This window comes from Manis javanica, chromosome 10 (genome assembly GCF_040802235.1).
Source record: "Manis javanica isolate MJ-LG chromosome 10, MJ_LKY, whole genome shotgun sequence".
In the NCBI taxonomy this organism is placed as follows: Eukaryota; Metazoa; Chordata; class Mammalia; order Pholidota; family Manidae; genus Manis; species Manis javanica.
Genome location: NC_133165.1, coordinates 90,706,817 through 90,995,174, shown reverse-complemented (window position 1 = coordinate 90,995,174; position 288,358 = coordinate 90,706,817). Strand labels below are relative to the sequence as shown.

General features: G+C 37.2%; 1 protein-coding gene across 17 annotated transcripts; it reads left to right on the top strand.

Moving 5' to 3' along the window:
* The first annotated feature begins 169,048 nt into the window (after positions 1-169,048).
* ATP2B1 (ATPase plasma membrane Ca2+ transporting 1) lies at positions 169,049-288,018 on the top strand. 17 transcript variants are annotated; one of them, XM_073213608.1, is made up of 25 exons: positions 169,049-169,184; positions 190,714-190,791; positions 191,205-191,398; positions 208,772-216,725; positions 229,157-229,583; positions 242,126-242,323; positions 245,476-245,730; positions 245,821-245,946; positions 249,278-249,418; positions 251,381-251,419; positions 252,131-252,292; positions 253,779-253,993; positions 256,473-256,715; positions 258,000-258,241; positions 260,404-260,641; positions 263,192-263,371; positions 264,034-264,121; positions 264,405-264,511; positions 270,302-270,493; positions 270,693-270,906; positions 271,349-271,560; positions 274,927-275,034; positions 276,970-277,152; positions 277,543-277,629; positions 284,758-288,018. In XM_073213608.1, the coding sequence occupies exons 5-25, from the start codon at positions 229,376-229,378 to the stop codon at positions 285,067-285,069; spliced, it is 3,750 nt and encodes a 1,249-aa protein (XP_073069709.1). In that variant the 5' UTR covers positions 169,049-169,184; positions 190,714-190,791; positions 191,205-191,398; positions 208,772-216,725; positions 229,157-229,375; the 3' UTR covers positions 285,070-288,018. The 17 variants fall into 17 exon arrangements, with proteins under 17 accessions (XP_073069709.1, XP_073069708.1, XP_017517912.3 ...); XM_017662426.3 differs by lacking the exons at positions 169,049-169,184; positions 190,714-190,791 and adding exons at positions 169,571-169,802; positions 228,294-228,416 and having other exon boundaries at positions 216,589-216,725; XM_073213602.1 differs by lacking the exons at positions 169,049-169,184; positions 190,714-190,791 and adding an exon at positions 169,571-169,802 and having other exon boundaries at positions 208,772-208,854; positions 214,993-216,725.
* Positions 288,019-288,358: the final 340 nt, after the last annotated feature.

The following is a 288,358-nucleotide window of genomic DNA, read 5'->3' as shown; positions in this document are numbered from 1 at the left end:
ACTAGAATAATCCAGGTAAAAGACAATGAAGGGGATTAATAATGGTAAAGAAGCAAGCATTTATCCTGTCTTTCCTATATGAACTGTACTACTAGTAACCAAATAGTAAATGCGGACAAAAATCGTTTTCAAAATTAGAAGACATAAAGAAATGACTGTGGAGATAAAAATTAGCAGAAACTACTTAGATAGAAGGGCTGAAGGAGGAGCATGGTCAAAGATGACTGAAAGATAGTGACTTTTTAGCATGACAGTGTTGAATTTGTAAAGAAATACTGAATTTTAAACACAGGTGGACATAGACAAAAAGATATTCAGCAGGCAGTGGGAATTGTCAGTGGATAAGCCCACCATGAAATCTTCCCTGGGTGGTCTGAAGATTGCAGAATTAAAAATTTTATTGCTGAAGATAAAGGCTTCATTTGAATAAATATGGAATAAGGACAGTTATATTCTCTGGAGGAAATTTAACCAGATAAAACGCAATTTTTCTTGGGTTATTTTAATTCTTGATCATGTAGAGAGAAAAAAAAACTTTTGATTTCTTCTAGGACACTGATTCTTTTCATTTTAATTAGCAAATTCTCCCTACAATCTAAGATAAATCTACCAAATAAAGCAAGCAATCATGACTTGAGTGAGGTAGCCAAGCTGCTGTTGTCAACACAACTGGGGTAAAGAAATACAAGCAGTTAGGTGAAGATCCAGGAGGTATGGAGAAGTTAACAAGCCGTGGTTAGGTCCAGGAGGGAGCACAGCTTTCAGAGAAGAAAGTGAGAGCACACAGCACACATGCTGAGCCCAGCACCTAAGTGACATTCCCAGCCTGGGACCACGGCACCCTGGTGCTCTCTCATGACGTGGTCTTAGCCTAAGGGCTTACTTACTTCCCTACAAAGTCTTGCCCTGAACTATGCTAAATCTTTAGCTCCTACAGCTTCCAGGGGCCTTTAAATTTAAGTATTCCATTTGTGAATTATCCTCAGATTACTAGTATTTGTTCTTATTTCACGCTTTTTCAGAGCAGCTCATTTCCCAATCCAAAATTCATACACACACACACACACACACACACACACACATATTTTGGCACTTTAAAGATTGTGTTATTAACTATTCTCAGAAATCCAATTAAACCTTAGACCCTATACATAAAGTTTAATTTTTTTACTGTCACCATTAAATTGTTCCTTGATACTAAAATGACCCAGATTTTCAACATGTAATGTATTTGTTATCCTGGCTATTTGCAGTTTGAGAAACCATTTTCACTGCTCAGTGACTTATATCATATAGGTGGCATTTGTCTTATTTTCAGCAAGTATACACATCCCTGTTATGATTACAGTGATTAAAATAAACACACTTTCTAAATGTTTGAAGGAACTTAATAATTCTGTTCCAGAAACATGTGTCTAAGCCACTAGACTCCATGTTTATGCCACATGCAGTGGGCTACACTAGACTTGAGAGTTGAATCATACCGCCCACTTGGCTGAGCTTTTGTACGCATGGACTAGTCATTGCAGATGATGTCACTTCAGTCTAGTCACCTCCCTAGAGCAACTGCATTCTCATTATCATTCAGTATTTTCAAGGATGCAGCACCAGTAGCTTTGCACAATTTGACCCCTCATTTTAAAAAATAAAATGGGGAGAAAATAGGATTTTCCCATGGTATTTCCTAAAATAAATAAAAAATTAATTATGTGTAGATATGAGAATCTGTATCAGGATAATAACCCTAAAATTACTCAAACTATTGACTTTTTTGGTGAGGACCATCTGTTAATTGCTTTACTGGACATACTGATAAAATATTGACTTATGTATGTGTCCAACCTTTGTAATTTAGGGCCATTGGAAAGGTTCTTGGTGGGAGATAATGTTAGAATGTACTACAGTATCAAATGGTGCTCAATAAGTTTAAACTTCAGTTGATCAATTTCCAGTAGTAGAGTTGATTCAGAGCAAATCACAAATCTCTCCTAGTTTTCTTTCTTTGCTCATCAAAAACCTCACACCTTCATCAGCACATGCTCCATCTTTGCATATGTGACAAGTGCAGGACAGGTCAATCTAATTCTGCAAACATGGATTGAGCTCATTCTGTTCATTGTGATATGCACTATGGGAAAGCACAGACAATTAGTACAACCTCTGCCCTCAAGTAGCTTATAGTCTTAGGAAAGCAGATGGATAGCCACTGTAATATCAGGCAGAATAGAATAAATCTTAACACCAATGTAGAAACAATATGCTGTCAAAAAAAAACAGAAATGGAAACTTACATTTTAATGAAAGAAAGGAATCAAAGAAGGCTGTTCACCCTTTGAAGATTATTTGATTTCCTAATAAGAATCATCACTATGATTTTTTGGTTAAGTCCAGACTTCTCAGATGACCAGAACAACTGAGCTAATTTTATGTATTTCATCTGACATGTCCTTGATCTCTGTTCATTCATTCAACAAATAAATAGTGAACATCTAGTATATGCCAGCCATGTCACTGGGAATACAAGGATGAATATTATTCAGTCCTGCCCTCAAGGAAATTATACTTCGGTGGACAGAGAACAGACACAGAAACTAATAAACCTGATAAGTAAGAGAAGTTTTGAAACAACATATGAGGGCAGAAAGGGAGCAAAAAATATAGCAATTATTTTTCCTAGAAATGGTAGATTAAGTTACAGCCAAAAAGCTAAAGGATAATGGAGACTGTTGAAAGTTTTTTTCCCTTTGGTTGGCTACCAAAACTTCAAACTAGCAGGGCAATAATACACACAAAATCAAGAGTACAGATGAGTGGGAGCTGCTTCCAATTTATGCTTGTTTCCACAAAAGTTTAGTCCTTGCTGAGAAGAAAGTGCAGGTTCAGAGGAGCCAGAACCTTGAGTTCTCAGATGCTCAGACCTTCAGCCTGCAAAAGGGACAGTGTCATCATTCATCAGTCCACCCATTTATCACATAAGAAATTCTTTCTGGACCACGATTACATGCCTCCTAACTGTATGGGACTTGGCTGTGGCCTCAATCAGAGCTCCAAAAAGGGTTTATGGAACATTGCCAATAATATGTATACTTATCACCATCCCCACCCAACTCCATCTAGAATGACAGAAAATAATTTTTTTAAGTAAAAAATTAAAAACAAACAAAACATACAAGGACAAAGAGAAAGGGAATGGAGACAATAGTTATTAAGGCTTATTAGTAAAATTTTGGAAAATGGAGGGTAGATACAAGTCAGCTGATAATTCAGAGCAAAGAAAAGTAGAAATACAAGTACATTTGGAGAAGAATAGCAATGAATAGGCCAAACCCCAAAAAAGGAGTTACCAGTCACCACTCAGAAATCAGCAAGCTTAGAGAGGCTGAGACATCACACTGAATCCAGGGGAATTCCAAACTGGGAATGATGAAATTCCCCCATCTCCTTCCTTTGACCACCTTCTAGTTTGCTGACAGCCAGGATTGCACTACCAGGATATCTCCCTATATCTCCAGAATATAAAATGGAGTATTCCTCTCCAGAAAATTAACTGGCCTAAGAGAAAAAGACCCAAGGACACCGATATTGGACAAGTCCAATCACCCTGTAGCAGAGCCCCCCATTCAACAAGTGCAGACCTTCTCCCCAAACACACACACCCACAAACACACAATCACATATCATCTAATCAGCTTTTTATAGTCCCTCACTATAAGGAATATACATTCAAGGTGCAATAGCAATTCCTTGAAAATCTCTAACATGGAACAGAGTAACCAAAACAGACAAGCAGAAAAAAAAAAAAGGATCTAGAGGAAACAGAAAATGCAGGGAACAGAGGTAAAGCTAAAATAAACAGATGTGAATTGCCCTTAATGTTCTCAGAGAGATATGCTATCCACAAATTAAGAACAGATGGATTTTTTTTAATGAAGTATTGGAAGAATTATAAACAATTATTGGAAATTAAAAATATAATTTTAAAAAGTGTTTTGAAGTAAAAAAAATGTTTAGATGCTACATTGAGGAAATCTAGAAAATAAATACCAAAGGTCAGGGAAAAGGGAAAATAAAGGAAAAATAGGAAAATAAAGACAAGATTAGGGTAGCAATCCCAAGGGGTCTGACATCCCAAAGGTAGGAGTTTAAGAAAGAATGACTAGAGAAAATTTAGGAGAATAAATTATCAAAGAAATCATAAAAGAAAATCCCTCACATCTAAAGGAAATGAGTTTCTTGATTGACAGAACCCACCAAGTCTCCAGCAAAATAAATGGGAAAAAAAAAATAGCACCAGGATTTATCACTGTGCAATTTTGGATCACAAGGGATAAAGACCTTAAAAACTTCCAGAGAGGAAAACAAACAAACAAAAAATCAGGTCAGATATAGAATCAGAAATCAAAATGGCATCAAATGTCTCAACTGTATCTCCGAAAGGGAGAACTTGAAGCAACACTGTCAAAGTTTTGAGGGTAAAAATGTCCCAACTGGAATCCTATAGTCACACAAACTATCAATCGAGTATAAGGGGTGGATAAAGACATGAAGACCACATTTCAGGCGAAGAGAGAGGTGAGAACCCAGCCCTGATGCATGACTCAGCATCGGGGCTTGTTGCAGACTGAACACCTGGAGGGGGAGGCGGAGTCTTATCAGGAGAGGCCATTGGCCATGCCCAAGAGTCGTTCATTTTCCTACCTAGCACCGGGGAGTCGCTGAGGACTTCCAGAAGGAAAAAGACATCATCTGACTTCTGTTTGGAAAGTCCAGTCTGCTAACATGGGGAGAATGGGTTAAGAGTTGAGGAGTGTTGGCGGCAGGAAAAAGTACAGGTGAACAAGAGCTGATGTAAGCCTAAGGCCACAGCAGTGGGGAGACAAACGGGCTGCCTTCCAGGCGGTTACAGAGTTGGAATCACCATTAGGGGTCTGCTTGCATGCAGATGTTCAGAGGAAGTATCTGGGATGATTCCTAGGTTCCTTAGGTGACTAGGTGAATAATAATGTCTTTCCCTGGTAAGAGGGAAGGATCTGAGGGAAAACAGATCTATTTGGGATGTGCTGAATTTGCATTATCCTACACACAATTTTCCCTTTCACCCCTGGGCTTCTACATTTGTTCTGTGTTCTACTGGAATTAACCCTTCACTGAATTATACAAATAAAAAAGAAAATCATTCACAACTTCAACCAATTCACATTTTACATATTTTTGTGTTCCTTTCCAAACCCCTGTTCTACCTACATAATTTTACACAGTTACAGTCATAATAGAGATGCAATTTTATACTCTGCTTCTTTCACTTAAAATATTTTTAAGTATGCTTCTCTGCTATCCATAGCCTTTATAATTATCACTTTTATGGCTGCATAATATTAAATCAAATGTTACTTTCTTATTCTACTTATCATTTCCACTATTGTTAAACATTTAGGCAGTTTCTAATTCTTTCACTGTGTTGCTGAATAATGCTACAGTGAGAATCTTTGTGCATGTATCTTTTTTTCCATTTTTCCTGAATTTTGTCTTTGTGGCTGTTAGGAAACTGATTTTCTTTAGTCTCAATGTAGTAACACGACTCAAACATATAAGAAAGTTTTATGGTTGCATTTTGTTTTGCGCAGACTCGGGGACATTTTTTCATGCCAAATCAATATCCCTCCTGGGTCTCTCTGCTCCCTGCCGATGCTACCACAAAGTAAGTGATGACCCAGAGCCAGACTCCAGCCTCTGCTCTCCAACTCGGCTGCTGCGCCCTGCTGTGGACCCACATCCCTCTACCCCTCAGCCCTTCAAACCGATGACACAGCTGAGCTGTCAGCCTCGGTTTGGTTCTGGTGATTCCCTTTGGAGTGGGAGATGCCCTCTGGCTTACAGATTACCTGACTCTCAATTGTATGCAGTTTGTCAGTAATCCTAACTTGTGCCCATGGCCAAGACATCCTACCCAGCTCAAGCCCAGCTAACCAGAACTCAGTATGTTTAAGAGACAGAATCCGACATAATGAGAACAGTGAGACCTGTTCAAAATTTTAATACATCTTATTTAAAACTGCCCCTCCTGCATTTCCCTTACTGTAGTTCAGATCATGGACTCTGCAGTCAGGTTTGAAGCTGTGTGCCCTTGACAATTTACTTAGACCCTGTGTGCCTCAGTTACAGTATATGTGTAAGTGTTAGAACAGTGCCTGGCACATGGAAAGTCTTCACAAGGATTGTTACTGTTACCAGTCCCCTAGCATCCATAGGGAAATTAATTGACAAGGCCCTCTAGAAAGGTATAACTCTCATTAGAAAATCATAATAACCAAACATGTAGAGCTTTTATATCAGAGGCATCATTCTAAGGACTTTATCCACAATGCCTATTAAAACTTTTCAACACCACCTGAGGTAAGTGCTATGACCCCCATTCAAAGATGAGTAAAGTGAGACACAAGAGTGTTAAGTAACTTCCTGAAATCTCACAGTTCAAGATACAGAGATTCAACCTAGGAAGGTGGTTCTAAGGATACACCCCTAACCACTAGACATACAGCCGCTCTGAATAAAGCAGCAGAAATTTAGTGCTTCTAGAAGGAGAGAGTTGCTAACAAGTTACCCAATCTTTTGCAAAGTGATTCCTCTGTTGCTGCTCCAAGGGGAAAAGTTGAGTTCCAGAGCACTAAAAACTATTTACAGCCTCTACCTCCCACTTTACTTGGTGCTTTGAACCTGCATCCAAATTGAATTCAACACTTATGGTTTACTAATGTCATTGTGAGTTAATGGTTCTTTTAATCTACATCTTATCTCCCAGCCTAGTCTCTGTGGCTGTTCCTAGCTCTAAAATGTCAGATCAAGGAATCTGAGACTTCAGAAAATCCTTCTGAGTTTAATATTCATGAGGAAGAAAAAAAATACCTCATGTCAGTTAAATGATAATGTTCTGTAGTTCTGTTTTAAATTTCAGGATGTAGAAATTTGTTTCAAAATAAAGAAGAGAAAAAAAATGTTTGCCCTATGCTCATTATGCAGATCAGAAATGGTAAGGAAACATCTGTATAGTTAGAAGACAAGTGCCCAAGGAGGACCTCTTTGAATAAAGAAATTGATAATGATATTCTCTGTGTAAGTGTACTGTTGCTAGATCATGCTGGCAAGGCCTCTGTTCTGAGAATGTTTAACTTCTCAAACTGATAAGGTGAAAAAGCAGGAAATGGTGACCTGGGTGGAGGACAAGATGACCGAGATAAGGTTTGGAGGCCAAAAGCTCTGCCTTTGAAGAGCATCTCAGAAGTTCAGGAGTGTATGTTAATGGGAGGAAAAGAGGGGAGAGGATGAAGCGGGTAAGGTAAGGAGAGACCACAGTATAACAGGTTTGTAAAGCAATCCCATGTGCTAAAGAATGTGAATACTTTCCTGTAAAAAATGGGAAACTACTAAATAATTTATGATGGAGTGACCAGCAGAAAAAAATTAGATTTCTGGTTTCCTCTATAGGGTGGAGAGAGGGGAAGAGGAGTGAAAATGGATGCCAGAAGAGGACAGGGTGTAATCTGCAAATAGTACCATAGACCAGGGACGTAATGCCCCAAAGGGACTCAGGACTCAAGCAGCAGCAATGGAAATGGAGGTAAAAGATGAACCTGAGAATTATCTGGAAGGTAGGAAGGACAGGTGTTGGTAGCAGATTACATGTACTCCTTAGGGGGCTGGCGGATATTCCAGGAGAGCATTTCCTCTGTTGTAAACCCACGATCCCTTTTTAATAAATATGAAAACCTCACATTTACAACCCCCCCAACAAAATTCTTATGGTCCCCTGCTGGTGCAGCATGACCACCAGCCCACTTAAAACTTGCTTTTCTTTAGTTTATGCCTACTGACCAGGAAATATTTTGTCAGCTTTTGTTTGTATAGTTTGTATTATAAAATAGGACTTTCTTTTCAAATGTAAAATTACATTGTATTGTACAATGGAAATATTCAACCTACAGAATAATCTGAAGGAAATAATCTCCCCCTGTGCCAGCCAGCTTTGGCAGAAAGGTCAGCTGAGGTCTTTAAATGAAATAATGAATACAAGAAAAGATGTTTAGGGAGATACATAATGAGATTAAAGTGAATCAGTGATTTGCTAAACTAAAAATTGCTGGAGGGTAAGGACCATTTCTTAGTCCTGAATAACCTAAAACAGTGAATAACTGGCCCAAACTAAAAAATATTTTTAACAAAAATTGTGTGTTAATTGAACTAAGGTTCCTACTAGACATCAAAAAACAAAAAAATGAGTAAGAAAGGCAGAGCTGTGGAGAGAGGTCTGCAAGGAGACAGTATTTGGGGATGATAACAGCAAAAATAAAAGTGGTTTTTAAACATTTGCTCATGAACCACTTTGAAAAGCTAATGAAGCTATCAAATTTCCCCTGTATACATAAATACACAATATTTGCATACAGTTTCTGGGAGGTTCATTAACCACCTGAAGTCTTAGTTGAATCTTTTAAGTTTGTAGGACCCAGATCAAGAATTGTTACACTAGTGACACTGGGTCTTGGGTTAGGTCTATCCACTTGGGGACAGGGTAGGAAGACAAGACCAGAAGCAGAGTCAGGGAGAATGCCAGCACTGAAGAGGCAGCAGAGACGATCCCTTGAAGAAGAATGAGCACAACAGTCACAGAGGGAGCAAGGGACGGTGCAGGAGGTGTTATTAGATCAAGGAAAGAGATTCCCTCAATGAAGAGGAGGCGGTGTCTCATATACAGAAACAAAGTGGATGACAATTAAAAGGCATCATTTGGATTAGTGGACACTTGCTGTTACTGGCGCAGTTTTTATTCTTCTGGGAAAAGAATTCAAAATTTCCTTTGAGAAATCATCCCATTTTACCCATTCTCAGCCATATAAATTGTGTGGGATTTACCCCAGCCCTAGTCCCAAAGGACCACATTGTCCTGCCACTGTAATAGGTTCAGAGATTGTCACATAAAGATGGTCTATGCAGGCCTTAGGATTTTATTGGAAAGTCTGAGACATGGAGGCTTCAGATGTAAATGAGAAAGCAAATGGCCTCAGGAGTTGCTTGTGGCTATTTTAAGAAAGAAAGCCAAAAGGAAGCCAGGCCATTGGTCACCTTGATAGGCCGCTGGATCAAGCCTTTCCTAAAGCTAGGATACGTCTGAACATTTTAATTTCATGAGCCCATTTAAAACAGATCTGCTAATTCTTCCAATAAGAAGCATCCAAACTGTTACTTCTCTTTATAGTAATTGTCACAGTACAATGATGGTGACAGAAATAAGACTGCTGTAAGCTAACCAGTGACTGGGAGATGTGATGCTTCAGCAACCGAAACTGCAACTTTATTTCTGCAACAGACTTATTGTGGGCATTTAAAATGCAATATAAGTATGTTTGTTTTTGTTTTGTTTTAAATTCTTTTCCTCATATAGTCTTTAGGGAACATCAAAAACAGTGCATTTTCTTGACTCCTTTTCTAGGACACAGGTGATAGCTCAAAATCTTAGAAGAATCGTCTAAGTGATTCTTCCCCTAATTTACTAACATACCTTGGTTAGACAACACTGAATTTTATCCACCAATTTTCCTTCCCTCTTATCTTAAGCTATGTACTGTAGCTCTGTTGACTTCAGATTTTCCTGCCCCAAAAAGCAAATGAAGATACCTTTCTGGATGCTCCCCATCCAAATCTCATCATCTTTTACCCGGACCATTGGAACTGCACACTCACCTGCCTCTTTGTTTTTCTTCTTGCTTCACTTTCAGTCTAGTCTCTTTCAATCTTCAAAGCGAACCTTTTATAAGAAGGTTAAGGAGATCATATTCAGAATTGTCCAGCTTGCTTTCCACTGCACTTAGAATTAAATATTTACTACGGTTGCTTTGAGAATAAAATTGGATTACATTCGTTAAGAGCCTAAAACTGCCTGGACCATGTAAGCACTAGTGTTAGTCTCATCATTACTTGCTGTTTGCTGCCTGGAACAACCTTCTTCATCCAGCCCCTTTCATAAAATGTATCTTCTTTAAGATTCAATTCAAGTATCTCCTCTCTTTTTCTAAGCAAAAGTAAGGACTTTTCCTCTGTGTTCCCATAGGATCTAATTCATACCTTTGTAATGAAATTTATTGAATTTATGTACAATTAGTTATTTACTCTCTAGTAGTGCACTGATCAGTATCAAGTAAACTGGATAATTTGTATATCCAACACTATATCTGTCATTGTGTGGCTGACATGTTTTACGAATGAGTGAAAGTATATTCATTGTTATTTCTTTGTCCCAAACACTAGCCAATTATGTCTTCCTCTTATAGAGCCCATATTTCATCTTTCCTAACTGGGACTGTTATAATGGATACCGACCATTACATCTACCCTTTGTTATAGTTCTCAACAAGTGGCCAAATGTAAGGGGGATCTTTACTGTCAGTAGTACCAGTGTCATTATCCTCTAGACCCCAAGAACCTATACTGAGCCAAAGAGGCCCTAAGGTGATGTTGTCATTCTCTTGGATGTGGGTAACTGGAAGGCAGTATGACTTCTTCCTTCTTGTGAACAATGTGTTCAACAATAGGATATAGTCCTGGGATGATGTCTTCACCAATATTTGGGTGACTTGCTTAACTATCTCTGAACTTGGTTTCTTTACCTACAAAGCCACTTTCAGAGTTGCTGTGTAATTCAAGTGAAATAACAGAGATAAGAACTCCATACGAATGTCAAAGAACTCTGTGTGTTACATCAGCCATACTGAACCTAGACTCTTTGAGTGCACTGTCGAATATGGTCTCCACATACACCATGTGCTATTGAGCACTTGAAACGTGGCTTGCACAAAATGAGATGCACAAAATGCTCACCAGATTTCAAGGATTTACTATGAAAAGAGAAGTGCAAAATCTCACTAATAATTTTTTACATTGAGAATGCATTGAAAGGATAACATTTGGGATGCCATGGATTAAATAAAATATATTACCAAATTATTTTACCTATTTCTTCTTACATTTTTAATGTGGCTATTAGAAAATTTTAGATTATGTATTTGACTCACTTCTATTTCTATTTCTACTGATCTAGTAAAGAACTCCCAGAAACATGTTGCCATGTGCTTTAGTACCAAGAATACCTTGCAAAAGGGCACTTCAGATGGTTTTTGCAACTCTTCTACAAAAAAGGGTGGAGGATTTGTGCTATTATATTCTTGTGGGTACCAATGTTACTTTTTGAAGAAGGTTGGTAAAAAATAGAAGCTGAGGGGACACCGTTAAAGTCATCCCAGGACTAAACCCTATTGTTGAACTCATTGTTCACTCATCAGATGTCTCTACTCCCTTTCTTGTGTTCTAGCAGTTCCTACAATGTGTACATCCTTGTAGGTTTCAAATTATTTCTAACCTACATTAGAAAAGCATCTTTGTATTGCTCTAATGATGCACAATTAATATCTAAAATGCTGATAACTACAAAAAGAAAAACTTTCTTACTTTACTATTACTTTGTTAAATGTCAACTGAAGCGAACGTGTCTTCTGGTGGGACTTCTGAAAGTGCCCAGGGAGCTCTCTGCCCTTCACAAGCATAGCATACCTTCCCAAAGCATTAACTAATTTCTTAACCAAATCTGAAATAGAGATCTAGTCACATCTCCATGTTCCTGTTGTACAGAGAAATGAAAAAGAGCTTCCTACCAAAGTAATGGAACAATGATGAAAAGGGAAGAAAATCAGTGACTTAGCGGTTTGAGCAGTAGAGGGCAAAGTGTAAGACCATACTGATGGCAGGTGGAGCCATGAGCTGTCACTGCAGTTCCACTGTAAAGGAATTCAAATTTTTATTAAAATGTAAGCAGATAAGTATGAGTACAGAGGAAATGAAGGCATCTCAATGACCAAAGAATGAATGCTCTTAGTCATCACTGTCATCATATCATATTATGACCTGAGTAAGTGAGGGAAAACAGGGTAAGAGCAGTGGGAGAAGAGTGTGTATTCTGGGTGAATTTTTGGTTTGTTTAGGCATGTATATATGAGTATCCTTACCCCTGGGCCATTTCTTTCACTCAGCAAATACTTATTAACATCCACTACATATCAGGGCAGTGTTCTAAGCCCAGGGATAGAGCAGTGAACAAAAAAGGTCTCTTCTCCCAAGGACCTTCAATCCTAATAAAAATTACCTGGAGAAAACTATGCACTCTATGTGTATGATCTCAACCACTCTTACTGTCACAGCTCCAGTGGCCTGCGTCTCACCCCTTTCTATCAGCTGCACACCCCCAATGGAGCCGTGTGAATTAGAGTGATCATACACATAGAATTGTTTTTAGAATTTGGGAGAGGGGGATGCAGGAGACTCAATTCTGGAATCCCTTCCTAACAGGCAAACCTTCAGAGTTCCGTAAGTAAATCCTGCTGAAAGAAACCCTTGTTTTTTCTTTAAGGCTGATAAGAAAAGGTAGCCTTTGTCCCACTCGGGTGCACAGCAGCTGCCTTGTTCCTTATCCTCCTCCTTTCTTTTGAATTCACTCTGCATGCTCTCTCAGATGTCGGCTCAGTAGCGTGCAAGGCGAGTGAGCACAGCGCTAGAGGGAGAATGCAGATTTGGGATGTGGCCCTGCATCTCAGGGCGGAGAAGGCTTTTCTATGTGAGATGAAGGTTCATTTCAGGGATCAAGTCCTGATCCTTCCACAAACTTGACTGTGTGATGCTGGCCAAGGCCCTGAACATCCTTGGACTTGGTTTTCTCTTCCATAAAGTACAGGTATTAGAATAGGGAATCTCTAAGATTCCTCTCAGTCTCGAGGTGTTATGCCTTTAAATAATTTATGTGGCACAAGAATAAGTAAAGACAGAGAAGTTTGAAACTACAGTAAAAGGCCAAGCAGGAATCTGTGGGCCATATTTGGTACTTATCAATAACAACGGAATATCAATAACAAGAAAGAAAACGAGTGTGTCCTCTAAAAAGTGACTTGAATAAGGCCACCCAGTGAACAGAGGGGCAGGGAATATTTCCCAGGGTGTCTTGTTGCCTTATTTTTCAACAAGGCTTAAGCTATTACACTTGGCAGTTTCTCAACTGGGCTTCCTATCGCCATAGAAATTAGTCCGCAGCTGCAGCCAGCTGTTTTGTCAGGAGTAACAGAATCTCTAAGCATATTTCCTATCAACAAATATAAAAGCTGAATCTGGTATTTTCTAAAAACAGCTTTTTGCCTTGAAAGACCTAAGCTTTCATTTGCCATTCTAAAACATGAAAGACGCACTGAGGACATTTACCCTGGCGTTGCTGCTGTATGAAGCACGTTATGACTAGTGACCCAAAGACTGGGTAAAAATATGACAGGAACATTTTTTTTCCACGTTTTTTCCTTTTCTTCCACCCCAAAAATGGAAAATATTCACAACTGGAATCCCTAAAACCCAAAAAACAGTTTTTTTAAAAAAAGCCCAATTTTTTTAGTCCTTCACATTTCTAATAATGGTGGACCTGGCAGGTCCCACTAACGTTTTCCAAACACTACACAGACCACATAACCGATATAAATAGAACTCGGTCTAAATAACTTATGGAAATAGCACTCGGGGCTCCTGCAGAGGCCATCTGTGAGAAGATCATTTCCTGATGAGCCTGTGACTTCAGGGAGTCACAGATTCACCCATTTTGATCCAAATCCTTTTGGAGAGCTTGTATAACACTCTTTTTTCTGGGGGAGGGGAGCCAGCAGAATTGGAAGTGGGGAAAGGGATGAAAACTAGAGAGAGGCCAAGAGGAAGCACGCGTCTGAGTTCCAGAGACTAAAGCATGGGCAGGGACAAGGGTGGGTTTGTGGTCCCTCTACCACTGAGGCATTCAGTTCAGAGGTCCCTTCTCCCTGGATTCTCAGTAAATACTTGACATTAAACATGGAGCATTTATTAAAACATCCTGTATTTACTTAACCATCAGCTCTGTTTATTAGGTACATTCCTGATGGAATTTGCATAGCATCTTGCTTGCCACGGCTGTTTATCATTTCTAGCCACCAGCTACTAGCTGATCAGAGAAGAAACCTAAGAGCTATAGAAAGATGAGGGAAAATCAGGGGGTGGGTAGTTGGCAGTTTGGGGTGCTGATTAGGGAAAGGAGAAGCCAAAGTAGGGCTGCTGAAATTGGAGGTGCTCTCTTATAGTAAATTCAAATGGACAAATCAATGGAGTCCTTCAAGGCTAAAAGAGAACATTTGAAGTATTAATATTTTTTCAACCATTTTACTTTGCAAACTGAGAATTCATCATAAACAGCCCCATATCACATAAATATAATTTTATTAATTCTTCTAAGAATGTTCAGTACTTAAAGTATTCTTAAACAAATGTGTTTAGTAACAATCTTGTTCAATGTTACTAGACATTTGACTCTAAATATACTAAGATGGAGAATGTCTGTGGGCATTTCCGTAAGGCTTTAGAACTACACCCACAGGATTGCACTTTGATTATTCGACCTAATATGTGGGAACACAGTTTTAAAAAAACTAAAAATTCTGAAACCCTAATAAAACTCAGCAAATGGATAAAGAATCAATGAGATGTGCACATAAACACAAATAAAATTTAATTCTTACTACCTGGAAAGGTAATAAAGAGAGTCACAGAATTCTATATTAAACCAACATCCATAAATGTTAACCATTTTTAAACCTGAAGAACGGAGGATATGAACAGGCAGTTCTCCAAAGAAGAAATTCAGATGGCCAACAGGCACATGGAAAGATGCTCCACATCGCTAATCATCAGGGAAATGCAAATTAAAACCACAATGAGATATCACCTCACACCAGTTAGAATGGCCAGCATAGAAAAGACTAAGAACAACAAATGCTAGCAAAGATGCAGAGAAGGGGGAACCCTCCTACACTGCTGGTGAGAATGTAAGCTAGTTCAATCATTGTGGAAAGCAATATGGAGGTTCCTCAAAAAACTAAAAATAGAAATACCATTTGACCCAGGAATTCCACTCCTAGGAATTTACCCAAAGAAAACAACTTCTCAGATTCAAAAAGACATATGCACCCCTATGTTTATTGCAGCAGTATTTACAATAGTCAAGATATGGAAGCAACCTAAGTATCCATCAGTAGATGAATGGATAAAGAAGAGGTGGTACATATACACAATGGAATATTATTCAGCCATGAGAAGAAAACAAATACTACCATTTGCAACAGCATGGATAGAGCTAGAGGGTATTATGCTCAGTGAAATAAGCCAGGCGGCGAAAGACAAGTACCAAAGATTTCTCTCATCTGTGGAGCATAAAAACAAAGCAAAACTGAAGGAACAAAACAGCAGCAGAGTCACAGAACCCAAGAATTGACTAACAGTTACCAAAGGGAGAAGGACTGGGGGTAGGGGTGAGTGGGAAGGGAGGGAGAAGGGGAATAATGGGCATTATGATTGGTACACATAGTGTGGGGACATGGTCACGGGGAAGACAGTGTAAGCACAGAGAAGCCACGTAGTGACTGTGGCATCTTACTACGCTGATGGACAGTGGCTTCAGTGGGGTATGGGGAGACTTGATGATATGGGTGAATGTAGTATCCACATTGTTTTTCATGTGAAACCTTCGTAAGAGTATATATCAATGATACCTTAATAAATAAATAAAACTGGAAGAAAACTAAGGGTTCGGAGGAAAAGGGCACTACACACAGCACTTCAATATTTTTAAATGTTTTCATTTTAAATATTTAATTTTTTCAAAATTTAGAAATTATATACTTTTGAAACTGTTTGGTTATATCACAAACTAAACATTACTCCAGCAGTATTCACAGCTCTTTCCATTAGAATTATCGAGGTTCCAGAGCTGTGTAAAATGTCAAAATAAAAAAAATCTGTCTAGGGCTTTCTCCTACTTCTTGTTTTGTCTCCCATTCATGGCTTCCCACACCTTCCACCCACTGAAGCACTCTCTGCATCGCCAGTGCTTTCACACTTGCCTCCCCTGTGGGCAGTCTGGTCTTGACTCCTTTCGCATCAAATCTTCCTTAACCCAGATCTCACTGCCCAGAAGACCTCTGCTCAGCTTTATATTATCATAGCGAGTCATCTGATAAACTTATCCATGATATATAATATCTTTTATCCCAAACATACTAATGCTGAGAACCAGCTCACTGGCTTATTAAAAACATGGGTTTCCAGGCCTCAGCTGTGACCCTCTGAGTCAGACTCTCTAGAAGCCAGACCTATCAATCTGCAGCTTAATCAAGCATGTCCACGTGAACCTTACCATCCCGCAGGTTTGGAACCCCTTACTCAGCTCTGACTAAATGGTACATTTACCTGGTCATGCTCAGGTATGACTCTGGGCCAGGGACATCAGAACCTCTGTGGGTGATGCCTGAGTATCAGTAGATTGTAAAAGCTCCCTGGATGAATCTACTGTGCAACCAGAGATGAGAACTGCAGCCCCATGTTTCTCAATATTCAATCCACAAACTTCTGCGTCAGAATCACTTGGAGTGCTCTATAAAAATGCCAGTTCCTAGACCCCCATTTCAGGTCTACTTAATAGAATCTTGGAGGATGGAATGTGGGCATCTGAGTATCCAACTAGCTCCCTAGGTAATACTTTCTTACACAACGTTCTGAAAATCCTCTGCTTGGAGCAAATGTTCATAATTAGGGCACATATCAGAAACAAAGACCGGAGACTTGCCTGCCCTGACCTCTGCGCGCCTTCTTGCACTAGGGGATACAGACAGGGTCCAGGCAAACCCTGCCATGCTCTCTCAAGTGATTTTGGTATGGAGTCTTGGTTGAATACAATTACACTGAATTTTAATAGATGAAAAATTTCCCAGGGCAAATGAGTTTGGGAAATGCTCAATCCTTTGCTCTCTCTGGTTTTTGTAATTCACATTAGCAGTGTGGGATACCTTCTAGAGAATCCTGCTTCAATAAAATTATTTAACATGGTTTTGTACATTGTAAAGTTCATATACATTTTCCCAGTGAACCCTCAAAGCACAGTTAAGAACACTGAGATAGAGAAATTAAGTCATTTTTTAAGATCTCTGGTTGTAAATGGCAAAGTGATCTGAGATAGAATTCTTCTGACCATCCCTTATCCAGGAGGCCCTATTGGTCCCACAGCTGTGGTTTATGTAGTACAAGAAGAACCACATAACAATACAATGAATTCCATTGTTCCTGAATTTCTTTTGTAGTTGTTATTTTTTTCTTTTGAAATATTTCCTTTTGAACTGATTTCTCTACTACTGTGAAGAGAAATGGGGAGGATGACACTCCAGAGCAGGTGTTTGTTTTAATGGCAGCCTCCTACCACCAGCTGACCCATATTATCGCCCATCTGTCACAAGCCTAATTCATAGAGAATGAGAAATAACACATGTAAAAAAAATTCTTTGTATGTGATATTATGTTCTGTTGTGTTATTTCATTGATATCATAATCTGTATTTGTACTATCATCATTATCTTCATTGATATCATAATCTGTATTTGTGCTGTTAACATAATTTAATGTACTATCATTAAATGATATTAATTTCAAAACAGTTTTAATTGGTGCCAAGTAGACAAGTATACACCTGTACATGCAGTACTCCAAGTAAATAATAAAGCCCAGTGAAATGGGCACATAACACACTTCACCTTCTGGCCACCTCTGTGACAGTCATTCAGTCTGGGTATAATTATTAAATCCTTTTGATGATGGTAGGAAAGTAATTCAAATGGTTCCTTTTAAAGGAACCGGTTAGTAGCAGATCTGGTTACCAACAAACAAGGGACCTCAACCAGTTGTTTTCAAAACATGTATAATGAATATGGTCTTTCCTTGTCCAAAAAAAACCCTACACACACACATATAGAAATAAGTAACACACCAATATTTAATCCAAGTCCATTGAATTTCTGTCTCTATATTCTTTTATCTTTAAAGAAACACAAGATACCTGATTATTTCAATGTGGATTATTTTAACAATTTAGTAGAGGAGAAAACATTTTTCACTTAAAAACCTTTTTTTAATTATTTCTCTCCAACATGTTGTTTCCTGGCAAAATATGCTTGAGATGCATCTTAATATTAATTCATTTAAAAGACATTAAGCCTATTTTGTTTTATCAATTACTTTAGAGTTTAAATGACTTGGTGTCAAAGTAATCTCCTGTGTTACTACATTCTGTTGATAAGATATTCTAAGCCTGTTCATTCAGAAGTGTGCTCCTAAAAATTTCTGGAAAATTTTGGAAAGTTGGATCATATTAAAAAATACTCTAGAAATATCTGGTATGAAAAAGAGACTGGAGATGACTCATTTTATGAAGCAATGTGTCTCTTTTTTATTAGGGATTCTGTAGGACTGGCCCAGAAAGACTAACAGCAATGTGGGGATTACCAAGGGTGCTATCAGAAACAAAGGAAATACAGGGCATAGCATTAAGTTAGCAGGGAAAAAAAAGAAGTCAGATAAGCCAATACTCATTCAGTGTGAAGCCCAGAGCATGACACTCATACAGAAGAACAAATTAGGAAAAGAAAAGAGTCCATCAGTAAGATGAAAGACTTAGTGTCCCATTTATTCACCAAATATTTATTGAGAACATAATATATGCTGGACAGTGAGCAGACATGGGGATATAGATGTGAATAAGAGAAACACAAGTCCTGCCTTCACGGAAATGACTATCTCCTTCCATTCCTCATACTAGAGGAACATGAAGGTCTCTGTTTATGGGTAAAAGCCAAATTCTCCTAGATCTCTACTGTTGACTTAAATTAGTTGTATTACAATGTTACATCAAAATATATAAACATAAACTAGATATGAAACCTTTATGTATCTAGCTCCTACAGTTCTAAAAACATAACAAAATTTTAAAATAAATGCAAGCAGAACTTCAACACCAGTAAAAACCAAATTAGTAATATTAGTTGAATATCTTGAGAGATGTTCTGCTGAAACCAACAGTGACTCACACGTGCTCCAGGTCCATAACAAAGTGTGTCATTCTCCATGTGTTCTCTCTATGCACGCCTGTAAGTCTTTGTTTATGTGGCACACTGTGACACTATTTGGTCTTCACTTGGGACAAATACACAGCTTACATGTTGGGTTCGCCTCTATTCTACTCTCATTTACCCATGACAATCAAAGCGCCATTACTTGGTAGCAAAACATATATACATATAGCCATAAAGAAAATACAAAATTTAATCATGATGGTAACTGGTAGATCCCACACCTACAAGAATACATCTTTTGTATTCTTGCTGGGAGAATCAGGATAAGGAACTTGATGAGAAGAACAGTCCTCTAATGAGGATTGCAAGACTCTAAGTAAGCTATTATAGGTGTGATGAACTTTACTCAAAGGGACAGAGTTATGAGAGCAGAGGGAGCACTAACCCAGCCTTTAGGGGGCATGTCTCCGTGAAGTAATATTTAAACTGAAACTTGAAGAATTGATTTTAACCAGGCGAAGAGTAGAGGACCTAAGATGAAACTAATTTCCAATCTGTTAGCACTAGGATATCTGTACATCACTTCAGATCCATTACTGACCTAATGGGACTGGTTGTTAAATATTTTGCATTTACTCACCAGCCTAAGGAGTCCTCTTATGTGAAGCAGGGACTATAATCCCAACCTCACAGCATCCTTGGGTACATTCGAGGAATTACAGTGTGTTAGAACTTGTCACAGTGCCTGGTATGAAGTAGGCACCCTTGACTGGAGTTACAATAATGGTGGCAATCATTAGGGTGATTCTTAGTGATTTAGTCAGAAGTATATATTGATAAAACTAATGGTATATTTGTTAACTATAAAAGCAAAATTTTATTTGTGTCCAGGGCCTGTTTTTCTTTCCTTTCCATGGATGAGAAGAGGATGCTGGGACTCTACTATTTCATTATGATATGCATCCCAGAACACTCTTATGCAGCATTTGAGAAAGAAAAGCAAATACTTTTGGCCTCCCTGAGGACAAATATCTGTAGACTTATGCTATGAGTAATGTAGGGCAATGTATTTCTTAGTCTATATAAAACAATTGCCTTCTAGTATTTCCCGTCTGTCTCAGGGAACTACTAAAGAACTCTGACATAACAGGGCCTCTTTCCTGCAGACCTGTGTGCTTTTAGCAAAAGGTTAACAGACGGTCACCCTCAAACAGGCGCCCTCACTCTGAGTGTCCCAAGACAGAGGGGAGGTTCCCACACTCTGATCTCCCAGTTTCAGTAGGACCTTCACCTCTGGCCCACACTCATGGCAGCCCTCTCTCATTTCGGTTTGTGAAGGATGGTTCAAGGAACCTACACCCAAATTCTTCCCCATACTTAATAATCTGGTCCAAAGTGAGAATGAAAGTTGCTCCCACATTTCTAATGTGAAAAACCACCGAGAGCTGGTTTTCTAATAGTTTCTTACAGACTAAAATGTTAACAGCCAGTCCAACCATGAAAATAAACTGATTCATAAGTTCAAAACTGAAGTAGAAGTACATAGAGTCACACTGCTAACTGGAGTCTTAGATATAGGAAAATTCCTATGATGACAAAAGATGGGACTCTGTTTTGAATCTGAATACGTAATCTAATCCATAGTCGTCTCAGAAGCTCATCCCTGTGGAACACAGCCCACATCCTAGTGGTAAGTGGACACTCAGACTCAATCAGTGGTACAATACAACCCCCTGGATTGTACCAGTCTGTCATTTTGGCATTTACTTCTTGATATGAAATGACTTCCTAAAGGTCATTCAGTTAGACGGCTTCTCAACTAGGTCTGCATTGTAGGCCTCTTGATTCAAAATCCAATGATCTTCCTGGTGACTATTATTCCTCACTCCTTTCCCACATGTTTGACTGCAGGCAATGTTTTAAAATCCCCCACCACGTGTACCAGTTTGCATCCAGGAATCTTTCCAGGCTCTGCTTCCCAAGCCTGAACCCTCTGTCTGCTGCGTCCCGGTGTGAGCGGGCACATTTTTGCTCTCTGCTGGCTTCCTTGGCCACGTCACCCCATCCTTCAGTGCCTGCCTTTTATCCACCTAGCACTTCAGCACCAGTAAGCTTGGCTCAGTGCCCTGAACCAAAGGCCAGCACCCTTAATTGAGATTTGGCCTTTCACTCTTGCTTCAAAGTGGGCAGAGATAATAATAACAACTTTACCTGCATTCTAGCCAGTTCCTTCTCTCCTAATTTAACTGCTTTGTCATAGGAAAAATAGAGAACTGAGAGACCTAAAATCCAACACCAGCCTGACTGGTTCTGGACAAATTCTTGGCCTCGTACCTAATGCATTGCCTCCCACAGTGAACTCAGCTAATTTCCACTAGGGTTGATGCCATGTCTATTGTCTCCTGACCTTGACTCAGTTCTGACTCCTGCTACTTCCTTGGCATCCTGTCCTCTCCAGAAGGGACATGGCAATCAAAGGAGCCCAAAAGCAGCTGGCACCTGACCCAGGCTATTGGCAAATACATTTTCTACTGGCCCATCCAACTGGTGAGCCACAGAATCATCTTCGGAGGAGAGTGAGGCAGCATTCACAAATGCGAATGTGAGTAATGTGAGCTTGTCAAGCCTTATGCTTCTAAAAACCAGATTTTTGTGACAGAATCAGATAAAGTTTTTTTTCAAACTTGCATAACTCAGCATAATGCTATGCAAGCCTTCATGCTTTTAATTTCCTGCTAAATTTTATGGTCCAAAAAATCAACAGATGCTAAAGAAAATTATATTTATGTAAAAGAGCTTCTAATTCAATATGAAAATAAGAAGAAGAAGGAAGGCTTACTCATGTGACTCAAAAAATCTGGGCAGAATTTTGAAGTCCACAAGCTTCCCCTAGGAGGTACTGGCATGTTACAGTGACCAGGTGATCCTGAGGCGGCCCTCTCCCAGCATGGACACCTCTTCTCTAGCACAAGTCATTGTCTGCACATTTGGCTTCACCCACTTTCCAGTGATTTAATGGTTTTTAATGGATTTCGTGGAAATTACCATTTCCAGTGATTTAATGATTTTGCTAGCATGACCCCAACTTTGATTTTTATTTGCTCAAAACAATTACACTTAAGAAAAAAATATTTCAGAAACATAGATATCCCCCAGCTACACATCTTACAAGTAAGTGCCACTGGACTCAAACTTGGAGAGAGTATTAATGTTGGTATGGATTTTGGTACATTACAAGCCATCCCAAAACTTAGTGATGTAGAATAACCACAATCATGATTTTGTCCCCAACAATACTGTGAGTTAACTAGGCTCAGCCAATGAGCTCTCCTGCTCCAAACACTGTCAGCGGGGACTGCGCTCCTCCAGGGGCCAAACTGGGCTAGAGCCCCCAAAGGCTCCCTCATGTGGCCCGGATGCTCCGCCAGGGCCGTTGGCTGGCACACCTGGGCTCTTCTCCACAGCCTCTCCATGTTTCTTTGACTCCTCACCTGGCTCCAAAAGGTATTGTTACACAGCATCGTTTCTACTCCTTTCTGTTACCAAAACATGTCAAGATCAAGTCAGCTCAAGGGGAAGGGAAAAAGACTCTTTTTCTTCCTGATCCATCACATTATTCAAATCTATCATATCTATAGAGAAAAAAAACCAGAGGTTTTATTTTGAGGGCACTAATCCTATCATTATTTATAAAGAAACTTCCCTCAGTAGACTCAGTCCCAACATGTCCAGAGAAATTGATTCACTGCATTTGGATCTTCTTCTGGGCAGGAACAGAATGAGAATTTCTCAAATTAGACTCTGACTTCAAGGAGGCCTAGAGCCCATTGGGGTTATACAGGCTGGAAAATTCCTATGGTTTATAACCCTGCTGGAATTTACCTTGAATTAAATAAATGTAAAAACAACCCAAGTAATTTTCAAACAGATTCTACCAAATGAAAATATAGTGGGCCATTTAGGTATAATTGTTAAGAGAGAGAGAACTACATTGATTTGTCTGTCAAAGTGTTAAATCTCAATATGATTTCTAAAATCACCACTCATTTGTATTGTTCTTCAGCTCTAAAGACTAGAAAGGAGAAGATTGTAGATTTAGTTGACATGAAAGAAGTCAGGCTTTGCTTTCACCATACCTGTAACTTGAACTGGCCATACTGTAAATCTGCATCTTTATTCACCAATAGACCTAAAAAAGAGGGGGTGCAAATCAATGGTATCCCATCCCTGAAACAGAGAAACACTTCAGACTACAGGGCCTTCTATTAAATGCCACTTAACTTATTTCTACTTCTTTTTATCCCAAAACCTACCCACCTCCCCATAAAAGTAAGGGAAACAGTTAATTGTTATTGAGCTTTTTATGTGTGCCACTCGCTACACTGGGATTTTTTTCTTTTCTATTTTTAAACCAATATTGTGTTATTTAATCATTATCATACAGGGTCTTGTACACTATGGGTATTTAATAAATAGTTCTTAATTGACTTGAGATAAATTATTGAGGCTAGTGATCAACCATGGCATGAGCCATGTTTCACTGGGTGAAAAATCTCGAATATTTTTAGGACAGCCTCCCTTAGTTCTCAAGTACAGAAACTGGATATTCTTGCCAGACATAGAAATATGTTATTTCTGGGCTCATAGCAGCTCAGTATATGATATTAAATTTGCCAAACATGGTAATACAACCCTAAAGAAATAGATGACATTTTCATAATTGTACTTTAACCTACATAAGATATTTTTTCCCTGAATATCTGTACAAAATGCCATTTGACCATGATTTGGAGATGTTGCTTATTGAGAGCATTTTACAAGCTAATTTTGGATGAATCTACTACTTTAGCAAATTTACAGTCCTCAAAAATAGGAATTCCATCCAGAATGAAGTGGCAATTTTCCCTCAGGGCATGAATGATCATTCTCATTTCATTGAAATATTTCAACATATTAAATTTAATCAGAGTGGTTTTAATTATCCCTTTCCTGTGACCCCCATTTCCAGTTCTGCCTTCACCCCTAACTTCCAAATTGTCTCTAGTAGAAGTTTAATATCTACATACATTCCTTTGTACATTTATTGCTAATTTAGTCTACCCTTGAGTTTCTGAGAAACTGAGAAAGATTTTCAAATTAGAATAATTATCTCTAGAAATCAAAAGGCATTTTAATGGCAGGGCAACCGACCTGAACTTTGGAAATGAGATTATTTCAATGAAATCTACAGATAAGGAAAACAGAATAAAAAGTATTCAGAGTATTTATCACCAACATCAAGGATATAAATCAAGATAGCATGTGAAATGATAAAGCAAGTATCAAACTATAGAAAGTCTTGTTAGACATTACACAAAAACAAAGTTGAATATAATTTTATCTTTATAAAATATCGATATTATTTACTTCTTTAAGTCAAATCAAGACACTTCAAAAAGGGCTTTGTTGTCTGATTTATGTTCAATAGTCTCCTGTCTTCTGAATTAAACCATACATTTCTTATTAATATAGAATTTATTTAGTTGATTTATTATGTGCTATTCCTAGACAGTTGCCATGTGCATGGAGATATTTAATATATTTCAAGTATATAGATATTTTCTAAACAAAAACACTATACATTTTGTGTGTATCCTGTTGAAGAGTTTGTCCTCTTTAAGGGACTATCTGCTTTATTTTACTTTTTTATTTTTTTATTTTGTTATCATTAATATAAAATCACATGAGCAACACTGTGGTTACTAGATTCCCCCCATTATCAAGTCCCCACCATATGCCCCATTACAGTCACTGTCCATCAGTGTAGTAAAATGCTATAGAGTCACTACTTGTCTTCTCTGTTATACTGCCATCCCCATGCCCCACCCCCTACATTATGTGTGCTAATCATAATGCCCATTATTCCCCTTCTCCCTCCCTTCCCACCCACCCCTACCCCCAGACCTTCTCCCTTTGGTAACTGTTAGTCAATTCTTGGGTTCTGTGAGTCTGCTGCTGTCTTGTTCCTTCAGTTTTTGCTTTGTTTTTATGCTCCACAGATGAGAGAAATCTTTGGTACTTGTCTTTCTCCACCTGGCTTATTTCACTAAGCATAATACCCTTTAGCTCCATCCATGTTGTTGCAAATGGTAGTATTTGTTTTTTTCTTATGGCTGAATAATATTCCATTGTGTATATGTACCACATCTTCCTTATCCATTCATCTACTGATGGACACTTAAGTTGCTTCCATTTCTTGGCTATTGTAAATAGTGCTGTGATAAACATAGGGGTGCATATGTCTTTTTGAATCTGAGAAGTTGTTTTCTTTGGGTAAATTCCTAGGAGTGGAATTCCTGGGTCAAATGGTACTTTGGAGCTTTTTAAGGAACCTCCATACTGCTTTCCACAGTGGTTGAACTAGTTTGCATTCCCACCAGCAGTGTAGGAGGGTTCCCCCTTTCTCCACATCCTCACCAGCATTTGTTGTTCCTAGTCTTTTCTGTGTTGACTATCCTAACTGGTGTGAGGTGATATGTCATTGTGGTTTTAATTTGCATTTCCCCAATAATTAGTGTTGTGGAGAATATTTTCATGTGCCTGTTGGCTATCTAAATTTCTTCTTTCGAGAAGTGTCTGTTCATATCCTACACCCATTTTTTAATTGGGTTATTTGCTTTTTTGGTGTTGAGGCATGTGAGTTCTTCATATATTTTGGATGTTAACCCCTTGTCAGATATGTCATTTACAAATATATTCTCCCATACTGTAGGATGTCTTTTTGTTTGGCTGATGGTGTCCTTTGCTGCACAGAAGGTTTTTAGCATAATGTAGTCCCATTTGTTTATTTTTGCTTTTGTTTCTCTTGCCCAAGGAGATGTGTTCAGAATAAGTTGCTCATGTTTATATTCAAGAGCTTTTTGCCTTTTTTCTTCTAAGAGTCTTATGGTTTCATGACTTACATTCAGGTCTTTGATCCATTTTGAGTTTACTTTTGTGTGTGGGATTAGACAATAATCCAGTTTCATTCTCTTGCATGTAGCTGTTCAGTTTTGACAATACGAGTTGTTGAAAAGGCTGTAATTTTCCCATTGTATATCCATGGCTCCTTTTTCATATATTAATTGACCATATATGCTTGGGTTTATATCTGGACTCTCTGTTCTGTTGCATTGGTCTTTGGGTCTGTTCTTGTGCCAGTACCAAATGGTCTTGATTACTGTGGCTTTGTAGTAGAGCTTGAAGTTGGGGAGGGTAATCCCCCCTGCTTTGTTCTTCTTACTTAGGATCGCTTTGGCTATTCAGGGTATTTTGTGGTTCCATATGAATTTTAGAACTATTTGCTGTAGTTTGTTAAAGAATGCTGTTGGCATTTTGATAGGGATTGCATTGAATTTGTAGATTGCTTTAGGCAGGATGGCCATTTTGACAACATTAATTCTTCCTATCTATGAGCACAGGATGTGTTTCCACTTACTGGTATTTCTTTAATTTCTCTCACAAGTGTCTTGTGGTTTTCATAGTATAGGTCTTTCACTTTCTTGGTTAGGTTTATTCTTAGGTATTTAATTCTTTTTGATTCAATTGTGAATGGAATTGTTTTCCTCATTTCTCTTTCTACTATTTTATCATTAGTGTATAGGAATGCAACAGATTTCTGTGTGTTAATTTTGTATCCTGCAACTTTGCTGAATTCAGATATTACTTCTAGTAGTTTTGGAGTGGATTCTTTATGGTTTTTATGTACAATATCATGTCATCTGCAAACAGCAACAGTTTAACTTCTTCCTTGCCAATCTGGATGCCTTTTATTTCTTGGTGTTGTCTGATTGCCATAGGTAGGACCTCCAGAACTATGTTGAATTAAAATGGAGAGAGTGGGCATCCTTGTCTTGTTCTCAATATTAAAGGAAAAGCTTTCAGCTTCTTACTGTTAAGTATAATATTGACTGTGGGTTTGTCATATATGGCCTTTATTATTTTGAGGTACTTACCCTCTATGCCCATTTTGTTGAGAGTTGAATGGATGCTGAATTTTGTCAAATGTGTTTTCAGCATCTCTGGAGATGATCATGTGGTTTTTGTCCTATTTTTTGATGATGTGGTGGATGATGTTGATAGGTTTTCAAATGTTGTAACATCCTTGCATTCCTGGAATAAATCCTACTTGACCACAATGGATGATTTTTTTTATGTATTTTTGAATTTGGCTTGCTAATATTTTGTTGAGTATTTTTGCATCTACGTTCATCAGGGATATTGGTCTGTAATTTTCTTTTTTTTGTGGTCTCTTTTCCTGTTTTTGGTATTAAAGTGATGCTAGCCTCATAGAATGAGTTTGGGAGTATTCCCTCTTCTACTTTTTGAAAAACTTTAAGGAGGATGGGTATTAAGTCTTCACTAAATGTTTGATAAAATTCAGTGGTGAAACTATCTGGTCCAAGAATTTTGTTCTTATGTAGTTTTTTGATTACCAGTTCAATTTCCTTGCTGGTAATTGATCTATTCAGATTTTGTGTTTCTTCTTGGGTCCATCGTGAAAGGTTGTATTTTTCTAGAAAGTTGTTCACTTCCTCTAGATCATCCAGTTAGCATGTAATTTTTCATAGTATTCTCTGATAATTCTTTGTGTTTCTGTGGTATTGGTAGTGATTATTCCTTTTTCATTCCTGATTCTGTTTATGTTTATAGACTTTTTTTCTTGGTAAGTCTGGCAAGGGGTTTATATATTTTCTTTATTTTCTCAACAAACCAGCTCCTGCTTTCATTGATTCTCTCTACTGTTTTATTTTTCTGGATTTTATTTATTTCTGCTCTAATGTTTATTATGTCCTTCCTTCTACTGACTTTGGGCCACATTTGTTCTTCTTTTTCTAGTTTCATTAATTGTGATATTAGACTGTTCATATGGGATTGTTCTTCTTTCCTGAGGTAGGCCTGTATTGTAATATACTATGCTCTTAGCATGGCATTTGCTGTGTCCCACAGATTTTATGTTGTTGAATTATTGTTGTCATTTGTCTCCATATATTGCTTGATCTCTTTTTTAATTTGGTCATTGATCCTTTGGTTACTTAGGAGCATGTTGTGAAGCCTCCATGTGTTTGTGGGATTTTTCATTTTCTTTGTGTAATATATTTCTAGTTTCATACCTTTGTGGTCTGAGAGACTGGTTGGTACAATTTCAATCTCTTTGAATTTACTGAGGTTCTTTTTTGTGGCCTAGTATATGATCTATTCTTGAAAATGTTCCATGTGCACTTGAGAAGAATGTGTATTTTGCTGCTTTTGGGTGTAGAGTTCTGTAGATGTCTGTTAGGTCCATCTGTTCTAATGTGTTGTTCAGTGCCTTTGTCTCCTTACTTATTTCCTGTCTGGTTGATCTGTCTTTTGGAGTGAGTGAAGTGTTGAAGTCTCCTAGAATGAATGCATTGCATTCTATTTCCCCTTTTAATTGTGTTAGTATTTGTTTCACATATGTAGGTGCTCCTATTTTGGGTGCATAAGTGTTTATAATAGTTACATCTTCTTGTTGGATTGACCCTTTATCATTATGTAATGTCCTTCTTTGTCTCTTGTGACTTTCTTTGTTTTCAAGTCTATTTTGTCTAATACAAGTACTGCAACTCCTGCTTTTTTCTCCCTATTAGTTGCATGAAATATCTTTTTCCATCCCTTCACTTTTAGTGTGTGTATGTCTTTTGGTTTAAAGTGAGTCTCTTGTAGGCACCATATAGTTGGGTATTGTTTTTTATCCATTCAGTGATTCTATGTCTTTTGATTGGTGCATTCAAACTATTTACATTTAGAGTGATTATCAATAAATATGTACTTATTGCCATTGCAGGCTTTAGATTCGTGGCTACCAAGGGTCAAGTATAATTCCCCTACTATATAACAGTCTAATATAACTCACTTAATATGCTATTATAAACACAATCTAAAAGTTCTTTTATTTTCCTTCTTTTACTTCCTGCTCCATTCTTTATATATTAGGTATCATATTCTGTACTCTTTGTCTATCCCTGATTGACTTTGGGGGTGGTTGATTTGATTTTGCCTCTGCTTAGAATTCATTGTTCTACTTTCTTTGCTGTGGTTTTATTTCCCCTGGTGACAGCTATTTAGCCTTAGGAATACTTCCATCTATAACAGTCCCTCTTAAATGCCCTTTAGAGACAGTTTGTGGGAGGTAAATTCTCTCAGCTTTTGCTTATCTTGAAATTGTTTAATCCCTCCTTCACATTTAAATGATAATCTTTCCAGACAAAGTATTCTTGGTTTGAGGCCCTTCTGCTTCATTGCATTAAATACATCATGCTACTCCCTTCTGGTCTGTAAGGTTTCTGCTGAGAAGTCTTGATAGCCTGATGGGCTTTCCTTTGTATATGATCTTTTTTCTCTCTCTAGCTGCTTTTAATAGTCTGTCCTTATCCTTGATTTTTGCCATTTTAATTATTGTATGTCTTTGTGTTGTCTTCCTTGTATTGAGAGATCTGTGCATCTCCATGGCTTGAGAGACTATCTCCTTCCCCAGACTGGGGAGGTTTTCAGCAGTTACCTCCTCAAAGACACTTTCTATCCCTTTTCCTCTCTTGTCTTCTTCTGGTACCTCTATAATGTGAATATCGTTCTGTTTGGATTGGTCACACAGTTCTCTCAATATTCTTTCATTCTTAGAGATCCTTTTTTCTATCTGTGCCTCAGCTTCTTTGTATTCCTCTTCTCTAATTTCTATTCCATTTACTGTCTCTTCTACTACATCTAATCTGCTTTTAAATCCCTCCATTGTATGTTTCATTTCAGATATGGAATTTCTTTTTTTTTTTAATTTTAATCCTGCTTGTTTATTAGCCAAAGATTATTTCCATACAATTGTAATCATAGCTCATGCTGTATAACAATTGCTTTAAAAAATGACATTGATTAATATTGCTTAAAAATGTTTTCCTTTTCACTGTGTTGATTAGAATTTTTAAGATAAAACAGCATTTGGCTGTTATTTTTTCATAAATAAGTTACTTTGAAGAGCTGAACTTCATATTTTGATATGGTATTTCTTAATGATTTACTCTCCATCCTAAATTCATCCCTGAGTTCTTGAATATTTTTCAATAACTCCATGAGCATGTTTATGATTTTTATTTTGAACTCTCTTTCAGGAAGATTGGTGACTTCAGTTTCATTTGGCCCTTTTTCCGGTGTTTCTGAAATTTTTGTTTGAACCAGATTCCTTTGATGTTTCATATTTGTATGTGACGCCCTCTAGTGCCCAGAAACTCTAGTCTCTGGAGCTGCTCAGCCCCTGGAGTGATGTCGGGGGGTTCAGCGGAGCAGCATTGGTGCCTGGGAGGAAGAAAGAGCTGTTTCCTGCTTCCCTGCTGCAGTGCCTATCTCCACTGTCAGAACCAGTGGGCTGAGCACACAGTTGTAAGCCTCTGTGCTTTGCATCTGTAGCTGCTGTAGGTGGGGCCTCCCTCTGGCTGGTCTGATGCCAGGGCAAGGACACCCAGCTTGTTAGCCAGTGCCAGCAGGCCAGGAGGAAGGTGCAGCAGCCTGCATATCACAGTGTGGGGCCTGGGAGCTGAGTAGCCAGCCAGGGGGATGGAGTGCCTGGAGCTCCTGAAAGTTTGCAACCTGCTGGGAAGAGGCCACCCAGACAACCTTGTCCACCCATCCCTTCTCCCATGCAGCAAGCTCCATGCAAGCCCTGCCCCTTCAGCAGCCCACTTGCTGCTAGGAAACCTCTCAAACCGCCTGCCTTTCCTTTGTCCCAGAGCAGCTGGATGTGGATCCCCATTCTCCACAAATGGCTGGAGTCTCAGTCTCTCCATGTATTCTGCCTGTCTTAGCTTTCCAACCCCACTAATTTCCAGAGCACCATGCAATGTAGGTGTGTATTTCCAAAGCAGATCACCAGGGCTGGGTGTTCAGCAGTCCTAGGCTTCCAACTCCTCCCTGCTCCATTTCTCTTTCTCCTGCCAGTGAGCTGGGATCGGAGAAGAGCTTGGGTCCCACCAGATCAAGACTTTGGTACATTACCTGATTTTGTCAGGTCTGCTCTCTTCTCCAAGTTTATGCAGTCTGGTGCAGCCTTCTTTCCTGTTGCTCTCTTAGGATTAGTTGCATTAACTATATTTTCTTATTATATGTGGTTTTGGGTGGAGTTCTCTGTCTCACCTCTCATGCTGCCATCTTAAATCCTCAGGGCTATCTGCTTTTAATTCAGTGTTTTAACCATCCAAGAGAAAGCTATCCAGCTATCCACTATTTCTGTCCTGTGTCTGCATAAGAAACTAAATGTCAAACCCTGTAACAAGTTGGGAGTCATCAAATACTGTGACTAAATCCCTGTTCCAAGTTGTTTTGCCTCCCAGAATCTGACCTCTCCTATCATATTTTGATACTGATACCTGACTGCACAGCCATGACTCTAGTGTTCAGAGCTGGTAAAGGGAAATTCTCCTCGTCCCTTTTAAGAATGGTGCATTTTGAACCCAGCCTGGGAAAACCATCTGAGTGTAGTGTAGTCAATTTGAGTGAGCATAGTAAGTTTGTGATGGTGTGTTATATAATAAATACAGTGTCTTGGAATGGTAAAACAAAATTCAGGGTAGTGCTTTCAGAGTAAATGTTTTCAGTTCTTTAAATCTTTTTTCTGAGAGCTCACATTCATAATGGAAATCCATTATCTAAGAATTAAAAGGAACATCATAGATGTCTCCAGAATAACTACAACTCACTCCTTGGGGTCTCCTAAAAAACAGGCATTCAGGTGCCAGGAGCTGATCATGCAGTCACTCTGTGATGATTCTAACCATGCCTAAGAATGTCTATATTTGTCCTAAATCTATTTTTAGAAACTAAGTGTCAAAACAACCCACAATGTGTAGATCTGAACTCATAAACAGATACCACTTCATTTTCTATCTTGAAGAATACATCAAATGCCATTTGCTGGCTGCCAAAGAGAAGATTCCATAGACATAATAAGTAATAGGGTGGCTCACCCTCAGCTTGTGCATTTAAAATGAATCAGCTCTTCACAGTGCCCATTTCCAGTGTTCATACCAAAATGCCTATACTTCTTTGTGGAAAACTTCTTGTCAAGATTTAAAAGTGTCCCTTTAGAAGGGATCTATCTATGAAATATCCAGTCTATGAAAATGAGTCCATTACCATGTTTATTATCAGTTTCTCCCATCTCTAACATACAATGGAGCCTGGCAGACAGATTCTTCTACCCTCTTACCTTCTGCCTTTGCAAATTTGCTGTGAGAACAATGTTTCCTTTGTATAACAGACTGCTTAGAAAAGGTTGTGTAGTGTCATGAGTGGCTACCATATTTCATCTCAGTTGAGTTCCATCTAGTCTATGCTGGCAGGTGGAGCAGTCCTCTTTTATTGATAGAATCAAAATAGGTACATCATCAAAGAATTGAAATATCTGTGGTACCTGCTGTTCCAGTTAACCTCATTTCCTGCCAGCTGCTCTATGCCAAGGGGAAGATGCTCCATGAAGTGGGCTCACAGCTCCAGTGGGGTATTCATCTGAGATGAGTATCTGAAGAGGTTTTATAAACAGATTCCCAGGTCCCTAGGAAAACCATGTGAGGTCATCTATACAAAGTACTGGGTTATGACAATAAAACAGAAGATGATACCCAAAAAGTATATTTCTCCTGATGTTTTTTAGAGTCTAATTAGAAATTATAAGTAGAGGAAATATTTAAATGGCCCCTACTGTGTAAGTAAATAGACTTAGATTTCCATGTCCTAGAAGAAACAAGTTTCTTAGTTATGTTTGTGCACTGGAAGAATTAATCCAAAAGATAATGTTTTCTTGAAATCTTATATATCACTAGGGCTCAGATCAGTAAGGCTAAGATCAAATATCTGCTCAATCCTTCTCTTCAGCTGTATTCAGGATTAAAAAAGTTTAAGCTCCAGATGAAAGGGAATAGATAAGTTTTTTGTGGCATAAAATAAACGGTCTGTTAAGTGTGATCTCTTAAGCAGTATAAAATTTCTATAAACGGGAATATGTGTTACGTGTGGCTCAAATTCTATCCTTCATTTTCCACCAGTCTGGTTTTTGACCTGCTGTTCTGAGGCCATAAACTCTCAGAGGGAGGTCCTCTGTAATTTTATATGGAATTTGATGACTTAGAGGCCCATGGCAGGAATTATGGAGAGGGAGTTTTCTCAATTCCACAGCTCCTATAGAAACTAAAGCTCATTATCTGAATGTTAGACTAGTTCCTTTTACAAGGCCACAAAATAGCATAGGCTTTGTTAACTCCTTCCATTTCATTCTTTGGGTAAAGTATTCTGTGCACCTTTTAGAAATGTATATTAGATGTCCCTGATGGAGGGAAAGGAAGGCTAAGTAGGCCCAGATCATTGCAGAACATATAATGGGAAATCAGAAGTCAGATGATCAGCCTAGTTTTTCATGGAGACAATCCTTCAAGCTTTCCCAGGAAATAAAAGGCTTCTAGCAGGGGAAACAATAGACCTGAACAGCAGGAGTGTTTGGGACGGGAGCCAGAGAGCAAGAGTCACTAACAGAGAGTGGTAATTTGGAATGAATTGCTGTTTGCGTTGTGAAGCACCAGGACACAGCTGGTGCACTGGCTAACCTGAGGATTTGTAGCGACTGCATTGAAATGGTAATGAAGTTTTTATTTTATGATTGCAGATGTTTGTGGATTATTGTTATTAAGCTTATTAGTGTAACAGTACAAATATGAGATTTTTATTTACTTGGTCTCTTATTTATGGGAGCTTTGTTAAAGTCTCTTTAACCCAAGTCAAGAAAACAAAAGCCATGCAGTACTCAAACTGTGCTGAACCACCAGGCCGTCCTTATCACCTGTGTGCATGCTTTTAACGTAGGGCTCTCCTGCCACTGATGTCAGTTTGGATGTTCCCATTGTGCCTTAGGTGCTGCTGTCAAGTAACTTGGTCACAGGTAAACTGATCAATCTTATACTTCCACTGGTTACTCTCCCTGGTTCTGGAGTTGCATTGCCTAGCCAATTCTGCCATCTATAAGCTTCATTATAATAGATACTTCGCCTCCCCCTGCCTCCGTTTACAGCTCTATAAAACTGGGGTTAAAACAAAATGCTAGCTCTTTTACTAAAGTCATTGTGAGGGTTAAATGAGATCATCTGAAGAGAGCACTTGTCAATTAATGTTAGCTGTTTTCTAAAAGGATCTTTTGATGTGGAACAACACTTAAGCATTTAATTGTCTCAAAGGTTTGAGACAAAGAATTCTGTTGGAAACTATGATTATCTTGCAGAGTGATTTGTTTGATCAAATAATTCAAAGGTACATCTATGTGTACTATGCGGGTGTAACTAGTTTTCAAGCAATAAAACAAACAGTTTTCAGTTGTCATTTTATTGTTAGGCATAGTATGACCTCTTTTGACAATTCAGAAACTGCTGAGGAATCTTGAAATCTCTCAAGATGTTGTCATTGTTGAACATCAAGAATCCTCATAGGATAGACTGACAACAGTGTTTGAAATTCCAGTTACAAAAATTCCAAATGATTTTGCTTTTGTTATAGTTCTCTTCCTAGCTGGCCATAAGGATACAGTAAATATATAGGAAGAGAAATCAGCATCTCCAGAGAATTCAATTTCTAACTTGCTAGAATAATTTATTTAGGTTAGAAAAATCAGAATCCCCTGAAATATCTCATAAGTAAAAAAAAAGTCATTACCACTATGCATTTCAAGATGAAAATGATTACTAATTGACCAATTAAAGAGACCACTTCTTTCATATTGACTATTCAGCAGTTCCCACCAGTGTCATGATGTGATGTTGGTGATTCAGGACCAATTTGGGGCACTAATGAGAATCCTGTGATTCACAGTCAAATATATCTGGAGTCTAGTCATAAATTTACAATAAACTTGACATCTAATGAAAGTTTTCAAGTAGGCATAATTTATGTAGTTTTCTAATACAGTTCAATTAAGACAAGTTCATGGTCAGATATTACAGAAAGTAATAGGTAAATACTATAATATGTAATTAATAAAATCATATGTTCACCTTAATGTGTTGGTAACCTATTTCCTTAACCCAAGGTGGACCTAACGACTTTGGAAGGTATAAGAGAACCCTGTGTTAATTAAAGAACATTAGTTGGTTGGGGGTTGGGAGGTGGGTGTTAGGGAACTGGGAAGCAAACCAAGTTCTTAAACGCATTCATACTTCTGGGAGACAGCTTCCCCTAGGCAGTTCCATGATATCTTTAACCAGCATGCACAAATACCATGGCTTACCATCAAGAAATCTTTTCTATAAAAACAAGGTCTTCAGAAATTACATTTTATATCTCATTATTGTAACTTAATTGCTTATGATTTAAATACTTCTAAATTCAAAAACAATCCACTTAAAACAAGTTCTGTTCACTAGGAGATTTTTCCAAAATGGAATTTGTGACTATAATGTAAGCATGGAGCTGCCAGGGACCACTGCATAGAGAAAGGCTGCCTGAGAACAAAGCCAACCCAGAGGAAAGCTGAGCCAAGAGATGGAGAGAGACAGACACTGGTGACATCATTTGAGGCCTCCAGATTCAATCATGCCTGGGCGTCTTGGTTCCATGAGCCAGTCAGTTCCCTTTGTGGCTTACAGATCCAGCCTGTTGAAACTGAGTTTCTGTTACCTAAAAACCAAGAGAATCCATGCTACAGCAGTGACTGTGGTGAAAAGTTTTTGGGAAATGCTTCAAACTATATCCTTCGCTTGCAGATTCACAATATTCACTAAACGTACTGAAAGATCGAGAAAACCTGTTGTAAAACCTTGTCTATCTTTGTTAACCCACTGTTTCCCAAACTTGGTCGATGGTAGAACGTTTTTTTATGAAACACTGATGAACATCTATTCCACTGAGTACATTCTGGCATGTGATGCTCTTCTAGGTCATGGAGGAAAGAGTTGTCAAAAAACGTATGGAGATGGCTGCATTTGACCTGAGTAGTACTCCAGAGACTCACCGAACAAGAAACCATTAAGAGAAGAAAGCTCTTAATGAGTGGATGGGGAGCTGAAGCAGGGGTTTCCTGTGCTCCCCACCCTTCACTTCCCTATACTTCCAGGGCAGAAATAGCAGAGATCTCCAGCATCTCTTCAAATGGCAAATTCAGGTGCTCCTTGTATGAGGTGCTGCTGGTCCTTCCTTGGCAGTGCTCCAGTATCTCAGTGATTTTTCCTGACATTCCTCTCCACAGGCTCTCCGCCACCTGTCAGATGAAGACATGCCAGGCCATTTGGAGCTGCTTTATGTAAGGTGGCAGGGAAACAGATCTTCCAGGTCCCTTTTATATTTCCCCATCCTGCATTTGCAAGTTTCACCTCCTGAGTTGAGTCTCAGCACTCAAATTCTGCCAGGTAATGGCCATCTTTCCCACAACCATTCAACCCTGAAAGTTTGAGGCAAAAGAGAGCTAATGATGGTGAACTGGACTCTAGTCTGAGTGCTGAAGATCAGTGTCTCAGCTTGAACTACAGAGTAAATTCTCCTTTACTACCTCTTGTTCTATTCAGGGCCCCAAGAGATTGGATGATGCGCACCCACCATGCAAAGAGCAATCAGCGTTACTCAGTCTACTGATTCCAATGTTAATCTCATCCAGAACCACCTTCACAGACACATGTGAAGACAATTTCAATATCTGGGCACCCCAGTGTCCCAGCCAAGTTGGCACATAAAATCAACTATCACAGTAACAAAATCCTATATGCTTCTATTTCACTGAGTCCTGAGGATTAACCCCAGAAGCATGAACTCTGTGGGAGGTGGGCAATCCCCCTTTTCTCATCACGGCCTTAGACCTCACCTTAGTTCACCAGTTCTCAGCCTTGCGTGACATCAAAATCCAGAGTATTCTGAAAACATGGACTCTAGGGCCTCCATTACAGTCTTCTGAATCAAAATCTGAGTTTGAAGCCCATCTGATATCACAATATGAAAGCACTGGAGGTTCATTCCCATTTCCAAGGGATTTTAATAATCAACCTTGCTAGGGAATAACTGGCTTGAAGTGCAGAGCCACTGGATGCAGTAACCCCAAGAGCCAGAGCAGGGATGTTAGCACTTTCCGATGATTTCAGTTCCTCCCTCTCACTCCTGAATTTCAGTCTTCTCCTGGCCCTTTCCTTCTCTAAGTGGGAAGCCAGGAGGATAGAGCCCTATGCTGATTTACTGGTACATGGCAGGAATTGGTCTATTTCATTTTAATCCTCTAGTCAATCCTGTGAAGAAAAAAGTGAGGTGGGGGGATTTCTGTTTAACAGATGAGAAAACCAAAGCTTAGAGTTAAGTAATTTTCCCAAGAAATTAATTAGTTAAAGAGCTGGAATTTAAACTTCAATCCATTTGATTCCAGAAGCCATGTTTTCTCACATCACAGTCCATGTTTAGTTTAGGAATAGCAGATGACCCCTGTTTGAAATAGATTACAGATTCAGAAAAATTAATGCTTGAAGCATCTTGCCCTTGGTAAGCAATCAATAATAGATGCAACTAGTTGACTATATATGGAGAGAAGCAGGAGATACAGCACTTTTCCACTCTACTAAGAAAATTTATAGAATCCTCTGGACAGAAATGTTCAAAAAGATGATCATACAATGGCTCAGACACTTTTATGAAATTGACAGTGTCAATGCCCAACATAACTCAACAAATAAATCAAATAAACAAATTATATATAATTTACGTAGTATTTGGGTTTTTTCAGATAGAGATTTTTCAATAATTTCTTATTGTTTGTTTTTACCATGAGAATAAGGTTAATAATACTAGACATTTGTACATCTAAATTTAATAAGAACTCTTCAGTAATTCACCATCCCATTTATCTTTAGATAAAAGGTGAATTATTGTTAAATATCTTATTCAGATGTTTGGGAAGGCATCATATATTTCCCTTTCTGAGTGACATGGAAAATAAATAATTGGCTGTCACACTGCAGTCCTGAAGACTATTCTTTTTTAAGACCCTCATCCTTTGGGTGTTCAATTAACACTTGTTGCCTCATTGAGGAGTAGATAGATGCTCTGACTAGTGGAAAACATTAGAACTGGTTGTCAAAGCCCTGTGTTCTCCTTTTCATTGCCTTTCTTTTTTCCTGAAAAAATTCCTTATATCTGCTAGTATCAGCAGTATAAGAAACACAGTTCAGTTTTGGTAAGATAGGAGTATGTAAGACTCACATGAACAAAGTATCGACAAATTGATGTAGTTTGAGTTTATGATACTGAGTCAAAATTAGTGTAACACAACTGGTCAAAATTTAACTTATCCCCTGGAACCTGGAGAATCTGAAAGATACTGCTATCCAATTAACTAATTCTTATGGCAACAGTCATCTGAATCATTTGGCAAATCCTGCAATGTATGGGTTGTAGTGAAATGTCAGGCAATGGTTGGCACTTCCCTAGCCTCAGTAAATCCTATGTGAAGTATCTGTAAGGACACAGATCTTAGTCAAACCTGACAATTATTAATGGACTATCCTTGTTGGACTTTGGGCAGTTATGTAACATGTAAACATCTTGGTAGATGTTACGGTAGATCTCTATTTCTAAGCAAAGATGCAGCCTTATTCATCCTTTACTTTATCTCTTCTAATCCAAGAACTAATTTACTTTCTGCCTTCTCCCTCTCCCTCTGCCCACTCCTTTTCTTCCCTCCCTCCCTCCTCTTCCTCACCCCTCCCCCTTTGCTTCATGCTCCCCCTTCCATCTCTTACTCCCCATCCTTCTTTTCTCTCCACAAGAATTTCTTGAGTCTCTACAATAGGCCAGATCCCATATTAAATCCTAAAGATACAATAATGAACACTATAGTGTCCCTGAATTTTAAATGTTTACCAAAAAAATGAAGGTGGTGCATCATAAAAAGAGATGGAATTCAGAATATGTCACTGGTTACCTTGGGAGGTTAAAATAGTTAATAAAATATTATCAGAGTAAGAAAAAAAGACATCAAGTTTCAATGGTAGCAAAGAGTAAAGAATTTATTCTGAATTTGAAGTTATATGTGTTCAAATAAATTGACACTGATGAAAACTTATAGAAACTGCTCAATTTTTAAGGCTTAACTATTTTATAATAGGAGAAACTCATAAAACAGGTATTCATGATATTTAAACTCCTGAATATATTTGGTCATCAGAAATACTTTGTTTAGTTAGAATATAGCAAAACATTTTACTAATACTTTGAATGTGTCACCATATGTAATATTCATTGTATTAAAAACTTCTCGACTCATGAAGCTTAAATGCACACTAAATTTTTTTCTGAATTCTTAACTATGCTTTTATTATAGCTACAAGAAAATTTTTTGCCACAGTTAGTTAATTTAATAAATAATTATTGAATAACTCCTATCTGCCAGGTATGTGTATTTATGATAAAAAAAAATAGACATGGCCCCAGCCCTCATAAAACTGACAATTGTTTATAGTCTCAAATCGTGTCATATAAATCATTAGCACAGTAGAGTTGCCCTCAGAAAAATGCACTCTATAACGAACTTGGCTAAAACACTAATATAAACACGGTATAACTGTCTCTGCTGTTAGAGCCACAGTTCTGAAGCCACAAAGCACAGGCTGAAAGTGTCATGGAACTCAGTTCAAATTCAGCTCTTCTCCTTCTTGGATTTGGATTCTGTCTGGAGAATCAGATTGATAACACCAACTTCATAGGCATATGGTGAAAATTATATGGTATGTGTGCAAAGAGTAAGCAGGTACACAGTCCGTGTGCAAGTAGTAAACACCCCTAAAATGGTAGCTCTTCGTACTGCCACTACTTGCAAAATGGTATGTCCTGGTACAGTTGTCTCTTTATGATTGAGGGATAGCTGGAACATTTTTATTTAAATACCCGTGTTGGTAATGTCTTTCTAAATTACAAGAACCACCATTCCTTGCTTTAATACACATAGTATAGTCTGAGAATAACACAGTATTTTTCAAACATGAAAAATTCAGATCCTAAATTGAAGGGTGCTGGATTTGTACATATTAGAACCTATGATTTTGGGGGCAGGTGCTAGGGGTGTATAAGTGTGTGTTTTTGAGAACATTTTGATGCCTCTTTGCCAGGGTTTTTAACATGAATTGACAAATCGGTAACAGATGTTGATGTAGCAAGTGGGAGTCAAGTTGGAAATGGATTTGACTCTCGGGGTCATATTCTGATATCAGGAATTGATTTTAGAACTCATAGGAAGTGTTCTATGTGTCTACTGATGATGGTAAAATCCCTAATTTGACTGTTTCCCATTCATTACAAAGAATCATAATCAATTACAAATTATGGGTTACTGTATTCTAGTTGAGATTTTTGTACTATTGCTAAATGACATGTGAACAACTTGCTTCTCCACTTCCCAAATCATTTGACTGACCTCACCAAATGTTTCGCAGTGATAGAAGGGTGGCTTCGAATTACAGTTGCAAAGTGTCTCACTTACTTGAAAGTAGCTATAGACTTAAAGCATTTGAAATGAAAATTAAAGCAATTAAAATATGTTCACATATTCCTTTCTTGCTATTCTAATAAAATGTATGTTAAACATAACAAAATTTAACCAATTATGAAATTGGTAAAAAGAAAGTTCTAAAGTGGACCCTAACGTTTTTTCCTATGAATAAGTACTTACCAACAAATCTTTCAAATCACATATTAGAACCTGCTTCTAGACAATAGGATTTCTTTTTTCCCTAACATACGATGCACGCTAGCCAGAGCAGCCCAGTATCGTTGTTGATTCAGTCAACAAGATTCATAGATGACCCTGGATCTTTTGTTCCTAAATAAATATCTTTATTAAAAGATGTATTACTTATAAGTCTGTATTTATAAAAGAAACCTTTTCCTTTTTTGACCTGACCTTCTCCCACATTCGCTTCCTTCATATAGAATATTTTAAGGAAAAAGGCACAGGAGACAGAAGGGAAGGAAGGACACAGGGGAATCTTAAATGAATTAAAAAGCTGTTCATCTGGCAGCTGACAGTTGCTTACTTGACATTTCAGTGACCAGACTCCATTCTCAGTCTTGTCCTTTCGTACAACTACCTAACACTAAAAATAGTTATAAGCAAGCACATTATATATGAAAGACATGATCACTGTTTATTAGGAGCTGATAGTGTTTGGCAGGGTCTTTATTTCTTAAATAAATAATTTTAAAAATATTCCTACAAAGAAAATGTAAGTGAAATATCTGTTTTTTGAAAGGCTAGGAGGGAAAAGCAAGAGGAGGCATGTCCAAGAGCACGCTCACGAGCTCAGCCCCGGGCCTGGAATGCGGCCGCGTGTGTACTGGCAGGCCTCTCCACTGGGGCCTATATCTCTCCCTCTTAGGGTTTCCCGGTGTCTGTGCTGCTCTAACTGGTTCCCCACTCTCAATCACTTTGCTAGCCAATCCTTGGCAAAGCTTATTTTTCCTTCTTTTGCCTTGTAGTTCTGAATTATTCTTTGCCCGTTTATCTTATGCGAGTCATCAGTTTTACCCCTTGCTCTGAATCTTGAAGTCCACTAAAGTGTGCTACTTGGAGTGCTACTAAAACATGGCAAATTTGGGTGAATACATTTGCCTGAAGGTTCAAAATGCCCTAATGTGCGTGATAGCTTAACAGGAACTTCAAAGAAGACAGTGGAGGGAGAGACATCTGATGAAGAAAGAGAGGTTATAGATATGTGGTAGTGTATTTTATTTAGAAACTCTGATAAGAAACGTCTGACTTCCACCATGACAAGGCAAAGGGCAAAGGGATGGCACTGCCCCCGAAATTTCAACAAACCCTTCCTGAGTCCCACTAAGGCTCCAGATACTGTGCCAAACCACATACGGGTTGCAAACACAAATGAGGCCAATGACCTACCCTCGTGAATTTTGACATGCTGTCCAACAGAAAAGATAAGCATAGAAACATGCCTGATTATAAAGTGAAATGAATTATAGTAAACTAAAAGTTTTTTTTAAAGCTGTGGGAGTATAAAGAATAATGTAATTCTATCCATTCATGTATGTGATGGATTCTCCCTTAACCCCCCTCATTATGCCTTAAGGTTTATACTAATCTGATGTCGTCTGTGTAAAATTTCATACAATGGAGAGCAACAAGGAAAGTCATAAAATATTATTTGCTCTGGATCATTCTTACACCCTCAAAACTGCCCTCCTGTTTGAAGGGTGCCTTGGCCCATTGCCTGCCATCTCATCTTTCTCAAACCTGGAGGCTCTCACCAGTACTTGTGAGCAGACTGAGCCAACAGTGTCTAGGAACATCCCTCTCAACAAACACCCTAATAAGCTATTTTTTTTTTTTTTGCCTCAGAATAACAGAGAAAGAGGTAAAGCACTAGCTCCATATTTCCATAGGTTGGTAGTTCCTATCTTCAAGTAGTCATTTAATTGAAAAGGTACTTTTTACTTATTAAAGAAAAAAGTGACTGGCAAAGTTTATCAGAAGTGTATTAGCGCAAAATATCAATTTCAATTTGTAAGTGATACTGTGAAAAGCGACAGGTGATTAATTCCTAACTTAGTCACTAATGTTCAAGTAATTGAAAGTTGGGTGACATTCTGAAATAACCACTGGCAGATGTTAGTTTAAACATCTCCAATGATCTTGGAATATTTTCACTCAGACTTGTGCATGTGTCAGACTGGTTGAGAACATGACAAAGAGTGGATTTATACTAATAAAGTGCTAGGAACAGAGGCAGGGTTTCTTAGAGAGCAAAGAGATCAGTCTGATATTGTACAATTAGTAGATGAAGTATAGCCAAAGGAAAGAGAATTTTATCAACTTTTGCAAATTGTGGTCATGGTTGATGCTGAACAACTTTTATTACTCCTATTCTAAAGAAGCTGCCCCTGCAGATCCAAGTATGAAGCTTTTTGGTGTAGTTTCTAATTATGAATGTTCACGAAGTGTTCAAAAATGTAAATTACCTAAAGAAGAACCAAAAACGACTAGGAGAATTTTTTTTAGTAAAAATGTATAATAAGTGGTCAGTTTGCTATGATAAAATGCCATAAATCACCATGGCCTTAAGTTTTCAAACACTAGGTAATTTTCCTTTAATCAGAATAGAAAGTAATTATTATTCCGTAAATTCCTCTTGAATTCCAGTGGTGTTCATTAGGGTGATAGTGAGAAGGTACTCCTGTAACTGACGTTAAAATCATCATAAAAACTGCAATCACGTGATATCCTTACTCTATTCTATCCATGGCTGAGAACCACATACTTACATGCAGCATATCTCTTCTTTAGAGATTCATTAGTCCAAATCATATGCAAGAAAAAAATCACAATATGAATAAAACAAAATACACACACACACACACACACACACACAAACACCTAGTTTGTTGAACTTTAACTGATCCGAACAAGAAAAGCAATTTTCATACCTTTCAATATTTCATTAATAAATACTCTCAACACTAATCATACTCTTGCTAAAATCTGTTTGTTACATTGTAGATTCATCTATGACGAATTGATCTAGTTGTTTTTTCCTTTTTTAAACTGATCTAATGACCAAAATCTCATATTCCATGAATAGTCTGTACTCTATCAATGGTTATCAGTCTATGTAAGAGGGGAATATTTAGCATAGTAGTGGTATCTTAGGATTCTCTATAGAAATAGAACCAATAGGGATATATATATTCATATGTATATACATCTGAAAATGAATATATGTGTATATGAAGTTTATGTGTGTGTGTATGAATCACTCAGGTGATTATGGAGAATGAGAAGTGAAGTGCTATGATCTCTCTTCCATTAACAGCTGAAGACCCAGGAAATCTAAGGTATAATTTGGTCTGAATACAAAGGCCTGAGAACTAGTAGTGCAGATGTCTGAAGACAGATTAAGGAATATCCCAGCTCAAGCAGAGAGCAAATTCTCCTTTCCTCCACCTTTTTGACCTATTCAGGCCCTCAACAGATTGGATGATGCCCACACTCACTGGTGAAGGTGATCTTCTTTGCACAGTCTACCAATTCAGATGCTGATCTCTCCTGGAAACATCCTCACAGACACACCCAGTGATGTTTTTACCAGCTCTCTGGGCGTCCTCTAGCCCAGGCAAGGCGACCCAGAACACTTCTTCTCACAGGTGGTGTTACCAGCTTCACAGCAACATCACATTCATTTACAGCCTTTTATGTGCCTGGCACTATGCTAATCATTTTATGTGCATGATCTCGGTCCTCTCAAAAACCGAATGTGACAAGTACTGTGTAATAATTATCTCTGCTCTCCAGATGAGGAAATTGAGGCTTAGAGAAATTCAGCAGTTTGCCCAAGATCATGGAGTAAGAGTCAGAGCAGGTATTAAATACACAGGTCTGTCTGATACCAAAAGAGGACACCCAAACCCCTTGTCCATTTCCAACTTGAAAACAAGAATTTGGCTATTTTAAAGCACCCTATATAAAACAGAAGTGAAAGCCAAGTGATATTCATGTTTGTGGGTCAGTAAACAATGTGATTTGCAGACTTTCCTGAATTGAGAGCTTTCACTTATTCACTTATTATTTATACCCTATTTTGTCTTAGAGATAAAAGTGAGATTTAAAACAAAACAAAATCTTCATAAAAAGCCCTTGGTCAGAAAACCAATCTAGCAGAAACAGAAAATGTTTAAAGCAGAGTCCCACTGGCTGCTGTGAGCATGTGTCACCCTGCATCTTCCTTTCCAGTGCCTGATGGGAAAGCAGTGACCTGACTACAGGATCCTCGGGGTTTGGCAGGGGGTCTCTTACCGAGGGCTGGTATGACCACACAAGCAGTCCAAGCAGCTGCTCTGGGACCAGGCCACTCAGGGTGTGGCCGTTTAGGCTGGTGTGGGTGGTAGCAGCGAGCAGACCGCAGGGCCTGCTCCCTGTAATTGTCCTCTCAGAATCCAGATGGTCAAGGGAGGTCTCGGCATTCTCTCTCACCCTGCTCGTGTACCCCACTTAATCCAGAAAGATTGGTTGGATAGAGGGAGTCCAAGCAGAAGAACGAGTTGAGGAGGCAAAATTCCACCCCGGTGTGGGGGAGCAGTCATGTGCTGATTCACAGGAGCACTTGAGTGTGAAAGAGGCCTGTCAATATGCGTGTCAGCATTGATCCCACTGACATGACTCGGCGGGGAGCTCACTGGGCTGAGGGAGGGGGCCTGTCCTTTTCATCCCCCTAAGGATTTCCTGTGAGCTGATGGATCACGAGGAGCTGCCAGAATGGGCATGTGCGGAAGGCAGGTAAAGGTTCCGCATAAGCCAAGAACGAGCACTTGCTTTTTTGCAGGAGCGTCAAGTCAAAATCCAGCTATTAACACAGGAGGCTCACTGGGAAAGTCAAAAAGAAAAGCACATTGGCATTCACATTAGGCAGAGAAGGCCCCATGGAGCTGTTAGAAAACCCGGAGGGAAACAGAAGCTAAGGAGATTTTCCTACTTACACACTAATGATGTTTGTCTGCACGGAGACTGTTTTTGTGCTGGTAGTTTATGTACCATTTAGGGGCCATTGAAATTTAATTTAAGATAATTCATTATAACTGTGTTTTATATTGGAAGGTTCAGAATAGTAACTCAAACATTTCAGAATCCTCTGCTTTTACTTACACTGTGTTTTGCCTCTACCACTGAGTGAACAGCTCAGAATCAGTAGCCCACCCAAAATAATTGACTCCTGCCTCCAACCTTGACTCTAAATATTCAAAACACACAGCTGTGGGAGTGAAGTGAGAGGCAGGAAACCTGACAGTGAAGAAAATGTTTCTGTTTTACATAAACTCAGGCACTTTGGGGGCTGGGAAATGTGTTTTCCAGAGTGTTAGACACACTTCTTTAGTCCTAATTGAGAACGTTGTTATCAGCATCGTGTAACTGCAAATGTCAAATTTAAATATCAATTTAAATTAAATAGTAATGAGCAAAATCAATTTTAAGAACACTCTAATAGAAAAAATCTTCAATTTCCTAGATACTCTATATCAATTTATATTCTTAGCTACTAGGTCCATGTCTGTGTATTACATTTCCAACATGAAGTAAAGGAATAACTGTGGGCATTATACTCATAAAGATCCCAGTCAAATCTAGACCTTATCCCAACATATGACATTGGACAAATCAATTATGCACTCTAAATGTCAGGTCCTTATCTGAAAAATGAGGAACTACAATACCTAGGTAATACAGGTAATAAGAGTATAAGTTCCCAACAGTTTGTAAATGTTATGAGAGCACAGAATCTGAAGTTCTTGTGTTGTTTCCCTTAGTTGCTGTATCTTCAGCACCTAAGACTTCGTCAGACACTCAAATATTTGAATGAATGAGTGAATGAATATTAAACACGATAAAAGAGATGCCATGTGTGAAATGTCTATCCTATTATTAATTAATAAATGTTTGTTCCTTTGTTAACCTCTACTTTCATTTTCATTCTCAACATATTAATTTACATGTTTAAGGCTGAATTCTTTTGATTCAATTCATATAATAGGTTTGTGTTCAGATATTCTTACACATTTACACCAGGAATTATCTATAAGTCCTTTCTCTTATTCTGCTTATCAAATTGATTAGCAAGTACTGTTAATTCAACCTTCAGAATATATCTCAAATCTCTCCACTTCTGTTCACCTCCACTGCCACTATTTAAACTAAGCCACAATCCCCTAAGTGGGCTCTTGCAGTGGCCTCCTAACTGGCCTTTCCCATTCCAATGTGACCTTACAATCCATAGCTGAATCCCCAGTCTCGTCTTGTATCATTTTCTCTGTTGCCAATGCTAGAAACATCCAAACTTACTGTATGTTCCTTTCTTACCAAGCTCTTTCTGTCCTCAAACCTTCATGCCTGTTATTCAATCTGCCTAGGAATGCTTTTATTATGGCTTTTATATGGATGGTTCCTGCATGTGCAGCAAGTCTCTGCTCAAACACACCTCTTCAGAGAGGCATTGCTTGTTTACCACATTTTCTCTTCCAATGACTTCCTTTCACTCTTGGAATCGTCTTAACTTCTTGCCATAGCCTAAGGCTTACATAAACTAGCTACTGCCTGACTCTTCAATTACCTCATTACCAAATGAGATTGTAATTTTGTTCAATACTAGAAACCCTATTAATGCAGTTCATCATACTGATAAATCTAAATAAGAAAATCATACGATCTCAGTATAGCTGGTGAAAAAGCATTGAGCAAAATTCATCAGTCTTTCCTGACACAGCAAACAAAAAAACCAAGAAAACACTGAATAAAATAGAAATAGGAACAGGGTACCTTATCATGATATCTATTTAAATCTAAAGCCATCATACTGTTCTTTACATTTATGAAAATGTCTTCATTGTGTTAGTATTACCCACTAGTATATTACTATTTCACATTGTGCTAGAGTTATTAGTCAACACAATTACCCAAGAGAAAAATTATCCAAGAAAAAAAGTGGTAGGTATAAAAATTCAAAGTGATAGCTTTATTCATATCACTAATTGTAGATGACATGGTAGTTTAATTAGAATGTTTAAGAGATTTTTATTAAAAACTATTACAGGACATCCAGCAAAAAAGTGTCAAAGTAGGAAGGCAAGACAGAAACCTCCTCCTACACACACAAGGAAGCAACTACAGCAAAATCAACTAACACTGACAACAACCTGAAGACAGCAGAGCAGACCACCTACACATGGTAAAGAAAAGACCACACAGAGAATAGTAAAGTGGTAGAGCCATGATTGAGTGGGGCCCAAGCCCTTCCCACATCCAAGCCTACAGGCAGGAGGAAGAGGAACACAGTAGGGAGTGGATAGATGATCAGGAACTCTGCACACCTGGCCCTGGAGATCTGCTCTGGGAACACAAGTCTACATCGCATTGGACTTTGGTGATTAATGAAGCTGGACACCAGGGAGAGTTGGAGCACTCTGGGAAGCTGAGATTCCAGCTGCTTGTAGAGCACAGGCACCCTCCAATTTACCAGCAGTGGAAAGAGTGCCAGAGAAGTGGGGGTTAGATGAAGTTCTCTTTGCAGAAGAAAGGCTAGGTAGGTAACATTTCCCTCGACCTCCCTCAGCCCAATTTGTTGAGGAGCAAGTTCCAAATGCTCATCCCCCTTACTGACAGCTGAGAGCCCCAAGGTGCTTCCCTTTGTACCTGCCCACCCACCTAGACCACATGGCCCAGCAGGATCAGACTTTGCTGTCTGGCAGGCAAAGAGAGGCTCTCCCAATTTTCCTGGCCCTCTGTTAGCCCACTGGGAATGCACCTGCACAAGCCAGCTCCAAACACTCCTTCCTTCTTGCTGGTGGTGGAACCACATACCACACTCCCCTGCACACCCCACCCTACTCACTCCTGCAGCCCATCAGCATAGCCATCACTACAGGGCAGGCAGAGGGTGGCCCCACGCCCAACAATCCCAGCAGAAGCACTGCTGCTCTGCTTACAAAGGACCAACTGAGATGTACTGAGATCACCACAAACAGACAAAAAAGTGCTCTGCCATTAATGATCCCAGCCCATGCACTGCTGCATGGCTTATAAAGGGAATTCTGCTGACAGAGATCAGCCACTACAAGAGAGTTAGAAAGGTAGTCCTGCCCAGAGCTTACCAAAAACAACTACAGCTCAACCACAAAGGAGAACCAGGTACAGCTATGCAAAAAGTATTGTACTTCTGGGCACCACAGAATGCCTTCTTCATAAAGCCATTACTCTCTTGACCAGGAGACATAGTGAATCTATCTAATACAAAGAAGAAATATAGAAACACTGACAAAATGAGCAGGTAGAGGAATATGTTCCAAACAAAAAAACAGAATAAGAAACCAAAAGAGGGCTAAATGAAACAGATATCACCAATCTTCTTGAGAAAAATTTCCAAATAACAGTCATAAATATCACTGATCATAGAAAAGTGTTGATGATCTCAAGGAGGATTTCAAAAAAGAGATACATTTTAAAAAGAGCCACTCAGAGCTGAAGAATACAAAACTGAAATAAAAATACAATGAGGAATAAATAATAGATTGCTGCAAGTAGAGGAGATAATCAATGAGATGGAAATAGAGAACAGGAAAACAATGGAACTGAGGGACAGAAATAAAAAAGAATCTCTAGATTTGAGAGGATGTTAAGAGAGCTGTGTGAGAATCCAAATGAAACAATATGTGCATAATAGGGGTACCAGAAGGACAAGAGAGAGACAAAGGAGTAGAAAGTCTCTTGAAAAAATAATTGCTGAAAACTTCCACAATCTAGGGAAGGAAATAGAAAAGCAGGTCCTGGAAACACAGAGAGCCCCTAACAAAAGGAACCCCAAGAAGACAACACCAATACACATAATAATTTAAATGACAAAGATTAAGGATAAAGAGAGAGTTTTGAAAGCAGCTAGAGATGCAAAAAATTACTTATAAGGGCAATCCCATAAGGCTATCAGCAGATTTCTCAGCAGAAACTTTACAGGCCAGAAGGAGTGGCATGAAATATTGAATGTATTAAAACAAAGGAACATCAACCAAGAATCCTCTGCCCAGCAAGATTATCATTCAAAATTGCAGGAGAGACTAAAAGTTTCCCAATTAAACAAAATCTAAGAGAATTTACCACCACTAAACTGGCCTTACAGGATGTGTTAAAGTGACTTCTGTACATGGAAATGTTCTTAAACTTAAATATTTTCCACCAGTGAAAATAAACTCACAGTAAAGGTAGTAAACCAACTGCTTAGTAAGCAAGTATGAGGTTAAAAAATTAGTAAAGTACAGCTATACACAAAATCAGTTAGTGGATACAAAAACAATTCAGATTATGACATCTAATACAGTGTGGACAAGGAAGAAGAATATAAAAGAAGTGCTTATCGACTGTGTTTGAAATAGAGCAACCAAATATGGACTGTTATATATTTAGGAAACTATCCATGAACTTGATGGTAACCACAAGCCTAGAACCTATAATAGATACATACAAAATTTTTCAAAAGAAATCCAATCATGACACTACAGAAAACTACCAAATAACAATAAGAAAGGAAGAAAAGAATACAGAGGAACTATAAAAACAACCAGAAAACAACTAATAAAATGGCAAAAAGTACATACCTATCAATATCTACCTTAAATGTAAATGGACCAAATGCACAATCAAAAGACATAGGGTAGCAGAATAGATAAAGAGACAAGACCCATCTATATGCTGCTCATTTCAGAGACTCATTTCAGACCCAGAACATACACAGACTAAAAATGAAGGGATAGAAAAAGATATTTCATGCAAATAATAGGGAGAAAGAAGCAGGAATAGTAGTAGTTGCATCTAACAAAATAGACTTCAAAACAAATTAAAGAGACAAAGAAGGACATTACATAATGATAAAGGGATCAGTCCAACAAGAAGATATAACAATCATAAACATCTATGCACCCAACATAGGAACACCTAAATATGTAAAATAAATACTAACAGAACCAAAGGGGAAAATAGATGGCAGTATCTTTATTTTAGGAGACTTTAATACACCACTCACTTCAATAGATCAACCAAACAGAAAATAAATAAGGAAACACAGGCACTGAACAATGGATTAGATCAGATGGAGTTAACCGATATCTGCAGGACATTCCATCCAAAAGCAGGAGGATACAAGTTTCTCTAGAAGAAATGTTCTCTAGAATAGATCACATACTAGGCCACAAAAAGAGCCTCAATAAATTCAAAAAGATTGAAACTGCATCAAGCAACTTCTCAGACCACAATGGTATGAAATTAGGAATAAATTACAGAAAGAAAACAAGCCTACAAGCACATGGAATTTAAACAACATACTTCTAAACAATGGATCAATGAACAAATCAAGCAATACATGGAAACAAATGAAAACAAAAATACAACAGTCTAAAATTTATGGGACGTCACAAAAGCCATTTTAAGAGGGAAGTACAGGCCTACCTCAAGAACCAAGAACAATCCCAAATAAACAGTCTAAACTCACAACTAAAGAAACTAGAAAGAGAAGAACAAATGAAACCCAAAGTTAGTAGAAGAAGGAACATAATAAAAATCAGAGCAGAAATAAATAAAATAGAGAATAAAACAATAGAAAAAAAGCAATGATACAAAGAGCTGGTTCTTTGAGGAAATAAACAAAATAGACAAATCCCCAACTACACTAATAAATAATAAAAGGGAGAGGACACAAATAAAATCAGAAATGAAAAAGGGAGAGTCACAACGGATACCACAGAAACACACAGAATTATTAGAGAATTCTATCAAAAATTATATGCCAATAAATTGGACAACCTAGAAGAAATAGACAAATTGCTAGAAAATACAACTTTCCAAGATTGATCCAGGAAGAAATAGAAAATCTGAACAGACCAATTATCAGTAACAAAATTGAATTGGTATCTGCGGGACATTCCATCCAAAAACGGACCCAATGAACAAAAAACACCCAATGAACAAAAATCCAGGACCAAATGGCTTCACAGCTGAATTCTACCAAACATTTAAAAAGAGCTAATACTCATCTTTCTTAAAATATTCCAAAAAGTAGAAGAGGAGAGAATACTTTCAAACTCATTCTATGATGCCACCATCACTCTAATACCAAAACCAGGTAAAGATACTACAAAAAAATTTTAGACCAATATCCATGATGAACACAGATGCAAAAATCCTCAACAAAATATTATCAAACTGAATTCAAAAATACATCAGAAGGATCATCTATCATGAGCAAGTGGGATGATTTATTCCAGGGATACAAGATTGGAATATATACCTAGGAATAAACCTAACCATTGAGGTGAAAGACGTGTACTCTGAAAACTGTAAGACACTAATGTGAGAAATTAAAGAAGACACAAATAAGTGGAAATCTATCTCATGCTCATGGATAGGAAGAACTGATATTGTCAAAATGGCAATCCTGCCCAAAGCAATTTAGAGTCAATGTAATCCCTATCAAAATACCAACAGCATTTTTCAACAACCTAGACCACATAATCCTAAAATTCATATGGAACCACAAAAGACCCCAAAAAACAAAACAATCCTGAGAGAGAAGAACAAAGCTGGAGAGATTACAATCCTTGACTTCAAGCTATACTACAAAACTACACTAATCAAAACAGTATGGTCCTGACACAAGAAAAGACCCATAAATCAATGGAACAGAATGGAGAGCCGAGATATAAACCCCTTTATATATGGTCAATTAATATACTATAAAAAAGCCATGAATATACAATGGAGAAAAGACAGTCTCTTCAATAACTGGCATTGGGAAAATGGATAGCTACATGTAAGAGAATGAAACTGAATTACTGTAACTCCAAACACAAAAGTAAATTTGAAATGGATCAAAGACCTAAACGTAAGACATGAAACCAAAAAATTCTTAGAAGAAAACATAGGCAAAAATCTCTTGAACATAAGCATAAGCAATCTTTTTTTGGCACATCACCCCAGACAAGGAAGACAAAATAAAAAATGAACAAGTGGGATTATGTCAAATTAAAAGGGTTCTGTAGAGCAAATGACACCATCAACAGAACAAGGCAACCTATAGTATGGAAAAATATTATCTGATAAGGGGTTAGCATCCAAAATATATAAAGAACTCATATGGCTCAATACCAAAAAAGCAAATAACTCAACTAAAACATGAGCAGGAGATCTGAACAGACATTTTTCCAAAGAAGAAATATAGATAGCCAAACAGGCACATGAAAAGATGCTCCACATTGGCAATCATCAGGGAAATGCAAATCAAAATCACAATGAGCTATCACCTCACAGCATTTAGAATGGCCACCATCCAAAAGACAAGAAATAACAGGGGTTGGTGAGGATGTGGAGAAAAGGGAACCTTTGTACACTGCTAGTGGGATGATGTTAGTGCTACCACTATGGAAAGTAGTATGGAAGTTCCTCAAAAAACTAAAAATAGAAATACCATATGATGCAGCGATTCCATTTCTGGAAATTTACCCAAAGAAAACAAAATCACTAATCCAAAAATATGTTTGCACTCTTGTGTTCATGGCAGCATTATTTATAATGCCAAAATATGGAAACAACATAAAGATCCATCAATAGGTGAATGGATAAAGAAGATGTAGTACATGTATGCAATGGAATATTATTCAGTCTTAAGAAATAATGAAATCTTGCCATTTGCAACAACATGGATGGACCTAGTGGGTATTATGCTAAATGAAATAAGTCAAAGAAAGACAAATACCATATGATTTCACATATATGTGCAATCTAAACAACAAAACAAATGAACAAACAGAACTCAAATAGATGCATAAACACAGAGAACAGACAGGTGGTTACCATAGGGGAGGGTGAGGGGGTGAGTGAAATAAGTGAATGGGGAGAAATTAGTGAGAATATTTTATATCCTGATCTGTACCTGAGTGTAAAAGATTCTCAAGCTGTACATGAAGATTTATGCATTTTATTGAATGTACCTTAATATTAATTTTTTAATTTAAAAAATTATAACTAATAATAGTAATAATAATATCTGTGGCAAAGATAAGGAAGGTTGTGAAGATTTAGCTGTTAGCATTCAAATTTTATAACAATTGCAGTATAAATATTTTGTTTTGCCTTATAATATCTCTCAATGTTTCAAAAACTATCTGCAAAGCTTATCCTTGAGAACAGCGCCCAGGGACTCAGTTATCCATGGCCATAGTAGGCACCATTTACAAAGGGAATAGTAACATACATAGTCATTTTAATTCAGCTTAAATTTCAGTCTGAACTTGAGCAGCATCATGCTGACACAACACATTCATACCAAGAGAGGAGTTTCCTGTTCTTTTTATGAAACTTCATAACTTTGGTTTCTGGGACTCCTTGTTTTGGAAAAAAAAATCACTTCCTGATGACTTCTCTGCTGAAGAAAAATCTGATTTAAAAGTAATTAGGAAATGAGCATGTTTTAAATAAAAATATGCAAGTGATCACTTTTTGGTTTTTAATTCAACTTAAAATTTGAATACACATTTTCATTTTTCTCTGTTAAGTATGCACAAGAAAAAAAGAAAAACACTACTGCTTACTGGGTGCTTCTAATAGGTGTTCAGTATCACAAAGACCACACACACCACATGGTTGTGGCAATTACTATGGCAACTAACAAGATTTTCAAGTTGAAATACCCACTGCCAAGGCTGCCCACACAGAGCCCTTAGCTCTGGCATCCACTTCGTCCACTTCAGTGTAGTGTGCGAAATTGGAAGCCCCTGCCCTCTTAAAACCACAGTGAAGAAAACTGCCTATATTATATATAAGCTGTGCTCCTTTATTTTCAGTCAACTTTATTTTCAGTTCTGTATGTCAGCGCTCCATTGAAAAATGGAGACCAAAGAGTTGGCTGCCCAGTCTAGAAAACTCCACACGAAGCCTGAAACAAATATGGTATTAAATTAGCAACAGCATCCATATGTTTTCTCCTCTGTGCACTCAGAGCCATGGAAATAAATTCATTAAAAATAACTCTTCTGGTGTACCTTTTTCTTCTTTGGAATCAGATCATCTTAATCTGTGTGATTAAATTTTCGAAAACCCAAGTCTCTCATATCTAAGAGAGCCTTTCCTCAAATTCATTGCCACGCAAGAAAGCTGATAGGTAATAGACTTGTAAATGGTTCTGTTTACATTCGGTTGGAATGTCCTGTCTTGTTTTCAGAGACAACAGAGCTTCAGGAATCTTCCAGCTCATCTCATGCATCATCATGTGCTGGCGTTAGGATGGAGATTTGGCCATTTGGAAGGAGCTGAAAAGACCGTGAAAATGAAAACAATAATTCCTGCCCTGGCCACCCACCCTCCTCACTGGGGAAAAAGGAGTCACTGGACAACATTCTGCTGTGTTCAGCAAACATCACTTTGTGATTATTCTCTTCCTGCTTCTGCTTCAGAAGAAACAAGAACTTAAAGGGCAAGAAAGCCAAAGGAAATGATTGTATCTTCTTAGCAGGACAGGCACCTAAGAAAGGCAAACTGAGGGCTCTTCTGCGAGGATATATGAAATTAGGATGTATGAATCCACTATTGAGATAGGGATTTTCCCATCATCATCATCATCATAACAATGAACAGCCCAACATTCACTAAGTACTTGTACGTATGAGGCATTGGGGTTTTCTTTTCTAGCTTGTAAAATTCTTTTGTATGTAAGATACATACAATACAAGGCGTGAATGCTGGCATGTGTGTACACTCATGTAACCATGACCCAGCTTAAGACATCAAACTTGCTTGCTAATTTTTTTCCTCTGCCTCTATTTCTCCCATTCCCCCCCCAGCCCCCTCCCCTATGGCAATCACCAGTCTGTTCTGTGTGTTTATGGGTTGTTTGTTTGTTTGTTCATTTGCTTTGTTTTTTAGAACTCCACATGTAAGTGAAACCACACTGTATTTGTCTTTCTCTGCCTGAATTATTTCACTTAGCATAATACCCTCTAGATCCAGCCAAGTTGTCACAAATGGCAAGATTCTCTTCCTTTTTTATGGCTGAATAATATTTCATTGTACCAGGCATTGTTAAAAGTGTTTGACATGAATAGACTCACTTAAACTATACTTTGAGTTTACCACTATTGCTGCCATTGTGCACATGAGAAAACTAAGGCACAGAGGCTAAGCAGCTTGTAAGGTAGAGTGTGGAGCTGGTATTTAAACTCAGCCAGTCTGATTCCAGGTTTTAAGTCCTGAAGAGATAATAGGTGCCTGGGAAAGTGTACAGTATTTGGAGTCTGTTGGCTTTCAAAGTCTGCACCCCCCAAAAAGAAAAAGTACAATAGTGAGGTTTGGGAGTATCAGTGTTTAATGAGGGGATAGTTGGTGAGACGAGGGGATCAGAAGAGTTACATGTACTTAGAGTAAAAGGTGAGTATGCCTAAAGTTAGCAAGATAGAAGGAAGTAGCAAGTGAAGCCAAAATACAATCAACTCTTGATTATTTGTGATTTATGGCTAGGAAATACATGTCATTCAAACAACTACGTTAACCAGTAAGTTCAACTTTCTGCCCAAGAAAACCTTGTGTGATCATTTTCTATTACTGCTGTAATGAGTTATCACAAACTTAGCAGCACCCTCTAGCTCAGTCGGGCAGCACTCGAGTATGGGTCACACCAGTCTGAAAACAAGGGGTTTGCAGGCTGCATTTCTTTCTACAGAAAAGAGAATCCATTGTTGTTCATTTAGGTTATTTGCAAAGATGAGTGTTTTGTGATGGTAAGACTGAAGCCCTTGTCTTTTTGCTTCCTGTAAACCAAGGCCGATTCCCAGCTCTTAGAGGCCAGCCACCACATTCCTTGGCTTATGATTCCCTTCCTCTGTCTTCAAAGCCAGCAATGGCAGGTTGAGTCCTTTAAATCTCTCTTCCTTCTGTTTCATTTCTCTGACCCAACTGGAAAAGTTTCTTCCTTTTCAAGGACTCATGTGATTAGCTTGGGGCAATTCAATTAATCTAGAATAATCTCCTGATCTGAAGGTTCATACCTTTGGTTGCAACTGCATTGTTCCTTTGCCACATAAGGTAGAATATTCACAGTCCTACAGAGTTCCACATATTCACATCTCCAGGTCCAGAGATAAAAACATGAACATCTTTGGGGGGACTTTTATTCTGCTACCACATTTGTGAATAAGAAGCACAACTGGAAGGTTTTATTCCTCTTTTTCTCCTTGACATCTTTACTGAAGTATCTGCATGTACATTAAACTGCACATCTTTTGAATGTACAGTTTTATGAGTTTTGTCATATGTATGTTGTCTACACCAATAAATCCATCACTACAATCAAGATAATGAATATATCCATTATTCCTAAGTTTCCTCATGCCTCTTTGGAATCTATCCCTCCCTCCATCCCCAGGCAACCACTGATCTGTTTTCTGTCATTATAGATGAATGTACGTTTTCTAGAATGTTATATAAATGGAATTATACAGTATGTACTTTTTTTTTTTGGTCTGACTTCTTTCACTCAGCATAATTATTTTAAGATCCATCCATATTGTGGCAGAATCAATAACAGTATTATGACCTAGCATTCCACTCCTAGATACAACTCTTATTCTTTCTGCCTAGGACAGCGTACTAGGAAGACTAATAACAACCAAAACTTTTCTGACCTCCAGTCCATCTCAGAGACAAGTACAAACCCCAGGGTAACTTAAATATTGAAATCTCTGACACTCAGACAATATCCTATTCTGTCAGTTAGTTTTTGCTGTGTTAGAAATTATCCTCAAAACCGAGTGGCTTAAAACAATCACTTTTCTGTGGATCAGCAATTTAGGCTGATCTTCTCTGGGCAGTTCTTCTGCTAGGATTGGCTCAGCTTGCTCTGTGGCTAAAGTCAATGGGTGGATTGGCAAGGGGGTGATTCAGTGTCTCTCTCAAAGTCCAGTGGTTGGTGCTGGCTGTCAGGTGATGCTGTCACCAGAGGGATGACAAAATAACTGACCACAGGTATCCAGAAAATTAGTCCAGGTTTAGATTTACCTGGTGGCAGTCACAGGGTTCCCAAGAGCAGCAAGAGAAACAACCCCAGTACACAGGGACTTTCCAAACCCCTATTTACATCCCATTTGCTAATGTACCATTGGTCATAGCAAATCACGTCACCACGCCCAGATTAAAAGGTAACACAATAGACTGTTTCTTGATGAGAGGAACTACGAAGAAACAGTGCAAAGGGTTATGAATACAGATGTCACCAAGTCCTATTGCTTCTCCCTTTTGAAAAATGCCCCCCATCTCCAGGCACACTGTTTCGGCTACGCCTGTTTAGTTTCTCGTTCGTCCTCACCTAGATGCCTACAACCACCACCTAACTCAGTGTTCGCAAAATCTCTTTCTGAAGACAAGAAGCATATGTTTATTTGCATGTTAAAAACATACTTTACCTGACCTGCCCCAAATCTTCTGAGTTAGAATTTCAGAAATTTGGGGAAACACTGTCCAAATTTGCCTCCCTGAGTTCAGAGTTGCCTCTAACCCTGCAGTCCACTCTCCACAGCATTACCAGAGTGACCTGTTTAAAATACAAATCTAATCTTAACACTTCTTTGGTTAAAATATTTCCTCAGTTCTTCATGTTGTCTAGGATAAATCCACATTCTTTAACAAAGCCTTCGTATCTCTCCAGCCTTATCTTTAAACCCTCCTCAGTTATGGGCGCTACACTCTATTCTTAACTCTTTGCCAACTGCAGCATCCATGCCCTTTCAGCCACTGCACCTGCTATAGCTGCTGCCTACGGCATTCACCTCAGGACCCCTTTATTTATTCACCACACAACCATCTAACACCTAAGTGAGAGAGGCACTGTTCTGAGTACTTTGAAATATTAATTTACATATTCATCCATACAACCTGGGATGGGTCAGTGATAGGTACTATGAGTAGCCCTGCTCATGGAGAAAAGTAAGGGACATTTGCCTGGAGTCACGCCTAGTTTTTGGCAAGACCAGACAGACCCGCTGTAGAATCTGTGCACTTAGCAGCCACGCTCTACTGCCTGTCCTTCATCTGGGTAAACCCATTCTTATTCAAAGCTCAGCTCATGCATTAGTGCTTCCTGGAACCCTTCTTAGATCCCCCGGTTTGAATTAGCATTCTGAGCCTATTTTTGTCACAGCACTTACAGCACCATACAGTTAAAGTCTCTTTTCTTGTCTCACAAACCAGACTGTAAGTTCCTTAAAGGAGACACATCATTTTGCATCCCCAAACCCTAGCCCAACCCCCAGTATGAAGTAAGTACTAAGCATACGTTGATTAAAAAAAGAAGAAATGAGTGAGTGAATAAATGCATATGTTAACTTATAAGGAAACAGCAGAGAACATCAACAATAGACAGTCTGAACATTCTGCCCCTGAATCATCAAGTCATCTGTGCACAATTTCATGGGGCTTTCGATTCTTGGCATATGAGATGGCCTACCTTGTATCAAAAACAAACTCTGGAATCCTCTTACAAATTCTGTAAATTTTCATGGGAATTCAAATTAAATGCATGATTGACGTTTATATGTTTAATCTACTCAGTCAATTTCTTATTCCTCTGTGTCAAGCATGAAAGATGAAACTATTTCTAAACCTTTCATCTTAGCTCAGCTTTCCCCTTAATTTCTTCACTCCAAAATGTTGCACAAAACAGGTCCCTTTTTGTGGTTGGAAAGTTTGGCCTTACATAGAGGCTTTCAACACACAACTGTCAGCACCTGATTACGGGTCATCTTTTAGCCTCTGACTTTCACTTCCTTCCTTAAATAGGTCTTTCAAATGAATCATCTTCAGCCATTCTGTGATTATGTAGGGGGCAGTTGTGAAGTATATAAATGAACACAATGCACTCAGCTCATTCTTACCTTGTGCCCTTTGTGCTCTGATTTGGGGATGTGGGGGGAGTTCATTTTTCACTTAGCAGAAGTTGAGTGACTGCTGTGTGCTGGATTTCATGTGAGCTGTCAGTTCATTAGCACGTCCAGCAAGAGTGAGAGGAAGCGAAGAGCTGGGAAAAGCTCACATCCACTAGTTTCTGGTTTTTTAACATTTCTAGCTTGGAGAGAAATGTAGTGGAAAAGGGAATGAAACTTTTATAATATTTGTGCAATTCTTTTTCTACACTCCATGTCATTAGTAAAATGTGTGTGTGTGTGTGTGTGTGTGTGTGTGTGTGTGTATAACCAACCAGTACAGAAGCAGAGCCCCCTTGCTACTCAAAAATTTCTCTCTCTGCCCATAATCCACAAATACTTCATCAGATTCATTCCTGTAATACACATGCTGATAATCATAGCTATTTACTTACTGGGTCAGTTTTGGCAACTAATATATTTTGGTAAACAATCTTTTTCATGGTGATTTATTGATTGCGGCACAACATGTATACATGTCCATGAATATTAATGTGAAAGAATCCCCTTTTTTTCGTACAAGAACAAGAAAAATTGGAGTACCAACACCTACAATACTGGAAAGTACTAGAATGGATTGAGGGAAGGGGAAATTTACAGTAGGAATTCTTGTCTTTTATCTTCCATGTGAATGACATCCTAAATACGTAGGATCCTGACCTACATTTCTATAGTAGAAGGCTGTTTCCTGAGTGAATCACAGCTGTAATGAAATGTGCCACAAGAGATACATGACAATGTACAGGCAACAACAGCCTCAGACTAAAGAATCCAATAGGCAAGAGAGCAAAGGAACAGTGGGCAGGACCTAAGGTTTGCTTTTAAGGAAGATTTTGTATGCAGATGAGGGGGCAAAAATGACTCACCTAAGTCGTTCCTGCCAAAGAGTCTGGCTTTGTGCAGCTCATTTCCCTTCTCTAGCTTCTGAGAGGAGAAAAGAACACATGTCAAAAGGAGGCAATAATTTTGAGATTAGTAGAGGAACATCAGTAGAGAACATAAAGAGAGAGAAAGGCCTGCGAGGTGGTCAGAAGAGGGGAAGGACTTAGAATTAATCATGATAAACAGCAGGAGAGGGTGGGCAGAGGAAAAGGAAGACAGCCCAAACTGGGGGCCGAGGAAACAGCTCAGAAAGGAAGCTGGGAGTGAGAATAGCCCTGGGGTGTGAAGGAAGTTTGTGCAAAAGAGCAAAGGGGAATTTTGAGGAAAATTTCTGAGTTATTTGTACCCTTCATAATATTTCGGAAATACAAGCAAAGTATTTGAGATACTCATTTCATATTATTGGTAGCTGAGCTCCTCTGCACATAATACCACCTGGGGACAGCACTACCTTGCTCATGGCTTGATAAACATTGCACATCTGTCCATCAAATGCTATGAAAACCACCTTCACCAGCATCTGGCCAGTGGGATTTGCTGCGTCTAGATGACTTGTTAGAACCCCTTGGAGGCTTCAGACTGACTCATTCTGAACTCAAAGCATATTGTCCTTCTCCTTTGCCCATCTTTGTTTGTTGGTATTTGTGTCCTTGCTTATATACAGATGACATACTAGACTTTAATGTCCTTCGTGCTAGGAAGTATGTCTTTTCTATCTTTGTATTTCAGTTATATGCAGCAAACACCCGGGACAGGATTAGATATTCAGTGAGTTACCATCAGTTAATTCTAGGATACACAAAACGTTGTGCTATTTAAAAGTTGAACATGAAGAGAGAGCCTACTAGCTTTGGTTTTATTGGTGGTATTTCAATTGTTACCATTTTCTTATTGATCTTATCTGATTTTCTGAATATTCTGAATCAGCTGAGTATTGAATCTAAGAACTATCGTGTATACTTGTTGCTGGTGATTCAATTACTACAACTTTCCTTACTGACTTTACCAAAGTGTCCTCATGCCAGCAATATATTTGGAATTCAGTGGCTATTACTGCACTTTAATACCTTGGAAAATATCACTAACGTAGATTCTTCTGCTCAAAGTTGTTATATAAATAGCATTAATAACATGCATCTTCCACCATTTCTGTCTAAAATTTAACTATGAAATAGGCCAGTTTTAATTCTCTCAATTTTATGAGGGTGTACCTGAGGCCATAGCTATGGCTATCATACTAATTGTTTTGCTTGTCTGGAAATCTTTATTGTCTCATTAGCTATTATCCATACACATAAAACCCTAACATAATAGAATGTGCCAAGTCATCTCTGGACCCAAAATAGAAGCATGCTGTGAGTGGTATATAACACCAGGTTTTAATGGCTAGTAGGTACACCAGCGGAAAGTCTGGATCGAAGGCACCATGTACTGCTTACTGCAAGCAGTTAGAAAGGGACAAAAACATTTGTCCTCTGACAATAATGAACTTAATATACAGCATACACCAAAAAAGTTGCTGTGATATGAAACGACAAACATTTTTTAAACACATTTTTGTCATGCATCCCCAAACTTATGTTTTCAATTGTGTGGTTGCTGAGCATATATGTTGCCACCCGGATTTGTTTATGACCAAGTGAAGGAGCGAGTCAAGTTGAGAGGACAGGCCTGGAAGAGGCTCTGCTTCCTAGCTGTGTGACTCGTAAGCCCTATTGCCTCACTGAACTTCTACTACTTCACCTGTGAAAAGAAATGAATGTCTGTCTCTTGAGCAGGTTGTAGAGAGTAAAAGGGAGTAACGTGGAAATACCTGGCACAGAACCATAACCACTCGTTCTCTTTCCATGTTGCATTTTACTTGGATTTCCCGTTGCTAGCTCTTGGTAAAGCCTGCACCTTCTTGGCCACTCTGCTTCTTAGACACCGAGATTAAAAAACAAAACTGAACAAAAAAAAAAGCATCTTTCTGATTCCTACATACTGAGCGGTTCTACATACTGTTTACTATGAAAACATGAAACCCTACACACAAGTAACAAGGAAGTAGCATTAAATCTATTACTAGTGAGAGTTGTTCAGACATATATATTATTACCTAACTATTGATACAAAAGGCAATGAATATAAAGGAGAAGAGGTTTCTGGGAAGATTGTAGAATAAAAGATATAACTTGAAAAGATATAAATAAGGTCTGATTAAGCAAAAATTGCATGATGTTAATTTTTTATTAGGATATAAGATACACTTAAAAAAGAAAATTTGAGAAGCATAGGAATACAAAGAGAAAAATATATAAAACCAGCCATAAACTCTGTGAACATTTGGGCTTTTTTCCTTCCACTGTTTTTGTTCACATATAATCTGTCTTTACCTACTTTGAATGATACGACTATTTGGTTCCGCATTGTGCTCTTTTCTCTCAGGTTGTGTAGTAAGCATTTTCCATACTGCAAACACATCCTGAAATGATGATTTTTTATGATTTTTAATGGCTGCCTGTTATCCATTAGATGCATGCACCATCATTCTGAATCCTACCACTTACCTATTGGTAGTCTATTATATTGATCACAATTTTTTACTTTTAGCAGAATATTAGATGATGAGAAAGATATATTTTAGTTAACAATTACATTTGATCAACATGACATAAACCTTACAAACTGGACAGTGAGGAGAAAGAGATGAAGGGGAACAGCTCAGAATAGAAGCCAACGTGGAATTATGGTATCTTTAATGTGTTGTCATATAACAATGCAATTGTACTTCTAAGTTAAACACATCTTAAAGTCAGAGAGCATTTACTTACACCAAAGGATAGATAGGAATTAAACAGTGAAAAAGACTGTTGTTTCCAAAATACTGAGGAAAGTGAGACTTGAACTGGCTTTTTCTGCCACTCTTAGTCTCTGGAAAATGTCCTCTGTGATAACAAGATGCCACATATAATAAACATCAAATGGCAGAGTGGCATCTGGGTCATAAAATAGATAAGGAGCTCATCTCATACACAAGTTGGGCTCAAGTGAACTTGGGCATAAATAGCGTACGGAGGGTAGGCAGAGGGGAAAGGTAGGGAGAGGCTTTCTTCCATTCCAAACCTTTCCATCTCATCTAATCAAGTCTGTCCTGGTGGTCTTCTCTATGCCTCCTGCCATCACAAGCTCTACACACTACATGCATGCAGACACTGGCAGTTCACAGACTTGACTCAGTTAAAACAGTGTAAGGACACTTAGAAGAACAAATTCAATGACTGTCACCCCTCCACTCCACTTGCTTAAAACACTGGGGAGTCCCTTCTAATCTTCCATAAACCCTCCTCTTTTTTCACATCAAAACTTGAGCAACAATGGGTCATGAAATGAAGGGGTATAAACCAAGACTAGGGGGACAACGAAAGAAAATGATCTAAAGAAGTAGATGAAACCAGATTACAGGAACATGTTGAACAAATAGACTGAAAACAGAGGTGAATAAAAGCCAAAAGAAAGAAGGAAATGGGGAGACAAATCAGACAAAGCATCAGAAACCAGAGGATCAGGTCAGGGACAAGGCACTAGTGCAGGAAGAAGTCAACTCTCAGGGAGACCAGGGGTCCTTGCAGAGCTTCAGAGACATGGAGTCTTGAGGCTGAAGTTAGACCTGCCCCAGTGGAAGGCCGTGTCTTACTCCTCCTGATAACCCCAGGCCCACATACTGGTAGCCTAGGTGGAGAGCCGAGGGACTGGGATGCCTGCTTTGGCTTTGGTCTGAGGCCCAAGAGCTTATCTGGCCTTGGGCTTGGAGTCCTTCTCTCTTATCTGCCCCATGTCTTCTTCTCCAGTTTCCCTGTGGTCAGACTCCCTTTGGATGAATAGCTTTAGCTTGAGCTACATTCCCTCACAGGATCCCGTGGTTTCTGGTTGAAACTACTGTCTATGGAGCCACTTCCTTCATCCACAGAGGACACATCTGCTCCTTTCTGTGGTGAAGGGGCATGCGCAGGACTCTAGGGAGGGAAGTGTCCCGGAACTAGACCTCTATGTCCTCAGCTCATTTTGGACAAGGACAGAGGCCCCTTTCCATTCTTTCCCAGAGTGGGAAGTGTCAGGATGAATTTAAGCTGCTCAAAACTCCTCCTGCTATTATCCTTTGAAGTTGAGAGAAAAGAGGATACAGGGAACAATATGGAGAAGTGGGAGTACCCCCTGGGACATCCAGAAGCACAGAAAGCTCCTTTCAAGAAAGGCCTCTTCCCCCAGGCAAGGCTGCACAGCCCTGTAGACCACGTTCACACCAGCCATAGCGCCACACGCGACGCACTAGCTTTGCTTAGCGGCGCCTTTCCACAGCCCTTCTTGGGAACTCTGAGCCTGATCTTTTTCTTTCTCTAGCCTTTCAGTGACAACAAAAAGCACCTTAAAGCTCTTTCTATTCTCCAGGCATAGCTGAAGCTTTCTTCTTCATGCCATATCTTTTTATTAAAAAGAAATTCTTATTTGTGGATTCACAAAATATGTTTACATGAGAAAGACAACCTCCAGAGGATTCTGGTACATTTAAAACTCTTAAGGAGAAGTATTTATGTTTTAGCATGAACAATAGTGTAGCTCACATTTTTTGAGTCCTTACTAGATGCCAGGAATTCTGCTGAGTGCTTTATATTATAAATCACATAATTAATGTATCCCAATATTTCCAACATATCACGATTCCTCCCAATACACCTTTTATTCCCATATTACAGAAGAGAAAATTGAGGATCACAAATAGTACATGATGGAGTTAGGACTCAAGCCCAAAACCGTGTCACCCCAACAGCCAGTCTCTGGCCATTACTCTGTATGGTTTCCTGATGTGGGTCCCTCTGACACGGCTGCCTTCTGCATTTATTTGGTTCGGAGGGTGACATTTTCCAACACTGTGCAATGAAGACGTAAACCACTGCAGAATATGAGAGTTTGGCCAGAGTGTAATTTAGCCCCTCTGAAATGGTCATGGGTAAGCCTGGCTAGACTCTATATTTTCCCACTGAGCACCTTTTTAAGCAGGAGTGGAAAGGAAAAAACTGTAAAATCATCCCTGGACTGCCATCCTGGGAAATAAAATGGCATTTTGAATAGTCTTTCAGTCTCTTCAAAGCCCTTGTCCTAGGAATGAAAAGTGTTTCCATCAAAAACCTCCTTCCCCTTCCCTGTCCCACTCAGGATTAGCCTTCCTGTGGCTTACATCTAAAATCAAAGCCATGCCCACCGGCCGGTAGCTGGGCACTGCAAGCCCCAGCCTGCAGGGCCTTTCTCCCTGGTTTGCAGCGTTCCTGCTCCTGCGGCCCCCGCTGCCCCTCACCACAGCCGGTCACCCGCCTCTCCGGCCGGACCTCCCCCACAGGGACCTCTCCGCTCCTCTTCACTGACCCCCTTCCCTGTCCATGCTTATCACCACCCTCACCACCCTCCTCTGGAATACTCACTTCATCCGTGTGCTACTTTGGAAATGGTCTGAAGCCCATTTTTAACTCGAGGACCATGTCCAGCAGCCAGAAAGTAAGGTCTTCGGAAATAGAGATTGTTTGGTGCCTGGCACAAGGAAGCATCCATACATCCATCCCTCTCTTGTGACTTCCACACTAATAGCAACAATTCTTACTTTTGGTGCTTTTCTTCAAAGAAATATATACATTCATGTTTAAAAGGTGTTGAAATATGACAACCCTGGTGCAGTGGACAGGAAGCAGTGACTCTCAACTGGGGACAAATGTCTGGAGACGTTTTTTGGTTGTCACAACTTGGGGGATCACAGATGTTACTAGCATCTACTGGATAGAGGCCAGGAAATCTACCAAACTTTGTAAAATACACAGGATTCCCAACACAAGGAAATAGCCATCTCAGATGTCAGTAGTGCTGAGGTAGAGAAAGCCTGGTTCAGAAAGAGCAGTTATTCTGAGGTCATGTTATTGGCATTACCTAATTTTTTTTTAAGGCAGTTCATCGTCCCATGCAGAGAGTATAAATTTTATTTTTAAGATTGAGAAAGCCACCATTTACATATCGGTCATTTCAGCTAACACTGTGGTGCTACTGGTTTCATCAATGCTTTCAAAAGTATTGTCTCGACTTTTTGAAATTTTTTTTAACTTTTCCGTTTTTGGAATGCAGTATAAAATCAGTCTCCCAGTGCTTAAATAGAATCTTTAGATTGGAAGAGTCCTCAGGAATGACTTGGTTCAACCTCCTCACTGCATTGGAGGAAACTGAAGCCCCAAGCGGTCAAGGGACCTTTTAATGGAGGAGGCAGGTCTGCAGCCTAAGTCTCCCGAGACACAGCCCAGTGCTCTTTGCAGTATCATGGGAGGCAACTGTGTAAATGAGAAAGAGTAAATTCTTTTAGGGGAAGTTATTTCTTTCCAAGGACAGATTTTTAGCCTCTCTGTATCCAGTGACTGTGTTCCTAACTAGATTCACTATCGTAAGTTAGAAAATAATTGCTACAATAATATATGATGAAACATTTGTCCTCTGAAGACACAAGATCAAACACTAAAATTCTTTTTTGGAAATGGAAATTCTAAAGCCATCTGGCACTTTTTAACTTTCAAGATCATTTAGGTAATGCATTTCAGAGTATCATCATGGTTGCTTCAAATAATTATGTTTAAAGCCTTTATCTGTATTAGTTATTAGTATTTTCTTGGTAAATGGATTACTATTATAAACATTTAAATGAGGGAATCTTAATAAAAGTCTTTCAAGAATAATCTTAAAAATTATTTTATCCTATGCAACAATTTTGATTCTCATTTCATCACCATGCGAAATACTGGAATGGAGAGGCTAATTAGCTTATTTATAATCATGTGGTATATTCGTGGTAATGAAAGGATTACTCAGGTTTGTGTGTGTGTGTTTGCTTGATTTTTGTTTGTTTGTTTTGCTTAGCAAAACAAGCTGCCCTTAAATTATACATAGGTAGAATTCCCAGTTTGTTGTTGAGCCTACATCATGTCTGAGCAGTGTGAGTTTCGGAGCTCTCAGACAAATGTGATAGAAATGAGTAATAAAAATTGATCTCACTACCTCTTAATACTTATTATTGAGCTAAGTTTATTAAAATATTTATGATATGCAGTTTCCAGACCCATTTACGCTTTAACCCCCCGCCACCATTCAAATTTGAACTTGTGCCATTTGTTCCAAAGAAGGCTCAGTGGAAACACAAGGAGACATCAGCTTCAATCTAACACTTCAACTCAAAGAACAACTCAAAACAAAGCTCTGCTAATCAAGGGAAATCTCACTAGTTCCTATTTTGATTAAAAATAAGGAACAGAAAGAGGGGTGAGCAGACTGGAACTTCTTGCAGTGACTCTGGTGGGATTTCTAACAGAAGGAGGAAGTTACTTTCCAGAAGTCGTGTTTGAAGTATAGAGAAATGTGTTGCTGGCACATGACTACCAGACAGGCTGACAGCGCTATTAGAGGTAGGAATGATGTGCAGAATAAATAGCCACTAAATGTAATGACAACTTTGAGTGACAGATGAAGAATAAAAATGAACAATTTCTCTGATAACATGTCAAAAAACAAATGCCTCTTCTTTTATCAAAAGAAAAAGATATATATGGTAGTGAATTCCAGCAGCCTCCCATCTGGTGAACTTCTTTGCCCTTATGGAACTATAATTTTGGCCCCAAATGGAGCAATCCTTTGTAGAAACTGTTACTTCTTCACTTCATTGAAGGTTTACAACAGTTTATGCTGACTCTTTCAGCCCAGTTTTAACAATGTGTTTTATACTAACATTGTCCTCTCTAGTGCATAATAAGAAACACAAGAATAGGTTAGGCATTTTATCTTCTGTGGGCCAAAGGCCATCATACGTTCAAAGGTACTACCCAGAGCAAATTTGCATGAGTTTTTGTACCAAAAATATGTAACGTTTTAGAAGTTATTTCCTTATAAAATAATGAGAATAAACTTTTTTAAATCAATTTATTTAACTTTTGGCAAAAGTAACTCAAGGAGATGATGTGGAAAAGAACCTTAGAAATTATATAGCACGTGTCTGTATCAGACAATCAATAAAGCCTTGCCCCTGCCAACAAAATGAGTTTGAATGAATATTATTTAAACTTCCCCAAGAAATTTCTGGTGTGGATCAAAGAGCAGAAAAGAAAATAATGAGCATCTACGTCAGGCTACTATGTATGCGGGTTCCCTGGACAATGGAAATCCCGTGGCAACAGCCTTTCACCATGACGATAGATGTTTCCAAAGATACTTTTCTATAAAGGTTCCTCAGAACTTAGGAAAGAAAATAGCAATTAGATAGCACAATGTACTATGATCACTTTTAATTATCCCTTGCCATCCAAAAAAATTTGTACTAATATCAGACCAATATTTGGTATTAGCTAAGGAGAATGATTTCTGTTTATATATCACAAGGATCTGTGAATCCAAAAACTGAAAGAAAGCTAGAGTATATTATGAGCTATCACTTCAATTATGAGAATTCTCTATACAGAAGACAGTTCTGATAAACAGTTCTCAAGGGACCTTTTCTGTTTTTTAAAATACTTGATTACAGTCACAGTAACAGGTACTGCTATTGAGGAGATTCCCACTTCTGCCCAGAAATTCCAAGAAGTAAGTTGAAATGTCTCATATGCTATTGAAGGCAACTATTTCTGCACTGGTTTCTTATTATACATCATGGCAACTGCTGTTTCACTTAGTGAAATGATCAGAAATTCACTTTGCATAATGTCAAAACTGCTTTTGGGGGGAAAAACACAACAAATGATGATTTTTCTTTTGTATTTAGTCTTTAAGTTAAGAGCATACTGTTTATAAGGCAGAGCCCTGGCCAAGAATGCGCTTGCCTGTACTCAGAACTTCCCCCACTTGCCCATCTCCCTGGCCACCGCACTCTCTGCCTCTCCCCAGCTCCCACCTGTTCCTGTCTGCTTAGCGTGCCGAAGGATGAGTTCATCAACATGTCAGTTCATCATCTCACTGACTTTTGGGGCAACGCTTTGTGTCTTCAGATCTAAGAATGACTGTGGATGTAATTAATTGAGCATTTACAACATGCTGGGCACCATAATAAGCAGTCTACATGGGTCATTACATTCAATTCCCATCACGATCCTACAAGACACTGCTATTCCCTTTGATATGTGAAGAAACCCAAGTTTAGAAAGGTCAAGGGAAAATGTAGGTAAAAATTGTAGAACCCGGATTCAAACCCAGATCTCCTCATTCTTCGAAAAAAGAATGAACCATGGTCTCCCTTCCCCAAGGGAGAATTTGAGGAAAACAGGGACAATAGTTCAAAACTGAGTTGAGTGAATCAGAGAAGAACAAGGGAGAGTGGTCCAGAATTCAACGGAATCTTCACTGAAACTACGGATCTCTTAGGTTCTATTTGTGAGGCCTTAAGGGAAAGTGAGTTGGCAAAAGATGCCTTCTGTTATTCTCAACAAGAACAAAGTGAAAAGTGGATGGGAAATGAAGTAAAGGGACTACACTTCAGTGTAGAGAATTATACAGTGTAGTACAGTGTAGAGAATTATACAGTGTAGTACAGTGTTGAGAATTATAATTCCGTGGAAGGAGAAACAACTTAAAATTTGAAAAATTTATTTAATAAACACTAGTGGAGCACACACTGCATGTCAGACACTCTTCTTTATACTTCATAAATATGAGCTCATTTAATCCTTATAATAACCTATGAAGTGGGTGCTATTATTATCTTCATTCAGAGATGAGGAAGATGAAATATAAAAATATTAAATTTCTTGCCCCAAATCATGCTATTATTAAAGGAAAAGATCAAAATTTAAACCTAAGCAGTTGGCTCTAGGCCAAGGCCTCAAATACCAGAATATTGCCCCTGACAGGAAAACATTGTGTTCCTTTATGGGCTTAAGCCAGTGTCTCTCAGCCTAGGGCCCAGGATGGCCTAGGACCCTCAAACATTCTTAGAGAGGCACTCAGGTTGTCTTCAAGAACTTTAGAATTACATGTTCAGTTCTCAACTAAAGTGAGGCTTAAGTTCTAACCACCATGCCATAGTTTTTCTTGTTCTTTCGGAAGGTTGGTTGCTAAGATGGGTCTCATAGCGTCTCAAATTCAAGGGCTGTCTGCAGGCTGGGAATAAAGGAGCAGAGGGGGTTGCGGTGAGCAGCAGGGTCTGGCACCCCACCCACCCTGCAGGAGCTCCTCAGATGCCATTTCTTTCCTGAGGACTTCACAGCACCCCAGCTGCATTGCTCTCTGGCCGCCGTGGTCCTTTGTGTGTGCCTCTCGCGTTAGGGTCCCTCACTCTTCATAGCCAGTGTTTCTGGTCATGTGTATGCTGACCAACCAGCTTCTATATTGGAGCTGCCTTGAGAGTGCTCCATGGAACTGGTGGCCCTCAGTATCCACTCTCCCTTCCTTTTGTAACGGAACCCCAAATTTTAGCTGGGTACATTGCCAGGCAACTAAAAGATTACATTCATCCATTTTACACGCATGTATAAGTGATTCATATGACCAATGACTAAGTTCTGGCTAAATGAGAGGTAAGCAGAAATGGTGAATGAGATGTCCAGAAATTTTCCTTAAAAATGAGGAATGGGGCATGTTGGTAATGAGGGAGATAAGCGTGTATGGGGATAGGAGGTGGATGAGAAATCTCTGCACCTGCACCTTGGTAATACTATGAATCACAAACTGCTCTTTTTAAAAAGCCTAATAAAAATTTTTATTCAAGTGAGGGGTGTGCCCATGTCTTCCTTCTTCCTGCTTCTGTTGACACAGAGGGAAGGGCTAAATTCCTGAGTCCATCATGAACCCTGAGGTAGCTGTGGGAACAGAAGTCCTGTGCAGCAGAAAAGCAAGGGAAAAGAAGCGGAAGTCCTTCCCTAGCCCGGGACTACCTCACTCCAGACTGCTTATTCATGGGAGGAAAATATTCTTCTCTTTCACTTAACTTGAGGTTATTTTGGATTTTCCTGTAATATGCAGCTGACCTTGAGCTTCAGTTATATAGAAGCACAGAGATGATGTTTTATGCAACCTTCATTGAAACATGTAGCACAGTGTCAATAGGGTAGGTCCAATTGAAAAAAAATATTTATGAATTGAACCTTGAAAACCACTGAAAGGACCCAGAATTCTCTACTAAGATATGCACCAAAACTCCCCCTGACCTTCTTGCCCACATCTAATTAAACTCATTCAGAGTAAGTTTCACAATTACTTCCTCTCAGTCTTTCTTAATTATATGTTGCATAATGGGAAACTATTTCATTAAAATGTTTTATGAATATTCTATATGCTTAAATATATTTTATTAGCTTTAGAATAAAAGGTGTTACCAGAATATTGTTTTCTGCTTTTTACTGAAAATGTAAAACTTCAGCTTTATTATTATGGATTAAATTCAGCTCTGGAAAGAAGGAATAAACTGAACACAAGCCAGCATTTACTATATATTTTTTGTAAGAAAATTCATTCTTAGTTTTAAACTAGCAAGTTACATGGAAACTTTTAGAGGACAACATATTTGTAAATTGGCAGGTAGGGCTGCCTATAGACTTGTGAACTCTAAAAATTAGTACTGTAGTTTCTGAAGTTTGGGGACTATGAAACCTTAAGATAGTCTTTAATCATAATTTATTAATTATTTGATTTATCAATTTTATCACTAAGATTTCATCCCGTTGAAACACTGGCCACAGTTCTAGAACTCTTAGGTGAAAATATTATTAAACTCTGAGTTAAATCCTACAAATAGTTTAGACTTCCATTTTACACAGGTAAAAGCTAAGCTATTAAGTCTTTTTATGTACTGTTCAAATATACAAAATGGAATAATTGCAAAACCTCTACATTCAAATGAAAATGTTCATTAGTTCATTAACTTTATTTTGTATCTTTTATAGAATCATCTAAAACATATTATTTTCCAGTTTTAACCAGTATTATCTAGCCTAAGCTTTATTCAGTAATTATCATTATTAAGAATACCATAGTCAGTATTTAGTGAATATTTACTATGTGCTAGGCACTGTTTTAAGGCCTTCACATATTTCACAAATAGAATACTGAAGCTCAAGAGTGATTGCAATATGGCCCAAAAGCATACAGATAAAAAGTAGCTGAGCTATGATTCAAATCCCAGTCAGAGTCTGAATCCAGAGCTTTTCCACCAGCATACATTATGCTGCCTTGTATTAATAACAAAGGAACGATAATTCCATTATTTTTGTCATTAGATTTTTCTTCAGGTAGGGCTTAATCATATTAGTGACAAAAGATTTTCCAGCCAGTTTCCTAGAATCAGAAGAAATTTTAAGTCTCACTAGCTTATGGGTAATACAGTCAAATGTCCATGTAGGTGAGCACAATAGCTTACATGACCCAAACATTAGGTTCTGCCTGATGTGAGTACTTTCACATAAGTGGAAAAATAACTCGCTTCATTATGTACAGACTCCCCCACCGTTATTTATCTGTGAGCTTCCAGAGAGCCAAGGCGACAGAGCAAGCATGATGGGCTGCATGATTCTTGTATCAGGACTGTGAGACAAACATTTCTTTTTTCTGGTATCAAATTCTAAAATAAATGTATTATATTGGATTTATAATGAACCAAAATCAACACTGTCTTAAATGTCAGTTTCACAGCCCAAAGAGGAATGCTATTATCTGCCTGATTTTTGGGCCATTCCTCTATGAAAACCAATAAGCCAACCATAACATGTAATTCAGTAATTGTGATTTTTGCAGAGACATCACAGTTAATATCTACAAGAATTCTACAGGAATCAAATTTTTCACTTAGCTGACAGTTACCCTATATGTGCAAGATGTAGAAATATTAAGTCAACTCAGTCAAGCCTTAAAAAAAATGTAGTTATCAAGAAATTTTCTATAATGCCTCCTGTCCGCATTGGCTCGGTATTTCTGAGTCATGCCATACTGCATGTATGTATTCAATCCTCCCGGTGAGCTCAAAAACCTTGCCAGCTATTTATACATCTAACCAGTTTGTTGCTCTGCAACATCTTCTCTGCATATAGATGACATCCCTGAACATGCAGGCACAAACCGCTATGTCTACATGACCATTGGTTCTCACCAGCTCCCAGCTCCTCCCTAGGATGTAATCCCAGAGACAGGCAACTATGAAGACAGGACAAGAGCAAAGCCCTGAGCTGACCTCTGGTGTCCCCCACCTTCAGCAGCAAGCCACGAGAGCACGTACAAACTGTCCTGTGTGTGTGCGCTAAGAGCTGCCTTTGCCTGAACTTCTGCTGTGTGAAAACGATCACTTTTACAAACACAATGGGTGCGATACGATGAAGAGCTGCGGTCCTCTTCCTCATTAAGACATCGTGTAAGACACAGAATTACATACGGTCCCTCCTGAGGACACTTAATTAGACATTTTAAATTCACAGTTATCATTCCATATTCAAAGACAATCAGCAGCAGCAGCCTTACCTTGGATACAGTGACACACAAAAGGAAAGCAGAGCATAGAAAGTTGCTTACCAAGTTCAAAAAGATACTGGGATGCCTAATGCTTCTACAGCACCTGGACTGGAGACATAAAGCATTATCTTCTTGCCATGACACTGTAATAGATGTCCATGGGGTCCCATCTTCCATTAATTGGGCTTAGAGGTTGTATGCATTTGATAATGATAATGGATAATGTGATTATAAGATCCCCTCTGTAGGGCATTATGTCCATGAATAAAATTGTCTTTATCCATAGAGGAAAATGTTTCTCAGCTTGAAATTATTTAATTTTGTCATCAGTGGGTTATAAACTGTAGGCTTGTGGTGTGCAAAAATGTCTTTGAGTCAAGTGCCTGTCTTAAGAGGTTTCTTTAAAAAAAAGGAATGAAGCCTCCATGTGTACCACATGACACTATCTTATGGCTATCGAGACTGTTTAAGTTACCAGTTTAGATTCTCTACTATTGGGTGACTTGAGTTTAAAGGTAGATAAAATGAAGCTATAGTTACAGTATGTAAACTGATCTGGAAAAAAAAATGAACAGACAGTTTACCTACCATGACATGTGCACAGTACTTGCTTGTATTTACTTTACTTAAGTTTAGAAATCTGATATAATTCACACTCAGTATGGATGTGCAAATTTTCTGTTTACTCTTGTGATTAAATTTGTGTTTGAGAAAAAACAAAGAATCAAAGGTCCGTGAAGCTTGTTATCTAAGCTTCAGATGATGAAGTAAATAGAAAAGTTAAGTGTTCAGTGCTACATATTTTTGTAATCTTTCAATAAAAGAAAAAAATTGCAATACGTTGTGACTGCAATTTTTTATTAAATTTTTTATTAAAATCTAAAAAATATAAGTTAAAAGACTACATTGCTTACAAGCTAGTCTCCCTCTAAGAACCATATACTGTTCCTAATATTTTTGAGGTATTTCTGTTTGCACATTGATATTTACCAGCAGTTGTCTTCCCCAGTGCCACAGTAATCCTAATAAGAGTTAGACATAAATTTAGGTAAAATTTCACCAAAGCAAATATAAGTGCAGTCTAATATATCCTAATGAGCAACTGATATAAAACCTCCTTGACTCCATTTCTCAGCCACTTTTGAAAAGTGGAAGTCAGACCCTTCATAAAAAGTGATCCATTATCTTTGTACTGTAAGCAAAAGACATACAGAAACTCACATAGCTCTCTCTTCACCCATCAAAGAAAGAGACAAAATCCAGGAAGACTGATATCATATCACCTACAGCCTGTTCCATTTTCCTCAAAATGAAAAAAGACAATAGCTCAAAATGAGAAAAAGCTAACTTTCTAACAAAGAAACACTAAAGAAGAACTCTGGAAGATCTTTTTGGAAAAATATCTGCATCAATCCAATCAGATTCTTCCAAAGGATTGGGCATATCTAGAAAACTCAAGCTAATACAATAATTAAAAGACATAAGACTTTGACATATATGTAACTACTTGAGGATAGATACTCAGATTTTCCAGTAACAGAATTGTATCTTTGCCTGAAACTTTTTTGACCTCAATTAGCTAAGTATTTGGAAAGGGATCCCAAAATTAGATTGAAAAGGAAAGATTAAAATTGTAGAAAGGATAAAAGGCTCATTTCATTAAAAAAAAGCTTTGATCTGTGAACAGTTCCCTGTGGAATCTGGTTCCTGGTTCTGGTCAGCATTTATCTCTCACTGCTTTTCAAAACATAAACTGTAGTGGCATTCTTATAAAATTTTTTTATAACTATGGGATCTTCATCCTGTTTTGCCTCTCAGCCAACTTAGCTTTATTATTTACTATATGTAAGTTTGTAACTCATGAAACACTTAGTCTTTATAATTTTCTCTTTACCTCTTACGCTCAACTTTATTAAAAATCTATGCATCCAACATTGTACTTGCATAGGTACGCACAGGTCTGGCTACCTCACTTATGTTATTTTGTTGCTATAGTAGGAAGGTTTTGGAATTTATTTAGTCACCAGTCATGGAAATAAAGATTGTTTCACTTCTGGAAGGATCAATCAGTGCAGTCTTTATGTGTGATGTTTAATGAAAGTGAAAGCCCCCATCATTTAAAATTAATAAAGCAAACTTAGAATCTCAGATTACTTTCTAACCCATGAAAACCACTATTACCTAGAAATTTAAGAAAGAAATCCAAAAACAACTACTTCATGTTAATTTTACTATTTTATAGTAATCCACCATTCATAAGTTATTTTCAGGTTTTTAATCTTATACAGTGAGTTCCATAGGAATGTTGCACCATTTAGCAAACAAAACTATTGTTTTGTCAAATTACTCAATTAATATTAGTACAACAGATAAAGAAACAATGGTGAAAAGGGAGATAGACTTCATTATCTACTGGTATTCTTCTGTTACATTCACCATCAATTATTTCAGTCCTCATTAATTAGTAATGAGACACAAACATGTGTTCTTCAAGGAGTTGGCCTCATTTTAATTAGATAAGTATGGCTTTGTGGAGATCGACTCGGGATATTATATGACTCAAATACAGGATAGCTTGTAATAACTCCATTCTTTATTATAATTTCACTATGTTGTTAACCAGAATCTCATTAATAGGAAAATAACAAAGGGGTAAAGTTTTCTCAGTATGACAGACCATTTTGAAACAGAAATGAAAGAATTCTGAGAGAAAGTTCAGAATAGAAGAGCATCAAATATGTTATCATTTCTCACATGACTTATTGGCTCTGTGATAAATTTAGCTGGACACTAATACAGCTTTAAATCTGATGGCAAGTAATTTTTGTTCAGCTCTTAGTGATAAGCTGGAGTCATTGCTCTTTTTTTCACTCTATAGTGAATGTACTCTAGATGTAAGTGAAAGAGTTTTTAATTTGTCTAAACAGCCTTACAGCTTTCAAGCAACCTTAGGTCTTCCACCAATTACTATTTAATATTAGAATCATTATATTGTGTTAGTGAGTTAACAAAAGGCAACCACTTTTTTAAAGCGGGGGGTGGTATTTAAGGATATAGGACTTGTACAGATATTTCTCAAGTCCCTCTTGGACTTCTAAGGTCTATGCACAATTTGTATTTAGAACCAATCCTGCTCTGGTCAAAACCGCAGTATCCAGGATGGTCCAGGATACATCATGAGACCTGGCATCTTCCTGCACCAAAGGGAATGAAACCTTATCTAAGAAGCCGGGCTGTAAATGATATCAGCCTCCTGACTTAAGATGTAGCTTCACTGAATTGTTTTCTCTGTTGAGTATGACAAAGACTGAAGGATAAAATTGACTGGTAGCTCATAGGATAGAGATAAAATTTCAGACTGCTGAACCAAAACATCAGCAATTCTCTTCTAATAGTCAAAATCTCCTTTATTGTCTCAGCAACCAGTGGTTAGCTGCAAGATTAAAATGTTAATAAGTTTTTCCTATATGGCCAATTAAAATGGAGTTTATTTTTCCTTTTTTGTCCAATGAACCAAAAGATAAAATAGCTTATTTAAAATTATAACCATTTTAGACTATTTTTTACAGAGAACTTCATTATAACCATTCTCAACATATTTAAAAAATTTTTAATATTTAGTACCCAAAGAAATACATATATATGATAATTCATGTAAAAAATACCTATGCAACAATATTAAAAATAACTGTATCTTGTCTCCAAAAAGACAATGAGAACAATATTCAAACTTTAGAACCCAGTCTACAATTCCCTGTAGTTTTGGCCTTTATCTTAGTAGTTTTGTTTCATTCTTTACTCCACATCACCCTATAGAATACAGCTTACATTGATCTCTCAGCTTTGCAACCATACGTAACCCTCGCCTGTTTCCTCTTCCTGGAATACTCAGCTTTCCTCTCTCTGAATGGTCGGCTCCTTCTCAGGAGGGACTGGGCTTAAATATCACCTCCTCCACCAGGCCTTTCTCAGGAATTTATCAAAGGTGGAAGCTTCCTTGTTAGTTTCTATTTCAACATCTCGTATGTGTCTTGTTCTATGCCATATCATAAGTCTATATCACTGGGCCTGGCCTTTGGTAAATTCAGTGAACATTTGTTCAGGGAATGAATGATTTGATGCCCAATAAAAGGTCACAAAGGAAAATGATCTTCTTTATGTTGGCATGCCATTTTTTTTTATAATTCAAATGCTACATGCTATAAATAGTGGCCTCTACTACCACCATAAAAACTAAGTGCTTCCAAAGCAATCCATTCTATAAAATTAGTTTAAAATATTTCAGGGATTTCTATCACCTGTATAACATAGGTGCTTACACTGACACAATAAGGCCTCCAAAACTGGTCTCTGCACTGTTGCCCTCCATTCGCCGCTTCCCTCTTCAAGCCCTAACAGTGGCAAGCTGTGCCAAGGCCTCTGCCTGGGACCAAGCAGGCACTCCCCAAATATTTGATGAATCAACTGCTGGCAGTTCCCTGCACACACCTGCCTGTTTTGGTGGGGTCAGTTGAGATTGGAGAGCTAGTCATGTTTCCAAATGACATGTTAGGGATCAAAGTCTTTAGGCAATAAGAGGCTATGGAAAAGCTCTAGGCAAGGGAATGACATGAGGAAAGAATGCTCAGAGAAGTGTATCATGTGCCTCCTTCCTGTATTGGCATAAGTTAGTATGTATTTATGTAATCAGCTCCAAGGGTGACCTAACAGCTCAGCACAAGGGGCAAGATCAAACTCTGGAAAATATTTCTAGTTGGTAGTTTCCATTTGAGTTGCATCTTGTAACTTTCAGTTCTGTCTTTTATTGAGCACATAAGTTTTGAGCAACTTCCAAAGCCACCCAAGTAAAAATAAATCAAGAGGAATTGTGCTTTACACTCTACTTCCCTGCATCTTAGGCAGGAAAGAGGCCAGGTTGGGGATCTATATCTTTCCAAGTCATTTGTCTATGATGCACCATTGAACTTTCAGTGGTTTTCATTAAGATATATTTTCCAAAGTAAAATGAACACAGAGACAAATAAACAAAAGTCTCCCTGTTTGGGTACAAGTAGTTCTGAACTTTATAGTATTTGTTGAAGTATTGTATACTGATAGGATGTTTGCTAATATTCATGTTGGTAATGGCTACATGTATTTGAAATGCCAGGGAATATTTTATTACCATCATCAAAAAGTTCTCATGAAGAAAGTTTTCTAAGAGCCTTTGGTAACATTTTGATAATAAATATGCATTAAATTAATCATGAATTGTTTATCTCCTCTGTGGTGAGGATTATTATCTGGTATTTGGACTGCTTTTTTAATAGCTTAGGTATTAAAACTTCTGTGCAACTCAGTGTCAGCTGAATCAGTTTTACTCATTTGTCAAAATAATATCAAGTTAATTTGACAGCATAAACACAGCATGTACAAAGAGGAAGGTACATCGTTCTTTAGAGGTATCAGGCAGCAATGCAATGACTAGGCATTACGTGTCTGGTTCTTTTTTAAATAAATTCCTGTAACTTTCACAAAATGTGGATTAAAAATCAGTGCTTTCCAAAACTTCATGAAATAATCTTCAGGTGCCAACATGCCAATAGTTGCTGAGCTGAGAGGAATAAAACTAACATGTCGAAACTGGTTGCATTTTGGAATCTTCTACCATCTGGGCATCTATGGGTAAGCCTCAGCTCGTCACACTCAGTGCACAGAAGAAGATGGGCCTGAAAAAGAAATAAAGGGAATCAGAAGTTTGCAAGAGCAGGCCAGGCACCATCTGGGCTCTGTAGGAGGACTGGTGGGGGAAAAGAAACCTGATGGCATATGTTATGAAAGTACAGATTGTAAAGAAGGGTAGCGCCTTTCTTTTGCAGACAAGATACTACATTTATGTTGCAAAAGAGCCCTCTAACATTTGGGAGAAAGAAAATACTCTGGTTTCAGGTTAGCTGCAGTGCAGTATTCTCTGATACTGAAGGGGTGGGGATGGGCAAAGGAACATGCATTTTATTCTCGCCCAATAGGTATAAATAAGTGTTCATGGGTAGAATCTCCTAACAGTTGAGTCAGAATCTTAGGGGAGAAACCATGTTAAAATGTCTCTTGCATTCCCCGCAAAAATGCAACGCTAGGCATGTGAGAGTGGCAGAACCACTGGATTTGGGACTCAAAACATCTGGGCTTAATTACCATCTGTTTTTGTGAGAAAGTCAACCTCTCAGCCTAACTCTTCATCTCCAAAAGAAAAAAGGGCGGGGCGGGGGGAACATCAGTTAATGCCAGTCCAGCCTGTTCCTTTAGGAGTTTTGTCAGGATTAATAGACGAATTTAGGTGAAGACGCTGCATAAACTGCTCCACAGCTAGAAGGTAATGATATTATACCCAGAGCAGAAGGGCAACAAATATTGTTGATAGACTGGTTTCTTGATGATTAGAATTTATTCATGACTCATCTATGGAAAGATTCTTTCAGGGTTTCTCAGCCTCAGCACTACTAACATTTTGAGCCAGATATTCCTCCCTGAGAGGAGGAGAGGAGGAGGCAGGGGCTGCCTGTGCTTGGGAAAATGTTGAGAAATGAGACATCCCACTACCTCCACGCATTAGATGCCAGGAGCAGCTTCCCCACCCCACCCCTATGAGTTGGGACAACCCAAAATGTCTTCTGACATTGCCAAATATCCCCAGGGATGAGGGTGAAGGGGATAACATTGTCTCCCACTTGGAAACCACTGATTTAATATTTAATTTAGAGACACAAATCTCACTTACTCTGAAAAAGCCATGTGACTTGTTTTACTATCCTGGACCATAAATGATAGCCAGCAATAGTTACCAGTGATTGCTCTGTAGAAGGCACTCTGCTAAGCTATTTACCTATATATATTAACTCACTTAATCCTAGAACAACCTTGAGGAGCTTCAAGCAATCCTCATCTTACCAGTGAAGCAATTGAGGATTAAAGGGTTGAAGTGAGTTGCCCAGGCTGAAAGTTTAGTAAACTAGAACTTGTGTCTGGACATTGTGCTATGGGATTCCAGAGTCTTTGCTCTTAACTATTGCTGCTGTACATCTATCTTTACGTGAGACAGGATGAGTAAAACAGCCCTACAAATGCAAGACAACCTTTGCCGAGGTAAACCTGACTTTAGACCTCAGAAGGATAAAGCACACAGCTATCCAAGAGCTATAGCTGCTTGGTAAGTATTATTTACACGAGCCATAGAACTAAGCACAGTATAAAAAATCAGGCATGTCTGAAGGAAGATAGGCAGCAATTCCTAATGTATTCATTCATAATCATCATTTAATTCCATAGAAACTGGTTTATGTGGAGAAATTATATTTTCTTTGTAAATACTTATGTTTTCTTACTTCAGCAATATGGAAAAGATGAAGCTGTCCAAAAGCAGAGAGCAAATTGGAAAGGATAAGTTGGTTAAAGTACATATTACTTGGTAGAGACAAGTTCTGAAAAAGCCTTTCTGTGGGATGAGCAAGTTCAGGGCGAATGCTGCTATTCATTAAGCAGCTGTGTGTGTTTGTTTTGTCAGGTGCTTAAACAAAAAGGTAATGACCAATGACTTAGTAACTCAGATCAAGGCTCTTTCAATCCTACATTACATTCAAAAGCTGCTGACACAATTCCCAATTTCTGGACCCAAAATTATAGACAAGGCAAGGCTGGACAATATGGGTCAAGTCACGGAATTCAAGAGAGGGAACAAGAAAACATTAATTACAGAATGATGTACAACTCAGATCATGAGACATGTATTGTCAATCATTAATGCCCACTGAAAGAGTAACCTGGGTTGCAAAGGTATTTAGTTTCTTAAGAAATCCAACACTAATGGGTAATTCCTTCTCAGCTGACCATGGACAAGGTCGTACCTGCTAGTTCACTACAGGGAAGCCTGATTTCATTTCCCTCTGACTTCTATTCTGCTCCCCCAAACTAAACAAAATTTGTAACTTCTCCAATTGAATACACGTTACTTATTTCCTCAAGCAATAATCTTGACTCTTAATAATCTGAGGAGCATTTCTTTCTACAAATAATAACATCCCAGGGCTCCCACACTGGGCAGAAGATCTGGCATTTACCCCATGAGTGGCTCATTTTGAGCACAGGCATGCAGCACCCAGTTACAATTTTGTTCTCAGCTTCCGCAGTCTGTATAACAAGTGTCCAGTCAGCACACACCATCACCCTGCACTTTGAGACACAGTCCTTGGGGGAGTCCCTGGCTCTGTGCCTGTTCCCCACAAGGCATTCTGTACGGATTAGTTTTATTGTGTCACGTTGCCACCTTTCATCTGATTCAGACCAAGTCTCAGATGATGCAGGTGCCAGAATTCTGAAGGAAACCACAGCCTAAGTCAGGATTCTTTCCGTTACAAAAGGACAGAAACCCAGCTCCAATTTGCTTAGGCAAAATAGGGAAATTATTATCTTCCCTAAATAAAAAATTTTAGGGATGAACAGAGCCAAAGAACATTAGGATTGGGATCCTTCCAAACCAACTTCACAGCACTTTTAAATTACAAAGAAATTCATTTATTGGATTCAAAAAGTAAATAAAAAGGAAAGCAGGAGGGATGTTATCTTAATTTTCTGGATGCTGTTAAATGATGTGCTCAAGGTCTGTCTGCTAGTAAGTTACATAGGTGATTACTAACTGACCCCATGTGTCCTGAATCCTAAACACTGTATTCCCCAGTATAACATATTTTGAAAGTAAAGTACTAGAAAGGATCCTATCCTCAACACATTCAATTAATAGTGAAAAAAGCAGCTGTGATTCTTGAAACCACTTTTTTTGTGAAGAATTGGTCTTTGCTTTCATCGTGCAACTTCATTTCCTTTTCAGGAGAGAAATTCAACGGGATTATATTTCATGGGAATTCTACTAAAACCATGTGCAAAGGAGAAGTTGACCCTTTATTTTGTCACGGTTATTCTAAGGAGACCAATGGGCCAAGGATCACATCATTATGAGTACATTACCATCATGTTACTGTCACCAGCAGCGACCCCAGGCACCTTGACAGTGACCTCTGGCTTGGCCCCATGTGCAGCTGAAGGGCTCAGAGCAGGCACAGCATGTGTGATGGTGTTGCCGTAGTCATGTACAAACAACAGCTTTTATTTTTATTTTTATTTTTACATTAAAAGGCCTTTTTGATATATTTTTATTGATGTATAGTTGATATACAGTATTGGTTTCAAGTATACGACACAGGGATTCAACAGTTATCTACACTGTTAGATGCTCACCCCAGCTAGTTAGTTACCAAGTCACCATAGAAAGAAAGATGTGAGAGAACTATTGACTGTATTCTCCATACTGTACTTTCATCCCTGTGTCTAATATATATTATGATTGAGATCTTGTGCCTCTTTATTCGCTTCGCCTATTTCACCCACTCACCCCAACTCCTCCTCTAGGGTAACCAACAGTCACTTCTCAGGGTCTTATGAGTCTACTGCTGTTTCACTCATTTTGTTTTGTTTCGTTCTCAGATTCCACGTATGAGAGGCACTGCATTTTGTTCTTCACCATATCCCTGACACTAAGTATAATTTTGACTGAATTAATGGAGAACAAGTCCTAATATGTCATAAAATCTGAAGAATAAGTAGAGGGAAAAAAATGGAACCCTGGAGACTTTATGAGGGCCATCAGTATAGATATTCTTATTGACAAGGTGATGAAAATTCATTGTTTCTTGAAATTCCCATTGTTATAAATGAAGGTTACTAATTGATGAAGGACACAAATAAGTTACCCTATTGTTGTAGAGATGTGTAATGTTTCAACAGAATTAAAATGGAAAGGCACCGCCCCTGCCACCTGTGTTGTGAATCCCATCACATCAGGGGCTTTTTGCCATCAGATATCCATCCATTCTTCGCTTGCAGGTTTACTCAACATAAAATTATAGTCATCAGCCCCAATATTAAAACAATCCTGCCTCCTCCCTATGTCCCCCTACAGCTACTGCTCTCTTTCCTTCCCTTCAGAACCCGAAGTCTAAACTCACTGTCTCCAATCCTTCACTTCTCATTCATTTTTCATCCCGTGACTCAGTTTTCAACGCCTCTATTCTGCTAACCTTGTTCCTGCCAGATTCTGGTACCATATACTGATTTTGAATTCAAAGTATTCTTTGTATTCCTTTTCTTGCTTGACCTCTCTCTGGCATTTGACATTATAAACTACACCTTCTTTAAAAGCCCCTCCTCTGAAGGTCACATCCCTTGCATTTCCCCGGTCCCACTTAGACCAGCTCCCTCCATACCATTCTTCCACTTAAATGCTATTCTTCTCCAAGGTTCCATTGACAAGGGAAACTTTTCTAGATACACTCATGAAATCTTATCTGCACCTATGCCTTCAATGACCATCAATGATTTAATGTTTCCCAAATCTTTGTCTCCATTCCTGAACTTTAAATCAATAAATCCACAAACAGCTGTCCCAAGGGTGTTGCAATCTCAACATGCCCCAGATCACCTGTATTGTACTCAATCCTGTCAACCTTCACATTCACTTACTCCCCAAGAATAGCAGAATTATATATTCCATTGCCCAAGTTGGAAACTTTAGTCATTCCAGACAATTCTGCCAAATTCTCTTAATTCTACTCTCTAAATGTTTCTTGTATTTGGCCCATATTCCCCACACTCATAGCCACCCTCAAAATACTTCTCCTGCTTGTTATGAAAAAGCTCCCTATTTGGTCCCACAGTGTACAATCCCACCTCCTCACCTGCCCCCTTTTTCCCACCAGCACCATAAATGCATCTTTTGTGAAAACCAAGTCTGGTCAAGTCATCTGTGTACCTAAAATGCTTCAGTGGGTCCCCACTGCCTTCAGGATGTAATTTTAACGTGTCTGTCATACAAGGCCCTTCACTATTTGACTCCAGAAAACTTCACCTTCTTCATCTCACAGACTCTTAATCTCTGTATTTACAGCTCTATTGCAAAATAGGCTTTTGACAGGCACTTAATAAATGAATGAATTCTGAGAAATATGTCCTTAGATTAAAAGGAAAATGCTTTAAGTGGCTTCTTTTTATCTTTGACAAATAATAATTTTTAAACAAAGATAAATTCACTTAACTCCTTTGTTTTGAAGCTTAAGATGTATAATAATAATTATTATTAAGATGTATAAAAATTAGAGTCTTAAATTTTTGCTCCTCTTTTTAGGAAATATGTCTTCTAAGGAGAACACTTAATAAGATATTTTAGAATACCCCACGAATACATCAGGAATTTCTGAACTTGTAAGTGGGCTATGTTCCAAAAATTCTTTTATAATTTGGTTCTGTGAAACTTGGAATGCATTTTCTCATAGAAACATTGTTTCATATATTTTATTTAATTTAGAGTTTAACTATTTTGAAAATGATTTAAATAGTACATAATAAAATGCACATGTCATATGCTTTTAAAATAATGAAAGAAAGCCTATAGCAATATATTTGGCCTATGGAAAGTAATTATATCATAAAACCCATAAACCTACACTAGGCCAAATCCAAGTAGAAGTTTAACTGAGAACCCTATCAGCCAATACAATACAAAAGAAAGAAAATAATGGTGGTTGGGTGGGGGTTCCTTCTTTTTTACTTTTTTACCTCTTTTTTTACTTTTTTAACTTCTGCTTTGCTTCTCATTGCCTAATAAAGTGATATATACTAATTCATCAGGAAACATATTTTATTTGTACTAAACTCTCACAAGAAATTTTTTACATAGAATCTTATAGAAGGAATATTTAGGAACCTAGTAAGCAAAGATGGCTTAAGAGAAAAAGCAGAAATATCATACATATGACCCATTCTTAGAGCAACCATTGATGAAACTGAGAGCATATTTAATTACATTCCAATGAAGGCATTTCTATAAGTAATTCAAGAGATACTTCTCTCTCTCTCTGATGCTCTAAATTGATATGGAATCAAGACTAGTCATAGAAAACACATCACAGGATCTATGCACATGCATTATCTCATTTAATCTTCACAAAAACCTTATGCTCTTAGTACAGTTATTACCATTCCCATTTTAAAGAATAGAAAACTGAGGCGTAGAAGTGAATAGCTTGCTGAGTTCACACAGCTACATTAGTAACATTCCCCTTACAATTTTTTTTCTCTCAAATATTAATGATCCCATTCAGGATCATTAAAAAGAAATTGAATAGGAGAAATTTTGAGTTTGAGCTTTCTGATGACCTTGAAATGACTTTAGAACCACTCCTACCTTTCCAATGTAATCCTACTCTGTTTTTCTCTTGCTCACAGAATTTCTTTGTATGCCTCTAACCAACCAAACTTGTTCCTCACATTAAGCTTTTACACTTGAAAAACCCTCTACCTTAAAGAATATTTTCTCTATTACCTCTATTGAGAAAACATTTTATAAAAATCTTTGTGTGACTGATGCTTTCATATAATTCCGGTGTCAGCTCAAAAGCCAAATGAATCCCTCTTTGGCCACCCAATCTAGAAAAACCTATTCAGATACTCTAATGGACCAATAGATTTTGCTTTCCATCTGTTTGTCAGTATTTCATTTATTCTCCTAACATGTAGAACTATGTTGTCTAATAGAAGTACAATGTGAATCATAAATGCAAGCCATATACATAATTTTAAACTTTTTAGTAGCCTTGCTAAAAAAATGTAAAAAGAAACAAATGAAGTTAACTTTAATAATATATTTTATTTAACTCAATATCCCTAAAATATTGTCATATTAATATGAAGCCAATAAAAAATGTAATGAAATATTTTCTATTCCTTTTCACTTGCTAAGTATTCAAAATCCAGTGTGTATTTTACACAGACAACACACTGCAATTCATATGAGCCACATTTCAAGTGTCCATCAGCTCTATGTGGCTAGTGACTACCACACTGGACAGCACAGCTTACAATGTAAACTCTTGTTCACTGGTGTATTCCCAGAAACTAGATTAGCATAACAATGCCTGACTCCTGTGTGCTCAATAAATTTGTAGAGTGAATGAATGTTGAATGTGTAGAATAGAAATATTCTGTCTTAGATTGAAAGAGGACCCATATTCTATTGGCACCAATTTGTAGGTGACAAAGAAGACATTTTCTTATGTAATTTTAGGTGAATCAGATCAAATTTACTTACCATTTGGCTTTTGACCAAAGAAACAAATATGTGACGCTAGAAAGCTGGATGCTGTCTCACAGGTATGTCCCTTACTGGTATATACAATATATCCACATTCTAACTCCAGCAACCACTAAATGTTACTTTATATAACAAAAATGAAAAAAGAACTTTGCAGATGTGATTAAGATAAAGATCTTGAGATGAAGATGTTATCCTGAATTATCCAGGTAGACCTAAATGTAATCTCATATCGTTATAAGAATCAGGCAAAGGAAGATTTAACCACAGAAGAGGAGAAGGCATTATTTCCAGGGAGACAGAGATTGGAGGGGTGCAGCCACAAACCAAGGAATGCCAGTAACCACCAGAAGCCGGAAGAGGTGAGGAACTGATTTCTCCTGAAGGCTCCAGAGGGAATGCAGCCCTGTGGACACCTCTGTTCAACCAGTGAAACTTTGACTATCTGGCTTCCAGAAGTGTGGAAGAGTAAATGTGTGTTGTTTTTAACTTAGTGGTAAGTTGTTCCACAGCCATCGGAGACTAATACACTTACTGATCTTTCAAGCTATCTCCATTTTAAATAGAATTCTCTATAGCTTGTAGAAATAGTCTCAATCTCCACTCCTCTCTGTATCCCTGTCCGTCCCTTTGCAATGTGAAATAGGAGCTCCTCTTGTTAAAGGTTATAACTGATTTCTCCACCTGATCTGTTGCTTTGACCAATAGAGTGCCACAGAGGCTAGGCCTCAGGAGGCTTGGATACTTTCTTCTTCTTACCAGGAGCTCTTCATACATCCGTGTGAGTAAGCCTGATCCAGCCCATTAGATGGCAAAGGACAAGAGACCCAGGTGTCTCCCACAGCCCAACCTTACAGTGAACCATCTGCTAGACTCATGAGTGAGTTCATCTGAGGCCAGCCAACTCCCAGGTGACCTGCCAGCACCTGACAAATAAATAATCTCCACAGAGACCAAAAGAACTGCCTAGATGAGCCTAGCCCAGATTGCCAACCTATAGAATTGTGAGCTCCATAAATCATTGTTGTTTAAAGCTACTAACTGTTCAGATAGCTTGTTATGCAGCAATAATTAACTGATATATTGCCATAGAGCATATTCTCCCTACATGTGCTCAGCCCTCTTGTACAAATTCAGAGAAGGAGTCTACCAAAAGAAAGAACTGTTCGTAGTCTCACTTGGGGATGGCACCAACTACTCCATTTCCTACTGGAATTCTACACAGCTAAATTTTTCTTACAGAAGCAACATTTCATCATATTGAGCATCTCCATGAATATGTAGCGAAGGCCAACTGCTCATCATATATCACAATAGAAATAATACAGGCCTAGAATTTCAAGGAAAGCATAGGCAAATAGCTGACCTAAATATTTAAGTACCTTATTTCCTGCCAAATGCAAATTTGAGTAACATTAAATCCCTTTTTCCCAGGAAAAATGAACTAGTTACAAAATATACTTCTGATAACTGTAAGAACTGACCTGTTGAGTTGTTAATTGGTCTGCTTAATCTGAATCCTGAAAAATAGCTGTCAAAAAAAATCATGATTCTAATTTTGGCACAGTTGATATGAAATTACACTTCCTGCAGTTACTCACCACTAATTTCAATTAGTTCTTATTCTTAGTCTTGAATGAGAATAAAACTGTTTCACCAGAGTAGAGGGGATGCTAGTCTCCAGGTTTGCTAAGGCAGGAAGATAGGTACTCAGTTTATCAGAGTGACATACAGATAGGTGATTAAGAGATGCCAGGACATGATTGGTATACCAGTGTTTAAAATTAGAATCCAAGGAAATATTTCAAAAATTGGCACTTGACTGGCAGCCCAGGCTGCAGACTGCCCCAAGGGCTTGCTAAAATACCTATGAATGTGAAAGAAGGACAAAAATTGATGACAACCACCAACAAAACTGACAGTCATCCTACTACCAGAAACAGAAAATGCCATTAACTGCAAGAACTAGGGAGACAAGGTGTAAATCATAACCAGCAGCTACTTTAAATAGAGAAAGTTGGCAACATGCAAGAATAAAGGAAGAACTTTCTGTCCTCCTTCGCTGTGTATCATGCAGATCAAAGACACAGGATCAGTGCTAGCCAGAACACCAGACAAGAGGTCACATCCACCACACGGACATTGGAGGGTGAGGGAGAGACAGTGTTCGATACCCCAACCTTACTTACATCATTATTCTCCTTACTTTGGAGAATGAGACTCCGAAGCACCAAAAGTGTGTGCATGTCAAAGAGGAGGAGGAGTGAGGGTGACAGGAGACACACTGCATCCTCGGAAACATAGCTTCAACAAGTAGGAACTATGGGTAGAAATGAAAATAAGAACAATCCTGATAGTTAATCATAGAGACTCTGGTTTTGCTTTTACTCCCTTGATTCAAAGTAGCAAACCACAGATATTTTGGGTGACATAGAATACATCTCAATCCAGTCAAGCATTTAAATAGTCTAGGATTTGTGAATATTAATCTGCTCCCCAACTGAAAATCTTAAAAAAAATAATTCTAGTGACAATCAATAAGCCATGCATCAGACAAGAAGCCACCCGTAGAGCCTAGCTATTGGCAAATGCATTGTAATAGGATGAGTAAGCATAAAACAAACAAAAATGAGCATTTATGACAATCCTTTGGCACAAGGGAAATTCTTAACCACAATGGAAGAAAATAAAACTTCTAGGTATTTTCAATAGGATAACAGAAGATAACAAACCTTTGAATTAGGAGTAGAACTCAAAAGGGGTGACAATAAAAGTTAAAACGCAATTGGAATAAGGTAAGATTTAGATGATACTAGAAATGAAAAAGCTGAATTAAAACCTGCAACAAATATAATCATTAACAAAAGTTAGACCAAAAAGGTATTAAATTAGTGACCTGAAGGTCAAAATTTAGGAGGCTTTTCCAAAAATGAAAAAATATTTTAAAGATGAAAATAAAACTGAAGATAGCAAATATAAAGTCAGATAATAGAAATTCAATAAATGGATAAATTGGTATTGTTAAAGGACTCTGAATCAAAAAAGCAAAAGCAAAATTGAAAATAAAATAGAAGAAAATTTTAGGGGCTGAAATGGAGACCTAAGTCTCCAAATTTAAAGGATTTGCTTTATATTATAAAAATAATGAAAAGAGAGCCATAATAAGACACATTACAGCAATTTTTTATTACAAATATTCAATTCCTGTGTTTATGTAGATAGAAATAGGCATTTAACAATGGAATGAAATAATTCTGATTTCAGAGTTCTCTGCAACATTAAATATCTTAAGACAACAGTGTAATATTTATAAAGTTTTGAGAGGCAAAGCTTGTATGCTCCAACAACTCATTCATATGTGGAGGTACCACAGAGGAAAATCAGAAAATAGAACCCACATGCCTTGATTAAAAAAATAAAAAAGGAAGAAAGGGAATGGGGCTAGCAATGAGCATTAAATTCAATTAAACATGGAATTATTCAAATTATTATTAAAACTATCATTGCATAGAAAAGCAAATATCAGAATAATTATTAATAGAAAACCATTGTAATGACATCCAGTAATGTATGTTTTATCCTAAAAAGGTTATTATGTAAAATAAGTATTATTTTTAAAACCAAAATATCTAAATCAACCTAAAGTTCATCAGGAAAGATAGCAGTTAAATGAATTTTAATATATCCATGTACTAAACATTAAGGTATTAAATACTTTAAAAGAAAATATAGATATATATTTAAGCAAAAATATGTACATAAAATGTTATATATAAATATTCTATATCTTCATTTAAAAATATGTGCATATGTGAGAACATAGGAAAATATCCTAACAAATGTATCCCTAAATGTTAACAGTATTTATTTCTGCAGAATATAGATGTTCTTTGTTTTCTTAGTCATTTTCTGCTTTGTTAGAATTTTTTATAATACACAGCAAAGCTACATAGACAAAATTCTCAAGAGCATCCAGAAAAATCTCTCAGAATTTCTTCTATGTTTTATTTACTCTTATGTATTTTGTAAAATCTACTTTTTCTAAACAGCATTTAAATTGTTTTAAAGCTCTCTTATTTAAAGATTAAATGAAAAAAGAAAAAGATTAGACCAAGAAGCAACCAACAACTTGAAAAACAGATGCTTGGTGAGTAATGAAAATGATAACCAACATATCAGAACTTGCAAGATGCTTCCCAAGATGTCGCATAAAGGCAAATTTGTTACTGTAATTTATTTATTACAAATATTTTAAAATAAATAGTAAATTCAAGGAGTTAAAACAGAAATAAGAAAAAATAAACTAATAATACATTTTAAATTATTTGAAAAATAAGAGACTAATTTGTTGTAAATATAATAAAAGGGGTACTTTTACAAATGACAAAATTAGGAATGCAAAGGAGATATTATTTCGATTGTGGAGAATTTTTTAAACTCTAGTGTACTAGGTACAACTGTACCAGTTATTTGTAAAATCTTGACAAAGTGAATTATTTTCCTGAAAAATATAAAATCCAGAGTAGTTCATGCAGAAGTCTCAACTAGAAGGAAAAGAAAGAAATTCTCGAGGAAGAGTTTATTTTTTCCAGTGGGTTTCCTTTTTTTTTTTAAGAAAAAGCTATCCCCATGTTATGAAAGCTGCTTCCAATCACGGAAAAGTCTGAACCCACTTCATCTTAGATGTTAGTATAACTTTCATAGTAGAGCTATCAGTTTGTGAGTAATCATTGTGAATCATCAATAAATATGTGTACCCTCTAAATTCCTCTGTTATATTATATTCATCTCATATGACCCAAAATTGACATTCATTAATAGCTATATCAAACCCAAAGTCATCATCAAGATTTATTATAATCCTTTTTAAAACTAAAAAAATGATATATTTGTTCAAAAACTGAATTTTGGTGATAATTTCACAACTGCATAAAATTTACCAAAACACATTGAACGCCATGGATGAGTTTTATGATATTTAAATTTTATTTCAATATATACTGTGCCTAAGAGAACCAAATATGTAAATCAACTTTTTTTTAATAAAAATTTTCAAGTGTCTGGGCTCCTGAAACAAAATACTACAGACAGTGGCCCACACAATGGAAATTTATTTTCTCACAGATCTACATGCTAGAAATCCAAAATCATGGCCTTTCAGGGTTGGTTTCTGATAACACCTCATTTCCTAGCTTGCAGATGGCCAGTCATCTTTCTGGCTGTGTCTCCTATGTCATTTCCTCTGTATGCATGAAGACCAAGCTCTCATGTCTCTTCTTATAAGGACACCAGTCCTATCAGATTAGGTCTCTACCGTTAGGACCTCATTTAACCTTAATTACCTCCCTCAAGACTCTGTCTCCAAATACAGTCACATCAAGGGTTAAAGTTTCAACATATGAATTTGACAATGGGAGAGTGACATGATTCAGTAACACTGGGTAACTTCCTCTGAGTTTGGCTTAAAGTGGTATTTTGCATAATACTGTTTTCTGCCTTCCCTGTGGTCTACACCAAACTAAGAGATATGATGGACAGTCTCAAAAAACAATGACGCACCTTGGACTCCTGGCTATGATTTCATACTACTTGCTTAGCAGAATACTCTACCCAAAAGTTATAGTGAGTAACATATTACTCCTCTTTATAAGAAGTCATTCATCTGGAACCCCCACTGCCACCTCAGCTTTCTCAGTTCCCCAGATCTTACCATGCCCGTTACAGGTAAATTTATATTCAGCATAAGCTCTGTTAAGGAAAGAAAATAGTTGAAGAGAAATGGCAACTGACTTCAGGTAAGTTTTCTATCTCAAAAATGAAGATATTTAAAGGATTATTTATTAAATAATATTGACCCTGTCAGTATGTACCAAGGACCTTAAAATTCATTGACTTTATAAATCTGCTTTTCAGAATTTATCCTAAGGACATCTTCAGAAATTTGGCCATAAGGTATGTAAAGTTCTCCATTTTGGCATTATATATCAATACAACAAAATATCAATAACTTAAGAGTAATTAAGTTAATTGTCATATATTTCTTCTGTTAAATACTGTTTATTCATGAAACTTAGTGTCTGGGAATTTTGTATGGGATGAGAACATAGTCACAAAGCAGTATTAAAAAATATATATAGCTGTTGTTGATTAACTAGTTCATGATTCTGAGATTTAGCAAAGGAAAATGTATTTTGCCTATTTTCTTGCATTTCCCATACTAAACGTATTTTTGGATAACTAAATATTGATGAAGGAAAAGTCTTCATATATGAATTCTAGCTAACAAATGTAAATGATAGAATCAGAAAATTACCATTTTGTAACTACTAAAAAAAGAAAGAAGTTCATAATGGATGATGAAACCATTAAAGGAACTTTAAAATGGATGGGCCAGGATAACACCATAAAAACAAACTGATCAAGCTCAGCATCATTAAAGGCAGCACCACCAGACATGTGCCTCACTAGTAATGTAACAGGGATTTCACAGAACCACCTCTGAAATATTCCTGTCTAAAACAAATAATAATAAGTAAAATTGGGACCAAATACAATCAAGTTTCTAGATCCAATTGCTAATTATAAGAAAATATAGGAAATAAAGGAACAGATTAAATAACATAATGAGGAAAGAATCAGTTATATTTAGATTATCTACAATAATCTACAAAACAAATGACAGGTTTTCCTAAACAAATGGCATTTTTAAAAAAGGAGGAGATCAAAAAGATATATCAACTAAATGCAATATGTGGACTTTGGATCAATATTAACAAACCCCGATATAGAAAGTAATCTTATATGTCAACTATATCACAAAAAAAATTTAATACAAAAATTAATCTTTGAGATAATTGGGAAATTTTAAATATAGATTGATACTAGGTGATATTAAAGAATTGCTATTTTAATTTTCATAAGATTGATTAAAGCATTGCAATTGTGTTAAGAACAAAAGAAAACCCTTATATTCAAAAAATATATTCTGAAGTATGTATGGGTAAAATTGTATGATGTATGGGATTTGTCTCAAAATACCATAGCAAAAAAAAAGAAAAAAGTAGAGGTAGGGGGATGAATAGATAGTAGAGTAAGAGATAAATGAAACATGACTGCCAAAATGCTGAAAATTGTGGAATGCAAACAATGAGTATACAGTTATTCATTATACTCTTCTATCAATTTTTTGTATGTTCAAAGTTTCCTATATAGAAAGCTTTTAATGTACATTTGTACATCAAATATGACTTGAGTAAAATAAACCAAAAAAGTACTGATAGTATTTAGCAGTAGATATCAGCCAAGTCCCTCCTACCTCATCCAGGTGTTCTATTGTCTGACATTTAACAATATTATATTATAAGGAGTTAAGTTTTTCTTCTTGGATTCAGCATTCCTGAAGTAGTGGCCCAGAGGAAAACCATCTTCCAAGTTCAGATGTTTCCAAGATGAGAGTTTAACAGAAGTATTACTACTTCTAGCATAGAAATGTCCTGCAATATCCATGAGACTTAATGAGTACCTAAAACATAAATATCAAGAGACTGAGAAAATAGAACCATTCAAAAACTATGTATGAGTGTGCATTAAATAGAGCAGAGGTCAAATAAGTACAGTATGACATAGGCTGTCTTACTAATTCACTAAGTTAAAATTAAGAGGAATAATTATTATGGGATGTTTCAGGTAACTCAAAAAACATCTTCGTGAAATTAACTGAATTTGTGAAACTGGTGTTTCTACACCTACATTAACTGTCTGGATTTGTCAAAGGGCCACAATCCTTAAGTGTGAAGGAATCAGTTATTACAGTCCAAGTCTGTACTCAGATAATGTCAAAACCAATGGTCAAAGGACTTCCAATTAAATGTGGCAAATTATATGCATGTATTTACTTCTCCACTCCCCAAATCTCTCTCAAAAAGAGTGAAGGCATCAACTTTAGGAACAAGAGAGCTGGAGAGCAACATCAAAACTTTAGTAGCTTAAGCAGATAGATAAGTACTTACTGACTTAGAAGACCAGAAAAATAAAGCAATACGTATTGCAGGACCCCAGAAAGACTCAGAAACTGGACTCCCGGTATCTCTAAAAGAGAGAATGCAGGTGGAGCTGAAAAGAGATCTGGTTAAAAATCTGTCTAAGAATTTCTATATAAGAAAATCTGTGTATTTCTCCCCAATTGCAAGCATCCACAGAACCACCCCTCCCTGACTCCAGAAGAGGAGTGAGGTTTTACTCTCTAGAGAGATTAATTAGAAGAACTCTAGTTTTAGGGGCACCGGGCACATCTAAGGGATGGGATAGCACACTGAATGCAAAGAATTAAGGAAAAATCTACTTATCAATGTGAAGCGAGAATTCGATATCTACTGAAACTATTGTTCAAGTTATAGAACAAAGCCATGTAGGGTCCTCCTAAATATGTTTATGCCAAAAAGAAACTGGAGGAAATGTTCCACCAAAATGGGGGAAGAAACCAAGCAAACTGAAAATGTGAGATTCAGGAAACCAGGTATTCAACATGCAAAAGAGCTATAAAAGCATCTATACATCAGGCCTCTGCTAGACTATAGCACAGGTCTATGGACTTGAGAAAGGGTATCACAAAGGGAAGGGAGGGAAATGGAAAAGGAAATTAAGACTTGATCTGATATGTTTTAGTATCTTGAGGAAAATTATACTCTGGCAGAGAATTTGTAGATAAATTAGCAAAAAGGTGCATAGAAAACTAAGCCAAAGGAAAAGTAATATAATTATTACCTCAGTGGGAAAAAATGTCCAATGTATAATAAGAAAGGAAATGTGAGCCTTATATAATACATGGTTCAGCTGTGAATAATGTTGATACAGTCATAGTCATGTAAACACAAAAGATTGTAATAAAAATTTGATACCTATATCAGAAAATGATGAAAAAGAAAATGTGTGAAGGTATTCATTGGCAAGGGAAGAATGGAGAGATGTTTTCATCTTGCATGAAAGGAAGTCAAAGACAATTTAAGAAAGTGGAAAAACTCAAGAAATAGCAACTTGGGCATGCTCTCTAGAAATAAAAAGTAACTACCAGAAGAAATTTCTAGAACATCTAGGAGGAGTAAGAATCTGCGGTCAGAAAGGTAGACTGCAGTTTTTGTGTTATAAGTCTGGTAAAAATTTTAACTTTTTAAGCCATATGTATGTGCATAGTATTGATAAAAGTAAACAATTGAAATTAAATTTTAAAATAATATAAACTAAAACCCCTGAGCACATCTAGCAGGCCAGAATCTTTTAACCTAGTTCATTTTCCTGCCACCTTCTACAATAGGGTTTTTAATAAGTATGAAATATGTTTCTGGAGCTCAGGGAAAATACTGCTGTTTGCATTTTTTTAGCATTTAATAGTGTATTAGGGTTTAGTGAAGATAAGGAACCACTCCAGCTTATCTAATCAGAAAAGTATCTAATGCTGAGAAACAGGTACACACAGAGCTGGGGACGATCTGCTCTTAGCTTCCAGAAATGACTCCCAGGTATAACAGTGAACTTACATGGGAGCTGCTAGTTCTGCCATCAGAAATTTGGAGAATAGGAAAAATGTAATTGCTCATTCCAGGAGCACACCACCCTAGCTGCAGTCCACACCAGCAGGCGGAAAGCTCCACGCCCCACCTCTCAACACCCTAGAAGTTAGGAACAGCCACTCTTACTGCAGAAAACCAATGCTCTATCAACAACACAAGCACAACCACATCACTTTTGACTTCCAAATCTTCACATGGACATCTCGGAAAATTCCCAGCCGTAAGGGAAACTGGAAAATGTAGACTTTGACTTTCCAGCCTGTTTTCTTCAATAAGGCATGACCCAAAGGTCAGAATGGAGTTGGGTGAGCCCAACAATAGCATTTTTACAAGGAGTGTATAATGCTATAGCTGCTAATTCACTAACAGGCCCCAGATGGGATTAGCCACCCACTCCAGTCTGGACTAGCTAGTAGTTATTAATTCCTTAAATGTAGAAGAGTTGGAAGAACTCCTAAAACTGATCCTCTCAGAAGGGCTAGAATTTGATGAGGAGCCAATGATTAGTAATAGCTAATAACATTATATATATATAATTACACATCATACAACATTATGACTGTTATTCTGGAGACTGAAGGACATAATAATTAGGTATTCATGGGCAAAACAGTATCAGACAATTAATCTGGGCAGGAAAAACCCACTGATGAGATAATGGAGACAGGCAGAAAGGCAAATTAACTGGAAAATTTAACCTTGTAAACCATTCCAATGATAGATTCACGCCAACACAGAATGACTTCATTAAGGAAGTTTGCAGTAGAATTCAAGAGGTCTTCTTTAACTGGGTTTTAGCACACTAAAGTCTCTTTCTTATGCAGAATGGGAGGTTGGTGTATCAAAACCAAAGGAAGGCTCCTGCTTGTGGGAAGTTTGAGGGTTTCAGCCTTGGCTGCTGGGGAGGCAAATGGGGTCATCCCAAGGTCTTAAAAAAAAAAGAAATCAAAGAAACTACCCACATCATAAAGCCCATGGGAGGGATGATCCCAATCCTAGACAACTCCTTACATTCCATGAGAAAGGGAGGGCTTTAGAAAAGCTGGAATACCAGATACTAGGAGAATGCTTTTGAGGTTTTACTTTAAAAGAGGACTATAGTCTTTGAAGTAGGCTCCTAATAGGCCAAAGGAGACATACATACATACAACAAATATTTAATAACATACATTTATGAAATACCTACTATATTTTGGAATTTCCTGGTTGACCAACAAAAGACAAAAATTGAGATTATTAATAAGATTTGAAGCTATGCAAAAAGATGATCCTGCATTAAAGGAAAAATAAAGTTGTAAAAGCCACAAATATTCAACCACACTAGCATATAAAAAGAAATGAATCAAGAAAACTCCTCTTTCTACATTAAAAACAGCTGATAAGATAGTAAATGTACTTCAGTAATAAGGCTGAGATCCATGTCAGAATTCATGTCCAATCACCTAACATGCATTTATTTCCCTAACTTGTCTTCAATTACACCCCCTAACAGCACAAAATATTTATTGCTGGAGATGACCTTAGGTAGCATGTAATCCAGCATTTTGCAATATGAATTACTATTCATAAACCTTAGAGCACACAAAGTTTTTCTTACAGTTTAGCATTTAGGATTATTTCAGATGCACAAACAGTAACTTCAATGTAAACAGAAAAACTGATCCAATACATTTTGGGATCATTTAAAGTCCACAAGTAGTGACAGTTTCAGGTGCAGTTTGACCTGTGGGCCCCAACTCCATTTCTCTGTAATTCTCTTATTATTTATTCTCCTTCTTGTATCAACTTTGACTTCAGACTTGGTAGCTCTCAACATAACAAAATGGCTGCAGCAACATCAGGCCTCACATTTGCATCCCATTCAGAGGAAGAGAAAGTGTCTCTCTAGCTATTCTAAGGAAAACCAAAGATTCTTCCTTTCTAGAAACCCCAGAAAATATATCCTTGTTTTTGTTTATCCCAGGCTGGTTCATGGAACCTAATCCCTGTAGACAGGAGAATTAATTGACTTCAGTCAACAGGGCCCATCCCGGGAACTAGGAATGAAGTTGTTTTCTCTTGAGACAATAGAAAACTAGGGTACAGTTGCTATGAAAAAGTGCAATGAATACCAAGAAACCTAAAGTGTCAAATGCCTACTATGCATGGAAGAGGAATGTTTTTAAGTTGATAAGTAAAATAATTGTCCAGATGTTTTCCATTAGATTAGCATCTCAGAGCCTCTAAGAGTTTACCAAATGAACATTCATGGCAAGCCAATGGAAATCAAATAGATACTCTTGTGACTCATTCAGCCAATTTACTATCCATGTTAATACTACTAGTTGAATGTTTTACTCACTCTTTGGCTTTAAATAATTTTTATTCTTTGTTATATATTATATAATTTAACACCTATAATGGACCACCAATTGGAGACAGAGAGACACACATGTTAATAGGAGTTGTTCATGTTCCCCCAGCACCATCATTTTCTAACAGAAGAGTATCAGAACCTCTGCCCTAGAAAGTACAATGAGTGGGACTGTCAATCAAGATGGCCTTCTCTCCCATAGCCAAGCAGTGAGCATGTGACCCAGAACAGGCCAACCCAATTCCTCTTCCTGGGACTTTAAATCTTACCTTAGTGGCCAAGGACAGGAAAGAATAACAGAAGCTGATTCATCTGTGATGACACTGTGACAGGACTGTTAAATTGGCTACTGCTCACAAAACCTAAGAGCCTTCCACTTTCTTGCTCTCCCTCAAACCTGGTCCTTGAGCCTCCTTTGATGTCTGAGTCACCCCAGAACCTTCCAGTCAGTTCTCTTTTTGCTTGAGTTTTCAGGAATAAGTTTCTATTATTTGCAACATGTAACTCTTATAAAAAGCATAAAAATGATAATTCTAAAATTTTTCTTCAAGATCACCAACACTGAATTTATAAATTTCAAGTCTGATCCAAATTTTTACATGGCACGTCCATGTACCTCTAGTAGTTTTAAAAAAACATTGTTGAAAAGGGGAAATATAATAACATTCTATCCACTTTGACTTATAATTTTTTAGGAATAAAGACCTTCTAAACTCTCAATGTGTTATTTGTGGATAAGTGCATGGAAATATCAGTTTGAAGACTTCTCTTTTAACCTACCACATAGAAACAAAAGACGAAAATCACAAAAATAAGCTAGCTCCTTTTTAAAGCAAAATGTAAGAATTCTAAATATAGATACAAAAGCAATTTTTAGCCAAGGTTTGATGCATAATAGGCAGTTACATTTTAGTATGTGTTTTAATATCTATTCATCACAAATGAAACATGATGTAATATTATTTTTAATCGATTCATCAACAAATTATACTTTTTTCCCCATACAAAAAAATTTAGGAAAATTTTTAAAAATTAAGCATTTTCTAGTCAAAGATAGATTTCACTACATAGTGACCAAAGCACATGTATATAAAAACATTAATAAAAGGAATAGGAATTCATACAGTAGTCTTTAAAGACATACTGATCTGAAAATTTTGCTTGCCTTTAAAATCATTTATCACGTATAACAAAAATGTTTTCCTTAATTTTGAGGGGACTTTGGATATGTTATATGTTATATATCCACTGAAAGGTGTTTGAGTCAAAAAAAAAAAGCTAGAAAATACTGATATTACCTCCTACTTGACAGGTACCAGAGGAGCAACACAGATAACCCTGAGAATGTGATATAAGCAGAGTTCCCTAGACTTTCAATGGTCATCAGGCATTCTTGCTTCCTGCCACCACAAATGCACTTCAGTGCGAGTAGAAAAGTGAATTGTCATCGGCTTCTAGGCAATGTCAGTTACTATATCAATCCCCAAACCATACAGCTCTGCATAATTACATATATGATTGTTTATGTGCCTCCAGATGTGTCTTGAATTGGACCCACACACATTTTGAGGCTGAAATCCAGAGCAGGCGCCCAGGACCTACTGCCCATAATGGATTTGGGGCATTCTCAATGTTGAATGATTTTGCTAAATTAAGTTTCACACATATGAGTTTACAGAGATTGAATTTCGAACATACAAAAGCAGTGGAGAACTGACTCCCCTCCTCCAGTTCTCTGCTAGGAGTTTGCTGTCACTCCAAGGCAGAGAGCTAAGATAATGTCTTCCATTGCTCTTTGGCTCTTTCTTTTGCCCCAACTAGTCACTTTTGAACATTTTGCTATCTCCAGCTATCTTGGATGAAGTTTCCGTGTAAACTTACAATAACTCAGGATCCCATGACATCAAAAGTTTATGTAATATGATAATTCAAAGTCCCTGGACAAGATTGCTCCCTTTATTAAATGAGCTGCTACCTTGGTAAGCAGGGAAGGGGTGGAATTAGAAGGTTGGAGAAGGCTATAAATTTAAACCTTTAAAATACCTTACAAAAGTTTGTTAGCTTGAACTTCTGTCTTACTGACTCCCATGACATGATACATGTCATACAGTTAAGAAAATCTCATGCTAGACAGAGAGTTCCAATGTTCCTTTAAGTAACCCAAGAATCCTAAGATCTGCAGTGACAAAAATTAAATATACAAATAAATGGGGGAAGAGTTTTAACACCATATTTGCCAGTGTGTTCCACCCAATTGACTGAATTTATGATGTGTGTGATTTATTCTGAATTAATACATTTCTGAAATTACGACCAAAAGACACACTTTTCTTAAATACTCTGCAGCTGAGCCTGGAATCCGAGTGAGTTTCTCCAGTCTATGTCCTGTCCTGAAATTTAGGATTTAGGATTCAGGCCTAATGTTCACCTCCACCTTCTAATCCACACTGCCTCTCATTTAAACTCCAGGGCACTATGACAACAGTTTTTCACGCCCTCACCAGTTCAGTCGTTATGCTTCTGTCAGCATGTAGCCCATGAGAAGCCACCAATGTCCAGAGGGATTAATCCGTATTTTACCTGACAGCTGGGCCTTTCGTGGCATCCTACAAAAGTCTACTGAACTGATAATATTCCTGAATTAATACCAGTGTGTCTTGACCTGCAGACTTCTGGCTGGAAGTACCAATTACATGTCTTTGGCTACAGTGGAAGCATACATTCAAAATCTTCATGAAAATTTGCCTTCGAATCAGACTTAATCTAGGTTAGTGTCTGATCCCATTGTATAATAAACACCATGTGATAAGTAAAATCTCCTTTTTTCATTGCTAAATGACCTCTATATTTCCTTAAGCTTTCTAAGAATACCAAAGCACTATGATGACTAAAAGAAGTGGGGATGAGTACAGTCACCATAATACTTGCCATCTTTAGGGTTTTCATTCTCCACTATTCATGATTCAGAGACTTAGGCATGAAAGTTATGTGTTATTTAGACCCACCCTAAACAGAGGATGCCTCTGCTTACTTTTTCAACTCTAAGACTCAGCTCTCTGATCTTTGAAGTTGGAATTGTTGTCAGAGAAAGCAATGCGGCAGCCTGAGATTTTCATACATACTGTGGAATGTCTGGTAGGCTGAGTGGAGCATAGGTAGTGTAAATGCCATGCTAAATGGTAAACCACATTTCTGGAAAAGAAAAGGGAAGTTTTCCAGGAGCAAAAATTCACCAGAATACAGACACTATGAAAAACAGAGCTAGAATGTGCTTCAGATATCTGAATAGCAAAGTGATGCCTGTATGTTAGCAAACATGTAAAATTACAGAATAAATACTTGATAAAACAAACCTTTAATTTCAGATTTCCAATATTCATCCTGTTCTTCTTACTTTCTTTCTTTCTTACTTTCTTCTTTTCTCTAGGAGAATTAGAAAATATTTTGTTAATTTAAATCATTCTAGGTCTGCTCATGTTTCCCTTTCCTTGACACATTGGGCATCAAAAATGGATTGCACTCCTTTTTTTTTTTAATTGAGGTACACACAATAAAATGCACAAGTCTTAGTGTATACAGCTCAATGAATTTTGACATGTGTATGCAGATTGCCTTTCTGACCACTAAATGGAAAGCTTTTTTTACAAATGCAAAAATCTAAGCTGTATAACAATGAGTTATACAGTATATATATATATATTGCAATATATTATTTATATATATATATATATTTATATATATATATATATTTATATATTATATATTATATATTTATATTATATATATATGATATATATATTATATATTTATATATATTATATATTATTTATATATATATATATACCCACACATACACATATGTATGCATGTATTCACAGAATATATATGCTTTCAGTCTTTCAGGGAGTCCAAAGTAAATGAATTGTTTTATTCATCTAAAAGCAATTCAAATAACAATCCCATTAATAAGCCTAACAAACATACTTTGAAACTATAATATACCTCTATATAAAAGGGAGTGTCATTTTTAATAGAAATTTTTCAGGATAATTAATTTATGAATTTGCTATATCGCATATGCTTTAATCAACCTGATTACCAAATAAATAACATTACTTACCTAGTCATTTTAGCTTTACAAAGAAAAAAACAACATACTTTGTACACATTACTAGTACTGGGGTTCTGACTACCTTGTGTAATTAGTCCCTTTTAGCAGATGGGCCGGCTGGCTGACTGAAGGTCCATCTCTCTCAGACAGCCCACATAGCATAATGGAAAGGCAGTGGACTAGAAGTCAGAAGATCAGGTATCAGCTTAGCAGGGTCCCTGGGAAAATCTCTCAGCTTTTATAGCTTTCAGTTTTTACATCTATAAAATGAGATTAAAATATCTTCTGGCCTGCCCTGCTAGATTATGAGGAGGCTCAGAGGAGACAATGCGTGTGAAAGCGTTTTGTAAATGCAAGGCATTAGTAATGTAATTTTACCAAACTAGTAATTGATATTCTCCTGCATTAAAGCCACATTTCACAAACCAAGACAATGAGTCATAGCAGTTCACATATATCCCAAAACTAAATTTGACATAAAAACATCACGTTCAAGGCTCAAATTATGTGTCCTGTCCTTAGGCTTGAAAATCATTCCATGTTTTCTAAAGCAGGGGTCAGTCGGTTAGTGCCTCAGGTATCAACAGCATGCCAAGGACACTCAGCCTTAGGTGGGGACCAGTTTTCCTCTGACCTCAGTGTTACAGTGTTTCAACTGTCATGTGTTAAAAGCCTGCAGGCTGGTTGATAAGAAAAGTGAGGCTGGTTCAAACATCTGAGGCTCAGCTACTTTGGTCAGGTTAGTCACTGTTAAGAGTAGGGAGGTATTTTCAGCCATGGTTCTCCTGTTTATTTAAATTGGTTTTAGCCTTTAGGTAAACTATCAGTCTACTTAAGGAGCTGCAGAGTTAGAATAGCAATGTAGTTTCTCAATTCAGTTACCAAAAGTGTCCATTATGTACCTAGTCCAAGAATGAATATATGGTCACTTTGTCACCTAAATATTCAATCTAGACAGAAGTCCTTCTCCTGCAGGTTTTAACATCATATTCAGTGGCTGAAGGGGGTCAGATCCCTGAGAACGTGACCAACAGAATAGAACCTGCTTGAACATCAGCATGGTGACAGCATTCTCATTGCCAGTGGTTGAAATTTCAGCTTTCAATTTTCAGATATCAAATCAGCAAGAAGGCTTTCTCTAAATGAACTGATACATTTCTCTGCCCCTGCCTCTTCACAGCACATATCCCATTAAAAAGCTAAGATATGGGCCCAGGACTTTCGGTGTTGCCATTAGCAGGTTGCTTTGCACCTCTAGATAAACATGTCTAGGGAAGTCCACATCTCATTTACCACAAGGCTCCTTTTTATTTTTCCCTTGCCTTCTATACTGTATAATACAACAAAGTTAAAAAGTGTAGATCCCAGGTTGAGGACTAGCAAGAAACCATGCTGAGGACCTCCCAATGAGATACTTATTAATTACAAAGGGAAAAATAGTAAATTTACAATAGAGAAACTAGCAGACCCCACCTTGGTGAGGTGATCAAGTTGACATGATCAATAATGGAGCAAACTGATATCACACACACTCTCTGTGTGATCCCCTGAGAAGAACAGTACATCACATCTCTCATAGTCCTGCCAGAAACGCATACCTGAATCTGATCATGAAGAATCATCAGACAGACCCAAGCCGAAGAATAATTGGCCTGTCCACTTCAAAAATGTCACTGCATGGAGGACAAAGAGAGACGAAGGGATTAATTCTAGTCAAAGGAAGCTGAAGAGGCATGATACCTGCGTGCCGTATGAGATGTAGGATTTTCTTTTGCTATAAGGATATTATGGGACAAACTGCTGAAATTTGAATTTGGCCTGTAAATCAGATAACAGTGTTATATTGATGTTAATTTCCAGATTTTGTTCCTGAAAAAGACACATAGCATCGAATATTAAAATTTGGGAATGTGGGTAAAGGGTACATGAAGAGTTCTTTTACTATTTTCACGAATTTTCTCTAAGACTGAAATTATGTCAAAATAAAAGTAAAAATAAAAATGAGATCTTCAGCTGGAGTACTAGTAGTAGGGCTAGAGAGAAAGGGCCATATATAAGCAATATGTGGTTGGTAAAATGGTAAGATTTAAGGAGTCCACAATGACCACAAGCCTTATGAGCACCACATAGTACAGATATCCTCATTTGGGGACTCTTAGCATGAATTGGTGTCTGAATAATATTTTTAATGTATCCTAGCTAAAGAATCCAAATGTCTGTTCTATAACCCACTTGTTATATTTCTATTGGATTGACGCAGTCAATTAAATATTAGTATATCCAAAACAAGATCCTAAATGTCTGCCTCATCAAGAGACGTTAAGTTTAATTCCTTCCCCAAGAAAAGGCAAGCAATCGAGGATTTACCCGGCGTGGAAGAGAGAACGCCCCTGGCAAACCAGTCCCTCTTCTCCAGGCTTCACTGGGGGTACAGAGTCAGCTGAAGAGCTTTCAAAGCAGCATAAGCACATTTAAAATTCAGAAGTAACTCAGACCTATGAGAATGGTTATCTGTAACTGAGGAGGAAAGGAGGAAAACAAGTTGGGAAAGAGAATATCCCAAACACTTCTACCTTCATGTAAAACATTTTTTTCCAGCACAGAATTAAAAAAAGAAAATCATATGTCTCATAGGCTCCCTTCCATGTCATCAAGTCACAAGGCCCAATTATTTAAGGCATGCTCCATTCAACAAATGTGTACTGAACACTTACCATTACCATCAGCCTTATAATCAGCATCAGATTTATGGGTATACCTTCCAGGAAATAGTGACTTAAGAATATAATATTTCTGCCTTATTATGTGATAATAGTGTAAATTGTGTGGGATTAATTGTGAATATGGATTTAAATGTTTAATGAATATTAGTTCTATCATATCTGTTTTTATTACAGCCCTAGTGAAAGGTTGGCTATAACTGGAATACCTAAGTATCAGTGGATTCTATTGAACAGTTAGCAACCAGTGCCTAGGAAGCTAGCTTTTCCCACACTTGGCTACTAGGCTGAGAACGGAACAGTACTGAGGTGAAATAGGCAACTGGTAGCTTAATGTTTTGAACTCTAAAAAAGCTTTAAGTTCTGTAGCGTCACCACTAGAAATCCCTTCCTTTGAAATAACCATGCCTATCTAGGTCTCCACTAAAATGCACTGTCTTCACATATGTCAATAATACACAAGGGTAAGTCAGATTATTAAATATGGTGAAGGATGAGGGTTAAATAGGAGTATTTTGAGGTCAGGGAGTGGAAAATTTTGAGATGAAGGGAAACGCAGAGAATAGGGAAGTGCAAAGTCCTAGAAAAAAATGATCCTACTTACAGCTTTCACTAGGGCCAGCCCTGGGACTAAGGTCACAAGTGTATATATATATGGGTGTGTTTGCTTTAACTTTGTCTAGTCAAGAAACTTTTTCCAAGGCCACAATCATAAAGTCAGACAAACATACTGTATCTGAAAGAGCTGAGGAACAAGAGTACAGAGACTCAAATAATTACTAGAAATTTCAGAGCACATGTCCTATTAAAAAGGAGAAATAGCATCCAAATCATTAAGTAATCCAGGATATTTGCTTACCCTCCTATGCCCTGCTAGGAAGAGCATTTTCTCTAGCATTCTCTCTTCACCAAAAACAATTTTCTGATCACACAAAAAGCCATCACTGCAGTGTGCAGCTGTCTGAAAGGATTTCTCTAAGCATGGGGCTGAACGTCTTCAGTTAATTTTCAAAAGGCGTTTTCTTCCATGGAGATATGTTTGGGATTTCAGGGCTCAAAGCATTGTACCTTAGGCCTCATTTTCAAACTGAGCATTCTTCTTTCATTTCTCTCATCACACAGAATGTACATACAACAGACAGCTCACTGGGATCTGCGTCTGATTCCAGCCCACACGTCAGCAGGAGGGATCTGCCAAACTAAGATCTAAAGGTAAATTGTGCATAGTCTCATGCACACCACTCTGGATAATAGTTTATATTTAATCACTTCAAGTGCTGCATCTCTTCCTCTCTGACAACATCTATTTTAATTTTCTTCTTTAAGGATCAAAAAAAGAGTAAAGAAAAACTTATAATAATTTTCTCTTAGTACTTTGTCACCAGAACTACATTTCTAAACTTTCCCCACTCTGTTCCTGAAGGAAGATAATCCCTTGGAAACATAAATATTACCTGAAACTGATACAATGTTATATACCAATTATATCTCAGTATTATAATAATAATAATAATAATAATTTTAATTAAAAAATAGATAAATCCTATAAAATCCAATAGGATCATATTTCTGATCAGGTCCTACATATATAAAATGGTGTAATGCTTTCTATCCCATAGGGTCACGGTGCAGATGAAATTATATAGCCCACGTTGAGTATCTTGCACATAGTAAATGCTCAGTAAAGGTAGCTGTTGTTTCCTAAGAATGGCATTTTAAAAGCTGGCCTGATAATGCTGAGAACAGCAACGGTAGCAATTAGCCTGTGTATGCTGCTTTACAATTCACGATATATTTTTGTACACGTTGTCACCCAACATCCCTATGAGGATAGATATAAGAGTATTATTGTTTTCTATTTCTATTTCTGCATAATAAATTGCCACAAATTTAGTGAATTAAATGATACAAATTTAGTATCTTACATTTCTGTAGGTCAGAAATCCCAGAATAAAATCAAGGTATCAGCAGGGCTGTGTTTCTTTCTGATGGCTGCAGGAGAGACTCCATTTTCCATTTTCTTGCTCTTTCTGGTTGTTGGCAAAATTTAGTTCTTGCAGTTGTAGAGCTAAAGTCCCCATTTCCTTACTGGCTTTCAACTGAGAGCCATTCCAGCTTCTACAGGCTGCCTCATTCCTTGGTTCATGGCCTCCTCCCACCGTCAAACCAGCAACATTAGGGTGAGTTCCTCGCACATTTCACATCTCCCCTGCCCTGCCTCATCTGTCATCGTTCTGATTTCAGCCAGGAAAAAGTTCCTGCTTTTAAAGTTGATGTGATTAGTTTGAGCCCACTTGAATAATCAGGAAAATGTCCCCATCTCAAGGTACATATCTTTAATCACACATGCAAAACCTCTTTTATATCATGTGATATCATGTTTTCACAGGTTCCAGGGATTAGACCGTGGACATCTTGGTGTGTGCTGGGAGTGGGAGGTGGATCATGAATTTGCATTCCTTGGTTATCTTTATCAACATTGTGTAGATAAGAATGAAGACCACATAAGATAAAAGACAGTAAGTCACAAAGAATAGACTCACATCTGAAAATTGTTCTATGCCAAACCCAAGTCAGTGTTCTTGCAAAAGACTTGTTTTTGAAAGCAACTCAGCTTTACTCTCTTGCATCTTCTCCCCTTTCCCCGCCCACATGTAAGCCTACACTTCCATTAACTATATTTAAGGCTGACAGTCTTGAGTAATTAATGTACTTTCCAAAACTTCTATGGAGAAGCCGAAGTTTAGTTGCATTTTACTGATTTTGTTGTAATTTCTTCCAAGGATTATACCATGTTGAAAGAATTATTTGCCAGCAATTGGCCACTTTTCTTCTAGAGCTGTAAGGAAAATATATTTCCTGATGGGTTGAGTGCTAAACAAAATGTATAATGTGGTACTCACAGGTTATCTCACAACAATTTTCTCAAAAGATAAACTTAGCAATTTGATGCCAAAATGCTTACTACTCATTTGAGGCACTATGTGTTTCCTAGGAAATAATATTTCTAGCCTTCTTTCTTGTTAGTGGAATTTGGGAGCAAAATTTTAATTTATTTCAGTGTGATTTCAGTCAACCAGTAGATATTCATTAAAACCATTAATAAATAAAAAAAGTCAGTAGGCGACTCAAGGAAATACATGGTTAAATGGCAAATTGTGGGGCCCATACTGTTCTCTGAGAACAATCATGTTCCTGAATATAAGGTTATTGTTCTAATTAGAAGTAGAAGATCCTTCCTAAAGAAAGATGGACAATAAGTTCAGGTTGGTTGTGTGCGGAAATCATAGAGAGACACTAAAAGCTTGGCCACATCAATCACATGCAAGAATAATATATAAATATTACAATGTAAAAAATGAATGTTTTTATCAAAAATAAAATCCTGAAAAGTAAGAGTCATCAGTTCACACATTTTGGAAAAACTATATAGTTTTATGAATTACAAAATTAAATCAATAAAACTCATTTTTAAAAAAGGCCAGGCCATGGAGTAGATGCAGAACAAAATAGAGACATTAAGATTTTTTAGGAGGAAAATTAAATTTAAGAGAAATTAGCCTGACAATAGTACCAAGTCTGAACTAAGTGGAAGAAAATAGGCCAGGTCAACAACTGGATACTTTGCAGCCATCTAAGTCTGTGATAGTGAAGGCAGGACGGTCTAACGTTTGATTGGCTCTAGGGTCAGACAAGTATTGATTAAATCCTGGCTCTACCACTTACCAGCTGTTTGCCTTTGGGAAAGACACTTGATTCCTCTAAAACTCATTCTTCTTATCTGTAAAATGGGGATGATAATATTATCCACCTCATGAAATTGTCCTGAGAATTAAGTGAGATGATATATAAGAAGCACATAGCATCTGGCACATAGAAAACACTCAGTAACTTTTAACTGTCATTATTATGATTTTTAAGAATGGGGACAATGGAAATGTAAAGAGAAGAGACAAAGGTCATTTAGTCAAGAGACAAATATTAGGACCCAGTAAATGTTTCCAGACTTTCTAACTGATCCCTAAAGCTGAATTGCTTAGGAAGTTGGTGGAGCCTAAACCCTGGCTTGCTCTAGATCTTCACCCCAAATGTGTCACTGTAAATCACTTCTGTCCACATAGGGCAAAATACAGTCAGGATCATACTCTGAAAACTTCAGATTTAACAGCATTGTCTAACAGAACTTTCTGCAGTGAAGGAAATGCCCAGTATGGTAGATACCAGCTACATGTGGCTTTTGAGCCCTTGAAGATTAGCTAGTGCAACTGAGATTCTGGTTTTTTATTTTAACTAACTTCATCTTACTAATTTAATTAACAAATTTAATTGTGAATAAATTTAAGTGGCCACAGATGGCTAGTGGCTACCTCCCTGAACAGTAACACAGCTGCTGTCGTATCCAAGATGGTAGAGGGTTTTGTTGGCTAGTGGCTGTGAGCACAGAGGATGTGTTCATAGGATCTTCTCGGAAGTCAGAGTAGATCACAAAAAAATCTGATCATTTAGGGCTATAGGTCCATTTTACAATTTGAAGCTTTTTAATTACTTTGGATATGCTCACATTACCCAATAGTTCACCTAAATTTGAAGGATGAGTAGAGAAAAGGAAATGAGTCGGGAAGTAGGAAAATATGTGGAAGACATTGAAGACAAAAGACCCCTTCCAGTCAGTAGGTTGGGTTGCTCTGCTTCTCTCAGCCTCTGTGTACAAGTAGAGCTTCTGATGCAAGAAAAAGGAAGTAGTTTGATTTCTCTTACTCCTCTTTTTGTTTTCTCCATGTATTCTACTTCACTTCCAACTTTACCCCTTCAACTAACTCCTCCCCTATCTTCTTCCACAGCAGTGATAGCAGAGAGGCATAGGCATTTCAGGAAGCTCCTTCTGCCATTCACAAGAATAGAACCAGGACTGGACAGGTGGGGAAGCTGACCTGTGATGGAGCTGACCCAAAGGCCTCAGCTGATCCCTGGGGAGCACTGGAGCAGGAATAGCCCCTCAAAGTCACCCTGAACTGAAGCAGAGAGGCTGGTCCTTTGAGTTTCCCCTGACCCCAACATCAGCCAGTCATTGAATGCAGGCTGTTCCCAGGGAGGAGTTAAAGGCCGCTCTCTTTGGCAGAGGGCAGTGCCCAGAGAAAGAGAGAATTTGTGGAGAGGAAACTGCCTGATCAACCAATACTCTCACCTGTATGTCAGAATGAGCCCGTGAAGTGGGGTAGTGTGGGGAGGCCCTCTGGGCAGTGGGCCACAGCAGCCATGAGGTTCTAGACCCAGCTTTGCCACTAGCAAGTGAGCCTGAAACCTACACTCAGTTTTCCTAAGCTTGCATTTCCTTATCTGGACACAATTGAAGTTGAAGAGCTAGCTGAATTCTAGCTGGTATGCTTTGCATTCTAACTTTTTATTTTAAAAATTATTCTGATTTTCTGTTTTATTTACAAAGTTGCCATTTTTAAAATGATACTGTCAAGACAGGGCAAGAGAAGAGATTCAAATCAGAATTTTTTTCTGACTTTTAAAAAAAAGTCTATCAATGTACTGCTTCATTGAAAATAACTTCAAGGTCAGTACTTAGTTTTCACAAACTGAGGATTTCTGACCTGTTATCACTCTGCGTCTTCACAAGGTATCTGAGTTTTGTTATGCCACCTAGCTTTGTCATTGTGCTGTGGAATCTATTGCATTATTTTGTGATCATGAGTTACATCCATGAGCACGCGCACACACACATATACACACACACAGACCAACGGTCACTGATGCATCTTAAAAAGACTCCAGAATACAATCTTAACAGTGTCACTGTGATTAGGTGGGACTGCTTTTAAACCATTCTCGGGGGAAATGTTTATATCCCATTCTTAAATGTCCTCAAGGAGCTCTTTAAGAATGTGATATATCCTTTATTCAGTGATCAGCAACACCCACAGTTAGGAAGTTCTTTCAGATATCTAACCTAAATCTCTCCTGCTGCAATTTCAAACCACTTCCTTTTCCATGCTTAATGAATAAGGAAAAATGCTGGTAATCACTGTTACCTGCCTACTATAATTTTCATATGTTAAACTTTATTAGGATGTATTTACACCTAAGCATTCCCCACCATACGACATTTTATCCCTTAGATAGTTAATCTAATGTCCCTTAGATATCTATCTAATATCCCTTAGATAGACTTAACTGATGTCTTCTTTGTAACTCCTGAGAAATATTATTTAGTTTTATTAGTACTCTTCCTGGCTTCTTATAAACTATGGAGACCAAGCTTAATGAGTCTTTAAAATACATCAAGTGATGAAGACATTTTATTTTAGGGGTTTTGGCATATTACAGCCTAACATGGGCTAACTTTCAAATTGCCTTAGACTGTCCCTACATTAAAAATGTATATCAGATTGTTTAACCTCAAGGAAGAAGTTTTCCCACAAGACCTATTTAAAAAGTAGGATATTATCTTCCCTTATATGGGAATCTAATGTAAACTATTAATGACATGTATCAGGTACAAAATGTTCTTATGCTAACTCTTCCCAAATAACCTTTAAAATAACAAGATGTAGTTTATCCATTAGAGTTTGGTTTTTTGAAAGAAAAATATTTTAAGTATTATTAGTTATATAATCAATATTTTGGAAGTAACTGTTTTCTCTGAATGCAGTTTTCATTACATCATTGTTTAATGTGAATTTCTTGACACTGTTCCTTGCATGTGACAATTTGTAACATGACATCTTTCCTGATGTTTATGGATTAAAAGGAAGAATGAATGGAGTTGCTTAACAAATTTTTCTTTTGGCATGTAAAGTTAAACAGAATTACCCACATAAAGGTAAAACAAAGCCTAAATTTATATTTTGAAAATGGAAATGGAAACAATATAAAAAAATTATAATTCACTTTCTTCCTGATATGTCAAATATAAAGTCAGTTTAAAACATGTACAGTGGATTCTATATTCTATATAAATGTAAATTGTATACTTACATAGAAGATAAGTATGTCATGTGTCATTGTGTTTTAGAAAAGGGCCAACTGTTTATAAACCTCTGTTTGGTAACTTACCATCTTCTAAAAGTAGCTACCTACAAACACATATCAATATGAGGGCCTCATGACACTAATTCAGGTGTTCTCTAGTCTATAGTTACAGTGACTGTCACCACTGCCTCTTGGATTCGTACTTCCTTGACCTTCTCCCAATTCTGTCTAACAGGCACCGAGCTGACCCATCAGACACTGGGGTGGCAAATGTTGCACATCTGCCTGTTCTCTACACAGTCTGAGGACAGCTGCATGTTTGTGCAAAGCCCCTCTGCACAAAAATTCTTCCCCACCTCCACCCGGCCATACAGTCAAGCATGTGAAGAATGCTTTATATTTTGGTGCTAGGTGCTTTATATGCACTAATTTATTTAATTCTACAACAAATGTTTGATATAAATTCTATTGCCACTATTCCACATCTCAGAAATCTAATTTGAGAGAAACTAAGTATCTTTCCCAGGCCACACAGCCAGTAAGGGATAGAGACAGGATTTGAAAAGGTATTTCTGACTCCAATGCACAGATGCTTCCCACAATAGTCTGTGCATCCCCCACCCCCAGGTTCAGGCAGGGTAGCTTTGTGGTGCACAGCAGGAACTGTGGAGTTCAAAACCACTTCTCAGTTAATGACCTATTTGGGATCCCCATGCTTTAGTTCCACAATCGGTAAAATGGATATAATAGTAGGATGAAAGTCATACAGTTGGTAAGTCAGTGCACTAATATGTGTACAGTGCTTAGAATAGTGCTTGCCATGCAGTAAATGCCACTAAGTTAAGTATTATTATTATTTTATTTTATTTTATTTTATCATTCAATAAAAAGTTATACTGAAATGCAAATGATATAAAGGGAGGAAGAGGGGTGATAACACAGTAATTCAACAGCCCATTGTAGAGTCTGAGAAGTGGTAACTAGTCTCCTAGCAGACTTGCAGGGAAAAGGAGACAATGAGCAAGCCTGTTGGACTATCGGACAGAGGAGACAGAGAATCACTGCAGTGAACAGTCCCTGGGGAGCAAGGGACACTAGAAGCCTAGGGAGGGTTGCATCAAAGAAGGAAGCACACAGCTTCTGCTTTACAATTTTGTTGAAAGTCAGCTCTGGTTGTATTTTATGTTACATTGTTGTTGGCCTATGGCTTCATTTTGGTGCACTGTATTTTAGACATAACAATTGCCTTATGTTGATCCACTACTCTCCCAGGATGCTTGTTTATAGTTAAAAAAAAATTCTCTTTGATTCAGGCATACCAGTGGAATTTTGAAACATCATTGTTCATTTTTATTTCATGTTAAATATTGGGGGAAGGGAATAATTTTAAGGCTACTTGGAGTTTTATATGAGACCTCTATCAGCTTTAGGCCTTACAATTTCACTATTTTCTAATTTGGGCCAAGATCCAGTACCTAATAAAGTCCATAGTAGGTCTGACAGTGTTCCAAATATCCTTTATTCTTCTTGATTTTATTTTCAACTTCTTTATTTAACATTCTACCTCCTTGTCAATTAGAGCCTCGGAGGGCAGTATTCTGTAGCGGACTTCACGGCAGCTTTCAGATCTGTCCCTGTGCCTTGTGCCACGATCTTAAAACACTGATCATCTTGTCACACTTTACTAAAGTGTTGGTATCATGATCAAAGGGCTGGGACTCCATTGAGAACTTTACCTAGGATTTAATCTGACTCACTGTAAACAGTCGTTGCAAACATATAAAAAATTTTATTAGTTTGCAGTGATTCCTTATGTAAAGAATTTTATTATGCAGAGGAATCATAAAAGTTGCTGAATCACCAGAGGAAAGATGAATCCATTTATACCTTCACTCCTCCAATGTTCCCACAGAGAAATTCAGGTGTCTTACTACCAATGCAAATGAGCAAATGAGCAACCACTACTTAGAGTAGCATGGCCCTGGATGCCTACCTCACAACACAAGACCCATAAAAGTACGCCATATCTGTATGAGTGCTTCAGTGACTTTTTTTTTTTTTTTTGAGAGGGCATCTCTCATATTTATTGATCAAATGGTTGTTAACAACAATAAAATTCAGTATAGGGGGGTCAATGCTCAATGTACAATCATTAATCCATCTCGTCTAATTCTCGTCAGTCTCCAATCTTCTGAAGCATAACAAACAAGTTCTTACATGGTGAACGAATTCTTACATAGTGAATAAATTCTTACATGGTGAACGGTACAAGGGCATTCATCACAGAAACTTTCAGTTTTGATCACGCATTATGAACTATAAACAATCAGGTCAAATATGAATATTCGTTTGATTTTTGTACTTGATTTATATGTTGATCCCACATTTCTCCCTTTATTATTATTATTATTTTTATTTTTAATAAAATGCTGAAGTGGTAGGTAGATGCAAGATAAAGGTAGAAAACATAGTTTAGTGCTGTAAGAGGGCAAATGTAGATGATCAGATGATCAGGTGTGTGCCTATGGACTAAGTATTAATCCAGGCTAGACAAGGGCAGCAAAACATCCACGGATGCAGAAGATTTCTCTCAAAGCAGGGGGGGTGAGGTTCTGAGCCTCACCTCTGTTGATCCCCAAATTCTCACCTGATGGCCCCCCTGTGACTGTGCCTGTCTTAGGTTGTTCCTCCCTTGAGGAATCTTACCTGTCTCTGGCTAACCAGTCCTCTTCCGGGGCCATACAGGGAAATGTAAAGTTGGTAAGTGAGGGAGAAGCCATATTGTTTGAAAAGGTTAGCTTTTTACTTCTTTGCAGATTTATGCCCTGTGGGTTCTATGCCCAGCACTTGTCTCGAGGTATCTTTACCACCTGGAGGAATTATGATACTCGGTAAATTCAATATGAGGCACGAATTCTATTTAAGGGTTGTAATTAGGAAGAAAGAAGAAAAGCTACAGATGTAGCATATGGAAGGAAACATGGGAGGATTGATTATTTCTTTGACATATCTTCTTGTAGAGTACCCTAAGTATGTATAGGTTTTTAACTACTAACTAATTTGCACACACATATTAACATAATAGGAATATGGTGACATAAACAAAGCAAATCTATAATTACCAGCCATCTCCAGTGAAGCCAAGAAAACCATTTAGGCACCCTAGGCATTTGTGAAAATTTGTCTATGATATGATGGATATTGTCCAACTGTACTTGAACCGTCTGAGAGAAATCAGACAAATTAAAGCAGCCCATTTCTGGGATCTGTTCACATCCCATATTTTCTTTTAACTGTAGATAGTCTATAGTCATAAGATTTTGGAGTGCTACACCTTGCACCCCTCCCAACTCCTGGTTGAGTTCCAACAGTACAGATCCGGTCAAATTCGTTGTCTCACTGTATGCACATGCCAGCCTAGACATCTCCCTCCTCATTCCTATGGCAAGTCCAGGAGATGGTGGGCTGGATGCAGCCACAACCGCAGCATCGTCCGGATCCCTGTGGAGGCTTTTTGATGATCATCCCCCGGCACAAGTCCTCCAGAGAGTGCTGATGCCGGAAGCTCCTCCTCATATCGTATCTTAGTTCATTTTCTGGGTATCCAAGCTAGGCCTTGATCTTCTGCATAGAAACAAACAGACCCTTTGCCCACACTTTGACATGCCCTCTATACCACTGTGCAGAACTCATTGGAGGTCAGCACACAGTAACTGCTTTTTTTTTTTTTTTACTAAGAGAAAGGAATATTATCAGAAAAGAGTACCTCCATAGCTGATCATCTGACACCCTTTAAGTGATCAACATTAAGGATATTTAAAGCATGCGTTGATCTTTGATTTACCAATAGTTTTATCCTATCAAGGGGTAATCCCCCTTTTCTTTCTTTCTTTCTTTTTTTTTTTTTAATTTTTAATCTATACCTACATGAAGAATACTATGTTTACTATGCTCTCCCCTATATCAGGTCCCCCCTAACAACCACATTATGATTACTGTCCATCAGCTTAGCAAAATGTTGTAGAGTCACTACTTGTCCTCTCTGTGTTGTGCAGCCCACCCTCCCCTTTCTCACTCCCCCCCATGCATGCTAATCTTAGTACCCCCCTTCTTCTCCCCCCCTTATCCCTCCCTGCCCACCCATCCTCCCCAGTTCCTTTCCCTTTGGTACCTGTTAGTCCATTTTTGGGTTCTGTAATTCGCTGCTGTTTTGTGCCTTCAGTTTTTCCTTTGTCCCTATACTCCACACATGAGTGAAATCATTTGGTATTTCTCTTTCTCCACTTGGCTTATTTCACTGAGCATAATACTCTCCAGCTCCATCCATGTTGCTGCAAATGGTTGGATTTTTCCACTTCTTATGGCTGAGTAGTATTCCATTGTGTATATGTACCACATCTTCTTTATCCATTCATCTACCGATGGACATTTAGGTTGCTTCCAATTCTTGGCTATTGTAAATAGTGCTGCGATAAACATAGGGGTGCATCTGTCTTTCTCAAACTTGATTGCTGCGTTCTTAGGGTAAATTCCTAGGAGTGGAATTCCTGGGACAAATGGTAGGTCTGTTTTGAGCATTTTGATGCACCTCCATACTGCTTTCCACAATGGTTGAACTAATTTACATTCCCACCAGCAGTGTAGGAGGGTTCCCCTTTCTCCACAGCCTCGCCAACATTTGTTGTTGTTTGTCTTTTGGATGGCAGCTATCCTTACTGGTGTGAGGTGATACCTCATTGTAGTTTTAATTTGCATTTCTCTGATAATTAGCGATGTGGAGCATCTTTTCATGTGTCTCTTGGCCATCTGTATTTCTTTTTTAGAGAAATGTCTGTTCAGTTCCTCTGCCCATTTTTTAATTGGGTTATTTGTTTTTTGTTTGTTGAGGCGTGTGAGCTCTTTATATATTCTGGACGTCAAGCCTTTATCAGATCTGTCATTTTCAAATATATTCTCCCATACTGTAGGGTTCCTTTTTGTTCTATTGATGGTGTCTTTTGCTGTACAGAAGCTTTTCAGCTTAATGTAGTCCCACTTGCTCATTTTTGCTGTTGTTTTCCTTGCCCGGGGAGATATGTTCAAGAAGAGGTCACTCATGTTTATGTCTAAGAGGTTTTTGCCTATGTTTTTTTCCAAGAGTTTAATGGTTTCATGACTTACATTCAGGTCTTTGATCCATTTTGAGTTTACCTTTGTATATGGGGTTAGACAATGGTCCAGTTTCATTCTCCTACATGTAGCTGTCCAGTTTTGCCAGCACCATCTGTTGAAGAGACTGTCATTTTGCCATTGTATGTCCATGGCTCCTTTATCAAATATTAATTGACCATATATGTTTGGGTTAATGTCTGGAGTCTCTAATCTGTTCCACTGGTCTGTGGCTCTGTTCTTGTGCCAGTACCAAATTGTCTTGATTACTATGGCTTTGTAGTAGAGCTTGAAGTTGGGGAGTGAGATCCCCCCTACTTTATTCTTCTTTTTCAGGATTGCTTTGGCTATTCGGGGTCTTTGGTGTTTCCATATGAATTTTTGAATTATTTGTTCCAATTCATTGAAGAATGTTGCTGGTAATTTGAGAGGGATTGCATCAAATCTGTATATTGCTTTGGGCAGGATGGCCATTTTGACGATATTAATTCTTCCTAACCATGAGCATGGGATGAGTTCCCATTTATTAGTGTCCCCTTTAATTTCTCTTAAGAGTGGCTTGTAGTTTTCAGAGTATAAGTCTTTCACTTCTTTGGTTAGGTTTATTCCTAGGTATTTTATTCTTTTTGATGCAATGGTGAATGGAATTGTTTTCCTTATTTCTCTTTCTATTGATTCATTGTTAGTGTATAGGAAAGCTACAGATTTCTGTGTGTTAATTTTGTATCCTGCAACTTTGCTGTATTCTGATATCAGTTCTAGTAGTTTTGGAGTGGAGTCTTTAGGGTTTTTTATGTACAGTATCATATCATCTGCAAATAGTGACAGTTTAACTTCTTCTTTACCAATCTGGATTCCTTGTATTTCTTTGTTTTGTCTGATTGCCGTGGCTAGGACCTCCAGTACTATGTTAAATAACAGTGGGGAGAGTGGGCATCCCTGTCTGGTTCCCTATCTCAGAGGAAATGCTTTCAGCTTCTCGCTGTTCAGTATAATGCTGGCTGTGGGTTTATCATATATGGCCTTTATTATGTTGAGGTACTTGCCCTCTATTCCCATTTTGCTGAGAGTTTTTATTATGAATGAATGTTGAATTTTGCCAAATGCTTTTTCAGCTTCTATGGAGATGATCATGTGGTTTTTGTCTTTCTTTTTGTTGATGTGGTGGATGATGTTGATGGATTTTCGAATGTTGTACCATCCTTGCATCCCTGGGATGAATCCCACTTGGTCATGGTGTATGATCCTTTTGATATACTGTTGAATTCTGTTTGCTAATATTTTATTGAGTATTTTTGCATCTACATTCATCAGGGATATTGGTCTGTAATTTTCTTTTTTGGTGGGGTCTTTGCCTGGTTTTGGTATTAGGGTGATGTTGGCTTCATAGAATGAGTTTGGGAGTATTCCCTCTTCTTCTATTTTGTGGAACACTTTAAGGAGAATGGGTATTATGTCTTCTCTGTGTGTCTGATAAAATTCCGAGGTAAATCCGTCTGGCCCCGGGGTTTTGTTCTTGGGTAGTTTTTTGATTACCGTTTCAATTTCTTTGCTCGTAATTGATTTGTTTAACTTTTGTGTTTCTTCCTTGGTCAGTCTTGGGAGGTTGTATTTTTCTAGGAAGTTGTCCATTTCTTCTAGGTTTTCCAGCTTGTTGGTATATAGGTTTTCATAGTAGTCTTTAATAATTCTTTGTATTTCTGTGTAGTCTGTCGTGATTTTTCCATTCTCATTTCTGATTATGTTGATTTGTGTTGATTCTCTTTTTCTCTTAATAAGTTGGGCTAGAGGCTTATCTATTTTGTTTATTTTCTCAAAGAACCAGCTCTTGGTTTCGTTGATTTTTACTATTGTTTTATTCTTCTCAATTTTGTTTATTTCTTCTCTGATCTTTATTATGTCCCTCCTTCTGCTGACTTTAGGCCTCATTTGTTCTTCTTTTTCCAGTTTTGATAATTGTGATGTTAGACTATTCATTTGGGATTGTTCTTCCTTCTTCAAGTGTGCCTGGATTGCTATATACTTTCCTCTTAAGACTGCTTTCGCTGCGTTCCACAGAAGTTGGGGCTTAGTGTTGTTGTTGTCATTTGTTTCTATATATTCCTTGATCTCTATTTTGATTTGTTCATTGATCCATTGATTATTTAGTAGCATGTTGTTAAGCCTCCATGTGTTTGTGAGCCTTTTTGTTTTCTTTGTAGAATTTATTTCTACTTTTATACGTTTGTGGTCTGAAAAATTGGTTGGTAGAATTTCAGTATTTTGGAGTTTACTGAGGCTCTTTTTGTGAGCTAGTATGTGGTCTATTCTGGAGAATGTTCCATGTGCACTTGAGAAAAATGTATATCCTGTTGCTTTTGGATGTAGAGTTCTATAGATGTCTATTAGGTCCATCTGTTCTAGGGTGTTGTTCAGTGCCTCTGTGTCCTTACTTATTTTCTGCCCAGTGGATCTATCCTTCGGGGTGAGTGGTGTGTTGAAGTCTCCTAAAATGAATGCATTGCAGTCTATTTCCCTCTTTAGTTCTGTTAGTATTTGCTTCACATATGCTGGTGCTCCTGTATTGGGTGCATATATATTTAGAATGGTTATATCCTCTTGTTGGACTGAGCCCTTTATCATTATGTAGTGTCCTTCTTTATCTCTTGTTACTTTCTTTGTTTTGAAGTCTATTTTGTCTGATATTAGTACTGCAACACCTGCTTTCTTCTCACTGTTGTTTGCCTGAAATATGTTTTTCCATCACTTGACTTTTAGTCTATGCTTATCTTTGGGTTTAAGGTGAGTTTCTTGTAAGCAGCATATAGATGGGTCTTGCTTTTTTATCCATTCTATTACTCTGTGTCTTTTGATTGGTGCATTAAGTCCATTTACATTTAGGGTGACTATTGAGAGATATGTACTTACTGCCATTACAGGCTTTAGATTCGTGGTTACCAAAGGTTCAAGGTTAGCTTCTTTAGTATCTTACTGCCTAACTTAGCTTGCTTATTGAGCTGTTATATACACTGTCTGGAGATTCTTTGCTTCTCTCCCTTCTTATTCCTCCTCCTCCATTCTTCATATGTTGTATGTTTTGTTCTGTGCTCTTTTTAGGGGTGCTCCCACTTAGAGCAGTCCCTGTAGGATGCCCTGTAGAGGTGGTTTGTGGGAAGCAAATTCCCTCAGCTTTTGCTTGTCTGGGAATTGTTTAATCCCGCCATCATATTTAAATGATAGTCGTGCTGGATACAGTATCCTTGGTTCAAGGCCCTTCTGTTTCATTGCATTAAATATATCATGCCATTCTCTTCTGGCCTGTAGGGTTTCTGTCGAGAAGTCTGATGTTAGCCTGATGGGTTTTCCTTTATAGGTGACCTTTTTCTCTCTAGCTGCCTTTAAAACTCTTTCCTTGTCCTTGATCCTTGCCATTTTAATTACTATGTGTCTTGGTGTTGTTCTCCTTGGATCCTTTCTGTTGGGGGTTCTGTGTAATTCCATGGTTTGTTCGATTATTTCCTCCCCCAGTTTGGGGAAGTTTTCAGCAATTATTTCTTCAAAGAGACTTTCTATTCCTTTTCCTCTTTCTTCTTCTTCTGGTATCCCTGTGATACGAATATTATGCCTTTTGGCTTGGTCACATAGTTCTCTTGGTGTTGTTTCATTCCTGGAGATCCTTTTATCTCTCTCTATATCAGTTTCTATACGTTCCTTTTCTCTGGCTTCTATTCCTTCAATGGCCTCTTGCATCTTATCCATTCTGCTTATAAATCCTTCCAGGGATTGTTTCACTTCTGTGATCTCCTTCCTGACATCTGTGATCTCCCTCCAGACTTCATCCCACTGCTCTTGCATTTTTCTCTGCATCTCTGTCAGCATGTTCATGATTTTTATTTTGAATTCTTTTTCAGGAGGACTGGTTAGGTCTGTCTCCTTCTCAGGTGTTGTCTCTGTGATCTTTGTCTGCCTGTAGTTTTGTCTTTTCATGGTGATAGAGATAGTGTGCAGAGCTGGTACAAGTTACCACTGGAAGAGCTTCCCTTTTTGTTGGTTTGTGGCCTTCCTCACCTGGGAGAATAGCGACCTCTAGTGGCTTGTGCTGGGCAGCTGTGTGCAGACAGGGCTTCTGCTTCCTGCCCGGTTGCTATGGGGTTTATCTCTGTTGTTGCTGTGGGCGTGGCCTGGCTGGGGCTGCTCCTCCAAAGTGGTGGAGCCCCGTTGGAGGGGGAGCGGCTGGGAGGCTATTTATCTCCGTAAGGGGCCTCTGTGCTCCCTGCTGCCCAGGGGGGTTAGAGTGCCCAGAGATCCCCAGATTCCCTGCCTCTGGTCTAAGTGACCTGTCCTACCCCTTTAAGACTTCCAAAAAGCACTCTCCATCCCAAAACAACAACAGCAACAATTAGAGAGGGAACAGAAAAAAAAAAAAAAAAAAAAAGGAAAAAACACTTGATTTTTTTTTTTTTGTCCTCGGGCGCTGGTCCCAGGCACCCGCTCACTGGTCCTGCTGCCCTGCCTGCCTATCACCAGGGTCTCTGTCCCTTCAAGACTTCCAAAAAGCACCCGCTCACTGGTCCCGCAGGGAAAAATGCGCGATATTCTTTGTCCTCAGGCGCCGGTCCCAGGCACCCGCTCACCAGTCCCGCCGCCCTGCCTCCCTAGCACCAGGGTCCCTGTCCCTTTAAGGCTTCCAAAAAGCACTCACCAAAAAGAGAAAAAAAAAGGGGAAAAATGCATGATTTCCTCCATCCTCAGGTGCCAGGCTCAGGCACCTGCCCACCGGTCCCGCAGGGAAAAACGCGGGATATTCTTTGTCCTCAGGCGCCGGTCCCAGGCACCCTCTCACCAGTCCCACCGCCCTGCCTCCCTAGCACCGGGGTCCCTGTCCCTTTAAGGCTTCCAAAAAGCACTCGCCAAAAAGAGAAAAATGAATGGGAAAAACGCACGATTTCCTCCATCCTCAAGTGCCGGTCTCAGGCACCCACCCACCAGTCCCGCAGGGAAAAACGTGGGATATTCTTTGTCCTCAGGCGCCAGTCCCAGGCACCCGCTCACCGGTCCTGCCACCCTGCCCCCCTAGCAACGGGGTCCCTGTCCCTTTAAGGCTTCCAAAAAGCACTCGCCAAAAAAAAAAAAAAAACCGCTCCGGTTTCTTTCCACCCGCCGGGAGCCGGGGGGAGGGGCACTCAGGTCCCGCCGGGCCGGGGCTTGTATCTTACCCCCTTCGCAAGGCGCTGGGTTCTTGCAGGTGTGGATGTGGTCTGGATGTTGTCCTGTGTCCTGTGGGCTCTATTTTAGGAAGATTTTTCTTTGTTATATTTTCATAGCTCTATGTGTTTTTGGGAGGAGATTTCCACTGCTCTGCTCACGCCGCCATCTTGGCTCCGCCTCTCTCAGTGACTTTTTAATAGTGTCTAACATTCACTCCTTTGTATCCTTCCAATAAAATAAGCCCTAATACTAAGAATGAATATCCTACAATTGCATGTGTGTTTGTGTATCAAAGATACCAACTAATATTACTTTAATCCAATTCTACAAATTCATAGTAATCCCTACTCAGTGTGGTCATCATTGTACCAGCATTTTGGCAGATACAAAGAAATACAAATGAAGATATTTTAAGTGTGAAGGTTATCACCATTTACAAAGCATTTTCAGTGCAAAAGTTTCATTTGTCGTACATAATAATCCTGTATGCTAGTTTGGCTGAGTCCAATATTACTGTCCTCATTTTAGAGATTAAAAATCAGAACTCACACTCCAAGCAAAAAAACTGTTGAAATACTTTGCCTAGAGCCATAGTGAACACTTGCAGAGCTGAGACCCAAATCTTGGCCTTCTGTCTCAAAAAATACGTTTTCTCCTCTTAACTGGTCTACCAACCCTCTGCTGTGGCCAGAGGTTCACAGAAAAATCGCCCTAAAGCCTTATGAAACAAAGCAGAGAGCAAATAAGATATATTGCTTAAAGATAAAGGACAACAGATATTCATCAAGCTAGAAAGTATTTGTCCCTAAAATGGGTAGAGCCTGGGTTCCACCTGTCACCAGCATAGATAAAAGAGCAGAGTTGGGCATCTGCCCAGGGTAAGTGCTGACCAGTCTGGCAGGCCATGGGGGTGAGAGATCCATGCTGGAGAGTCACAGGTGATCATGGTAGACAAACTTAAGAGATTAAAAGGCTTTTAGAGACCTTGTTGTCAGACAAGAAATCTGGCCTAGATTCGGAAAACCACAGAGTTGGTGGAAAGGAAAAAGAGTCCAGCAGCATGATGTTAGATGAATCAGAGGGGCCAGCAAAATAAGGAAATAAGGTAGGCACAAGGAAGCGTTATATTAGGGGTAGCATTGAGACATTAAGAAAGAAACCAAAGACTATTTTGTATACATGGTGACCAATGTGTGTTAAATGCCAAGGAAAAGGACAAAGGTGATCCAAAGGATTAGAGTTACCTGTATGATGATGGTGCCTTCGACTAAATAGGAAAGCTGTGTGTAGGACTGTGTCGGTGTGTACTGGGAGTAGAGAGAAGTACAGTTAATAATGTTTGTAAAATGACTTCCCTGAAAACAGACCTGTCCTATTTTCAAGGTAGTTTTTTTAAAGTGAAAACTTTAAAAAGGAACGTTTTAAAAGGAACGACTGAGAAATCATCAGTTTGAATTATAAAATGCCTTACCTCCAGCTATATCCTCAAGAGACAACCCTGGGGCATATTTTGAAAGTCTTAGAATTTGAGAATTTCTTTGGAGGTTAGGGGAACAATGTACTAATACAGAATCCAAAAATTATCTAATATTCTGTGATAACATCAGGAGTATTTCCTGAAGCTAAAAAAAAAAGATTAAAATAAGTAACAAAATGTTTTAAACCTGCAAATTTAGTATTTTCCATATTATTTAGAAGTTGGGTATAATTTTTTTCTAAGAATGTATTTTGCCTGTCTACATCAGTAGACATGTTCTTTAGCATTTACCTAAGTACAGGGCCACCATCAACTCAGCTTAGCTGTGACATTCAAAAACTGCAACTCAGGGAATTTTCCATGTAAGTGAACGTGTTTGACCTGCACAGCATTACAGAAAACAAAATGTTTCTTTCTAATGGATGAATCATAATACATAATAGGGGCCTTCCCACAAAAGAACTTGTCTCTTTTTTAACTTGCAATTTTAAAATAATCTAATAAGCACAAAAGATTTCAGTTAATGTTGGGTTTAGAGAAGAAATGATTCACAGTAAAATCCTTCACTGAAATTTGACTCTGTATTGCAACGGTCCTCAACCTTGACCATACATCAGAATCACCTGCAAAGCTTTATGAAAACACTTTGTTGAATCAGAATCTCTGACGGTGGAGCCAAGGCTTCTTTGTCTGAAAAAAAAAAGCTGCATAAATGATTCTAATGCACAAGCAAGACTGAGAATTCTGATATAAGCCTCGTCCTTTGGGGAGCTCTGTGAAAGGAATTAGGATATTGCTATACACACTTGAAAAAAAAAATGGTGCCCTCTAATAAGAAGAATTTGACCACTAAGAAGAGTTAGTTCAATTTCATTGCTCCACAAAACAGCTGTCGCACCACAGTCTGTACACCTCCAGGCTATCCCACTTTCAGCAGCTGTGATAAATTCCAAGCATATTTTCAATGCAAACTGACCCAACCTTTGAATCTAGATCCCTCCAAGTCTCTCCTAAAGTTTAACTGTAAATGTTCACTTTGGTTCAACTTTCCATTTGCCTTATATTAGTCAGCTGGTATGGATTAAACATTTATAGATAGAAAAGCTCATATATGATTCATATTTTATTGTAATAAAATGTTAACTGGGTTGCCTGTGCAACTACTGTGGGCATTTGAAAATAATTACTGTCAATGAATCTTGGCTTTTTTTTTCTTTAAAAAATGATCATGGGATTTATTCAATAAATATACTTTGGGACTCTACTGTTGCTGGACCTTGGGTTATACTGAGAGATGATATACCCTTGATTTGCTCATATTCTAATAGGAAAGCATTCACTTGACAAATGTTTACTGAATGGAAGCAAAGATAGGTAGTATGTAATACCTGTGCTCTGGGGCATCACAGTCTACATGTAGAGACAGATTTATAAACCAAAACTTCGCCTACAATTTGGTAAGTGTCATGACAAATAGTTACGAAGTGTCATGCAGTCACAAAGGGAAAGCAGCCTATATGGAGAAGGTCAGAATAGACCTTTCAGAGAAAGTGGCATCTAAACTGGAAGAATGAATGGAATTTTCCAGGCAGAGAAGAGGAAAAGGAGTATTCCAAACAGAAATAGTATGTGCAAGTCTCAGAAACAAGAAAATCATGGCACAGTCAGGAAAGTACTTCCCTGAATATTCAATGAATATTTAGCACAAGAATCACCAACTCTCACCATCTTTGTCATCATCCTTGGTAGCTTCACCAGACCTGTAGATAATCATCTAATTGCCTGACCTTTGAGCTTTTCAGTTCCAATCACCATACAAAAAGGCAGAATTCATTCTTTCTGCCTGCCTGTCCTCAAGCTGGGACAACTGTCTCTTGCCTTCAGATTCTAATTAGAACTTAAACTCTCAATTCTCATGTTTCTCAGACCTTTGGACACAGGCATGAACTACACCATCATTCTCCTGGGTCTCCACCTTGCTAACTGCAGGTCTTGGGACTTTTCGACCTCCGTAACTGGGTAAGCCAATTTCTTATACTAAATATATACGCATGTATACATGTGTGCGTGTGTGTGTGTGTCCTGTTGGTTCTCTTTCTCTGTAAGACCTAGACTAATACAGTAAGCAATCAGTGACTAAAATGGATAAATTAATAATGCTATGTGTAGCTATGAGGTGAGTACTTTCATAACTCAGTTTCACAGAGAAAGTCACTGAAGCCCAGCAAGATAAGGTAACTTTCTAAGGTCATGTTACTATCAATGTTTTGTTTTAATTCATTTCCTAAATAGAAATATCTTTCTTCCTTATTTCTGTTCTTTCAAATCAACTAACTAATCAATTAAGCATCAAGCATGTACTGAGTTTGCTATTATGGGCCCTGGGTGATTTCCACTACGGAAATGAAGCCGCTGATGGTGAGCACAGGCATCTTCCTGGCTTCAAGAAACATCAGGTCAAAAACATTCCAAACACATGATGCCTTTGGACAGCCCCTCCATTTTTCAGTTCTGTAACTACTTACTTGCAATAGAAAAACAGCAATTAAGAGCAAAATAACTATTAATTACAAGCAACTATAAATAAGAAAAACTGAGTTCAATCAAGAATTTTAAACCATGTGTCTATTTCAGAAATGTGAAATCCGGGTCATTAGTAATGTGGGAATTACATTTTAACCCAAAGACTGAAAATTCTGTTCCTCATATTCTAATAGGAAAGCATTCACTTGACAAATGTTGATTTAAGAACACAAAGCAAACAAATAACAAGCCTTTTTTCCCCTCACACAGCCATCTAGATTAGATTGGCAAACTTTTCCTCTAAAAGGCCTGACAGTAAATATTTTAGGCTTTGTGGGCCATAGAATCTCTGTCGCAACTGTTCAATTCTGCTGTTGTAGCATGAAAATACCACAGATAGTAAGTAATATTAGATGTGCTGTGTTCCAATAAAATTCTATTTCTAAGACCATGGTGGGCTAGATTTGGCCTGAGGGTTATAGTTTGCCCAGTCCCATATCCAGAATCCTAGGTACCATATTCCCAGTTTAGAAAACATAAGCAGAGAAAGACTCTGCTCACTCTGACACAAACTCTTATTGATGAAATCTAACCTGGTGAATACTAGTACTTATAAAGAAGAATAGATTGAGACAGGATAGAAGGTAGCAGGAGAGAAAAGGCTGTGCCTCTGCTGGAGCCTATCATAAATACACACACAAAACAACCTACGTTGCTAAACCATCAGAGTGGTTACCACTTCAATACAGGAATCCATCCTCTGCTCAACATCTTTCACCAGCAAGCTCTAAAACATTGGTTCCCTCACACAAATTCTACTTTGTTACAGATATCTATCTGCCTTCCTTAAGCATAGCAGATTTTATTACCTTCCACATAATTGTGGACACTTGTAAATGGAGGCAGAGAAACCAGTTAGATAAAACTATCTGCAAATTACTTTTTAGGTTATTTCTAATTATCTACACAATTCCTAACCAAACTAATTCATTAAATGAGAGATTTTCACAGCAAAAATTTGTAAGTTTATTAATCCAAATTGAGCTCCGCATCATAATAAATTACACTGGGGGATCTGTGGTGCACATCTATGAGATTCTCTTCCCACTAGCAATTTCTGAGAATCTACCTCCACCCACCTCCATGGTTCCCGTGGGCTGCGTAGTCCTACCCCAAGCCACCATTAAATGGTCATGTGCTAGGGCTGCTGTAACAAAGTCACCAAGTGGGTGGCTTAAACAACAGAAATGTATTGTCTTATCATTCTGGAGTCTAGAAGTTCAAGGTAAAGTCAGCAGGGCTGGTTCCTTCTGAGGGCCGTGAGGAAGAATCTGTCCCATGTCTTTCTCCTAGCTTTTGGGGGCTTGCTGGCAGTTTTTAGCATTTTCTGCCTCCTAGAAGCATCATCCCATCTCTGCCTTCATGTACACAGTTCTCCCTGTGTGCGCATTTGTCTCTGTATCCAAATTTCCCCTTTTTATAAGGACAACTGTTCTATCGGCTTGGAGCCCACCTTGATGACCTCACCTTAACTTAATCCTCTACAAAGACCCTATTTCCAAACAAGGTCACATTCACAGGTACTGGGGTAAGGACTTCACTTTGTGGGGTCATACCTCAACCCATAATAGGTCATAACGCGTCCCAAGCTGGGCCAACAAGAGTCCTTTCTGGGGACTTTTAGAAATAAAACTGAGAAAGTCCGGATGTCTGAAGGGGTCATATATAAAACTCAAGTGCTATTGCCAAATCCACCACACAGAAATCTCAGCAGCAACAAGAGATATGAAAACTGATATGCACAAGAGATCAAAAGCATTGGGCTGTGATAGCACTTGAGTCCTTGGTGCCAGCTGTGTCTGTGGCTCAACCTCAAGCCCCTCTACCCTTGGCAATATTTCCTGCCATTCCAGGCTTCTGTAGCTTTCAAACAAAAGTATTAACATCTTTAACCTCTCTTACAATTAATCTTCAAATATCTGTTTCCTGCTGCATTCACCCAGGAGATTCCATAGCAAGACAGGTTACAGGGAATGCTCCGTAGTGCTAAAACTTATTGCAGAAAGCATTCCCTCAAAAATAGAGTTCTATGACACCCAACATATTATTGAATAAATAAGTATGCTTTAAATGAGAGATTAGATGTAATCAACAAGATGTAATCTAATCAACAGAAAGGAAAAGTCAGCAAGAGACATTAAGAACCTTAAGAATAGGAAAAGACGATGTCAATAAGGATTTCCATGATTAGACAGAGGCCGCTAAAATTTTGGCATACAATGGCACATACTTAATTGGTCTTACAGAGTCAGCTAATTTCTCTTCCATAACTTTTCTCCACTGAATATGGCTTGTTCTGCCATAGGTTTGATACATATTTCTCAAAGTATTTAGCAAATATTTATTGAGTGTCTTCCATATGCCAGGCAAGCATCCCAAAAACAAGTGGCTAAGAAGTCAATAAGTCTATATAGTCCTTGCTCTCAAAGAGGTGTGTGATCTAGGGCATATATACCCACATATACATGCGGATGGATAAACAGGTGTAGGTTCTGAGTGTGCACACTCTTCTCAAATTGTAGTTGTTAGATTGTATGTGACAATATATTGTGATAGGGGTCCAGGCTTGAATGTAAGGTAGCTTCATTCTAGGGTTTTGGTATATCTGGACATACCTGGAGAACTTGTGGGACAGAAACTCCAGAGGATTACTTATGAGAGACGTGAGAAGCTTACAGAACAAGAATTCATCCCAGGGGCAGAGAAAATCAAAGAACAATCAGATAATAGTGCTCACTAACAATTTTCCTCTAGCTCAGCTCTGTGGAATTCTAAATATTGTGAAGGGTAAAAACTAAAACAAAAAAATGGGCATTTCATTCACCAAAAATCCCCGTGGGTCATTGAGAGTGCTGGGCGACCTCATTATTAGTGTTGGCGGCTTTGGCAACAGCAGAACAGTGCAGCCGTCAGGTATCCACATTGAACAGCAACCCTGCACAACCAAAAAGGGATGACAAGATTTCAGACCAGTGACTTTATGAGTAGGGATAACGTAATTGTCACTTCTGATCTCATTGGTGCATGAGCCAAAGAGAAAAAACAAAGTATCCCACCTGGTAGTCTAAAGGGCCAGTTCCCAGTCAAATGTGAGGCCATTTTCTAGGGACGCCTGGTACTATTTGAGAGACATGTTTGAGGACTGGATTTCTGCAAGAAGATAGAAGAAAAAACAGAGGATTCCTGTTTTATTACTGTTATTGTCATCTAATTTTCCTCCCTGAGTTTTGGTTTCACAAGGGTTGATGAAAAAAATATTTTCTTCTAGAAGTAATGAAGTAAAGTTTTTATGTATTTTCAACTACCCTGTAGCATTTGCAGTTTTACCAGTTTCTTACGTATCTTGACTGTATAGTGAAATCGTTTTAGCATTTCATTATAAAAAAGTCACAGTAACATTGGATTAAAAAAGCCACAGTAACATTGATTTCAAAAGACTACAAGAGGTTGCTTTTAAAAATTATAATCAAACATCTGAGTCTTAAACCAAATAAATATTTAGATTATAATAAAATACTAAATCTTCCCATTTATATCACTTAAAACCATACAATAAAATGTCATGTAACTAAAATTCATCATTCTAATTCCCCCTTAAAATGGCACTTAATGTTAGTAAACAATACATCTATTTCTTTATACATTTATTTTTTATAGATTTATAAAACCTACAGTATTTTGTTAACGTTTCAGGTTCACAATGAGATCTTGTTAACACAAACATACTGGAATTTTATTATTGTAAGGATTGAAGGAACCTTTGAAAACTATCTATCTAGTTTAGACCTTAACTTCCAATATAAAGTCATTAAAGTTTAATTTCCCAAGTGAACTTACAAAATACAAGTGCCACCATTTTTTTTAACACATGTTTTATGTTGTTTGGTTTATTCAGTCAAAAGGATAATTTCCAGAGTCAACTAAGTTTAGGAAACTCTTGGTTAATCTTAAACAAGCTTCAAAACTGATCATCAAGCAATCTATTCTTGTGAAATAGAACTTACTCTATTTGCCCAAGTTTTTAGCCTTAGAAGGTTCATGTAACGACTGGGTTAACATTTGAAAGAAAATAGCATTCCTTGCCTGGAAAAATGGCATGGCAGGTGCAGGGGCAGAGATGCCTTTAGGGCACAGTAAGTCTCCCTCAGCTCTTTCTGTCCAAACTAATGACGGGAATACCTACTGTATCAAAGACAAATAGGCTTAGGTACCTCCAGGACAGAAGGCCTCTCCCAGCCTGGTGCATTGTGCATGAGCCTCGTCCCTAACTTTGGTTGGAGAATCAAATCAGTCAACAAGATTAATTTATCAGTGTTAAGCTATGCCATACACTACAGTAGTGTTATTATTATTTTGAATAACAAAGTATTCAGGAGAGACTCTCTAGCATTTATGGTATACTTTTAAATAAACAAAGTACATTGAGACAAAAAAACAATATTTAATCTTTATTTTAAATTACAGAGTGGATCATGACAATCTTTAAACAAGCAAAGGTCTGCATGTGGGACAGTGCGTTAGAGAAAACCCATTTGTCTTTCTATCCATGGAAAATTGATGTTTAGAGAGTTAAATATATTTTTTCTCAACTATTTCACTTATATCTGTACCCCGTAAACCTGACTTCTGTACATAACAACACTTATCAATCATCAACTACTTAACATGAAACCACAGTGCAAAAATGTGGTTAGAAACAACCAAGAAAACAGTGAAAGAAAAAAACTTCCTTCTTTTCACCACAGTAAAAGAAAGGGTGTGGTCAACAAAATAAATGTATTTTAAAATCCAGAGCACTGTTTAGACAACTAAGTCCCACAATTGTTTTGGAGAAGATATTGTAATATCTTTTTCAATGAGGATCTTCTAAAATCAGATATTTTATTACAAAAAGAGTTGAACCTAGGGCATTGTATGTCATAACTTAAAACTGCATTATAATTTCTCAAGACTTCTCCCCACCTAGAAGAGTAAGAGGGACAGATTGACTAGAAGACAAAAGTAGACTGATCAGTTGGAAGCGGTAAACTGAGAAAACAGAACATTCAGAGAGGAATTTGAAGCATATTTTTAAAAAGAAGAAAGGCTTCTAGAGAGAGAAAAAAAGAGAACAGAAAACAAGAGGGAAGTAAAAGAAAGAGGCTAGGAAACAATAGGAAAGGGATTTTAAAAAAAGATTTGTATCAAATACACATTGCCTGCTTTTTTCTTCAAAAAAAATATTTTTAAGGGCAGTTGGCTAAATTGTATCAAACATAAACTGTAACCACCCAAAAATTACAGAACTGAAACTTCTCTGTAGCTAAGTAGCCTTTTTGCTTCACAGTAATTGTCCTGCCTGGCATTTCTGGAATACAGTGACCACCCATCTGACCTGACCTGCTGCCTGACCCCGTGTTCTTCTCAGCCCTTCATGGCCCATATTTTCAGGGGACACACAGTGGTCTCAGAGCAGTGGAAATACACTTTAGGAGTAGGAGATTCCTGGTCTATAGGTAGCATAGAGAAATACACGGAATTTTGTAGCCACCAGTATAATAACTAATTTAGGCAATTATCATTAATAGATTACAAACCCTTGGTCTCAAAGTATTACTATACAAATAAGTAAAAAGGGGAAATTTATCTTTACAATGGGGAAATCTGGCAGTCGCCATCTTAAGTGACTAATTGACTAATCAATCGACTTCAGACGAAGCCTTACCAACAGCAGAGCAACCTAATATTCACCTCTGTACCATCCCTACCAAAAGTATTTTAACCTAAATCTAATTGTAAGGAAACAGTCAAACAAATAAAGAATTTGGGACACTCTGAATAACAAGTGACCTGACATTTCAGAAAAGATAATAGCATAAAAATCAAAAAATGGGGAAACTGTTCTGTTAATGAGATGACCAATAAAATACTCAAACATTATCATGATCCCAGATTGGCTTTTAGATAGAAAGAAAAAATAAAGTTATAAAAACAATTGAGGTGAGATGACCAATAAAATACTCAAACGTTATCATGATCCCAGATTGGCTTTTAGATAGAAAGAAAAAATAAAGTTATAAAAACAATTGAGGGACAGTTATGGAAATGCCAATATATTAGATAATGTTACTGAATAATTTTAGTAGTTTTCTTAGGTGTGAAAAGATTTGTTATGTAGGAGAAGGTCCTTACTCTTAAGGGACACCTTCAAATATAGTTGGAGGTAAATGATGTCTACAATTGACTTTCAAATAGTTCATGAAAAAACTGTGTGTGGGTGGGGGGAAGGTAGAGGGGTGGGAAGGTTTAAAGACAAAAATCAAATGTGGCAAAATAATGATTGATGAAGTAGGCAAAGGTATACAAGTATTCATTGTACTATTCTAAAATTTCTGTAGGTTTAAAAATGTTCCAAATAAAAAGTTGGAGAGCCAGGGGGCAGGAAGTGGCATTGAGAAATCGTTGGCCTTAAAATTAGAGAACCTGGATCCTCAAACTGGTGTTTTTATCTGGGGCAAGTCACTCAAGCCCTCTGAGCATGAAAAGGATGACCTCACTGATCTTCCCCATGAGACTGTTGTAAGGATGAATAATGTGTGTGAAGGGGTGACTGCAAATTATAAAACACTCCAGGGTCCAAGGAGAGAAGACAGGGTTCCATGAATTTGAAAGGGGAAAAAAATTACACCTTTGTTTTCAGTAGCCTCTAACTGAAATGTAACATTTCCTCCAATGATCCACGTAAGCATGAGTTGACATAGTAAAAGCTCAATAAATGTTAGCTCTGTTATCATTATGGTTAACTTTTTAAGTTACACAAATGAGGGTCAATAAAAGCATGAGTCAGTCACAGAGCTCTTATTTTCCTGTATCTTCTTTTTCTTTTGCCTTCCACATCTAAAAGGGCACACCCACTCTGAGCCAATACTATGTGAAAGATGCTGTATCACTGACTCATGCTTTCCATGGCCTTCATGTGTGCAACTTAAAAAAAAAGAATTCAAATGATAACAGAGCTAAGTCAATATATTCAAAACTGAACTCCTGTTTCCCCATCTCACCACCAAAACAACCTCCTCTTTCAAAGCCTCTCCCATAATGGTCCTCCATCTGTCTGTCTAGGTGTTCGAGTCAAAAACAATGGACTCATCCTTGACTCCTCTTTTCTCCATCCCATCTCTATGCCTTCAGGAAATTCTGTTCATTCTAACTTCAAAATCTATTTAAAAACCTAACCACTTCCCACCACCTCCACTTACAACTCTGGTCCAAGCCATCATCACGGCTGACGGTTAATGCACCAGCCTCCTAACAGGCCTTCTTTCTCCTTCGCTTGCCTCCTTTATACAGTCATCCTTTTAGGCTTTGTCACATCATGTCATTCCTCTCCTTGAAACCTGTAGTGGTTCCCATTTCCCTTAAGTAAACCCTTGAGTCCTCCAGATGATCTCAAGAACCTATATGATCTTATGTCCCTTTACCTGTGTGACTCCAGTCCCTACCCGCTCTCCCCACCCCCACCCACTGTCCTTGCCACACTGGCCTCCTTGGGAGCCCTTCCACATGCCAGGCATGCTCCACTTTAAGAAAAGCATCCACAGACAGTTCCCACTGCCTTGGAATGCTTTTTCCCCAAATATTCACGTGGCTTTATGCCTCTGCTCAAGTCACCTCCTTAGTAAAGCCTATTCTGATAATTCTGCATAAAATAGCACGTACCTCAGGATGCCTCATCCCCCTTACCCTGTTCTGCTTTCTGTGTCTATAGAGTTTGTCACCCTCTAACATATGAGTAATTTCTTATAAGTTGTTTATCTCTCCCTGCTGCTTTATAAGTTCCATAGAAGCAAAGTTCTTTTTTGTTTACTCATATATTTTTAAAATTATGTGTTCATTTATTCATTTTGGTTGGGATTTTTTTAAATCTCAATTTTTTGTGTGGTAAAATCCATATCACAAAGATTTTGCTACCATAGCCATTTTTAAATAGGCAGATCAGTTGTATTAACTACATTCATATTGTTGTGTAATCATTGCCACCATCTCCAGAATGTTTTTCATCTTGTGAAACTGAAACCCTATACCTGTTAAGAAATCACTCCCCATGTCTGTTCTTATTCATGTTTTATAAGCACCTAGAACAGTGCCTACCACATAAGTACTTAATAAATCTTTGTTGACCAAATGCTCTTAGCAAAATTGCAAATTTCATCTCTATGGGGAATATTTCCAAATTTGTAACTCAAGCAAACAGATTATATTTCAAAGTCTCCCAGTTCTGTCTACTGTACTACTGTACCAGCTCTGTACTACTGACTCTTTGAAACATGGACTGTGCCTCTTGCACCTATATATTCTTCAGTATTATTAACATATTATCTTAAACATAGCCAAGGTTTACTGGAAGTCTAATAAGTGAACAAATAGCAGAAAAATACCCAAGTCATGAGTGTGGTCTCCCCCCACCCCCGCCTCAAAACCTAACCCCACATGTTTTAATGTCCCTTACATAGTCTCATCTGCCAGCATGTGTTAAAGCGGAAGTGTTCTGAATGGGAAGGGAGTAGGCAGTCAGTTAGAAAACACACAGAACCATTTTTTCAATACCACAAAGACCAAGGTTTAACATGACATGTTAATGGCCTTACTTTAAGATACTAATGCACTAAAGACCCGCCAATGAGAAGCAAGGAAAAATCTAATCCAAATTTGCATGTTGGGAAATGGAGATAAAACAAAAGGCTTCCAGGAGTTCTAGATGCTCAAAAACCTACCGGTCCTCTTGAGAGAAAAATTGAGATAGAAAGCCTAGGAAACCATAATAGCCATTCTCTTACCCAAAAAGAAATGGGAAGGTGGGCCACACCACCTGAAGCAGGAGAAGGTCAAAATGTTTGGAATCCCTCCTGCAATATTTGTTCATAGTAGTAGGGGAGAAAACTGATTAAGAAAACATGTGATCGTGTCATTCAGATTTACTTCCTCCCAGCCTCTCAGAAATGCTCCAGATTCTTTGGCAGAAGAAGTACCTGTAAACTCAAGAGTCATGCTAACACTGGGATGCTAGAACGGATCTGTGAGCAGTGGGGAGGAGGGATCCCTTCCACACTGTGTGCGGACAGAAAGGGGTGGCAGCCACACTGAGGAGAGGTGGAAGGACTAGAGCCTGTTGAAAATGAGCTGCAATGGGAGCAGATCTTTACCAGCCACTGTGAAGAGCACATGAGCAAGGAGGTGTGGGAAGGCTGAGAGGTCCAAGGGCCTGCATAGGTGGATTTTTAAGGTAAACCCTGAAAGGCTTTATTTGTCCTGCCTGTCTTGCAGGGCTATTACTCCAAGGAAAGAGGAAGCACAATTAGGTAAACTCAAGCAAACTGCCTCTTCTTTGAATCAAAGTCTCAACCACAAAATGGGTCATAGAAGATCTTTGCATCCTAACTTACAGATATTATGCACTCCAAAATCTTCACTGGTTGAATTTTCTGTGAAACTGTGGGTTAAACCTCTCCATATGATTAGATCTGAAAAGTTGAACCTGCTTCTGATGGCTGTTGAACAAAGGGTCAGTCTCCTTCATGTCCCAGACCCTCGTTTCTCTTCCAGTGCCTCTATGTTTAAAAGCTTATCTTGTGACACTTAGAGGAAAAGCTGTAGGATTTTGGAGGGTAAAGGTGTAGGATATTATGTGGCGATAGAAAAATGTCTCTACTCTCATAGGCTCCTTCAACAGGCCACAGCCTGAACTCAAAAACAGCATGCAAAGATCTGGAACCTGAATACCATGGAGCTCAGAAAATTCATCTAGAATCTCCTACTTTTATCTGCTTCAGACTTTCTGAAAGGTTGACACATCTTACCTGGAATTTAGTGGCATATCTTCTAATTGCTCACCAGTAGCTCTGTAAGGCGCTGTTCTCCAGTGTGTCTCCCTTAGCGCTGAGGAGAGCAGCCAATCCCACAAGGAAAACACCAGCCAGGCCCACGGTGCCCTTCCAAGGAAGCAAATCAGACACCAGAGCAAAGTGAAGCAGGGACGTACTTTATCCTGTGTTGCAGGATGAAAAAATTTGAAATTCAGTTTTAGTCAATAATAGAATTCCACACTCTACTCCCTCCAGGGCCTTTGACTCTGAAGAATTTTTCATAAATTCCTAAAGACTGAGAGAACGTATTGAAAGAGAAGAAATTAGAGATGAGGGATGTTATGAAGGATTGGGTGAAATAGCAGCAGAAGCAAGAGGTAAAGGTTCCAAACTGACAATCTGGGAAAAAAAATTTTCAAAAAGCTCATCTATTTGGCCGTTTGTTGGACTTTGCTTTGGTTTACCAAGTAAATGACGTTATAAATGATGGTGGGGGGATCACTATTAGTTGCCTTTCTGAGAGCCATTCCTTTTTCTTTTTGTTTAAAGAATCCTGGCTTCTTGGCCAATTGTATCATAACCTAAGCCAGGAGAAGGAAAACTTTTTCTACAAACAGCCAGATACTAAATGTTGTAGGCATTGCAGACCATATGTTCTCTGTTAACAATCAACTTTGCTTTTGTAGTACAAAACAGCCACAGACAATATATTCACATGAATGGGTGTGGTTGTGTTTCAAATAAAACTTTATTAAGAAACAGGCACCAGGCTGGTTTTGGCCCATGGACCACAGTTTATCAACCCTTGGTCTAAGGCAATCATAGCAATTCCATTCCCTATTGCCAGTGATTGATCTAGTCTTAGGTAAGTGACCTAATTTTGCTTAGTAAAAAATAAAAGAAAGTCAGTTGGAGGTTTCTAATAAGAAGTTTCTTTCATGAGAGAAGAGAAGGGGTGTCAGAAGAAGGTCTTTCGATTCCTTCCCTCCTTATTTGCTTTGAACACTTGAGTGACAACAAGATACTTGCAGCTGCAGCAGCCATCTTGTCCACATGAGGCTTTAAGTTGGAAAACAAAAGCCAACAAGCTGAGAATAGCAGAAAGAAAAGGTCTGGGTTCCTCACGGAGTCACTGAACTGCCACCCATCTCCAAATTTATTATTAAGAAAACAATAAATATCCTAGTTAGGACACTGCAGGTCTGGTATTCTGTTACTAACTGCTGAAAGTATTCCTAATTGACATAGCCACAGATGCTTAAAATGTGAATGAAATTATTTTAACAGTACCTTTAAATTATTTCGAATATCCTGGGATATTTCCTACCATAGAATTAGGGCATGAATTCATATAAGAGAAACCAAAAATTACTGAGAAAAGTACAGGATTTACACAGTGGAAGATGTAGAAAGTGTGGAGATCACACCAATGCTACCCAGTGCTACCACAGAGGAGCTGTCACGCCTATAAAAAGGATCATTTTTATGTGAAATCATTTTAGGTCATACCTGTTGAAGTCAGAGAGAGCATATGGATTGTCTAGGCCCAAAGTTGGCAAACTACAGCCTGCTTTATTCATAAAGAAAATTTTATTGGAACACAGTGATACCCATTTGTTTACATATTGCCTATGGCTGCTTTTGAACTACAGAGGCAGAAGTGAGCAATTATGACAGAATCCATATGGCCTGCAAAACCTAAAATAATTACAATCTAGCCTTTCTGGGAAAAGCTTGCTGACCCCCAGTTTGGACCACAGTTATCCTCACCCCTTATCCAATCTCCAGATTTAGAAATTATTTAGTCAATCCCTTCCAAAGCCCTGAGAATTCAAGTGACTTGCTCAAGGTCATATGAATAATTAATGCAGAACTGAGACTCATTACATGCCTATCATAAAGACTAATCAGATATTATCAGGTGAATGTTCTTGATTAAAGTTGATAGTGTTTTTGTCTGTTAGAATATGTTCTAATTCCCAGGCTTTCAAAATTTTCTATACCTTACATTTCTTAACAAAGACTCAGTCTGGAATGTAATCAGTAATTGACACATAAAATTTTAATTATCAACTGCTTATTCTTTGAAATAGAAGTATAATTTCTGCCCCATCTACCAGCAATATTCAGTCTTCACTTCTTTGTTTTTCCTTCACTTCATACCTGTCTCCAGTAAAATATCCCCTAACTGGACCTCACAGTTCAGCGAACTTATCTCTATAGAACAGAACCAAGAACCTGAAAGTTTTGGGGGAAAAAAATTATGTCTAAGTGTCACAAAATAAACACACTTGAATTCAAGTACTTTAATCAGAAGAGAACACCTACCATACTTAATAAGAGCCTTTTTACTGTTGTTGCAAGCAGGATTATTCAGTCTATGATCGAACGGAAGAGAAGCAGAATATTAGAGATGAAAGGAAAGGCTACAGAAAAGCACACAACAGAAGCAAGAAATCAATTCAGTGGAAATTGCATTGGACAAATGGAAAGAAACCTGCGTCTGAGATGTGACTATACGGCTAACCAGGTTTCAGACTTTGGGCAAATCAGGAAACTTCTCTAAGATTTAACACTGTGATCTATAAAATGAAGAAACTAGACTAGATAAATGTTCACCATATTATGTTCTGATGAAACAGTGGTTTTGTGAGATGATTAACAAGAAGTATTCCACAAAATAAGATTTCATAGTAAATGAAATTCCAAAATACTATATAACTTTGTGTAGTATTCCCCAAATAGAAATGCATAAAGAACATTCACATAACAAAAGTTCAGAGGACTCCTGAAGTAAAATGCTTTTAAACCAGTGTTGCCCAAAGTCATTAAATGATGAGAGCCACAACTTTTTATTTTTTGAGATAGCTGTCCATTAACATAAAAAGAAATTAAGTTTCAAAAGATGCACATAGAAACTCACTAACCTAGATGATTTCTAAGTTTCTCTTATGTTTTTAAAATGCTAAGCATTTGTTCAAAAAATTTTTTGTTGATTGCTTATTATGAGTAAGCTACTATACTAGGCATTTGTAAATAAAGCTATTAATAAGACAGGGTGATTTCCTCATTAACATTATATCTAAGATCAGGAAGACATTATTTAATGTAATATAAGTTCAAAGCATTGTGAAAGCTATGAACACACATAAATCATAATAAGAAGACAGAATATGAAAAAGGGGCAGTTATCCCTGTTCAAGGAAGGCTAACACTAAACCTGAATGAATTAAGTGAGTAAGTCATGGGAAGATCTGGAGGAAGAGCTTTGTAGGTAGAAGAAAGAGTAATTAGAGAAGCTTGACATGTTAAAGAATAGTAAGAAGGCTAATGTGCTACAGCAAAGTTAGGGGGAGGATGGTAAGAGATGAGATAGGTAATAGGGGGCCAGCTCATGTGGGATCTTCCTGGCCATAGAAAATAATTTGCATTTTACCCTAAATACTGTTGTGCTCCATTTGGATGGCATTTTGAGCCAAGAAAATAAGTTAAGTGGTTACTACAGTACCTTCCCAAGATGATGGTAACTTAATCTGGGGGGGCAAGTAGAAGTCAGGTTGGGATACATTTTTAAGGCTGAAATTACAGGACAGTTGAATTGATTGGTGGTAGGATATGAGAGAAAAAGAAGAACCAAGGATTGTATTGTTCAAAGTGAAAGTTCACTTGAAATGAAGAGAGGTTACAGAAAAATTACTAAAAGCAGACAGGGTATTAATTATATTTAATTATTTATGTATGACATATATTTTATATATATGGAATCTTATACCAAAAAGATAATGATGGGGATTTCCACTTCCACCCAAAATGGAGTAACAGAGATCAAATTTACCCTCCTACCTGAAACAGCCCAAAGACAAGACACAATATATGAGTCAATGGTTGTTAAAACAATAGGCATCAGTCAATGAAGGCCAGGGATTTCTGAGAGACAAAAGACAAATGATTTGGGTCCTATTTTTCTCCAGCCTACTGCCTGGAGAGGGTTTCTAGGTCCGGACCCAGTGAGGGAACCCAGGAGAGAATGCTGATCTTTCCGAGCTGAGAAGAGCCAACAAAGAAGATAAAATAGAACCATAAAATAGTACTCAGTGCTAAAGAAAATAGAAAGAAAGGGAAGAGAACAGCAAAAAACAAATGAGGCAAATAGAAAACAAATAGTAAGATTTAAACCCCACCATATTGATAATCATGTTAAATGTAAATGCCCTGAAATATGAAGAAACAAATAGATTAAAATAGAAAAAGATATACCATCCTAGCACTAATCAAAAGAAAACTGGAGCAGCTATATGAATATCAAACAAAATATATTATGAGAACAAAAATATTATCAGAGATAAACAGGGTCACTTCATAATGACAAAGGGGGTCAATTCATCAGGAATACACAAACATCCCAAAGCTTTATGTTCCTGATAATATATGAAGCAAAAACCTGATAGAACTGCAAGGAGAAACAGTCACATCACAATTATAATTGGAGATTTCAACACCCCACTCCATTAATCAATAGAACAAGCATAATGTCAGTGCATTTACAGACTTGAATAACACTATCAACCAACTTGACCTAACTGACCTTACCAACTTGACTAACTGAGGGTTCTAATTCATAGAACACTCTATGCAACCAAATACACATATATTTTTAATATTTTTTAAAAAGGAAACACAAGTATGTTGTAGTCAAGGGGTTCTATGAACAGGATTATGACTCCACACAGTCCAGTTCACCGTGAAGACAGAACAAGGTACAATTGTATCAATTAATAATTCATCAGTCTACTGGAATGTAGATACCATAGTATTTTAAAAAATAGGGTGTCATTTTTTTATATAGTAGCAATGAATCAATGTTTTTGAACACAAAAATCTCTGTGATTCTCTTGGTCTTTCTCAAGTTAATATTGAGCCATGAAATGGTTTTAAAAAATGACTCCAGTACATCTAGCCACAAAAATTTCTGTGATTCTCTTGGTCTTTCTCCCAGAATATTAAGCCATGAAATTGTTTTAAAATGTTTTTTTTTAATGACTACAGTAGATCTAGCCATCATCTCAATTTTAGGGAGAAATAAATTACAAAGAAAAAGAGCAGTGCAGTTTCAGTCCCTTTTTACCAGGAGTTAACTTTATTATCATTATTATTAAAATAAAAGGCTCCCAGAAACCCAGCAGAATTCTGCTCAGGTATCATTGGCCAGAATTGGGTCGTTTGGCTATCCTTAAGGGAGGCTGGAAAGGGAAAAGGAAAAATAAATATTATTATGAATAGCTGTCCAGTAGATACATTATGTGGGATTGATATGTATTTTCTAGTAGGCAAGCTTTTTTTAAGTAAAAAGAAATATTTCATTTTCATATCTTTTTAACCCCAAATATTCAAAATATTATCATTTCAACATGTAAATAATGTAAATATTATTGAGATGTTTTGCATTCTTTTTTTCTAAGATGTAGTTTTTGAAATCCAGTCTGTAGTTTACTCACTTTTTGGATGCTTAATTTAGAAAATTTATTTTTAATTAAAGAACAGATTCCATCAGTTCTTTCCACCAGTTTTGACATTTATCACCTATTTATTGTTTTGTCTCTGAACTTGTTTATTTTTTATAATTTTTTATTAAGGTATTGTTGATGTACACCCTGATGAAGGTTCCACATGAAAAAAACAATATGGTTACTACATTTACCCATATTATCAAGTCCCCACCCATACCCCATTGCAGTCACTGTCCATCAGTGTAGCAAGATGCCACAGATTCAAAATTTGCCTTCTCTGTGCTATACTGTTTTCCCTGTGACCCCTCACACCATGTATACTAAACAAAATATCCCTCAATCCCCTTCTTCCTCCCTCCCCACCTGCCATTCCACACCCCCCCACCCCTTTGGTAACCACTAGTCCTTCTCAGAGTCTGTGAGTCTGCTGCCGTTTTGTTCTTTCCAATTTCTTTCGTTGTTATACCCCACAAATGGGGAAATCATTTGGCACCTGTCGTTCTCCACCTGACTTATTTCACTGAGCATAATATCCTCCAGCTCCATCCATGTTGTTGCAAATAGCAGGATTTGTTTCTTTCTTATGGCTGACTAGTATTCCATTGTTTATATGTACCACATCTTCTTTAACCATTCATCTACTTATGGACACTTAGGTTGCTTCCATATCTTGGCTATTGTAAATAGTGTTGCAATAAACATAGGAGTGCATATGTCTTTTTGAATCTGAGAAGTTTCATTCTTTGGGTAAATTCCTAGAAGTGGAATTCCTGGGTCCAATGGTATTTCTGTTTTTAGTTTTTTGAGGAACCTCCGTATTGCTTTCCACAATGATTAAACTATTTTACATTTCCACCAACAGTGCAGGAGGATTCCCCTTTTTCCACATCCTCGCCAGCATTTGCTGTTCTTAGTCTTTTCGATGCTGGCCATCCTTACTGGTGTGAGGTGATATCTCATTGAGGTTTTAATTTGCATTTCCCTGATGATTAGTGATATGGAACATCTTTTCATGTGTCTGTTGGCCATCTGAATTTCTTCTTTGGAGAATTGTCTCTTCATATCCTCTGCCCATTTTTTAATCGAGTTATTTGTTTTTTGGGTGTTGAGTCATGTAAGTTCTTTATATATTTTCGTTGTTAACTGCTTGTCAGATATATCGTTTACAAATATATTTTCCCATACTGTAGGATGCCTTTTTGCTCTGTTGTTGGTATATTTTGCCATACAGAAGCTTTTTAGTTTGATGTAGTCCCATGTGTTCATTTTTGCTTTTGTTTCCCTTGATTGAGAAGATGCATTCAGGAAAAAGTTGCTCATGTTTATATTCAGGAGATTTTTGCCTATGCTGTTTTCTAAGAGTTTTAGGGTTTCATAACTTACATTCAGGTCTTTGATCCATTTCGAGTTTACTTTTATGTATGGGGTTAAACAGTAATCCAGTTCCATTCTCTTCATGTAGCTGTCTAATTTTGCCAACACCAGTTGTTAAAGAGGCTGTCATTTCCCCATTGTATATCCATGGCTCCTTTATCATATATTAATTGACCATTTATGCTTGGGTTTATATCTGGGCTCTTTAGTCTGTTCCATTGCTCTATCGTTCTGTTCTTGTGCCAGTACCAAATTGTCTTGATTACTGTGGCTTTGTAGTAGAGCTTTAAGTTGGGGAGCATAATCCCCCCAGCTTTATTCTTCCTTCTCAGGACTGCTTTGGCTATTTGGGGTCTTTTGTGGTTCCATATGAATTTTAGAATGATTTGCTCTAGTTCCTTGAAGAATGTTGTTGGTATTTTTATAGGAATTGCATTGAATCTGTCGATTACTTTAGGCAGGATGGCCATTTTGACAATATTAATTCTTCTTATCCATGAGCACGGGATGTGTTTCCATTTATTAGTATAATTTTTAATTTCTCTCATGAGTGTCTTGTAGTTTTCAGAGTATAGGTCTTTCACTTCCTTGGTTAGGTTTATTCCTAGGTATTTTATTCTTTTGATGTAATTGTGAATGGCATTGTTTTCCTGATTTCTCTTTCTGCTAGTTCATTGTTAGTGTATAGAAATGCAACAGATTTCTGTGTATTAATTTTGTATCCTGCAACTTTGCTGAATTCAGATATTAGTTTTAGTAGTTTTGGAGTGGATTCTTTAGGGTTTTTTATGTACAATATCATGTCATCTGCAAACAGTGACTGTTTGACTTCTTCCTTACCAATCTGGATGCCTTTTATTTCTTTGTGTTGTCTGATTGCCGAGGCGAGGACCTCCAGGACTATGTTGAATAAAAGTGGAGAGAGTGGGCATCCTTGTCTTGTTCCCAATCTTAAAGGAAAGGCCTTCAGCTTCTCACTGTTAAATATGATGTTGGCTGTGGGTTTGTCATATATGGCCTTTATTATGTTGAGGTACTTTCCCTTTATATACATTTTGTTAAGAGTTTTTATCATGAATGGATGTTGGATTTTGTCAAATGCTTTTATAACATCTATGGAGATGATCATGTGGTTTTTGTCCCTCTTTTTGTTAATGTGGTGAATGATGTTGATGGATTTTTTAATATTGTACCATCCTTGCATCCCTGGAATAAATCCTACTTGATCATGATGGATGATCTTTTTGATGTATTTTTGAATTTGGTTTGCTAATATTTTCTTGAGTATTTTGTATCTATGTTCATCAGGGGTATTGGTCTGTAATTTTCTTTTTTTGTGGTATCTTTTCCTGTTTTTGGTATTAAAGTGATGCTAGCCTCATAGAATGAGTTTGGGAGTATACCCTCTTCTACTTTTTGAAAAACTTTAAGGAGGATGGGTATTAGGTCTTCACTAAATGTTCGATAAAATTCAGCAGTGAAGCCATCTGGTCCAGGTAGTTTGTTCTCAGGTAGTTTTTTTGTTTACCAATTCAATTTTGTTGCTATTCATTGATCTGTTCAGATTTTCTGTTTCTTTCTGGGTCAGTCTTGGTAGGTTGTATTGTTCTAGAAAGTTGTCCATTTCTTCTAGGTTATCCAGTTTGTTAACATAATTTTTCATAGTATTCTCTAATAATTCTTTGTATTTCTATGGTGTCCATAGTGATTTTTCCTTTCTCATTTCTGATTCTGTTTATGTGTGTAGACTCTCTTTTTCTCTTAGTAAGTCTGGCTAGGGGTTTATCTATTTTGTTTATTTTCTCAAAGAACCATGTCTTGCTTTCATTGATTCTTTCTATTGTTTTATTCCTCTCAATTTTATTTATTTCTGCTCTAATCTTTATTATGTCCCTCCTTCTACTGACTTTGGGCCTCGTTTATTCTTCCATTTCTACTTTTGTTAATTGTGAGTTTAGATTGTTCATATGGGATTGTTCTTCTTTCTTGAGGTAGGCCTGTATTGCTATATACTATACTCTTAGCATGACCTTTGCTGCATCCCACAGATTTTGTGGTGTTGAATTATTGTTGTAATTTTTCTCCAAATATTGCTTGAACTCTGTTTTTACTTGGTCCATTGGTTATTTAGGAGCATGTTGTGAAGCCTCCATGTGTTTGTGGGATTTTTCATTTCCTTTGTATAATATATTTGTAATTTCATACTTTTGTGGTCTGAGAGACTGGTTGGTACAATTTCAATCTTTTTGAATTTACTGAGGCCCTTTTTGTGGCCTTGTATATGATCTATTCTTGAAAATGTTCCATGTGCACTTGAGAAGAATGTGTATTCTGCTGCTTTTGGGTGTAGAGTTCTGTAGATGTCTGTTAGGTCCATCTGTTCTAATGTGTTTTTCAGTGCCTCTGTCTCCTTACTCATTTTTGTCTAGTTGGTCTGTCCTTTGCAGTGAGTGGTGTGTTGAAGTCTCCTAGAATGAATGCATTGCATTCTATTTCCCCTTTTAATTCTGTTAGTATTTGTTTCACATATGCAGGTGCTCCTGTGCTGGGTGCATAGATATTTATAATAGTTATATCTTCTTATTTGGCTGACCCCTTTATCATTATGTAATGTCCTTCTTTGTCTCTTGTGACTTAATTTGTTTTCAAGTGTATTTTGTCTGATTCAAGTACTGCAACTCCTGCTTTTTTCTCCATATTAGTTGCATGAAAAATCTTTTTCCATCCATTTACTTTTAGTCTGTGTATGTCTTTGGGTTTAAAGTGAGTCTCTTTTAGGCAGCATATAGTTGGGTCTTCTTTTTTTATCCATTCAGTGACTCTATGTCTTTTGATTGGTGCATTCACACCATTTACATTTAGAGTGATTATTGATAGGTATGTGCTTATTGCCATTGCAGGCTTTAGATTCATGGTTACCAAAGGTTCAAGGTTAACTTCCTTACTATCTAAGAGTCTAACTTAACTCATTTAGTATGCTATTACAAACATAATCTAAAGGTTCTTTTTTCTCCTCCTTTTTCTTCCTCCTCCATTTTTTATATATTAGGTATCATATTCTGTATTCTTTGTCTATTCCTTGACTGACTTTGGGGGTAGTTGATTTAATTTTGCATTTGCTTAATAATTAACTATTCTACTTTCTTTACTGTGGTTTTATTACCTCTGGTGACAGCTATTAAACCTCAGGAAGACTTCTATCTATAGCAGTCCCTCCAAAATAGGCTGTAGAGATGGTTTGTGGGAGGTAAATTCTCTCAGCTTTTGCTTATCTGGAAATTGTTTAATCCCTCCTTCAAATGTAAATGATAATCTTGCCAGATAAAGTATTCTTGGTTCAAGGCCCTTCTGTTTCATTGCATTAAGTACATCATACCACTCCCTTCTGGTCTATAAGGTTTCTGCTGAGAAGTCTGATGATAGCCTGATGGTCTTTCCTTTGTATCTTATTTCTCTCTCTGGCTACTTTTAATAGTCTGTCCTTATCCTTGATCCTTGCCATTTTAATTACTATATGTCTTGGTGTTGTCTTCTATGGGTCCCTTGTATTGGGAGATCTGTGCACTTCCATGGCCTCAAAGACTATCTCCTTCCTCAGATTGGGGAAGTTTTCAGCAATTACCTCCTCAAAGACATTTTCTTTCCCTTTATCTCTCTCTTCTTCTTCTGGTACCCTTATAATGCAAATATTGTTCCATTTCAATTGGTCACAAGGTTCTCTCAATATTCTTTCATTCTTAGAGATCCTTTTTTCTCTCTGTGCCTCAGCTTCTTTGTATTCCTCTTCTCTAATTTCTATTTCATTTATCGTCTCCTCCACCATATCTAATCTGCTTTTAAAACCTTCCATTGTATGTTTCATTTCTGATACTGTGTTCCATAATGATTAGATCTCTGACTGGAATTCATTCCTAAGTTCTTGAATATTTTTCTGTGCCTCTGTGAGTATGTTAGTGATTTTTATTTTGAAATCTCTTTCAGGAAGATTTATGAGGTCGATTTTTTCAATTTTTCTCTGGTGTATTCATAATTTTGCTTTGAAACAGGTTTCTTTGATGTTTCATGTTTTTATGTGGCACCCTCTAGTGCTCAGAACCTCTACTCTCTGAAGTTGCTCAGTCCCTGGAGCAATGTTAGGGGTCGCAGGGAAATGGGTTTGGTACCTGGAAGGAGGAAAGAGCTCTTTCCTGCTTCTCAGCTGCTATGCCTGTCTCCACTGCCAGAACCAGTGGACTGAGTACACAGGTATAAGCCTCTATGCTTTGCATTTGTAGCTGCTGTAGGCGGAGCTCTTCTCTGGCTGGCCTAATGCCAGGGTAGGGTTTGCCGGTTTGCAATCCAGGTGGGGCTGGCCGGGAGGCACAGCAGGCTGCATATCATGGAGGGGATCCTTGGAGCTGCATAGCCAGCCAGGGGGCTGGAACACATGAAGATTGTGAAAGTTCCCAACCTCCTGGGCAGAGTGTACCCAGACAATTTTGTCTACCTGTCCTTTCTCCTGAGCAGTAAGTTCTGTGCAAATTTTGCCCCTTTAGCAGCCCTCTCACTGCTAGAAAGTCTCTCAGACTGCCCGCCTTTCTTTTGTCCCAGAGCAGCTGGATATGGATCCCTGCTTTCCACAAGCCACTGGAATCTCAGTCTCTCCAGGTATATTCTTTCTGTCTTAGCTTTCCAAACCCCATAATCATGAGAGCACCATGAAATATAGGTTTGTGCTGCCAGGTGTTCAGCAGTCCCTGGCCTCCACTCCCTCCCTGTTCCATTTTTCTTCCTCCAGCAGGTGAGCTGGGGTGGAAGAAGGCTTGGGTCCCACAGGACCAGGGCTGTGATACATTTCCCTGTTCCGTGAGGTTTATTATTTTCTCCAGGCGTATGCAGTCTGGCACAGCCCTCTTTCCTGTTGCTCTTTCAGGATTAGTTGTATTAATTATATTTTCATATTATATGCGGTTTTAGGAGGAAGCTTCTCTCTCACCTTTCACACAACCATCTTTGATCTTCTGATCTATAGTTTACTTTTATAGCCTGTCAATTTAGACTAGCCTCAGTAGTATCCAAGTTCAGAAGCTACTTCTGATTAGTGGTTCCCATATTGGATAGCTCAACTCTAAAACAATCAGAATCAATTGCCTGAGGCAGAGCACTTTGCCACCCCAATCAAATAGGTTTTGTTAACAAAGGACAAGAGAAGTTGGAGTGGATATGAATAAAGGCAACTAGCAAGCAATGGCTGTCACATTAGTGCAATTATTGAAATTATTACTGATTACCTTGAATTAACAAATAAAAGTGAAATTCAGTAGTTTCTGTTTAAGAATGCAAGAAAGTCCACAAACTATTGTAAAAGTCTGTTGTGTAATTAAACCAAAAAGGGTTTTATGCTCTTCAGAAAACTCAACATAATAGATGGACTCAAATCCCCAGACCTTATACTTTATAGATGTTTATTGATAGCTTTACAGTACTTTTTCAATCCCTTCAAGATCATTTTAAGTGACTCTGGGTCTTTGCACATACTATTTCCTCTGAATGGAATATTTTCTTTCCTAGTCCCACCTTCCCACCCTAACTCTAGCTGACTCTAAGACATCTTTCAGGTCTCAGATTAAATGTTACTGCCCCAGGAAAACCTTTTTCTAACCCTATGTAATTATATTATATCTTTCCATGGCTGCTTGTCATTCACCTATCATTTTGTTCATTCACTGTACTGTAATTATTTCTGTTATTATCCATCTCCCTTACTACATTATATGCCCCATAAAGTCTAAGGTCATGTCTGTTTTGTACAGCAAGACCTAGCAAACTGCCTGCCCTATAATTAACATATACTTGTTGAATGAACAAATGAATGGAATGCCCCATAAGCTGTGAAAAAAGAAAATCGACACAGACCTAACATAAATGAATAATGCTATAATGTGGCTAAGGCTCCTACAGAAGCATGCACAAGATGGTATGGGACATAGAAGAGATGAGTTTAGCCTAAGTCTTTAAAAATGTATTTACCAGGTCGTCAAGGTAGGTAAGAACATTTCAGACAAAAGGGACAATAGTCTAGAAAAATACTAATAAAATCTTCAATCAAAGCAATTGTAGTGGGAGTACATGATTAGAAATTCAGATATATTTTGAAAGTAGAATCTGCAAGATTTCTTGAGAGATTGGCTGTGAATGTTAGAAGCACCAGGTGTCCAAGATGACTTGTACATTTTTACCTTAGGCAACTAGGTTGATGATAATACCATTTATCCAGTAGGGATTAAAGGAGATATAGATGTCTAGGAAGATGAGGGAGTTAACTACACTTAGGAAAAACAGAATTTGGGGATTTGGGGAAACTTTTGGGTATAGGTGATAAGAAATCAGAAGTTTGAAGTGGAAGACATATTTGAGGGAGCCAATGGAGCACAGAAAATAGTTGAAAACATGGGCACAAATGGAATCAAGCTTAATTTAATGAACACCTGCAAAAAAATGGCACAGCTATAAAGCCATACAGTTGTTTCTTGACAAAAAAACAGCATCACTTAAACATACAAATGAATAATGCTTCTCTCAAATGAGTCACCTCGGGAAGCCCCGCACTCATGCTGGCTCTGCTATTACTACTGCTAAAAATATTTTCAGCACTCCTTTTTTGGGCCATCCTTAAAATGTGAGCAAGATATTCTTTTGAATATTTTCAGCAATGACAAATCTTCATTGTTTCAGGAAGATCTTCATCATTTGATGGAGGGAGCAAAAAATTTCAAAGTCAAGTCTGAGGAATAAAGGGAAATGAATGATCATACTATATAAGACCATTTGGCTCAAAAAAGAGGGGTAGCAAGACAGATTGTCTTATGTGACATAACTGAATCTTAAAGCAACTTTAGTTCACCAAATACTTCCTATAGCATCTGTGAGCTGGGCATTGTGCTCAATGTGCACAGAAGCAAAAGGGATTCTCCTGAGCATTTGAATAAGCATCCACTGAATAAGTACTCAGTTTCCCCAGTTGACCTCTTTGAAAGACATACTTCTTAAGGAAGTATTACATCTCCCTGGTTTCCACATGGGTGGACCAAATGCCTCTTTATGGTGCCTCCAAAGCTCTGCATACTTATCTCTTTGATAGCATATTCACATGATGCTGTTATGATCTCCACAGGTGTGTTTGTCTCACAAGACATTATGATTATCTTATTCAGAACTTAGCACAGTGCCTGACACAGAGCAGAGGTTAATAATTGCTTATTCATTGAATAGGCAGATGGATGAATGAGTGAGTGAATGCATAATTTTAAAACATCAGTCAAATTTCTGCTCAAATGAGAGGTCCTCAGAATGAACAACTTTCTTCAGGGCCTGCCTAAACATCCACACAAACCTACCCCTGTCAGTCTCTGTCTTTTTACTTTGCTTTATTTTTCTCTGTAGTATGTATGAATATCTGAAATTATGTATATATGTACATGTTTTTTATTGTCTGTCTGCCTCAGGGAAATGTAAACTTCATGGGAACAGTGGCCTTGCCTGGATTATTCACAAATGCATCCTCCAGTGCCTAGAACAGTTGCTGGCACAATAGTTTCTTTTTTAGATAAATGTTTCAGTTATACACTGCTGTGTAATGAATTACCCCAAAACTTAGTGACTTAAAACAATCATTGTATTATATCTTGTGATTTTGTGGGTCAAAAATCAGAGCAGGGCTCAGCTGAGAGATTCTTCTAACAACAGAGGATCTTCAGTGATATTCAGCTGGCGGATGGGCTGGTCTGGGAAGTCCAAGACAGCTTTATGTACATTCCTGACTTGTTTGCAGGGGTGACTGTAAGGCTGGGCTTCGCTGGGCCTGATAACCAGAGTATCTACACGTGACCTCTCCAACATGGTGGTCTCAAGACAGTCAGGCTTCTTACTTGGTGGTTGAGAGGTCCCAGCGTGAGCATTCAAAGAGGTATGGGCAGAGGATGCAAGAATTCTCTAATTTAGCTTCAGAAGTCTCCCTCTGACACACTCTATTCATCACTAAGTATAGCCTATGTTCAAGAGAAGGAGAGTTAGACTCCATCATCTCAAAAGAAGGATTAGCAGAGAATCTATGGTCATTTTTTCATCCCCTACATCGCACAAAGGAAAATTACTTTAATGTATAAAAGTGTGGGGATCTAAAACAAAACATTGATTAGTAAATGAGTCAGAAAGTAGCCAAGACGAGAAGAAATTACTCTCCAGATTTCTTTACTCACAAAAGACCTATTTTTATAGAGAGATCAAACTCCTGGAAAACAGTATCTATTAAACACTTTGTATCAACTACTCTACTGAGTACTTTATGTGTATTCTTTCAACTATTCTCATAAACTACACTCGAGTGGATATTATTGTAATCACCTCCTTTTTACAGATAAAGAAACCGAAGCACAGAGACATTAAGTAAATTGCTCAAGATTACACAATTAGTGAGTGATAGGAATCCATGTAGTTCAACTCCAGAGCCTACATTCTTATCCAGCAAACTTGAGGCTTTCGAGGTAGACATCATAATATATTGCAAGGCTAAAATTACTCTCCAGGAATGAGCAGGCGGGACCTGTTTTAAGAAAGTGAAAAGAACTTGAGCTTTAGAAGAGCCCTGGCTCTTCCTAGTAGTAACTGCGTGACCATTGGCAAATTATTTAATTTGACTTACTCAACTCTAAAATAAGGATGATAACATCTAGTTCGTAGGATGCAGTGAAGATGAAAGTGAATATATTAAAGTGCCTAGGATAGAGCCATTACTTAGAAAGTCTTAAAAAGTGCTCATTCCTTTCTCAAATACATAATGAGTGCCCTACTTATAGGGAGAATCAATTCCATCATGTCACAATTTTTCAGAATTTCTCCTAGCATAATTAAATATTTATACTGAGGGAAAATAAAAGGGATGTTCCAGAAATTTAGATTTATCTAGCTCCCTTAGCCAGTTCAGTTTCTGCCTTACCTAGTGTGGCCAATAGAGTCAGTTCTTCTAACAAAAGCAAGGTCACCACTGACAGAGTAGTAGGGAGCTGTCAGCACGATTTTTCATTGGTAATAGAAATTGTTTTAGAAAAGCTTACTTTTTAGTTAAAATTAGAATTAGAATGACCTCTAAAATAGTATTGTAAAGAAAAATGCTCTAGATTTACCATCTAGTTCCATGTTCTACTAAGTGTTGTAGCAGGAAGAAAATGGCGATACTAGGATATCAGCATTTCTACCTTTCCCACTCTTACCACAATGATTTGCGTGACTATTGCTTTGTTATCCATAGTATACAGTCACCATTTTGTATGAAGATTTCCTGGTCTACAGCTAAAAGCACAAGATTTGCACTCAGTCACTTATAATTGTAGGTATAATAATTTACACACTACTGCGTTCAGTCTTAAATTAGCTACTTGCCTGACAAATAGCAAAGAACATCAATTGCATTTGTGATACTAAAATTCTGTGCTCTTTGAGAAAGGATGAAACACCAGCCTGAGACAATCATGCAGCCCAAGTACACAGAACATCAATGCACCACTGGACTGGGGGAGAAGCAGGACGGCTTGTGGAGACCTAAGGAAAAAGCTTGTGACCATTAGAAGAAGAAGGAGAAGAAAAGTAGCTGGTCTGGTGCAGAATAGTTAGGCATAGAGGCCTAGACAAATACATGACAAGAGAGATGGGAGCATTCTTGAATTCTAAAAATGCTGTATTTACAAGGATATTTGAAAATGCTATTTGCAAGTATATTTGAAAACCAGAATTGTTTCCTAGCATATATTTTATAATAGCCTAAATTACAAAATTAAAGTTTTGACTCTTACAGTAGGACGATTACTCTAAAGCAATAGGATACAATAATTATAGAAGTAAGAGAAATGGGTCAGGAAACAAAGTTTGGTTATTCTGATCTTCCTGAAAATTATGAAGCTATTTTTTACAAATAAGGAGACCAGAAGAAGCACTGCAGTCTTGAAGAGAACAGATTTCAGAGATAACCTAAAGAGAAACGTGGCAGATCAAGGACACTGCTTAGCCTTTGAGAAAGCTGTCTCTGAAGGTGAGAATAGGTGATGCGCAATTATTAAGCAAAGCCTTTTAGAGCCAATGACTTAGAAAGGAGGCACAAATCTCTGTTAATTATATAATAAGGGCATTTCTAAAAGCCTCCTAATCAGTGGAGACTAATTAAAGGGATCATGGTTTACTCTTTGCCCATTAAGTTACTGTCACCAAGTTTGGCGGCCAAACAAGAAAAGAAAAAGAAAAAGAAAATGGATTTATCATGGATGGTATTCAAACTCTATAAATTTCTATGCCTCTCTAGAGTCACGGAAGATTTTATGTTATTGGACTTGGGATTTCTATGTGTAGCACACACACATTAAATAGATACAGAGGGAAAGTCTGAAAGTCACATGCATATCCAGCCCTGAGTCATCGCTGGGGCAGGAATGTGAACCAGTGGATTGCTACACATCCTGGGGTTGTGTGTGTGTATGTGTATGTGCGTTTTAAGGGGTGAAGAGAGAGATGCATGTTTGTACAATGGAAAATAGTAAGTAGCTGCTCAAGTGTAAGACTATACCGGGCAGTTTAGGAAGGAAAGTGTTATACATATAAACGTAGGCAGCTCCTTGTATGTTCTATGATTTGAGACCCACCCAAAGGGGTGCCCATTCTCTAACCAAAAACGTGTCTCCCACTTATTGCAGTCTCTAAAATTCACACCATAGCTTATAACTTTGGGTTTACAGATGGAAAGGAAGACCTAGGTCTGTTGGTAAATAGGTCAGGGTAGAGCCCCAGGAAGAAGGAGACTAGGCAGTACAGAAGTGCTTTGTATTCAAAAGATTACATAGAAAGGGCAGCAGGGGAGGGGAATGGAAAGGCACCCAAAATAGCTCTTTCTAATATTGTCCAAGAACTTGGTCAAAAGGGAATAAGAGTTTGATATTTTTTATATCCTTTCTTCTTACTCACTGAATGGCCATTTTGGCCTCAATTATTTTTGCTGCTTACTGAGTTGTATTTTGTGTATTTATTATTAAGTCCTTGCTTCTTTTTGGAAAGTAATTTTGCCATTTGGCTCCTTCCAAGATCAATTCCTTTCTAATCATCATTAATGGCTATTGACTGGGACAAATTTCAGCTTCAGATGGTGTAAATGCCTTAATCTAGAGAGACTTACATGAAATCCAAGATATATTTTTATGTAAATCCTTGGAGTTTCGTTCAGATAGTGATTATAGGAGCCATATGCATATACTATAAAAACTTTTATATATATAGAACTTCCAAATATGTTATTTAAATAGAGAGACAGAGACAGAGAGATAGAAAGAGACAAAGACATGTATATGCATATTTTAAACTGTAACTTAAATTCTTAAGGCACTTAATCTGTCTAGATGGTTACATTTGTCTAGGTGAGGAATTACATCTACATGATTTTTGGGAAATCCCTATGAGCTCCTGTAAGTCACTAAAGAAATATATGAAACTCTATAGATTTCATACCTATAGAAATTGTTCATTTGACATGCTTCTCTGATGGTTTAACTTTCCAGAAATACAAATATAAATAGGACTTTTGAGTTATAAGAGTCCTTAGAGATCATGGGAATCCAAGCATCTACTCAAAGCAAAAGTTTCTCACAGATAATCATGCAGATTTTGCTTGAAACTTTCTCATTTCCAATGATGAGGAACTCACTACTTTGTAAGCACAGCATCCAAGCCTGACTATGAATGAGTTTGGATCCTTCCTCTCCATTATCCTTCTACCCCCTCCAATTCAATTCAATTGATCTCAGAGTTCTACAGAGTCCTTAATGTTTCCCCCCATCTCCATCCCCATCACCACTTCCCTGGCTTATGTCCTCATCACCCCCACTTGCTTTACTGAAATAGCCCAGCTCCCTCAAGAGTTGACCCCTCCTTTTGCAACCCCATTAATTCATAATGCTGTTAGGGTAACTTTTTAACACACAGTCTGATCCTGTCACCCAATGCTTAAAACCAGACTTCTTGGCATCACAGTCTCAGCCAATTTCATTCATTCTCTCCAGCCTCATTCCCATATCCAACTTTCAGTTACATCCTATATTCCAACCATTGTAAATAGCCAGTAATTTGTAAAAAGCAAGTGTTTCCTCACACTTCCCTATGTTTGTTTGTGTTGTTCATTCTACATGAAAAGCCCTCTCCTCTTTCCTCCTATGACCAAGCCAATTATTCAGCTTGGGCATTATTTCCCTGCAAGGCTCCCACAGCATACATTCAGACCTAGTGCTTACCACACTAAGTTAGAATTGTTTTCTTTGTTTTTCCCACTAGACTGCAAGCCTTGTATCCTCACTATCCATGATATTATTACAGTGCCTGAAATATAACTAGGTACTCCATGTTGAATGGCCATGAGATATTGCATCTATTAAACAAAAAATGACCTGTGCATCGGTCTTCTATCCTTTCCACATAATAGCCCTAATATTTGAAGACAATTTTGTGTCTAAACTTATATTCTTATTCTCAGTATCTCCAGTAATCCACATCCTGATCGTTTTGCCTTGGTGACCACAAACTCTTTTTGAACAGATTTCCTATATAACCCCATCTTGCCTTCTGACCTTCTACTTCCAGAAATTCTTAACATACCATCTAAAATCTGTCTAACTCACTAAGAGTAAAACTAGATATCTTCTGAGTAACTCACTTCCTCTGTCATCTCGACTCCTGAAGCTGTTTCCTCCAAGAAAAAGTTGCTGTTTTCTCAACTTATTAAGTCATGTAATCTTTGCCTTGGAGCCTTTTTCCAAGCCACACCCTAAATATGGCAATACATTGAGGTCAGCCAGCTCCAGCAATGGTTGGAGTACAAGGGCAAGAGCTTACAGTGGTACCTTATCAAGGGAGTGTCTGGCTTGGATGAGCTAGAGAGGCTATTTGTAAAATTCTGTATCTTAGCTCAAAAAGGTAGGACTCCCGGAAAATCTACCAAGCAAATACACTTTCTCTTTGTTTTCTTTTAATTAGCTTTGAAAGACTAATCCTTGATAAAGCCTTTCATTCCTATTTAGAATTAAGGAAGGTATTCAGAGCATCTGAGAGGGAATCAACTATTTGGACAAAGTATGGTGCTTGTATATTAGAGAAGGATTTGTTCTTCCATCTAGAAAGTAATCTTCTGATAGAAGCTGCATGGAATGATAGGAACAAATATGTATAACTTCTTTAAAAAAAAAAAGCCAGCTCAATCAACTCTGTTAATATCTGTTAATAAAGTTACCTGTAACACCCTGACTTTAAGCTCTACTACAAAGCCACAGTAATCAAGACAATTTGGTACTGGCACAAGAACAGAACCATAGATCAATGGAATAGAGTAAGAGCCCAGATATAAACCCAATCACATGTGGTCAATTAATATACGATAAAGGAGCCATGGATATACAGTGGGGAAATGACAGCCTCTTTAACAACTGGTGTTGAAAAAACTGGACAGCTACATGTAAGAGAATGAATCTGGATTATTGTCTAATTCCATACACAAAAGTTAACTCAAAATGAATAGAAGACCTAAATATAAGTCATGAAACCATAAAACTCTTAGAAGAAAAACAAAGGAAAAAAATCTCTTGAAAATAAACATGAGCAACTTTTTTCCTGAACACATCTCCTTGGGAAAGGGAAACAAAAGCAAAAAATGAACACATGAGACTACATCAAACTAAAAAGCTTCTGTACAGCAAAGGACACCATCAGTAGAACAAAAAGGTGTCCTACAGTATGGGAGAATATATTCATAAATGACATATCTGACAAGGGTTAACATCTACTCTATATAAAGAACTCACATGCTTCAACACCCAAAAAGCAAATAACCCAATTGAAAAATGGTCAGAGGACCTGAGGAGACACCTCCAAAGAAGAAATTCAGATGGCCAACAGGTACATGAAAAGATGCTCCACATCGCTAATTATCAGGGAAATGCAAATTAAAACCACAATGAGATATCACCTCACACCAGTTAGGATGGCCAACATTGAAAAGACAAGAAACAACAAATGCTGGTGAGGATGCGGAGAAAGGGAAACCCTCTTATGCTGCTGGTGGGCATATAAATTACTTCAACCATTGTGGAAAGCAATATGGAGGTTCCTCAAAAAAGTAAAAATAGAACTACCATTTGACCTAGGAATTTCACTTCTAGGAATTTACCCAAAGAAAACAAGTTCTCAGATTCAAAAAGACATATGTGCACCCCTATGTTTATCGCAGCACTATTTACAATAGCCAAGAAATGGAAGCAACCTAACTGGCCATCAGTAAATGAATGGCTAAAGAAGATGTGGTACATATACACAATTGGAATACTCTTCAGCCATAAGATGAAAACAAATCCTACCATTTGCAACAACATGGATGGAGCTAGAGGGTATTATGCTCAGTGAAATAAGCCAGGCGGAGAAAGACAAGTACCAGATGATTTCCCTCATTTGTGGAATATAACAATGAAGCAAAACTGAAGGAACAAAACAGCAGCAGAATCACAGACTCCAAGAAGGGACTAGCATTTACCAAAGGGGAGGGTGAGGGAGGATGGTTGGGGAGGGAGGGAGAAGGGGATTGAGGGGCATTATGATTGGTACACATGGTGTGGGGGGGATCATAGGGAAGACAGTGTAGCGGAGAAGACAAGTAGTGACTCTGTGACATCTTACTATGCTGATGGACAGTGACTTCAATGGGATACGGGGGGACTTGATAATATGGGTGTATGTAGTAAACACAATGTTTTTCATGTGAAATTTTCATAAGAGTGTATATCAATGATACCTCAATAAAAATGTTTTTTAAGTTACAAAAAAGAAAAAAAATTAAGTTACCAACAGATTTTCTTTACCTCCGCAGTTTAAAAGTAGTTATGGTACATAGTTATCTGTGTTATTATATTCTATACTTATCTATATGTTTAAAATTTTCATAATTCAAAAAGGAAACTAAAAATTACATTAAAAAATATGTAGGAAGTTCCCCTTACATCACCCCAATACTTTACTTAATTTCTTATACACTTATTAAATGTATAAATAGGAGTGTATATGATATGTGAGGTTTATTCATTTGTCCATATGAAGTATCTACCTAGGCTCCTTCTTGTTGGTATTTTCAGAATGACGTTTACCTGTTACACCATGAATACTAAACTATTCAACTATCCAAAAGCAGTTACCTTATTTTGTTACAGCACTGAAAGTATGTAAGGTCGGTGCTGCCCTACTTCAGAGGTGAGTAGGTAGGGTTGGAAAGAATTCACTGACTTGTTCCATACCTTCTTGAATCACTATAGTAAGGGGCCTGAAATAATGTAACACACTCTATGGCCTCAACAAGTTTCCAATTATTAACTGTCTCTGTATTATACTTTTACCCTTAACTGCCCATGTATAATAACTTACATAATGACAGCTTTCAGAAGTTACTGATAAAATAGCAATTTTGTTCATTATTTAGATATCTATATATAAATTTTAAAGTCCAGTTATTAAGGTTAGTAACTTCACAATAATTTAAAATATTCTTGCTTTACACAGTCCAGTTATTACTGATCTATTCCTGAGTTAATTAAGTGAAGAATTTCAGATATCTTTCTAGCTGCTAGATTCTAGTGTATTCATTGTCAATATGTCTTTTAGAATCTTAGAAATAATTGCATAAAATATAAGTTTACTTTTGAAAGTGTTCTCGGGATATCTAAAACACTACTTCTGGATTTTAGCGTCAGAGTGTAATAGCCTCATTATTTTGCTTAGAAATTTGTTGCTTAGTTTTTGCATCTGTATGAAGGATCTCATAGGCTCCATTTATAATAAGCAGCTTATACAGTATGTTAATTTTTTAAATGCTGCTCAAAAAAAAAAAGAGGCTGCCTTCTTCTGATAAACCCCAGACTTTAATAACATGTCCTCAAATTAGTTCTGTAAATGCAGTACTAAAGTTCAGCATAGTGATCCAGGCTTTTTAATTAGCTCACAGCTGCACTGCTGGGATAACATTTCTTGTGGGGAGGTAGCTTGATATTCATTACTGGGGCTCTGGTTCAGAGTTCAATGGTCATTTTAAGCTTTCTTAAAGAATTGCTCGTCTTTGTTTTCAGGGAAAGACCATGTGCTCTCTTGCTTAATCATTACTCAGAAACACTAGTGTTCTTGCCATGGCTGTATAGTCATTGATTTGGCCTTAACAGAGCGCATAAAAAACTTAAAAGTGGCAATCTTCTAGACTTAGAAGGATCCTGTGTGATCAAAAAAACCTTCTGAGTTACTAGTTTAGCTAGTATATATATATAAGTCACACAGGTAGAACCTAAATCTCAACTGCTTTACCATTTCAAAATTCTGTAAGCTCAAAATACCCTTATTGCTGAGGAATGCAGACTATGAAATTTAAAATTTTCTTTTGAAGCTGAATAAATTTTAACAGTATTTTCTACATTTTCCAGTACATTGTATTATTTTTATGTATATTAGAGAATATGAAGATTTCATACAAATTATTTAGGAAAATAAACAATATAAATACCTATTCATTGTGTACATACTGTGAAAAACTGTATTATCCAATTTCATCCTAATACCAACACTAGCAGATTAACCCATTTTACATAGCGAGGAACTAAAGAATCAGGGCAGTTAAGGAAGTTGCCCAAGATCGCACAGTAGGTAAAATTCAGAACTGGGATTTAAATCCAGGCCTGCTTTACATCAGAGTTCAGGCTCCTTCTAAATGTCACATTGCTTCCTCCTCAAAGCCAAGTTTAAGATTCATCTTTCCCATAATAATCATTCCAAAGAATTTTATTTCTCTAGCATGAATTTATACACTGTGTACTATATCATCACATGTTTACATATTTCTTTGGAATTATTTTTCTTGCTATTTCATAACTTGTCAAAGGTTACTAAATGTCTATATTCCCTAAGTCCAGACACTATGTCCTCTACTTCCTTTTATGCCCTCACAGAAAGAACAACTAAGAACAAATTATACAACGTTTTACACTAGTCATGTTGGGGTGTGAGAATACAGAGATCTTTCACTGTTTATACTATATATATATATATATATGTATGTATGTATGTGTTGTTTAAATTAGAAAAATAATACACATACATACAGGTAGATAATTATTTATACCTAGTATAAGAAAAATCTAATGATAAATGTCCTGTGTGGACGATATTAGGGAAAAAAGTATAAAGAATATATACACACTTATATGATACTATATCTGGTTTTATTGCATATTTATAAAAGAGTTAAATGGGAGAAGCAGCTTAATTATTTTTCTGTTTATAATAGTAATGGATAAGATTCAAAATGTCTGGGGAAAGATAATTAAGACTCAAAAATAAGAATATCAGCTATTAAGTACCTAGTACTTCATTTTTAAAGTCATGAAGAGGAATTATAAAGGCTGGTTACTGAAAAAGAGTTACACAAAACAAGCATTAACATGATGATAGAACAGAAAGACACACCATACTTAAAAAAATAGGGGAAACAAAAACATTACAATCTTTAGGTAGAATAGAACTACTCCCCAAAATATTACCACAAATACAGGTCATATATGCATGCTATTAATAAGTAAAATGGTAGCTCAAAAAGAATTCAATATAACCAAATCAAAGTGATTAAATCTTCAACCTTTTTGGCAGTTTAATGGAGAAGTATTCTTGTAGTCCTATAAACAAGTCACTATTACTTGGGAAAAACAATTTTGCTGTGATAAACTGTTCAATGGTGGAGTAATTTCATAGAGCTTACATTGAAACAAGGCATATGAGAACTGTAAAACTAAAATTAGGTGATAAAACAAGAAGTGACTGATAATGGACAAATCAGTTAACTCTAAGTTCTGGGATTGTATATGATGGCTGCAGAGCACTTAAAAGGGACTAGAATTTGGGACAGGGCCAAAATTCAATAGGAGTTGAGAATCTTGACAAATCAGGACATTTTTTCAGAAATAGGCATGAAGTTCAAGATAAGCCCGTGGGGTCAGAAACTAAGCAACAAGCAAGCAGAAGTGTGTATAAATAGATGGGAGAAGTAAGTCTAATTACTGGGTCAGAAATTGGGTGGGCAAGCAGAGGAATAAGAGGACACAGTAACTCGAGTTCAGGGCTAACAGTGAGAACTCTGCGGACAGAGGATCCAAAAGAAAAAGGCAAAACAAATCGTCTGAACTTGGATGGTGGCCTGGAACCAGAAACTCACAAAGCCAGGCAAGTTGCATAGGAAGAACAATTTGATTCTGTGACAAGCTGTCTCCAGAAGTTTCTCCATCATTAGCATAAAGAAATAAGTACTTCTAGGTCTTGGGAGTAGAAATAAGAAGATGCATCTGGCCACTCATTCTCAGGTTTTCATGGTGATAATAATTTAGCCGTTTTACCTACAGAATTTCAAAGTTGGTGCTCCTTCCCTGGCTCTACCACAAAGGAACTCCTTGCCTGTCACCTCAGCCCTTTGCCTAGAAAACTGCCTAAGCTATTTTTCATGTAACTGTGATTTATAATTGCTTTATTTCGAATCTGCCTCGCTCACTTGATTATTCTTATTCTGATGACACTGGCTCACCTGTTAGGGTATGACCTCAACTCAACTCAGTGCAGTGTTTTTCCTGAACAACTAATTCCAACCATGAGCCAATGAATCCTTCGTACCTGTTCCTTGAGAATATCTGAGGCAGATTCTTTGACTTTCTGGGACCTTCCAAATATGAAAACTTGGTCCACCACTGTGACAAAGTTGAATCTCTATCTGAGTCAAAGGTACCCCTCCCTGTCCCTGTCTCTGCACTTTCACTCCCCACCTCCCTCCCTTCTCTAAGATACGGCTCTTTCAGAGTTGAGGACAGGGTAGATGGAGGAGAAGAAAAGGACAAACTCTTTGGCACTTGACACCTTCAGCATGGCAGGCATCCAAGTATTGACTCCCTTGTAGGTGCTTGTGGGAGTTCTTGCAAGAGCCCAGAAAGGCCCCTGGGAGGAACTGGTACTAGTACATCACTGGCTAGAAGGCAGGATTCTAGCATTACGAGTGTTCAGTTCTAGCTTTCTGCCTCACTCAGATCTAACCACATCTCCTATCTTTAAAATGCCAGGCTTAAACATTCATAACTGTTATTTCCAGGTTTGGTACTTGCAGCTGATACCTGCTTTCTGCATACCAGCTGTTTTCTACCTTTGAGTTCTCTATTTTCAGCACTGTGGATTTCTTCTTTTTTTGTACTTACCTGTATATGAACATTGTTTACTATATTTTCTCCAGCATTTATACACCCCCCCCCCCACACACACACACGGGTGGTAGGAGGGCACAATACAGGAAATCTGACCAGTAGATCTGAGGAAGGACACTGATGTGGGAATTCTGAAAATTGCTCTCCAGATGAATCTGTTAAGGGCTGAATTGTCTCCCTCAAAATTCATATGTTGAAGCCCTAACCCTCCAGGCAATTGTAGGTGGAGACAAGACATTTAGAGAGGTAATTAAGGTTAAATGAGATCATGAGGGCACAGGGTCCTAATCCCATAGGACTAGGGTCATTATAAGAAGAGGAAGAGACATCAAAGATCTTTTTCTTCCCCACATGCACACAGAGAAATAGCCATGCACGAGCACGGAAAGGAGGTGGCTGTCTACAAGCCAGGAAGATAGGCCATACCAGAAACCAACCTTTAAAGTCCCTTGATATTGGACTTTTAGCCTTCAGAACTGTGAGAAAATTAATTTTTGTTGTTTAAGCTACCTATTCCCTAGTATTTTGTTATGGCAGCCCTAACAGACTAATACAGTCTGGTTATCATGCCCACATCCATCCCTACTGAAAAGCTCTGCACCAGACTCTCTTGAATTCTTAACACCTGCAACCACAATAGGAAACCCCAACTCCGAGTCACCAGAGAATATCATACAAACCTATATTGCTAAAAGAGTATACTTCTAAATTTACCTGGACCTTGGATAACATTTTCTTTATCCTGTGCTCATCCCTCAATTTCTTTAGTCTACTCATTCCAGTTCTTAGTCTTACTCAATTCTAACTGATGACCATAAGCACCTATTATATAAGGAATACTAAGATGCCAATTATGTACCTATGTCATCCTTCCTCTAAATCTCAATTTTTACTTTTCCTTCATACTTTTATTGTTTTGCTTTTCTCTTCTACATCAGAGAGATACTCCTTTTCCTTTTCGAGGTGAATCCCCTCTGTTTTAGATCCCACCTCTACCTGATCTCTGCACCCTCTCCCTAGCATTTTCAGCTTTCCTCCCTTGACCTTCTTTTCTGCATTCAAAAATATGTACATCAAAAAATTGGTAAATTACCCTCTTTGCAATATTTATATTGGGAAGAAAAAAATTGACCCTAAAAGATGTTGCCTCAAATCATCAGAATAAAAGAGCAAGGCAGTAGACAAAAATTTAGAATTCATCGTTAGAAAGGAACAGTTCATTTGTTTCTTTATTCATTTCAACCTATATTTATTTTAAGCACCTATTATGTGCCAGGTCTTGTTAGGCCTTACATGTAATAAGTGCTTGATAAAAGTTCCTTTGTGTAAATGGATAGATGAATTATTACCTTGATGCTAATGCCTCCTAAATAGACATTGTCTTTGTTTTCCTACCTTTGTAAACTGAGAGGACACTTGTCAGGATCAACAAATAGTTAATGAATAAATGAAAGAGTAACATGATACTTTTCTTCCAGGGGCTAAACTCCTGAAAATGGATGAAACTTATAGAAGCTAGGATAGAAGGAAATGCTCAAGCATAAGATCTTATTAGAAATAGCCAGCAAAATGAAATGACCTAATGAAGAACACACACATAAAAAAATATTATGACAAATGAGGGAAACAGAGGTGGTGAAGTGCTTCAAAATTACCTAAAGGGAATGTCAAAAATGCCTGTTTGCTGGCTCTACTCCAAACAGACCCAATCAGAAGCTCTATTTTTGCTCCAGGTGATTCTTCTGCACATCCTAAGGTCATGAAAAACAAAGAGTTTGAAAGAAAAGGTATAATGAACAGGGCATTATATGATATGAATGAGAAGGGCAACAATGGGAAGTCATAAAAATATAGGCACTAAAAAAAAATCTGAAAAATGTAGCATTTTCCCTAAATGTGAGAAAATCCTGTTGGTTTTCCCATTGTTAGCATAAAAAGATATTGAAGTAAGTATACACCAGGGATGGTAGAGCAGAAAGCTCTGAGCCTGGATCCTTGATGGCTAATTCAGCAGCTGAACCAATCAAATCATTCCATGACCTACCTCTGAACTTCTACTGTGAGAATAATAAATCCCTATTCATTAAAGTTTGTAAAGTAAAAAGTATATTCTTGTCTGCAGTATATTTACTTGGTAATAACAGATAAAGAACAAATGCTTATAAATAATAATAATAATAACACTGATTAAACAGTTCATATACATGAAGCACTCATGTCAAGAGCTTTATATAAACATCTCACCAAAACCTCACAACCTTGTGATATACCATAACTCACCATTACTAATGGGAAAATAAATGAGTTCCACTTATGGAGGCAAGGATATCAAAGATAGTCAATATATGTTTCATGGATGATAAAAGGATAGGAAAATGGATGTAGGAAACTTGTTAATCCCCAACTGCTGTTCCTGGCATTTCTACTGCCCATCTTCTTTTTTATTAATTTAAATCCTAGATGTCTTCCTTGACACAAGTCAAGTCCAAAGCCTCTTTTAGGAAAACCTCTTCAACAATACTTAAATATAATCTTTCCCTTTTTTTGATTCTCTAGAATTTAAATCTAGGACCATACTCTATGACCTAATTATACAACATTCTGGGTAGAAAAAAATGCCTTACACGTGAAGAGTACAGGGTGTTAAATAATTCCTGTCAATGATGACATCTAACCATTTTGCATTTTTCATCTATTAAAATTTTCCATTGTGTGACTGATTATCTTATTTTAGGCTTACCTGTAATCATATTTTATTCAGTTCTGCAAATGTAATTAATTTTTTAATTTATTAACTATAAACAGGTAACAGTTCTTTGTGGTTCTCAGCTAAGTAATGTTTCTCTTGACATCTATGTCTTTGGTGATCCAAGTAAACAGAAATTTGAGAACATATACAACTACTTTTTATGAAGCATTTAATATTCCTCCTGACTCCCTACACCAGACAGTTCTCTTAGCATTCTGCAATGATCAGAACTGACACATGCACATTTGTATAAATATGTATTTTGGGAAATGATATGGTTTTAAAACTACTTCTGCTGTCATTTCTTTTGTCCTGCTCGATCCATGTGAGAATTCTTGAGGGAATGAAGATCCTAATGTTTCCCTTTACACATAATTACACTGAGGATTTTAGAAAACTGTCTCTGTGAATTACACATGACTAGTTCATGTTGTTGAATTGATCAACTTATCGGAAAGTAATCAATGGTTTAGATTTACTCCACTAAAAGAAACATACTGTAACAGTTTGCAGAACACATCCTTTTGAATGCACGGCCTATCTTCAAACAATGTTGACATCCCAAGTAGTAACTTGTCATAGGATTTAAACACCTTTATACATTTTGCAGTGTAACGAAAAGATATTCAAAGGGTATTAAAAGAGCTTTTAAGATTAAGTATTCCAACAATAAATTGCATTATTATATTGTTCTAATTATGCACTGATATATCTCTGGTCAGTTAAATCCATAGGATAAGTGAGGTCTAAGATTAAGAAATATGGTTATATCAGATGCAATTTTTATCAAATATCAAATGCAATTCAGACATCTTTGAATTCAAGTAATTCCATTTTTTTTTTCTTTTTAGGAATTGCCAAAGACTAAGGAATTGAAATTAAGGACATTTCAGTTACTAAACCTTTGGGAGAAAAAGATTAATTTCTTACTGTAATGTGAAAATGAATTTCCAGTTATTTCTATATCACTTTCAGCCTTTATTTGCTGTTTGAAGAATGAAAATATAAGAACTAAATACTACACAGTACAATCATCTTGACTGTGACAGTAAAAGTATATCATTGTATGTGACTCACAGTTCATTAAATGCATATAAATATGTTCTGAGGTATGTATATAATCTCTATAAATGAAAATTCTGTTGAAATTATGTTCTAAAATGAAGGTACTGAGTAATTTTTCAAGACCACATTTTAAGTGCATGTATTTATTATTTGGAATTGCAATAAATGCACAAAGTGAACAGATTCTAGTTTAATCTATTATCCATTTTGTTAGTGTACTATAGCAATGATTCATAATTACTTTAATGTCAAATTCTTATTCAAGTAGAATGCATAATTCAATTTTACATTGCGACTTCCTTGGAGGAAAAGTTGGACAAAAGCCAATAATTCTTACATTTGTCTAAGCCGCTTTTAAAAGTTAATCTGTTCTTCTGTTAAGAAATTTTGAAATAGTGTCAGGAAGGGCTATTGTACCACACCATTCCGTTCCTTACAAGTGATTAAAGAGAGGAAAAACATTGTCATTCTGCCCACGGCTTATTTTGCGCATCAAGGCACAACTCAACAAGCTGGGAATGTTTGACCTTGAAAATACCTAATCTGATTAAAAATGTATTTTTAACAGGGTTAACTTGGAGTTGTTCGTTTTTTAAACTTTTTACATATTTTGTTTAGAAACCTTTAAAAATGCTTAAAATATAATAAAAGTCTTTGGCATCGCCTGTATGCTTTTAAGAAGACGTTGCAAATATCAAGTTTTCCAACCTTGGAGTTAGGAGAAAGGAGACTGAAGAACTTACTAAGTGGTACTGAAAATAACACTGTCGGACAAGGTCTCTGAATGAGCGGCGACGGTTAGTTCAAATACAGACGATTCGATGAAGGTGGAGGGCGGGGTCTTGGGTAAGACACCAATCTTTACATATGCGTGTATGTAAGAAGTAAAAACCTTTTTATTTTTAAAGTATATGTCACTACAGATGGTTTATCAACTTTTTTGGAGGTTGGGGCAAAGCAGGTTACCTTTTAGTAACTATATCCCACACGTCACCCGTGTTTTCTCATTTTTCCCCGCACGGAAGGTAGGTACGGGATGCAGATGCTACAAGTGAGCTAAAAGAGCCAACACCTTGGCATAGATAAAAAGTGAGAACATGAGGGATTTTAGCGCGGATCCTGAGGGGCCTGTTTGCAGCAGCCGAACGCCTGCGTTAACCCTTCGGGCGCTGCAGGGGAGATGCCCGGGGTCTGGGGGCCCGACCGGCAGGAACGGACACGAGCGCTCCCGTGCCCGGAAAGAGAGTGGGCTCTCCTTCCCTGGGAGTAAGTGAGCTGGGAGCACTTCGTGGTCCGGCGCGTGCGCCACGGCCCGGGACAGGCAGAGTCCAGTACGGCGTGGAGCAGAGACGCGGCGAGGAGGTCTGCTGACGCGGGGTCGGCCTTAGCCTGTCCTCGCCAGAAGCGCTCGCCCTCGCCCGCCCGTCGGCCGTGCCCCGGACTCTGGAGGTACGCGGGCCCGCGGGTGCCTCGCGCGGGGCCCCAGGTGAAAGGCGCCCGAGTCAGCCTGCGGCACTCCCCCGCTCGCCGGCATCCACCGCGGTGAGAGAAGCCCGACCCCGCGCCGAAACTGCAGCGGTGACTGACGGAGTCACCGCCCCGCGCGCCCGAGCCGCCCCCTCCTCCCCCGCCGCTCCCCACGCCCGATACGTCATGGAAACACGAACGTCAGAGCCTCTCAGCCAATCGCGGGCAGCCTCAGGAGGAAAGGAGCGAGAGGGAGGGGGCGGGGGCAGCGGCGGGCCGAGGCGCTCCGGGAAGGAAGAGAGGGAGGGGCGCGCGGAGGCGCGACTCCCCCGCCCCTTACTCCGGCCACCCTTTCCTGACCGCGCGGCAAGTTCTAATCGCCCGGCGCGCGCTCGCCAGCCGAGGGCGCGCTCGCCCGTCCTCTCCTTAAACGCCCTCTCCCCGCCGCAAGGCTCCCAGTCCCCGTCCGAGCCGGGCTTCCTCCGCGCGCGCGGACGCGCGCGCGCCTGCCCGCCCGCCCCCAGGCTCCCCGCGGGCCGCGTCACGTGACCGCGCCCAGCCAAGGCGGCGGCGGCGGCGGCGCGAGCTTCGGCTGCGGTGGCAGTAGCAGCGGGAGCAGCTGTGCGCCAGCGTGGAGCGGGAGGCGTGTGGGTGTGGAGAGAAGGGAGCGCCAGACCGGAACGGGTGAGAGTTCACCTCCCCCTGCCCAGGCCTGCAGGCTCGCCGGCCACCCGGTGCACACGGGGTCCCTGCTGGGAGCCTCGCGCAGCCCTCGTGCTCGGCCGTCCGCCCCCCGGTGGCCGCGGGCGCCGCCCCGAGCGGGCCAGGTTGCAGGGCTCACGGCGGGGGCTGCACCCCTCCCGCCGCTTCCGTTGCGGACGGCAGCGGGAGGCTGGCGAGGCTGCCCGGCGCGGCGCGCCCTGTGTGCGGCTCTGCGGAGTCCAGGAGGCGGGTCCTGCGGGGACGCGGGGCGGCCGCTCGGCGGCTGCCGGGCTCTGGGCGGGGGCCGGGCTGGGCGCCGCCTCCTCCTCCGCTGCCGCCTCCGCCTCCTCGCGGTGCAGCGTGAGTAGGGAGCCCCGGCCGGTGGAGGCTGAGCAAGCAGGTCGGCTCCGCAGCCGTCTCATCCTCGAGGTGCACCGCAGCTCCGCGTGGGGCCCGAGTGCTGAGAGCCGGCTGCGGACGCGCCGCGGACCGAGCCCGCGTTCTCTGCGCTTCCCGCTGTCCCTCACCGCCCCCCATCCGACCTTCCTGCAGCCTCGCCTTTCTTCCCCCCTCGGAAAATGGTTCCTGCTGCCGGGCGAGGTGAGTGGCGGCCGCCGTGCGCCCGCGGCGGTGGCGGCGGGGCAGGTCACCTGCGGGGGAGTCCGGGCGGAACTCGGAGGTCGGGCGGCGCGGCGGGGTCCCGACAGCTGGGTGCCCCGCGGGCTGCCGTGGAGTCCGAGAAGTTGGCGCGGGCGTCTGGGGCCCCAAGCAGGTCGTCTCCTGTCGCGCCCGCCTCCGGATCGTAAAGGTGAGCAGGTTTCGCAGCGCGCGCCTCTGCGCCGGGTCCGGCCGGGAGTCCCCGCCCAGGACCGGAGACACGGGGCTCGGTGGCGCTCCGCGTCTACACCCACAGCTCTTCGACTTCTCCGAGCCGCCTCGCCCGCGCCGCAGCCCATCCTGCCGCCGGTCTCCCCCGCCCCGGCGCTTGGTGACCTTGAGGGCAGCGGTGCTCGGCCCTCTTTCTCTGCGCCCCGGGAGGGTCACTCCTCTAATCCCTGGCTTCGGCCCCACTGGCGCTCCGCGGGCGGAGAGCGGGGGCCCCGCGTCGGCCCCTGACCATGCCTCCTGGTTGATGCGTTGTCACTACGGACGGTGTTTCCCCAGGAGCTGGAGAGCCGCCTCGCCTTCCTCCCCGCGTCTCCCGTCTGCGCCCCTCTACCCGCCCCAGTGTGTTCACGGTTGTTTCTCATTCGTGTTTTTAGATTGAGTTTAAAAGGAAAAAAAAGAAGCCTTCTCCTTCCACCCTCTTTTAGGAAAGGGTCAGTTAGAACCGCATTCCAGTTGCGGGGGTGGGGGTTTGTGCTGCTTTTATTCCATCCTGTAGGAGAATCCCATGGCTAAAGCTAGTTAGCGACCACTGTTTCTGTGCCATGGTCACTAGCCAGGTGGTCTCTATGCGCATTTCATTCACCAGTTGTCTCCGGGACTTGCAGCGCTGGTAGTGCTCTCATCCTGTGCGGCTCAGTGGGGCTTGGCGGGGGGCGGGGTGTGTGTGCCTAGGTCGGATGCACGAGCGTGTCTAAATCTGCAGAAGGCTGGACCCTCCTCCGCAGGCACCTTTACTTGGGGTTAGAGCGCAGTAGACAGCCACCTTTGCTGTGCACGCTACTTCTCCGGGTTTATTAATAATCTAATGGCTCCTGTTGGTATCAATTGCTGATCATGATAAATTAGTTATGTGGATTTTTTCATACTTGTGTAGGTATATGCATGTATTTGGCCTGCCTTTTAACACATGGAAGCCTTTGTTGTGTTTAACCTCCCCCACCTGAGGCGAGCCTTATTTTAAAATAAAGCTCTTATTCACCCTGGGTGTATTTTACAATAAGTACTTGTAAGGATCGTCTTTGTGTGAGGCTGTCCTCGAGCAGAGGGTGTGTGACCCTTGGATGGTGGCCCACGTGAGTAGAATGAAGGGCCTTCACCGCTTGCCCTGTTGCGAGCTTTCCCCAGACTGCCCTTGTGTGTGTGGCAGCGGCGGATTGGGGGAATTAGAGGGATTGGAGCAGAATCTGCTTTTTGTACTTGTGCGGTTCGTTTGGGTCCCTCCTCCTCCTCTTTTTTTCCTTCTTCCTGGTGAGTTCAAATTTGAAGTAAATAAAAACATTTTCCTTAAAAGGAACCTTTGGAAACTAGTGTATGTGAGGGGCTTATTTGGTTGTGATTTCAGGGGACGTTTTAGTTTCTACCTTGCTTTGGGTAAGACAGTTAAATTGCTGTAATTAAGGGTGGATCTCTGTCCTGATTTTGGTCTGGGTGTAACTGCAAAGATCTTTGAAAAGTAACTGTTATTTCCTACCATATAGTCTGCAAAAGTGAGTCACAATCGGGGTGAGGTGAGGACAGAGCGCCACCTTTAATTTAAAATTTCGTGATTTTCTTTTATTAAAATGGTGAAAATTCAGAATGTGACTTCTTGATTTTTTTTCCACTTGTCATTACTGGCATCCCCACTTAGATGTATAAGGTGAAATTGTCTTCATTTTTCGTTATTCTGTAATTCCTCACTCTTTTAGGGAGGATTTTTGTAGTTGTATGGAAAGTCATGGTTTTTTAACAGAAGCTTAGGATTTAATGTACGATTCTGAGATGAGGTGAGAAACTAGTTTTGATGTGTTTATGATACAAAAAATAGGGGCAATGACAGTCTGGATCTACAGGGAAGTAATAGCTGCATTGTAAATAGATATTTAAAATGAGCCATTTCCACTAAATAAGGTACCTACCAGCCTGATAGTGGTTTTACAGTTTTTTTCTTAGCTTCTGTGCTATTGATTCAAAAGTAAATACACAAAGTCTGTAAAATTTTTAACCTTGCCTGATTAAGGTATAATCATTCTTTTTGGTTTTCATCTTCCAGCAGTTTGCCTTCTATGGTTTTACTGTGAGTTGTACAATTGCTTGTTTTTAAATAATACAAATGAGGCATTCCAACAGTACTTACATTCAGAGTTATTAAAGACGTCATTTGAAAAAGTGATTTCTATATATGGCTCCTCTCCAATGCATCTCATAAAAATAAATGGAGTTTTTAATGCTTAGAAAACAAATGCTGTAGTGACAGCTGAATTGGTGAGATTTCCTTCCCTGCCTACTTGTTCCCTCCTGGCCTTCCCCCTTACCAGATCAAAAATTTAAGGTACACAAGCTCTTCTGGCACAGGATGCTTTTTTTTTATTGTGACTGCAGATATAACATGGAGAAACAAAGATTTAGCTCTACAATAATGGATAAATTAATGTGTGGAAATTACCAAATACAGTTTTATTACCACATTACCCTTCTCTCTGCATTTAAATTTTAATTCAACATCTGCAGTTTCTTTGTAGACTTCATATAGACATAAAGCCTAAATTATTGAGCTATAGTTAAGGTTTTTATTAAACAAAATACCTGCTTGAAATGAAAAATCCTTTATGCTTTTTCAATCTGTGGAATGTGGTCCTAGGCTAAAGAACTTTAGTTGGATGATTAGGTTGATACATGCAGAATATTTATACATGGTTACGCATACTTTAATAGAAATCCTTGATTGGGGGTTACATTCACTAACTTCTTTTGTCTCACATGTTAACTTCATTTTGGATGAAACCACCTTTTACTATGTGGATTGAGTTGCATAGATAAGTAGTGTTTAAAAGGAGTGGCCAATAACAAGTATCCATGGTCCTTTTCAATTCTAACAAAGAATAGTATCTGCCCCCTTTTTTCCTTACATTTTGAAGGAAATTTAAGTTGAAACTGGTTGCTTTTAAGTTTTAATTCTAGAATTTTGCAATGAATGAACAAGAACAACAGAAAACCCAAAGGAGTAGAGATCAGGAAGCAGAACTTAAGAATTAAATTTTTTCAGCTTGCTAAGAGTATTTACAGGTCCAGTTGGAAGGGAATAATAGGTGTCTAATGTATAGAAAAGTACTTAGAGTAGTTATTTTGGAATATGTAGAATCTGGAGTAACATTGAAGCAAAATGATGCAGTAGTTATGGGAATAATTTTCAAAAAGATAACTTATAAGATTCATTTTGGGGCTTTTACAAGTGTTTTATAAAAACATACATTGTTAAAATTTTTTACTATGGAAATTGTCAAACATGAAAGTAAAATAATATGCTTACCGAACAGTTTTTAACAATTATCAATTCATGGCCTATTTGATTTCATTTATCTTTACACAAGAAATAGATGTTATAGACAGGGACATGGACAGGTAGCTGAATCCAATTCTTACGTTTTGTAATTTATAGAATATACACAATAATGTGCAATATCTGATTGAATCTATGAGGTCTATTTTTGTTTTTCATTGCTTCTGTAATAGTCTATTTACATCAGGCACCTAAAGATAGTGTCTCTCAAATTTTACTCCCTTAATAAGTCTTTTGATTTATAAAATGCTTTACAGTATTTCAGAATATATTGCATACTCTCTCATTTCATTCTCACAGTAAGTAATCCTTTGAGATGAGTGATAGATAGTTGCCTTCTCTCTGCAGATAGGTAAAATGATTTGTCTAGGCCCTGTGGTCACATAGCTAGAAGCTAGATTAGCCAGAACTAGACTCTGGGTGGCTTCTAGTTTTTGCTCCATTGCTCTTTCCATTATACAAGTTTATGTAAGTTTGTGAAAGTTACACAAGTTTGTGAAAAATCAGTTTCTGACCAGAGTAAATTTAATAGTGGAATATGGAAAGCTTTATTTGGGTTTGGCTTTATAAGTTTAATCATTGCATATATTTAATATAAGACAAACATTTCATTCCCTTATTTACTTAACAGCTGAGTAAATGAATTTGAACCTATTTGGAATACTATATTTTTAATATAGTGAATTGGATTATTTTTAAGTTAGGAATTTTGTTTTCAAAGACCTATTGGCCTTTGAAGATGATTAGGGGTATCTTAAATCTTGTGTTAAAAATTAAACGGCCTGTACTAAAACTTTGTTGTTTTAATTTCTGCTATAATTTTTTCATGTACTTGTTTTTCTGCCACAACGTATTTATTACCTAAGTTTCTTGAAATATTAATTTGTTAAATAATGAAATTTGGCTTAAAAAGGTTCTAAACGCAAGGGATTTTAGTTCCTGAAATCCAAAACCTTGTTATAAATCTCACAAAGAAGATGGTGGCTCTCCAGCATTAGTATGCCTGAGGATCACCTGGGGAGTTGATCAAAGTACAGCATTCTGGCATTCCCCCTCAATTCTGATTCAGCAAATTTGGGGTGGGGCCCAGTAGTCTGCATTTTGAGAGACACTGATGTTGAACTTTTAACTAGGTTAAAGTCGTAATTTGTAGTACAGATGCCTTTATAAATTGGAAGGACATCATTGATTTATTTGACTTTGAACATAGCAGAGTTTGTGCATCCAAATAGTGTTAACTATTATAGCCAAGTTTGATTTGTGAACTTGGTGGTTTTGGACACTTTTAACCTGATAAATTGCAAATATTTCTGTTATCTGTGTGTGCTGTCTTCTTTCAGAAGATCCATCTATGGTTATTTATTAAGGTCAATTTTTAAGGTCTCTAAACTTCTAGATGGAGAATGTTCTCTTTTTGTTTTCAAGTCCCAGTGTCTGCCATTTCCAGATAACTTAACTTGAACATGGGGGCTTATTTTTGTAAAGATAATGCATGCCATGTCATAGACTACTGTGTAGTTATGCCTTAGTCCAGCTCTTAGTTTTTTTTAGAAGGAGACATTGGATGTTCCTTCAGACTAAAAGGACATAAATTGGTAGATAAATAGTAGTCCTTGTTAATTTCACTTACCATGAAGTTATACCTTCAAAAATAGCATGTTATAGAATATTAATAAGTTGGTAATTTACCATTCTGTGCATTAAAATGGAAGTTGCTGCTATTACACCTAATTAAATAACTAACAGTTTGCATAGCAGTGTATTCACAAACTCACTGTAAGGTCCGTTTGATTTAAACTGGTCTGACTTTTTTAACTGATTTTTCTAAAACTGCATACCACATGTGGATGACTTCCCATTTAAGAGCAGTTTTAAAATGCAGTTGTTTTTGCTTCATTACAGCAATATAGTAAATAGCCTGTATCTGTATTTAAAATGTATTTTATAATGAAATTAAATTCAAAGCAGGTCCATCTCAAGACTGTGTCAACATTTTTGTTTGTTCCAAAAACTTAGGCTTGTTGGCTATGCTTTAGGATATATTTAGGCATCGTAATTTACTAATAAAATCTAAACTAATAAAGATTTCCGGTAGAAATATCCAGATAAACTGAGAATAAGTTTTTCACCATATTCTTTTAAAGCTATTTATTAAATTTTTCCCAAGACAATTGTTAGCTATTCTAACCAATATGTAGTGTTTTTAGTTCTTTAGTAAGAATATGACTTGGTATTTCAAATTACAATAACTTCAACAATACGGTATCTCAAAATCTGGGATACCGGCTTTGTATTAATGATAGTACTGTCACCTGGGCCCCTGGGGGAAAGAATAAAGATAGTTCTGAATGGACCGGTGCTTTGCTTACATTGTGAAATCTGAGACTAAACTGCCTAACTGTAACCTGGTATGACTACTGTAAAGACCCGATAAATTTAAGAGTAAAAGTTGTCTTTTTTGAAAAGTAAATCTTAAAAAGGATTTGACTGTTTATAAAAGATGCTTTTAAAATAATTTGATTATTAACAATGTTGATTTATTTTTCATTGACTCTGAGGTAGTTTGCTCCCAGAAAGATATTAAACATATTTTTACTCTCAAAATTCTCAGATCTGCTGCTTAAATTTACCTTTCATATTTGTGCCTGATTTTTTGTTTTAATTTCGTCAGTTAAACTTTCAGTTGTTCCTCATTTTTCTCTTTATCAAGATGCACCTTGACTCCAAAGGCCTTTTATAAAGTAGCTCAGTATTTTCTGAAATGTATTTTAGAGCACTGGTTTTAAGAAATACTAATAGGGGCTTCATGGGGGGATAGGGTCAAAACCAAAATCAAGGATAGAGCCAGTTTGTACAGTTTTCTCACTTAGGACTTCTCCCGTAACTTTGATATGCTAATAGAACTGAGTCTATCTAAATGTGTTTAATGTTGTGCTCCCCTATTTCACAGAACCCCTTTAATGGAGCATCCCACCTGTTGCTTTTGTATATTACCTAACCAGGATCACCAGTTTGCACAGCTTCAGGGGTGCAGTTCACATAGACCACAATATGAACCATGCTTCCCTGAGCTGAGACCAGTGCTGTAGTGCTGCTGACTGCCCTCCACATGACAGCCATGGTCTGATGGTCTCGCACGTACCCCTTCTCGTTGCCTTTACTGTGACTTTATTGTGTTTTTCTTCTCACCTGATAGGACCCTTCGTCTTCTTGTCTGTCTAAATGTTCCCATCCTTCAAAACAGCATGAGTCTATCTTTCTCACTCATCACTCATTAATTTGCTTGTCTGAATTTCTCTACCCTTGTAGTCTAGGTCATATACTTCCCATCTATTATATATCTTTTTAGTCTTAGCATTAATTTGGAGATAATACAGTTCAGATAAGATGGGCTCTTGAGGTTATGTAGAATTTTACCCATCAAATATTCAATCAGTGTTTTTTGGCATATTGATGTTTAGGATTCAGACATTTTTTGGCTTGAGATGTTAAGGTGAAGCAGATATGGTTGAGGAATTTTTCTTGGAAAATTTCTAAAGCGTTTTTACCTTTGAATGTAATTTTGCTTAGATGGAGTCATAGGTCAACCTGTTTTACTTCTGGAGGACACAGCTACATTTCACAGAATATTGCCAGGACAATAGAATTTTCTGTATATAGAATAGGAAATGTCCATTTCATTTCAGTGTAGTAACTTGTTCATTTTAGAGTTTATTCTGATTTATTATATACCCATTATAGTAACTAAAATATCTTAAAATGATCAGTTTTACCTTTTCTTTAGTTTGTAACATCTTTTCCATTCATCAGTATATATGCTCTTTAAGATGTGCTTGTTGGATCTGTAATCTGTTAGTGTGATACATGATGTAAAATGCCATAATATGAAGCATCTCTTATGGATTAAAATTTTAAATATGATTCTCTTGAAGTTGCTACTTATTGATAGGAATACTTTTGGAGCTAAGTTTCAAATGTGTGTTTGCTGCAAGTTCTGATTTTTCTGAGAGTTCTTTTCCACAAATTGAGAATGAACTGTCAGCTCATAACCTGTTGCAGGATACTGTAGGCATCAGGAAAAAGTGTAGGCACACAGTCTCAGTTGAAATTAACAGCATAGTATGTGGTCATTCTTCTAATTCCCTTCCTTAGGTCTAGAAATGAAAGTCTGTATGTACTGTCATTTCTGTTGAGTGCTTATGCAATACATGGGGCCATAATTTCAAACATTTAAGCAATCAGATTTATGTAGATTTAGTATGTAAGCTATTTACTAAAATATGCATGAAGAAAGTTGCTTTCCACAAATTTTTCTTTTTCCAGTGGTCAGTACAGAGAATGTATAGGTGCACTGTTGAACGTTCTCTTAATCCCATTTAAGTTTTATAGACCTAATTGTTGGTTAAGGTATTGTAGAAAGTATTCTAATATTGCCTTCTTAGAATAAAAAAATAAAACATTTTTAACAGTGTCATAATAGTCATAATAAAATTGTTGATCAAAAGAGGAGCATAGAGTGGTTTGGGTAGTGAAAAAACTAAAAAGAAATTTGTACAGGAAGAAATTGGAGGAACCAGCAAATGTGAAATGATTTTGGTATTTTCCTACTGGGATACACATAGATAACATTGGCATATACTCCTTGCTGCCTTGCTGATACCTGGAGATAATGTGAGATTTTTAGTTCTTTTGCTATAATTCTGCCCTTTTCTTCCCTACTTATGCCCCAAATCACATGAGTGATGCTTTACTCTGTGTGTTTAAAAAGTGAATCACCAACTTCACGTACTTTGGACAATCCAGACAAACTAATTGTTAAACGGCACCAGTGCAAATAGTAGGCCAAAAACAAGGCCTTGAAATGGGAAAGACATGATGACAAAGCCTAGGAAAAGGCAGTCCTCTTGCACCAAACCCTCTGAATGTCCGTATTAGAAAAACAAACGTCAGCTAGTCAATCAACCCTTCTCTGGTTGCAGATGGATTTAGGATAAAGTTTAAACTCATCTGCCTTTAAGCTTAAACTCCACTATTTTCATATATGTAATTGAATACTGAAACTTAACCTGATTCTCTTTTTCACATTTTTTTTATTAAGGTATCATTGATACACACTCTTACGAACGTTTCACAAGAAAAACAATGTGGTTATTGCGATCACCCTTATTATCGAGTTACCCCCACCCATACCCCATTGCAGTCACTGTCCATCAGTGTAGTAAGATGCCACAGAGTTCCTGTTTGTCTTCTCTGAGCTACACTGTCTTCCCCGTGACCCCACACACACCATGTGCACCAACCTGATTCTCTTTTGCTCCTGGACCTCTTGCTGTATCATTCCTTTGTTGGGAATGCCCACCTTTCTTAAAGCCTTTGTATCTTTATGGTATTTCTGTGTGTGGAATGGTCCTGAAATTTGTGATTTTGCTTTTTACTCTGTAATGTTATCTTAAGGTCTCTCCATATTTAAATTTGAGTTTTATCATTGACACTAAAAAATCGAATGTCCTTGGATTAATAATCGCTTGGTTTCTGTACCTCCCAAAAAAGTATAGAATCTAATATCAGGGAGAATCTTTAATTTTCTTTCTTGGAAGTCCCGACTTAAAAAAAAAAATGCCCATAGTAGGTCTCCTTATCCCCCCATTCTGCCTCAGATTTTCAGTTAATTCTTTATTTTAGATTTGCCTTCTAATTTTGTTTTTAAACTAGCTTATATGTGGTGTTTCATGCATGATGTGCTGTTTGATTCATGAATAGTTTAGCTTTCCATTAAATGTATTTATCAAATACTTCCATTTAAAGAAGGAGCATATAACTGGCATTTAACTCTGCTCCCTGCCTGCCAAAATTATACTAAAATGATAGTAAATGAGAATTTACACATGTATGTTAAGATCCCCAGACTTCCCTCATTTAGCTTTCAGGATGCTGGCCAGAGTTGAAGTGTCTTCTATGAGGACTCTGACCAGTTCTAGGAAAGGACCTAAAGATTCTGACTGAAGCTCTCTGTGTGTGTAGGGGGCAGGGGGCAGCGTTGGGAGGGGAGGGGGAAGTTGTCCAAATAAAACGTCCTAGTCAGATCACCCTGCAGTGAACTCCATAGTCAGAAAACCCCACATATGAGTGCAAAACTCCTGTTTAGCTTATTTGTGTTCTGTTCTTTTCTCTCATAATTTACAAAATTTGTTATAGCATATTAAGGTATAATTAACATACACTAAACACATATTTAAGGTGAAAAGCTTGAATTTTGATGTATGTATATTCCCCTCAAACTACCATGGTCAAGTTAATGAGCACACCCATCTTCCCTAAAATTTCCTTGTGCCTTTTGTCGTCTTCTTTCCCTTCCCCTCTCGCACCTCTTTCTTTCCTCCAGCGACCACTAATCTGCTTTCTGTTGTTGTAAATTTGAATTTTCTAGAATTTTATGTACATGGGCCCATATAACGTGCACTTTTTTGGTCTGGTTTTCATTCAGCATAATTATTTGAGATTCATCCAAGCTACATATATAAAATAGTTCAATCCTTGTTGTTGCCGAAAAGGATTTCATTGTCTGGACATACTATAATTTGTTTATCCACTTATCTGTTGATGGACATCTTAGGTTTGAGTGATGTTTGTTCAGCTCTTTGTCCAGTTTTTTATTCAGGTGGTCTATGTTACTGAGTTGTAGTTTCTTCATACACTCCAGATAAAAATTCTTTGGGAAGCATTTGTGATTGTGCTAGAGTGGGAGAAAGAGTGGTGTTGAAACAGATAATAATACCTAAAACAGAAAAAGCAAGCAGAAACCCTGTAAATACTATTTTTAAGATGGAGTTAGATACTAAAATGAAAGACACCTGTTCCTCTTGCCTCTGAGTAGAAAATGGGGTAGGGAGACTAAAAGAATTTTGATATATATTTTTTTAAATCCTCATAGATGTGTTTCTCTATGCAGACTTTAGTATGCATGTGTGTGTCAAAACTAAAATTAATCCACACATGGAATAAGTTTATATGTGGATAGTCCAGAAATGTCTGGTGCAGTCTTGTGCAACTTAGATGCAGAATTCAGTATTTTGGTTAAAAGAATCCATTTTTACAAAAGCTTAAGTGAGCAAGGTGGGCTTGACTGGAACCTTCTTTAGGAAAGACAGTCCACAACCAAACTTAAGGTCCTTGTTTTTTCCTTCAGTTCTTCTTCCACTCTGGAACTGCAGGTGCCTCATTTCTTTATTATGTAGAACAGTTGGTTGTCATCTTCTGTTTCTGGAATTTCCCCTGGGATGTCTTTCACCATCACCACCACTCCACACGCACATGCCAATTAGCTCATAAACACATGTGAAGACATTTTTTTCCGAATAATTACATATAGCCCTCTTCCTAATAACAGTCTGATACATGATTTCTGCATTTATCTGAATAAGTATATAGTGTTAGAGTTTAATCCCATGAAATGTTGACTATGAGTGATTCTAATATTTAATAAATAAGAGAGAGACATATATATATAAGGAGTTCACTTTTTGTAGTTATGTCTTAACAACTGACTGTATTTTAATATGCCACCCCTCAATTTCCTATCTTCCCTTGAGGAACTTGATATTTGACTGAATTTCTCTCCCTCTTGCTCTTTCTTTGAAGGAAGTAGAGTCTCAGAAGGAAAAGCAGTCATCTCTTAAAAGATACTAAAATTCATAAGAGGAAAAAACAAAACCAATGTTCTTTTGCCCAGGTGCCATGAAAAACAGACTGGCTCTAAAACACACTAGTTACATTGAGTAAAGGGAATTTTTAAATGACTGAATAAAATGAACACTTGTGTAGTTGCTTTCTACCTGTCAGGTTCTTTTTTAAGCAGTTTGCAAATATTAACCTGTTTAAATGAATGGTTTCTGTGGAATCTTGGGGTGAAATGTTCTCTACTGAAAAAGGTGACAAGTGTTTTTAATTGTTTTAATGGGAAATCCTAAAAATACAGTGACTTACATAACCTTTTTTTCCACTTTAAAATTTAACAACACTGGGGCGGAGCCAAGATGGCAGCGTGAGTAGAGCAGCGGAAATCTCCTCCCAAAACCACATATATTTTTGAAAATACAACAAAGACAATTATTCCTAAAAGAGAGACCAGAAGACACAGGACAACAGCCAGACTAGATCCACACCTGTGAGAACCCAGCGCCTCGTGAAGGGGGGTGTCGGATGATCAGCTATGGAAGTACATTTTCCTGATAATATTTCTTACTCTTAAAAAAAAAAAAAGCAGTTCCTGTGTGGTGGTCTCCAATAGGTTCTTCACAATGGTATAAAGGTCATGTCAAAGTGTGGGCAAAGGGTTTGTTTGTGTTTATACAGAGGATCAAAACCTAATTTGGCTACCCAGAAAACGAATTAAGATACTATACGAAGAAGAACTTCCAATATCAGCATCCTCTGGAAGAGTCATTCCAGAAGATGATCATCAAAAAACTTCAACCAAGATCCTGGCGCTGTTGCAGTTGTAGCTGCATTCATCCCACCGGTTCCTGAACTTGCCGTTGGAATGCAGAAGGAGATATCTAAGCTGACCTGTGCATACAGTAAAACAACAAATTTGACTGGTTCTATATTGTCGGAACTCAACCAAGAATTAGGAGAAGTGCAAGTTGCAGTGCTTCAAAATCGTGCTACTATAGACTATCTACTGTTAAAAGAACGTATGGGATGTGAACAGTTCCCAGGAAGGTGTTGTTTTAATTTGTCTGATTTTTCTCAAACTATTCAAATTCAATTAGACAATATCCATCATATTATTGATAAGTTTTCACAAATGCCTAGGGTGCCTAACTAGTTTCTTGGTTTCACTGGATATGGCTGGTAATTGTAGGTCTGCTTTTGTTATGTATCTGTATTCCTGTTCTGTTAATGTGTGTACACAATTTAATTAGTAGTTTGTTAAAACCTATACATGCTTATGTTATTCTATAAGAAGTTATGTCAAAGAAATAATTAATCTTCCCATGTTTTCTTCTGTCTGCTACTTCTATAGCTTTTCTTCTTCCTTCCTAATTATAGCCCTTTAGTAGAATTCGTGCCTCATATCCAAAATTACCAAGTATCATAATTCTTCTAAGTGGTAAAGATACCTCAAGACAAATGCTGGGCATAGAAGCCACAGGGCATAAATCTGCAAAGAAGTAAAAAAGCTAACCTTTTCAAACAATATTGCTTCTCTCTCACTTACCAACTTTACATCTCCCTGTATGGCCCCGGAAGATGGCTGGTTAGCCAGAGACGGGTAAGATTCTTCAAGGGAGGAACAACCTAAGACAGGCACAGTCGCAGGGGGGCCATCAGGTGAGAAATTGGGGATCAACAGAGGTGAGGCTTAGAACCTCACCCCTCCTGTTTTGAGAGAAATCTTCTGCATCCGTGGATGTTTTGTTGCCCTTGTCTAGCTTGGATTAATATTTAGTCTTTAGGCACAGACTTGATCATCTACACTTGCCCTCTTACAGCACTAAATTATGCTTTCTATCTTTATCTTGCATCTACCTATCACTTCAGCATTTTATTAAAAAGATAATAAGGGAGAAATGTGGGATTCACATAAAAATCAAATGAATAATCATATCTGACTTGATTGTTTATAGTTCATGATGCATGATCAAAACCAAAAGTTTCTGTGATATAACTGCCCTTGCACTGTTCACCATGTAAGAACTTACTCATCATGTAAGAACTTGTTTGTTATGCTTCAGAAGATTGGAGATTGTTGAGAGTTAGGCTTGGGGTTGATTAATGATTGTGCATTGAGTCCCCTATACAGAATTTTATTGTTGTTAACAACCATTTGATCAATAAATATGAGAGATGCTCTCTCAAAAAAAAAATTTAATGACACTGTACAATGTTAGAAAATATAGAACAATGTAAAAATGGAACACTCATGCTACTTCAGAGAAATAGCCAGCTTTAATATTTTTATTTATTTTTGACCTTTTAAAATATTTGTATACCTTTTAACATGCTTGAGATAATGTGTGTGCTTTTATAGTGTGTGTCGTATAATTGTATGCTTTAAAGAAAACTTTGTAATATTTTCTCACATCATTAAATTTTTTTCATTAACATCATTTTAATGAGAGGAATATTCTATCCCATGGTTATTCCTTTATTATTAGGTGTTTGGATTTTTAGTTTTTCTCTTATGTTAAGTAGTCCTCCAGTGGACATCGTTATTTGTAGATGTTTATCTTCATTTATGGTTGTTTCCTTTGTAATTACTGAGTTTAAAGGATTCTGGAAGTTCTTTTTGATTAAAATTTATCTTCTGGCCTCCTTTTTGTGAGGCTGGTTAGATATTTGGGATTCTTTGTCTTTTCCTGCTGTGTGTACAACTCCTGCCATTTATTTCCATGTCTCTGCTTTACTTTCTTAGTGTCTCATAACACTTCTAAAAATTTCTATTTTGTTGTTTACATGTTTTACTCTTCCATGAGTTGTTCAGTTTGACAGCAGGAACTGTTATCTTTCTATTGTTTAACCCTTGCACAGTGCCTTATACCTGAGAGGCTCTTAATAACTCTTGAATGGGCATGTTGTGTCCAATCTTGAGCTTGAATCCACTGACATTGGACTCCTGTAAAATACTTGTTTTGTCTCCCCTTGTAAACTGTAATGTGCTTGTGCTGAGAATTTATCACAAGGCATTGTTTCTTTTAATTTTAGCTGAATATGTCAACTGAATGACACTTTTGAAGATGAGAAATATTTTGTTCAAACTATGCTGTTAAATGTAATTTCTTCTGAAACAGTTCCACCATCCCTGCTTTGAAAGAGTGGGATTGACCTTACTAAGTGAAATAGAATACTAAGAAGAAGCTCATACAAATGAATGTTACTTTCATATCAAGATGCCAGTGAATACATAAATATACTTCTTTACAAATTAATCTTTTTCTTTTAAGTACAGGAGAAAACTACACAAATTAAACAATAAACTTTTAAGTGCAAATGTATGTACAGTTAATCCCCCAAAATAGAGGCTCTATTGTATATGAAACAAAACTTTAAAGTTTTAGGGAAGTGTCCTAGCAGACTCTTCTGTGATGTTGTAGCTGGCTTTTCTTTTTTTAATCCTCAGACTTTTGAGTGGAAAACGTAAGATTTGGATAAATATATTCCTTCAAAAAATGTTTGTGTGATCACTGTGCTGGACGGTAACAAATGCAACCTGCCAAGGAGAGATGCTGTGTGCCACAGTATCACGTCAGCCGCCCTCCTTGTGTCCAGTGATCCTTCTTGGTTTCCTTTTTCTGTTCAGTGATTCAGCAGGTGCTGCATGTTTCCAAGGAACCCCAGTGTAAGTGTGAACACACGCCCCCTTCCTGGTTTTTCATCACTTCCTGTAATGAATGGGGATATATTGTTTCCACCTGTTATACAAGAAGAAAGACAATTTTGGAGTTCAAACCTTTAACTCTAAATAGTTTTGTTACCATCATGGCATTTTTTAGAACTCTTTATAGTGATCTCTGTCCTGTCACTATTACTTTTAAAGAGTTGTTTTGTTTTTTTTTCCAATGTAGCCAAGGTAGGAGCCAGGCAGTCAGTTCTGAGTTGCCTTGGAATCGTGGTCTTGTCCTTAACTGTCTCCCTTCTTGACCTATACTGGTAGATTCAAATTGAATGTTTCCCCAAATAAAGGTGAAAGTCTTTGTCCTGAGGTGGAAAACTCTTCCTTTGAGGAGATTCTTTAACTGTGCCCCTCCAGTTTATTCAAAACTAGGTAGTCCCATAATGCAGATGACCCATAATGCAGATGAAAGGAAGAAATTTTGAGTGGTTTGGGGAGTCTAGAGAGATTACAGTTTAACTGAAGGCTGCAAATGTTGTACACAAAGTTTGGAGTCATTGTCCAAAGTGACTTACATTACAGTGGTGTTGAGGATTTTAAGATGACAGCTGCAGAAGTGGGATGTGGTAGGGAGGGAGAATGGGACAGATTATGTAGTTGATTGTTGTAACTTTTTTAGTAGTTAGTAGATAACTATTAGTATAAGTGTATTTGAATATTTAAAGCAAGTTTTTTTCTCTTTTAGTGCTGTTCTTAATTAGAAAGGTTACAGCTGTCAAAACATAAAATGTACCAAAATACATACATATTTTGTTACAAAATAACTATCATGGTACTCCTCTAACGTTGAGGTCAGTGCATGTAATGGTCTTCTTGGCATGGAATACAACCTAGTGGACTAATCGCTACCTGGAATGCCTCTGAAGCAGAAAGGAGTCAAAGGAGACTAGAAGAATGGAGAGAGGTGTGGGATAATCTTTCTCTTAGCCCGAAGGCTATTATTTATCTAGCTTCCTGAACCATGTAAAACCAAGTAGAGAACCAGGAAATTGGCAGAAAAGCCCTCTTAGAAGCCAGAAGTCCGTGCGTCAGATTCTCTGCCTCACTTCACTTAGGTGTGTTTACTATAGTATTCTAAATACATTTCTATAACATTTTGATAACTGGGTTCCCAGCATACCACTGATGAGAACAAATTTGGAGAAACTGGAAAAAGCTTATTCAGAGGCAAACAAGTATTGCAAGAAAGAATCGAAAATTTAATGTCTCGGCAGTGAAAAAGGAGGTTTTTAAAATCAAAAGTATTAGTTCATAAAACTTAACAGTCATGGAAAATTTGGTTCATAAACAATACCTCTGTGCTGATCTTCCCATTTGCACTAGTCATCTTTTAGGACACATCGTGAAACTCCTTTGTGAAGCTCTCCCAACCTCTCCAGAAAATTAGATATTTCTCTCCTGGCACGATTCACGTGTGTCTGGTTAGACCCTTAGCTCCTGTACTGTCCATCTCCACAGTGACAGTGATCACCTGGAGTCATACTAGGAGTTCTTACTGTATTACAGATGTGCCCAGCCAGCTCATTCTGTGACATACTTTGTACTTCATACTCCCTTGCCCGAATTCCTCTCATTTACTACTCTTCCTCTGAGACACACTTTAAAAGTCAGTTCTTGGATGAAGCATTGTGCCACCTTCCCTAGGCAAGTTCCATGTCTATGTTGCCATCACTTTTGTATTGTCAGTATTTCTTTGATTCTCAAATATTTGTTAGAAGATAAATTACTGATTTAATAATAGTTGTGGGAAGTAAAATGTATAATATATAAAGATACAAAAATACTTTTACTAACTATAAGCATCACTGTAGGCATTTTCTCCTTTATTATAGAAAAATCTGAGTCCAAGCCTTTTCTAAGTTTTAAGTCATCTAAATCATTTTGACCATTAATTAAGAATAACAACATGGTAACATGTTACTTTTTATAACCTAAAGTCTATAATCCTAACACCTTTGCAGTGGATCTGTAACTCTGAAACTTACTAAAGTTTATAGGTTTTGTGCCCATTTGTGAGTAAAGTTAGGTGTTTTTTATTTTCTTTGTTTTTAATTTTTTTCCTTAATGTAATGCTATGAGTGCTAATGCATAAAAAGAAAATACTGCACTTAGTTTGATAACTGTGATTTTCTGAGAAGTGGCAGATTCTGTTCCTTTAATTGCTTTGCCTAGTGTGTGACAAGCAGTCTGTATAAACTAGCTTTTGGTTTCAGTCTTGCCTCTTAATTACAGACTTCAGAAAGACACTTAAAGTAAAAATTGGGGATTCAAATTCCCATTGACTCCACATGGAAAAAACGGTGGTGGAATTTCCTATTTTATGGACTAAAAGTGTTAGAAAGTGGAAAGAATGCTGAAATATATTTGAGCCAGGGAAATAGTATTTCTAAAGTACCATTTATTGTCTTTGTCTGTTTGTAAGTGCATACCCCTAGATGAACAGCTCACGGGCAGGGTCTAGGTCAGTGGTAGTTTGTATCTCCAGGACCTACCATAGTACCTGCACATTGTAGGTCTTAAGAAAATGAGTAGTAATCCTCAGTGATGACTTTCTGGTTTAATTATATGTTTGATTTTTTAAAAAACTGCCCAAGAAAATTATGGTATGTTGTTGGAAGGTGTTTATGTAAAATATTTAAAGTTTTCTTCTTTGTAAGGATAAGCTTCAGCTTATGGCAAGTATCTCATAATCTGATTCTGCTGAATAAGTAAGTGCTGTTGACATGAAGAGTTTGACTTACACTGGTAACAGACTTGAGACTTCAGACCACTTGCTTTAAAGAACATGGACTTGATCTACCGACATTACTGTTTAAGGTCATGAGGATAAAGAATCTGATTTTCTTTTATAGTTAGAAGAGGACTGATTGTTAAAAACATGTTGCATGTCAGAGTTCATGTCATTTATTCCTAAGAGTAGCCCTCCACATAAGGTGATGGCTTCTTTCCCTATAGAGAAAAGAGTCAATTCACCTACCCAAATGCTGAGTAGTAAAAAAGGCATGTGGCCAGCTCACAAACTTCCTAGTTATCTGTTCTTTCTGCTACAAGTACAGTGTTGAGCCTCTGACATGTTACCAGAAGTTTAAAACAATGTCAAGAGTTTGGTTTTATTCCTTTTCCTTTTCTTGGAACTAAAATGTTCTTGTACGATTCTGTAAGTGCTTATCTGTTCACCTGAGGTTTGAAGAAAAATGTGTAAGAGGCTAGGGATTTTGTTTTATTCTTACTTAGTCTAAATGTTGACTACAGAAAGCCAAATTTAAATCTGGTTTTGCTTAGGTTGTGGAAAGATTGTGTCACACTTTTAAAGTGACAAACAGTGAAGACTTGAGATTATACTGATCTTGAAGAATTTATGCTATCAGAGATATTAGAAGGAAATAGTAGTTCTTGTTGAAATGTGGTATTTCTGATGGTATTTGGGGAAAAAAGTTAAGGTCTGTAGTAGAAAAACATAACCCTTGAGGGTCCAAGAAAGCACTCGGGTCAAAACTAGTAAGTGATAAATAATAAAAAGTAAAACACATGTTTATTCATTTTGAAAAATGAATTTTTCTGTTGAATTCACCCCACAAGATTGAACAGTTCATTTGCACTTAGGATGTTGACATTCTGAATTGATTGAGGAGATAATACCAAGATACTGCCTTTCATAGACAGTTACATCTCATAAACAACAGTTTTATGATAAAAATTTTTATCAATATCCCTGTAACATATAGAGTGTGAGCCTCCCACCTTACCAATGAAACTTACTTACAAAATGACTCTTAATGTATCTTCTAAAAAATAAAGATTTGCTGTAATCGAGGCTATTTTCTTTAAAAAGTGCTTTAGATTCTAAAGGAAATAATCAAAATAGGAGTGTTTGAAATGTTTTATCAATAGCTTATTAGGATGAGCTAAGGTATTTCTTGGTGCTAAAATATTTTTAGGCTGTATATTCTAATATATATTTTGATCTATCAGTTATTACTTTTATAGTCATACTGTGTAGTAAGCAACATCTCAGACAGTCTTGATTTATTAGGTGCTCAGTAAATGCTTAGTAGTAAGAACCCAACTACCCAGAAAACTTATAACTGATATTTCTATGCATTTTATGCTTGCACTGTAGGAAGTCAAGCAGTCGATATGAATTTAATTCAAAAAGTGAATTCCCGGTTTGTCATAGAATCAGTATGAATTTAGTGAAAACCATCACAACTTCTGTGTTTATACTGTTTTACAGTGACATTTAATATTTAGGAAACACTTGTTAAACTTCTGTGTACATGACATTGTGTACTGTGTGTATGAGGAATGGTAGAAAATGAAGGTGGGGATACAAAAGAAGTATCTCCCTAAACTGGTTTGGTATGTTAGGTAACGTAGATGAGTATAAGTACTAATATAGCAAATGAAGAATAGGTGAAGATTAACAAACCATGTTAATAATTTGCTTAAAATGTATACTATACACAATAGAATGTTATGCAACCATAGAAATGAAGGAACTTTTGACATGTGTAGCTACATGGACCTTGACGGCATTAAGTGATAGTAACTCAGAGAAAGACAAATACCATGTAATGTCAGTTGTATGTAAAATCTAAAAAACCAAAAAACCAAACTCTGATACAGAGAGCAGATCAGTGGTTGTTGGGAGTGGGGGTGCATGAAATGTGTGAGGTAGTCAAAAGGTACAAACTTCCAGTTATAAAATAAGTCCTGGGGCTGTAATGTACACCATGGTGACTATAGTTAATAATATGTATTACATATTCTTGAAAGTTGCTAAGAGTACATCTTAAAAGTTCTCATCACAAGCAGAAAAATTGTTGACTATATATGGTAGTGGGTAACTATTAACTAGACTTACTGTGGTGATAATTTTGTAATATATACAAATATTGAATTGTGCTGTATACCTGACTAAAGTAATATATGTCAATTACATCTCAATTCTAAAAATAAAGAAGAAACTTTATTAAGTAAGGGCCATTCAGAATAAAGCAGTGTCCAAGCTGCAGATTGGGAATTTAATGTTTTTAAGTTCCATCTTAGTAGCATGAAGGTTATTAGTTCTATTAGTCTGGGCCCTGGAAGGCAGGCCAGATGGCAGGGGCTATTTTATAATTCATTCCCAATGTTATAAATGTGGTATGTTGGGAGACCAGAGTGGGGTGAAGTGTAGCTATTGGAAGACCCAAATTCCTTCTGAACCAAAGAAAAATGTAGTGTTTAAGCTATTTTTACATTTCTTTGGGAACTGGTAGTACTTAAATCAGGACCTGTGTCACCAGATTTAGCAAATAAAAATTAAAAAAGGACACCCAGTTAAACTGAATTTCAAATAATGAATATTCCTTTAGTGTAAGGGGGTTCCAAATATTGGCTGGAACATGCTCATACTAAAAAATATTTCTTGGTTGTCTGAAATGTAAATTTAACGGGGTGTCCTGTATTTCATTTGGCAGTCTTCTTAGACAATGCAAGCAGTAACAGAGTGGATATTCTGTCTAAGCTGGAAAACAGGAAGTTGAAATGTAAACCCCACAAAGGTTTTTAAAAGGATTGAAAAGAAGTTTTAAAGAGCATCTATTTATTGCCAGTCAGAATAGACAGGAGGTTTTTAAATTCAAGATGGAAACAACTGAAATCAGTACAGTGAACCAAGGTTCTGAACCATTAAAGTGAACTTGATCTAAATTGTGTCTCAGCTTAAGGCTGCTTCTCCTGTATTTTCTGATAGAGGAGACTATAAGCAAAAGAAATGAGTAGCCCTAAATTCATGGATAGGGTCGCTGATGCTTTTGCCTTTGGACTGCGAGAAGTAATGAGGAGCAGCCTTTTGAGGGTAGACAAAGAATTTTTAGAGCTAAGAAATATCTTAGAGAAGCTGGCCCCACTCCTTTCTTTTATAGATGAGAAAACAGATCTGGGGACCCTGCCATTTGCCCAGGATGATACAGTGAAAACGAAAACCCAGTTCTGACTCCCAGGTTAGTTCCCACTCCACCATTCGGTGTTTAGCTCTTCTAAAAAAAAAAGTACTCTTTCAACAAAATAGGTGAATGCCAGTTTTATGTTGTACCAAGTATCATTTCAAGTACTGTGCTGAACACTAGAGTTAAAATTGGTTAAAGCAGGGAGTCTCTCTTGTCCTGTATAAACAGAAATTTACTGTCTTTGTATTTATTTATTATAAATAGTGTTTAATGAGCAAGACTTAATATAAAATAGTTTAAATAATATGAGTAGCCCAGAGCTAGAACTCTGATTCCTGACCCCCCTGTAACTTACTCCCCTGTTTTACAGTTTGTAATGCTGTGCAGAATTCATGTAAATCTCCAGCTATTTTGTAACCTAAAACATTTGTGCAACTGATATGCTTTAATTGTTCCTTTATTTATAGTTCACTCACTGATCCTCAGTAATGAAGAATAACACCTGTGAGACCTCAGTGTTGTGTGAAAGGAACTGCTGTAAGTTCGTCCTGTGGCACAGTGAACAAACAACAATCTGACCTTGGCTGAAGGCTTCATCTTCTCCTTGGGTTAGCTTCCTGCCAAGGACCTTGCTCTGGAATGATGTCTAGTTAATGAGAAGGTGGGTGCCTTTGGGTGCTTATATAGGAACTCTCAGTCAGGATGGTGATCCTTGTTTTCTGCTCCGGCCTTTGAGGAGTGTGTTCTTCTGTTCTTGGGCATTTTTTTTTTAAACATCTGTCTTAGAATTCTGCATATGACTAAATAGTTGGAGAGGATGATCTTGCATATGCTGAATGAATTTTCCCTCCTTATTTTAGCATCTTTCAGTGGTTTCCAGATATGAGAAGCTTATTTGGTTTGATTTAAACATTGAAAAAGCAAATATTATTGTAATTTGTAAAATCTAGCAACTACAATTGCTGGGTGAACAACATTTATTTCAATCTCATGTTGAATTTATCCCCCAAATATTAGTATTTTCCTGTCTTAGCAAATAAGGTGTTTGGGATAAAACTTAATGTTTCTTTTATTCAGGTGCCCCAATTTTATAAAGGTTATGTCAGTTCTTCATTAAGAGAAGAACTGAGCTAAGTTAATACTTTTCAAGAATATTTGGAATGTGTGTTTTAAAGAAATCTTATTTATAAACTTGACTGCCTCTTTAAATTGGAGCAGAACTTTTCTAAATAAATATTCAGGTCAAATTATAATTACTGAGAGTTTTACACCATTTTTAAAAGGCATTTTATGTGGAAGTATCTTTATAGGTAAATGATACTGTCAGTATTATTTAAGTGAGGAAGGGAATAGGTGATTGGATTGGCCAGTTTCTTGACCTTAGTACCCAATGAATTGAAAGTGGCTAATCATTTAAATTTTTAGAAAACACAAGTAACCCCATGAGAGTATGTATTTTGATAGTAATCATGGATATATGGTAGAGACAGGATAATATTTTTATTTGGATTAATTCTTAGTTGTTTTCTTATATATGTGGCCACTGCAGTAGCACTGTACTGTCAGTTTAGCTGTATAAATTTGCTACATGCATCTAAGCATGCACACGCACATCACACACTTCCCTTATGTAGTTCCCAATCATGTAGTTTCATGTTGAGATTGAACGCAGTGTGCTTTGCACTGGACATAGACACGTTGTTGCATGTAGAAATGGCCTGTGTCTGGAGAGTGCTCTTAAGCTGATTAGGTTGATTATGAATATCATCAGTTAGCTAATATTCATTTATTATATGTCAGTATTTCTTACTCAAGAGTGTACTGTACACCGTTTTTGCTGAAATTTCCTTTCAGGATGTTATTTGGAAGGTTTAATGATGTGCTTCATTACATTGTATAAAAGGGGTAATACAGTTGTGATTTTAAAATCCTTTACTATAAATTAGAAGTGTGTGTGCGCTCAGAAGCATGTTATCAGGCATTCTTGTCGTAGGGGAGAAGAAAAAAAAGGGGTCTAGTCTTTGCTTAGACAGGGTAAAGAATAGACCAAGGTTAGGATGGATTATGGATGTTCAAAGCAGCCCCATTTTGCACTTGGATCCACTTCCAATGGCTTAAGCTGTATATACTTCTGGTTTACCTTCTTGGAGAGGGCTTAAAGGGATTCTAACTTTATCATCTAAAAAGGGTGAAAGATTGTCGAAGAATGAGTTTTACAGATGGTTAAAGGAATTTCAGAGAACTTTCTTTTAATGGTATTCAAAGTGTTTTTAGTTCATACCTGGATAAAAAGCATTAAAACACTGCTTGAGGTAAAGGGGAATTTATTGGTCTGCTGGGGCTGCCATAACAAAATACCATAGGTTGGTGGCTTAACAGAAATTTATTTCTCACGGTTCTAGATACTGGAAAGCCAAGATCAAGGCGTTGGCGTGTGGGTTTTTTGCTGAGGTCTCTCCTTGGTCTGTAGATAGCTGATTTGTTGTGTCCTCACAAGACCTTTTCTGTGTGTGCACATGCCTGACGTCTCTTCCTCTAACAGGGACACCAGCCCTGTTGGGTGAGGGACACGCCTGTGTGACCTCATTTCACCTTAATTACTTCTTTAAAAGCCCTGTCTCCAAAAACAGTCACACTGGGGGTTAGGACTTCATCAAACGAATTATCCACAATTCAATTCATAACAGAGAAAGCAAAGAAATTCACAATAAAGTCAAATTATTTTAGTCAAATACGACATGGTTCCCAAATTTTACATGTATGAGAATTACCTGGAAGGCTTTTTGAAACACATTGCTGATTTAATCATGGTTCTGAGAATTTGTATTTCTAACGAGCACCGAGCTTTACTGATTCTGCTGGTGTGGGAAACCTCACTTTGAGAATCACTGATGTCATATTTCCTGTTAGGATTGAGGGAAGTTGCTGAAGAATGTTCCTGGAGTGGAGGGACCTGTTTCCGTGGAGGTGGGAGTGATGAGACAGATTGTAGTGGGAAATACAAGACAGTGGGAATGTGGAAATACTGTTGGTTTTGATTAATAGGCTGTTATATTTACTCTTAATTCAATGAGTTAACAAGACATTTAATTGGAAGTTGAAGGCAAACACTTCAATTGTCTGTTATGGGAAGAAAATTGACTCTAGACTTTGTAATTTAGGAATTTAATTGCCAGAATATTTATCACATCCTTCAAATCTTTGCTGAAATGCCCTCCTCCTGGGGAGGCACTCCCTGATCATCTATGAATTTGCATCTATGAATTTGAAGACTTTATCCCAAAAAAGAGGACAAAGACAGAGGCTAAAGTAAAAAATATAAATAAGGGCAAGTAGTGCCTTAAGCTCTAAATTTAATGTTTATTAAGTTTAAAAAAATTTTTGGGTTAAAGTTGAGGCAGTGAGTAAAACTGGGTTGTGCTCCAAAACTTTATTTTTGTTGATTTAGAACTTGAAACAATTTTTTTCCATAGAGATAGAACCATAAACAGTGGGTCAACAAAATCCTAAAATGAAGCTAAATCACTGCTACTAATAGCCTGAGACCTGGGAGTCACCATTACATTAGCATAGGGTAGTAGGCCTGAGGGGAAGAGGGGGAAGGAAGCCAGGTTCCCTCCTCCATCCAATCTCAAGTGGACCAACAGTGGAGATTAAGTTTGAGAGAGTGAACGTGAAGCTGTGTTGTAGGTGCTTCAAAATAACCAACATTTCTTCAGAAAAGTGCTCTTCTCTTGGAGTGGCTGATTATAGCTGGTTATTGCAGCAGTTCTAATTCATTTTATAGTCATGTGTGAATGACCAAATTTCCCTCATCCTTAGAGATTCAAAGATTGTATTTTAAAAAGTGTGTAGACTTGTGTATGTTGTCGGTGTATGTGAGTGCTTATTTCATAAAATACCTATGTGAAATCATGAATTTGTACTGATGCTCTCATTCCACTCCAGCCTCCAGGGTTCTTCTTTGCCTTCCCCGTTCCACTTTTTTTCTCTCCACTTCCACAGTAAGTACTGTAGCTCCCAGCATGAGCCCTTGATTCTTCTCTCAGTCCTACAGTACACATGATACAGTTTAACTTCTACATCCTTGCCCCTATGACAAACAAAGGTACTATAAGTTTACAATTTGTTTACACTCCTGTTTTCCCCAGACTGAGGCTATGTAGGAAAAATAATGCTGTGTCTGAAGTCCCCCACCCTCCTTCAGTGTGGTCGTTTTGTTTATTTGAAATACAGCTGGGTTCATTTACTTAGGTTACATTCAGTGTTAACTCTTTGCCCAACAACCTTTTTGTTTGAATTTACATTTCCAGTATCTAGAACATTGGTGTACTTCCAAAAGTTAAAGCTACACATAAAAAAATGTATACTCAGAATTCAATCCTTTTCCTTTTCTCTTCAACCCTGCCACCCTTGCTCTTTTTGCAGATGACCAGTTTTTTTGTTTTCTGGTTTACTCTGTTTTTTCCAGAAAAATAAGCAGACTTATGTATGTTTTCTTCTTCTTTCTTGCACAAAAAGTGTACATTTTGCATTCTGCTTTTTTCCCTAATTGATATATCCTGTAAGTCCTTCCATATTGGCTTGTAGAAATCTTCCTCAGTCTTTTTTTTTTGATTGCGTGATATTCTGATGTGTGTGCTACTCTTTATGTATCTGTTGTCCTATGTTTGGATATTTAGGTAGTTTCCAGAATTTTGAAGTCCTAAATAATGCTGCAATTAATAACTTTTTGCATATTTATCTTCATATTGTTATGATATATCTTCAAAGTACATTCCTGTGAGATTGTTGAGATGAAGGGTAAATTAATAATAGTTTTATTAGCTATTTTCAGATTCCCTTCCATAGGGATATGCCATGTTATGGTTACCTATTGCTGCTTAAGAATACACTCCAAACTTAATTGTGTAGTACAGTCCTTTTATTACACTCTCTCATTCTAGGTCAGAAATTTGGGTAAGGGACAGTAGGGTGGCTTGTCTGTGCTCCACAGTGCCTAGAACTTCCATTTGGAAGTCTCAGATGACTAGGAGATGACTATAACATTTAGGGGCTAGAATTATGCAGGAGCTTCTTCACTAACATCTGGTGCCTGGACTGAAATTAACTGAAGTTGGGCTTAGTTCAGACTGTCAACCAGAACATACATATGACATCTCAGTATAGCTTGGGTTTCTTCACAGAAAGGACAGCATGGGTTCTGAGAGGGCCTGTCAGGAGACTGAGCATTCCAAGACAGTCAGACAGAAGCTACCTGACCTTTTATGACCTGACTTCAAGTCCTGTAGCATAGCTTCTGTGGTACTCCAGTGGGGGAAGTAATCACAAGTCTGCCCAGTTCAAGGGTAGGGTCATAGACTCCACCTCCCCATGAGACTAGTGTCCAGAAAAATTGTGTACTGTTTTAAAACTGCCACATGACATTTTGCACACATTGCTGGTCAATTGTTTCTCTAAAGCCTTACTAAACTGTAAATTCTCCAGCTTTTGAATTTTTGTTAGTATGTTTGGTGGAAGTGGTATTACAGTGTAGTTTTAAACTGCATTTCTATTGTAAATGACATTGAATATCTTTTGCTGTTTTTTATATTTTTGTGAATTTTCTGTGTCTTGCTCATTTTGCTGTAGGATATTCTGACTTTTTTCTTCAACTTAAAAATGTCTCTTTAATATACTAGGGAAAGTTCCCTTTTGCTTTGATGTTGCAGTACTTTCTTCCATATTTGTTATTTATATCCTGTTATTTATATTTGCTTATGTTGTGTTTTACAGGGTACAAGTTTAGTTTTGTGTCATATTTATTGATCTTATTTAAGTCCTCTGAATTTTAAGAGGCTTCTTCATAGCAAGAGGTTTACTTCATAGTAAGAAACCTTTCCTTGGATTCCACTTACAGAGGGATTCACTTACATTTTCAGATAGTTTACATGTAGTTTCATTTCTTGGATCCTGTTGGAATTTATTCTTATGTGGATGGGTCTAATCTTATGTATGTCTAACTGTTCAAATGTCTCAGTACAATTTATGAAAAAGCTCATCTTTGCTTCTCCTCCATCTCAAGTAATTTGAGTTACCACTGTGTTATATACTAACTTCAGATGTAGTTGTATATGTTATAATAGCTGGTAGGGCTAATTTCCCCATCATAACTCCTTTACTGTGATTTCCTGGTTGTTATTGTGTTTATTTTTCCATATAAACCTTAGCACCGATTTGTCTAATTCCAGAAAAAAGGCATGTTTTTATTTGAATTGCACTACATTTACATATTAGGGAAAATGGACATCTTGATGTTGAGATGTCCTAATCATGAATAAGGAATATCTCTCCATTTGTTCAAGCTGACATGTTGACTTTCAGGAGTGTTTCACAGGGATTTTTTTATGTAACTTTTGAACATTTCTTCAGTTTATTCCTAAGTATTTTTTATCTTTTTATCGTTGCTATTAATAGTGGAGTTTTCATTACATCTTTTAATTGGTTATTAGTTGTGCATATGAAGGGTATTGGTTTCTGCCTGTTAATTTTTTTCTTTTTTTTTTTATTAAGGTATTATTGATATACACTCTTACGAAGGTTTCACATGAAAAAACAATGTGGTTACTACATTCACCCATATTATCGTGTCCCCCCCATGCCCCATTGCAGTCACTGCCCATCAGCATAGTAAGATGCCACAGAGTCACTATTTGCCTTCTCTCTGCTATACTGTCTTCCCCATGATCACCCCACACCGAGTGTGCCAATCATAATACCCCTCAATCCCCTTCTCCCTCCCTTCCTGCCCTCCCCAACCCATCCCATTTGGTAAGTGCTCGTCCCTTCTTGGAGTCTGTGAGTCTGTTACTGTTTTGTTCCTTCAGTTGTGCTTGGCTCTTATACTCCACAAATGAAGGAAATCATTTGGTACTTGTCTTTCTCCACCTGGTTTATTTCACTGAGCATAATATCCTCCAGCTCCATCCATGTTGTTGCAAATGGTAGGATTTGGTTCTTTCTTCTGGCTGAATAGTATTCCATTGTGTATATATACCACCTCTTCTTTATCCATTCATCAACTGATGGACACTTAGATTGCTTCCATATCTTGGCTATTGTAAGTAGTGCTGCGATAAACATAGGGGTGCATATGTCTTTTTGAATCTGAGAAATTGTGTTTTTGGGGTAAATTCCTAGGAGTGGAATTCCTGGGTCAAATGGTATTTCTATTTTTAGTTTTTGAGGAATCTCCATATTGCTTTCTACAATGGTTGAACTAGCTTACATTCCCACCAGCAGTGTAGGAGGGTTCCCCTTTCTCCACATCCTCACCAACACTTGATGTTCTTAGTCTTTTTGATACTGGCCATCCTAACTGGTGTGGGGTGATATCTCATTGTGGTTTTATTTGCATTACCCTGATAATTAGTGATGTGGAACATCTTTACATATGCCTGTCGGCCATCTGAATTTCTTCTTTAGAGAATTGTCTGTTCATATCCTCTGCACATTTTTTAATCCTGTTATTTGCTTTTTGGTTGTTGAGGCATGTGAGTTCTTTATATATTTGGATGTTAAGCCCTTGTCGGAAATACATTTACAAATATATTCTCCCGAACTGTAGGATGCCTTTTTGTTCTGCTGATGGTGTTCTTTGCCATACAGAAGCTTCTTAGTTTGATGTAGTCCCATGTGTTCATTTTTGCTTTTGTTTCCCTTCTTGAGGAGATGCGTTCAGGAAAAAGTTGCTAATGTTATATATTCAGGAGATTTTTGCCTATGTTGTCTTCTAAGAGTTTTATGGTTTCGTGACTTGTATTCAGGTCATTGATCCATTTCAAGTTTACTTTTCTGTATGGAGTTAGACAATAATCCAGTTTCATTCTCTTGCATGTAGTTGTCTAGTTTTGCCAACACCAGTTGTTGAAGAGGCTGTCATTTCTCCATTGTATGTCCATGGCTCCTTTGTCATCTATTAATTGACCATATATGCTTAGGTTTATATCAGGGCTCTCTAGTCTGTTCCATTGGTCGATGGGTCTGTTCTTATGCCAATACCAAATTGCCTTAATTACTGTGGCTTTGTAGTAGAGCTTGAAGTCGGGAAGGGTAATCCCCCCAGCTTTATTCTTCCTTCTCAGGATTGCTTTGGCTGTTTGGGGTCTTTGGTGGTTCCATATGAATTTTAGAACTATTTGCTTTAGTTTGTTGAAGAATGCTGTTGGTATTTTGATAAGGATTGCATTGAATCTATAGATTGCTTTAGGCAGGATGGCCATTTTGACAATATTAATTCTTCCTATCCATGAGTACGAGATGTGTTTCCATTTATTGATATCTTCTTTAATTTCCCTCATGAGTGTCTTGTAGTTTTCAGAGTATAGGTCTTTAACTTGCTTGTTTAGGTTTATTCCTAGGTATTTCATTCTTTTTGATGTAATTGTGAATGGAATTGTTTTCCTGATTTCTCTCAACTACTAGTTCATCATTAGTGTATAGGAATTCCACAGATTTCTGTGTATTAATTTTGTATCCTGCAACTTTGCAGAACTCAGATATTAGATCTAGTAGTTTGGAGTGGATTCTTTAGGGATTTTTATGTACAATATCATGTTATCTGCAAACAGTGACAGTTTAACTTCTTCTTTACCAATCTGGATGCCTTTTATTTCTTTGTGTTGTCTGATTGCTGTGGTGAGGACCTCCAGAACTATGTTAAATAAAAGTGGAGAGAGTGGGTATCCTTGTCTTGTTCCCAATCTTAAAGGAAAGACTTTCAGCTTCTTGCTGTTAAGTATGATGTTTGCTGTGGGGTTTTCATATATGGCCTTTATTATGTTGAGGTACTTGCCCTCTATACTCATTTTGTTGAGAGTTTTTATCATGAATGGATGTTGGACTTTGTTCAATGTTTTTCAGCATCTATGGAGATAATCATGCAGTTTTTGTCCTAGTTTTTGTTGATATGGTGGATGATGTTGACGGATATTCTAATATTGTACCATCCTTGCATCCCTGGAATAAATACTACTTGGTCATTATGGATGATCTTTTTAATGTATTTTTTAATTTGATTTGCTAATATTTTGTTGAGTATTTTTCCATCTATGTTCATCAGGGATATTGGTCTGTAATTTTCTTTTTTTTTGTGGTATTTTTGCCTGGTTTTGGTATTAGAGTGATGCTGGCCTTGTAGAATGAGTTTGGATGTATTCCCTCTTCTACTTCTTGGGAAATGTTAAGGAGGATGGCTTTTAGGTCTTCACTAAATGTTTGATAAAATTCAGCTGTGAAGCCATCTGGTCCAAGGTTTTTGTTCTTAGGTAGTTTTTGATTACCAATTCAATTTTGTTGCTAGTAATTGGTCTGTTGAAATTTTCTGTTTCTTCCTGGGTCAGTCTTGGAAGGTTGTATTTTTCTAGAAAGTTGTCCATTTCTTCTAGGTTATCCAGTTTGTTAGCATATAATTTTTCATAGTATTCTCTAATAATTCTTTGTATTTCTGTGGTGTCCACAGTGATTTTTTTCCCTTCTCATTTTTCATTCTGTTGTGTAGACTGTCTTTTTTTCCTGATACATCTGGCTAGGGTTTATCTGTTTTGTTTATTTTCTCAAAGATCCCTGTTTTCCACACGTGGCTGGAATCTCAGTCTCTCCAGGTACTCTGCCTGTCTTAGCTTTCTGACCCCCCTAATCACCAGAACACCATGCAATGTAGTTTTGTGCTCCCAGAGCAGATCTCCAGGGCTAGGTGTTTAGCAGTCCCAGGCCTTCACTCCCTCCCTGCTCTGTTTCTCTTCCTCCCGCTGGTGAGCCTAGGTCGGGGAAGGGCTTGGGTCCCACCAGGTCACAGCTTTGGTACATTACCCTGTTTCGTCAGGTCTTTTCTTCAGTTGTATGCAGTCTGACTCAGCCTTCTTTCCTGTTGCTCTTCCAGTATTAGTTGTATTAATTATATTTTTGTATTATATATGGTTTAAAGAGGAGGTCTCTGTCTCCCCTCTCATGCCGCCATCTTTAATCCCATCTCTCTGTTATACCTTATACCTTAACTCAGTTGTTTCATCGTTGAGTTAGTTTTCGTTGATTCTCTTACTTTAGTTCTGGAGGTTGGGTCTCCCAGGTGTATTATCATGCCATATATAGAGATTGTTTTCTTTTTCTTTTTCAGTTGTTACAGCGTCATGTTTTCTTTTGTCCCGTTCCTCCTTGCCTGATATTTTCAGAATCATGTTAAGTATTGAATGCCTTTAGTATTTCCCTATGAATAAATATCTGACTTCAAGATCGTGTTAGGTATCCATTCCTGTTTACTAATAGGTTTTCTGATTTCAGACTATCCTTGTGTTCTGGGTATAAATATCACTTTATCATAGTGTATTTTTTTCCTTAATGTGGTGCTAGAGTCTTTTTTACAGAAATCCTAAATAAAATATTAGCACCAAATTTCCTAAGTAATATTAGTGTGCAGTTTTATTCTATCCTTATTAGGTTTAGATATCAATGTTGCACTTGTTTCATAAGAAACTTGAAAATTTTATTTTCTGTTCTCTGTAATAAGTGTAGCCTTTGGGTTGGGTCTCTGGTCTTCAAAGGTTTGGTAGGATTCTTCCGTGAAACCCTCTGGGACTGGTGCTCTTTTTGTTGAGGGTTTTCTTTGGTAATGTTATCTGTTTCTTTATGTCTGCTGTGGTCAGTTTGCTAAGCTGTATCTTAGGAAATGATCCATTTCATCTAAGTTTTTAAGTTTTATTTACATAGAGGTCTTCAGTCTATTTTTTTGGAATTTCCTCTGCGTATTTCCTCTTTTGTTATTTTGTCATTTCCTCTTTTGTCACTTAGTATATTTGTGTGTTCTTTCTACTTTGTAAGCATGTATAACACGTACATTCTATTCTTTTAACTATGTTCCCACCGTCAATCCTTTCGCTAAAGCTTCTGCAATTATGTCTTTGTTGGATGAAATTCATCTTATGGTAAATTCTGCAGCAAGGGCATTTTTATATAGTATTCCTGAATTCTGGTACATTCAAAACTGTTTTTTCTTTCTGTAGATTTAGTATTTAAAGGAAAGATTTGGCTCTTACATTCTTAAATTTCTTTAAAATACTGCTCTACTGTTGTTTTTATTTTGACGTCTGATTTTATTACTTTTTAAAGGTTTTTTTTGTTTATGTTTTCTCCTCAAGGGTTTTTACCTTTGTCCTTTAAACTCTAATAAGATGTCTTGAAGTAGATTATTCTGGGTCAGATTTCCCAGGTATACAGCAGACCTTTTCAATGCCATGGTTAGATTTTCTCTTATTTCTGGAAAGATTTCTTGAATTATAATTAATTCTTTTCCATTTTTTTCTTGAAGAACTCCAATTACACAATGTTGGATCCCTTGCATGTTTTACATGTCAGATACTATCTTCTGACATTTTTTACTCAATCTGATTTTCATTCTTTTATTTTCTGGTGTTTCTTCAATGTTTCTTTATACATTTTTGCACAAATCCGTACTCTCTTGAGCATTTTGCAATTTATTCTTAATTTTCATAATGATTTTGTCATTTTTTTCTCTCATTCCTCCTCTGAGATTGACCCATTCTCATTGCATTTCTTAATGGATTTTTGTTCATTCTTGTTTTTAGTTTTTGGTTCTAGGTGATACTTGTTTTTAATATCTCCAAATATTTGCTTGAGGGTATTTAATTCAATTAGAAATGCTGCTTTACAGTTATCTAATTTTTTTGTTTGTTTTCTAGTGTGTGTTGGCATTGTTGTTTTCTGGGGACAGTGTCTCATCAGATGAAGGGCTGTGATTTCCATCTTCTGTTTACTTCCTCTGATAGCTTTGTATGTAATTGGTTTGATTTTTTTTCCCTCCCTATTCCTGGCCATTTTATGAACAAGGTTCTTAGTTCATAAATGCCTCTGTCAAAGTAGTAAGGGGCATTTTTTGATGGATGATGGCAGTAGTAAAAGGAATTAGGAAGGAATTGGTGTGTCTTCTTCTCTTTGGTTTCTGCAGGATCCTTAAATTATCCCTCTTTTACTACACTGCTGTATCTCCATGAGACACCTCCCTTCTCTTTTCACCTGCCTCTTTCCAACAAACACTGCTCATTTGAGCCTGGTTTTCTTGTTGCTGTTTCCTTTCTCCTCTTATGCAGCTGGTGATGGGAACTACCAGATTCCAGGGATCAGTATTCTTAGCACTTGGCATTGGACTTCTTTTCTGCAGTTAATTTTGTTTGTGCCTTATCTGTGTCCTCTGGGCCCCTCTCTTTTTCAGACCATCTCTTAAGCTTCTGTACCTGTGCACTCACAGGCTTGCAGAGGCAGTGGGAGCTCTTGGGTTTTGGTGTTTATTTATTTACTTACAGGTAATTTAAAGTTTGTGGTATGTTCTCTCTTAATAATACTGGTCATATGCCGTGTTGTTGTACTCTTTGTGATTATATATTTTGGAGGGGAGAGGTCAGGATTCAGGCTGCATTATCCTCCTAACTCACAAGTTCCAGAGGAACTTTTTAAAGTTAAGATTCTTAGGGCCTGCTCTTGAAGACTCAGATTCTGCTGGTATGGAGTAAGGCCTAGGACACTGTAATTTTTTTAAGCTCTTCATATTTGGATGCAGAAGTAGCTTTGGGAAACTACTGGCCTTAGACTAGGGATCAGCAAACTTTTTCTGTAAAGGGTCAGCTACTAAATATTTTAGGTTTTCAAGATCATATTCAGTCTTTGTTGCGTGTTCTTTTTTTATTTTTTAAACCTTTAAAACCATAAAAAGTACCATTCTTAGCCTTAGAACCTAGAAAAACAGGCTGAGGGTGGTTTAGGCTAACCCCTTTCATAGAATATCTTCAAATGCCTTTTCTTGGACTTGGCTTAAAAGTTAGTGTAATGTTTACCTTTTTTCTGAGAACCTTAAGCAAGGAGTGTTTTTAATGCTGTAAGCAATTTTGAATCTACTCAGGAGTATAAACCAGCATAGGGGTTGTGGTACAAGCTTTCCCATGGAAGTAACAATATGAAGTGGAAAATATAAATGTAGATATTACTGGCTAGCTGCTTCAGCAACAAAGAACTTTATATAATTCTTGTAAAACACCTGATTTCACAAAATACTGTACTTTGATGGCTATCTACCATCCTGACTGCCACAATGTGTATAAATATGTAAATGAGGAGCCCTTGGAGAATAAGTCAGTTGAAACTATCCCTCCAGTTATTTAAATTTTAAGACTTTATACCAAAATTATTGTGACTTTTTGCACAGCTGATACTGAGCTTTTCTGTCAATGTACTTCAGTTGTTTCTTAAGGCAACTCTTGATTTCTATTCGTAAAAGGGACTCAAAATAGTTTCCTTCTTCCCACAGCCAGAAGGCATGCCCTCAGTCCTAAAGCTGTTATCATATTGTCTAACTATATTGGAGAAAGTGCATGAAACCCTGCTGTGTGGATGACCATGGTAGGGACCACGGGCAGGCCACCCCAAGTTGTGCTGCTTTGGCATGCAGATTACGTCACAGCTGAAAACTGTCAAGACCCAAAGAGTCAGAAAGAATCTTTGACCTTACCCTTAACTGCATAGAAAGAATTTAGATGGAGGACCTGCTCCAGGAAGAGAGCTATCACTATAGTTAACAACACTGTAATATGAACTAGGGCGGTAGACAAGTGTGGCAAAGTCATTTAAAGGGAGCTGAGAAGAAAAAGGGAAATTGTGCTCCTCGTGCAGGTTGTGCATAAGGCTTGTAAAGGCAGTTTCAGAGGGTGAGTGAGGGGTTTGTAAGGAGTGGTATCAAGGAATTGTTTCAGGATATTATCTCTGTCATTCAGCTTCTGGTGCCACCACTTCATATGGTCAGCCTATGTTGATTCGCTGGCTTTCCCAAAACATGGTCAGGGAACTTGCTCTTTGATCTTTCTATAAGATAAACTGATACAAAAGAGGTTTTGTAATTTCTCTTTCCTCCCTCAGGGCAGTGATTCCCCCTTTGGAAACAGGACTTGTCATTAATCCCTGGGAATGTCCCTTCTGGCTTAAGACATGGTAGGTTAATAGTAGACCACATGGCTGGCTTATGGCTTACCATAAATTCTTCTTAAAAGACATGTTGGGAGCTTTAGCCTTTTAACCTTTAAGCCCCAAGATAGAGTCCCTATTGCTCTTCCCTATGCTGCCTCACTTTCAGAATGATCTTTTAAACCTTTCAGAGTCACATCATTTAATCCTCCTCTATTCCATGAAGGGATTGACTTCCATTGTGGAATTACAATGGTCTGAAGCCTGAGGAGTAGAAAAAAGGCACTCTGTTAGTCACCTTTATTTCTGGTCACAAATCATCCTCTTTATCTTCATTATTTGTAGATTCAGTCAGTATTTAAAAGTCTTTCACATAGACTGTTGTGCAAGAGGGCAGTGGCAGTCGGTAGGTTAGTAATTTTGCTTCACGCAGTGTCCTAGACTCCTCCACTGTTATGGAGATGTTATGATTTTTATTTCCATTACTAATAAGAAAAATACAAAAGTAGTTACAGTTTCATTCCTTCTCCCTGAATCTTTATTCATATGTTGAAGCCAGAATGATGTTAAAGCACAAATCTGACCATATCATATTGTAATGAATACTCAAACTCCTTGCCCTCAGTGTCCTGCCCTTTCCACCTCTCCCAGCTCACCCTCTGCTGTTCTCTGCCCTGTACATTGCACTGACTGCAATGGCCTCCTTTCTGTCCCTTTTGGACATTGCAGCCTTACTGCTACTCAGGCCTTTCCTGTTCCCTCCACCAGGAGTGCTCTTCACGTATCTGGAGGCTGCTTCCTTGCCATTGTTGAGGAGACCATCAAATGGCCCTCTTCATCCTCACCAAAATGGTGCCCCTCCTTTGCATGCTGGCCTTCTTCAGGTGTTTATCATTCTTAGAAAACAAATGGAGGAAACTGATAATTAGTAGAATTACAGGTTCATTAGGGCAGGAACACAGTCATGTTCACCCCTGAGTACTGGCTTCCTAAAATAATGCTTTGACGCAGTGGACACTTACTATGAGAATGAATATTAGTTATTGTCAGTCTGTATGACTTTTATTTCAATTATTATCTCTTTCATTATTGATAACATGTGAACAATGGTGTAGCTCCCCCCACCAACCCCTCCACTGTGTTTCTCTCTGTGGAAGTTAAGGGTTAATTTAGCAGAACTGGGAAATGTACCTAGTGGTACCTCTTAGATGCTCTGACTCCCCAATCCATGGGTGGTGGAAATAAAGTTTCATAAAGGAGAAACATTTCAGCAGTAAGGGTAGGGACATAATAGTGTCTCTGTAATTATATCTGAGAAATTGTCTACAGTTACTTTTTTAAAATACATTTTCAATATTGAGTTGAAGAGTTACATTTACCTATATACTTTTGTCTGATTGCCATAAAAAGAGGAGGGTGGTTTGTTTTTTTCTCAACAGGAGGATGGCTTTATGCTTCCGCATAAGAACATCTGAATTTAGATTTCTGTAGAAGTAACTTCACCCTGAAGTTGCCTTAACCATTGTGACCCACTCAAAGAAGAGGGAAGTCATTGGTGCTTTGAGCCCTTACCCCCTCCCTCTAGGGCCTCGTGAATATATTAATCAAGTGCTTCTAAAACTAGCCATTTTCCTCAGTATCACACACATCTATTTAGGCAAATAATGCTCTTCTTTAATTGGTTTCTTCAGGAAACTTTGAAGATCCATGGCTGCTTTCCCTACTTGTTTAGTGTAATGTTAATGCAAGCTTAGGTTGAGTTTGTAGTGAACTAAACCCCCTAGTTTTTTTCTCTGTTCTGTACTTACTTTTGGCTTTTTTTAAACCCCTCAAAAAATCTAGATGCAGGGTGCAGTATTTATAAAATTACATCTTGTTCCATTTGTTGTCCCACTCACTGAACATGTGATCTGTATATGAGAGCTCCCCTAGTTGTGGCATTTGAAAATGGTGTGTCTTTAATGTTTTCATTCAGTTTTGATGGAAAAGCAAGGAACAGGGTGAATATGTGATTTGATTGATAGTCCACTACTGATGAAGTTATGTACTTGCATTTGACTTTCTGATACTGTAGAGAATAAGTGAACACTGGTGTAGTTTGGTACCAGGAGAAGTAAGTGCAAAAAGAGTTGAAGGAGCCAGTTCTTGTGCTCATGGAAGTGTACATAGCGTTACTTGCAGTACAGTGTTCCTTTGAAGATAGTAGAGGAAGATACCAAGAGAGCATGTTTGTTCTGTTGCATTTTCTGTCTTAAAATGAGTAAACCACAAGTTTCATTCTAAGCTTTGTCCTGTGTTCTTCCATTTAAAATATGATGAATCAGATACTGCTGTTAGTGAGTTAGGAGGAGAATATTTGAAGGACAAATTAATCTCAGTTGGAAACTATTCCATAAAATGTTCGTTAGTGTGCTAGAAAGATTAGGGGAGGGTATAGTCACTGCCTCCCATTTCCTAGCACACATTTGAAATTAAACTCCTGTGGATAAATCACTCAAGACAGCTGGGCTTTGCATAGAGTACCTCAAAAGCTGGGCTTTGTATCTGTGAAAACTGCAAGGTGTTTAATATCCTGCAGGGTCTGTATTCAGTATCATTTGGCATTGATAAAGAAAGCTTCTCTCTGCTGGTCCTTGTATTGTTTTCCTGGCACTCTTGGATATATGAAGTAGTTGTTAATATTGAGAATTGTGAAGTACTTTTCAGACTAGCTCTGATTTTGGGGGGCTGGAGGAAGTGATTTCTCAAAAAAGTTTTCAATCCATAATGGATTCTAGTTCCTAAGAATTTTCTTCTAAGAAGGGAATGTGATTTGAAACTGTAAAAAAGCTCACTTTTTCTTTTGTGTTCTGTAATAATAATAATAATAATAATATAATGGCTGCTTTGTAAATCTGGGAATTACAATAGTTTTCAAAATGTGAATTTAGAAAGGTAATTATATTGTAAGAACGTGGGAGCCAGAAAGTCTTTTTTGTTTTATGTGAATGTGTCAGCAGCTATAAAATGAATAAGCTTCCATCTTTTTGCAATTTTTATATATCCTTGGTTAAGTAAAAGTGGTGTCTTCACTTACAGAAGACATTGTATTCTCCTTGCATACCATTTTGTTGTCCTTTCAGTGTAAATGATACCTACAAAAACAAACAGTAGAAAGTCTTCTCATTTAAAACTTGAAATACAGTTAATGCTTATTTTCCATATCTTCCTAGGAACATGATAATTTTTAAATAAATGTTCCAAGTCACATGCTGTTACAGGTGGTGCTGACACACACAGTCTAATAAAATACAGCACCAGTAATTCTGCCAACCACCAGCTATATCAACCGTGTCTGTAGTTCTTTTGCAGTGCCTTCTATGGTTCTGTGAGTCCAAGGTGAGTTCAGGAAATATTTGTTGTTGAGAGTTAATAAAAAATGTTTGGTTTTGGGCCCTTTAATCTGTCCTTCCCAGAACTTGCGAAGATTTCCTGCAATGGGAGAGAAGAAATTTGGAATCTCTCCATCCCTGCACTTCTTTCTCTATCCATCAGCTTGGATTTTGTGTTTTACATACTAGCCCCACACAAGCAGTAACATCTTCTACTGATAACCCCTTCCCAAGTGAGGAAACATTTTGATGACAATAAATGTTTGAGCTTGTAAAAATAATTCTTGTGGCCTAAATAGATGGGTTAACTATTCTTTAAGTAACATTATTTTTGGAGAGCCTGTTATTTGTTTTTGAAATACTTATACCTAAAAAAAAGTCCTAACTAGTTAGGGCTTTAAGGTAAAAGTAGTATCAATCCCTGGAAAGATAAATAGCACACCTATGGAGTCTGGGGCAACCTGGAAAGGAGCCTTTTCTTACCTGTTTTATCACAGTAGTAACTAATAGTTGAATCATGAAATATTTTGATGATCATGAACTTCAGTTGTAGGTGCCACTTTTCTGTAAAGGAGTAAAAGTACCCCATTGTCTCGGTTGTAAGTTATGTTAAAAGCAGTATTGGGGAAGGTACGCATTTTATATTTGCATGTTTTTTCTAGCATTATAGTGAAGTCGTACTGTTTGTTCATCAGGAAACATTTAAGCGCCTACCTTGTGCTGGACCACGTACTTCACTCTCAAGGTAAAAAATGGGCTTTTTAGGCCCATAGCAATAACATAAATGTTCTCAAAGTTTAGAATAATATCTTTAGAAGAATGAGTAACTAATAATGCTGCTTTCAGAACACAGGTATGGCATCCTTCAAAATAATGAACTGTGTACCTTGAAGAGAAAAATTTATGTAACACAATTCTCTGTATACTGTTTAATATACATCTAAATTGTGAAAAGCATGAGCATAAGCTTAGTTGCTAGGACAACTTGAGGTTTTCTAGTCCATTTTTAATGAAGGATTCTCTTGGTTTGTAAACTAGATAGCACCTTTTCCCTTTTTTAGCCTATTTCATAATGTAGTATATGCTTTTCACATAGTGAGCTTCAGTAAATATTGGTGGTGATGAAAATTTCTGATCTCTTAACCATCATGATCCTTCAGAATTAAAATTTCTGGAGAATTTTAGGGACAGCTTATATGTCCTGAATTTCTGAATAGATGAACATTTCAGAAAAGTCAGGTACCTGGTTCTGTGAATATGTATGCAAAGGCAGGTAGGGCAGACTGGTAAGAACCACACTGCCTAGGTGTGAATAGTAGCTCTGTCCTTAACAGCTTTGTGACCTTGGACAAATTACTTACTCTGTTTTGCTTCAGTTTCCTCAACTGTAAAATGGAAAGTAATAGTACTGATTTCATATGGCCATACTAAACTAAGACAGTTTGGAAATCTTAGTTATTGTTACCATCATCATTACAGCCATCCAGCTTTATGTAAAATTGATAGCACAGTGCTCTATACAGTAAACATTCAAAATTGGGTGGTTTTCCTTGTACATTCGATAACAAGCCAGAGAGATAGCACTCTGAGGTGGTGTTGCTGCCCTGGGCATAATTTCAAAGAATTTATTTTGTATGTGACCTTGTGGCCAAAGGTTCCTTCTCTTATCTACCCCTGTTTTCCTTCAAATATGCTATGTCCGTTTTGCAATTTTCTGGCCAGTTCCAAAAGGCTGTAAGGAGCCATACTACTCTGAACCCTATTTGAGCTGAATGCCCATTTTCCCCCCCTCCTTTTTAATGAACTGAATAACCGAAGGTTAACAAAGAATCAATGGGTGTACACCTAACCACAGTTGTAGTGAAACAATTGTATGATTGTATATATAGATATCTCTTCCCAAAGACTAGGAGATCTGTGGAGATGGATGATTCTGTCTCATTTCCACTGTGTCCCTGACACCTGGTACTCGGATACACCTGGAATGAAGAAATAATGTTTGGACACCTATTTTTTTCATACTAATGTCAGTAAGAGATTACAAATAAATGTATGTGAATGATGGTCCAAACCTCTTCTGAAACTTACTGCTAATTGAGGAGGTATGCAATTAATAAATATAGAGTTAGAGAAACCCAACCTTAAGTACTTGAATTAATGAGAAACTAGCTGTAAGCTGTTACCTATCCTGTTCCCTGATTACATTTTGAAGGGGATGGTGACCAATTGCTAGGTACTGGATATGTGTGGGACCAGTGTAGCCTTTATCAAGGAGATGGATATACTCAAGCTTTTAATTAAAATTTACTGTAATAAAGAACAAATGCCAACTAATTCTCAGGGAGAAATTCATTCGTTCATCTCTTCATCACATTCATATCTTTTAATCCTCCTTACAGCCTTGAGGAGTCAATAGCAGCATGTCTGATATTTATTTTGTAGACATGATCTGTAACTTATGTATGACAGAGTCTGAAATTCAGTGTTCTGAGGGAACAGAAAAGATGAATGTAAGATTGGAAAAGTAAAGGAATTTAGCAACTAATTGTATACTGAGGAGAGTGAAATCAGGGATGCTTTTAGGCTGAAGCGGCTGATACTTGAACTGAAATAGGAAGGAATAGAACAGTGTTTCCTAAAGTGTTCTGTGGAATACTGGTTGCAGGGGATATTAATAGGTGCACCATGGAAAAAAAAGTGTAGATAAAAATAACTTCAGGAAATGCAACATAAAATATTTCCCTCTTGTAGATTCAGAAATGTTTGAGGGTACAAAAAATTGACTATAAAGAAACCTACTTAATGTGCTAACCTGTTCACATCATAGCTATTACCATACTGTGAATTAGCCTTTTCTAAGACTCAGTTTGGAAATGCTAGGTCTAGAGGAATTTGGCAGTTGGTAATAGGAATGGAGTTTTGGGGTTTGAGCTTGTGGTTGGAACTAAAAATTAAATTACCATCAAGGTTTTGGAGATGAGAGAACAATGAAGCTCCAAAGTATAGTTTTGTAGGTGAAGTAAGTGGAAGCAAGACACAAAATTTGGAAAAGGAAATACTAATAACCAGTTGTAATAATTGAACCCAAGACTATTGAATTACATGTGAGTTTTTCAGATGAAAAAAGGTGCAGCTTTTCAAAGCTTCAAGTGTATATGAATATCGTACCAGCTTCTGTATAATCCACAGTAGTCAAATAAGGAGTGCAAGTAGTGTTTATAAATACCAATCTGGAGTCCTAATAGTGAGTGCTGTGAGATAAAGTAGGGGACCCAGATTTTGCTGGGATGGGTAAAGAGGCAGAAAGGGAGGCAGCTGTGCCATTCAAGAGACACAGAAGGAATGCTTAGAGAGAGAGAAAACAAGAAAGGACACATGGAAGGCAAGGGAGGGGTGTTTCACAGGATAGGCAGTCATAGGTGTTAGAGAAGAAAGGAGTATAAGATCACTGGACCTAACTCCTCTATTTTATACATGAGAAATGTTAAGACCATGTAAAGGGATAGAGTGGTTTGCTCAGGATTAAATGTCACAGCAGAGTCAGGATTAGAATCTTGTCCTTTCATTGTTGTGTGTTGGTACTCTAGAGATTTCAGAAAGGAAGAGATTGGTAATAATGATGTTGAGGTATCTCCTCTTTTAGGAGAATGAATACTGGCCGTCCCCCAAAAGGCCCTCAATCCTTTAGTATGAACTATGGTAAAGAGTCTGAGTCTGGCAGCCTCTGAAAACCAGTTCATCTATACTCTAATAATTGATTTTTGGGGTCAGGTTCATGTTACCTAAGCTCATGAGATTGATGTAAAAAGCAGAATGCCAATTTATTAATTTTAAGTTTAAAAGAAAAAAAAATGTCCTGGGAAACAGACTCTCAAGTCCTTGCTAGGCCATTTTCTTCCCCACAGATTTGCCACATGGGAAACCACATTATAATTAGGAGGTTGCTTAGTGAGTGTGTAGGCAGAACAAGTGGTATAATATGTTTGGAATGTGTAACAGACTCAGGCTTTTCTTAACTTCTCCAAGACCAGTTAGTTCATCTGGCGATTGGGAGTAATAATAGTGCCTTGTTCTTGGGGTATTGGGAGGATTAGGTAGAGTTTACTGTAAATTGCTTAGCACAGTACTTGTCAGAGCATCCTACTATTAACTCTGATAACTAATATCAGTGTTTCAATTGTGTGTAGTTAAGATACAAATATTTCTTGAACCTCTCTGTCATTTGGAATTCTTAACACTGCTTGAATGAGAAAGGCCAGACTTTCTTTTTCTGTTCTGATGGCTATCCTTTGCCTGTACTCTCATGATTGGACAGCCTGCCTCTGAATGTTAAATGTCTTTTTCTCCCATTAAGTTAAATTGGCTCATTCCATCTCGCTAATAATGTCAGATCTTGAGTCCTGAGTTCCATTTTGCTCTTTTTAGGATGCTCATTGTGGATGTGCTTCTTGGTTGATTACATTAGGTTGAACCAATGAAATTGCTGATGTTCTACTGGTTTTCATCTTCAAAAATGGCAGTGTCATATGGCTTAATCTAATACACTGATTTTAAAATTTAATTCCTCCCAGATGGCCCCAACAGTTTCCATTAAGAGAGGCTAAGTCTGTTGACCAGTTCTGAAGCCTTTGCTTTACATGCAATGGGCTGTACCATTGCACTTCTCTTCCTGTGATCAGATTCTGAGAAATTTCTTGCTGTATGTGTGCTTGTGTCTTTTGTGTGGTATGCCATTTTTCCTCTTCTCTTTACATTTAGTCTCTTTTGTTTAGGCCAGCATTGGACATATGATTATTTGTACTTTCTTGATTGCTATTTTACATAATGCATTTTTTAGTAAAGTTATTAAGATTACTAAACCAGTGTTTGCTGCTCAATATACGTACTGTGCATGATCTCCTAGATCATAGCCCTTAACTTTAAAATGTTCACATTTTTGGTAAGGATGTTGTGGGTCACAGTACCAGAGTTGGCAAATTCTTCCATTGAACTAGAATTTCAGTGTAATGCCGATAGATCAAATTAATAATGCCTAACAGTTGAAGAGAGATACTTCAGTTTTATTTTGCTCAAATAACATCCAAAATATTTAGGAAAGGAAATAATTTGGAGGCTGCTCGGACAACGTAGCTCATTTCCCGCTCATCCTTTCTAGTTCTTGTGCATGTACAGCATGTGATCTGTATGATTATAGTCATTGGATAAATGTATTTCTGTGTTTTCCTCCTGAATATTGTATCACAAAGAGTGTTCCTGTGCCTGGTTGGCATTTAGTTTTCTTAGTCATCATTTTTTTAAGTCTCCAAGAATCTTTGTCAGTTAATCATCTAATTTTAATTGTGGGAAGAAAACCTTTTTCCCTCTCTAGGGTGTCACTCTACTATACTTTTTCAAGTAGACCAATCTAGTATGTAGATTAGCTGTTAAAAATTCTGGATGTGTGGTATAGCCCTCTTGCTTTTAATTCTTAAATATTTTTAGATGTCATTATATATAAGAACATCACATTCAAATATTGAATTAAATTTCTTCATTTAACAAATATGTATCATGCGCCTTCTATATAGGTAGGCTAACTTAAGTGTTTACTGTATGCAGTCTGTTGGAAACTAATTTAAAATGTTGCTACTAATTATAACAAATAGCCATAGTTTATTGAGTACATACTGTTACATGCCAAGACATGCCAGGCATGAAGACATGGGGATGATTATAAGATAGTTTATGTATTAATTCATTTAAACTTTCTCAAAAATTATGAGGCAAATGGTACCCCCATTTTACAGAAGAGGAAGCTGAAACACTGGGTAAATTGCCCAAGGCCACTCAGCAGGTACAGGAAAGTGTTTGGAATGAAATCTGAGAAGTTATGGACCTGCCTTCATCATAGTCAGGATTCGGTGGTGGGCCAAGCATCCTATTGAATGCTAACGAATCTCTGCTTCTCTGGAATTGACAATCTCATTTGCTGGTACCCCAGATGGGCTGAAAGGACCACTATTTGTCTTCATTACATGCCACACGTGCTCCAGTTCAGTTCAGTTACCCCATATTGAGTAGTTTCTGTGGGCAAGGTGTAGCTGCTCTAGTGGTCACTAGGAGACACAGAAATGAGCAAGACCATCCTGCCCTTAGCGCTTACAGTTACTCAGGAAGAAGGCTGTGGACACAAATAATTGTAGCACACATTTAATGTTATTGTGACTTGAAAGAACTGCAGAAGCAGAGAGAAATAGACTAATTTCATGGCATGGGTCAGGTAGAGGGGGCATTTAAACTGTTCCTAGGAGGAGAAGTTAATAGAAAGGAAAAGGAAATAGACCAATTTTGATTAAGGAAGATGACACCAGGAGACTGAAACTTACCCAGAGAAAAAGAAGGCGGGGAGAATGAGAATACTGAAACAAATGGATGAGAGGAGGGATGTGGGTTTGGTTCAGATACCCATGCCAAAGCTGTCAGTATGTCTTCTATTGAAGACCTCTACTGACGGTAGGTGCTTACAGCCTACATGCTGCCCAGCGTCTGTCACCACCTTCAAAGTACTCCTTCCTTGATGCTTCATTTTACTTTCTGCAATTGCTGTGAAAGGAAATTAAACATGGTCTGATCTTCTCAAAAGATAATGCAAGTCTCTCATTAATTTTATAAGATAACTTAAACCACCTGTATTAAAAATTATCCAAAGGAATTAGGAAGCCAGGAGCTTTGGAAAACTGCATGTTTTCTCCCCGTCAGTACTACGCTAACCTGAAGTTTTGGTTTTCTTTTTTATGTGTGTGTGCATTTATTTTAGTTCAGTTTTCTGTTTCGGGAGTTTGAGGATTTTAATTGCATTAATCTTTCACAATGCAAACTTTACTCCTGTCCATTTTTATTCTAGTGAACAGTTAAGCCATTTTTCAGCCTCTTGAAGAGCTATAAAAGGAACAGAAGTTGTGGCTACTGCCCTCAGGAAGCTGAAGTTGTATTTGAGGATAGAAGATAAAGTACAAGTAGATATCAAAGTATCGGCTCTTCCCCATGCTGCCTCCTTGTTCTCCTGTGCTCAGGCATATCAAACTGTCAGTCATACCTCTGTGCTTTCAGTCACTTCCGACCCTACCTCACTCTGCCTCAGTTTTAGGTGTATCTTTTTGACAATGAAGCCTTTCTTGAAACCATTATACCCATTGAACACTTTATCCCTCTGTGTTCACCAACTCTTTCATGATACTCTACAACACTTAATTGTATTTGCCTGTGTACTTGTCTTTTCTCCCTCATTTAGGCTGTAAACTCCTTGAAGAAAGAGCCTTGGACGCAGAACTTAACATATGTTTGGGACTGGTAGGAACTCCAGAGAAGAACAGTAGGTTTGGGAAGGGCCAGTGTAATATTAGTGACTGATGTGCAAGATTCTCAAATGGAATGTTCAGTTAACAGTTGAAAACACAGGCCTGAGGCTTGATCAAGTTCTTAGATGTAGATCATGATGTGGTATCACCTGCCAATAGAGAGGTTGTAGGGAGGAGAGGTCTGTGGGTGGATCCCTTAGTGATAACCTCAGTTAGCGTGTATAGTAAAGATTTTAAAAGCCAAGGAATATGGGCTAAGGAAGAGGCCTGGGAGAACTAAGTAATCAGTATAGTGGATAGGAAGGAAGAACACTGTCAAATGACACAAAATTACATAGGAGAATGGGGACTGAGAAGAAACCTTAGGTCATTCATCATCATAAGCAGCCAACGCAGGATGTGAGGATGGATCCAATTTGCCAGGGGGTCAGGGTGAGTATGGCTGACCAAGAAGCATTGAGGATGGACCTTATTAAAAGGTATGGGGAAAGGAGGCATGAAGAAGGGATAACTTATTTGGTTAACAAAATCCAGGAGAGGCTTGTTTTGGTGGGGAGGAGAGGGAATGATGTTTTATGTGTTAGAATGTATCTGGAAATACTGGTTAGGAACCAGTACTAAGTGGCTTGCCATGACAGTCAAGGAAATCAAGGTCTGACATGAGAATCCTGGGTAGAAAAAAAGAGCTGCAGTGATTTAAGAGCTTGGAAAGAAGGAGGAACATGATAGCCAGTTAGACATGTGTCAGGGGTCATATATGACTGAGAAAAATTCATTTCCAATGGAACTAAGAACTCAGTTAAAAAAATTTTAACCAGCATTGCCCTGCCAGATGGTATGTCTACTCAGGGGTAGCTAATGAAAGGTATCCATCTGGTAGGAGGGTGAAAGAGCAAGTGAGGCTTAATTAAGAGCAAAACTGGAGTCACTGACCATTGGGAAGTTCAATTTTTTTAGGGAGGTAGGTGTGATCAGCAGGGGTCTTGACTGACTGCCTTTGAGCCTGGAGTTCAGAATGTACACCCAATACTCCTCATAAGTAAGGAGAAATAAGGGGAGATGCTATACCAGAGAAGAAATCTTTAAAGTGGAACAGTTACACATGATGATGACTTGTCATGTGTGGTTCTGCCCTTGAATAGCACTCACGAGATACAGATCAGTCTTGGAATGACTTGTCAGGAACTGTGTGAAACCAGAGAGTTTGAAGGATCATCATGACGTGGTGGAGTGGTTACAGTTCAACACATCTCCCGATGTCCATATTCTTTGCACTTCGGTGAGCTCACTATAAATCAAATTCTTGCCTAACTTCTTAAAATATGGCTTACTTATTTTCAGACAGGTTCTTTGTGTTGCAAAAGTGAGTATTGGTTTACTGAGCCCATCTTTAGTAACCTCAGCTGGAAATTGCAAAAGACCATCAACTATCAAACTGTATAAATAAAAAAGAGATTAGAGAAATGAAAAAGTGTTTTCTACCCTTAGTTCTGTCTTCAGTTGTTTAAATATTGGGTAAATAATCCTTGAGGCCTAGGGTTTTTAATTAAGAAAACAAATCTCATGTTAAATTTACAGTTAAGAGTTATGCCTCCCTAAATATTGCCAACTTTATTTTTGTGAGCTTGTTCGGTGACATAATGAGCATCCTGTTTCCTTAAGCATTTAAGTGTAGGTTCTTGTGAACTGACAGGATAGAAGCTCTTAAGAACTGAGTAGGCTGATGGAGCAGCTGGTGTGACATTCAAGTGTTCATATTGCCTTCTAGCTCCTGAACAGAAGGGTAAAAAAGCAGTTTTAATTTAGAAATCTCTTCCTTGACTATAGCTGAAATTCTCAAAACCAGTAAAACTAGAAAATGATAGAACATTTTGTTCTCCTATTTAACTGGAGATAGAATATGTTCTTACATTTGGTGGTAAGGTGTACAGGATTATATAAAATTAACTTTCCGTATATTTGAGGTTTTCAGAGGTTTATCTTTTATTTAGGAAACTATTACTGTTAGGATGAAAATTCTTGAAATGCCTAAATGAAGCAATAGAGTAGGAGAAAAAAACAAAGGACAGCTCATTTTAGGGAAGAACAGGAGAAAGGTAGGTATCTAAATTATGGTTCTCCATTAAAAGTGTTAAATTTTAACAAATTTAGGTGTTTAAGACCACTTCCCATATGTTCAAAATGAAGCAATGTTAGTCTCCACATTTCCTATTTTGAATGAGTCAAATTATTTGCAGTATATGTATATCAATATACTTGGTATTAAAATTAAAACAATTTAACAGCTCAGAGCATTTTTCGACTATTTCAATTATTCATGCAAATTAAGAGCCTAATAAAGAAACATGATTAATTTGCTTAGGAAATTTTGGATTAAGGTGGTAATCCAGCAGTTTTTTTCCATTGTCACAGTTGAGCACACACTTACTATCCACAGTACATTCTCCAGACCAGTAGCATCAGCGTCACCATTGCCTGAGAAATTAGAAATGTAAATTTTTGAGCCCTACCAAGGTGTACCAAAATGAAACTCTGGGGCTGGGGCCCAGCAATCTGTGCTTTAAGGAGCCCTTCAGGGGCTTCTGATGCAAGCTGAAGTTTGAGAAACCCTAATCTGTAGTATGTAGCATTAATACATAAATGATTTTAATAATCCAGTATGTGACCCTACACTTTTAAATTTATCCTGGTTGTAGTAAATTCAAAGGGATTGGATTTTTTTGACTGTGTAAGTGCAACCTTGCAAAACTAGGACAGCCCTTTAGGAGGTGCAGTTATCAGTGTTTGGGATAAGATGATTCCAACAGACTTGACCATCAAGCATTTAAAATGTCTATAGTGAAATTCAAGATATCTGTGTTTGGGATCATTCACATTAAAATTTTATCACATACTTTTGTTAATTAAGTACTTTATTGGCATAAACAAATAATCTGTGCTTTAAATGACATTATCAAAAGCAAGAGTAATTGCCTTACAGCCCCAGGGAGGGGTATGAATCTCCAATTTATTGAACCTATTCTGCTTCGGGCTGACATATTTCTTTATAAACTAAAGACTGGGGAATAGGAGCTGTCTTTGGGGCTAGGATAAGGAAACCAGGTGATGTTATTCACCCTTTGACTGAGTCAGACTGCTGTAGTGTGGTTTCACCATTTTAATTGAATTGTGAAATTCTGAACTATGAGAGAAACAAAAAAATAAATCTTGTAAGTACACATGGAAATGAATTTTAATTGTTATCTATGAATTGATCTCATGGGCTAAAACCAGGTGAAAATAATTATGGTTAGGATTACAGTGACACCCAGTTCCTCCCCACTGATTCCCTGGACAAGTTACTTAAGAAGAGAAACAGGCAGTGGAAAATGAGAGCAGGCAGCCAGCAGTGAGAACAAGAATCAAGCAAGCATCAGAGGAATTAAGGCAAAAGCATTTCAAGAGTGAAGGAGTGGTTAGCAGTAGCAAAGGTTGCCAGTAGGTCAGATAAGAGGGTCTAAATAAATATGTGCATTAGATTTAGGAACATGAGGGGTCAGTAGTCACCTTGAAAAGTAATTTCAGTGCAGCACAGAAGCCCCTAGATTGAAGTTGGTTCCTCTTTAACTGTCAGTTCAATGCAGATAAGGTAGAAATAGGAAATCTCAGAGAGGATGATAGCATGGGGCTGAGGATTCTTTGACCAGATGGCCCTTGTGAGTAAGCTTTTTCTTCTTTGTTATTTGTATCTAATTGTGAGCTTTGTTAACATACTGATTTGGTATGACTTTAATTTAGCTTGGGTAATCCTAACAAATTATTTCTCATGTAAATTTATCATTTCCTTCAGGCTTTATGTAATACTAAAACTCAGCATTATTTGCATGGCTTCAAGGATCTAGGACCCTGGTTAAAAACCATTGCTATGTAGCAGTCATTGCATAATTCATCTGAAAATCTTTTTACTTCTGTTCTCTAAAAAGACATAAAGAAAACTTAAGCTTATATATTATTTTGTATACAAAGATGGTTTGAAAACTTGAATACTATGACTTTCTCTTAACTCATGACACACATCTAGGATATTATTTTAAATATAGGATTATGAGGTTTTGTTTTGCTCTTTTTAGATTGTTATTGTTGACTATTGTAAAATCTGTTTTTCAGACTGATCTTTAGCTTAATGTTTAACAGGAACAATTTCTGTTCAGTAAACATCGAACACCTACTATATTCCAGACTGTGCTGGGGGTTAAAAGTAAATGGCACAAATCCTGCCTTGAGTTCACAGTTCGTTGGGGAAGACAGTGAGGTAAACAGATCATTGCAGCTGTGTGATAAATGCTATAATAGAACAGCAAATTAGTGCCTCCACTATTCTAATCTACTTGTTCCCCACCCTGAGAGATTTGTTAAAGTGGTCATGCTGAATTTGTCCCTGGCAGCAGCTGTAACTTGCTCTTTAAACTATTGTACTTACTCTCTGCCTCTGGAAGAGTCTAGTAGATGTAAAATAACTTACTGGAAAGAGCGGGATTAATTTTTAGTCAACACAGACACACAGTGACGGTATTTATGAATCCTGTGAAACCAAGAAAGGCATTGTAGACAATGCTTATTTCCTGCTTTATCGGTTTTGTAAAAGTGAAATCCTGTTTGGTGAATTTATTCTTGTTTCCATGTGTCATTCTTTACTCACCTCATGTGAATTACCTTCATAAACAAGCTTTATAGTCTTTATGCTCCTTTATGCAGTTTGTATGCTTTCTTTATGCCACTTAAAAAATGAAAAATGTGAGTTTAGAGTACTGTCAAAATTGAGTTATCCCTTGGTTCTTCCAAATGTTTTAATGAAATAATTTGAATATAATAAAACTTTGTAAGAAGAAACTCCCCACCACTCACATGATCTTGAGATATCTACTCTTTGAGATGCATAATATTTAGATTGTTCCTTCTCCCATTAGTCAGGTATTACCCACCATTACTTTTATATTTAGTAGTTTATGGTAAATTTTTATCATCTTATTAAAAATTGCTGTAATTGTTGGAAGACTTAAAATTTTTAGGGTGGGAATCAGGTATAAGCTTATTTTTTATTCTGTAAAAGTGACTTTATAAGATTGAAAGATCATAGTACATCTTGCTAAGATAGGGAGATCCAAGATGAATAAAGCATGTATTTTTGTCTTTAAATTTTAATATAATGGGTTTATATTTAGGCTAATTACATTGTAGTTACACTGTCCAAGTCCCCAGGGGGTGGCGGCTTCTGGTTGTCCACACTGTATCTAGTGGGCCAGGGTAGGGTGGGTGGCACAGGGCTGGATTTCTTCATTTCTGAGATAGTGCTCTCTGCCAAAATGCTGTTAGCAGCCACAGTGAATCACAGCTATAAAAAACTAGTTATCCCTCTTTCCACAAGTACTTGTTGATAAAGGGAGTTGAATTAATTTTTATATTAAAAGAAAGAAAAGAAACTAAGAAAATGGAGGTTTCTTGAGTGTTCTTTTTTGAAAGGCTGCAGTTAAAAACAGTTTTTTAGCCTTTTGTCAGTCAGATGGTGCATCTGACAGCTTAGGGTGTCAGTATCTATTTCAAGTACGGTGCCAGTTATTTCCCCGGGAGGAGCCTCCCTAAGACCTATACATTATTATGATTTACCCCAACAATTTAAATTTAGTCTTTAACCCTTCTTTCTAAGGATTTTGTGAATATTGAATGCTTTCTTTTTTTATAAGCATCTTTATACTTTTTGTAATTAGATTATTATCAGTGTTTGGTTTCAGTGGTTACATGGACAACTGGATTTTGGCACCAACATCCCTTTCAGCTGTTCAATGCTATGATTCTTTCCTTTATAACCATTAACAGGATGATGATGCCTTGTAAAAATTTGTTTAAGGTTAGTATTTTATTTTGATTTAGAAACTTTTAAACAATTATTCTCTTATTACATAAATGAAAAGACACCTTTATCTTTCTAGAAGATTTTATTTTTCAAGCCCAGGGCCCATAATTTTTGTTCCAATAAGAACCAGTCATGGATTAAGAACTTTGTAAATACTGATTTTTTTTTTTATTTTTTAAAATTCACTGACCTAGTAAATAGGCATTTGACTTAATACTTAAATTATTTCAGGATATCAGATGAAAAGCCAAAGAGATTTCATTGAGCTCTTTCAGTGTGGATACCTTAAGAGAACTGTTTGGGTTTTGTTGGGAAAGAATATGTGAAATTAAAAGTAATTTATGCACCATAGTAGTTATAAAATGTGTAACTATTAGAAAAATGAAGAGTAAGAGGACAGCAAATAGGTATGTTAGTTTTGAAATTTCATTATGAATTGCATATGATTTGAAAAAAATCAAGATTACTTGGGAGTTGTAGTTGACTCAAAGCATATTTTAAGAAACCAGTGAGGGTTTAAACAAAATAACTGATTTCTAACAAACTACCTTTGATTTGTAACCAGTTTGTTTAAATTTAGGGTTGAAATTAATCAAATGACTTAGCTAAGCTTATGAGCACAATTAACAAAGAAAGATCTTTAAATTAGATGGTATCTTTTATACATTATATACAAGAAAGAATAACTTTTTTTTTGTCTGGGGTATGTTATCTTGGAAGTAATTGCCTAAAAGGAATCTTGATTTTTAAAAGCTGAACAGAATCAATGGAGAATGGGGTCTTGAACAGAAGTCAGTTGCATGCATGTGTATAAAGCATGCTTACTGCATCAAGACCGATGTAGTTACCTTTTAAAATAGGAATGGATTTTCAAAGATTATAACTGTCACAAAAAGGCATGGGGCTATCTTCAGGCATTGAGCACTCTTCCATACATTCTTCAGTATCTTGCTTGATCAGCTCCAGGGATAGGAAGTTCTGACTGACCCAGGGACCCTTTGCTGGTCAGGATTCTCCACAAAACAGAATCAATAGGAAGTGTATACAGTGATGTATTCTGAGGAAATAGCTCAGGCAGTTATAGAGGCTGAGAAGTCCCACCTGATGCTTTCTCCAGACTAAAGACCCAGGAAAGCCCATGGCATCGTTCGTTCCAAGTCTGAAGGCCTGAGAACCAGGGAAGCCACGGGTGTAATTCCCAGTCTGAGGGTAGAAGACTAATGTCTCTGCTTGCCCAGTCAGGTATAGAGAGGGTCTTTTTACTGTTCTGTTAGTCCCTCTGTTCTGTCAGTCCCTCAATGGATTGGGTTATGTCTGCCCACCATGGGGAGGACCATATGCTTCACTCAGTGTACCTATTCAAATGCTTAACTCATCCAGAACACCTTCCTAGGCATACCCACAAATAATGTTTGGCCAAATATCTAAGCGCCCTGTGATCTGGTTAAGCTGACGTAAAATTAACTGTTACCCATTCCAGTTTGGGATAACTTGTTACAGAGTTCTGCCTTGTTTAGCCAAAAATATGCCCCTCTGTCTAACTTTTTTTTTTGGTATCATTAATCTACAATTACATGAGGTACAATATGTTTACTAGGCTCCCCCCTTCACCAAGTCCCCCCCACCAAACCTCATTACAGTCACTGTCCGTCAGCAAAGTAAGATGCTGTAGAGTCACTACTTGTCTTCTCTGTGTTGCACATCCCTCCCCGTGCCTCCCCCAACATTATACATGCTAATCGTAATGCCCCCTTTCTTTCCACCCCCCCCCGTTATCCCTCCCTTCCCACCCATCCTCCCCAGTCCCTTTCCCTTTGGTAACTGTTAGTCCATTCTTGGGTTCTGTGATTCTGCTGCTGTTTTGTTCCTTCAGTTTTTTCTTTGTTTTTATATTCCACATATGAAATCATTTGGTACTTGTCTTTCTCCGCCTGGCTTATTTCACTGAGCATAATACCCTCTAGCTCCATCCATGTTGTTGCAAATGGTAGGATTTGTTTTCTTCTTATGGCTGAATAATATTCCATTGTGTATATGTACCACATCTTCTTTATCCATTCATTTACTGATGAACACTTAGTTTGCTTCCATTTCTTGGCTATTGTAAATAGTGCTGCGATAAACATAGGGGTGCATCTGTCTTTTTCAAACTGGGCTGCTGTATTCTTAGGGTAAATTCCTAGAAGTGAAATTCCTGGGTCAAATGGTATTTCTATTTTAAGCTTTTTGAGGAACCTCCATATTGCTTTCCACAATGGTTGAAGTAATTTACATTCCCACCAGCAGTGTAGGAGGGTTCACCTTTCTTCACAACCTCGCCAACATTTGTTGTTGTTTGTCTTTTGGATGGTGGCGATCCTTACTGGTGTGAGGTGATACGTCATTGTGGTTTTAATTTGCATTTCTCTGATGACTAGCGATGTGGAGCATCTTTTCATGTGTCTGTTGGCCATCTGAATTTCTTCTTTGGAGAACTGTCTGTTCAGCTTCTCTGCCCATTTTTTAATTGGATTATTTGCTTTTTGTTTGTTGAGGTGCATGAGCTCTTTATATATTTTGGATGTCAATCCTTTATTGGATCTGTCATTTGTGAATATATTCTCCCATATTGTAGGATACCTTTTTGTTCTATTGATGGTGTCCTTTGCTGTACAGCTTTTCAGCTTGATATAGTCCCACATGTTCATTTTTGCTTTTGTTTCCCTTGCCCTCTGTAACTTTAATGTCATTCCAGCTGTGCCTCCCAGAACTCTACAGAATATATCTAATTACTTTTCTGCACTATAAAATTATAAATGTTTGAAGATAGCTGTCAGGTGTACTCCTCCCCTAGACTAAATTCCTTCCATTTATTCAGTGGACTGGTTTTCTGACTGTTCAACAGTCTCTTTATTATTAATTGCTTTACAGTAGGTATTCCATGGTAATTTAGACCTGTTATCTGTAATACAGATAAAGAAAAAACTTGGTGCCTCTCTTTCATTCATCAGTCTTTTTTATGTGTTCAGTCATATGCTTTATCTGTATAGCAGAGCTTCATTTCTATGGACTATCATCAGGAATTCACTTTTCCTCTAGGTTTCAAAATCTTATTTCTTTAAACACTTAACTGAAATAGGTTGATGGTCCCCTTCATCTTGAGGGTCGGGAATTATTCTCTGCATACTGTATCTGCAGATATTTTTAAGTAACAATAAAATAGCTAACATGTATTTACCATTTGTTGTGTGCTCTGCTGAGTTCAAGTAGTTTTACATATATTAACACATTTAACGAGGTATGCACTATTCTTTTATCTCTGTTTTATAGATGAGCCTGAAATAGGTGTGTTTGTCCAAAGCAAATGGGAATAGGTCTGTTACCTCTCTGTTAGATGGTAGACTCCTGTCATTGCTGCCTAAGAGCATACTCACTTTGCAGGTGGGAGGGGGAAGCATTTACATCATGTCAGTTCACATCAAGTCAGCTCATACTGAGCTTTGAATAAACTGAACCTTTACCTTTCCATATATACTGTTGCATTTTTTTTATATGTCATACTTGTACAGTTATGTTTTTGGAATTAAATGTAGGAGCCATACTTTTGCACTGCCTCTGGTCCCCACCTGTGTTTCTGGATCCCAATTCTGTCATCTAACTTACCTAACTTCAAGTCATCTACAGATGAGAGAAACATAACATCTGTGTTTTCAGATCACTAACAAAAATTTAGAATGGTCAGGAACTAGGGACCTAATAATGCATTAAAAAACACCCTCCGGGTTGTTCTGCTGGTCTAATACACTTAGTTATATTAGCATATATCTTCTATCCATAGCTTGCCTGCAGGAATCTCATGTTACTATATAATATTAATAATCATTTTTAGACCTTCATATTTCATTCCTTAATTTAATATTCCCCTGTATATCTTTTAATTTTTCTGTCATGTGATTTTTGTTATCATTATTGAGTATGGGTACATCCATATAACCTTTCCATGATCGTCAAATCAAGTGACCTTGTGAAAGAAAGAACTGAAATTGTATTAACAAAGCTGTTTCTCAATGAGCTCTCATTAGGACCTCACAGTCATCCTTTTGTCTTCTTTTGGGACCCTGCCTATTCACAGTAAAGCTTATGTGTCAGTTGGAATCCACCTTATTCTTCGTTTTGAAGACTGTTACTATTTTTGCTTAACCCTAGTCTTGAACTACCTCTTTTTCCATGATCTCTCAAAGACTACCCAACAGTGGTTTGATCAGAGACATCATCTAGGAATTCTGGGAAAAGATATGTCAGCCTAGAGTCCTTCATAGATTATCTCTGTTCTCTTTAAAATCCCCCTCTTGGGACCTCAGCTTCCACATAGCAACATTTCTTCTTAAACTTTTCGAATGGAAGATCAAATACTTTAGAGAAGCAAAATAAATGTTCTACTTTCTGTTGTACCTAAATCCAAAATAATATGTCTCTCTCAGTTGTCAAATGTAGCTAACAAGTGAAAAGCTGAGCTTCTGTGCTGTTCCTAGCATTCTTGTCATTCCACTAGTGAGATGAATGAAGAGTAAAGAGAAGGTAGATAGGAAAATACTACAAGAGACTATAGATGACCTAGCAGTGGGCAACAAACCACCAGGTAATTTGTCAGTCATCAGCAATTCAGACAGTTCGCTTGTGGAAAGTGGCTCATTTGCATTTGGTGCTTTGCCTGGGCTCCTCTTCCTTTAAACAGCGGGGCAACTGGACATGATTAGTAATACTATACCACTGACAGGCACATTCCTTCCTTCCCTCCTGGATCTGTTCACAGAGGCTTCCACATCTCAAATTTAACTTCAGTAAGAAGAAACAAGTCTCTGCCCCCGAGTCACAGTCACAGCAGAAGCCTCATTGCCACCTATTGGCTCTAGGGTCACACGCACACTACTGAACCAGTCATCACTGTGGCCCTGGGAATGTCTGGGTATGGGAATGGACCCTCATGTGGAGGACACTGAGATCTGGGGGAGGGCAGATCCCGAAAGACAAAGTGAGGCTATTGCCGAAAAGTGGAAGAAAAGGATGCTGAGGTGGCAAGTAACAAATATCCACTATAATTCCTCTTGAATTCTAATTTTACTATATAAATTGGTACATCTGGTATTATTTGACAGTTTTTTGACCTATGGAAGTTTCTGTTTCAAGTCAATAAATGTGAAGACAGAGTAGAGGTAGTATAGTGGAAGGAACATAACTTTGGAGTCACAAATAGAGTCAAATCCTATCTCTAATATGTATTAGAACTATTATGTATCTTTATTGTTGAGAAATTTAGGGGCACCCAATAAATAATACCCTTTTCTCCTGCCTGAATTCTGTTAAAAGAAAACACAGATTGGCACATAGAAAAAAAACATTAATTTTATTATCAACAAAACCTGAAATGGAAGGCTTATTTTTTGTTGACAACAATAAAATTCTAATGTTGAACCCAAAACTAGACAGTTCTTTACTGCCTCTGAATAGTAGGTTTTTTGACCTGGGGTTCTGCCCCTGATGACCCAGATCAGAATGTATTAGTTCTGCAGACATCTGGCACTCAGAAGAAGGCAGAGGTGAAGAAACTACCTATGTCTAGTCACTCTTGGAAGATCTCCTGTCAGGCAGCTTATTCACCTCTGTGGTAACCATGGGATAGGAGGCCTCAAGTTGTGGAGGAAAACTCCTTTGTGGAAACCAGAGGAATGACAACACACATGCCCCTAACACACAATTCCTAAGATGTAGGAATCTTAATTATTTTATCTATTAAATAATAATTTATTTTAGGGTTGTTGTGATATTCAGATGCCAACAAATTTGGGGTGTGGAAACTCGGATGTTATCAGATAGGCACCTCTCTAGTGTTTGAAGTTGGGTTATAATGATTGATGTGCAAATAGGAGGGAACTCACTTTGCCTAGGAGATGAGTAAATTGGTAATAACTGGGTAAGCAAGGAGGATTTATGAAGTGGAAGGAAATAGGCAATGAAAGAAAATGTCTTAAAGAATCTGTATTCCATCCTTGCCAATTGAACCCAAGGCAAGTAGATTTTCAACCAGGCATCCTCAACCAGCTGGTATGAATTCAAAGTTTTTAGCTTATTCTCCTGTCTAGTGGTTCTCACAGTTTTTTCCCTGTGCTAATATGTCTGGGACTTTGTTAGAAAAGCAAATTATGGTGCCCACCTTAGTCCTATTGAATCTAAAAACTCTGGAGGTGAGGCCTAGCAATCTGCATTTTAACAAACCCCCTAGGTGTTTTTGATGCATATTGAAGTAGTGTAACAATTCAATAGATGAAGATTAATTGCACTTGCCAGTAATCTTTACTAGTTCCTAGTCATTAAACACTTTATTTATTAAATGCAGGGGAGATGCAGTATTGCAGGAGGGAGAGAGACTGAACAGGTAAAATAGAGTTTAGGCTTGAATGCCAAATAAGCATAAGCAGTAGGACTGTATTTTCATCCTGTAGATTTAGATACAGTGTCATGATGCCTTTTTAAAAACTAAGCAGCACAATGCACCTTCTGGATATAGGAGATAATAAAATGAGAGAGGACCGGGTGGGGGTGGGTAGTGATTATAATTTGTAGAAGAAGACTTAAAGATCAGGAAGAAAAAGGGTTATATAGAAAAGGCTTTTCAAAGGAAGAATTAAGCGAACTCAGTAACTGACTGAAGCTGCAGTGGTTGGAATCAAAGGTGATTGACGATTTCAAGCCCAGGTGATTAGGATAGTTGTGACTGGGAAGGGGAGCTGTCTTAATACAGAATAAGATGAATCCAGTGTTATACATGTTAACTTTGAGCTGCTTGTTTAAAGGACATAAGTGAAGAGAAGAGTTGAACGTGCATCTTTTGGCAGTGTAAAGGAAAACTTGAAAGTATTGTGAAAAAAATAAAAGTAACGCATCCATTCATTCCTCGGATACTTACTGAATGTCTTACAGTGTGCCTGGCACAGTTCTAGGTTCCCAGAATACAGTAATGGAAACCCATGCCACCTTCAGAACTAAGACTGTGTGTGGAGGGAGATGAAAAAAGAAACAAACAAGTGAACAGTATCATTTCAGGTAATACTAAGAGCCAGCAAAGAAATTAAAATAGTAAGAACAAAGAATGAAGGGTAGAGAATTTATTTTCAAGTAGCTGGTCAAGCGAAGACCTCAGGTGGTGACATGAGACAGAAATCATGATGTGGAGGACAGTTTTAGGCAGCCAAAAGTTGGTGCGTCACAGAATGGCAGGAAAGCATATTCGACTGTGTGTTGTGCTTTTTGTCCTTTCAAGGACTATTTCGGTTGAAAGGTTTGGAGAGAGGGGTCTGGGTATTAGAAAGAACAGCAGCTTAGAGATATCCCGTCCATTTCAGGCGTTTGTTAGCTGTGCAAAAACTCAAATTCTCTGAGGCTTAGTCTTCTCAGTAGAGCAAGAAGTAATAACACCTCATGGGATTAAATTGTGATGAATAAATGAGAGAATGAATTTAAAGCAATAGTGTTTGGAATGTAAGTGCTTAATGATAACTATTAACAGTAACACTGAGTGGAACATAAAATTCAGTGATGGGAAATGCAGTTTTATTTAATAAGAGTGAAATCTAATGTCTATTGAAATAGAATATTGTATAGAAGTTATACTTTCATCTTTTATCCTGCAAAACCTTAAAGTCATGAGACTACAGTTAAAAAATATCTTTATATTTAAATGATGTACTTTGATTAGCTACCTGATGACATTTAGAACATATGCTTTATATGCATAGTACTCTTAAGATGGATTTTAACTACTTTTAAATGTTTTCTTCTTACAGATGTGTACATCTTATGATTGATACGAAGAAACTAGTCATGGGCCAAAGGTCAAGATACTTCTCTGGGAAATGCTGTTGATGCTGCTTTTACAAAGTCATACAATGAATGTTTGGTTTAAGGAAGATTTTCACATTTAAAAGATTTTCATCTTGGATATATATCAAGTGAAAATTAGAGTCTTTTGGGAAACATTTTCCTCCTAATAAATTCTACTTGTAATGGACGACATGGCAAACAACTCAGTTGCATATAGTGGAGTAAAAAACTCTTTGAAGGAAGCTAATCATGATGGAGACTTTGGAATTACGCTCGCAGAACTGCGAGCTCTCATGGAGCTCAGGTCTACAGATGCATTACGAAAAATACAGGAAAGTTATGGAGATGTCTATGGAATTTGCACCAGGTTGAAAACATCTCCTAATGAAGGTGAGTTTTATTATCTTTGTTTATAGACTTTTGTGTGGAGAGTACTCTATATTTGACTAATAAATAAGCATGCTTATATTGTCCTGGTTTTGTGTAAGTATGTCATAATTTTAGTGACATTAAAGATGGGTTAGCTATCAGATTGGTGCAGTTAACTTTAGATCAAGAAATATGTTGCAAATTATTTATTTTAAGTTGGTGGGAGGAAATATTCTGTCTATTCTACATATTTTTGCTGCTTGTTTACAATAGCAAGATTGTCTTTCCACTTGAGCTATAGAGGATGGAACCAGGCTTGGTAGCCCCCAGAGGATTCAGTGGAAATAAACCCTGCTAATAATCCTTTAGCTAGGTGACATAAAATAGTTGTCACAGCCAGTAGATGATCAAGTTGTTTTTGACCTAAACTTTTTTAGTTCAGAAGGTCCTAAAGTAGGTGGAGTAAATGAAATGGCAGTTTTTTACCTAGTACACATCTCCTTTGATTAAAAATGGTTTTCAGTCTTAGAATTATGTTCAGTTTCCCTGTGTTCAAAGAAGTCTTTGGTTTCACAATTTTTTATTTGTATTAGTTTTTTTTTGGAATCAAGGAAGGAAAATTCATTGTAACTTCATTGCATTGTGGTCTTTGAAATGGTTTGAGAAAGATGGCCTTTTTATACATCGATTATTTGAATGTAAAATTAAGGTTAGGAAGTTTCAGGAAGGCATTTCCAAATTGCAGAGGAGCCAGGGGGAAGCAAACATGAGGATGAATGTTTGGTTATTATATTATTTTTGTAGGGATGGGAAATTATTTATGTTTAAACCTAAAAGGGTATCAGTATATATCCAAGGTCAATTCTAGACAAATTATGCCGAAGTATTTTCATTAATATTTTTTCTGAAATGTCTTACGCCAGGCTACTACTTGTGATAGCAAGTAGTTATTTTAATATAAACATATTTTTAAAATATAATACCAAGTAATAACAAAAAGTTATTTTAAAAACTGTTGAAGAATTTTAAATCACACCAAACAATTCTTTAAAACCTTTATATAATTCTGTGCATGTGTTGTGATTGTTTTCATGGTAGGTAGTTACTTTAATTTTTTTGAGGTGGCATCATAATCTTGAGAAGCCAGTGGCAGTATTCACACCTTATCTAAAAGGGCTTCTTCCTCAGCTCACTTGCAGTGTGTTTTTCTTTTTAAGACCTGTTAGGTCTTCCAGATTTCTGGATCTTTTCCTCAAATCAGAACCACTAGAAACATGGACTTAGTTAATACCATACATGCTGTACCATTTTAAGGTAGCTGGGATCCCTGTTGTTGGTGTAAACTCAGGGAATCAGGAGCTGACCCATGAACTTTAACAGATAGTAATTTGACAAAATTCAGAGCTTTTTTGGTAGGTAAACCCACATTGAAATATTAGCTAATTTTATATTAGAGATTTATACATTAATATGTTGTTCTCAGCTGGTAGACTTATTTATTCAACCATGCGTACTTACTGCATTTAACCTAAAATCTCATTCTTGAATGTTTCATGATGATCTAATTGATAGGAAAAACTAACCTTAAAAAGCTCTCAGTGTAACAGAGTTAGGTCATAAAAAGAGATATTGAACTTCAGTTCCAGATCTGCCCTTAACAGCACTTACCCAACCATGTCTTTGTATTCCTCTGCTATTAATCAGAATTCTTCTAAAAACTAAATACCCCTCCATAGTGTGTTCTCATTTTTAATAGACATGATTTCTCATTAGTTTACACTGTGGTTTCTTTTGTTCTGTTAATTGGGCAGTACTCCTTACATTAAATTTGATTTACTTAATGAAGTTGAACTGAAAATTTGAGTCTAGTATAGTGGTTTCTAACATTTGGGGACAGGATGGTTATGTACCCCTTTCAAGACATGATAAAAGCTGTAAATAATTGCTAGAAGTATTCACTTAATACTCAAAATTGTGTATATTGTTGCTGCTTTGTGCTATTAAATAAATGCATGCAGTATTTTTCCATATTTTATCCCTAGAAGATTCTTGCTCATTTTTCTAATATTGTGTATTTAATTTTTGTTAAAATTTGTACAGACTTTTCAGTGTTTACATATAAACAGTTTGTCATTTTGAAATAATTCTTTTAAAGAATGTGAAAAGGCAATTTTAAACATTGTATTTGTGTTTACAGTTCTTGTAAGAATAAATAAAAACAGCAGCCTTTATAAGAATATTATTTCCAAAGGAATAGTTTTAGTTTAATTTAGAAATAGTTTACTCAAAAAGCTAATGAATGTTTTACTGAATGAGTCATTGTTAGGAATAATCAACTAGGAGTTCATATGCCTAAGAAAATAATCTAAACAAGGACTCTTTTGTTAGTATAACCTGCTTATAGTCATGGAAGGTGAGATTAAAATGATTCTTCAAATCGCATGAATTTTGATTAAGTAAAAGTGAAGTTTGCCCTCTCAGTTCATTCATTCATTGACACATACAGTCTTTCATCAGACCTAGGTTGTTGTAATATATTTTATATACCCCCTAAAGAAAGAATTAGTGCCGACAGTTTTAATTGTAAGTAATTCAATATAATTAAATTACACCCCAACTTCAGAGGTGTTAATATAATGAAAGAGTACATACATCTTAAAATCACAAGGATATTGTATTCATCAGATTATCTTCTATGTGGCAGGCACTTTTCTAGGCTCTGGACAGGCATCTCTGAATAAAACAATCTCTGGCTTATTTTTACATGGGGGAGACAAATTCACCAGACAACTAAGTGAAATATGCCATGTGTTAGTGATAGGTGCTTATGGGAAAAATGAATGGAGAAGGAAAATTGGAAATAATAGGGGTTCTGATATTAGATTTCTATAAAATGTGGTGGAACAATGTAAGGTATTTTTTAAGAACAGCAACTACAGAGGTGATAGGTAACACCTAGTGAGTGATATTTGTGCCAGATCGGGTGTTAGTGCTTAGTTAGCACTGTTAACTCATTTTATCCTCAAATAGCCTTACTCCTACTTCACAACCAAATAACCCAAAACACAAAAAGGTTAGGCGAAAGGTTACCCAAAGTCTCACAGCTCTTAAGTGCCAGAGCAGGCACTCAAGCCTTGGCACTCAGTCTATGGATAGAGAACATGGTTTTAACCACTAGAATGTATTGTCTGTTTCGAAAGTTCAGCTCACACAGCTTGCAAAAGAGTTGAGGATATTGAGAGAGAAAACTGTGTTCTCTCTTCTCAATAGTCCTTTTTATTGGCAGGAATTACATGAAAGAAAATGGGGGTTTAAGGTTCTGTTTATCAGTTATACTAAAATATGCCCTATTCAGGAAGTTGTATTTCTGTGCTTCCTCGTTTGGCCTGGTGATTTATTGCTTGTTTTCTAACAGCAAACTCTTTGAACTTCAAGCACACTATATGTGTACTGATCAATAGGATGTATTGTGAGCCAGATGTGCTTTTCATGTTAAAAACTTCCTAATGATTCTCATTAACCATCTTCTCGTATTAAAAGAATTAGAACTATAAATTTCAAGGCTACTTGGTATTAAGACCTGTCATTTCATGTTTTTACCATTACCTGTTAGAGCAAGCACCTGTCTTACAGTTCTCAGTGTCCATATAATGTTTATAAAAGAGAATATACTTTGATGCCAAAATAACCTGCCTATAGCATTCTAACTGCATAAAATTACCATTACATTTTTTCTTCTTCTATATATCTATAGTTTTCCTACATTGACTTTCTTACTCCTTTTGTAAATCCTATTTGTTGATCCTTTTATTTTTACCCTAGCTATTGGTATCTTTTCTATTTTAATGTGTTCCTGTGTCACCTGTATTAAATTTTTTGTTGAATGTAAAGTAGACTCTCTTTTAAGATTTCTAGAATGTGGATGTGTAGCCCTCGTATCATGTTTATTGTTTAGTAGTACTGCACTAAACAAAGGACAAACATGAATTCATGCGATATTAAAGACAGGGACCAAGTGGTATTCTGTAAGAAGTATGGCTTCATGGACTTGTAAAGGGCAAGAAAGCAAATGAGACACTAAGCTTTTTAAATGGTGGTTACTAAAATTAGGTAGAAAAAAAAAAACAAAGGAAATAGTGGTAGAAAGAAACAAAAGAGATATGTGGTGGGAAACGATAGAGTCAACAGTAATTGTCCCTGGCCGACTAATGTTTCCATAATGTTTCAGATGTCATTTTATATTTGCATTTACAGAAGTTCAACTGTTGGTAATGATGTGTTTTGACCATGTCTTCATAATGTAATATAATAAAATGTTCACATGTGAAAATATATTTTAACTCTCTAAGAAAAAAAGCCTTTTGCCCAGGACAAATCATTATTGACTCAGAAGCTACTGTGGGAATGCTCTGACGCCCCAGTGTATGTGCTGTGGTTAGACAGATTGCACACCCCTTAAGGCATTCAGAAAAGAACTTGCATGACCATGGTAAGCCAGCCATGTATGTTTTAATATTCTAATAGAATTATTAAGGAGGGTTTTTATATTAATGACCCTGAATCACCTGTCCTAGAAGTTTATTGCTGCTGTGACAGGAAATTTACATCTAATTTAAAACTTGCTCAGGTCAGTAGTTTTCACTGTTTCTGAATTTTTTGAAGATAGTTGTAACACTGACTATTTCTCCTCTAACTTTGTAGCATATATAATGTTTTTTAAAGTTGTATTTGATGGAGTCCGAAGTCTAGCTTTTGCTGTAGTTCTGTTAAGTTCCATTTTCTGAGTACAGTAGACATGTTTACATCTCAAAACATTCTTATTCTGACTTTTATAATGTTATATTAGGGTTTTCTTTCTTCTTATCCAGCCAGTCTCATCAGCCTGCTGTGTTTTTCTGTAGCTGGTAGAGGGCCTAGGTTTCTGTTCATCTCTGTACACTCCCTGGGTAATAGCATCCACTTCTCAGACTTCCCATGTCTGGATGCTGGCAATTCCTACATCTCTAGCTCCAGGCCAGGTTTATTTCCCAAGCTTTATGCCTGAAAGCCCAGTTCTTTTTAGACACCTTCATTTTCTAAACCTCTCCAAACTTTCCTTTCTGAAGGTATATTTTCTCTTTTTCCCCTTTCCAGTCAAATTGTTGTGTACCTTGTTAGATGACCTTGACTTTGACAGGGTTCTTTGACCTGTCACTTGGTGGACGAGACTTGGAAATTCTGACTCCTAATGTTGTCTTAACTACAGTGTCTGCTTCTCTACATCTTGTTGGGGCCATTGTCTTCTTGTAGTAATTCAGGCAACAACATATAACTGGTGTCTTTTTTCTCATCTCCTCCGTGCTCTCTGTCATTACTGCTTAAAAGCTCGCAGTGGTTCCTCATTGCCCTTAGAATGAATTTCAAGACTTCTCATTTAGATTAACAGATTCCTTTGGGATCTGGCCCCTGTTTACCTCTCTAATCTCAGCTCTTCTTTCCAACTCTGCTCCTCAATATTTCAGGCATAGAAAAATTTTCAGATTTTTTAAAACCAGCCATGTCAGTCTTATTTCTGAGCCTCTTACATACTGATGTCTTCACCTAAAACACTTTACCTCATCCTTCTTATGATCTTTTATCTCTTAGTCATCCTGGAGATCTCAAATTAGATACCTTAGAATTTCTCTTATCTACCCCAACCGCTAAATTTTGTATTCCAGTTCCCTTTGTGTATTCCCATAAAATCCTCACCAACCCCATCATAGTACATAACACACTGGATTGTGATTAACTAGTTTCTTGACAGTCTGTCCCACCAAACCTTGAGTTCCTTGAGGGCAAGTGCCAGAGAAAGGCATCCTGTCTGACTCATTTCCCTTTGTGTGCTTAATGCCTCACAGTACCCGGCCCATGGTAGTCATTTAGGAAATGAATGTTTTTAAGTCTGACTTTAGGTGAGTGATTGTTACATTTTTGGGGGATTTCCTTCTCTTTTGAAATTGAAAATATGATTAGAGTATTAGGCTGTTTCCCAAGAAGATTGCACATAAACATAAATTTACACATGCTTCCTGGGTCTGTATGTTTTCTTCTTTGGCCCCTCACTTAGAGAAGTCAGGATGGCAGCTGCCACCACCACTGCCACACATGCAGAGACAGGCATAATTTCAACTACATAATAGAGTAAGACTGTATGTAGTATGTGCTGTGCATTGGCCATGATTTTCAGTTAAACCCACGTGCTTCTTAAATTCCAATACTCCCCGCTCTTCATTTACTAAATTGAGACATTATTTTGCTAAGTTGCAGCAGTTGGGGTGTTATATCTTCTTGTAAAACATAAAACTATTGATATAATTTGCATTTTATTTCAAGTATGTCCTTTTCAGATACATAGACAATAATCTTGAGCCATTATCTATTCATAGAATGAGCATAGACTGTTTCTTTACTTTTCACAATGGTGGATCCAGAGCCCAAAGTATATAATTCAATAAAACAAATGGTGATTTCCTTAAAGATGAGTTTATTCAGTAATAGCAACTACCAAATACCTGGAATTTTGCAATTGGGACAAGCAAACAATGTTGAACCATAGGTAAGTCCAAAGAGAAAAGGGGGCTAGTAGCTTTTCTTAACCTCTGGGAAGAAGCTGGGGAAGGTTGTTTTGAATGTAATTCTTTCAAGGAGAACAAGAGTTTGAGGTTGTGGCAGTTTCTCACTACAAGTAGTAAGCAGTTTGTTCTTACTGAGGCATGTGGAGCTCTTCCTACTGGTCATGTAAGTTGAGATGAGTGGTAGAATGTGAGACTCTCCCTTCATGGCTTCCTGACTCCCTTATTAAATCAGGTTTCCTTTACTCATTTCCCTACTTCCCCCTTTTGATCAAGATCTTTTCCTGAAAGCATCGCTGATCAAGTATCAGGGCGTTCCTGTTGCTGAAATAGTTTTATCTACTTGTACAATCTTTCCCAGGAGTCAGCATCCCATGCCAGGAGATGGGAGTAAGTAGCAACTGGAAACTAGAGGCCACATTTAAGTAACAGGAAAGATAGAAGGAGAGGTTCTCAGGCATTTCCCATTCTTAGGTTCATATCTTGTCAAGGGTATAAGCATTGGAGATCATCTCTAAGTGTTGAGCCCAACATTCTATTTGGTGTATCATTTTCATGGCCGTTGGAAGCAGCAGGAAAGAATAAACTCAGAAAGAGGTTCGTGGATACCACACCTGGGTTTCTTGACTCCAAAGCAGATAGAAGTCTCCTTTGGGCCCACCACTGCCACCCAGTCTCCTAGTACGGACCTGGAAATTCCAGGCTGGCTGGTCACATTCCTTTTTAAACCAAATGGCATGCTCAGGGATCTTACGTAACTAAGTTTCAGCTTCCCCAGAAGTGTTAATCCAGGCACAGCAAGTGGCGGTGGCCACGGTGCAGATACCATCTTGCTCAGCTGAAAGGTAGTCAAGGACTACCCTACTATCAAGAACATTTTGGCCTGAGACTGAGGATCTTTGTTGGGCACTATTTTGTCTTAGCAACAGATTCTGCAGTGTTTTCCAGAATTAAGGAGAGGTTTCTGATCATATTCTCATTCACATTTGTTCCTAACCAGGGAAGTGTGGCCCTGCCAAAGGAAGTGCAGCCTGAATCATGAAAGTTTCCTGACAGGGCCTTTCTAACTGGACAGTGTAGATCCTGGGAAGTCAACCAGTAGGTGTCTTAGTTCATGTGTGGACAATTAGGGGCATAGTTAGATAGCCTAAAGAATACTGCCTTGCTGTGAGCCAGCTATCTACATCTGTAGGCCCAACAAGAATGATAACCACTCAAAGATAAATCCTGTTGGGACACAAATCACTCCCACTAAGGCAAAGGTTGTGTGTTTTCTCCCAGCCTTCCCAAGCCCTGAGCAATGGCTTGGGAGAAATTATTTCCAGGCCAATACCAGAGTAAAGGAAAGAAAGTGAAGAAAAGGGGGTTTCATGTTTGGTTAAAGTATGAAGTCTTGATCTGGTGTCTTGGGGAGGAAGCAGTCTGCCCCAGTGTCAGCGCCTTCTCTTGAGTTTGATTTGGAGGTCTTTAACACTTGTGTAGGACCAGATAACAGGGGGAGCGTTCTTCAGCTCTGAGATGCATATCCAAGGTTTAAGTCCCTTCCAAGGAGATTTAGGGGCAGTCTTTGTTCTTACTGATTCTAAATCAAAAGGGTGAGAGAAAATTGGAAATGCTAGTTGGGAGTCTTAGATTTTTAAGGAGACAGAAGAATTCAGGATCCAGTCCAAATTTACAGGTGTATAACAGAAACTCAAAATTAACAGGATTAGACTCTAATATAAAGGTATAAGCATAATTTCTTCCCTCTACAATTACCCTCATTTTATATGGTAAAACTAATTTGTTTGTATTAAATTATGCCTGATTATTTACCTAAGTGTAGCAAGAATAGCAGTCGACCATACGTGCTTTTTTTAGACTGCTCTTCTGGAATCTTGCAAGCAAGGTACCAGACCAGTTTTTCCAAGGAGCTTTATTGGTTCTGTAAAGTCAACCTTAATTCCTTAAAACTAAGTCTCTGCACATCTCTCTCAAATATGATATTCTAGTGAACGTTTTGATAGTATAACCAGTGTTTCTATTTGTATTCTGTTATAAGGTGAACAGATTGTTATTGAACTCATGCAAATGACTATATTGTCATGACAATAAGAACTCTTATTAAGAGTTTTAGATTTTGGAGAGATCTGGTCGGAAGAAAAAGTAATGTTTTATCTTTGTTCACAAAGGTATGTCTTAGCAAATTGTCAGTGCCTTAAGAGAAAAGAGAAAAAGATTTCCTAAAATCAGGAAAAGCAAAACATTACAGAACCAGCTTCACTTTAGGATGAAATCACTTTTTTTTCCCCCCTCAACTGAGTGAAAGATACTGAAGAGAATTGCCTGTAGCGTCAGGTGGTCTTATTTTAAACTGTTCAATAATCTCTTCAGAGTGGAAACGCAGTTCAAACAAAGGATTACTAGAATGAGTACTCAAAGAAAGTATAGAGGGGAACAGTAGGAGTTACATCATCTTACTGTCTTTTTTTAAGATATCTCATATCTTTTATTTACCTTTTACAACAAATCTTTCAATAAAGCTATTTTTGGAATTTTGAAGCCTTTTAGGCTTCTGTATACCAATTAAAACAGATATTCCATTCAGTTTGATTTGGAATCCCTTGCTTTTAGATGCTTAAAAGATCTTTCCTAATGGGAACGTTCCTTGTAACAGCCATTGTAATTCTAGATTGTCTGTAGTAAGATTGTGCCATCTTTGTAGATATTACATCTTTCAGAGCCATAGTTTCTACACATAAAACACACAGGTATGCCAGAAGGTAGCACCCTTAACTCTCTGGATTTTAAGGATCCCGTTCTGTGAAGCAAAACTTCAGAAAGCAAGGAAATATTAAAAGGGTGATGCCTTCACAAAATGAGACCTCAAATACAGTTGTAGAGGTCAGGCAAAGAGAGCTCAAATCCAAAAGGAGACTTAGTGAATCAAAAAGAATAATATTCACTGAAATAGCACAAGGGGCTCAAGTGGGACCTGCACATGGCTCCAAGGTCATTATGTCCTCCAAAATCATCTGTATGTTGATGATTGCATTCACTCCTACCTCCCTTTTTCCACACAATTCTGCAGTTTCCAAAGCTTGCTCTAACTTGGTAAATCTGCATCTGTCCACTTGAGTATGTGCACAAGAAATCTAGATCTCATTCTTCGTTCTCTTTCTCTTTCAGCCAGTCCAGTCCTTCAGCAGGTTCTGTCTGATCTTAAAAAATTCCTGGAATATCCAGTCACCGTCTCTACTACTAAAACCCAGATACAAGCCACCATTGTCTCTTACTGTGTACTGCAACAGCCTCCAGTGGGTCTTTGCCTTCTTCAGTTTATCCTTCATACAACCATTTAAATGAGATTAGTTATACTACCTTGCTTTAAAACTTTCCAGTGGTTTCCATTGTGCTTAGAATAAATGCCAATCCTCTCTCCATATATTTGTCTTATAATATAAGCTTGTTCAATATGGACTTGTCTTTTTCACACTTGATGCCTCAGCACATAGAACAGTCCCTCAAAGTAGTAAATGTTCAATGACTATCTGGTAGAGAACAAATTTTTGTTAAACTAAAACTCTTAGCTCTATTATATTTAGACTATGTAAGTTTATTATTTATATTGGTAGAAATTAATTGCCCCCAAAAGGAGTTAAAACCTGTGTAGTGTTCAGTTTATAACTCGTCTTCCCTGTTCTTTGTTGAATAACCATTACCCTATACTTTTATGATTTACATGCTCTGTACCCTTTCCTTTGTTTTTTCCAAAACAGTCTCATACGTTACACCAACAAATATCTCCCCGTTAGACCTTCCAAAGAGGTTGACTTCAGAACAATATTTCAGTAACTGACCTGGAACGTAGGACTTCTGGTTCCTAAACCAGACCACTTTATTGGTATTGTGTCTTAGGTGTGTACTTGTGTGTGTGGTGGTAGTGCAGAAGAATTATAGTAACTTCCAGGACTAGCTGCTTTTTTACTTCTCTAGTTTCCTCCAAGATATCATTTTAAGCTATCTTTAGCTTTATGGCTGTTCTCTTCAACATTAACATAAAATACTGGCCCCTCTTATAATCAATATAAGTTAAAATGTGATCATCTATTCTTGTAGTTACAGTGGTGATATTGAAAACTACCAAGTGGTTTTTATACATATGTAGGCTCTAGTAAGTGTGAGTTAAACAGAGAACCAGTATCTTCAAATTTCTTAGAAAAAATTGGAGACCGACACAGGGAGGGATAGTGATCTTTTATTTTTGCTAGTAAGGACATTAAAGTACAAGACAAAGCAAACTTAGTTGAATACCATCTTTCCATGACAGAAAGGACATTTAACTTGAAAAACAGTAAGCACATGATCTCAGAACATCTCAACGTTTAGCTCTAAAACAAATTTTTGTTTTGCAAAAAACCTCCCTCATTGATTCCCCTATCCTCTAGTTAAACCATGGACTGGGGTTAACTTGTTGCAGCCAGTTATTGTTGGGAAACATTGCTGTACTGTGTAGATTTTAAACTGCAGTTTGCAAGTTTCATCTCTCATATTGTCTTTCCCCCCAATCACAAGGACTACAATCCTTCACTGCCTTTCTTTCCATTGACTGTCTCAAAGCCTAGAGTTCTGTAGAAGCTGTCAGTTGACACTTCATTCAAGTGCCCTCCAAACTGCTCAGTATGGACCAACGTTGTTATAGTTGCTGATGAAAATTCTCTGGAATCTTTTTGGTATCTTTAACAAAGTAAACAATTTCTTTAAAATCTGTATATTCATTTCTTATTGTTTATTCTAATAAAGTTTTCTTTGTTCGTTTTCCCCTACCCTCCCTGCCTCCACACTGAGATTAATAGCTAAAACACTTAAAGCCGAAATCCTTCTAGTAATCTGCTGTTTTGGTGTCTCCCTCCTTTGATGTTCTCTTAGAACAAGCTCTTGGCGGGGAAAAAAAAGAATTGAAGTTAATTAAGTTAATTATGAATGTAAATTTATGGTAAATTAAAAGTCATTTCATCCTGGTATCTCTGCTTCCTTCTTTGACATTCTTTTATACTAAGGAGAAATGTCGTTTGTCACTGCTGTCTGTCATTTCTTACCCTACAATAATGTAAATGTGTATATACTTTTTATTAGCCAATTGGGCTCTATCTAGGTTTGACAGGATCAGCAGGTTTAAATCAGAGGAAGACTTGCTTGAAAACTCTCAAGAAAAGGCAGAATTGATGTTCACCCCACTCTATCTTTACTGCTTCCCTCATAGCCTTCTAATTTCACACCCCAAGCAGCAAGTATTCTGTCCTACAATGTAATGTACCTTTTCCCTTACAGCAACAATTGGTCCCATTAGTCAGTAACAATACCTATTTCTTCAATTGAAAATTAACCCTAAAAGTAACACTTGAAAGAAAGGTCCTGTGAAGTATCCGTTTTTTTTGTGACTTGGAAATCTTTTATCAATCCAAATATAACAGACATTTTAGTAGAGAAGTTTTAGAGCTTGTGGTAGATTAACTTTCCATTGTTCGAGTAAAAGAGTGAGACTCAGATTTTTTTTCCCCGCTGATTAAGTTAACCAACATGTAATAATTTGATCAAGTAAATACCTTTTCCATTTTTGGAGGGAAAACATCAAAGGTAAAGGTCAGAAAAATATTTAATTCCAGTATAAAAACCATCCAGTTGTCATATAGTCTGGTTACTAGCAGTCTACAAGATGGTACAAGGCAATATGATGAAAAATAAGCATTTAGAAAGGTGAGAATTCTGAATCCAGTCTTGAGTTATCTTCTTAAAATCTACTTTTAAAGCACCACCATAATTTTCAGTCATTAAAGTTCTGAATACATGGGTGAACTCACAAAAATAAACCATTTTGATAGGGTCATATGAATTGGTATCTGAAGTGTAACATGAATGTGTTTTGCATAAATAGGTATTTTCATTTATAAGTAGTAAAATTGTTCACTGAAATTTGTTTCTTTTTATTAGGTTTAAGTGGAAACCCTGCAGATATAGAGAGAAGAGAATCAGTGTTTGGAAAGAATTTTATACCTCCTAAAAAGCCAAAAACCTTTCTTCAATTAGTATGGGAAGCATTACAAGATGTCACTTTAATTATATTAGAAATTGCAGCCATAGTATCATTGGGCCTTTCTTTTTATCAACCTCCAGAAGGGGATAATGCCCGTAAGTAAATTGGAAGGCGGGGCGGGGGGGGATACTTCTATGTGTAATACTAGTAAGTTCAGCTCATTTAATTGATTAAGGCCAGCATTTATTGATGTTTGCTGTGTGCTAGGGACCATTCTAATAGTGCTTTTGGTAGTTACTTAAATGTATTCTGAGATAATTTTCCCAGTAACCTTATGAACCATTGAAGTTAAGTAATTTACCTATATGTGCATACTATGTGTCTGGCAAGGAGCAAAGCTGTATTATATAATGTGGTCTGTGCCATCATGGTTTCTAAGTTCTTTCAAACACTACTGTAAAATAAGTACAGTTCTTAACTTTGTGTTTTTTTTTAATATTTGGGAAAATCATTATTAAAGAAAATTTCTTTTTACTTCCCTAATCCATTACTTTTCAAATTCTTCAAACATGTAATATACATGAGTTGGGTAATTTCCTTGCCATTCAAGAAATGTTTATACTCCAAAGTATCCTAACCACTGGAAAAGTACATTATAGAGTGTAGTTCTGCTTTAATTTGCAGCTACAAATGGTTTTGTTTTCCCTTCCATCTTACTTTGTCCTTCATTTCTTCTTTTTAATTTCTTCTTGTTTAAAATGGATATTCTGACAGTACATTCTGTAACTGCTAGGAAATTAACTAGGGTTTTGGTCACTATATTTAAGGAGCTATAGAGTGAACCAATAGTGTGTATATATATATATGTATGTATGAGAAGAGTTATTCATCAAAATATTTAGTTTGTGAAAGCTTTATTCTCTTGCCTTTCACGTTACGAAGAATTTAATATATATTTGCTAGCCCTAAAAGTTGCCTTGGGTAATCATTCAAAATAATTCCTCCAAAGGTATGTATAGAGTTCACATGAGCACTTTTTTCTCGTTTCTTTCTGGAAAAGTCACAGACCAAGTCAGTTTATCTGAGCTCAGTGTAGATAGGGTTTCTCAGCTTCAGCCCTGTTGACATTTTGCACTAGAACATTCTTTGTTGCCAAGTGCACTGTACCACCCTGCAGTTGAGGCAACCAAAAGTATCTCTGAACATTGTCAGGTTTCCCAAGGGGGGGGAAATTTCCTGTGGTTAAGAATCGGTTATCTAGATAAGAAAGGATTTAGGTAATATTCTTGTCAGTATTGTGCCAAATTATGTTTTAAACTTTTTATTTATTTTCATTAAATAGTATATATTTTGCTATAGAAAATTAGGGGGTAAAAGACAATTCAAAGGAAACAATATTCACTAAAAAGGCCACTTCATAGAGATTACTACTTTACCATTTTGATATGTGTCCTCCCAGGTTTTAAAAATGTTTTGTGTATTGGAGTGTCTGTGTATGCTCATATATCTGTATGCGTGCATACATGGATAGGCGTAAGAGTTTGTGATACATTAAAAGGGAGTTCATACCATGTTTAACAACATGTAGCTAACTTCTTTATTGTTCAGTTTACCCAGCTCTAATTATAGAATATTGGGAAGTGAGAAAGCAAATAAAGACTCATGAAACCAAAGGGAAATATTTTCATTGGGAATGATTTTTGTTACTAACAGGAACAATTTTTTTTGGAATTCCCAGTGATCCATTTGTAGGATGTGAAGGTCTTTTCCCAAATTTGTTTAAGGAGATACTGATATTAGATCCAACTGGGAAGATAATCTACAGTTGTCAGTGTCACAAAGGCCCTTTAAAGAGAGTCAAAATCTACTAGAAAGTGTTAGTACAACATATATGAGAGCTATTTTGCTCTATGGTGTAAAGCTGTTTAGTATTTGCACTTTATTTTTTTAACATTTGTATACCCCATATATCTTTTCATCATGTTATATATAACACTAAGAACTAGTAACTTGCTGAAAAGGAAATCCGTTAATTATAAATGTATAGCCATAGAAATCTAAATTACCAAAATTTCTTCATAGTACCATTTGGCATGAAAATAATTACTATATACACCATAAGTAAATCTGTAGTCACTAGTATAATACCTGTGTTCTCAAACTTTCCAGTCTCAAGGCCCACTTTCTTAAAAGTATTGGGGACTCCAAAGAACTTTAGATTGTAGAGTTATTTCTGTAGTTATACACTGTTATTCTAAATTAAAACTGAGAAACTCAAAAATATGTGTCAATGAACTTTACAAAAATAAGTATTATTATAAGAAATAATTACTATATTATTAAACTTTTCAATGAAATGAAAATTGTAGTGTTTTCATTTCATTGTAGCTCTTTAATGTCTGGCTTAATTGAAGATAACAGGATTCTCATCTGCATCTGTATTCAGCGTGTCATATTAGTAAAATTCCACTATGTATTCATGAAATATGAGGCAAATAACTTCTTAGTTTTTTCATAAAAATTTTCATCAGTTGGCTCCTAGCTCAGATATCATGAACACTTGAGATGGGCCCTCTGTGTTCACCCAGCCACAATTAACCCTCTTTCTTCATTTGGTAATACATCACCATCCTCTATTTCTTTTTGGCATCTGAATTGTTCATAACCAACCACACCTACCAAATCTAGTATGGGTTCCATAGGGAACTTGTATGTCTTAATCACTGTATTCCAGCTTCTAAAACAGTGTCTAACACCTAGCGTAGGTATGCAAATAGTTGAATGAATAGCACGATGCTCAACTTTACATATTATGAAAGCCTAACTTTGAACATAACTCTAGTAAAATTGCTGTAGTAAAGAAGCATGATTCAAGGGTAGCACATAATGCTTAACTTTCCGTGTATGTCTTGTCTACCAATAAAAAATAGCATGAACCATTTGGTGTAAAGGATGTGGCAGCCCCACTGCTCCTACTTTACAAGTATCCTCTTGTAATATCCTAATCTGACAGATAAAGAAACGAAGTTTTAAGAATAAGTAACTTGCTAAGGATCTGAGATTTAATATTCCGCAGTGTCTTTATTCTTAACTGACACCCTAGACTGTCTCCCTGAGGCATCTTCAGTCATAGAGTTTTAATTTGGCATAGTAAGGATTCTTACCATTATGGAATGCTTTGAGTTCAGTAAGGTTTAGAGATATAACTAAAATTAAGAGCTATATAACATTATAATTAGCTTATGACACGTCTATTGCCATCCATTAGAAATCTTTTCTGATGAGCTTTTTCTTTCTTTTCAAATAGTTTGTGGAGAAGTTTCTGTTGGAGAGGAAGAGGGAGAAGGTGAAACTGGTTGGATTGAAGGAGCTGCGATCCTCTTGTCGGTAGTATGTGTGGTATTAGTAACAGCTTTCAATGACTGGAGTAAGGAAAAACAGTTTAGAGGTTTGCAGAGTCGAATTGAACAGGAACAGAAGTTCACAGTCATCAGGGGTGGTCAGGTCATCCAGATACCTGTCGCTGACATTACTGTTGGAGATATTGCTCAAGTGAAATACGGTAAGTAAAAAAGGGTAATACATCTTAACACAAATGTAAAATTACTGTAATCTTGAATGTAGCCTAGCATCTCATTGTTTTTTGTTTTAGGTGATCTTCTTCCAGCTGATGGCATTCTTATTCAAGGCAATGATCTTAAAATCGATGAAAGTTCATTAACTGGTGAATCTGATCATGTTAAGAAGTCTTTAGATAAGGATCCCTTACTTCTATCAGGTATACTTTTCTAACTTTAAACTTCTCCTCTGCCTCCTCAGTATATACCACTGTCAGCAAACAGTTTCTGTAAGAGCCAATAATGCGAAGAGGATTCTGTATTTCATGTTAGCTTCTACCCTTATAATGCTTAGAAACTTTATTTTTCGTAAGCTGGAAGAGAGACATCAGAAATCTATGAATCTATATTTTATAAATAAAAAATTGAAGAGATTTAGAGCCAGTGTTAACTAATGTTAATGTAATTGTAAAACTAAAATACAAGCCTAATGAACTCTACTGTATTGTTCTTTTTTTCTGTATCATGGTTATTCTTAAGGCATGTTGAAGTCTGATACTAAAGAATGCCTATGTATTTAGAATAAATTAATGAATTCTCTATAATGATCTATGAAGGACAGGGTTTTTTTTGTTTTTTTCAAAAAACTGATAAAATCCTTAATGTTTACCTAATCCAACTCTCATTTAATTAGTGATGAATAAGAGTATTATTTATCTAAGATTTTATGACTAATCAACAGCAGGTCCAGAGTAGCAGCCCTTCTACTAGGCAAGATTGAATTTGCACATGAATAAGACATGTTATTATAATATATAATATAATAATACAAAAAGGATTTGTATAGGTAAGGGTACTGTTTGTAAAAGAGAAGTGGTGTCTATTTGGGAGGCTCTTGTAACAGTCAACTGTGATAGCATATGCTTGTTAGATTGAATTACAGTAGTTTGGAGGAAGCAAAATGTTGCTTTGTCTTCTATTATCATTTTCAGATGTTAATGGAATGTTAACATTTTATAGCTTTCATACATAGTCAGGAGATTCCTGCTGGTTAACTATTTAATAACTTGCCGGCTGTAATTTTTCAGTTCTTCTCAGTGAACTTTCTCTATTATTTGGTTGAACATGATTTTATAGAAATCAAAGTCAAACCTATGACAAAGGTCAGTTAAGTTAGAATCACAACTTCAGGGAACATACCTAAGCTTGATTATTACCTTTTAAGATCTGCAAATATGTGCCAAAACAGCTTATTGCAAAACATCCCACTACCAAAAACCAAAGTAATTATATGCACATACATTAATAACACCATTAAAAGTAGGGTAAAACTTCCAATTGTAATTTAGACTTAAGTTTCTGTAAAAAAAAGTCTTGAGATTTAGGTACCTTTAGTATCCTACACCACTAAGAACATTTTATTTGTGTTTTCTTTATATTAGCGTGCATGTAATTTATTCTGAGTAGACATATATATATATACATATATATGGATATATGTATGTATATATGGTATTAAGTATAGTGTATCCTTATTTTATTTATTCTTTGCCATACTTCTAAGAAATTATAGTTAATGTAAACCAAATAAAATCAATAATCTTTCCAAGAAGAGAGAAAGAATCTAATCATGCCTTGCCACCATAGGCTAACTGGGCCATAATATTTTTTGCAAACTGAGATAGTCTCCTCCTGCCTTTTTGCTGTATATACTTCATGGACTGCTGTGTACATTCATCTATGTACATTGTACTTACCTCTTCAAGTTGATGTCCTTTTTTGTTTTAGCAGAGATGACTCGTAAGCTTTATGTAGACTGAAGTCCTTAATACACCCAGTATACCAAAAGAACTCTATAAATTTTCCATGTTTAAGAAAAGACAGAAATAACTTGAATCCCTTATCATAGTAAGGGTGGGAAAGTTTTTCTGCATTTATTTCCCTGTTCCAAAAATGTTCTAAAAAACATGAAATGCATTTATTTTTAAATGTATTCTCATGATGCCATCTCTCACTGCTGTTCTTGGCTTCTTAAATTTAGATTTTTCTCTTAGCAGTGGGGATATGACCAGAACAAAAACTGTTTACTTTGCTTGAACACAGTAATGGCCAATCTCTGGTTACCTGTGGTCAGGGAGAACAGAATATAAGGAACTGAAATTTACCAAAAGCCAGAATTATTAAAAGAAACAAAGACTTTTATATGTAATAGTTGCTCGGTAAATACTGTTTCACTGTCCTGAATTTCATTTCTTGTATCCCCTGCATATTAACAGGCTAAGAAGCCAGTAATTAATGAAAATATTCAGAATATAGATTGCTAAAAGCATGAAAATCAGAGGCCTAAAATATTCATATTGGATACATTACCCAGTAATTAACAGCCAAATATAAATATTTTAGTGCTGAAATGAGTACATACACTTCATTATCTTATTTTGCAAATAACTTTTGAGAATTGATTTAATACTCAGAACCTACAGAACCTGCCCTCCAAATGGTTGTAAACTAGGAGATACATACATGATAATTATAAAGAAAACTTTATTGAGAGTTTTTTAAAAATTAAGATTTGAAATCTTCTTAAAATTCACAAAAAGAAAGGTGGGAAGTCTTTTAAGTAGTGAGGAAAGATGCAGTAAGCAGATTTATCAGCTTTATAAGAATATGCCCTTTGTCCTTTCACAGAGCTGGATTGAATCTTTGCTTTGCCACTAAATAGTTGAGTAACCTTGGGCAAATTTCTAGAAAAGAAATAATAATAATGCCTGATAATTTAAGGGACAGAGTCAGAATACAGTGTTCTCTTCTTTGCTCCCAAGCTTTCTATAGTGGGATTTTATGTTAAAATATGGATGAAAAAGCTTGAAAAGTTGGTCAATCTCAAGGTGAAGACTTTGCACTTAATCCAGTAGGCAATGTGGAATCAAAGGTTTTTGAGTCAGACGAGGCTTAGGATCACATTTTAAGAAAATTAAAACTGATTTCAGGATGAACTGGAAAGACAGACTAGATTGGAGGCTATTTCAGTAATTGAGGCAGGCTGGGGTGAAAACCTGGCTTAGGTAGAAGTTGTGGGGTTAGATTTGGGGAATGTGGCATCTGTTGTAAAACCATTTTAGATATCAGCACATTTCTTTCTAAGCAGTGTATTTCTCAGAAAAAAATTTACAATGATGATGATATTGTAAAAATTAAAATGCATTCATTGAACCCCACAAATTCCACGCATTTATAGGCTTATTTGTGTCTTATTATTTTCATAAAGTATAAGTACTGTTCTACTCCCCATTTCATGGATGAGGTATTGAGATGTTGTAATTTGCCTCATATCACGTGATAAACTAGTGGTGAGCTTTAAACTAGATACAAGTGACTACAGAGTAAAAGCCTCAAGCACAATTTAGGTTTTATTTAGTGTCTTCTTGAATTTAGTAAGATAAATAATAAAAAAATATGTTGAGGATATTAAAGACAATATTACTAAAGTTTAAAATCTGGTGTAGGAGGAAAAATCTATTATGACTTTAAAAGACAGGTTTTCTGTTGTAGGCACTCATGTAATGGAAGGCTCTGGAAGAATGGTAGTTACTGCTGTAGGTATAAATTCTCAAACTGGAATTATCTTCACCTTACTGGGAGCTGGAGGTGAAGAGGAAGAGAAGAAAGATGAGAAGAAAAAGGAAAAGAAAAGTAAGAATAGCAATTTGCTATAAAAATTGGTATTGGGAAATTCAGTAACTTGATTATAAGAACTGGTACCAAAAAATTTACTTTTTTGGTGAGATTCTGATATGAAAAGTTTTACAAAAAGTTAATTACCTGGTATTGTACTTTTCAGGTAGTAGAGTTAACACAGGGGAGACTTTCCTTTCAGACTTAACAGTCCATAAAGAACCATTAGTGAATGTATCAGTCCATTTATTATGGCCAAATTCAGCACCTCCTTGGGCATTTCCATTGGCTTTATTCTGTTTATTCTCTAGTTTTAGAAATCTCTCTGTGGTATGACCAGCAAAATGAATTAAACTCTCACTTCCTATTTGCTTATTTTTTCTGCTACATCAGTAGTAACTTTATCAGCCACACTGCTTTTTGTCTCATTGAGCTTTTGATTTTGTTCACATTTTCTACTGTTCATGTTTCCCAGTCTGTACTTACATAGTGAGCTTTTGGATATAAGACTGAGACTTTCTTTTGACACCTACTGTATTTGTCTTGTTCTACTCAGCCCATCATTAGATAACAGGATTTTTTTATTATCTTAATCCTTTGTTTTTACTGTCCCTCCAAACAATCTGTCAAGCTTAGTAACTATAGTTTATCCACAAGGATCTTGTAAAACTCATGCATAGACAGCTCAGAATCATTTCTTTGTGGACATATCACTTTTAAGAAGCTCTCCCCACCGTGTTTCTACATTGCTTCTCTGCCATCCTTTCCCCCTCAGGATGCCACTCCAGAGTATTTTCTCTGTAGGCTGACAGCAGTTCACTGTGGGTAAACCACTATATAAAGTGCTGCACCCTAATTTATAGGCATCTAAAATCAGTGGATCCTATTAAAAAAGAAAGGGAAGTTTGCATCATGACTTAATTCTTATTAACCCCACAGTGTCTTTCCAGTAAGTAATCTTTTTTTCTAAAAGCTTGTACCCCTGTTTTTATTAATCCAGTCAAGAATATTTCCAGGAATTAACATCTAACCTCATGGTATACCGTTTTTTATTTTTGGTGCTTTGTTTTGTTTTCATTTTGTTTTCGTAAACGGTTCGTTGTTCAGCCCGTCTCCCTTTCCCTTGACCATTTTGGCAGTCACTCAACAGCAGTCCAGGGTAATCTCTTCAGTTCCCTTCATAGACTGGAATGTGTTATCTGGTCTCTCTCCAAACTTAAGGTCATTGGATGAAGCTAGGTATTCTCTTACTATCTCCTCATCTATCTTGAGTGTCTGTTCCTTCTTGACTTTGTTTGTTCCACATTTTCCAGTTTGAAGATAACTCTTCTTGATTAAGAAGTTAAAAGAAAAATAGGCTGAATGGGTCTGCTTCCTCTTTGCCATTCTTAATAACATACCTTCTACTCCAAACAATAGACCCATTCCCTCCTTGACTGTTTTATTGCTTCAGACATTTTCATCCTTGTTTTCTCTAAATCTAAGCTGATTTAGGCAATCACCTTAACCGGTAGTCCTACTGGCTTATTCTTTATGTTCATTTTCTAGTTTTACTTTCTTGCCTCTTCTGTCTTTTATATGTACTGTTTTTGTTCTCATTCCCATCAATGCTCTCTTGTGTGTGTGTTGTCTTTATGACATTTATCCCTCCCTCTTTCCTCATTCTCTTTTTATCTGTATTTAAGTTTGAAAACCTCTTGTACCATATTTGGGTTTATTATGGCATATGAAAGAGTAAGGTCTTATGGAGAAATTAAACATGTATAGATACCCCAAATTATTTTGGAGTATTCCCCCATGGTTAAGACCTAGGGGAGCAATTGACCAAGCAGGTCCTTACAAGCCAAACGCTTTCTAATCTGTACATAACACACCATTGTTTAACAGTTCTGTTACAGAAATGTGAGCTACCTTTGCATAATTTAGCATGGCTATATTCATTTCTTTTGGAAAGATTTCATTCCCATTTTGTTCCTACAGATAAGAAACAAGATGGAGCTATTGAGAATCGCAACAAAGGTAAAAGTCCAGTTAGCTTCTTTTCATTATATCCAAAAATACCTACTATGTACTATAATTCACCCAAAAGAAGGCTCCATGTAGCAGGGGAAATCTACAGTGTATGTTCCCTGAGTTAGTCTGTCTTCTTACCAGTGCCTCTACTATAATGGTAATAAGATTTTATGACTTGTCCTAGTAAACTTAGAAAAATCTAGATGTAGGTAACTTTCAACTTAAGTATTTCAAGTGTTTTAACATTGGTTACTATGTAACTGCTAGGAAAAATGCATAAAAATCAAAATATATAACATAAATGTTTTTGTGTTTATTTAAGAGTGTCAACATATGTATTTCTCTATAAGGGTGGTCATACATAATGGTCATAATTATATAGGAGGGCTTTACAGTGTTTGGAATAAACCACATTATCTAATACCACACAGGGAAGAGAAATGGTTTAATATTTCGTTCTTAGTTTAAGGACCCTGTGTTTCTTCTTATGCCTCATCCCTGTTACCTGACAAAACATTCTTTGAAAAATCAGGTATGAAAATTCGGTCTAGTGTCAGTATTGTTTTGTTTTTTCTAGGTAGACATTCACTTATGCTCTCACAAAGCTGACCATTTAAATCTTTTCTAGTTTCTTACAAGAGACTGATTTGTTTCAAAATGTTAATAGTTGTGTGTGCTTTTAAAATGTAGTGACGTTGTATTTGCTCTGAAATGTAGCAAAAGCCCAGGATGGTGCAGCCATGGAAATGCAGCCTTTGAAGAGTGAAGAAGGTGGAGATGGTGATGAAAAAGACAAAAAGAAAGCAAACTTGCCAAAAAAGGAAAAATCTGTTTTACAGGGGAAACTTACAAAGCTGGCTGTTCAGATTGGCAAAGCAGGTATGACATATAGAAGAAAATAAAGTGTTTTGTTATAAAATATGCAACCTTCCTGCTTAAAAATCATCTTTTGCCACACTTGGGGCTGGAAATTATTGCTTTATGATTATGGAAGGGGAGTTGAAGATACTTTTCATTTTTATCCACAATGTACCAGGCCTTTTGAGTTCTTGTAGATCCTCATAATATTGCAGCCTTGGGGCTATTCTACCCATTTATTGTTGGAAGTGTCCTCTGTCAGCTAGCTAATAAGTGATTGGGTTAGCGTTAGTGCCTCAGTATGCCCAATTCACAAGCCCTTGCTCTCATTCCTGAATTTCTGTGTATTTCTGGGAGCAGTAGAGAGAGGAGTGGCAGAAGTTTACTCAATACAGATTACCCTACTATATTTTAATAAAAAGAAATTTTGTCACATGTTCTGGTCATCTTTTTATGACCTAAAAAAAAATTTAGGTGTTTTTCTAAAAATTATAGTTTATTTAAATTGTGTGGACTAGTGAGAGCATCATCCTGGTGAGGCTGAGGTTACTAAATTGTTGCCATCACTAGAAAACACCCGTTAAAAATAGAACCATTCTAGGGGGAAAAAAAAACCCCAGAGCTCTTAGCTTAAAGCAGAGTATGCCCTCCAGTATCAATTTTGTGAAAGAACACAAATCAGAATATATTATTAAAATCACTTAAATTTTTGTCAATCTACTACTTGGCATATGTTGGAGAAAGTGAGGTTTTTGCTTCTGTACTCAATAAACTTACTGTCTAATGGCAAATATGTGTTTTGTGTCATGTGTAGCCACATGGTAATATTAACTCATGCAGTGTTGGGGAGAAGAGTGGATTTAAGATGGTGGTGGTATTGAGTAGACTTTGGGTTGGGTTATTGAATCTAGATATTTGGCTTTGCCTTATTTTTGATACTCACTTATGAGGGGCTCAATAGCCCACAAAATAGAGAGGTGAATTTTTTGTAATACATGATTAACTCTTGGTGTTCTAAGTTAATAATACATTAAACATAGGTGAAAAAAATAATTCAGATAATTTATACATTTTGTAAAAATGTAAGGTTGCATATTTAATCCCAAGTCTCCTCCTTGAGCAAATTTCTTCTCTTTTAGCATCAGGCAAGTTGCCAACATGTAAAGCACGATCTTTTGTGCTAAGCTTTCGGTATTCCTTGTCATTGGCTATTACTTATTATTACTTAGTTTCAGCTTTAGAAGGCCAAAGATACAGTGAAGCCTAGGAAAGAATTTAACACTTTCTCCCATCCTCCTGGGAACAGGATTATACTTGGAAACAGAAATTAAACCTGACAATGTCAAATGATGAGTTAAGTGCAAAAAAAGGAGGTAACAGTTTCTCAGAGAAATTAAAGTAAATATCAAACCAGTTCACATTTTTCCAGTGGTTGATATGTAACTGACAATGGATAGTGTCTGGACTATTTAAGTAATTACATTTTTCTTTTTTTATATACTGAAAGGTCTGTTGATGTCTGCCATCACAGTTATCATTCTAGTATTATATTTTGTAATTGATACATTCTGGGTTCAGAAGAGACCGTGGCTTGCTGAATGCACACCGATTTACATCCAATATTTTGTGAAGTTCTTCATTATTGGAGTGACAGTTTTAGTGGTAGCAGTGCCAGAAGGTCTTCCGCTTGCAGTCACCATCTCACTGGCTTATTCAGTTAAGGTAAGTAGAAAATAGTTGAGTAGATTTTACTAAGTTGAAAGCTTCAGCTGATGTAGAAAATGTACATGTGGTCACTCTTTCTGGTTCTGAAAGTGGATTTCCATAATGTACAGTGCTTGCTTTAGAAATGCTGTCATTCATTTCCTCTTCCTCCCCCCAGGTGATCTTGATCTCTGTACCTCAAGACCTAACCATTCCTTTGAAGGCAGCCTGGGCACAAAGCAGAATCCTGCTAGGCAGAGTTCTAGCTTCATTTTCTTTTTTTAAATTGGAATGTAGTTCATATAAAATATTATATTGGTTCTATCTTAATTTTCATCATATGGTAGTTGTCAAGTCATGTCACCTCCTTTTTCCCATCTGTAAAATTAAAACTCTTAATATGTGGTACAGAGCACAGAGGCTTCACTCACTCCCACCTTGTAAGGCCACCTTATTGCCACTCTCCTTCCTCATTACCCCATAGTCTGTCCTCACCAGATAGGCAGGCTCATGTTTCTAAAAAAAATTCAGATCATACCATTTCCTTGAGTAAAACTCCAGTCGCTTCTCATCACACTTAGTATAAAAGTCATGCTCCCGCCTGGTCTGGCCCTCGCCGACCTCTGGATGCTCATCCCCTCCCTCCCTGGGGGCCAGCCTTCCTGCCGGCTCTCAGATATCCCAGCCATGTTCTCACTTCAGGGCCCACTTGTTCTTTCTTTTAAATCATTTGCTCTTGTGCTTGGTTCAGGTCTCTTCCAATGTCACCTCTGTCCGCTTGATTTATAAGTAGCTCAATCCTTGTTTTTCAAGTGAAATAAAAAAAAAAGAACTTAGGTGGCTTTGCTAAAACTGTTTAAAGTAGTAATCTGTTTGCAGGTTATTAATGTATTTTGTATCAATATTATATCTTATTTGGAAAAGGTGAGTTCAGTTTTTGGGCTTTAAAAAAAGGTTTAGCTTAGATGGTTTTGATCTTTCAAAATGGCTTCTCAAGTAAAATTATACTTAATGGAAAAATGCTGCCCTTAACAATTTTCTAGTAATAATCAGCGCTGCTCTCCTTAAGTAGTATTGCTGACTGAGCAATGCAAAGTTATCAGTCATAGTTTCTGCTTAGCACTCCTATCTTCAGTTTCCCAAAATGTCTTACAATAAGCCTGTCATGATAAGAATATTTTTTGCTTAGTGTTTATCTTCTTTTCAGGTATCTTTTGTTTCAAAAATGAAATGGTAAATGTATCTAAGTGATGAGATACAGCATAGTCATCTATTTGTCCTATTTTTGATGTCTTAAAATAAGTAGAAATAATTAGTGTAAACATAAGTTTTAGACACAGTGATCATTTTACCAATATTGTCATTAGGTCATTTTCAATAGTCATCAGTAACAGTAGTTTTTTAGTTGATCAGAAGGATATAGGCAGGATTGACTTGCATGCCTTTCATAGAAAATGAATAAAAGCATTTAACTACTGTTCTTTAAACTTTTATTAGATGTTTAGCCCACGTTACCAATTTCTGTCCTTTTCTCTGAAGTACAGTCTTTGTGGATCTTTTGGTTCTGCTTTGCAAAACAGAACACATTTTCTTAACTGCAGAACTCATTCTTTTCATCTTTAATATTAGTGCAAATCACAGGTGATTTGAGAGGGGCAAATCTTTCTCCATAGTTGTTTCTTCAAGAACCAGTATTTTTTTTGTTTTTTGTTTTTTTTGTAGCATCTTACATCATTAGTAGTCATAGAGCACACTTTGTAAAATAAGTCTATGTAGTTTTTAACTCATTCCACATGTTCTGAGAACTAATTATCAGGCATTTTAACTTATATGCCTTTTGGGACTACCATGAAAACTCTCGATTTTTTAGAAACTTTCTCTTTTGTTCTTGTAAGTAAGAGGAAGGACATGATCCCAAGGATGAAAAAATCAGATGAACCAGCCATGTGGAAAACATAAAAATGACCGATTCTGGTTTTGATGTGTTAACTCAGTCAAGTCCCCCCCTCCCAAAAAAAAAAAATTGGATAATTACATGCCCGTAAGCTCTGTATTTTTACTGATGGAAGTCTGGTGACTCATACAAGAATCATTTATTGTCCATTTGCCAAGGAGATTTAATCCTTACGTGTAATATACACTAACCCTGTTGTAAGTACCTCTGCACTTAGAGTAGATTGTCATTGCTGTTGTCATGTGTGGACACTTCACAGAAGCTGTTGGAGGCATATAGTCAACGTGATTTGCATATGGGTGCAGGTGTCTGTATTCATTTACTAGATTCTGTTTATTCAGTGGTAAAATCAAAACCACAGAAACCTAATACTCTCTTGAGTTTATATGCATAGGTTAGATACACTAAAATTCTTCCAGGATTAAATTGGTGCTTTATACTGTGTATTTATACATATCTGGTAGTTTTAGTTCTGATTTTAAAATGTAATAAAGTGTGATTGGTTTTATATGTAGCCTAACTAGATTTTTTCTGTCACTGTAGAAAATGATGAAAGATAATAACTTAGTAAGGCATCTGGATGCTTGTGAAACCATGGGAAATGCTACAGCTATTTGTTCAGATAAAACAGGAACATTGACAATGAACAGAATGACAGTTGTTCAAGCTTACATAAATGAAAAACATTATAAAAAGATTCCTGAGGCAGAAGCTATTCCACCAAATATTTTGTCCTATCTTGTAACAGGAATCTCTGTGAATTGTGCTTATACATCAAAAATATTGGTAAGGTTTCTTCAGTAATTAATTTATAAATGAAAATCTGAATATGTAATATAATGATTAGATTATATACAGCTCTTCAGACCTACCATTACTGTCTATAAAAAATAAGAAGTGAAATGTATTGTTTTTAAATATTCATATGTGTATGTTTCCTTGATAACAGTTTGTTTCACGAGATCTCTTCATCATTGTATATGTTGTTTACTTGTATTTTTCTCTCCATTTAAGTTTCCTGTGTTTAGAAACTCTCAGGAATTAAAACCAGAACAATTTAAATTTTAAATTTTCGAGCTGCTTTTGTGAAATACCAGGCTATCTTATTATAGAAAGTCAACTTTCAATTTTCTAGAGAAAGCTTTGAAGCCAGATATCAACTTAAAATTGTATTTGTATATTCTGATTATATGTTCTGTTTGGTTTCTCAGTAGCTTTTACATATAAGGTGACCTTTAGACCTTTTGGAACTAACTCAATAGAGTAATTCCAGAGTTGTGCTACCTTAGGATGAAATATTTTCAGCTTTGCAAGTTTTAAAAGTCTTAATTTACATCATAAAGCATGCAATTGAGTTGATATGTGTTCTGGTGATTTATGGGTAAAGACTGAACAAAATTAATATTGCAAGTTGTTTAGTGAAAATATGCATGAATTGGATACTTGGACTGGAAAATTATAGGATCTTGGTTCTAGATCTAGCTTTGCCTTTTACTAGCTAAAAATTCGAGCTTTACTATCTTCAATTGTTTAAGTAAAGGTGGTCACATCTCTTAATTCTGTTATGATGGTTGCATAAGGTGGTATTTGTGAAGAAACTATGAAGGAAATAAAGTTTATATATTTAAGGCAACAGTGCTTTATCTTAATGCATACACATTTAATTTTGAATTATTTTACATAAATGTTCAATGAAAATAGGATGGGAAAAGGAAAGGAATAAAAAATATTAAGTCCCACTATGCGTTAGGAACCAGCTTTAAACTTTACATGTCTTCTGTCACTTAATTCTTGGGTCACAAGTGCACGTGGAGCCAAATACCACAGCAGTGTAACTCGCCAAAAGTTCACACAGCCAGTGACTGGCAGGGCTGAGATCAGAATCTGTGTCATTCTCACCCCAGAGAGTCTTTCCCCCTCACTTTTCTGTTTCCCCCTTTGAAATGCTAGTATTAGTAGAAATTACCTGCATAATTTTGTTTTAGAATGTCACATTCTGTTTTACATTACAGATTAAACTGTCGTAGAGAAAGAAGATGATACTAGTTTCTAAACCTTTTTGTCTTTTAGCCACCAGAGAAAGAGGGTGGATTGCCTCGTCATGTTGGTAATAAAACTGAATGTGCCTTGTTGGGACTTCTTTTGGATCTAAAACGGGATTATCAGGATGTTAGAAATGAAATACCAGAAGAAGCACTATACAAAGTTTACACCTTCAATTCTGTGAGGAAGTCCATGAGCACTGTCCTGAAACATTCAGATGGAAGTTACCGAATATTCAGCAAGGGTGCATCTGAGATAATTCTGAAAAAGTAAGAGTAAAATGCTTAGATGAATAAATTGCTCATTATAGTTGCTTTATGGAATAATTACTATGTTGTTATTGGTGTTATTTTCTTTTTTTGTGAACATCAGGCATTTGATAGGACCTCAGAGCTTTTTAGTATATTTTAATGGTATCCAGATATTTGTTGATGGTATTCTGCCATTTCTGTACCCTAGCTTTTATTTCTAAATATTTTGCTACAGGAAAAGAAAACCATTACATTCAATCTGGTAGATTTAATAAACTAGACCTTGCTATTTGTTTTTAGACATGTTGATTTAGTTGTTATAGAGGATCATAAAAAGTAAAAGCCTCTTGTGAAGAAAAAGTCAAGTTTATATCTTCAACATTGCACTGTAGATAGTAGACAAAAAAAATGTATGAATGAATTATAGATTAACTTTTAGGATAGCAATTATAGACTAACTTTTAGGATAGCAATTAAAACTAGATATTGATAATTCTTTTATATCAGAGTGGAGTTTTATCACATTTATGCTGCTGCATTGTCATATTTAAATATCTCGTGTTATTACCATTTTGAGTGGTAATCTCTTTACTGTTTTCCCAGAAAAGAAAACAAAAATAAAGAGCAATTTTGGAAAATTAGAACTCATTTGAAATTAAAACATTTAAAATATTTTTACTTTTAATTTGCTTATATGTAGATTATAATCCAGTATTATTTTAATGAACACATGATAGATTATAGTCTAACAGGTTTAGCAGAGACAGGTATGTAAATATTTTATTGAAAAGGCAGCATATGACAGATGGGTACAAAAAATTAGATCGTATGATGAAGGATGTGGCATTTAAAATAGATTTTGGTGTGAAGAACATCAAGGTGAAGGAAACCACACTAGTGGAAAGGATGTGGGAATAGCAAAGCCATACTGGGGGAATAGTTAGTTGTATGGTTCAGCTGAGTAGTGATGGGCTTAGTAGCACACTGGCCCTATAGAGCTTTCTTCCCTTCACTGTATGCTAGGTTATCTGATTTCAGTGTAAAAGGTTAGAAAACTGTCTCATCCATAGCTTGTTTGGGCAGCAGATAGTACAGGGGAAATTTTTTAATCAAAACTGATTAGGCTTTGACTCTTCTGCAACTAACTAGCTTTGGAATGTCAGGCAGATTCTTTCCTTAGCTTCCATTTTCCTCCACTGACAAAAAAGGTGATGACCACTGACCCTGTGACAGTTAAGTAGAATAGTACATATGAAACATCTTGCATGGAGTCTGGTGTATAAGTGTCTGAGGGAAAAGTAAGTTTTCAGGTGAGATTTTAGATTTACATTGAGATTATTGAGATTACATTGAGATACATTGCATTGATGTCTTGGATGGGCAATGAGGAGGCAGCTTTTAGTCTTGCTTGCAGTGAATTTAGGATACTGGTGCAGTATCTGAGTGGAACACTTCAGCAGTGATGTAGGGCTTTGGAAAACAAAACAAGATGTGGATTTGGGAATCACCTGCATTAGAAGCAGGAGGAGGTGTTATCACCAAGGGAGAAGAGCATACAAAGGCAATGCGAAAAACACACTTTAAATAGCAAAATGTACAGTGTAACTTTTATTTACTACATAATTAAATGGTTGTAGTTAGTGTCACTGAAAATAAATCTATTTTGGCATTATCTCTCTCATTCTAATAGAATGCTTATTTTAACAATAAGTTATTTTTTTTCTTTCATGGTTAAAAGAATATAGGTGATGAAACACCATCTCAGGTAAGGGGTGGATTGAACTTGGCTTTTTACTTTAAAAGAAGAAAATATTTGTGAATTTTGTGTTTATTAAAATTAATGTCTAAATTCTGTACCAAATTGGACAGGACTATGTAGTTTATTCTCCTCTGCCACTAGGGGTTCTTTGTAAAAATTTAAAAGCGTTGCATTTCCAAAAAAGAAGGTTAGAGAATATCTGGAGTAACTGATAAAGTAGAAGAACTCTAACATAAAAAGTAGAATTACTTTGTAAAGGGGAGGGTGAAAAAAGAATATGATGTAAGTCTGTATGCAATGTAGGTAATTTCTCTGAATTGCAGGTATAGATCCCATGATTTCTAGCCCTTCCAGTTCACTTAAATGGCATTAACCATTATTTTTGTTAATTATTGAGTTTGGATTCAACATTTCCTTTTAGGTGTTTCAAAATCTTGAGCGCTAATGGTGAGGCAAAAGTGTTCAGACCAAGGGACCGTGATGATATTGTAAAAACTGTGATTGAACCGATGGCGTCAGAAGGCTTGAGAACCATATGTCTTGCATTCAGAGATTTCCCAGCAGGAGAACCAGAACCAGAGTGGGATAATGAAAATGATATTGTCACCGGCCTCACGTGCATTGCTGTCGTGGGGATTGAAGACCCCGTGAGACCTGAGGTGGTGAAACGTCCGTGCTCTGCATGTGTGGGATCTCTTAACCACAGGGCTCCAGGCACTGACTGCACCCAGTTTTCTAGAACAGGCTTGGTGTTTGTGATTGTATTTTTTTCTGTATGAATCCAAAATAAATGAAATAATAGTGCTTGTGATGTATATGATACCTATTTATGGGTTTTAGCTAGACGGCTTCTCTTTAGGATCTTATGTGTTGATAGCACCATAACCTAGCACAGTGCCTTGAACAGGGTAGGTTTTTTTCAATTGATGTTTATATTAAATTAAATGATAGATGCTGTTAGGTTATTTGTTTTCACAATCTCTAGGCCAGCATTGTCCAATAGAACATTCTGTGATGGTAGAACTGTTCTGTGTGTTCAGTACAGTAGCCACTCACCACATATGACTACAGAATTCTTTAAGAGTGAATGGTAGATGGTAATGCAGTATGGGTTAGTATTACCAGTGTAGTATGAGAATCAGAAGCAGCAGCTGATTTAGAGACCAAGGTAAATTCAGGCTTGAGTTTTAGAGTTTCAAATGCTTATGAAACATCCAAGTGGATCACGTTGGCCAACCTTTGGTTAAAGGAAAACCTAAGTTTTATATGTTGATTTATGGCTTAAATCTTATCTTAATACAATATTAGATCAGGGTGTCTACAACTTCTGTCCTTTGGAAAATGTATTGCTGTCATCATGCCCTTGGCATTGAGGTTGATGGAGAGCTTTATCTTTTTTTAAACAGTAAGTGGCACTTAATTTTGTCAGTATCATGAAGTGAGACATGTGTCCTTTCATAGCAAAATGAGACAGTATAATAGGAAACAGCTTTCTCTGAGAGAGTATTCTGGACCTTGCAGTTCTGATGTAGAAAATCTTGATTGATTAGATCTAAGGTAAATCCAGCTTTATTGCACATGCATAGATAGGTACTTGAACAAGATACTTGGCTTCTCTTCAGTTTCTTATCTGTAAAAGTAGAGGCAGTTTGTGAGTTCCAAGTGGAAGTTTTTGGTGGTCAGCAGGTCATTCATACATGTTAGTTTGTCTTTCTTAAATATTATTTGTCCATAGTTTAACCTGAGATCACCCAATCATTGAGTGCTTAGATGGACAGATTTGGGTTGCTTTTTATCTCAAACGAAGTAACAGGATATATATTACATTTATACAGTATTATACAGTATACTGATGTTTTCAGAATCAAATACTGATTTTTTTTTTTTTAATAATAGAGGTAGGTATAGTGTGAAGGCAGAATTCTGTCTAGGTAGGCCATGAAAGCTTCCAGAGATGTTTTATTTAAACGGTCTTACAATAGAAGCCAGAAACAGCTTAAGGCCAAATTTAACCTTCAGTCATATTAACTTTTCTATTTGTGTGTGTGTAAAATATTAAGTTGAGAGAGTACACACCAAACTTGATTTCTGCTTTCCTTGAAATTATAGGTTCTGTCCACATTGGTGTTCATTCCACCAAGTGGTGAAAAGGAGGCTGAGCTGAGTAGCTCTTTCATTTAGGCACTCCTCTCAGGGTTTGTCACTTTCAGTGTATTTCCTTCATTTATGGTACTTGCATGGCCCCTAGGCATTTGCATCTGCCCTAGTAGAATCAGTATGGGTTTTCTAGTTAAAGAGTAGTAGGAAAGAATCTTCTAGGTAAAGGGAACTTTACTAGAAGCACAGGCACAGAAATAATACACAGGTTATTCATCTATCAAGTTGTAGATAGTAGAGAAAAATTTTAGATAAATCTAGAAAACTACTCTGACACTCAAGTGTGATACTCTTTTATACTGAGAACTTGGTTTATGGTATAACAGTTGAGGAATCATGTATTTTTAAGAAAATGTATTAGAAAAAAATTACTTTTTCTTAAAAAAAAACCTGTTGTAGTAGTTCAGACAACAAGTGCAAGTGAGGTTTGAAGGAGAATCCAGGACTCATTGCCCTGAAGGATGAATAGGGTGAGGGAGATGGAACAGGTCATGTAACCCTTAGGTTTCTGTTAGATGGGCCGGTGTAGAAAATGTGGTCTCCCCTTTGGACACCCAAATTCAGCGTCCACTTCTCTGATGTGTGCCTCTGAATCTGACTCTCACAGTAAAGCAGAGAAAGATGTAGATTTGCAAGTTATTAGCACATAGATGTTAGACAAAAGTATAAGACTAGGTAAAGATAAGGAGTGAAAAATTAAAAATGAGCTGCCAGTAATCCTAAAGAACACCAGCATTTTACATTTTACTCTGGTGTCTTCTGGGCACTAAAACCAGAAAAGAATTGCCTAATGGTTGCCAGTAAGGGGTAAAGTGCTTTAAAAAGCCTTTGGTAATTAATGCAAACGATAAGTAGGAGGACAACTGAAAATGAAGACTGAACTAGGACTGTGGCAGTAGAAAGAGAAAGAAGAGATTGGAATTTAATTCAAGAAATTTTGTATATCTTGAGATGAAATTAAAATAGTCATTATTTGTGGGACTCTGAGGTAATGCATAACTGTTGAGTGGGGTTTTTTTTTTCTTAACATTAATTTTTTCTGTGTAAAACAGGTACCAGATGCAATAAAAAAATGTCAGAGGGCTGGAATTACTGTGCGGATGGTCACTGGTGATAATATTAATACTGCTCGGGCAATTGCTACCAAATGTGGTATTTTACATCCTGGGGAAGATTTCCTATGCCTGGAAGGTAAAGATTTCAACAGAAGAATACGAAATGAAAAAGGAGAGGTAAGGGTTTTTTATTTTTTGGTATATTTTTAATGTATTTAGGAATTTCATGCAACAAATACATATTGAATATGCACTGTGTGTTAGGCATCACACATGAGTAAATGCAGCCTGCACCTTAACTAACAATCAAAAACACTAGCATTTTAGGAGGTAATAAGGGGGTAAATGATGTGTTGGCCCTAAAGGAAGTGAGCACTCTTTTTTTTCAGTCTGTTGTCTAATTTCAGAAGAACAGTATGTATTAGCGAGTATTGGGAGGGAGGTAAGTTTGCAAAGGTTGATATATGAAACATATTTTAGGGGACCCCAAGGTCTCTGAGCCTTTTACCCGAAGTTAGAGGGTCTCCATTTTCATAGGCAGTGGGAAGGTTTTTCAGCTGTGATCTTACATATAGCAGTAGTTCTTTAACTTGACTTTGCATTCCAAGCGACCTAGAGCTTTTTAAAACATTGATTGCTAGGCTCCACCCCAGAGTAGTGGTTAAGATAGGCAGAGGTCCCTGCTCCCGAGTCTGTATTTCTACTAAGTTCCCAGAAATTGCAGGTGCTGCTGGTCTGTTAAGCCACAGTTGAGAACCACTGATAACCTATGCCAGATAGTTAATATGAAATTAAGAAACTAGGTTTGGGTTCATTTTAACTTGGACACAAATTTACAGATTGAGCAAGAGCGAATAGACAAGATTTGGCCAAAGCTTCGAGTACTTGCAAGATCATCTCCTACTGATAAACATACACTGGTTAAAGGTGCGTATATTTTACAGTTATTTTCACAATTTCTTAAAACAGACGTGTTCCTCTTCCTAAAATAGTACTAGATACTGATTATTAGATTGAATCATGGTTATCATGTTTTCTAATAAAACCTGAGTACAGTTCTTTTTGATACCCTGGGTGGATTGTGTTTATCTTCATGGACTAAAGTAGGATATTTAACTTTGAGCCTGTAAAACTGGCTAGTCAGGATAGTCTGCAGAATCATTTTATTAATTAAAAGGGAATATTTTTCGGATGTTTGCTTTTATTTCAGGTATAATTGACAGCACCGTCTCTGAACAACGCCAGGTGGTAGCTGTAACTGGGGATGGTACAAACGATGGCCCGGCGCTAAAGAAAGCCGATGTTGGATTTGCAATGGTAGGAACTTACCTGTTCGGGCATTCAGATATAATTTACTCGCTGGGTTTTTTGGTTGGTTGGTTACTAAATTGCTATTGATTTTAAATACTGTCCATCAAGATTAGTTTGAGGAATAATATATAAGCCTAAATTGGTTTATAAGTCTTAACTAATTTGTATGCTACCTTTATTTGATGTTGTGAAATCTGGCTGAAAGATGACTTCTTTTGAATAGTTACAATAAGATCATACATTTACCTTGTACTCTTTGAAATATATAAATGTCTGTCATTTCATCTGAACCTTACAACAATCCTCTCAAGTAGGAGACAGACTTGGAACAGTTAAGTATATTTAAATTAAGAATATGATTGAGAATCTTCCACTCAACTGAAAATGTCCCTTAAGAGTGACTGAATGTCATCATTTCATATGGAATTGGTATAATCTTTTTTGATTGGAAAAAATCTTTCCCCCAATCCTAATTTAGATTTGATTATTTAAAGTGCTAGAAATGTCCAGCATTTCATGATTTCTTGTACTGTAGCCATAGTACTGATAAAAGTATTTATAGTAAAATGGGTATCATGAAATAAATATGATACATACATTAATGTTTAATGATTGAAATTAGGTTGTTGTATCTCTGAATCTATTTCTTCCATTTTTTCCATGTTAGGATGAGTTTTTGTACCTTCAGTGCCATAGAAAATTTTAAATTCTACTTAACTTCATTTTTGGAAAATACAGGTCTATAATCACAGTTCTCAAATCCAAAAATCTGAAAATGATGTTTCTTTCCTAAATTTGAAATAGACTTATTTCAAAATTTAATGTGAACTGATGTGAGGATGTTATTTGTTATACTTTATGTGAACATTTGTAGGCACTGTGGAGATATTAATGTGTTTGTGCAGTTGCTCACCCCCACTGGGAGTATGATAGAAGGTATGTGCCTCATTACCTTTCTAAAATGGGAGAGACTTTGAATTCTCAAACAGTCTTGGCCCCAAAGGTTTCACATAAGAGGATAAGTATGTGTATCAATGTTTATTTCCACAATTTGTCCCCTGATATTTTGCTGCTAAAATAGGGGTGTAGTAGAATCACCACCATGGTGGCAGCCTTTCAACAGAAGTGAAGGAGATGAAAAAAGAGGAATATATGGGTAAAGTGCTCTCAGCCAATAGTTAAACCAAGAGATCCCTACCATACCCTATGCCAGAAAACTTAATACACTTGGTAGTACCGCATTGGTGTGAACTTGTGAAGAGATTTATGTGCTTCTCTTCCACTGTAGGCGAACAGGGTCTTTCACTGTAGGAACACAGGATCACTCACTGCTGTCCATGAGCACTTAACAGAATTCTTACTGCCACTGTCACCTGGACAGCTGACCAGGAAGGCATTTACATACAATGCATTTTAAAATAGAAAACAATTTTCTTCCGAAACTTAAGTGTTTAAGGTAGATACTAAGGTTTTAAGTAAATACTGGTAAATAAAGCGATACAAACAAAAACACAGTAGAGGGGCTGCTTTTTTTAATTTTAAGCCCATGAAGTTTTAAGCCTATTGTACCACATTTTTCTTTAGGTAGCACAACCAAAAATCTAAATTTATTTTTTAAATACAGAGAAAGAATAAGTGCTTAGTGACTTGGACTTGAAAGCAAGCTTTTGCTCAAGCTTGAATTTACTTTGTGTGTTTGTTCAGTTCTTCAATTTCATATTTTAATGCTGAAAGACAAAATTATTTGTCTTGGGCTTTTATTAGATACCTACAAGAAGTTGCTATTGATTAGTCCTTTCCACACTTTTATTTTTCAGGCAGAAATAGCCCTTTAGAACACTATATATTCTTCCCCTCCCCCTCATCCTTTCTTTCTCACGCTCACTCACGCTATCTATATATAGGGAGGTACAATATGTATATTTAGCAAATTCAACATTAAAATAAAATTTACAACAGTAAAGTAAGAGGTACAAAAGAACTCTAATGTAAATACATAATTAGCTTGCAAAAGAGGTCTGGCATTTCCCCTTATTTGGCCACTCCCCTTAGAATTCATTTAGGTGGCTGGCCTCTGTGGTACCTTTAAAATATGATTACATTATTATATTATATTATTCTTAACCAAATGAGTTAACCACACATACAGATATTTCTGTCATCAAAGACTGAATGCCATGGTGTATTTTAATAACCAAATACATGTATGGTAGTAAATCTACCCTAAGGTAATCAAAATACTGTCTTTAAACTTTGGATTAATAAGGGATCCATTTGTTTATTCTACAAGCATTATTAAGAAGCTGTTTTCAGTATTCTTGTCCAGAATCACTGCAAGTGAGCAGTTGCTGCCTCCTAAAGCTTCATTCAGCACGTAAGGAAATAGAATTGAAAGCTTAGTGGCAGCCATTGAAAGACTAATCTGAACACACTGACTGCCTGAAGGAAGAAGTCCTTGATCTGTCTGTAGGACTGGGACAGGTTTTCTGGAGGTGCCATTTGAGCCTCACAATGGAGAAGAGCATGTAGAAAACTAGAACCAAGAGAGTCTCCATGAATACAAGTAGTTTAACAAGCTAACATGAAGGCGTGAGCACAGGGAGGGTAGGCCAGGAGCTGCCTGAAAAGGGCCTGACTCCCAAGGTAAGGGATTTGGTCTTTTAACCTGTAAATTATCACTTCCCAAGCAGACTTCTGATGGAATAGAAGAAATTTGGAGGCTCACTGCATGTTAGCGTACAGCTCAGAGAAGTTCATAAAAAGCTGTGTAACTTTTTTTGGTATAAAGTTTCCCATATTTGTTTGACTATTTGACTATGGAACCAGTTTTTATTTGGGCACTGCTTAACATCTTAAAGCAACTTTTTAAATATTGAAGGATTTTGAACACGAGAGTGATGAGATTTGCATTTGTAAAGGGAGAAAGACTAGAGGCAGGGAAACCTGTTGAGCTTAGATGTGTTAAATATGTTGCACATTGAAAGTAAAATACTCAGATTAGGAGCTAGAGACTAAAAGTATAAATTAAAATTGTTCTTCATTGACTATTTCGAGAAAAGCTTGATTTTTTTAAAAACTTATTATACGCATAGCATTTCAAAAGTCAGATAGTTCAGTGAGACTTAATACCTAAATCCCCTACCACACATTTCTTCCACCTCATTTTTTGATTAACTATTTGTTACTTCTCACCAAGATACTGATTTAGATTTAGCACCTTTCACAGGCACACACACTGCTTTTACCCCTGTTTGCATTCATGCACAACCTACTCTGTCATTCTTCTGGCAGAGTTACATGTAATTTTGGATAGATTGATCTGTGGCCTTTATTATGATTGAAAATGCTCTTCTACACTGAGCCAGGTGGATCGACTGTAATTACTCTTACTTCTTCACACAACTCTGTATTCCCTGTGAGTTGTCTTTTTCATTCACTTTATTTTTAGTTTTATTTTTTCAGTTTGAAATTTGGTCTGTTTATTTATTTTGCTTAGTTTTTCTACTGTGTGCCCAACACTAATTCATCACTACATTCTCCTTTATTTCATCAGAGACATCTGGTGCTTTTACTAATCTTACCTTCTTAGAAATACCTCTCCCAAATCTTCTGATAGTCCCAAACTGGACTGTTTGCTCAGCATGCCACACACCTGTCTTGTTTTTCTCCGTATCTAAGTATTCTCCTATTTCTTTCTCTCTTATGTTGGATCCTGGATTCAATGTCATCGTCTTTTGGTTTATTATTCCTTCCTATAGTAAGTAGAGCTGTCTCCTTCAAAAGCTTCCTGAAAAAACGCATTCATGAGAAGCTTTTTTATTATGTTTATGACTAACCTCTCCATCTTCACTCCTTTTTTTTCCTTTCTGGAGATATGTGTGTCTTTTTTTGTTTTCAGTCCTCTGAAATGTGATATGTCATGGTGATTCATCTCAGAGAAATTTTCTACTATGAAAACTCACTTTCTTCAATTTTGTGTAATTGTCTTACACCAGTCTTATTTCCTCTCCACTCTTTCTTTGTAGAAAACTCCCCTGGTTTTTGGATTTCTTAGACTTATTGTCTTGTCTCTTTTTTCCTCTTTACCATACTTTTGTCTTGCTTTATTTTCAGGGATAGTTCCTCAAATTCTGTTGTTTTTCATGTCTGGGGTCATAGATTTAATTTCCAAGAGCTGTTTTTGGATCTCTGAGTTTTTGTTCTTGTTTTCATTGATGTATCTTTTACCTTTCTATGGATTTAGTTTTTTTTTTAAGTAAGCTTTTATCTCTATAGAATCTGCATCTCCATTTGCCTTTTGGTTTAGTCTTTGCCCTTCAGGTAGTGCTTTCCTCCACTGTTGGGTGATACATGGTTGTCTCTACATATTTAATGATGGGAAGCTGAAAACCTGGAAAGCCTTGGTTGGGCCTGTATAGGCTTGCTCTCAACTGGGAGCTGCTCAGTAAAGTGATCTGGCTTGGCCATTTCCCCTCCTTAGGGTACCTTGAATTTGCAGTATTTTTATGTCTTTAAAGATGATCAGATTTCCCAGAAAACGATCTTCATACCTCCTGCCTTGAGGGTAATCCTGAATATTGGCATTCTGGGAAACAGGTAAAGAAGGAAGACTGGTGGTCTCAACATTAAACAGTTACCAACTGATCTTTTTCAAAATAGCACCCCTCTGCTCAGCAGTGCTTGGTAGCCTTCAGCCTAGACCTTCCCTCTCTGGCAAATTAGCAGGCAGTCTTCTGCCAGGTCAGACGGTATGGAAAATTGCCTGGTTGCATGGACTTGGGAAGGGGTCTGAGGATCTAGCTGCCTTTCCTTTTAATTTTTTTATTAACATATAACATGCACACAGAAAAGTCTAAGTAATAAGTAAATAACTGAGTGGATTGTCACATGTGGACAGACCTGGCAAGGCAAGAAAGAGAATATTAGCTAATCCTCCAGATGCCTTGGTCACAGTCCCTTCTTATTACTACACTATCTCTCTGCAAGGATAACCAGTATTCTGAAGATGGCTTTTGTCTGTTTTTAAACTTTGTACATAAGAAACGTATGTTATATACTTGAGTCCAACTTCCTTTATTCATCGCTGTTCATCTGTGTTATAAAAAGAAGCTGTGGTTCATTTACTTTGATTAATCCACGACTTAGCAATCCATCACATTCTACTGTCAATGGACATTGTTGTCCTTGGTTTGGACCTTCTAAGTACCTCTGTATCTTCAGTAGACTTTACAACTATCTTCCTGTTTTTCTTCACACCTTCACCCCTACTGCCAGTGCTGTTTGGTACTGCCAAGTCCTGAGCCTTATTTAGGAGAGTTCTGTAGTACAAAAAAGGGCTATTTCTGTTTTCCCATCCATTGGCTTAGAATTCAGCTCTCTAGGGTCAGCTGAATTACTTATTATTTGGTTATCTGCTTTCCAGCCTTTTAAGAAGATTTTTTTTTTTTTGCAGTATCCTTTCCCACTTTCTTTTTTGGTTTTTTGTGAGTTTCTGTTTTTTATGATATCTTTTTGTGTGACTTTTAGAAGGAATTTGGGTAATGCGTGTGTCTATTCCTCTTTTTTTTTTAACCCCATTTAAATTTTACTTTCAATGTCTCATTGTTTATATTTGATTTCTATTAAGATAGCAACTCTTCCTGAGAGATAGCATAAACCAACTGTATTACCTTTTACAGTAAGTTTAAGTCAATTATTAAGTATACTGGTAAGTTTTTGTTTATTGTATATTATCCTTTCAAATATTTGAAAGAATACTTTAAACATTTAGTCTAATTCACAGATTTTTTTTAATAGGGTATCGCTGGAACTGACGTAGCTAAAGAAGCATCTGATATTATTCTCACAGATGACAACTTTACAAGCATTGTTAAAGCAGTGATGTGGGGACGAAATGTCTATGACAGCATCTCAAAATTCCTTCAGTTCCAGCTTACTGTTAATGTAGTAGCAGTGATTGTTGCTTTCACGGGCGCCTGTATCACTCAAGTAGGTTGACAGTTTGTTCATTGAAAAAACTATGTCTAATATGGCTGTTTAAAGTACTTGAAAATTTAAACAAGCTGAAGCTTACCATTTTTGGTTAGTTAATATAAAAATGTTAAGTCTTTAAGTACAAAAGGCTTCCTGGGAATTGCTGAGTCCCTGAATAGTTGTGAATGTCTATTAGGAAACCTATCTTTTCTAGGATTCACCGCTTAAGGCTGTGCAGATGCTGTGGGTAAACCTCATAATGGACACGCTCGCTTCCCTGGCTCTGGCAACTGAACCCCCCACTGAGTCTCTCTTGCTTCGGAAGCCTTATGGTAGAAATAAGCCTCTCATCTCACGCACGATGATGAAGAATATTTTGGGTCATGCATTCTATCAACTTGTAGTAGTATTTACACTCTTGTTTGCTGGTAAGACTTCATTGCCTGATAAAGCTTCAGTTGTTTCTGTTCCCAGCTAATAGCATCCCAGATGTTTTAATGTTACACATCTTTCAAAAACATAAGTTGTTCTGTTTCTGACTCCCCATTTAATTTCTCCTCCTTAACAGGGGATGTTTAGTAAGTTGGGGAGGCAGTGTGACGGTGAGGGGAAGTAGAAAGAGTCCTAATCTCTCCTCCTGGCTCTACTGCTGACTCTAGATACATGATCTTGAGGATGTCACCACAGTTTTGGGGATTTCATTTTCTTCATTTTTTAACAAGAATTGTACTAAATAATCCCAGGTCCCTTCCAACTCTTTCTGTGCCATCATTCAAGATCAAATAAAGGTCTGGCTAGATTTTATTGTGTATTTCTTTGAAATGTTATTTTGTATGATAATTACAAGATAGTAATTTTTCATTCTTTCAGGAGAAAAGTTTTTTGATATTGACAGTGGAAGAAATGCTCCTTTGCATGCACCTCCTTCGGAACATTATACTATTGTTTTTAATACCTTTGTGCTGATGCAACTTTTCAACGAAATAAATGCCCGGAAAATTCATGGTGAAAGAAATGTGTTTGAAGGAATCTTTAATAATGCCATCTTCTGCACAATTGTTTTAGGCACTTTTGTGGTACAGGTGGGTAATTGGAAAAGATAGTTTCCAATTGGATTATTATTTGGGAGATATTAAGTAAAGAGGCTTGTTCTAGAAGCTACTTGATTGCTGCTTATGTTGGGGCTTCTGTGTATTACCTTAATGACATCTAAAAAAAAAAAGCTTATTTTAACTGTAACTCATGAAAATTTGTGGTATCTTGAAATTCTACATGTGAGAAGATTATGTTAAGCTTAATGCTATTTTAATTGCCCTACTGGTTCTGTGGTTGTACTTCACATTCTGTCGAATCCTGATTGTCTATAGCATTGTTACCAAACTATTATAATTTTGACATTATTTAAGGTAAATCTTACAGTTTACCACTTTCTAGTCTAGCTAGAGTGATCACTTAATTACTTCTAGTGATTAATACTAGTTGTAGTTGTAGTTCTACAGCTGAGTTTATTATTAAATAATAAAAAGTTACAAAATGGCTGCATCTTGTTGGTATGTGCCAGTTTTTCATGTTTTAATACTGTCAGAACAAAGTGGAAAAGGGAGGGGGAAATGGGTTGTGAAGAGTGGGATTGAGAATGAATAAGAATGACTAAAAATGTTCCCACTTTTGTAGAGATCACTCTAGAACAGCCCTAAGGATCACTTTGCATATGGTTATTTTATTTAACTAGCTATATGTTAAACCTATGCTTTTATATCATCTTGGAGTCTGTGGCAAATGATTGTTTAGGCAAATGATTGTTAATAGTACAATCTGGAATAAAAAACAGGTAAATGATTGGTGTGCAATCAATCCAGGAAATCAGTAAACACTATAAGATATAAAAAAATTAAAAAGCTTTTCAACAGTGGACTCAGACAGGGATGGTGCTTGTTTCAAAATGAAGATTGAAGGATTTTGTATATTCAGCCTATATCCCATGCAGTGTGGATACCAAAATCCCAAACCCTAGACTTAATTATTTCTGTCAAAATTGATTGAGTTTTAACTTTCATTTTCTATAAACTTTAAGGGAAGTATTGCTTACTTGCCATGTATCTTGTGGAATTATTTTATTCATATTTTTTCAAAATTATTGCTTATGACACACCAAAATTTTAGCTTTTACTTCTTATGAGTTGGTTTCATTTTATCTGTTTTCAATATACATGGGTTGCAAAAATGTAAAGGTTGATATACCCAAAACAATGTGAAATGTCATTCTTCAGTGCCTTATAAATAAGCCTTTATTACTCAAAATGTGGTCTGTGGATCAGCCACTGCTCTGTTTATTAGAACTCCACCGTGAGATAAGGAGCATGTGCCAGGATGTAATCAACAGCTTTGTGAATCACACTATTCCGGCCGCAGGTTTCATGTTGTTGCTGGGGTCCTGTTGGCATAGCAGCAGGCGGAACCCAGGCAGTGTGTGGGTTTGCACTCCAGCGCATGTTCCTTCTCTTCTCGTGGATCCACACTCTAAACTGTACCTATAGACAATCAGCTGCGTAGGAGACCATAACCCTGGATTTACATGTCTTATTTTATTTGTTTTGAAGACAGCCTGGCCAAAGTCTTGACTGTAGGTCTGAGGTACCTGAAGTTCTTAATCTTACAAATTGTATTAAATTTGATTTCTGTCTCTTTCATTTACTAGCTGATTATTGCTATTTCCCCCACACTTTTTTTTTTGACAGATCATGAAGTATATAGTAATCCTTTTAACTCTTTGTTTCTCTTCTACTTTGTAGCAATTAACACAGAACCAACATTTTTAAAATGTGTTTCATGAAATTCCAGTCCTTCAGCTGCTCTTACGTCCTCAGATCAGTTTAGGAAATTGTGTCTATTCTTGGAGATTCTTAAAGCAATATACCATAGTTCTTATGGGCATGAATTTAGGAATCACTCAGTCCTGGGGTCAAGTCAAGATGTTACCTCTTAGTAGTTTCTGTGACCTTGACAAATGACAGTTTGTTCATTAACAACCTGAAATTAGGAAATCCTGCGATTAAGAAATTGTTGAACTCTAATCCAGCTGCTCCTACATTTAGAAAACTATACCCAGTTCTGGGTTCCCTCTACACATATTTAGGAAATGTTTCACATACTTGAATACACAATTCTATAGTGCCATGTTGATATAAGACCTATGTTAAATAGTATGGAAACTTAGTCTCTTGTTCTTAGTAAATGCCATAACTAATTAATATTATTTCTTCCAACCCTAAAATGAAAGATTATTCTAATGAAACTAAATTAACCGGTCATATTAATCATTGGTTGTTTCCACAGCATCCCTATCGCATCCCTCATTATACTAAACAAAAAAAAATAAAAGTTTTTTAGATTTTTAAAAAATGAAAGCACACAAATACATGCTAAGCTCTTTTTCATGATCATTTTCTTGATTTATAAAAGAAAATTATTCCAGTTTCGATCTCTGTAAATATCTTTTAAAATCCAAGCAAGATTTCTAAATCAGTTATAATCGACTGCTTGGTCTCCTAAAAAAACCATTTGTGAATCTTACCTGTATAAGTGTACAAGTGACTTTGATTTAAAGAACAGTGAAATTGACAAATAAATGCCACTTGAATTGGGAATAAAGTGCAGCTACAAAGAACAAAGTCTGTAACTTGTAAAAATGTTTAAAAATGTTACTGAATTGATCTCTTTAATTTCAATATTTGGCAGCTACTAACTGCCATATCAAAGAGAAGCCTAACTTACATAAGGGTGAATATTACTATTCTTATTCCCACATACACTGTTTTAGGCCCTTTAAAATAAAGGAAACATAAGCACTGTATTAAGAATTTTATTCATGTAGATCATTGGATTTATCCCTCTTTATAAGAAATAAATTTTGAGGGCCTGCCATCTTAGCACATAGTTCATAAATATTGGCAAGTTGCTTTTCTTCTTGTAATCCATTCATGTTTGTCCTCACATAGAAATTTTAATTAGGAATGAATGACTGCTTAGAAGGAAAACAAAAAAGACTGAATATTATGTCCACTTTTCCATAATTTGATCTTTTCCCCAAAAGTATACTATCCTTTTGTGAGAAAAATAAATTGTTTCTTTCAAAGAACTGCACTAAATACAGGGGAATGTAGTTACTTAGGATTATGTTGGAAACAGTGTAATCTCCTTGATCATGAGAACTTTTTATTTTTAGTTAGCATGATTTAAACATGAAATATACATGCATTTAAAATTTGGAGCAGAGATTTCACTTCATTTGTCTTATTGCCAGCTGTAAAGTTAATAATAAATGTCACCATCGGAATAATGCTTGTTCGGCTTGAGTTTTAAAGGACACAGACTTGGGTAATTTTTTAAGAATATGAAGTATAAAACTTTAAAGATTTAAATAAATTTACTCTTGATTATTCCTCCAGATAATAATTGTGCAGTTTGGCGGAAAACCTTTCAGTTGTTCAGAACTTTCAATAGAACAGTGGCTCTGGTCAATATTCCTAGGAATGGGAACATTACTCTGGGGCCAGGTAAAAATCTCATCATTTTATTTTCAAACCTAAAGTGCTTTTTTCCTTTACTTTCTAGTATGTATTTTCTTTAATCAGTTCTATTACTTGATTCTAAGTAATTATCATTCTTGGTCAAGAAACGGCATTCAGGGATATATTTTTTTTTAATATGGTATTCTATGTCACTTATGCCTATACAATCAAACACTTAAAATTTCTTGCAGCTTTTTTAACTTGTCTTTTAGAACAATTTTTACAACACCTATTAAAATGATGCATGTATAGCTGGTTAGGATGCTAATATCTGTATCTTTTTTGTGTCTTCCAAATAAATGTCTTTATAAAAACAAAAATCTTAGGTAATTTAGACTTTCATCATTTTGTTACGTAATTTAATCCAAAATGTAGCATAAGAAAAGGTTTGAGTTTCAGTTCACTTAGAGAATGTTTCCATAAAAATAGTGGTATCTGGGAAATTGGGCCACAAAATTACATTTTCAGTTATTTGGGTTGATTGGCTTTAACAGTGTATATATACAATGTCTGAAAAAGGAGACATGTTTCATCTTTACTATAGGAGCTGACTTGCAAATGCATGTCATTGTTTTTTTTAAGGTAAATGGTAATACAGTGTGCATCCTTCATTCGAAACCATTACTATTACTATAAAACTGATAGTCTATACTAACATTTTCATAAATGACAGTGAACACATGCTGTAGTGTGTAACTGGTGTGAGCTGATTTATTGTCATTCTGCAAGTCAGTCAAACCAAACATACAGGTTTTACTTAAACTTAATTCAGTCTTTATATGCCCTTTACCTCACCTTTCTCTTAATTGTGTTCTAGGTTCTGAGGTTTCTCTTCTTAGTTGTATGGAAGACCTCATTACTAGAGATCTTTTAAGTAGGATCCATACTCATTCTACTTTTCTTTTTGATTACCATTCTAGTTGTTTCATAATGTTCCCTCATAGACAAGTCAGAACCCCAGAACGTCCCCAAAAACCTGGCTCATTTCAGGAAGAGGAAATGCAGTACAGCACACATACTCACAGGCATCTATCTTTGGTTACTTATCTTTGGTTGACATTGTCTATTGATTTTAAGTGTGGTGCAGGAGAAAGAGCATTGAACTTGGCAGTTAGGAGACTTAGGTTCTTAGTCATTCGTGAACAAGCCATTTGTGTCTCTGAGCCTGTTTTACCTCTGAAAGGTAGGATTAGAAGCTGTCTAAGCAGTTCTGATTCTGACTGAGGATTATTTCCCCCATAAGCCCAACTTCCTTAAGGAATGGCTGTTAACAGTTAAAAGTTAATACCTATTCATTGATATTTTATTTTATTTTTTTGTATCCTTCATGTTTCCTAGGCCTCTGTTACTGTTTGGTGTTATTAGCAATCAGTGTTAATTCAGTTTTAAATACGTGCATTTTATTTTAAAAAGTACGTTTAATAAACAAAGAACTATTTTTCAGTTTAACCTTGAAGATTTTTTGAATTTTTGTATGTTTTTCTCATTGAACTCTTTACAGCACTAATGACATACAAACTTGTTTTGTGTCCAGTAAGACCACTGGCCATTTTTGTTTTATTTGAAATAAATATAAGTAATGAGTTTCAATAATCATATATATCAACACACATACATATATGTATCAAAGCATGGTTGTATAATTTGCTGTCTTGACTGTCCTAATTAAAACATGAAAATAGAATCGGTTTATTTTCACTCAGGAGAACCTTTTACTCTTTGAACTTAAATCTTTTGTGTGTAGCTAAGAGAAGAATATTTTTTGTTGTGAGAAAGGAAACTGGTGGATAGGATCTCATTGCTTCATTGGTAAAGATAGTTGGCTAAGCTTACAACTTCTCATGCCTTTTTTATTACAATTGATCAGTTTAGTTGTTCTAGATTGTGATTTATTTCTAAGTTCTTTCCCCTGTGTTGTAGCTTATTTCAACAATTCCAACTAGCCGTTTAAAATTCTTAAAAGAAGCGGGCCATGGAACACAAAAGGAAGAAATACCCGAAGAGGAGCTAGCGGAGGACGCAGAGGAGATTGATCACGCGGAAAGGGAGCTGCGGCGTGGCCAGATCCTGTGGTTTAGAGGTCTGAACAGAATCCAAACACAGGTATGGGCCTGGGAGACAGGTAGGAGAGCTGATGGGAGCGGGAGCCAAGGGCATTTGGACCTTGGGGAGGAGGTTTGAATGCGCTCCTTGACTTCTTTTCAAGCCTTCCCAACCCACAAAATATATTCTTTTGAAAAAATAATACTGGTGCCTGGAATGAGTGACAGTTTAAACTGATCATCAGAGAATGTGTCTATATGCCCCTAAGCTCCTTTTTTTCTAGCTTTTCTCCCCCACCTTCACCTCAAAATGCAACTTGCCTATTTATCTGCTCTTTAAAAAGTGCCTTTTTCTGTTTTACTTTTTAAATGTTGATAGATGGAATGGTCCTTTCTCATGTTCTCTCTCTCTCTTGCTGAGCAAGCTGTCACAATCTCTGATTCCTTGCAGATGGATGTAGTGAATGCTTTCCAGAGTGGAAGTTCCATTCAGGGGGCTCTAAGGCGGCAACCCTCCATCGCCAGCCAGCATCATGATGTAACAAATATTTCTACCCCTACACATGTAGTGTTTTCCTCTTCTACTGCTTCTACTACTGTGGGGTGTGAGTGTGTGTTCCTAAGTGCATGAAATTAACATTTCCTACTTCACACACCTAACGTTTCTCATTTTCTCCTTAATGTTTAAATTCATTGTTCAGGCTTTTCATAAAGCTTTCTTTTCGTAAAGTGGATTGAGACCTCAAAGTGTTGTCGTTGTTGTTTTATTTCTTAGAGGGCTAGATCACAGGTGGAACAATTGCAACCAAAGATTAGAAATGAAAGCTGTGAGCTTGTCTCTCTGCTAACTCTGACAGTTAATACGGGGAATAAAATTGTAGCTTAGAATTTGTGAAACTACTATAAATTTTTGAGTATATGCCTTTAAACATGTTCATACTGCATGGTTCCCAGAAGCATGTGCTTTGAAACTGGTCTAACAGAATTAAGAAACTGTGTTTTTAAGGCTAAAATGAATTTAGCATTTGACTTTCATCTTGCTCAGTTCTAATTTTGTTCAGTTCTGGACTAACTTTGGAAAGTTAAGTTAGTGCCCTGAAGAAGAGTCTTCAGTATATAGCCAATTTGTTTACCTTCTTAGCCTAGATTTGTGGCCTTGCCTTAGATTTTTTGGTGGGGGTTTGCTTTTGTTTTAAGAAAAGTTCCCTGTTTAAGCTTCAAAGTTCTATGATATTTGTATTTTTTTCCCATTTGTATAAATAAATTTGAAATTACATACTAGATAAGAAAGGTTCATTGAACCATTACATATCATAATTTCCATTAATTGACTAGAATAACAAATTTTCTTTCAGGTTTTTAGTAAATGGCAAACTTTCCCCAAACCATATTACCTATTATCATTCTTACTATGAACTAAGGTCTTGATTTCATGTTGGACTCTCAGCATATTGGAAGCACTAAAGATATAAACTCACCCAACCTTACCCCCACCCTGAAATCAGCTGAAACACCTAAGGTTAATTTTGTATTTGGTCAGAGTCCTATCTTTTCCTTTTGGTCATTAGCCAGTTCCCAAGGACTCAAGGAACCTTGGGAACCCGGAAAGAGGATGAATTGAGGGAGAAAACAATGCTGTGTGAAAACTGAGTTTACTCACTGTTTGTTCACTGTTTAAGTATTTGTTATTTTTACCCATGTTGTAAAACAGGCAGAGCGGGAACTACCCCCATTTTATAGGTGCAAACACTGACTAGGGAGCTTAAATGACTTGTGCATGGCTAATAAGCAGAGGCAGCATGATGTTCTGCTCTTTTCAAACAACTGCTTCAAGTAACAACTGACCCTGTAATGTTAGACAGGATGTTTAATTTACATACATGGACAGATAGGAATCTTTTAAAAATTACCCCGGTTCTACATACCTCAATGAAATGGTATTGGCATTATGAAATCTCCTGGCATTATGCCTGGGAACACTACTGGCGGATTCCATGATATTTCATCTCTGCATACTTAAGCATGTATGTCCTAAGAGTAAGAATTCTCCTATATAATCATCCTGTATTGCACACCAAGAAATTTAACATCAATACCATTTTATCTAGTACACAGTCCATATTCAGATTTCTCCAGGTGTCCCCAAAATGTCCTTTATAGCTTTTATGATCCTGGATCTAAGAAAGCATCCTCAGCTGTATGTGTTACAACTTTTTATGACATTTTTCATGGCATGGACCTTTTTGAAGAATCCAGGCCTCTGTTCTGAATTCGTCTGATTGTTCCCTCATAATTAGCTTCATGGTAAACCTTTTAGACATATTCGTCTCATGGGTGGAGTGCATTCTATTCATTTTTATTTCAGCAAAAATTTACTAATTAACCTTATTTTCATTTGGAGGGTGTCACATGACCTTACACTATATGGGTGGCATTTCTCTGTATAATTGTATTCCAGGCCTTATTATAGTAAACATAAAATCAATCACAAAATGTATTTTAAGACAAAGCTACCCACACCTGCCCCAGGCACTTTTTAGATGTACAACTCTGAATGAAACCTCTGAGTTGCTGTGTCTCTGTGGCCAGGGGAATGTTTGTAGTTGTTGCTTCATTAAGGTTTGAAATGTTTATTTTTTTTTATTCTATATTCTGTGTTATGGGAACATAAGGTAGTATGGAGGGCTGATGCATGTCTTGTTCATGAGGATATCATTATATACTAAAAGTTGCAGTAATTATATTGCTGTTACCATAAATTTCTTTCAACCTTGCTGGTGAAGCATCATCTTAGGTGGTACAGAGCATCAACCAATATATAGAATGGATTAGTAGTATTAATATGTTTAATGAAAGCTTTAATTTCCTCACTATGTTCCTGCCCCAATATAGAATACTCTTAGAAATATCAAAAAGTGAATGTCAGACTTAACTCTTATTTGGAGTGTTTATCTTGCTAAATGAAAGAAATAATAATCCATTTCAACTTTGTCTTATACTAGACTTGAAACACCTCTAGAAAGATCATCTTTTTTTACCTCATTTTTAGATCTTTTAAAATCTCTAGAGAAAATATTCTTTACTAATGGTGAAGACTGATTAGAATGAGTCATTTGATAAAGAAAAATTAAGTTCTTTTGTTAAATCAATAGTTAAGCCTTCCTAAAGGAGAAATTAAGAGAAAATTGGGTTTTCTTGGTAAGGGGTTGGCAGACTATAGCCTGTGGGCAAAATCTGGCCTGTTACCTGTTTTTGAAAATAAAGTTTTATTAGAACACAGTCATGCTTGTTCATTCAAGTATTATCAGTTATAGTTTTTGCACTATAGGGCAGAGTTGAGTAGTTGCATCAGAGACCATATGGCTCACAAAACCCAAGTTACTTATTGTCTGGCCCTTTTCAGAAAGCATTTACCAACCCCTATTCCAGAAAATTCAATATTACGAATACCCAACTTTAAAAAATAATCTAGAATTTACTTTCTTGTTGCCAATATCTTTTGCTTTACCACTGCAATGCTTTAAGTTAGTGTGCACATAGTAAAGGTGATGATGAATATAAATTTCAGAAACAGCCAATCTGTGTAGAAGGTAAGACATATCAAATGGTATTAAATAGTCTCATGTTTTACAGATGTTCTTGCACATCAGGTTTTGGGCAATAATATTATTATTTTCTGCTATTAAAGATAGAATTGTATTTAGAAAAATGATTTTGTTTTGATTTGTAACAAGTTTAATACTATTTACCTTACCATTTTTCAGTTTCTTAAAATTACTTTATGATAATCGCTTTGAATTTTTGTTTGTTTACCATATGTACTTAATGCAATGTTTTCTTCTGATATTTTCCTCAGTTGGCTTGACTCCATAAGTTTTTCTTAATGTAGGGATTATTGAATTTTCATAATTTTAGAAGTTATAATTATGTTTTGCATAGTAAATTTCAAATACTAATGGGAGTATTAAAAGAAAAAATAACAGTAAGGCTTAGATGGTCAGGAATAGGTTGTTAGGGTTATTTCTTAATGTTTCTGCTTAAACTGAATTCATTTTGGTATTAGTTTCCTACTACCTAAAGTAGTGTGCACAACAGTTGTGCTGATTCATTACTCAGAAGTACTACTTACTGGGAGACTTTTACATATGGAAGGTAATAGAGATCAGAGAAAGTGTAAGCCCAATGTCATGCCTTCAATTGAGAGGACTTTCTTATTTATGTTCTTTATAAGAAAGTAAAATACATGGGTTCAATCTAGGTTTTATGGTATGAACCTAATATGAGAACTGTTCCTTGAGAACTGTATTGCTTGGAGCATTTCTGAGCTGTCCTTTCACTTGCTGATACTGACCCCAATCATTGTGTGACGAAATAGTGGAGTCGAAGGAAGGCAGCCTTACATTTAATCTTAGGAAGTACTTTATTCTAGTGAAGTAACCTATGAACTAATGTCCATGTGTTCTCTTCTTTTGTTGATTTCCAAAGAACCTGGAACTGAGAGTGCAGAACTGATAAGGGGTGACTTGATGCATCAGCCACCCATCCTCTGGGTTGCTCAGTTTCATCATTGATAAAGTGGTTTAAGTATCTCAACTAATCCTTTCAAGCTCTGATGTTCTCAGATAACTTATTTCAGAAATAAAAAAAATTTTACCAAAATTAAAAAGTTTTTGTAAAAAGGAATCTTACCTTATTCCACCAGCCTCAGATGTGTGTCTGTGTGTATAATTGTGTGTACACACTTACACCCAACTGCTTACTTTATACTCTGCCCCTCTTAGAGCTTTGCTAACTCCTAGATCTCTAACTTAAGCTCATACCTTTTTCATGAGTTCTGGATATTTTCACTTGTATGTTCTGCAGCTCCTGAAATTTAACATGTTCCAAAATTGATATATTTCCCCCTTAATTCTTCACTACTCCCGTCTACCCAAACTGGCCAAAAAAACAAAACAAAACAGAAAACTGTTTCTCTAGCTGTTAGCAGCCCTGTCAGCAACCAGGTCAAGTTTTGGCCAGTGAGCCACAACTTTAGGGTCATCTTGAACATCGCTCATCTTCCATTAGGCCAGCCAGCCGGTCCTCCCAGCTGGTGTCCCCTCGGTGCCTGCTGACCACAGACACCAGCAGACTTCTTTTATTGAGGGGGAGGTGATCATTTTGCTTTTTTAACTATATAGGTTGTTATAAACTACCAGGATAGTTGCTGAATGTCCATGTGTATAAAATGTGAATTGTAAAATTTTATAACAAAAGAACTAAATGAATGATTATAATGATATGTTTAATAAGCATTGTTTACACACCGTATGTTTAACACTGTTACTTCTTAGTAAAGGGGGGACAAGAACAATAAAGGAAATTGAAAAAGTATGTGCTGCTTAATAGTCTGTCAGATGAAGAAACTAAAGTATAAACACATGAATAAAATTGTAAAGTAGCATATGATAAAACTAACACCCCAACATAGAGTAGATGCTTGATGCTCAAAGTGTGGATTGTGGACCAGCCGCTTCAGCATCACCTGGGAGCTTATTAGAAATGCAGGATCTCAGGCCCCTACTGAATCAGTCTGAATTTTAACAAGATCCCCAGCTGCTTCATATGCACATTAAGGTTTGAGAATACCTAACTGATATTTGTGAACTAACACTGTTATTCTATACATGTACTAACTAGCCACCCATGGCAAATTATTTGCCTTTTTTATAGTTGAGGAAGTCTGTTTCCCAGTTACTCAGCTGTAAGTGGCAGAGCTAAAATTCCCACTCACTTTACCTCTCTCTTCCCACTCAGCTCTGCTGTACTCTTTCTCTATGAAAAGGGCTAAGTGAAGAAGGAGGAGTGAAGCTGCCTCTACAGACAGGGCTTGGGAGGCCAGGGAAGACAGCTCTGAGGAGCAATGAGGTTTTGTTCAGAACTGGACATATGTTGATGCAATGGCAGTGCCCCTGCTTTTTTAAGGCTGAATAATATTCCATTGTATGAATATACTTTTTCTTTATCCATTTGTCCATCAATAGTTGTGTCCATTTCTTGGCTATTTATAAATAATGCTGCAAAGAACATAGGAGTGCAGACATTTCTCAAGATCCTGCTTTCAGTTCCTTTGGATGAATTCCCAAAATTGGGAATCTACAATAGTCAAATTCACAGAAGCAGAGAGTACAATGGTAGTTACCAGGGGCTAGTTGTAGGGAGAAATGGGAAGTTGTTGATCAAGGGGTACACAGTTTCAGTTTATGCACAATGAGTGTGTTCTGGAGATGCACAGCAGCGTGGCAGTAGGTAAGGGTCCTACTGTGCACTTGAAAGTTGCCGAGCAGCTGGGCTCCTCTAACTGTTCTCCCCCCACACACACATAAGTAACTGTGTGAGGTGATGGACATGTTAAGTAGCTTGATTGTAGTGGTTATTTCATAGTATATACATATATCAAATCATCAAATTATATACCTTAAATATATACAGTAAAAAAAAAAGTGGGCATAAACTCTGTTGCATTTTAATACAAATATATTCAAATGTCCATTTGTTATCATTGTCTTGTAAGGTGGCTTTGGGGACCACATCTTTTTTCCTAGAACAACAGTGTCATTTTTTCACTTAACATGAGTAAATGATGTCTTCGCTACTAAACAGGACTTATTAGAATCAAAGCAAAAGCAAACACGTATTTGAACTGATATATGTAAATTCTCAACTGATATGAGTAAATTCTCAACTATTTGGATTTTGTCCTTTTTTTTTTTTTTTCAAATCTGCATGACACTGGGTTCATGAAACCTAATGTCCATGTGTGCAGTGATGTTTTTGACGTACTTACCTGTAACCTCTTTTCACCCACACAGCAGACTTCTGAGAAGGAGGGTAAATTGTTGTGCTATGTGTTTAGGGACAAAAGTACCAGAAAACTTTGTCTTCTCCTTGGAAAATTGTTCACAGAAGAATCCCAGAGGGGTTTTAAATCTATTCTCTCCAGTAAACTATAGTATATAAATTAAGTTTTGATCTATTATAGAGAAAAACACTAATACTTTATAGACAAATGGCATATACTCAAATATTTATAGCTGTTTAATGGCATTTTATAGATATTTATTTGGGTTTTGTCTTTTTTTTACTTTTTTAATTAAGGAATTTGTGGGGTAGATGTGAGTTCATTGTGGCATTCAGCTTCTATTTGCTTGGCTTTTTCATAGTCGGTGCCGCCCTAATCCCTAGCATGGAAAATAGTAACCCTCTGTGCTTGACTTCGTTTAACTTATACCAACTGTTTTTAGAAATTACATTTTTTTTATTTTAAAAAATCAGCAAAAGCTTGTGTATGGTTAAGTTTTCATTATGTTTGTTTTTTGTTTGTTTTTGTTTTCTTAGGGAAAGAATCCTATAAAATGGCTATTAAATTTTTAGCCAGTGACAATGAGATTTTCTCAGTATTACCTTGAATTCTATACCTCTTAATTCTTAGACTCTGTGGTTTTGTTGTTCTGTAGTGTCCTACTAAAATATTCATTTTTTTTACAGTGTATTGCAAGTTCCACTGCATTACATGCAAATATGATTCACTCATACCTAGCTGTTTGTGGATTCAAACTCATAAATGAACCACTTTTAAGTTAAGCTAACGTGTACTGACATCTTTTGTGTTTTCTGATATTTACAGATTCGAGTGGTGAATGCATTTCGTAGTTCTTTATATGAAGGGTTAGAAAAACCGGAATCAAGAAGTTCTATTCACAACTTTATGACACATCCTGAGTTTAGGATAGAAGATTCAGAGCCTCATATCCCCCTTATTGATGACACTGATGCTGAAGATGATGCTCCTACAAAACGTAACTGCAGTCCTCCACCCTCTCCCAACAAAAATAACAATGCTGTTGACAGCGGGATTCACCTTACAATAGAAATGAACAAGTCTGCTACCTCTTCATCCCCAGGAAGCCCACTACATAGTTTGGAAACATCACTCTGATTGTAAGCTGAATGTTAACACACTAGCTGCATTGTAAAGAAACAAATTGAAACTGGGTCTTTTCACATTTTGTGACGGACAAGATAGTATTCTTGTCTTTGGACTTCAACAGAAGACACACTTGTACGAATGTAGATTTATTTTTTTAAAAAAAAAAGTAAAGCTTTCTGCCAGACTGAGGGTGCTTTTTGGGGGGTGGGAGAAATGAACTGACAGATAAACAGTAACTCAGCATAAGGTGACCTGTGGATCATCAGTAGTACCTAAGAATGGTCCTGAACGGCGCATTAGAACTTTAGTTTATCTCAATCCTTTGATGGGGGAGAGGCGGGAGGAAGAGCTGGGCAAGCAAGCAAAGAGCCCTGGATCATTGAATTGATACTTTAATTTCTGCTGTTGGCTGTTAATAATTTGGATTATTTATGTTTATAAATGATACAGATCTGTTTACAAGGTTTGTAGATACTTTTTTTGTTCCTGTTCATAGATGGGAAGCTTCCTTATAACTGATGCAGAGAAAAATTAGTCCTTCAAATACTGCTGTATTTTCAGGAAAACAAAAAGGGGTGTTTCTATTGAAACTGTACTAAATTTTTGCCTACAACTACCTTGTTAAATATTGTAGATAAATTGCTAATACTAATAGCCAAATAGATAACACTAATGCTTTGTTTAAAAAAACAAAAAAACAAAAACAAAACAAAAAGAAAAAAACATGAGCAGCGGTGTTCTAATGAAGTTATGGCATCTGTCCTAATTAGTTTCTTAAATACATTTACTACTTAATGGTTTTGAAACAACTGTTTAATTTTTAAAATTTTTGAAAACTTGCTAATAACCTTTGTTCAGAATTTAGTAGATTGTTTAATGCGGGACATGAACTACAAAATGAAAGATGCTTGAAATGCTTTTGTTATTTCAGGCAAATTAAATTAAATCAAACTATCAAACTACAAGAAAACCTTAGTCCTTTTTGTTTTTGTCTAAACATGTTAGTTCAGTGATGTCTTGGTGAACTGTGAGTGAGCTATATTGATTTTTCTAATAAACCTTTAGAAACTTTCATACAGCATGAGGGCTGTTGGCATTTTGAAAAAGGTTAATAAGTAGAAGCATACATGTTTTCCTTTTGTTTTCAAAACTTTGTAAACATAAATAAATATGCCCTTTTATTAAATAAATACACGACAGTGTTTTTTCTTTTTAAAAGAACTTTCAGCTTCTTTACTCAATCCTGCATATATGCTACATCAGTCTGTTCTCTTTAACCACAATTGGAATAAATTTCAAGATGGTAACAGCCCCATGAAGTACTGTTTAATTCCTTGGTGGTAATCTAATAGTCAGATTAAGAAAATCATTGCAATTTCACCATTTGACATACTCTTCATAGAATATAGTTTGTGTAACATAGTCTCACAGTCTAAAAATAATAATGATGAGCACCATTTGTGTTTGATACATTTTTTTAAATTCTTAAGTGGCCAAATAACAAATTAGGTAAAATGAGATTATATGAAAAGGTAGAAAAAGGTCCTAAAAGATACGTTTAGATGTAATAATTAACCATGTGCTGGAATGCCCATCTCTACGCCCATTGGATATCTTTAAGTCTCTGTTTCTTTCTCTTGTTTACCTTCTCCCCTTTTTTGCCTCTGTCTTTATCATTTACGAACTGGCATTCTATTAGGCCCAGATTTCACCAGATATACAATCCTCAGGCTGACATAAAGGACTACTACAACATCTCAGAGTGCTGACCCAGCACAGAACTATTTAGTGGATGATGCTTGATATTTTTGGTGGGTGGGGGAAAATCTTCTCTCCATCAATCCTTTGCAGTAATCCTCTGCAAGTCTTAGAAACACATTGGCTCTGTCAGCATTTGTAATTGTATATTTATTCATCAGGTATTTATAGTGAATCATACTGTAAAAAGAGGTAGCATGATATGCTGGAAAGCATACTAGGCTAGGAGTCAAGACCGTGTTTCTAGTCTTGGCTTTGCCATTAACGTGCTGCATGACCTTGGGAAAACCATTTACCCTGAGTGAGGGTGGTGGACTAGACTATGTCGAAGAACCCTTTCAACTCTAAATACTGACCCTAGCAGCTTGAGAAGCCTTTAAGGCATAGGGACTAGAGAAAGGGGAAATGTTTTCAGTTTTCTTTTTTACTTGGTTATGCTTAAGTATGAATGTAATTACCAAAAGATTTAGAAGTGCATGTGCAGTGGAGGATTTGTATTGAGCTTTTACAGTATTCATTTTCAACTCAAGGCAATGGCTTTTTACACCAACTCTTAATCCATAAACGGGTCTTTTGACACCCATGAAGTAGTAGCAAGACATGCTTAGTCTTTATTTCTGTCTCTGAGACACTGTAATTTCTACCAGAAATTTCCAAAGCATCATGTAAGTAGAGAAAAATGCAAGCAAGCTGTTAAAGATCTTGGATCCCATTATATAGTATGTATAGCTGAAATCAGCATCTATAATTCAATCACTTTTTCTCTTTAATCCTCTAACCAAAAAATTGTTTAATTTTGCATCCCAAATGTTTTTAATCTTTGTATATTTTTTAAAAACCCTTTTCTCCTCATCATTGCCTTTTTTGTGGTTGTAAATAGACTTACTTGCACTTTGAAGATGAGTTACTCCTTGTCATCTTACAAATATGTGATATGGTAATTTTCATAACAGATGTCAGTTTTGAACCAAGAAATGGTGATTTGTTTATAAGAAAAAAAAACTGGCTTCATTTCTGTGAAATTGCTCTTTGAAAATTTCTTTTTACACGTGTAAGCCAATTGAGATACCGTGATGGTGTTGATTTCTTTTAATGATGCTTACCATCTATTTTAGCCACTGAGCCTTTTATTATTTGTCTATTTGTAAAGTTTATTTGTCTTAACTCATTTAATAAATATACTGTTTATCTGTTTCTGAATGGGGACTGAACTTTTTGAATATTTTAACTTGTCTAATCATATTTTAGAATTTTTAATCTGATGAAAAGTCTATGCTGTACTTGCAATGTTATGGTTGTGTTATAGTGAATCAGTGTTCTAATATACATGATCTTGCCCCTAGAATGCAAGTGGGTATGTTGTCCTTATTGCTGCCCACTATCTTCAGTCCTTGTAGCACATAGATCATTCCTGCAGCCCAGGGGAGAGTGCAATGTTTTGGTTTTAGAAAAGATTCATTTTTCACATTAACTGTAAGGGCTGATTTTTTCATTAGATGATCTAAATTTATCATAGCAATTATCTGAACTCTGTGGTAAC

Excerpts from the sequence above, each read along its gene's own strand:
- ATP2B1 (XM_073213608.1), top strand. The coding sequence starts at position 229,376 with ATGGACGACATGGCAAACAACTCAGTTGCATATAGTGGAGTAAAAAAC. Across the intron at positions 245,731-245,820 it reads TATTGCTCAAGTGAAATACG|GTGATCTTCTTCCAGCTGAT; the intron begins GTAAGTAAAAAA and ends TTTTTGTTTTAG. Across the intron at positions 245,947-249,277 it reads GGATCCCTTACTTCTATCAG|GCACTCATGTAATGGAAGGC; the intron begins GTATACTTTTCT and ends TTTCTGTTGTAG.